The sequence below is a fragment of the Drosophila tropicalis genome, unplaced genomic scaffold (assembly GCF_018151085.1).
Source record: "Drosophila tropicalis isolate 14030-0801.00 unplaced genomic scaffold, ASM1815108v1 contig_593, whole genome shotgun sequence".
Taxonomy (NCBI): Eukaryota; Metazoa; Arthropoda; class Insecta; order Diptera; family Drosophilidae; genus Drosophila; species Drosophila tropicalis.
The window spans coordinates 19,635,883-19,920,923 of record NW_027173070.1 but is presented as its reverse complement, the minus strand read 5'-3'; the positions used below and the strand labels follow the sequence as shown (position 1 = coordinate 19,920,923).

The following is a 285,041-nucleotide window of genomic DNA, read 5'->3' as shown; positions in this document are numbered from 1 at the left end:
TACATACATTGGCATTTAATTAACAAGCACGGCCGACTAAATGAAGTGTAAATATTCACTCTAATTATATGTTCCCCTCCACAAAAAAAAAAAAAAAACTGTTTAGATATTAGCCAATTCGTTTTGGTACTTTCGCTAGAACAATAAACAAATTTACCGCTCAGGCGAAAATATTCATGCAATTAGGCAATAAGCAAACAAAAGCATCAACTAAAACAAAGGCAACACCCCCTAAAGACCTCGCACAGATAAATATTGTAAATAAAACAATAAATGCCGCCAAATGGGGGAAAAGGCTTTTCAATGCGTCGGCCTACAAGCAAATGCAAATTATATTGGCTTAAACAGTGGGTCGAAGCCATCACCGTGCACCATGAAATCTAAAAGGACATTTCACTCCAGAATGAAAAACTATTGCAGGAGTTGAATAAACTGCTTGCTCTTGAATAGTTTAGGAGTGCAAAGAAAAGTAGTTGTTATTATTAATATATTAATTAATATACTAGTAAAATTATTTTTGTCTAAACTTTAGGTTACAGTCTTCTTTCGAAAGTTAAGATGAACTCATGAAAGTTCCTTGGAAGAAAAGAAGAAGGATAAATTTACGCGGTTTCAATTTCATTGATTTACAATACACAATACAAATTGTTGATTGTCCAATTGCTCAAGAAACTAAAAAGGTGGAATGACGAACAGGCTAATAAGACTAGCAAATTAATGAGTAATACTAATATTTCTCATTCTGTAGGTTTAAAGATTTAAAAACTTGAAAAAACTAACTTTAGATATGGAAATTGTCCAATAGGTAGACAGTTTTAAGGCATTTCCGCATAAATTTGTAAATGTTTCAATTTACATTCGGTTTGTTAATTGTTCGCTTTTGCCAACCACGCCCATGGTTAGGGGGTGGGCGTTTGAACATTATGGGTGTGCCAGCCTTCTGTTGCTGTTGTTGTTGTTGTTCTTGCTGAGGTAATTGATGTGAGGCCCAATTAAATTGGGCGACATCATTGTGCAAAATCAGCCAGACTTTGGCATAAATAAATAATAATGAATAAAAAATATGTATTTATACATAAATGCAGCATGAAAACCCTAACAATTATTATTATTATTATTATTATCATACGAAGCAGAAATGCAGGCAGCAAACGTAGCAGAAAACTGCACAATAAATTCAATGGGCAACAAAAAAAAAAAAATCGTAAAAGAATAAAAAATGCGCAGGACTCCGACGCATTGAAAATTCATTCACTGTGGGCTGCGGCTGCTGTCGTTTCCGCCAGCTGAAGCACGGGATGTGATTTTCATTTTTATTTCCGGCAATTAGCACTCGAATCAGGAGAAGGAGACAGACAGAGAGAGAGAGAGAGAGACCATCGCAGAGTGGGAGAGAAAGAGGCAAAACTAGTGGAAAAGCAAACGCAGCCACTCAAGTGAATTGCTTAAGCCGAAATCCATTTAACCTGCTCCTGGTTCTTGCCAATGATTCAAAAGTGCAGTTTTTATTGCATAACATTATTTTTCTTTCTTTTTCCGCTCTCTTTCGCTCTTTCTCGGCGATGGCACTTTCCGCCAGTCCTTGGGAAATTTTCACACTAATTCAAAGTTGAGGTTGAGGTCCAACTTTTCCTTTTACCCCCTCCTTCAATTTTTTTGCCCATCCTGCTTGAGCAGTTTTCCTGGCGAACCTGACCGAATTTATGTTTCCGCCTGCTTACCGAGACTCTTTCGCTTCCGTTGGCATCAGCAGGAATCACAGCGGGAATGCAGAGGGTAGGACACTGCAACCAGTTGGTGTGTCGTCTGAAAATATGGCAAATATAACAAGCGTCGGATATGGCATCTTAGCTTAATTTGAACATAACTTGAGACCAGACTAAGGTATATGGCGAAAATACTTATGTTTGCCATGAATGGAAAGGTGAAAGGATTCAGTCATGGATTCCGTGCAAACCAAAATTAATGCTAGATGTCGCTAGAGGCAGTCAAAGTTACTATAATTAAGGCAACCAAAGAACATTGGAAGAACCAGGAGAAAGGAACGCAGTTACTCGAGCATATTTATCAACTAGCCGCAGAGACCGACAATTTGTTGCTTACCGTGAACTGCAAGCCTGACAGCGGGCTGATTTATGAAGAGCAGTTCTAGTTTAAACTAGAAGGAGCATGTAGCCAAACAACCGACCAACCAACTAACCAAAACCAGACGACCAACTATATAAAATATTAAAGGCGAAAACTTCAAGAACAAAAACTAAAATGAACAGTCAACTGCCATCGAGTTTTAAATTACTCACGATTTCAAAATGGAGCTAAAAGCAAAAGGCTAACAGCCAAAGCAGGTCTCAATCCCTCTTACTTTCGCTATTTCCCTTGCCCTCCCTCTAAGTGTCTTTGGGATTTCCCTTTTACTAGTTTTCTATTTTTCGCTTAATTGTAGAAACATTTTTGGTTGCGATTTCACACTTTTGCACTCCATTCTGCCGAACGTTGGCAACGACCAAGGAAGCCGAACCAAACGAATGGCAATCAAAATGAAAGTAAAGCTTTAAGGATTTTCATTCTTTTGTTGCTCTGCTGCCTTTCATTTTAGCAGCTTAAAAGATGTTTTCCTTCCAGCTGCTAAAGTTGCTGTTGCTGTCTTATTGCATTTTCAAAGTAGTTTACATGGCATTAGTTTGTGTATGGAGTGTGCTTTAGGACTTAGCCATATTTAAGTGAATGCCATTGGGGAATGCAGAGCCAACGAGCTGAGCAATTGAAACTGAAACTGAATTGAATATGTCAGTAGTGTCAGTTATATCCCTGAGGGTAAGCAGCAATCACCCTCGACTCAACAGACCTCCAATGCCCACAGTGCGTATGTGTAATGCGCTTAGCCGAGCCAAACAAACAGGCAGGAAGGCAGGCAAACAGTCGTATATTAACGAGATTCCGATGATGTGCCAGCAGGACGAGAAAATCCCTCTCCAGGGCCCTTCGAAAAAAAACACATAAAAACAAATTTTTCCATAAAATATTTAACAAGAGCCGAAAGCTAAATGAATCCACAAAAATATTTCAGTACACTGCAATTTTTTTCACGCATCATTGTTTCGAATGGTTTGAAACTATGTAGCCTTTCTCCGATTCGGCTTACTATATTGATCAAGAAAATTTAACTATATTTTATAAAGATTTTACTCTGCAAACATTATGCCGAAATCAATGTACCTTCAGCAAAGATGGAAAAGTCCTCCAATCAAAAACATTAAGACTTATTTTCAAGTTCCACATTTTAGCAGGTCCTTCAAACATATTACATATCGTAGTCATACAATATTAATTGTTATGTTTTTAAAGAAAAATAAGCAAAATTGCGTACATTTATGCGATTAGAATCCATTTGACTCCAGACATGTCTTAATTTAATTTGCCATTAACTTGCCCACTTTGGTCAATGCAAAACAGAATTATTGTTGTAAGAAGAGAATAATTATTTCTCTAAATAAAATGAATCATTACATATATTTTTTTTGATTAGGAAGCCAAAAACTTGTGCCTCCTTACAGCAAACTATGACTTTACGGATCATTAACAAAGGAGACAAAAATTTAAGCTATTTTGACAACAAAAAAAGTAGCAAAAATAAAAGGCCTTTCTGACGTCATTTTGGCGGAGTCTTCCTAAACCGTTAAAGTTACAGAGTTGATTTTTGCATTTAAGCTTGTATATACTGCACGGGTTGTATATCACGGAATCAGCCGGGTCGGACTACTTGTTAGTTCTGCATACCTATGAATGACTGTACTAATCTGATCAAGATTGGGTGACTATATCAAATGGCTCCCTTAGAAACGATCGGTGGTTAACTGAGACTTTAAGCAATTACTTCGTTATTTTCTAAACTATCATCTAGGATTGCATGTCATGTATGTTATTGTAAGGGAAGAGTAGCATAATTGCAAAAATGAAGGATATCCAAACGTCGGCAAGGCCGAAGTAAGCCTCGGTCTTCTGCTTTTTACTATAAGTGAAGATAATTATAATTCTTTTTTACATAAGTATTAGCAATCGAAAGTATTAGTTTAACTACATATATATATATGAGACAGATTAAATGATTAAGCTTAAATTCTTTAAGGTATTTGACGATAAGATATATTTCAGTTGTTGATAGATTAAAAAAAAATGATTAAGTGGATTTTAGTTTACACAGATTTTGTTGCATGTAGAAAATCAGGATGGGTAGTCCTTGTTTGCGTGTTGAACTGACAACTAATTTTTGATTTATTGGTATCTAAATAATTTTTGTGTATGATGTATAGTTTGGTTTGTCTTGCTGTGATTTCGTTTGGATTGATAGTTTGGTACTAAATGGCTGTTTTTTTTGTGATTGTTTAACTTTGCCAATTAATAGATTTGTTTTAAAATTGTGTGTGATGTTAGAAATATTGTAGTAGTTGTTGTTGTGTACTGCAATCCACAATGATGAATTTACTTTCGTTTAGATTCAATTCTAGGAATCTAATGGAAGACTCATAGTATATAGTATATCGTTTTTGCGATTTGATTTCCTAAGAATGCAATCGGAAGAACTTAAAAACTTGACACGGAGTTGTTTAACCATCGAGAAGCAAATGGATGAAAAATGTAGAAATTTTGGTTTGCTTCGATTTTGGTTTTTGAATTTGTTGTCTTTAAACCATCGGTAAATATAATTTGTTTAAATTATAAAGTTTGTGTCTAGCTCACATTTTTTTTATTTGGGAGCGTTTTTCCAAATAGTTTTATGTATTTTTATTAAAGGAAAAATAGTTTTAGATAGATTTAGATTTGATTGAATTGAATTAAGATATTTATTCCCTACAGTGAATCCCAATAGCAGAAAAAAAGCTGACGAATTAAACGATCAATAAGGATTAGGAGCCGAAAAAATTCGAGAAGATGCTACAACTAACTACAAATACTTATCTCAACAACTTGAGCTTAGATTACAAACCGTTCAAATACGTACAACTCAGGACACAATAATCTTCCAACGAAAAACAAAATAAAGATTGAATTTACTTTTCTAAAACCTCATGAACGAAAATTATACCAACTATGATTCCAGAGAACAGCTTATACAGATTGTTAAGTCTAAATAATGCATCCTCAAATAGTATTCTCTTACCTACACTGTGTTTGTCATGAACTTCTCTGAAATGGCTTAAAAAACGCAGACTTAAAGCTAACAATCCGTTGTCATTCTTGATGCGACGACAGTGACAACATTTTCGATGCTCATTTCTTCGTTGTATGCCAACTCCGGGTAAGAGTCAGTCAGTCCAGTGTGTTGCTGCTATTACTATGTTCCTGCAGCTACTAGCTCCGATGTGCACACGTGTGTGTGCCTGGAAATCCAAATCCAAATCCAAATGCAAGTGACAATTGAATGCAGCACCAGAAGGAGCAACAAAAGCTCTGACAGCTGCTCTGACAGCTGCTCTGACAGAATTCAACTTGGCATTCCGAACTGAAATATTACTTATGCCTGCTGGACAGTCGTTGTCGATGTCGATGAAGTCCTTCCATTCCAATCCATGCACACAAAAATCTCAACATAGAAATCTGTGAAAACGGAAAAATGTGCAAAATTGACAATACGACAAAATATTGTACGTTGCACGCATTGTAAATTTTGTATTTTCTTGTCCTTTTTTCCATTTCTGCTTCTTGTGTGCTCGAAACGTGCCCCAGCCATGTTATTCACATTGGACTGGATAAGGGGGGGAGAATGCTTGAACTTTGATTTTGACAATAATTTTGGCAATAATCTATACAATTTGTAAGCAAATTGACAAATTATCAGTTCTTGGAAAATCAAAATGAAATAATGTTGTCATTATTCAAGGATTTTATATGCTAAAACTGTTATAAAGAAAATTAAGTATACACAGAATGGAGCAACGACAACTGGAATACCCTTTACCAAATCAATGCTTTTTCATTTGAATCAGTAAAAAGAATTATACTTATATTTAATACATTTAGATACTTTAGTCAGACTCTAAGCTCATTCTCCAGAATCAAACATAAATCACTTACACTTACTGAGTCATTATTATAATCACTATATACTAATCACAATGCTATATCCAACAATGAAATGGTAGATACTGGATTGTCAAGTGGATTGTAATGCCAGGGAAATATTTAACACGAAGTACAAGTTTAAATGGAGTTTTAAGGTAATATCCTAGATATCCAATATAATAAAAATTATCTTTTACACTTAAACACCTTTTTTGGATCTGTAATTTAAGCAAATTTAACACTTTTGTTGTTGGAGGTGACTTCTCATCTGGCATAAGTTGTAGATCAAGGGAATCTATATACGACAAAATAAACAAAAACCTTAGAACTTATCCTTAACATTCAGTTTTTAGGAAATTGTTTTTATCAGAGGGAGTTTTCATTTGTTTTTGGAAGAAGGCATGGTTTGCCTTTAAAAGAGAGAGCGATTATTCTTAGAGGAAAACTTCAATTTTATTAGGTCTTACATACCTTACTTAATAACAGGGTATAGAAAACTTTGCTTTCGTAGTACATACTTCTGTTATTTTTGTTTTCGGTGAATCAACTTTGCCACTTTGCCAGTTTGTCACATCTTCTTTGAAGTCATTGCTCGCTTCCCCTTCGACGTCATCATCATCATCGTCATGTTCATCATCATCCAGACAGCCGTCCTAACAATAGCTTCAAACAAAACAAAACAAACAAAGACACAGAAATATTAAAATTTAAATTTGTTTTCAAAAAAAAAAAAAAAGAAAGCGAATAAGAAAAATTCACCCATATAAGAGAGGACAAAACTCAGAGCTGGGTGCCGCGGCGCTGGTTGGGATTTTTGTAGCTGGCACTGGCTCATGAGTCGAGCAAAATGGAATAATATTTACTCAACGTGATTTTGTTTACCTATCTTTTCAAGCCCAAAAACTGCGTGCCCCAGGTATGCCATTTTCACTTTATCCCGCACGCCAACACCCCCCCCTCGCAGCCAACCATCAGTGACTCCTCCTCATCCACATTTATATGGCCACAAATTGTTTGTATTTTGTTATTAGTTTTTCCCTCTCTTTCTCTGTCTCTTTCTGCGTCTATCTCTATCTCTTCTAGAGCTCTGTGTGTTTGCATTTTTATAAACTAAAGTGAAGTTAATCCCAGACATTCATTCATTTTAAACTAATGTAACTTTGACTTGTGTGTTGTTTTTTTTTTTTTTTTTTTAATTTTCGCAATAGTTGGAAGTTTAGTTAGCTGCATTCCCAAAAAGAAAGAGACGGATAGATGGAGAGAGGAGGGCAGATGGAGACGGGAAAGATGAAGGAAATGATTTTATTTAATTAAAAACTTCAAACATGCATGCAAACAAAATAATATAAAAACACGAGAAGGAAAAACTTTTTGCTGCTTTTAATGTGTTGTATTTTTCATTAAGACTTTTCACATTTCCTCTCTCTCTCTCTCTATCTTTCTTTCTCTCTTCATCCCACACACATTCTTACTGATTAGCCACTGCTTTCACATGTTGTAAGCTCTTTCGGAAAACTTTTATGAAGGGCAATTCAGATGTTAAAGTAAGCTACAAAATGATATCTGAAAAGTCATCTTAAATATCTCCCTTTAAGCTGCTTTGGCTCGAACTGAAAACCAGAAAAGGACCAAATGAAAATGTCGAGATGAAAAAAACGAGACACTGACTGAACGATTGAGAGTCAGGGAAATGGAGGGAATGTGCGAGTGCCTTGTAAAAGTATCCTGGGAACAATCTCTTTTGATGTCATGAGCTGTGAGTTGAGCATTGTTGCTTCCGCTTTATTGCTTGGTTCTAAATCTCTATTATTTCAGAGTTAGGTATACTTTTGGGGCTACTAATTTAAGGTCAAACGACTTGGCACACTAGGCAAATTCCTGGAAATGACTAAGGTAAGGAAAATGTCTGTCAAGTCTCCCATAACATTTCAGTTGAATTTTGTGGTCTGCTTAGTGGATAATGAGGACTAGCCCCATTCAATTTCAGTCATTGTCCTTTCTCCAAATACAAAACAAAGGTCAAATGACCTGTTTTATTACTCTTAATTGATTAAAACAAACGAAAATATACTCGTCTGTCGCCACGGTAACGCAGAAATCTTTATTATTGCGTATAATTCTTACATAATTTATTATGTTTAAATTTAACATTCTGTTTCGGACAATACATTGTTAGAAACGACATCTTAAATATGGTATGTTATATTGTTATTCTAGTATATTAATAATGACAATTTTAAAATATTCTTATTGTTTAATCTTTTCGGCAAGCTGAAAAGAGTCCTGGCAACTTTTGCTCAACAAAATTATTATAAATGTTTCAAAATTTGTTAATGCTTTCTCTGCCTGCTGAACTTCAGTTCTAAAGTCATCAATTCCATTAATTTAATAAAGTTGAATTGCATTAACAAAAGTTAGGTAATAAAATCACAGGTTTGGACAGTGAATTTGAACAATTAAGTACAATTTGGGAAAATATCCTATTGATCTAAGTCATACCTAGGACATCTAAAGAACCACCAAAATCAATTCTAGATTGCGGTCTGAAGAAACATGCGAATTAGCTCGTGCCATAGAAATGATTCAAATGATCATAAGCTTTTCTAAATCTGAATATACAAATGTCGTGACACTTGGTTTATGATTGTCGCTGTTTCTCTTTTTAAATGCCACCTCCGTTTGATGCCAATTAGTATGATGCTTGATGGAGATGTCAAGCAACTTAAACGAGTAAGTGTTCACATATACCAAACTCGGTTGAGGAAAGGTCCAGATTAATAGAAAAGAAACAAGTCAAGCACAACTTAACAGATAAATATAATAACAACAATTCACGGCCTCCGAAAGAGTCAACCCACCTAAAGAAGAAAGTAGGGTAGGAAAGGAAGTTCAATGAGTCGATTGGTGACACGATCGCCCAGTTGATACCATACTTACACAGTAGCTTGAAGAGGACGCGAATGGAAACCTAACCATTTCTTAGGTTAGTGGGCTTAGGCATATTTCACATAATATGGAAAAAGCCTATAAAAAACGTAAAGGGAAAAGATTAACAGTTTAAAATAGTTCCCAATACAAGGGTATATATGCATATATATTTTGACATTATACAGATATAAAATTTGACAACTTGCCATCCCGTATTTTTCCTTTGTTTTGACCAAAATCGATACAAGAAAAAAATTGGGAGAAAACAAATATCGATGTTTCAAACGTCGATATTGTTTCCACCTTTAGTACACAGAATTCAGTACCAGTTTGTCATGCTTTGCTACCACATTTTATGTGTGACTTCATTTATATTCGTCTTGAGCTAAAATTTCTTTTGTAGTTTTAACTGTATTATTAGAAATCTTATTTTGCAATGAGACATTCCAAAATTACAATTTTTAAAGATTATCTTTTTTTACAGTATAAGAAATAACGAACAGATATGGTAGACTGTGAAGTTTACCTGTTTCACCAGTAGTTAAAGTCACCACTATCGCAAACTCCCGGTGGCTTCAGTCAGCATCTGTCATCTGTTATTGAACAGCTGGGAGAGCCGAGTGATACTTTTAATTATCATTGTTCTTATACGTTGAAACTCCGATAATAAGATACATTAGGACATTATCAAAGTCAGCTTTATTTTAAACAGAAACATTAACACCTCATTTTTTTCCAAAGTGGGTTTCGGGAAGACAATTTTGAACAGTTTCGTGAGATATTTGTAGCCTTCTCCTTAACCGGCTAAATATCATCCTCCTTAAATTTTTATATTGGCACTAAGGCTTTTTTGAATTTTTCACGTGGTACTTTCTATGGTCATTGATAATTATATTACTCTGTCGCGTTGAGTTTCATTACGAGATGCCACTTCAATTGTCTTATAGCTTTAAGCTTAATTACCTTTATTATACAACTTATTTTTTGGCTATCAACAATTTGACATCCGCCGTGTAATAGCTGTCATATTAGGCATCAAGTAGGCCTTGAGATACTCAAAGAGTTCTTACAAGTCTTACATTCAAGTTTCTTGACTTTTTTAATTACCATCTCCACCATTTTTCCGTTTTAATTTCTTTAAATTGAGATTTTGATATAAACGTTGGATCAATGGTTGGTTTATTTATTACATGAAAACTCATAAACATAAATTCAGATGATGGTCCTTCTGAAAGTGGAGTGGAAACTAACTTTCAAATTTCTGCGAAATTGTAATTATAGTAAGTTACAGCTCAACGTATGTATTAAATTATGTTTTGATTATTTTTTCCGAGGTAAATTTATATTATCATCTATTTTAGAAGCAATCGTCAAAAATATTTAATTAAAATAAAACCAAAGTTGTTTATTTATAGTTTGTATTGCTTAATCAAAAAACAAAATTTATTAATAAGAATTCAAAATAAAATATTAAATTTAAAGTTGTTGACTTTTAATTGCTATAATTATTTTAATCCCACGTTAATTTAAATCACATTACGTATACGCTGCGTGGGCTAGTATGGGAGGTCAAGAGGGCGTGGGCAAATCACTCCAATTTTTTATTTTTTTTATTATGCATCCTAACATGGTTATAAGTGCAAAGTTTCAACTCTGTAACTGCATTCCTTCTAGGTAATGCCACAAAATCTGGATTTTGGACCACAGTGCAACTGTCGCACAATTCTTATGTATGAACAGCCTTTTCTTTCTTTACCGTTTCTCGCACTACGCTAATGTATCCAAGTCCTTTGCTCTTTGAATAAATCTTTTTTGATTGTCTCCTGTTTGCGAGCATTATCGTCCAAATATTTTGCAAGGAATTAAGGTCGAAAAAACTTTCCTCTGATCCTTGAATATGGTATTCATTGTCATTTTTACTCCATTAGCTACAGCTATAGCTTTTGTATTTTATTTTATTTTTATGTCAAACAGAATTTTCCCACAATTCAACTTTTTTTCTTGCTGTTAAATATGTATATTCATTTTATGTAAAAACATAAAAAATAGTCTAGGAAGTCAAAACCAAAGGGTTAGTCTGCATGGAAAGTTCCACAGAAACTTGACAGCGAAATTGTTATCAAGTAGACCTTAAGTTAAAATTAAATGAATACTGAAAGAGTTCTTACAAATCCATCATATTTTTTGTCTTACAAGCAACATCTTTGCATTTCTGTGTCCTTTACACTCTTAGTTGATGTTTCTTTTTTTCTTTGTGTGCAACTATTTTCTTTTTTTCTTCACTGATTGGAAATAGATTTCCTTTAAATATTGAAAATGTGTCATCTCGGTAATGAGTTTGTATATAAAATACCACACAGATATCACCTGGGAGCCCGCAATATGAGGTTTTCTGGTTGTAATGCTTACATTCACGTTTCTTGCCATTTTAATTTATTTTTTAAATTGAGATTATGATATAAACGATGCTTAAAATATAAAATATATATATTTTTTGTTGTATATTTTATACTGCTCCCAAACATGGTTTTCGTTATTTATTACTTGATTACTCAAACAATTCAGATAATGGTCCTTCTGAAATAGTGCGACGACCATAGTCTTCCACTTTTTCACCAACTGTCGCACAATTCTAATGTATGAACAGCTTTTTTTTTTGTGTAAATTCAATAGGGCAGCGTCAAAGTACACTTTTGATAGTAAAAATTTTTGTTCTTGCATTAATAAATTCCTATTCCATGCTGAAACTCAAATTCTTGAATCTTAAGAATTCATCCCTCTTCACAAATGACTGCTTCCAATATTAATTGACTAGTTACAAATGTAAATATTCAGGGTCGTCCTCTTTTACCGTTTCTCGCACTGCGTTAATGTATCCGAGTCCTTTGCTCTTTAAATAGATCCCCTGTTTGCCAGTACTATCATCCGAATTTTTAGCAAGGAAATTTCTGATTCTTGATTATGGTATTTATTGTCATTTTTACTCTATTAGCTACAGCTATAGCTTTTGTATTTTATTTTATTTTTATCCCGCTCTACTTAGTTATCGGGATTTCCAAGTTGCTGTTAAATATATTCAAAATCTTTCCAGACTTGGACAATGATTAAATTCTATGAAAACATAAAAAATAGTCTAGGAAGTCAAAACCAGAGGATTCGTCTGCGAAAAAGGTCCAAAGGTAAAATTTCCAGACTTGGACAATGATTAAATTCTATGAAAAACATAAGGGACAGTCTAGGAAGTCAAAACCAGAGGATTCGTCTGCGAAGTTCCACAGAAACTTGACAGCCGTCTTGAGTTCTTTAAAGTGGCAATGTCAAGTCTTCTGGTTGTAATGCTTGCGGCTCGAGCAACTTTCACGTTTCGAAGCAACATGTCTGCCATTTTTCCATTTCAATTTATTTTTTAAATTGAGATTATGATATAAACGATGTCTCAATGTTTGGGTGCTTACAATATAAAATATATATATATTTTTCTTGCATATTTTATATTGCTCCCAAACATGGTTTTCGTTATTTATTACTTGATTACTCATAAACATAAATTCAGATGATGGTTTTCGAATATGGTTTTCCTTACTTATTAATTGACTAGTTGGAAATCTAAATATCATATCAGGGTATTCCTCTTTTATGGTCTTTTTTGGTTGTCTCCTGTTTGCTAGTATTATTCTTATAATCGGGGCATTTCGCTGTGGGCCTGGAATTATGGTTTTTAATTTTCACGGGCCAAAATACAAATAAATATGTAAATAAATAAATTGTGTCTGTCTCTTAATTGACCCTTTTTTGTTTTGTAAAGTGAGCATTTATTTCTCCTTTATGGTCACTGGTGTTTGAACGTACCATTACAGTAGTCCTGATATCTTTGAGTGTCATCGCATTGGCAGGTCTTTTTAACAAGACTCTTGAGGGAAAGAACTGTTTTGGTGGGAAAGCAGAGCGTTAAAAGGATATTTCCCTCGATCTAATTGGTAACTTTCAAAGGTTACTCATTAGGTCTTCCCATTTTACTTTTACTTGACTACTTTTAAAATAGTTAATAGAAGCAATAGCTGTACACTATTTAAGTAATGCTAATTACATTTTGTTCACAAGCATTGGATATTAAATGTACTAAACCCTTTTATTTGGCAAATTGCGTTTAATTTCTGCGGTTTCTTTCGTTTATTGATTTGAAACTCTTTGGAAATAGATTTCCATTAACTATTGCAAATGGGGCAACTTGGTAATGTGTTTATATATAATATACCATACCGCTCGTTAGAGTGGCAATGTCAACCTCCAAACTTTCATACAACTATCAGTTGTCCCTTCATAGATGGGCTCCTATTTATTTATAGATTTTTTCCTCTTTATTTTCATTTTACAGTCAATTGCACATTAATTCTATATCTACTTAGTGTTTATAATATATGTAGCTTTAGAAATTAACCTTTGTCAAATGTTAATCAGCAATCGGTGTTGGTAGTCTGTCCTTTAGCCTACGCCTAGAGTTGTTGACGGCCAATTCGTCGGCTAATAGATTCGTATAAGCTTTGCTTAACTTTAATTAGAAATGATTCAGATTATTATATTAGCTCTCCCGCAGTTCCTTAATCTCGAATTTTTCACCTTCTTTTCAATGGTAACATTATTTTGTTTGTCATGGTTATTTCTTTTTTTTCTGTAATTTTATTGCCCTTTACAAATTATTGCTTTGAATATGATTTTGACTAGTTATAAATGAAAATATCATATGATAGTTCCAAGGGTTTTAGGGTCTTATCTTTTTTATGATCGTCATTGCGTTGTGGTCCTGGGCTTACGGAGTAATCCTAATGTTCTTGAGTGTGTTCGCGTTGTTCCACCATTTGCTGTACCATGTCAATCATGATTTCAGACCTTTTGCCTCATTGAAAGAAATCATGCCGGTCACAAATGTTGGTTCCTCGCCGCATTTTCGACGTTTTTTCGCAAGCAGACTTTTTTAGATTCAACGTTTTTTTCACTAGGCCGTTAATATAAGTAAAGACTAACAAGATACTTTGAAGTGGTCGAAGTTATCCCTGGCCCTCTGGGTTTTCGTTTTAGAGAATTTTTGATATTTGACATCTTAAATTTTTTGCCGATTTTGAACTGTTATAATAATAATTATTACTGGAAATACTTTAAAGATCTACTCTCGTGTACCAAAATATTTTTTAAGATCAAGAGCGATGGATACGTTTTATGATTATTTTTATGATATTATGTGATTTTGCTTTTATTAAGAAACATAATACGCAGACTAGAAAATTACTCGTTTTCAAATTTTTGAAATTAATAAAAAGATTTTAAGTGGAAGATCTTTATCTTGTGCTTAAATCTATCGACTAGCATTTTTGAAGTGTTAAAATGCTTTCCTTGAGTTTGGGGGATGATTAGCATCTTTGGGATCAGGTAAGGCCCTTAATAAGGTGGACAATGTAATTTAAAAAGGGTATTTAATAATAAAAGGTAGAGAAAGTTGGTCGAGCCGCAAACATTACAAGCAGAAGACCTTTATTAAAATAAGAATAAAATAAAGCCCATCTATGAAGGGACAACTAATAGTTCGACGATAGTTTGATAGTTTTAAAGTCAAAGACGGTTGCACGGGCTTTCAGGTGATATCTGCAAGACCACATGGTATATGGTACAAACTCATTACCGAGATGACACATTTTCAATATTTAAAGGAAATCTATTTCCAATCAGTGAAGAAAAAAGGAAAATAGTTGCACACAAAGAAAAAACGAAACATCAACAAAGAGTGTACAGGACACATAAACGCAAAGATGTTGCGTGTAAGACAAGAAATATGATGAAGGATTTGTAAGAACTCTTTCAGTATTTATTGAATTTTAACTTAAGGTCTACTTGATAACAATTTCGCTGTCAAGTTTATGTGGAACTTTCTTCGCAGACGAATCCTCTGGTTTTGACTTCCTAGACTGTCCCTTATGTTTTTCATAGAATTTAATCATTGTCCAAGTCTGGACAGATTTAACAGCAAGGAAAACTCCGAAAACACTTGGAACCATCATATGATATTTACATTTCTAACTAGAAATAAGTAAGGAAAACCACAATCAAGCAATAATTAATAAAAGTTAAAAGTTTGGACCTTTTTCGCAGACGAATCCTCTGGTTTTGACTTCCTAGACTGTCCCTTATGTTTTTTATATAATTTAATCATTGCGACAACTCTTTTATCACAACACAGTCGAGTCTTTTTCAATAATAATATGACGTGAAAATGGTTAAATGCATTTTCTAATATGTATGACTATTTGGGTCTAAGTCACAACAAAATAAAATGTTTTGATGGAAATGAAGGTGAAGATTAAAACTTCTCAGCGACTGGGAGCAGCAGTATATTACTGCGAGAATTAAAAATTTTGCCCACAAGTGTGCTTTATAAGTAATCAAGTAATAAATAAGGAAAATCATGTTTGGGAGCAATTTAAAATATGTACATATATTTTACATTTTAAGCACCCAAACATTGAGCCAAGTTTCAATTTAAAAATTTAAAATTGAAAAATGGTTAAGATGTTAGTCTCAGAAGGCAAGAAACTTGAATGCGGGACTTGTAAGAAGTTGTCGGGTATTTATTCAGTTTTTGCTCAGGGCCTACTAGATGCCAAAACTTTGAGATGACATTTAAAACTATCGCTGCACATGTCGAGTTGATTCGGTCAGGTTATCGCTATCGCGCTTGTATCGATAACACTAGCTATCAATCGAATACTGGGTCCGATTCCTACTCGATTCATCCCCGAGGAACGGTTGGGATTATCGGTGGATGTGAAATAGTGATTCCAACTGGCACTTACGCTTAACAGCTGATTTTTCAGGTAATGCAAAAAGACTTTTGGGAAATTACTTCTTGTTTTTCATTTGTTCGATGCCTTTGAAAATGTGCAAGAAATCAATCTTCGAAAAATGACAATTTTTGGCCCGTTGCAAAATTTGTTTACGTTTTGTTTTTATGCAATTTATTGCTTACATTTTTGCTGTGAATGGTACATGTTTTCCGGTGAATTGCAAATTTTCCACTAATGCAACACTTTGCATTACCAAAATATCGATTGGATGCTGAAATTTCGGTGAAGAGAAAAGCTAAAAGACAGTTAAAATAATGGCCACCCGTAATGAAACTCAATGCAACAGGGTAAAATAAATATTAATTAATTGATATGAAAATTGTTTGAGTGCAGAGTATCTGAACTTCGGTTTTGTGTAATTAATGTAGGTATGCATACATATAACTATAAAAAGGCATATGTATTTCATTTTTTATTTGTATATTTCTTTCGTAGATGTCCATTTCAATCAATTCAATTAATGCTTCAATTCGTGGTTTTATCACTGGACGAGCTCTTTGTTCATGTAAAAATTGCAACGGAAATCCGAACTAACCACAATGGCCGGCATACAATACCAATTGTTCGATTGGTGTGAGTTGAGATCCAGCATCCTGCATCCCTCCCTTTTTCCTCTCCGTTTGTTTTTGCTTATCTGTAACTGCGGTTTCCGTTTCAGTTCGTCTTGTTACATTTTTTCTACTTTTCCTTTTTTTTTTTTTTTTTATTTTTTGGTTTTGTTTGGTTTTCTCCCGCATTTGAAATATTTGAAGTATTTGAGTACTTGGGCTGAGTGCATGCATATTCGGTCCACTATGTGTATGGATTCTCTTTCGGCTGGTGTTGGTTGAGAATTTAATATAGTTGTACGAGTTGTTGCCAGTTCATTTTGTATTCATGCACTTTACAATTTTCTTGTGTGCCGGTCAATTCGGACAAATGATGACGATAAACTACCAAAGTGAGTGTGTGCATGCATTCGTCTCATTCTATTTTGGGTCAGTTTCGTCCGCATCCGCACTCAACACATGTAATGCATAAAGCACATACAGATGTACATATGTACATACATATATATGAATGCATGTTAACTGGCCAGTTCTTATTCACAGGGATTTGTGCTCGAGTGGCCTTTAATTTATATGCTTTGGGTTATGATGGATAAGCCACAACTAGAACCAAAACCAAGAACCGGCAAAAGGAGATGTAGATGCAGATGCAGCAGCTGAGACTCTGATTTATTGGAGTTGAAGCTAGATCATAAAGTAAGACAAGTCCATAAATTATTTTCGTAAAATAACTTTACCTAAATTTCAATTCATTCTTCATAGGCAAATTCACAGCAAAAAGCGACATGCTAGCTTGTAGATGCACTCAAATTAAACATGGTCAGCGATTCCTTTCAAATCCTTTTGTTTGAAAAATGAGTGAATTCTCTTGGTTTAAGAATAAAATGAAGCATTGCAATCCTGCCACTGAATCCGACTACGTAAAACGCATACGCCCCGATGGACAGAGGTACATGCCTACATATATCCACTCAGCTTGTCATGCTGATCAAGAATGTATATGGGGTCCATTTGACCAGTTTTATAACACCCTCTGCAAGGGTATAAAAGAACTTTAATCTAATTGTAAGCTTTACTGTGTAGATTTGTCATCCCTTCATACTTTATGTATGAACAGCCTATCTACGCAATGATTTCAAAAAATTAGTATCATTCGAATTGCAATACTTTAATCGAATTTTTATAGAAATCAGTTTTTAAACCTTAATTCAGAGTGAGAAGCTTTAAGCATTCACCTGACTCAAATTTCTGTATGTAGTATGTACATGTATGTATGTATGTATATGTATATACAATGTTCCTCTGCCAGGACACAAATATCGAGCCAGGAAACACGTGCATGGGGCGACAATCATTACAAGGACGATGAACATAAACAACAAAAGCAGCAACACTTTGACAACATCATGACAGACGGAAATACACACACACACACACACAGAGACATAAACACACTCACTCACACCTAACTGTCATCGGTGTGTTTGCTATTTACATGCCACAGCCGCAGCACGTGTTGCCTGTATTTTCGTTACAATTTAAATGAGGGAAAGAGCCAAAGCGATACATAGAGTGAGAGAGAAAAGGAGGAACAAAAGCGCACACACGAAATAAAAATAAAACTGAACAAAAATCTCCCATTATGTCAAATGTTTATGTTTGTCTTTTATAGCACATGTCAACGCCTTTTGTTTTCCGTACGTGAGTGGAGCCTGATGATATTCCCATTCCGGCATCCAAACAAAAAAAAAAAAAAAATGGAAAACAGCCAAAATACATTCATTCACATGAAACATTTTTGCTGGGCCATCGAGCACAAATTAAATCCAAATCAAAGGCTTACAAAAACCCAGCAGCAGCAATCCCACATCAACCACTCCATTTCATACCCTCCAAAAATGAACTGAAAGAGCAGATAACCAGCAAACAAAAATGAAAAGTGCAGTCAGGACTTTTTAAGGACAGTGGTGGAACAAATAATAGAAACGGCATGCAGTTTTACCTCCTTTGGCAACCGTACATCCAAGGCACATCACATTCCGTAGTTTTGGGCCGAAATGACAAATCGTCAATAATAGACCTATTCTGCGGGAAAATAAAAATTCAAACCTTACTAAAGCCTGAGATGTAAATTGGCCCTGTATAAGGCAGTAATTCTACCCACATGGCGCTAAGTCCAAGTCCAAGTACAAGGAAGCACATTACACTGTGATCTGGACATTCCCTACACTACTTCGATCGCCACACAATGGCAGAGGGACACCATGGCAAGGTACTACATACAACATCGTAACAACCTGGCAAACGATCATGACAACGTTAAAACAAGGAGAAGATTAACAAGACTCAATCCATTGGATATTCGAAGAAGACAATGGAACCGTATGCTCCAAACCTCGTGAGGTAGCTCTTTTCAATTAGTCCTATGTGTACTTATTTCAATACTACCATAATATCATGTATTATCAAACACTTTCTTCATTAATTCCAGCTAAAATACAGGATTAAGGCCGAACAGATTTAAAGCCCAACTAGTTCCAGACGAGGGATGAACTAGGGTTAGTCCAAAGAGCTGCTTGAAGTCGTCTCGACGTTTAAACTATAAGTCATCGAAGCTATAGTTTTAAACGCGGTTAATATTGAATAGTGCGCCGAAATATTCAACGCAGCCGCAATTGGCGTCGTATTCTATGGCATATTCAAAATTCACCAAAATCTAGGATTTATGGTATGTACCAAAAGTTTTCCTCGTTAGTTTTTGAATAACTTGTCACTAAATTTGAATAGCATTTACATCTAATTACCACACATTGATTGCCGCTTCTATTATTTCTCCCAATTCTGTATTTTTACATACATTGAACTAATTTAATCTTTAATCTCAAATAGATTTCAAAAATTGTTAAACAATTGCTAAGGTCTTTTTTATCAAGCCACGTTTAGCCAGAGTTTTATCAATAACTTGTCAATTTATTTAAAATTGCTCTCATATCTTTAAATATAATAAATAATTAAACAGCTTCATAATTTATCTTTTAAGTGCAGTGACTATTGGTCCATAACTCCAATTCGAGTTGTTTTGATTACAGGGGATGAGACTTTTAAGAGGATGTTTAAAATTTTGTGTTAAAAACTTAATTCTGTTTACTTTATCTATAGGAATTTCTTTATGCTTTTACATTGTGTTGTTTCTAGACTAGAACTAAATGATATTTAGAGCTGCGTTTTAAGTCGAACTAAAAAAGTTAAATTCAATAAAATAGATTTAAAAAATTCAGCAATATCTGCAAATTTTATAAACTAAACAACAACAGTTTTGAATAGAAGCTTACGCAATACATTTTACAAAAAATTGTCCAACTTCTAGGCTATAAGTAATCAAATTGGATATCCTAAAATGATTCAGTACTCTGGAATCCAAATATCCTGATCCGAGAACTACTTCAGAAGCCTTCTAAAATTCATTCTACATTTAGAATGCAAATCGTCTTTGTATATATAAACTACCAAATAACTAAATGGTATTCAGTTTAGTTTACCTATTATCTTTATCCACTTGCTACATAAAGGGTACGCATCAAGGTCGAGACCCAGAATCAATAACTTGACCGATTCTATTTTCTTTTTGGAAAACTTCAAGGTTGCTGGCAGAGCTTAACTTTCCAAACCAAAAGATTTAAAAGAGTAAAAGAAGCCAACGAGTAAGTAGTAAAGAAGAGAGGAAAGTAAGTAAGCACAATTAGGTCAATACACTGCCAAATTGTTTGAACAAAAATAAAAACAGCTAAGGGCAACGTATCCTTGTCTAGCATAGAGATAAGAGACGAGAGATGGCAAAAGATGAAGAGAAACCGAAAATAAAAGGGCAACGCAAACTAATCCGAATACATGAAAGTATTTGATAAAGTTTCTTGGCTTCCTTCTCCGGTTGCTGGTGCTGATGGGCAATTAAATTTTGTTAGTTTCCAGTTTAGAGACATCTTCATGCTGAGCATAGAGGAAATTATTAATTAGCTTTGATCAGACATGCATATAAGAGTTCTCCATTGTTAGATATGTATAATAAGCATCTCACTCCTCCATAAGAGGATTAGCTTGCTTCACTGGTTGGTTTAAGCCATAAATCTGTTGCCAGGTAGCTCGAGTCAAATAGGTACATATTTGTAAGAGAATTTAAGGAATTTCCTCAGTCAATTCGCATTCTGTTTGGTTATTCAAATGAAATGCTATTTGCTAATAAGTCAATTATCAAAAGCAAAAATTCTATGAATGTTGCTCCCAGGCATGAATTTCCTAGTTAATTTGTAAAAGTATCTGTGCATCTGATCTGAGTGTATCTGATTCTGGGATGTGTACGTACTCCATTGTGTGATTGTTTCTTTCATCTAGACGCTGGATTCATTGAACGTTTCGAATTCTAGATTTTTGTTTATATGTACAAACATACCTTGGCTAATTGATACTACAAGTAAAATGATTCTGAACTCTATTCACCAAATGCATTCAACTAAAAACTCATGCCCCTCATTCTATCCCAATGAAAAGTCAACCAAAACGACATATATGCACATTCTGCCATACGAAAACCCATTGCTAAAGCTCCAATAAATTTGAATAGCCTCAGTCATAGCCATATCTGTATATGTATGTACATGCATGGCCATAGATATAGTACGAGTATACATATATATATAATATATGTATGTATATCTGGCGAGGCCACATGCTGTTTCTGCTTTTCATTTTGCCGTTGCTGCTGCCTCTTGTGGCAAATTAAACCTTAAACAACTACAAACATATGCAAATTGAAGCAGCTGCATCATGGGTGTAGCCTCAAAAAAGTGTGTGCACCTCACAACAAAGACCAAAAACAAACCAAAAAGACACAAACGGAAGAAAGTCGACAAATTTGCATTGCAAACAAAAATAATGGACATTTTTGTTATAATTTGATAGGATAGAAGAGATAATAGTTTTACCATAATTTCTTATTAAACTGCAATTAATTTTCTTTGATAGCAACAATAGTTACCTTTATGCATGCATTTAGAAATTGTGAAACTCTCCTTTCAACGCAGGGGGGATGTATTTTTCTATCATCGGTTGATTTATAATATCTTTCCAGACAATAAGCTTTTTCTACTGGCAGAGTTATCTATGGTAGATCTAGTCATATATCTATTAAATTGGTTTAGAAGTAGCCTTAATCACATACCTACGGCAGAGTTCTTCCATATTAATTACACATACATATATTATTATAGGCAAAACGTTTGCATATAGTTTCAAGTCAACTACTTCTCAAAAAGAGAATATTATAATATAAAGGGATAAGTAAAAACATTTTAAGGATCCATATAAATTTCCAAATCATTTCTTAAATCTCTCTTAGAAAAGGAGATGATTACATGTCATTGATAAAAATCGACGACTGTCATCATTCAAATCAATATGCAATATCTATACACAGTGATTAAGCAAAAATTTATTCGAGTGTGACTACCTTTAGGATTCTCCAGTTTGGCAATGCAATAATTTCAAAATATTTGAAACTTTCTCTTATCTTGCCAACTTTGTCATTGGCATCGCTAAGCTCGAATTCTATTGTATTCCAGTGTATCCAATGATTTGATTTGAGTTATTCTTATGATAATTTAAATATTAATATTAAATAATGGTCTTTCTCTCCGATTGGGTTTGTTGAGTAAGATCATCTTCCTCTGCAGCCTAAAACCCAAGCTAGTTGTAGTTGAGTCTAAGTAGACGCATTGATTTGTAATTTGAAGCTGATGGGTTGTCAGTGGCCGTAGTTGCGTCTTAATACTCATAAGCTCTAATTGTAAGAGGGGAAAGCAAAGCCGTTTTTCGGTCGTGGTCATCTCTTGATATTATTGAAATAAACTTATTCTTAAAATCAAAGGATTGGTGTTCTCTATGTGTTACTGTTACTGGGTTTGATCAGAAATTTGTTTATGCACCGACAGAATGTCAATGAGATTAAAGGGAAACGCGATGAGACAGGACTACACCTTGAAAACTTTTTCACTTTTAAACTAAACCGAATTTATGATTAAACTTATTAAATATATTCAATATATTTTTTAATTCTACCAAGTACATTCTTTCTGACTGAGTTAAAAACGAATTGAAAGAGGCCTTTCAAAAGACCAAAATTGATTATTTCATGCTCCAATTAATTAACATTTGTTTTTAGTTTTTATGGCTAGACTTTCAGGTCCGGATCTAATCCTTTTTCGGAGAAAAATCAAGCTACTTCAATACGCAGTCAATTTTTGCATTGCAGGAAGATTTTATTTTAGCCCATAAGAGTACAGTATACGGAATTGATTGATATGAGTATTCGTAATTGTTAGTTTTAATTGTAGAAAACTAGCCCCTTGAGTTATGAATTATGGTTATAAATTGTCTTGTAAAGGTGTCTTGTTACCCCTCCTGATGCCACCCATGACAAGGAATCCATGAGCTTTTGTTTTAATTGAGCTTCTCCTTCCCTTGATTGAAATGTGAGTGCAAATGGACTGATAACGACATAATATGTAAATTGTTAAACAAAAAGAGAAATCAACTTTTGTGCTGCAGATATGATTCATATGCATACGTACACATTAACCTATATTTGTATGTTCATATATGTATACTTCTTAATATATCACATGTCAGAGCCATTGTATCTGCAAAATAAATGATTGAAGGAGTAATCATTATTAAAAGTGTACATAGTTAATCAAAATTAATCAAAGGATTCAATATTTACCCACCATAATGTGTATGTGTGTGTGTGTGTGTGCCAGTGGTTGAATTCACAGTGTGTGAGTGGTCAATTCACTCGCATTTGACATCATAGTCGGAACATTGGCCAAAATCCGACTTAAGTGTGTAGAAGAGAGCAAAGCAAATGGCAGCGCAAATGCACAAAATGCTCACCCAATAGACGACGCGCCAAAAGTGTTGAATTGTCACTGGTTTCCTGGGCGTGGACACCAATTCCTCCTTTTGTCCACCGCGTTTAACGCCTGGCTTGGCAACCTTCTTATTGGATATCATTTGGAATCAGTTTTCGTTTCCGTTTTCTTTTCAACAGTCGAGTCGTTTTTCAATCTCTCGACAACAAATGAATAATTGATTTAATTCGCCTGGATAACTCAGTTGGAAGGCGAAAAGTTTTCGTAAAAAGAGAAGGAAATCCCATAATATTAAATCATAAAATTTTATTGAAATCTAAACCCCCCGGGCCCACATCTGAGTGAATGCCTAACAGCTTTATCTTGGCAAACACACACAAAACTTTGGCTAATTATTTAAGTTAATTGGCCTTTAGCCCAGCAAAAAGTCAAACAAATACACAAAATGTGATGAAAGAGAGACAAAAGCATAAAAAAAAGTGGGTCGACGAGGATAGGGGGCAGGAGCGGAGACGAGAACACGATGATGGGTCCGGGTCAAGCCTAAAATATTTGCACAAAAGCCACAAATGTCTCGTAAATTTGTTCAAATTACTTACACAACAAACAACAGCAGCAACAACAACAACAATAACATCAGCAACAACAAAAGCTTCACAAATAAAGTTTGCTGCTAAGAGAAAAAGGAGCAAAAAGGACTTGGAGCCGTCTGTCAGAATGTAAAATGAGATAAAGTCCAATTCAAATTCCTAGCCCATTTCTCTCCATTATTTGGCAGCTAATTGGTTGGACTTTTCATTGTGGTATCTCCATGCGTACATCTCAATCTTTGTCTATATGTACGAACTCTGCAGATATTCATGTGCTTATTTGCTTTTGTAGGTGACAAATGTTTACTCATCACTTTTGTGGGTTTTGAACATATTTCGCCATCCGATTGGCCAGTCCATTGGATGACTTGCCTTTTGCCATTCAATGTGCTCTCAGGTGCAATCAGGTGTGTTGTGGCAATATAAATTAATAGACTTGCCTTTTGGTTTATTAATTATAATAATAGCAAATTGCCTGAATGAAGATGAGTATGAAGATTTCTGTGCAAATGAAGGATGCGTATGCACCTTAATCATTTGAGTGCAATATGGGACTCAAATTCCGAATATTAAAGACCGGCAGCGAAATTAATTACATAATGGCACAGTGAGACCTCAATGGGGGTCCGTTTATGTGCTATTATTGTTTAGATGCTATTATTGTTTAGTTAGGCATCGTAAACAGTTTCCACAAAGGAAGATAATCATTAATACTGACAACCATTTTCATGGAAATGTAAACATTTATAAGAAGGAAATCTTTTAGGAGCAGGCTACAGTAAAAATTTAGTAGACAGAGTGTGTATAAAGCTTTCGCTAATTTCGGACAATATCTATTCAAAGAAGATATGAAATAAATTGCATAATCTAAAAAACGTCAAAATCAATTAACAATAAATACGAAGAAATATAAGATATATTCAGGAAAAAGAACAACTAACTGCTTTTACGGAGTTAGACCAAGATCTTGTCGGGCCTGGTCATTATTAGGCAATATTGATTGTGTCTTGAATGGGTGATTGCTGTGTGGGTGGGATTCCTTCTGGACTCTGATGCCTTTTGGCTGTCTATGGCTTTCTGCAATTCCTTCTTATATTTTTTATTTGTCTTTTTTTTTTTGCCAGTCTCTGATTCTCTTGTTCATTTTTTGTTGCTGTTTCTGTTTGATGTTAATGAAAGTTTCCGCTGTGCGAAAAAAGCCAAAAGCATGGAAATCAGTAAAACAAATTGCAATCTGCTTTTTATCGCATGCTGGTTCCTGGTTTCCCAGCCAAACAAGAATCGATTTTCCTGCCACCCTCTCTCCATCTGTGGGAGTAAGAAGTGTGAGTGGGTGTCCGTATCTGGATGCCGGCTATTGACTTGCTCATTATGGCCCTGATGCTAGCCCAACTGCTGATGCTTTTGATGGTGTTGCTCTTATGGTGTTGCTTCTACAGTTGCTCCAGCTCCTTGCTGAGTGTCTCTTCTCTTTGGGCTTTCGTTTCATTTTCAATTTATAGCACTTTTCATTCCAAGCTCGTATCATGGCTGGGCAATCAGAGAACATAAATTGATAATTTTCTAACGGATATTCAATTTCCCCTTCAACCACTCCCACACTCCTCCCCACCATGACCATCTCTTTGAATGCATTCCATTTATTTATAACAAGGCTAAGCAGCTCAAAAACCAAAAAAAAAAAGTTGTCGTCGTTGCCGTTGCAAAAATTGTTCAACTTAAACATTGGCATTATTAAAAATTCAAAGTCGTTATAGAATGACAAACTTTTGACATAATAATACAGACTAAAATGGAGAATGAAAAAAAAGACGACAAACTGTAACAACAACAACTCGGAGAAAGACCAGACAGCAGGGCAAACAATCTGAGAACTGCGAACCAAGCACTGGCAACTGAGAGCTGGGAGCTGGGAGCTTGAACTAAGAACTCTGAAAGAACTCAACTATGCCCAAGTTGACTAGGTCGGACTGTTTATTTTTTCACTACACTTTCCTTTCAGTTCCTTTGGTTGGGTCCATCTTTGTGCCTTATTACGCTCGGCAGGTCATCATCGTACTCATCATCATGGCCGTCGTCAAAAGAATCTGCATCTTGGCTTGGAGGAGCACAAACTCCTTGCCAGTTGTCAGCCAACTTTGCAACAATAATCGCCTTTCGTTTCTACTGCAACAACAAAAAAAAAAAAAAAAAAACAAAAAAGATGAAGAATATACGAGGGAGAGAGAATTGGATACCAAAGGGGGAAACAATAAGGCTTTTCTGTTTACCTTCTCATTCTCTTCTTTTCTATTACTTTTAGTCAGCGCTTTAGCAAATGTCCCAAAAAGCCTACCAAAAAGAAAGAATGAAAAGAAAAGCCAACTTCATATCACCATGGCAAGCGGAGGCGATGGATGAAAGGGAAAGACTTTAGATTTTCGAGTGCTAGGCACAAAGGACTGATTACTTTTCGCCTCTGCGGATGTGTGGCAGTGTGTTGACTGTACGAGTAGACTGCCTATGACATACTTTTTAAGTCGTGCTAAATGGTAAATGGTAAAGGCAAAGCGAAAAGTTTAAAGTAGTTTCTTTTTAGTTCACGGTTAAATGGAAATAGCAAATTTAAAGACTTCATCGCAACCAAGATTTTAAAGAATGATGATCCTTCGAAAACAATTCCCTTGCAGGACAAATGCAATAATTAAACATCTAATAATTAGTACGTAGCTTTATACTTAGTCATCGACTGCCTTCAGTTAATGCAACTAATTAGATTAGAATCAATTCAGACACGGCTTCATCTTAACCCATTGTAAATAGTTTAATCCTAATTGTCCACAGACATTTACCATACTTGGGCAAGTTAAGCAGACTTTTACCTCATTGAACAAATTCGAAAGTTTCTCAGCGACATTTGTTCTGGACATTTGCGGATAGAACTGAAATAATTAAGCAAGTTCTGAAAGACTTTAATCAGCGTATCAAATGAATGAAAAAGTAACTTTGTTATGTAATAATTGGACAAATTACTAATGAGTATGAAATAATTAATATTTTGGTACCTATTTTGGAACTTGGAAATTGGCTTATCATGATGGCATCAAGAAGTAAGAACCAAACAACTATTTCATAAAAGTAAAACTAAATGTAAGCATTTTAAACTAAAAATTCACTAAGCAATTGGAGTATATAAATACTCAGCAAATCTACAATGAAAATGACGATGACATCCAAACGAATTTGCTTTTCACACAAATGAGCTGCTAATTATAAACTTTGATTATAATGGAATTCATCAATTAAATAGTCAAATAAATTTCAAATTTACTTGTAACACAAAAGTATGATAAAATTGCATTCCATATGAACCACTTTGCTCCAAGAACGTTTTCAGAACGCTTTTGCTCAAAAAGGGACAGTCTATAACCTTAGCAAGATCGAGGTAAGCTAATCCCTCTGCTTGTAAAAACCATCAAACATCTCTATAGCTGTCCATTAGCGGCAGGACTGCCAATTAGTTCACTTTATAGAAAGGAGTTCGCCAATTTCAGCTTAAAGCAATGCAAACACATCTTCTACAAAGCCATGACAATAAGCAGTCCAACTTCTATTAAAATTTCCGCTACCATTGAATCCTTTATAAATAACTATCCCCACCCTTATAAATTTCCATTGCAGAGGACTGAAATTGGTTCAAGTCTGTCCATTTGAAGTAAAGCTTGAAGAGCGACCAATAAAGTCTTCTTTGCTTTGTACTTTTCTGATTCAAACAGGTATCTCATTTTTGCTAGGATATAATTTGTTCATCACATGTTCACAGGGATATCATCAACACGATTACTAGACTAAATTTCAAACTTGTTGCAAGGTTTAGATAATTAAAATAAGAACAGATATTTGTGTTTTTTTTAAGCAACATTAACTCTGAAGAAATCAGCTTTTTATTTAAGTTGTTATAATTTATAAATCAAAGGACATCGTTCAAACCTTTCAATTCAAATGTCCAGAAATAAAAATGTTTAACCCACATTTGCAAAAACATCTCTATAGCTGTCCATTAGCGGCTGGACTGCCAAATAGTCCACTCGATTTGTATGTGTGTACTGTGAATTGAATTGAACTAAATTAAAGTACTTAAATGGAATTTTGTTGTCTTGGAATTATTTTGTTTCCTTTTGTTCTTGAATTATTGTCCATTTTCATTTATTAGTCATGTTGAGAGTCAATAACAATTATAATTGTCCCAATTTCGAGGAACTTAGAACTGTGTGAATGGATGGGGATGTGGATGGGGGTGGTGGTGGTGCTGAAGGAGGAAGAAGGCACATGGGTTAAACTGGGACATATTCCAAAAGCAAAAGTTGTGTCATTCAGTTAAAGAAACGTGTGTTGTGTGTGCGCGTGGCATATGTAAATTTCCAACTAATTAAAATTAGCATATTCCTCTTGCAACTACTCCAGCTCCACCTCGAATTCTCTGCCGCCGTCTCCACTTTGCCCTTTTTGGCAACCACATTAGCTCTCGTTCTCACTGTAAAGACGACATGGAACTATAGTACTACATACTACAACGACAAGGACGACGACGACACTGAGAGCCTGATTAAAAGAGAAGGCTAACAAGCGTTTGCTCTTTGCCTTGGGCCGCGGGGTTTTTGCGTTTTATGTTTGTATGTCATTTGGGGAGGCTTTGGCATTAGAGTCGTAAAAATTTATTAAATGTTTTTCTTTCCCAGTTTCTCTCTCTCTCTGTCTCTTTCTCTGTTTTAAGCACAGAACAGATCCAGGCTTAAGGCCCTAAGTCCCTTTAATTAAATCCACGAAAAATGTGTGTCATGCAGGCGAAAAATTCAATTTGTTTTCAAGTTTTTGCTCTCATTGTTGTCTATTTAATGTGTTATTCAATTGTACATATAATATTAAATATGCAAATGCACAGCCACACACATCATTTAGGTGGGATTGTCTCCCTCACTCCCTCTGCTCTCATGCGTCATTGTCTCTTCCTCTTGTTTTGGGGATAATTGCCGGAAGTGCTGCCCAGCAAAATCTCTCGACCATAAATGATTTTCATTTTAAATGTATGCCCTTTTTTTTTAGCAATTTCCTTTTTGTATTTGTGTTTTTTATTTTGGTTTTTATGGCTTTCACACCGAAAATTTGACTTTGAGTTGGCCAAGATGTTCGCACTCAGGTTAAATGGTGCAGAAAATGCTGTTGACCGAACCCGAAACCCGAAAAGTCACAAATGAAAATGAATTTCAAAGAGCCACTTCACCTCCCTCTCAAACTTAACCTCCTGCTTCTCCTTTTTTTGCTCCTACACTTCTCAAGTATCTTCTTAGCTTTTAAATAAATGCCAAATATTGTAGTTGTTGTTGCTATTGCTGTACTTTTTGCCAAATAAATGTCACAAGTTTGGCCTGGTTGTCAATTTTGTTTGCTCATCCCACCCTGGCTTTTACTCTTCTTCTCTATCTCACTCTCTTTGGCTCACTGTTCCGCTTTCCATGTCTCTGGTGAATTTGCATAAAAAAATTGCTATGCATTTTTCTTGTTCTTATTTCAGGGTTCTTTTTTTTTCCTTTTTGGCTGCTGCCTTAGCCAGTTATCCATTTGCAAGCTCGTCGTTTTCTTTTCTTTTTTTTTGCAAAGTGCAAAAATGTCAACAAAAATAAATGCATAAATAAGGATCAGAAAGCGCGTCAAGCCATCATGGCCTGGTGAAAAGTCAATCTTGAAAATATTCAATATTATTGGCAAAATGGTATGAAAAATGTATCTCACTCAATATTTTGTTGTTCATGTTTAGAGAAAAGTATGATAAATTGCCAAGGATATCATTTCAGCTTTGTTCAAGCTGAATTTAGCTGCATATAAATTCATAGCATACTTTTCTGGGCCAATCGGCTAATGTTATGCACAGTGTGCCAGGGATATTTTCTCAATAATTTTTTTAAAATTGCACACAATCATTTTTTATATATGTTTGTATCGATTTAGTGTGTTTGCTTAAATTTCAGCACATAATTAATCTATTTAATTTCAAAGTTTCAGCTCATAAACATTTTGTAAATCTTGAACAAAAGCTGCACCAATTTTCTATTCAATTTAACAATTGGGGGAAAATGAAATAACAATCATAGAGTTTCACTTAAAAAGATTTTATTTCAAACAATTGGCAAAATTTTTCGTATTTAATAACCTCTCGCTATTTCCGCCAATATAATTATTTCTGTCATTTAAGTATAAAATTATTTTAATTAATCACAAACTAACAAATGTTGTTGAAATTTGACACAAACATGAATTGTATTTATTTCCCCTTCTTCTTTTAGCTGCAATTACATAAATTAAATTGAATTGAATTTTCATTTGAATTTCAGTTTCATTTTTGAATGTCGTTTCAATTGTGACGTTTGCTGTATAAGAGTATTCAGTTCCGTTTATATCCCATTATTTTAATACTTAAAATGGCTGATCTTGTAAAAACAAGGTAGACCAAGCTACATAAGATCAGATGAATGTCAGAAAATCGATTTTACAGAATGCATTTAACTATTCGAATAGGAAAAATGCTACAAAATTTTGCATTTAACATAAGGTAAATAAATGTTTTTGTTCAAGGCATACAAACTTTACCAATCCTTGACAATCGACTGTGCGGCTTGAACCCAACGTGTCAATTGGAGGTGGAAAATCGGTAAGAAACCTCCGTCGATTTGTTTACGGTTCGCTGGTGGAGACCATCGACTGTAATTGTGTTCTAAGGTTGTATATGCATACCCTTAAAAGTTGTTCTCTAACTTTATTCTTACCTTTCTAACAACTTTTTCGTAATAAGTTGTTGTTATAAGTATAGGATATAGTTGTAAACTATCAACCTAACTATATTTTACAAGCACTGGCAACTAAGGCCTTCGGCTTACAATTAGACGAAAACTACATCCATACACTAGCCTGGGATTCGAACCCGGGTCCTCGTAATAAGTTTAATTTCTATCAAAGAATCAGTTCAGCTAAGTCCGAGATATGCAAAGCCTGAAATTTTGGCCCTGTAGCTTTTATAGTCTAAGAAATCCAGACTGATGGACGGATTCGGCTATATACGCCTAGTACATATATTTATACTTATATGGTCAGAGAGTTGCTATCTTTTCGACCAAATGAAACTACTCCTTTTGCCTTAATTGAATCCAGACTAGGTTAAGGTCGTTGTCTTGCAGTCCTAGAAAAAGTTTTATTTTAGTTTTATTTTTATTAAGTGTAGCAGTAGTTAAATCTGCTTTAATATGGTAATTAAGGTAAGCGTTTTAAAATTTAGCACCCTTTAGCATGACCATAAAAATATTTCATTCTTTGATCTCATTCATGTTTCTCCAGCCAATTCAAAAAATTAAAAGTTTTTTGTTGCCTTGCAAACTTTAAGGTGCTAGTTTGTTCCACTAAAAACAGCAAATTTAAACACGGAATCAGCCAACAGTATTAATGTCGAGCTATGTAATTACTTCTCACTTTCATCAATGACATTACAAAAGTAGCTTTCATTTGTATCCCAGTTTCATTGAGCCTCGTCCCAGTGTGCAATATTCTGAAGAGCTTTTGTGTCGCTGGCTTTGCTATAAGTTGGCATTGCCAAGGCTAATAGCATTGTTAAGTGGGCTTAAAATGAAATCTCCTTGTTCTCTGGTTGGTATTTTTTAATTTTTTTTTCACATCAATTCATTTATTGTAAAATATGTTGGCCATATGGGCCAAGCCTTTTGCATCTTAGCCGTTCGGTTTTTTTTTTTTTTCGTGAATTGCTCTTAAATTAAATGTTACAATGTATACAATTAAATATATATATACTTAGTTCCATCTGTCTTTTCTTTACTTATACACTTATTAAACTTAAATGCTAACTGCAATTGTTTTTTTTTTTTTTTTGTCTTTTCTTTTTGTTTAGCTCTTTTCTTTCTGGTTTTTGTGTGTTTTTTGTTTCTTTTTTGGTATACTGCAGAAAATAGTTTTTATTTGTTTTTTCCTGTTTTGCTAAATACACATACATACACAGATATATGTATATATATATATATATTTTGCATATTTTACTTCATCTCATTTCGTTTTCTTTGGCTTGCAACTCGGTTTGTTTTTTGTCTATTTTTTGCTTGGTTTATTTAACTTTTTTATGATTAGCAAGGACAGAAGCAGGGCAGTAGTTGAAAGTGAAGTTGAAGTTGGAGTTGGAGCTGGACTACAACTAGATTATTTAGGAAACAGTTTTACATTTATGCATATACATATATATATGTATATATATTGTACAACAATTACAATTATCAACTCTATAGTCTATAGATACTTATATATGACTGATATGCTAAATGCTAATAATGAAGTTAGTGTTAGACATACACATTTGCATCTATATACTACATATATATGGTATTATTTGTCTGACTTTTTTTCTGTGACTTATATAACTAGACATGAACTGATATGCCAAGTTTTTCAAGAGAGAGAGAGAAAAATAAAACATTTCTCTTTCTTTCTCTCTGATTCTCGGTAATGGAACTTAAGCCTCTATGAGATCTTGCTTGAAAGACCAAAAACATATGTATATATTTATATATGGGTTCATGTATGTATGTAAATGAGAGTGAGAGTGTATGTGTGGTGTGTGTGTGTGTATACATTTAACTAGATTACGCATACGCCTAGGTGAACTCTAAGGCCAGTAAGCTCCATTTAGAAATTATATGTTTGTTTTTATTCCTTTCTTTTAGATATATACAAGTTTCAAATGTTGATGATGATAATGATGCTGATGATGATGTTTTATTTTTTTTACAACGCTTTGGCGTTTTTCTCTCTCTCACAAACTAACAAAGCACTGCCAACTATACTAGGCCAATGGCTTTGGTGGTTCCCTGTGGCTCTAGTTTAAGTTCACTTACGCAGCGGCAGCGGCAACAGCACTTGGAGAGGATGTGGGTATAGGAGTGGATAGTGAGGACGAGGAATCTACTGTCGCTAACGCTGGGGCTGGGCACTCGCCAGCTGGACGTGGCTTGACCAGCATTTGACTTGACTTGACCGCTATCCACTCATTACGAGCAGCATCGAACCAAGTCAGACCCAAATTGTAGCGCCCATTGAGATTGGCATGCTGGCAATGAGAGAACCACCAGCCACCCTCATAGTTGGCAGCACAGTGCGTCTGTGAGATGTCGCGATCATCATCGATGGCCGAGAATTGCATGCCCTGTTGGTAGTTTAAGGCATCCGAGGCATTGCCACTGTAATCACCAATGTGCAGACGATAGCCGTCCGATCGAGATGATATATAGAAGTAACCATACTCAGCCACCCACACATTATCGTAGATGTCTTGCATGTGAACACGCAACTGGCTGCAATTATTCAGTGTCAGGTGATGCAGTTGCTCGTTACCAATCCAGAACTCTCCTCCAGGCGCACCGAAGCCATTAGAGTAGTCGACCCAGGAGCGATTGAAGTCGGCACTGCCATCGAAACGACGTTGTATCGTTGTCCAGCCATCCGAGCTGCAATGGGTCATCAAAGGATGGTGCTGACCAGCTGGAGCTATTAAGTGAAGACCATCATCCAATTGGCTTACTTCACTGCAGTCGTGGGGCAGTCTCTGAATAATGGCCTCGTATTGAGACTCGACATTTTCCAGCTCGGCCACAAGAGTTTCAGCCAGGGCAGAATCCTGCTCTGCCTGAGGGATTTGTGGATGCTTATGCGGCTTGTTTAGATGTGACATCTAAGAAAAGACAAAAAAGCAAACAAAACAAGAACGCACACACAAAAACAAATGGAAAACGTTAATAAAGGACAAAGGAAAAACACAAAATAGTTATCTATCCATACGTTTGATAATTGTGAGTGCTTACCTTATTTTTATTCTGCATTTCCAAAGCCTCGCCCACCATCGATTGCAAGCGGTCGACATTCGTCTGGAGTTGAGCCACATTGGAGACCAGTTTCTTGACTCCCTCCCTCTCATCCTGCAAGGCGCTAACACTCACGGCCATCGCTTGCAGAGAGCGGGCCTCGTTTTTGTTCTCCTCCCGGACTAGATTTTGTTCGGAACTAATTTGAGCATTGGCAAACTCCAATTTAGATATCTCGTGACGGAACTCTGGAAAATTCTTGTCCATTTTCGTCTGCAATCCCTCAACATCTTCGAGCAGCTCTAGCATGGATGTGTGCAGCTTATCGAGTGTGGCAATTTGACGACTCAGGTTGAAATTGGCATTGGCAATGCGATGCTGTTCAAGTTCCAGGCTGCGCACCCGCTCATCGATGCGATGATATTTAAGTTCGTTCAGCTGGCGACGCAATCCCCGGTGGGAAACCTGGAGAGCGTGTATCTGTTCGCTTTGGAATCGGCAATGCCGGCGCTTATGATCGCCAGAGAGCTGAAATGCAAAAAACAAAAGCGAAATATATATGTATAGTAAAGCAAACTGTGGAAAGGATTTTGGATGAGCTTAAAAGTATGCTACGGTTTCTTATTTTCCCACTGACAGTGAGTGCGTAGAAGACCAGAGAGAGAGAGAGGGAAGAGGGAGTGTGTGTGTGTGTGTGTGTGTTTGGATTATGTGCTGGGAATTGAATGCTAAAACCATTTATTATAAATGCATTTCATAACATGCCAGGCAGGCGGGTAAAGGATTCGGGTTGGGTAGGTACTGAAATATGAAAGGCAGAATGGCGGGCAACAACAATAATGTCAGCAACAGCTACAGCATCAGCATCAGCTTTAGCTTCATGTAAGTCCCTAAAGTTGCTAGGTTTCTAGTTGTTATTGTGGGTGGATTTTGCAGCCTTCGTTTCTGTTATTTCTCTTTTTTCTTTTTTGCTCAAGTCTCTCGCTGGTAAAAGTTGCATAAATTTAATACACACAAACACATAATTTTAACCAAGTGACAGACGGCAGAGACAGACACGGAAAAAACAGACCAAGCAAACCAAGGTAATGCCATTTGGGTTACATTCATTCCTTTTTACACAGAAATGTAATGAATATGCTTTGCACAGACACCCACATTTATTCATTCTCGCATTCACATTCACACATTTGTTTTCTTTTCAATTCAAATTCTTTCTATTCATTGAAATTCTCTAGCCAGCCATCCATCAGTCACTCAGTCAGTCATACCTATACATACTTAGAAAGAAATGTCATGTCAAAATTGACTAATAAAGTTGCCCGGGCAAAAGAAATGTGCAATGTAACATTTTAATTGGAGTATAGTCAAATTATACATTCCCATTCATATGATTGTGGTTAGATACATCCAAAGGAGCAGTCATGTTCATTAACTGGCATTTCATTATATCTTAATCCATTTAAACGACCTCGGCAAACGTCCACCCAGTTTGAAGTTGGCTCAAGTTCACTTTATAATGAGTGACTCGTTTTAATCAGTTGTCCATTTTCCTGAAACTTCCCTAAACTTTGTATATAGTTTGAAATAACAACTGATTAACGAAGTATACTTATAAATGATCAAGTGAGTAAACTAGTGAGGGAAGAAATAAACAGAGGACCAGTCCACCCACTTATCAATACAAGGACCTTCAGTTTAAATACAAACGGAATTTCCTTTTGAAAGAAAACCCTATATTTATAAGGGGTTCGCGTTTATTAATTTGATTTCGTTTTTCAACTTTTCAATCGAAGTGTCGAAGTGAGAAAGAAGCATATTTACGCATATTTATGGGGGACTTTTGAAGAAAGAAAAGTCCGAAAAGGCATTTGCCACTGTTTGCCTTTGCTCTCAACTACCTGCACGTTTCACTACTCTTCCTCATGAGGGGAGGGAGGAACAGTTGGGGGTATACAGGGACTAGCTTGGCGTTGTTTTATGTGAAAGGTCACGAACATTGCTAATACGGCACGTTCGCGTTTTATATGTAGAAAAGTACTGTATATGAAGTCTCTCTCTTACTCTATGTGGGCGAGACAGGAAGTGGCCATCAAAAAGTATCAGAAAAAAGAAGAAATATATACAAAAAGCAACTCAAGACCCAGACCAAGGTGTCAGGCAGTATAAAGTTATACCCTGTCCCTCTCTCACACTCTTTCTATCTCGAAGAAGGAGACTTTCTTTAGTATAATTAAATGTGATTTATGCGGCTCAAATTTCTCGTTGACAAGTCGAAGGCGAAACAATTTTTTGAAAGCATTTGATGGGCGTTAATTGAAATCGAAACTGAGGCATAAATATTTGATGTGTGCAAATGGGGGCAGGGCCAGTTTTCGGCGAGAGCTGGGGTAATCATAAAATACATAGTATAGTAGGTAAAGGCAACCATTAATTAATTTTCCAATATAAGAGTTGCCCGGGGTCTGTAATTCAAGGATTAAAGTAGAGAAAAACATTTTGCATATTACACTTAAGTGAAAGCTAACAAGGATTTGCTATTAGCGTGACAGCAATTCCAAAGGGATGAGAGCAGGAGTAGAGGAGAGCACTGCCAACCTAAGGTGAGTGTGTGCATTGTGCAAATAGAAAAAAAATGAACTGCTGCTCCTGCTCCAGCTCTAGCTCCAGCTCCAGCATCAGTAACACAGCGAATTGTCGTAAAAATTTAATAGGACTTTGGTGCGATGCTTCAAAAGTTACGCTCCAGAGTCTGGGCGGAGATTGTCAGGATGCGGTGATGAGAGGGGAAAGAGCGAGAGAAAGAGCATACAAGGGCAAGGATAGAAGGGAGTGGGAGCCACAAAATGCCATTAAGTTAATGCGCATTTAGGGGCCTGTGTTGCTAGGACCTCCTACCCCCAACTCTTGTGTCCTTCCCCTCTCACTCTCTCTCTCTCTTTCCACTGTGCTTTTGCTGGCTCTGCTCTCCTTTGATTTTTTTCTTTGCTCCTTCCAGCTAAATGGCAAACGTGTGCATAATTTGAAACTAAATATTTTGCAAATATTGCCAAAAGAAAAGTGTTGGAAAGTATATTAATAACATCAAACAGGGAAGCCACTGCAAAGAAGGATAACGTTTTTCAAGCTTCAACATGCACTACAAGAGGAACAAAAATTTCAATTGAAACTCTAAGAAAAAATTCAATGTAATAGAAATATAAATTTATGCATGCGTGTGGGAAGCCAAGACCTTCTCCGGGTATGCGGATTTCCCTACTTTACTTTTTTTCTACTCAAGCTTGTCCTCATTTTTCATTGACAGAGTTGCCAGGTCCGGTCTGTGTGTGAAAAACAATAGGAGCACATCAGAAATATCAGTGTTAGATAACGCATAGCAACTCGATAATTGCTGTTCTTTAGAATTATCTGCAGGATGTTTTTAAACAACTTTGATTTTAAAGATATCTTAATTTAAGAGTAGTTTTTAAATTAAAAATTTAATCATTTCAGGTAAACTCGCTTGACATTGTTTGGCTTTACCCTAATAAAGGCTTGGACCGGCCCTGTTGCAGGCATCATCAAAACAGAGTAGAAAGCATCAAATTTTGTCTACTGCAACAATCTCTCGATGATGATGATGCTGCTGCTGCTGGCAGCGAGATGTAAATGTATCTGTATCTGTATTTGTATCTCAAGTGTATGCCAAGTTTCAATAAAGATAATTTCACTCATAAAATAAATATCAAGTACATAAGAGCAAAACACAAAAAAAGGGCTACCAGCTACTTGAACAATCAAACAAATTGCCAACAACAACTACACACACACACACACACACACACAGGAAGAGCAGAGGTATCAGGCAAATGGGAAATGTGAAATAGAATGGTGGAATGTAACATAAAACAAAAGCCGAAAAAATATCAACATAAATAAGGTAAAATGCTTGACTGAAAGACACTGTGAAAGCAAGAGAGAGAGAGAGGGCAGAGAGAGAGAGAGAGAGGGGGACAAAAAAAAAACAACAAAACAAATGCTGTCTGCGCTTGTCCTGGGAGTCTGCTAGTGAAACCGGATTCTTCCCCCTACTGTTCCCTTTCCCTTCCTTCTTCTCTGTCCCCCACTGACAAGGCCTGGTCCTGGTCCATAGTCCTCGGTCCTGTGTCTCGCCCGCATTTTGTTTGCCTTGCTAATTTAACAACAAGTTTCTCATACATATGTACATCATACATGCATACATACATATATAGTTATTTGTATATATATCTTATTTTTCTGCTTTTTTTTTGTTAGTTTGGAAAATGAGAATGGTCTGGAGGAGGGCAGCAAAGTTGTGTCAGTGAAGGAGGTGCGCGGGGAGGATGCCTGTCAGCATCAATAACCAATGATAAACATTTGCGTGTTATACATACATTTCAACTGTTACTGTTGCTAGTGACAGCTTCCATCTATTTCATATGTATATGGAGAAATCTGTTTGCAGACAATCACAATTAGATGGGATTTTTCCCGTTTCGTTTTTGTTTTATTTTCTTTCGTTTTCAGTTTGGTTTTTTTTTTTTTTTTTTTTTTGGTTGTCAAAAACAGCTGTGACTTGATTTTTTTTCTCCCCATTTTTTTAATTTGAGTTCAATTAAAATATATTCCAGTATAGACATTATAAGCCAGTTGAGAAATATCCTTAAATAAAGGTTTTCGACATTGCATGCAAAAGTAATTAACGTAATTTGAGAGAAAAAAGTTAATCTGCTTCAGTTTATAATATTATATTAAAATAATGACTCAAATCAAAAAACAAGAAAAACTAACATTTCTATAATAATCATAGCATTAATGTTTGAAAATTTACTCCGATTTGGTTGCTCAGAAAAATGGTATACCAAAAACATTCAAAACATTTTTAAATACTCTTTTGAAGACAAAATGTCCTTTAAGAGCAGATAATGTAAACACTTATACATACATACTTATAATCCTCTTTTCATTACTTTTAGGTTGGATAGTTTAAAAATTGTACAATCAATAGCTGATGAAATTTTTGATTTAAATTTTTGTTTAACTTTTTTCGCTTTCTATGCAAATTCCTTTCCATCGAATTGTACATTTTGAATAGTCATTAAAAAATTGTTGGTGTTGGCCAATACGTTTTCGGACTATTCTTCTTTGCCAAAAAATTGTTGGATCCCCTCTGAACGTGTGAGAGTTGCCGCAGATTCATGATACATACAATGTTATGTGGCACAAGCTTCTCTAATTTTCTGTTGCATATTTTTTCTAATTTTGGTTTTTCCGTTGCGCACAAAGTAAATTTGATTAAACCCAACCACACACACACACACACACACACACACACACACGCAGAGAGTAATATTATTATTATTTTTTCTTATTTTGATTACTTTTTGTTTTTTTGTGTGTTTCTCCCTTAACAGCCACCTGTGCAATTTTATTGTTTCATTTTTTTCCTTAATTTTTTTTTTTTTTTTTTTTTTTTACTATCTATCTACTATCTCTGCCTTTCTTTTTGCTTCCTGTCTCCTGTGCTGTCGCTTTGTCGGTCTGTCTTAGTGGCTGGCTGTCTGTTGGATGCCTGGTCTCTTTGTTCTAATCTAACCTAATTTCTGCTTTGCTGCGCTTTTATAATAACAATTTTAAAAATTGGGTTTCATTCTGTTTTTTTTTTTTTGCCTCGTCTTTGTTTTGGATAAGAGAGCGTGAGTGGGAGGACAGGCAGAGAGGGGGAACTTTAACAACAACAACAGCAACAACAGGTTTTAGGCCTGTCAGTCAGTGGCTGACTGAGTTTGATGGGAAGAAAGCAAGCGATGAAGTAGAAGGACCAGAAGAAGAAGAAGAAGGGGAAAAAACGTAATAATGAAAAGGATCAAATTGCGCGAACATCACACACACACACACACACGTACACACAAATACACTTGGCACACTCACACACAAACACACACACACACATACTACGATGAACTGATTATCGGTAATCTGGCAGCAGCATTCAAGTGGAGCATCTGCCGTTCTCTGTTGGCTGTTGGCAAAACTTTTTTTCAACAGGGCCACAGCCAAGCAGCAGTAGTGGGTCCCCCTAGCGCCCTCCTTCCTCAAGAGATGAGGCAGCTGGAGCCCCCCTCCTTCCAACTGTTTGGAATACTGAAGTTCACTTCAGCTGAGGGCGATTAAAAGGTGATTTCCTGCCCTTTGTTTGCAATTTTCAGCAATTTCGCTTTATATACATTTGGACAAAAGAGGCGTGGCCATTAATGTTACATAAATACACAAAACTGGCACACACACACACACACAATCGCACACCCATTGCGAGCACAGTGAAAGCCGCTTTGGCAAACTTGACTGCACGTTTTATTGGTTTCTTCTTCTCTTCTCTTTTCTCTTCTTCTTGTTTGTGTTGCTTGCTGAGCAATTTGTGGTTAAATTTTTTAGTTTCGCTTCTAAACATCAAAGAAGAAGCAAAGTAACCTTTTAAAAAAAAAAAACAGGTGGCCACTAAACCAGTTTGCAGATTCCTTTAAAGTACTTCAAGTACTCCACTGACATATTTTTTGAATCGCCCAAACCTTTTTCAGGGGCGTAGACAGATACCCCAAGCTGACCTAATAAGTCGTTTTTAGGTCTAGATGTAATCTAGCCAAAGGGGGAGCCTTTGGTTTGGTTTGTTCAAATAACTCCTAAAAGTTTAGTTTGCCCTCTAAATGTGTCTTATATTAACTATCTCTGGTCGACTTATCCCACAATATGATTGATGCCGCTTAGGACTACAGCAGAAAGAACTCTTTGCTAGTTCATATTTTACTAAAATTTTCCTTACATTTTTAGTTGAGCAAACAAAACGCTTTTTCATATTTTTTGCCTGTTTGATTTTTGGCTTCAATAAATAATCCAAAAAATGTTATGTTAAAATTGTTTTCTTGTGAATGAACTCATAGCAAATAGTTTCTTGATAGTAATTTGTAGAAATTAAATGTAGGTTAAATGTTACTCTTACGAAATAAACATTCCTACTAAAAAGCGGTTACAAGAATATGTAAAACTTGATTAACAATTCTATTGAAAAGAAAAGTTGTTTAAAGAAACGTTGGCAAAGCTAATGCAGCGACAAAAACTTGTTTAAATAATTATTAAATTGCAATTCTTTGAATCGCAAAAGTATTATGCGAAAACTTTAATGAGGCAAGTTTAATTTATTTTTCTTGGAAAAAACTTTGGGATTCCCTGAAGACGTTGCTCCGCTTGCCGACGTGCTAGTACGTCCATGGAATGCTCCCTGCCTGTCGCATAATCCTTTTAATGAAAGCAGACTGAGGGAGCTTTATTCGTGGCCTCCATTTTTTGTTTTGTTTTGCGGCTTTACCTGTTGGCAGCTGCTTTGTTCTACTCATTTGCACTCTCTCTCTCCCTTTTAGCCCCTTTTCCCTTTCTCCTTCTCTGGTATCTACTGCCCTGCTTGACTTTAATTATAATTAACAAGGTGCAGTGTGGTGGTGGCCAATTCATATTTGTGTGAGATCAGAAATATGCAGCCCCACCACTTGGGCTCCCTGTATTGCAAATGCGTAATGATTCAGTTAAGACCGGGGCTGAATATAAAGCCTAAACAGCCTCACTCACATTCTGAATGCCCTGGCTAAGTGGCTGACAGCGGTGAGTCCTGTATGGCATTAAATATTTAATACGACCATGTCCTGCGGTGCGTATGAGTAATTTCCGAGCCACCACAGACGAGCGACTCACCGAGTCACCGTCTGACTCGTTAGCACACACTCGGCATAAAATGAGGCATAAAATGGCCAGATAATGCTCAACCAGGTTGCGCGTGCCCCGCCACTTTATGGCTTAAACAAAAAGCGAAAAGAAAAAAGAACATTCTGGCCATTTTAGTGTGTTCCTTTTGGAGCCATAAAAGTTTTACCTGCCGACTGACGCTTTGCGTGCTTATCTGATCATTAGCATAAAATTTTTAGTTCATTCCACCCACCTCTTGGCTAGTCTCCTCAATGCTCGCTGAATCTCTCGTTTGGGACTGCGTTTGCTTGTTGAGTTGATGGCGAAAGTCCTGCTCCTGTTGCATTATCTCCTCCCTCAGTTCTTGAACATAGACCTCGGTCTGCTGTTGCCTCTCCCTTTGGGCAGTCAATTCCAATTGCAATTGCTCGTAGTCATGCCGAATGGTGGCCAAATCCTCATAGCCCGCGCTGCGTATCTGCACATCTTTGGCCATATTACCGGCCGAACGTTGCAGTTCGACCAACTGTTTGCGAATTTCCGAAATCGATTGTTGCAACCATTCCACAGTTAGACGTTCCTTATTGCCACTCTGAGCAGCACGCAATGTGGCCACTTCATGTCTGCGAAAAGAACGGCGAAAAACAGAAAAGAAAATGGCGAGAAAATGGAAAAAATTAGAATTTGAAACACTTTTGTAACACTTTTAATTGAGTTTTGCAAATAAGCGAGCACGTCCTGCCAGGACACTCGACTCGACTGGACTCGGCTCAACTCAAATCGAAACGAATCGCATTTAAATTGACATTTTCAGGCTAATTGCCTGGTCGGTGGTCAGTCTAATGGAATTCCCAAAACTTAATTTTCACAGGCAACAAAAATGAGAGAGCAACACAGTTGAAAAACTTTATTTGGCCCGGCAAAACAGCAGCTGAGATGAAATATTAGTAAATAGAATGAAAATGAAAACTGAAAATGAAAATGTTCCAACACTTGTGGCACGACTGAAAAGTTGAATGAATTTTTGTGGCATTTCGCAGACAATTAAAGTAGTCAGTTGTAGGCGAAGCAGGAAACGGCACAACAAAGTCAAAGTCTAGGTAAAAAGTTTCCATTTTCCATTTTTCTCCCGCTTCCTCTCCTTACCCCTGCCACAAACTCATCCAGCTCGGGTTTTCCCAAGTTATTTTTATACCCTTGCAGAGGGTATTATAAAATTGGTCAGATGTTTGTAACGCACAGAAGGAGACGTTTCCGACCCCATAAAGTATATATATTCTTGATCAGCATGAGAAGCTAAGTCGATATAGCCATGTCCGTCTGTCCGTCTGTCCGTCTGTCCGTCTGTCCGTCTGTCCGTCTGTCCGTCTGTCCGTCTGTCCGTCGGTGCGTACGCGTTTTACTCAGCCATCTTAAGAGCTATCGGGATGAAATTTTTTTTGGGAGCTTTTTTTTTACCCGGGTGAGATAAAGTATGAAAATCTTTGGGATCGGACTACTATATCATATAGCTCTGGAACAAAAATTTTTGCAAAAATTGGAGTATCCCCATGAAATTTACCAATATAATAGAATTTGATATAAAATCTCAGATCCCAAAATTTGACCCTGATCGGATAAATAGAACACAAGTTACAGTCTATATAAATCGGTTCAATCGCTGCCGGCAGCTCTGCTTGCTGCCTACTACGTCACCATCTGTTAACAGAGCACATGCATACACACACAGACGCAACGCTACATAAACTGTATGTGTATGCGTGCGTTGCTTTGCTTAGGGAATGAGGGAAGAAGAAGAACAAATTGTACATAGTATGAAGAGTAAAATTGTTTTGTTTGTATATTAATGAATTGAGTTGCAGAAAAGAAATTTTGAACATGTGAAATTATTATTGTCAAGGACTGCAAGGGTATATAAACTTCGGCATAGCCGAATTTAACTTCTTTGATATTTTTTTTTGATTTTTCTTGAGCTGCAGCTGCTGCTGCTTCGGCTGCTGCTGTTTTATTTTTCACTGTCAAAAGAGCAAAGCTACAACATGAAATTTTCATAAAAAACTTTTCCTTTTCTTTTCTTTTCGTTTCTTTTTTTTTTTTTTTTTTACTCTGGTCTTGTTTCTTGGGCTTGGCTTCTGCTGCGTATACGTAATATTTCAAATTGTTGTGCGTGTGTGTATGTGTAACTGCGTGTGTGTTTGGCTGTTTGGTTAATTTTATGACTTGGAAAAACTTTTGTGGCACAGGCCCCTGACATGAGTTGGCTTGAGTTGAGTTGAGTTGAAATTATTTTATTATTTTTTTATCATTTCTCGTTCCTAAATATTTAATTGAAATGCGGTTCAAGCTAAAGTTAAAGTTAAAGTTAATTAAAAAAATAAATCAAAAAAAGCTTCTAAGCCAAAATGAAAAAACTATTGTTGTTACTCTATCCTAACCAATGGATTGTCAGCATTTCACAGAGTTTTTCGTTTTTTTCTTGCCAATTTGTTTTTTTTTTTTTTCAATTTTTCGCATGGCTGCAGGTTGATTTGTATACCCTTAGGCAGAAGAGTCTAATATAACAGAAAAAACAGTCCTTAAGGTATATAAGGATAAATAAATTTGTCTGTTGATGCCAAAGGTATATATTCTTCATTGGCATCAACAGACAAATTTATTTCTTAAATTTGTAGCAAAAATCATCAGAAATCATACCGGTCCCTTTCAGTATATGTCAAACTATGGACGAGAAGAGATGGCAGATTAGAATGGAATAATATTAGAACACTTTCATAGAGTAATTCCAAGTCGATACTTTTGATTTTCGAATGGAATTTTTTAATGCTGCTGCTGTTCAATTCACGTCATTGAAGTGAAAATTGGAAATGCTGTCAATGACACACGAGAGTGAATTGAAAAAACAAAATAGGAATAGACGCAACATGAGAACGTTGCAACAGCTTCATCAGGAATGTAATGTTGATCCCATTCAGATGCGAATTTTAGACGGTGCAATGTGCCAATTTCCAATTGGCGGCGCATTTTAATTACCCAAATGGAAGCCGTTCTATGCTCCATGCTCCATGATCTATGTCCATGTTACATTTTGCTGTTGTTTTCTATTTACTTTGTTTGTTTTTTTTTTTTTTTTTTTTTGTCGAAACTGCAAATGTTATCAAATTTACTTTACCTCAAATCAACGAAATAATACAAGTAGAGACAGGGATGAGGAGTGGGAGTGGGAGTATGGAAGAGCAATGGACTAATGGTCTGCCTGTCTCCACCCGCCATTTTCACTACTATCCTACTGACCTCGCACACTCGTGCGCTCAATCAGATAATCATGTCACTGGTTTGGGGCATGACTGGCTGGATGAGTTGGGTTTGGGGATGGGGATGAGAGATGGGACAAGGGCTGGCAGGATACATAAACCACAGTTGACATGACGTTTGACTGGCGCTTGCCATGTAAGGTCCTTTTCGGTATATATTTATGTGTCTGTCTCCGTCTATATGTCCTCTCTGTGTCTGCGTAATTGTGTGAGTATGTGTGCAGCTGCGTGTGTTGAATTATTTACGGTGTCACTGGCAAAGTTTTACGACTGTCCACGGCAGCAGCAACAGCAGAAGCAACAACAACAACAACAATGGCGGAAGTTGGCCGTAACAGTAACAACAACAACAACAGGGAAAAAAATATAGACTAACCTAAGCTATTTGTACAGTAAATTAAGAGTGTGCCATTTTTTTTCTTAACAAAAAAGGAATGGGACTATTGGTGGTTGAGGAATGTGGGGAGTTGGTACAGGACCAGGGTGGGCAGAACAAGTCGAGCTCACTGATGAGACAATCATTATTAGTCAGCCTCTGTCTTGGCCATGACAACAAACACAAATCACACACGAAGAAATAGGCAAACTTTGAGTTTGCCTTTTTGCTTTGCCTACTTTTCAGGGCTATTCCCACACTGTGACAAAAAGTTTGCAAAGAAAATTAAATGAATCATTGAAATGATTTAAGACTACCTTATTATAGTCTATATAAAAGCTTTTGAATTGTACATTAATATTTTTAATATTATAAGACTTAGAAGAGACTTTGACAGCTCTGAACTTGGGAAATACGAAAGGGCGACAAAACAGCAAGATTATTATAACAGATTGGTGAAACTTCTGGTGGTCTATCTATAAAACAAATCTTTAATATTAACTATGAACAGGTAATATACAAATCAATGATAACGATAAGAAAATGAATGATCTTACTAGAGACAACTCGGAAAAAATATTCCGAACAATGAAGTGTTTGTTAACATTTCTCTCTTCATTAGATTAATCTTTAACTATCTACCCAGCCAAATTTATTTAGTCTTTATATTATATAAGATCTAGTACAAGCGGGCTTTTCCCTACATCTGTTTACTGGGATAGTTTGTGGTTTTAATAAAGTGAAATTTATTTGGTAAAATTAAGGTTAAAGCTTCGAACTTCTCAACGATAGTTTTAGAAACTTTAAGAAAGGGACATAAAGAGAACTTATAAGGAATACCAATAAAAGAATTTTTTGAATACTTTCCTGATCAGTTGAGTTTTTTCTTGAAATTTTTATGTATGTATTGGTATTCAAAATCCAAAGTCGATGTAATCACATTTACATTTAGTGCATAACAATTTTCTCCCAGATATGTTTTTAGTTTTTAAAGGTTTTTTTATAGTTTTATTTAAATTGAGATTAACAAGTTTACAAATTGATTAGATGTGGGAATTTCCCTCAGTGTTTTTCGCATGCCAAAGGACAAAGTAAACGAAAGTTTTAAAGTTTTTCCAACTAGTTTCAAGTGACTAAGCAAACTTGTTCTTTTTCAGTTTGGTTTTTTATTTTGTGCTCTTTCTTATTAACTTGAACATATCAATTTGACACTGTCTCACTTCCCACTTGTTTATCTGCTTCATTTGGCACTTACCTCAATTGCTCCAGTTCGCTGCGCACATCTGCATCCACGTTGGCCGCATCTGCGGTTAGTCTGAGGGATTTACGTAAGTTGTGTTCCAGCATTTCGTAATCCTCGCGGCGACGCGTCATCAAAGCGTTCAATTGTTTGGTCAACACACGGACTTGATCGGTTAAAGTCAAGTGCTGGTGGTCACCGGCAGCAGCAGCAGCAGCGACGCCATTTTGTTGGTTTAGAGACAGCGTTTGACCATTTGACAGTATTTCCAATGAGTTAACATCCTCCGAGGTGTTATCATCGACAAAACGTAAAAGCTCCACACTGGATGTAGAAGCAGACGCTGACGATGCTGATGACGACGATTTTTCTTGAGCGCCGAAATTTGTTGGGTTTTTTGCGGTCTCCTTAGATGATGCAGCTTTGGCATCGCGCAACATGTTGTTCACATCGCTCAAAACCACACTGGAGGCCAACACTTGCTCGTTAACCGCAATGGCCCAAAGTAGTATTAACCACAAAATGTTTTGTGCTGTTGCCATTGTTTCAGGAATTCCGTTTAACTTAAACTCAAAGACTTTTTGTTATTTTTCGTATATATATATTTATTATGCTCGCAAATTTCACCAGTCAGTATCGGTGGAATATGTATTTATGCAAATGGTTTGCCTTCTCACGCATGCCGGCACCAAAAAAAGGAAAAGTCACTTGAACTTGAAAAGGAGCGTAAAAGCTAAACACCTTATTACAATTATGGTTTCTATATTCCGCAATTTTCGCGTCACTCCACGGCACTGCCACTCGACGAACGACGTTTGGGTCAAGTTAAATGGAAAACTTTCCTCTGGTTGAACGAACCAAACAGCGCGGCATTTGTCGAAGGACTGAAGCGAGCGGCCACTGAATCGTCCTTTTTATGCTTCACGCAATGTCGTCTCTTCGCTCGACGTCGGCAGCGAGAGCGACTGGAGTTCGTGCCGCAAGCAGCAGGTAGTCATTGGGAACGAACTCCAAAAAGAGAAGGCCACAGAGAAAGAGAGAAGACCCCGATTGTCGCATTGCAAAAAATTTAAGAGAGCATTGCTCTTAAAAAGGTCTTGCCATTAACCAAAAGTAAAAGTCGTGGCACCACACAAGAAGCATTTCAGGATCTCTGAATACGAGAATAAAAAAAAAGCAAAGGATCACCACGACAGATGCTAGACGTTTGGCCTTTTTTTTCGTAAACAGATTCATCGAAAAATGGTTTAGAAGTTGACCAAAAAACAGCTCTTACCAACTCATCTCTTTTTTGGCCAAAAAGTTAAAAGGTTTTCAATGGGCAAAATAGAAAAGTCATTTTCCGGCACCTAAAAGCTGTGAATGCTGCCACCATATAAAAAAAGTGTCTGAAAACTGAAATGAAGTTTTCTCTTTTAGGAGTTTTCAATTTTTTTTTTTTTTTTGTTTATGTTGCATTGTTGCAAGAGAAAAATATGCGAAAAATGTGAGCTGCCTTACGCGTTATTTTCTGTTGTGCCAAGACCGTAAAGAAAAGGGCTGCAGTTGCCACACACACGGCCAACATCATTGCCACCACCAGCTGAATACATGTAGGTGCATTTGAATGCCTGGATGAGCACGGAAAGCCATGAATGGGGAGTGTGGTCTGGTCAGTTTACTCTGTGTGTGTGTGTGTGTGTGCTTCGGTGTATTGCAATTTACAATATTTTTCCATTTTTAGTTTTCAGCATGCAACCCTTTCCACCAGGCCACCCGTGCACCCTTTGACCCTGCACCCTTTGTTGGCGGCACTGCATAATCAACCGCTGCCACATGTTTCGCCATCCAGACCGAGCGAGACTCATCCCATTCGATGGCTAGTGCCACTTGCAGTCCAGTCTCTTGTCCAGTTGCATGTCCATTGCCATGCAGTTTAGTTTTTAATTTGATGCCTTTGTTTGTTGTCATTTTGTTCTAGCTTGTTGCACATGGGGTTGACTGCACGGGGAGTGGCCATTTGCATGGCTTTTGCATTTATATTCTTATTTCCATTTTTTTTCCTTTTTACTTTTTCAACATTTGTTTCATTGTCGCCTGTTGTTTGGGAGCTGATATTGTTATTGCTTTGGCTTTTATGCTCTGTGGCCAGCATATTAAGGTAATGGCCCGTAAAGGCAGTCAGTTGACTCTGCCACCAATGAATGAGTGGAGAGATGGGACATTCATAGTCATATTCACATTCACATTCACATTCGCTTTAATGTTTGATTAAACCAACCTCAAAATGTCTTTATCACTATCATCAACACATTTAAGTCTAATTTCAATTCAAATATTTATGCTGGTTGCCTCAATTAACAATAACAATCAATGCCTCAAAGGCAGGCAGCAAAAAGACACTGAAGATGGAGACAGCGTAGGGGAAGGGTGTAAGAGAAAAGTGACGCAAAGCAAGCAGGTGCTCAAAAAACCTGCAAAATGATGAGGGCCAGGGCCAGCCCCTTTGGGGTATTTGTTGATTTGTATTCCCTTTTTGTTATTCTTTTTTGGGTTTCGCTTGGCCAAGCTGCAACCCGTCCCAATGTCCACTCTGTCCACTGACCAAGTTGAGCTACCCGCTGAACACACGAGCCGAGGACAGGTACAGACAACGTTTCCAAAGGTTCCACATGCAACTCACGCACATGCAACCACCTCGAAAAGCGTTAAGCCAGGACCGGCTTGAAATAAACTTGAACTTGTTTGAAATTAACTTGTGAAAATATTTCAATATCTTCAAAAGCTAAGACGAAACAAACCGGAATAGGTCGAACCGTAATTTAATTTCAAGTGTAAACAAAAAGCGTATAAAGCGATGCCTTAAAGCTTTCATGCTCCACATGTCTTTATCCCACTTCATTGAATATTATGTCTTAGGATATTTTATAATTCTTTTAAAATTTACATTTTAGGACTTTAATGACAATAACTTAACAACAAATTACTAAGCTATTTATTTTGTTTCCTTTTGCATTACAATTTGTGATACCGAAAACCAAACCTTTTCAAAGGTCAATTTTTAAAATTAAAACAGTTTTATAAAAAAAAAAAAACAGAATATATTTTTCTTAAAGTCAAAATTTGATCTGTCTATTAATCTACTTGTTAGAGAAAAGAATTCTTAAAGATTGTACAAAAGCTTTTTATTTACAATTCTGAATTTGAATTCTTTGTTCATTTAATAATTCGTTACTAAATTGTAAGTGCAAAGAATTAAATCTTGATTTGTTAATTAACCCTTTAAACTTGAATTTAATAAATAATAATAATTTCTTTTTAATCTGTTTTCACACTGACTCACTGTCAATTGGAATTAGTTTGCAACTAATTTGTTCAAGTTAGTTGCGGCCCCTTTCTTAAGTTATTTGAATCCGCTCACATCTTGTTTACGAAAAGTGCATAATAATCAAGAAAGAAAAATACAAATTTCAAGAACTGTGCGCAAACGCAACTCGAAACTGAGCAGCACTAATCATCTGAGTGACAACAGCAGCAACAGCAGCTGAGTCAGTTACCGGCAGCAGCAACAGGAACAACAACAGCAACAGCAAAAAAAAGCGAGAAACCGGCTAACGGCAGGTGCAAAAAATTTACCACTCGAACGAGAAAATTTCCTACCTGATTTAATCTGCTGCTGTTCGTCTTATTTTTTTACTGTTTTCAGGCTGTTGCCGGGGTTCCTTATGTCTTCTGCCTAGTGGCTGTTGTTGTTGTCTGTTGCCAAGGTTTCGTGTTGCTGCTGGTTGTATGTATTCTTGGCATGGCATGTTACCTGCATGCATCGCTGATCACACACAGACAAACATACGCACACACACACACACATAGAGCATCCAAGGCTGTTTCACTGTTTGCCTTCTGCCACTAACTTGGTGCTGGCCTACAAAGTTTTTTCTATTCCTGTTTTGCGGTCTGAGGCGAGAGCCTACCAATTGAAATGCCATAAAAATCCTTATAACCAGAATCAATACCAGAACGAGGACTTAACTACAACAACAACAACAACAGCAGCAGAAGCAGCAGCTGTAGTTGTAGCAAGGGCACAAGCAGCTGTCGTTCAGTCAACAGATTTGGATTCCAACATCGACTGAGGCAAACGTAAACGACAGAGGCGGCTTCACTGTTAATGGACAGGCCAACAGACAGAAATGCGATCACTTGGAACAGTTGGCAATTCCTTTTGTTCCGCATTCATCTCTATTTATGACTGTCTGTGTGTGTATCTCTTTGTGTCTATAGATGTGTAGGTGGCAGCAGCTGCTAAATGCAAACGGCATACTCCTTGGGTTATCAATTTTAAACAGCTCAAATCAGTCCTATTGTATCTCCTCGCAGCGCTCCATCTTTCCGTCTCTTTCTTTTCCTCTCCCTATCTCTCTTTCGCTTTTTAATCGAATGCAGATGCCTGTCAAATGGCTCAGAGATGAACTGACGACTGAGAACTGAGCTCAATTGACAAATGACCTGCTCCTAGTCCATTTCCAGCGGCTTTACCGTGAAGGATGCTTTACAAAGAATCATCACAAAGGATCCCAAATGCCTCAAAAAGTATATTAGTGCGATGTTTCCTAAAGGGATGGTAAATGTCCTAACGAAATGCACGAAAAGAAACTAAGGCAGTCTCTACCATTGTCAAAACCTGTTGGCAACATTTTCATCGGAATTCTTATAAGAAAAACAATGCAAAAACTATTTTCAAAGGCAAATCAATACCAATTCTATCAAGCTACAATTGGCTTGGTTTAAAATAAGTTAAAATAACAAATTATTGTATAATATAATATAATTAATTGTTGAAAATCTTGGAGAAATCTTAATGATACAAAATAGCATAGCATTTAAAAATGTTTCAAGTGACCTTTTTTTAGTTTGATTCTGGAATAGAACTTGCAATTAGTTGAATACGTTAGAAACTAAATTCGGCACTCACGGTTCCTTTGAAAAAATTAAAATAAAAACTTGCAAGTTTTTAAATATTTTATACAATCGTTTTTATGCTCTTGACTTTTATGACACTTTTGCTTTTCTTTATTCAAATTTAAAATTAATTTATGTTGATGCCAATTGGCCTGCAAGTTAACTAACTCCACGAAATTTGTTTATTGATTTTGATAATATTTTGTCCTTTTTTTGTATACCCTGTAAATGAAAGAGTATATTATCTAGCGAATCCTCTTCTCCATGAGCAGTGGTAGAATTGATACTAGGTATAGGTATATTAATAGGTATATTAATAATATAGATAAGTGTAATATGGAAATCTGAATTTTTAGATATTTATTGAGCCGCACTTAAACAATAAGTTTAGACTAAATTTTTCAATTGATCCTAGTAGAGTTTTTGCTGTTAATGCCTACATTAATTCAAAATTGAAAACGTTACCACAGGACTTTTTATACTGTTTGAATACCTTCCTTATTTTGATATTTGGTTGTCAAAATCAGTTTTTGTTGGTATTGCTGGAATTCTATACACAAGTTGGGACATTTGTCCTACTGGAGATGTAACTAGCTCTTTAAAGAAGTTATAAGAAACTTCCTAACCATTCATCATAAGGAACGAACTCTTAAAAATATTTAATTTGTCGCCAAAGAGAAATGATAATTTCCTTGAACGCTTGAAGAGCTACTAAAATGTTTAAAAGTAGTTAAGAAAGCACATTGGCCATTAGATTGTGTTGGCAAATCAAAAAAGACTTGGCAATTTAAATTTAATCAAATTTACTTTTCTCATTCTACTTGTTCCAGGATACATCAGAGTCGTTTGCCCCACTCAAGGTATCGACTCTTTTCGGTTTCTGTTTTTTATTTTTTGTTGTTTAGAAGCCTCTCCTTGAAAGACTTTGTGGTTGTGTGGAGTGGTAAGCTAAATATATTCCTTCAAACGTCTCGCTTTCTGTCTCTCTCCCCGTGTCTACTTGTTCCACTTGTTCAGGTCACAAGTCCTTTTGGCACCCTCAATAAAATTTTCGCTTGGCCGTTTTTTTGCTTAACGAAGTGGAACGTTTTGCGTGCGGCAAGTAATAATAATAATAAAAGTGGAAATAAATAAAAAAATAAATAAATAAATAAGTAGGCGAAATATAAGCTGAATACTCTCTAACTTTTGTGTTTATGTGGGCTAGTAATTTTAAAGTTCGAAGGGGTCGAGAGCAGACAAACTAATTAAGCTAAATGCTAAATGCCAAACCCAAGACCATAATTCAACCATTTTAAATTTTAAATTGCTGGTATCTGTGGAGAGGTTTTGGTCGCGATCCATACATTTCGGATGCAACATTTTAAATGATTTCCACCACAAGCAATTTGCCGGCAGGACACAACACAACACAACACAACACAACGCACACACAATGCCTGGTCACGTTGTCCGGGTCCAACCAACTGGCCAACCGATGAATCCTGCAAGTGAACAACAGAGAGTGCCATTGCTGTGGCTACTGGCTGGCTCTGGCCCGTTCAGTGTCCACACTTTTCACATTTGTCCTGTTCATATTTCATTCTCAATGACGCTGACAGGACAATGCGGTAACCGAGAGAGAGAGAAAGACCGAGTAAGTGTCCTGGCATGTCGCGGCATTGCCTGCATCGTTTGCATGCACTTGATGAGTCTGTATGCGTTTGTGTGTATGGGAAGGTGTTGCGGAGAGAACGGAGGGTTATTCCATGCCAACTGATGAAGTTGGCGTTTTATGTGTGGTTCTCTGACAGTCATCCCCTCCCTCCTGTTGCCCCACGCATAAATCAAAAGTTCAGTGTCAACAAAAAATGCGTTGATTTTTGTTGCGTTGCGCCAACCACCCAACTGCCCAAACATCACTCCATTGTTGTTGCTTACGATTCCTCATAATTAAAAATAAATAAAAATCAAGGCAATTGATAGCAGAAGGATAGCTGCCTCTCCTGATGCTTCAGTGTATTCTGAAGCCCTTAAGCCATTGGAAATAAATACAGGAAATATGCAAAGGAAGAAGAAAAAAAAAAGAAAGACTCAATGAATGAATGAAACGGATGAAAAAGGGCAGGGCAGAGAGCATATGTTTTGCTTTTTGCAAACGGAAACTAAACAGAAACCTGGCAGCTGACAGACTGCAGAGTCCTGCAGAGTTGAGACTCGGTGAGTCGTGAGTTGAGAGTCTAGAGTCGAGAATCGTTATCCGCAGCCACATTTCTTTTTAGCAAATCGAACGGATATGCACAGGGAGACCAGACAAAAAGAGCGAGAGCGGGACGGGTCCCTCCCCGTGTACACATAAAAACACATTTGGTTTTTACTGCTTCTTCTGCTCCGGGCAGGTGACACATGCCTAACCCTAACGATTTCCGTTTCCATTTTGCAAGGTTCCTTTGTTTTGGCTCCCCCTCCCCCGATACACACATCTATCTAAACACATACATATATACATACATACGTATGTATATTTAGTAGTGTGAGACTAACTACTTCTTCCAGGTACCTACTGGTATAATGAGAATCGTAATAACAACACAAAAACGGTAATAAGAAAAGTTTAACTTTATGATTTCTTGCTTAGCCATACAAACAACGAGGCGTATACTTGTTTTTCTTTTCCTTTGCCCGATTTCGGAAAGGGGACACAATAAAAGCATCAAGTGACAACAAAGCGGCAAACAACAAAATAAATAAATCACAAACAAAAAGCAGACACCGAAAATAGCACACACACACACACAAATATACAGAGAAAGTGGGGAAAATGGGTAAAGAAAACAGGGAGAACAAAAAAAATCTAAAAGTAAGCAAAAAACAAACAAAACAAAAAAAAAAAAAAAAAAAAAAAAGAATAAGAACGAAAAATTGTAAGAATAAACTTTTTCTTTGTTTTTCTTGTTTGGTCCTGCCATTGCCTCTTGGCTCCTACGGCCTTTGTTCTTTGGCACGCAATTCATATTTTTCTCCCAGACCATAAACAGGACTAAGACCAAAACCAAGCCAGTTGACACAATGCACAACAAGGTGGGCGTGGCCGTATGCCTTCTCGAAAACAAAAACGAAAGAAAAACAGCTCGAAAGAGGAAAAACCCAAATTTCTACCAACATCGAACTGTAAATACAGTTTTGTTCCACTAAATGGATTCGAAATCGTCAACCATACGGAATTCGTCAACTTTGGCACATTTTACTTTACCTCTGATTATCATATATGCATTTTAATGAACCTTATTTTTTAAGTTTATCCCTGCCTATTTACAAATGAATCAGCAGAAAAGCTGATCCTTCTTTTAATCTAAAGGCTCTTGGTTCATCGTACCCATACAAATCTAGCTTTAACTTACTCGGAAATGGCCGTATAGAAAAAATTACACAGCGATAGATAATATAAGAGTTTATAACTTTTCTACGACATCTTGAATATAAGTAATATTCTCATACAACTGATACTAATGAATGCTGAACAAATATACGAAATATGATGAACGAGAGTTATTACTGAAACAAACGCTAATATCAAACAATTTCATTTAAAACCTAAAAATAAAGGCAAAAGGATAGAAAATTCTACCATTTTGGAAGGAATCATAACAAATCCTGTAAAGATTCGTGTTAAAAAGGAATGTTTGCGAAAATGTGACAACGTTCCTCTTAGTACCTAAATTTTGAGGATTCTGGTGACTTAATGTTGTATTACGAGTCCTTTTATCTATTGCACAAACCTTTTTTTTTCTGCCATTATCATTCCTTATTTGTTCACTGCAAATTGATAATCAAAAATAGCCCTTTAAATAGTGGAACGATTGGAAAATGTAGCAAACAAGTGACAAATTCTAAATTACTCTTTCGTTAGGGTGTCGAAGGCAAAGTAAGGGAAACTTTTGTCATTGTTGGATAGCTGTTGTTGTTGTTGTTTTTATTTGTTGCCCGAGTTAAGCATTTCCGGCTTTTATTGTTCCATGAGCGCTAAACGCTTCATTCATCATTTTGCCTTTTTTATTGCCCTCCAACCTGACCAGAAGGTATATAGTAAGTAGGCAGACAGGCAAGCAGGTGAGGTGAGCTGTTAGATGGTAAGGTGGGCAGGTAAGTGCAGAATCAGAATCTTTGGTGCTCTGGTGTCATTGCACGCTGAAATATTTATGGCCAGCAGACCCAATTGTTAATTTATAAGAGGGGCAAACAACAATAAGAAAAGGAAGAAAAAAAACAAAGAAAACAAAGAGAATCTCCTCATTATCCTGCTGAGGCATTCCTGCATGTCTCTCACTCACTCACTTCGCCATTCACTCACCTTTTTTTTTTTTCGTATTTATGTTTTTTTTTTCTTTGTTTGAAGAAAAACTTTTGCATAAATCGAAAGAAACGAAGAAATTTACGAGCTGTGAGCCAAGAAGTTTTGCCGCTTTGATACAATAAATTTTTGTCAAGAGGAAATACTTGGAGTTTGAATTTGGAGTTCTTCTGTTTGAGTTATCCTGTGTTTGTTTGCCTTGGTTTTGGTTGCTGCGTTTGATAAGCCATTAGTCAAAATGACAAACGTCTCGGTTGATTCAAATTGAAAGGGATCTCAAAGGATTTGCAGACACAATTGCTACCGGCAAGTGAAAGAAATAAAGCCTTTAAGGCTATAAGTTATAGCACATATCGACATTTAGACATTGACTAAATCTACATGAAAATGTTTTTCATTTTCCGGTCAATGTTTCTCTCTCCATTTCTGTATATCGTATTATAGCCATATTAACCTGATATTACCATAGGTCTTGTACCATTTTTTTCCAGCAGCTTTAAACTGGCCTATAAAAAATTCAAAAGCCGCTTTACACACCCAACACACACAAGCACATGAACAGAGTTTTTCGCAAATATTTTCCATTCAATGTGTGTGTGTTTTGGCCTCGAAACATTTTGCTGTCCTGTTTTTGCCCTCAGCTTTTGGCAAACAACAAAAGCAACAGCAAAAAATTTTTTGGTAGGTTTTTACCATTTTCTGTTACTGCTTTCAATTCCTTTTCTTCTATTTTTTGTATTTTTTTTTTTTTAAGGGTTTTCATATCCTGCCATCGCTGGGGCAATTAAGTTCGTAATCTGAGCGACATCTGTGCATTGGTCGACGCAGAGTTTCGGTTTTTTTGGTTTTTCTTTTTCCTTTCCATTGAATATTGCCATCAGGGGTAAAGGGCGCTCGTAGTCCTCTGGTTGTTCGGCATTGTTTACAGCTTGTTATTAACTCTTTGGAATGCGAATGAGGCGATTTTTTTTCACCCCGTAGGCCCCCTCTTTTTTCTGTTTTATTTTTTGGTAGCCGTGATTTAAATGGACGAGCTGCAAAAGTGCTAATAGCTTAAATGTCAGGCTCAGTTCAGTTTTTGGTCCTGAAGTACAACAAGGCGGATCGAGTGGCAAAATCTTTTTCTACACTACAAAAGACGAAATTACTTAATTTTAATTTCTTTTTTCATTCTAATTCATGAATGCTTTGAGATACAGAATATGGATAAAAATGTTTGCAATTTCATATTAGGTTCCAGTTAGCAATTTAATTAATCATTGCTTAGCTCTTGATACTAAGTTTCTTGCCAATAGGGAGCCAAATCTGCCCCAGAATTCCCGGACAAGAAATACTTGTCCTTAAGTTCCATATTCATCTGTGATTTGACACTTAACTTGTTTCCAGCTTTTAAACAACTTAAGTGAAAGTGTTAAACGTTTCGTGGAGACAATTATAATTCATCATTGAGATCTATCTAACCTTATCTAGTATTAATCTCACGTACTTCATAGTTTGCATTATCCTTACTCCATATAATGTTCAAAGTATTCCCATTTCAAATAAAAAGTATATTTTAACTAAGATTAGTCTTAAAATTAATGAAAATGGCATAATAAATGTTAACTTCAAGAATGTCTCGACCACGCGTTACTTTAACGCCCGAAAGTTTTACAACATTTAGCACGAATTGATTTTAAACTTATTTATTAGAAACTAAGTACAGATTATGATGGTGGTTCTAAAGTACAAAAAATTATAATGTTTTTCAATATGTCTTAAGCCCTAAGGCCCATGGCCTCGAGCATCGTTTTGTGCTAATTATCGGATGTTTATTTTAACGTATCGTTTCTGTGCAATTTTCTCATCGATTCACTTTTTAGAGCTGGTCTCTGCCTCGATAAGTCAGGGTTGCATTCAAGTCGATACATGCTAAATCTAAAGAGAAAACGGACAGGGCTACCCAAATTCAGGGCTCGGCTACAACATACAACAATAAAGAATAAAAAATTTGTAAACTTGAAGGCGATTCCAGGATTCGTTGTCAAGTTCACATACAATTTACACTGTGTAAGCAAAAACACTGCGCGAAAGGATAAAGGCTAAATTATTGGATTTTGTTAATGTGTTTAGAAATTGATTAAACTAGGACATCCCATAAAAATTTGGGAATACTTCATATATGAAAAATACAACTAATGAAATAGTTTCGAATAATCGAAAGGCCTCCAAGACCTACTATGCTCACCCATATGGGAATTAGTGGGGGATCGGACGATTTTTGGCTATATTTCAACCACCTCTGAGTTCCTTAAGGGATAGGGAATCACTTTGAAAATGAAAACTTTGACGTTTGAAATAAATATTTATTTAACCAATTAGTAACTCAATAAAAATAAATTTTGCAATTTCATTGATTTAAGTGACCTTTAAATTATATTAAAAAACAGCAAGAGAAATATAAAATGCTAATACGAATGACATTTGAAAATTGTCAGTTTGTTATATGATACTGCTCTTCTGTTAGCCCTTCAGACAGACATTTATTGGGGCCAGGCCAAGATGAAGAACAGAAGGAGCCAATCCCTTAACACTGCAACTCCTGAGCAGCTGTCGTTGGCATTAAACCAAAACTAACAAGTTGAATCCCTACAAAAGTTCCCCCTTATATTTTGAAATTTGTTCGATCTTTTTTTCGTTTTGATGTTGTTAAAGGAGCAGATGCGACAAAAGCTTCATTAAAATTAACAAAATTTAATTGCAGCTTTCGGTGGCACGTAGCATGTTGCAAATGCGTAGGGCAATCTGTTTGATTGCACCTGTTGATGATGATGATGTGGATGTTAGTGGTGGAGGTAGATGATGATATATTGCTTACGGGGGTTGATCCTGATCCCGCGATTGCAGCTGCAACTACAAGGATTTGCGTGCCATTTGGAACTCAGCCAAGGCAAAAGTCATCCACCATTTGCCTGTCAATGCCTATGCCCTTTGGGCCTTCCCCCCTCATTGTAAGTGATTGTAAGTGCAATTCCGTGAACTTTTGGACATTTGCGACATGCAACCTGGCCCAAGTCTCCCACAACCTACGAGGCAACCAGCAATTACCCAAAGTTCATTGTGCTGGGAGCGGAAATTAAATTCTTGTCAAAGTTTTATTTTTTCATTGTGGCCCACAAAAGTTTGGCCAAAACTGCCATCAATTTGTATATGTATGTGGCGAGGATGGGGAGGGTGGTGGAGGGGTCAAACACCGAACAGCACGGCATGGCAAAGGCAATTAATGTCCTGTCCTGTTCCCGTTTGGCTTAGCCCCCGCTTGGCAATCATATTCATAAATTGCCAGGTCACACTTGTGGCCAACTATTTAACATACATGGAGCAAGCACTTGGCCTCTCGCTCTCATTGTGTGTGTGGTTGTTGTGTGGTCTGCGGTATCGATGTCCTCCTGATGAGGACACAAACAAGGATGCGGCGTGTGCGTCAGTTGGACTACGCCATTTGGCTGAAGTGTGCCTCAATAAATGACAGTTGGTCAGCAGCAGGAGAAGCAGCAGACCGATCCGGTTTCAAAACAAAGGTTTATGGTTACACCTAAAGCTCGCTCATGTGTGGAATGATGATTGGCACAACATGATGAGAAAACTGAAACTGAACTGAAACAGGAACATAAATGAAATAAGCTAAATAATTTTCACATTACTGTTTGTCGGTTTCAATAAAAACCGCCAGCATTTTATGCCTGAGCGAAGGCAGCAGAGCATTTTTTTTAATGCGAAACTCAAACAAACAGATCAAATAAAAATAACTCATACGCCCCAATGTGTTTGTCTGTAAGTGTGTTGTATGCACATATGTATAAACACATACACACACTGATGATAATGATAAAAGTATTTCGTTATCCTTACAGAAACACCAGCAGCAGCAGCAGCAACAACAACAGCAAGGAAAGGCGGCAGCAGCTGCTCAACATTATTTCCTGTCCGGTTTCATGGTCGAGAAATGCGTGACCAGTCTTAAATGCACTGGAAGAAAAACTTAATATTGCTCCTTTTGAAACTTTAAAGAGTGATTCAAACATCGCCATTATCACTGAGACTACTAAAAATATATTTAAATCTTTTTCAAATTTAAATTATAATTTCTATCTCCCGAATTTATTTAGTTACCTGAAATAAAATGGGGCATTATTCTTATCAGCATAAAACTTATTAAATGAAATATAAAAAAGTCAAAGGTTTGGGTGTTTATATGTATTAGAATGTTATAGCCATTCACTTCACTGATATAGTAATATTGTAACAGAATCGAAATCAATACTCATTTGTGCAATATTTGGGTTGAAAACCTGGAAAAATAAAGAGTTTTTATCGTTCTTATGGTACATCATGTTGTAGTAGTCTTTCCGGATAAAACCCTTTGTAACGGTATACAAATAAACGTTTAATGAATTCCCTATTCACCAATTCAGTTAATCGTTACCATAAACCTTTATCTGGCAACAGTTTACTCTGGATCGTCCTTCCAGTGAGACATTATTTACCTAAGCTACGACACATTACTGTTTAAATGTTCATCAAATAAACTTGCCTGTTTGTAGTGAAATCAACACAAATTTGTGATTGCTTTGAGATAGAAAGCGATAGCCCTTCACTATCACTTGTCATTTAAGCTCTACGGTTTATGCGAATCAAACAAAATTCAAACTGACAACTGTTTAGATAGAGCTAAAAAATAGTGAAGGGCAGAGTGGGGCTAATCGAATTATCTTGAAATATAACAGCACGATCCAAAAAGTGATAAGTGCTATATTTGGACAATAAACTTAGACGTATCCAATTCGTAGTATCCGAAATTTTTGGGATGTGTAATTTTTAATCTCAAAAATCAATTTTTTTTCGCCAAGAAATGGTTTTATAAACATTGATTAAATTTTTAACTTTGATCGATGTTAACTAAGACAGGTGTGCAATACGTCTTTTTTAAATTCACACAGTTTTAGAATTTTAAGTTTAAAATGCTAAAACGAAGGGTGGCGCACTAGTAGAAATTTGAACATGGCGTTTTAAAATCATAACTATATTTGAATAAAAGTCAGATACATAAACTAGTTATTGATAAAAACAGTACAGATGTTACAATCAGACAGATCAGAATACTATATCATATAGCTACCATACAAACGATGAAATTAACAATCGTAAATGAAAGTCTAAACCAATCAACATTGTTGGTGGTACAAAAAGTTTTTTTATAAAAGAAATTTTTTAATATTTAACTATATTAAGTTTCTTTTCGAAAAATCGCTTTATTCCATATAAAAAACTTGTAAAACGCCGATGCGCCACTTTGCTCCGCTATTTAATAACGCCAAATTGGGTTATGTTAAAAAAAAAAACGATATATCTTTATAACGGTAAACTATATCGATAAGTACCTCTGATCAATAGTTGAACAATGAATTAACCTTTCATTTAAGTGCTCATATGAGAGGATACGAGCTCCCGATCATGCGCCGTTTAGCCCCACTCTCCCCTAATACTCACTTGTCCATTGTGATAAGGAATAAATAAAGCTTAAAACTTTCTGGTGCATTAATATATTTATATTGAAACCTATAGATTGTCTTTTGGTTGTCTTTTTTGTTATCACTCTTATAAACTTGTTTATATTCTGGTAAATAAATCTTTATGAAAAATATAGATCAATCTTATTAAAATAGGCTTAATGAGAAATATCTTATAGTATCTAAAAACCTTATGTAAAATAAAAATATTTGTAAAGCTAAACTTATTCAAGAAACTTACCTTTTTTAAAATGGCTCGTTTAATGAGATTAAGTGCAGACAAAGTTAACTTCTTTTATATTTTATGTAAGAAGTTAAAAATCCATACTTATTAAATATAATTTCAGGTAAAAGATAATACTGAGCTTATCAAAATTTCCCAATAAGTTTTGTATACCAAACACATAAAATATGGAAGAACTCGATGGCGTATAAAGTTCAGAGTGATAATAATATGTATCATCTCGATTAGAAATGAATAACCCTAACTCATATCATCTTAGCAATAAATGACAATTTGTTTTATACACTAGTCGAAAAAATATGGTAAATTTGCAGGCACTTGTTAGCGTTTTCATGCTCAGCTCGACAGTAGCATACCCTAGTAACGTACATCAAAATATCCTGAAACTAAAGTGCGGCAATTGTGTGACTGTGGCTAATTATATGAAAGACGAAGCCGGCTTTGATTGCACCATAGATGATATGGCCATTGCTTTTGCACCGCCTGGACGTAGGCAGTCGTCGAATAAATTGGCTGAATGTTTACCACCGAAATTTGATATAGTCGGTATGATGTAGAGGTATGTCAAGTAATATTCACTTATTACCTTTGAAATTCATTCTGCACAGGTGCCGTCTCTGATTATTGTTGTTTCTGGTCCCCACATCTTGGTTGCACACAAGTCTATGGCGAGTCCTATCTGCCAAAGCATAAGGATAACTGCAGTCTGTGTGCTGAGCCCTGTGGCAAAGTCAAACTAAATGCTATCAAAAACTCTAATACAAGAACGATTGACCTGCAGAAACAATCAATAATCCTATATTCCATGTCTCTTTTAATCTATGTCATAATTTAAATTAAATAAAGTATTCAAAATAAGTAAGTAGCCAAAAATAAATTTGTGCGTTCTTAAAATCCGCATGAAAGGCAGAATTAAAGAGAAACGCTGAAGAGACTTTGAGAGAGATTCATATTGATTTGGAGATTACTTTGAGTCTACAGAGTGCATGAGTGAAATTTTTTGAAAGTTTTTCGTTCAGTGTAGAGGGTCAGTAAACAGTAAAAGTCCGTTGAGTCTGTTGAGTCCATTATATAAGTGCGCTTTTAATAATAGCCACTTCTCTGGGACTGTTTCTGGGTGTGCTTTAGGCGTGTGTGTCTGTGTGTGTGTGTGTGTGTAATGGGGGACTTTTGATATTTGCATTCTGCATAATTTCATTGAGCGAAAATGTAATTTAGATAACCAGATAAACATTGACCGCGAGGCAAACTAATTAAAGAAAATGTTGATGCATCAAACCCTCCCAACCCACGTGTCCCTTCGCGTCCTGGCGACGCGTCGTTGGACATCAATCAATTCATGCAAATAGATCAATGTGACATGCTATTTCATTTAATTAACATTAATCATTTAAACAATTTCAAATGCACAAATATTTCACAGTATTTTTCAGTTTTTAAATTTTTTGTCTCTTTTTCGCGAGCGATATTCGAGTTCGAGTTGCACACGTTGCATGTGAATTCAAAATAAATATTTAAGTATTTGCAACATGCTCATTTTTAACTGCATTTTCCCATTTCAGTCTTAAATCAAACTGTTTCGCTGTGTCTCTCTGTTGTCCCATGCCCATCCTTGTCCCATCCCCATCCCCATCCCATCCTGTCCTGGCTCCATTCTGGCTGTGGCCTCTTGCATAAGCAAATACACGCGCAATTCACAAACACGTGACGTTAGTGTTTTCTTTTTGTTCGTCCTTACCCTAGATCCCTTCCCACAATTGCCCCATCTTCCCACCTTCCTTTGACCAACTGGCTGACTGACTGGTTGAGTGAGTGAGTGAAGAGTTGCCAGTTGATGGCGTTGGCGTCCAGTTCATGGTTCAATGACAAGCAACTTTCAGTTTGTGTGCGCTCTCTCTCTCTCTCTCCCCCTCTTCGTTCTTCCAACATTCTCTGTCTCTCTGTGTTTTTCTGTTTTGTCCCTTGCCGCAGCTGCTGTCGGCTATTTGTCTGCGGTTTGACACTCCCCCACTTACTTCCATGTTTCATACCCATTCCCATTCATGTCCCCAGTCAGCCCCAGTCCCCCATGCAACCATCCCACAGCAGCCCAGACCATCCCACACTTTGCTTTTTTGTCATCGTTTAATTATGTACAACTTTTTGGTTAGGCAAGGATTACGCCTGGGCATAGCCACATAAACACATAAACGCTTGTAATGTGACAGCACAAACAATTAAATCCCATTAGATATACTATTACGATACATACATTTCCATATATACATATGTATAAATCAGAGCCTCCTGGACTAATTGCAGCCAATCTAACCGAGATGCAGTTAAACTGTCAGTCACAAATCAAGTGTGGACATGCGTCCATGTGATAGATAAGAATATATTTTAAATTTAAAACTAATTAAAAATCTTTGTATAATGTGCAATTACTAAAATCGTATAGGTACATATATGTTATAAAAAGAAAAAATATTTGTTATTAGTAATAACGATAAACTTCTGAATATTCATCCCAAATATATAATATCACGTAATTTAAGATCTTAATATGGCCATGCAAAATTGGTAAGTCTTTACACACATTTCAAGATTCAAGATTTGCTTTAAATGGAGCCAATTGTCATCAAAAATATTTGTTAACCTGCCAACAGTTTATCATAAAAGAGTTATACATCACAATAAACAGCTTCAGATCAGTATCAAAAGTCTATTTCGGGTTCTTAAAATCGTTCTACTTTTTGGTCTTCAAAGGAGGTCAAAGGAGGGGTTTTTGCCGAGTTGAAGAAATTGGTTCCTCCTCTTATATTAGTGAAATGTGTGTGCCATTCTGTACAATTAGCAGTGAAATCGAAAGAGTTTTCAGCCAAGTGTCCTTGGTGAAAACTAAATTAAGAAGTCGTCTGCAAACGCAGACATTAAATGCCATTATGACAATAAGGTAAAGTTAAAATTCTTCCAGTAAATACTTATACATACATCTATTTGAAAATTTTTCCATTTTTAGATTTGGACTACGGCGGCATGGCGCCTGCTGCCGTAATTACGAGGTACCAGAAAAAATCTTAAAACAAGTGCGCACAAGTACACTGAAGCATCAATCGAAGATGATTACATTATAGATAATGTGTTGAGATCTCTTTAAATATTAATGTATACGTATTAAAAGTTCAATTGATAAGCTAAAACATTTTTGTCCTCTTTTCTGTCCTTTTTTTAAAAATTTTTATCCTTTTTTTTCACTTTTTTTTCGCCATCCGTCCTTTTTTTGTGGCTGGCAGTTGGCAACACTGATACATATGTATGTATATAGATTTAGTACTCAATCGAGCTTTTTCCATCCTTCTATATAAAAAAAAGTTATCTAGTTATCTGTTACTCTTCCCTTACGAATGGTCGTGAAAATGGAAAAGCATTATATCTTGCTGAAGCAAGGACATCTATGTATATAGTATAGTCAATCTTCGATCTTGATCACATTTAGCACAGAGATTAATTATATATAATTAACTGACAAATAATTATAAAACATAGTTAATGAGAAGACACTGTTTACCTTTTGTATGGGACATATATGATATAGTGAACGGATCCGGCTGAATCCAAAATATACAATCCCTGCAGTACCAATGTATATAGAAGTCCACCTGCAAAATTTCAGTACTGCAGCTTAAACAGCCTGGGACAAGTTTACGTTGATCCAGACAACTGACTGACTATATGAACTCGTCTCCTCGTGTTGATAAATATGAAGAATATCCATACAAGTATATACTTTATTTGGTCGGAAATGCTTCCTATTGATAAAAATAAATACACCCTTTTAGCTAATAAGAGAATGTGGTAGTTCTTGAAATAGCCATATACCACCTGCCCATTTTTGGTTTGTTTCCGAAAATGACCTCGAGCTTGCTCATTCGAAAGATTATGTATGTACCTACAAACCTATATTCCTTTTTATACCATGCACCCATAGCACACTGGTCCATAGCACACTGGATGCTTTGAAATTGTAGTCAGACAAAGAAGCAATTTTGATTTTTTCTTTGTTCACTTTGTGCATGGTATACCAAAGTCTGCGAGACGACCTACTTTATTTTGCTGGTCTTATCAATTCGAAAGGGGTAGTTCATTTTCCATATATTTACACAATTAAATACTAAAACATGAATGTTGAAATTTGTAGTGGCTCTGATAAGATTCGAATCGCACTTCATTTATTTGAAGAGGTAAATTGCACAAATTACTCACAGTTATTTTTAATGTTAGTAAAAAATAAACAAAAAAAGCAAAAAGAAACAATTTAGCAACATACATATTTAAAGAATTTGCCAAACCAATTTAAACTCTAATTCGACTGGCAATCGAATTTGACTAGGCCAATTTATGACTTCTAATCGGTTTAACGATTTGGCAAATTATGGCCAAAAACAAGTCTCATGTGGCTCACCTCGTGATTGTTAATTTTACTCGTTCCTAGCCAATTTCGGAATTCGTAATTACGTGAGATTACAATAACAATGGCTAGATGCGGATTTTGATTTTGATGGGTCCCAATAAATTGATTTCCGATGCCATTAATGCTTAATGTGGGCGATGGAGTTGGCCAAGAGGGTAGGCCTATGGCTGGAGGGAGCTGGCCAAAGAAGAAAAGGCAACACTTTGCATAGAAATCATCTGCAATATGATTGGGTCATATAAAACATAACATAACACTTCAAGGCTAAGCATTTACATAATGACTTCTCGTCCTGGTCGTAGACCCGTTACTGGTGCTTTTATGAGCCACCATGAACCCTCACCACTGCCCAAGTAACTGGCTCAAATAACCTTAACCTTTGGTGTTGTTTCGAATGTTTGGCTGGCTGTTGTTGTTTGTTCCTGCCCACGTGACATAAAATGCCAAGGAAAATGCCTGCGAGGCAAAGTTAATTGAAAATTGTGTCGACATTTTGGGGGAGAACTGTAATGGAATCTCGCTTAGCGCTCTCCCTTTCTCTGTCTCAGGATGCGTTAACACAAACGTCAGCACCTTTGGCATTTTATTTGCTCTGCATATTTGATTACAAAAGTCCCCGCCATTCCCCCCCTTATTTCGGCTCCAAACCACTCATATCAGGTGTCAAAGACTTTTCAAGACATTTTCTCTTTTCGCATTTCCATGTCAAAGTGAAAATCATTGACTAGCAGAGAAAGGGGAGTAAAGTAAATGCGAATGGGTGAAGAAAAAAAAGAAAAGAGAGGAGATGTGAAATCGGTTGCTGATATGGCGACCCAGTTGCCATGGTGCAAATGCATCTTCAAGTGCATTCCATATCATAAACACCTCGAACTGAAGGAGCGCATCCTTTCCGCAGCTCTCTGTACTCGGTATCTGACTCTGCGGCGGACACGTGAAACCATCATCAATCTACTCTGGCAACGACAGTTTTAACGACTTCTTGCGGATTACTTCAAACAAAATAACCACTTTGTAGTAGGAAATTTTATGTTACTCTGCTACCGGTTGGTGTTGATGGCTAGCCCTTTCTCGTCCTCTTCCCTTCCCATTATTCATCCTTGCTTCCTCTTTTCATGCATCGGCTTGCGCTGCAGCTCCTGCTGCATTTGGCCAAAGTTTTCCTACGAGGCGCAAAAGTTTGTTGCAAAAGCTTTGGCTTTAAAGGCGAGAAATAAATATTTATTGATACTGCTGAACTGTGGCCTGGCATACACATACATACATAGATGTGGCTGCTCTATGTTGGGCCAAGTAATTTCTGCTCCAGCTGCTGCCCATGGACATTTCGGTTGACTTTAACGATACGGAAAAGTTTCAATTAAGTAGTAATAAAACGTTGCAGAACACTCATTCAACTCATAATGTTTCACAACACTGTTTGGGCAGGAGTTGTAAATTGCCATAATTACCGTTAATTCCGTTTGTAATGGATAGAAATTCCAACAGGTATTAGAAATTTTATATCAAAATTGGCTATTGAATTTAATCAAGAATTAAATTAGTTAACTATCATCAACTATCATTTTATCAAGCATAAGATGACAAATTTGTCGGACAATTCAGAGAATTTGGCTAGGTTTTGATCTAATTGTAAGTGAGTTTAACTTAAACCTTGGGTATCAGCCTAGTAAAGGGTGTTTTCTTCTTATTGTTAGAAGAATAGAACTTTCGCTGTCATTCTTGGCAAATCACCATGAACAGACTTAAGGTCAGAGTTCACAATTTTGAGCGTACCCCGCCATGATAGCGAAGCCTTTTAACAAATTTTGCAAAAATAGAATTAATTTTTTGCAAATATTATCCGCTAATAGACCATGGACCTATGTATAACGAAATAACTCTTATATAATGTAGGGCGCCTTTTGACGACCTTTTTAGAAAACAATTTAGACCGCAGTATGTTGGTAATGTTCTATTGAAAATTGTTAAATTTATTTCAAGTCACAATTTTCTTATCTTCCTGTACTTAACTGAAGATGCCCTCATCAGCAGCTTTGTTGACAAGAGCTACCAGACCGGCGGTGACCTCCACACCGACTTCAGTGATTTGATTCGAGGGCAGGAAGAAGCCGAAAGTTCCCTTGTCGCGCAGCTCCACGGTGCAGGTAAATGGAATATTCTTTACACCATAAGCCCAATCCTTGGCAGCGCCAGATACCACATCTAAAAGTTAAAAGAAACAATCAATTAACAGTTGTCTCTTTTCTTTGCGATAATTTACTTACAATTTAGGAGACCGCTAGCACCATAGGTGAAGGGTGAACCGTATGGTTCCTCAGCTCCATCGGCAAAAGCGGCAGCAATGCGCATCATTTGATCATAGTTGGGAGGGAACTCGGTGTTGCTGTGGCCATAGGGCAGAAGAACGTACTGTCCGTAGGCATGGAATGCCATGTAGGAGCGGATATATCCATCGGCAAAAGAGCTGACAAAGGCTTGCAGAGCAAGAATCTCCACTTCAGTGTTGGGTGTTTCGCCACCGAACCAATGGTCGCAGGGGTCATCGATGTTCCAGCCAGCACCACCCCAATGGTAATCGAAGTTGCGATTCATATCAATGCCATAGCAGTCGCCGGTGACGTTGGTATGGCCATTGGGGCGACGGTTCTTGCGCCACAAGCGCTCCACTTCGTGGGTGTAGACAAAACCATCGGGATTAACCATTGGTACAACAATCCAATCGTATTCCTCGCTCAAACGCTGAATTTCTGGGTCGTTAGAGTTGATCAACTGGTTCAGAATGTAGGTCACTGTGGCCGATGAGATCCATTCCATAGCGTGGATGTTGCCCTCTAAGAAGATGGCCTTGTTACCCTCCCGCTTGGACAATTTTATGCTTCTAATATTGCGTCCCTCGTACGATTTGCCAATCACTTTGCACTCGAGATAATCGTGGGCGGCACACTCTTGATCCAGCCAATCATAGATCACTTCAAGAGAATGATAGGATTCCCATTCCATAGCGGATTCCGTGTCCTTGTCTACAGTGGATTCATCCAGAAGTCTAGCAAAATCAAGATTGATTAAGGACGCGGATCCCATTTACATTCTAGGATTTTACTCACTTTTGCAAATCTTCAACAATCACTTTGTAGGCTATCGACAAAAAGTTTAGAGTTTTCTCAAAAACCCTGTGAAGCAGGGGTCCAACAATGACATCGTAACTGCGGCCAGCACCGGCAATTTCATTTAGGATATGAAGCTTTTATGAAGAGCAAATCAACAGGTAAAAATCCGTTCAGTCTGCATACTGCATCACGTTCATTCTTACCTGGGTATGCTTTTCGATTTTCTGGAATTCCACCAATTGCAAATGATTCTCTATGTAGACCTTGTAGATCCTAAAATTGTCATATTGCACCGCCGGGAGCTTACGATCGGGCGTCGACATGGCCAGGACTGCCAAAGGCAGCAGGCAAAGAAGGCAAATTAATTTCATTTTGTTAGCTGGAACGGTTGATGGTTCACTGTGACGATTGATGCGATATCAGTAAGTTTTTATACCAACTCCCAAGTGGTTGGTGCACTCAGTTAAATTTTCACCCAGCACTATCTATGGCGATCAGTCATCTGCCGTATGTATGTCTGGCCCATCCGTTCAACGCATCTTATCACCCCACTCAAACCTACCACAAAGTATATGAACAATTTTTCTTTCACACATCAATTTGAACTTTGTCTTGATCAGGTTGTCCTCTACAAATTGCGCTTTGAGCTTAGCACTGACGTTTTTTTTTTTTTTTTTTTGAGATATAAACTAAAAATTGCGGAAAGACCCCTCTATCTATTTCATTTTATTGCATTTTCGCTAACATTTGTGTCTGCGCGTGAAGAAGCACTTTGAAGAGAATCCACTTACCGGCTCTGAAGAGTAGTGAACTTGAAGAGCTTCGTCAAATAGGCGAAAGCGAAGTGACATCTTCTGGAACTGAGACAGCAAATTGAGGGAGACACCAGGCGACAGATTGCACAATCATCACCAAGAACATGCCATAATTAAGATTAGAAAGGGGCAAAATTAAATGGAGCAAATAGAACTCAACTAATAAAATTGTTCACAATCTTATTTAATTCTGCTTCTTCCCAGACAATTGTCCATTTACGGATGTGTCATCTGCACCTTATACAATGTCCAATTTAAAGGTCTTCAAATACAAATTTTATCAATTCATCCATTTTATCAATTCATCCGAAAAAAATTGATACGTTTATGAAGCGCTTAATGGCCAATGGGTGAGAAGAATGGAATGGAAGGGCAATGACTAAGAGAGTTGGGTTCCGGAGTAGGATTTACATTGCAATGTCTTGATTGCGGAACTCCCCAGAAAGGAAAAGTGTCGGGGTAAAGCCGACAAGCCTATAACAGCTGCAGGTGGCAACGGCCGAGGACGTCTCACTGATCCAGATAAAGTATGGACAGTCAAGCTTATTATCATTTTTGATGATCTAGGTTGATCATTATATCGAATCCGGGAAATAGTTTTTGGGGCGAAGGAGGACACCTATGAGCCGTAATTTGATCTCTCCTGTGCACCACAGCTGTGGTGGGCTAATAGAGAAATTAAAGAAGAGTCTCGGTAATGAACGTGATGTTGAAGCTAAAGAACTTAAAGAGTCAACAAAAAAAAAAAAACAACACAATATTGGTTAATGAAACACGCGGAGAGAATGGAGAATAATTGACGATTGAAACAATAAAGGATTCATATACATATATGCAGATGTTAGGTTCTCGATTTTATATCATGCGAACTTTGGCTTCGCCAAGCAAATAATATATTATTTACCCCATATAAAGTCTTATCTGCAAGCCTTCAGTCATTTCTTCATGGATATTTAAACAGAAATTCGGTTAAGTTTACCTTGCTTTCTATAATTTATTGTTAAATTTTTATCTATGCGTGGGCTAAGATGCAAATTAGCGCAGTAAACAAACTTAAGACATAAACGAAATCCGTGAACAGAAAAACTTTTATGATCACTCTGACGCACTGTGCCCCGTTTTCAAAAGACATATTTTCAAAATTTGGTTTTGAACTTGGTATAAATCCATTTCGAAATAAGAAAATCTGAAATGTATGTACGTAAAACGGCTTGATTGAGTTGTCAAAGTGAATTAACCTAGTAGAAGTGGAGATTTAAAAAGTTATCCCAGAGGAGGTAAGAAATTCATTGAATACTATAAATAAATAAGAAAGTATAGTATGCTTTTAGGGATAGAGTTAGGCGACAAACCTTGCTTTCGCTTTGTTCAGTACTCTATTAAATGCAATATTGTGCGGATTCCTGATATCATTTCCTTTAGTGTCGTTCTTAATTATAACCGGAGTAGAGTTATTTTTTCTACAGTTGCGAAAGCTACAGGTGGGTGCGAACCCTGGATCCGTTCCTGCTTGAGCTATTTGATTGTCAATAACAATACGTATTTATACATATATACTTTTGCAGAATACTCAGTTGCATACTCACCGGACAATGCCTTTCAGCAACTAAGCCTAATTGATTGCAATTTACCAACTCTTGGCTTTCACCCCACACCACGTATCCACGTAGGACGTAGGACTACGTGGTACCTCTACCAATTGTAAGATGTCCTTGGGACTGATAAGAATAAGAGACAGCCGAAAAGAGTTGTTTCTAAGCGGTAAATTGGTTTGTAACTCAGCCAATCTTCAATCGTAAGAATGGTTTTAATGCTTTTGTAATGGATTTTGAAAAGTTGGATGAGGAGAACTAAAGTATGTGATTTGTTGACGAGAAACAAATGAAGATTTTTGAAGGTTCTGTTGATAAAAATAATAAATGCCTTTTTAATTCTGTTTGCACTGAAGAGTCAGTGGCAGATGATGAGATGGCTATAAAATGCTATGCCTAGGTGGCTAATTCAAATTCCTAACGATGGAAAATCAGTGGGTTGGTCCTCTAAGCATGTTAATACAAAAGCAGCGCTATTTATCAGAAAGGTACTTAAAAAACAATTTCTTAAAAGTTGACTTTAGCTAGTAGCATCAAAATACATACTGGCAGGGAAACCGGGAATTGATAACACAGGCCGACATGATTTTTGCTGACGTTAACTTGAGAGGTGTTCCTAACTAATTCGGGTACGCTGATTCTGACTGCATACTTGGTTTTTGTCCATCACGTCCAGATTTTGTGAAATCTGGAGATCTGTGAATGGAAAATAGGCACCCAAAAGTATACTATAGAAAGTTTAAACAAAAATTTTCTACTTTTTTAACAGATTTTAAAATATTCTGTATAAGAAAATTAGTTCTTGTTTGCACATAAAACTAATAAACAATATGTTACACGCAGCAGAATTCCATAATTCTTTAAAATTAAAAAGCAGACAATACTTGGAATCCCTATAGCATACTTTTTGGTTGAAATTTTACTCATTATAGAACTATATCCAGAGTGTAAGATATTATCCATTATAACAAAGAAATAACTCTTTGATATTTTGTAAATTTCTGTTAAACCAAGCCTAATATATTAATAGGATAAAATAATAATGTTTTTAGTACAATATTATGCCTATATCATGGAATAATATATTGCAAATTAGGTCATTTTGAATAATTTGAACGCATTTTTTTCGAAATCCTGACGTGATGGAGAAAAACTAAGTACAGGGTCGTTATTAGCAGCCCCCAATTACTATAGGAGACCTATTGAACTTCAAACACTTTTTCATGACCTCAAAAATGTCTGCCTGTGTAATTAATATTTTTATTTTTGTATCATTTTCGATTGATGTAAACCAAAGAACATGATAGTGGTTTATAAATACGAATGTTTCAGCTGAACTCATTTGGACAATTAAAAAATACTAAAGTAGCTCTTATATCGCTAATAGTCTTCGTTGCAGAGTTGATAGAATTAAATCATATAGTGAAATCATGTGTTAAAAATATTAAATTTAAGTGACAGCACGAATCTCCTTCTTAAAAATCACACCTAAAGTGTTTTGGAATTCCTAATGTGAATGTGGTAGCAGTCGGCGACAGATAATATATCTGCATTTAGTTTTGTCGTCGTGATTGACGGAGGTTTTTCTCAATCTCGAACTGCCTCAAATCAGTGCGCTGCAAGAAATCCTGTCGTTCCAGGTAGCTAAATGAAATGAAGTACCTATTAGGGATTTGAAAGTTAAATAAAAGCCATTTGACTCGCTTACCCATCTTTGCCCATATTATGTGTTCGCAGTTCCTCATCAATGCCCTCATCCTTTTTAAACGTTTTCCAATCCAACTGAGATTTTTCCAGCACAGACATTTTCTTCTTTTTGCCCAGAGTATTTAGGAAAGATCCCAAGCCACCACCATTTGCTGGTCGTTTACCGGGAGCTATTTGCTTTTGATTCTCCTTTGCACTGGAACTGCTTACGGTTTTTTGCACCGTCACCTGCTCACCAGCAAAGTCTAGTACTTCTGTAATTTTGGTTACTGGCGCCTTGGGCGCATCTGTTGGCGGTGAATTTGAAACAACCGTCTGAGGCTTCTTACTAGCCTCCACTTTATCTGACTTTGTTTTCTTCTCGCTTGATTGAGGTTTCTCTTCACCCACATCATTTAGGAAATCTGCCCACAGTGCATCAGATCGAGATTTGTCGACTTCCTCATCCGACTCGAGCTCCTCCTTCTCCACAGTTCTGCGGCCATTTTGTGTGCCATCAGAATTCCTTGTTCGGCGGGCGGTATTGTCATCCTTGTTACTGGCTCCTGGACTGTCTTTGGCCTTTTTGCTTTTGAAAAAAAATCGAGAAGAATAAATTAGTTGGACGCATCGGCAGAGAAGTGTGTGTGTAGTTACCGTGAAATGCTGCTGGTGCCATTTGCCTCCTCCTCTTCCTCTTCCGACTCGGCACTTTCTTCATCACAACTGCCAGATTCGGCGTTTTCATTCTCAAGACAGAAGTCTTCATCACTCTCACTGTCGGAGGCGTATTCTTGGTTTAAATCCATCTAGCGTGGGAGTGTCTGCAAATCCTCAATATGTCTGACCCGTCAAAATGGCTTCGATGACCCCGGCACGTGGCTTTCGCAGTTAACAACAATTTCGCGGGTTTCTGCAAATTTCCGGGACCGCGATGGATTTTTCAACAACTTTTTTTTCCAATTTTTTAATAACAACACACATGTTCGATGCAACGCTCTACTCTACCCGGCCCGAACGCAACATCGAACATCTAGAGATGTTAGTCCAACCAGTTTTATTTTTTGTTGCTTTGCCGATAGAACCAGGGATTCCGAAATTTTCTATTAAAATTCAGACACCTTGACGGATTTTCAATTCGGTCTATTACTCAAAAATAACAAGGGTTTTATTAAAAAAAAATAATGTAAGACAAGCTGTTTAGTTACTGATAATAACTTTATTATAACTTAGCTGTTGTCAAACGAAGTATGTACAAGTTAAAATCACTCTGAAGGAATTTTCGTTTTTCTGCCACTACTATTAGAATCATGTATTGAAATTGAATTTATTTTCAAATCTCAAAAATAAAAATTTTTTTTTTTTGCATTTGAAGAATATTGTGTTAAAATTTATAGTAAATCGGAATAAAACAGACAAAGCTATAGCGCGTCAACTGATTGGCCTTCAGTAAAACTCTTGGAGGGAGATTTTCTGACGAAAATTGTTAAAGTATGAACTTAATTTTAAAGTTTCTTTTGTAAGTTTTTCTTGTACTAAGGTTAATTCTTACCCTGAACTTAAATCAAAGTACTAATTGATTCAACCTTATCGTAGATTAGAGTATATTAAAATCAGCTGATATAGTAAACACGACAGCTGTTGATTGCGTGCATGCTGGCGCATGCTCATTTTCAAAATTCTTAATGCACTTCAGAGCACATGTTTACGAAAATCTCTCCTAATAAAAAATCGCCGGCTTTAGTTTTATTTGAAGGGTGGCTCTTTTCAATACATTTTGTTCTCCCTGGGACTTTCATTGCAATGTTTTTTTTAGTCAAACGGAGAGCTTCAAAGTCATAACATGTGCGTGATTCATACGGGATATCTTGGAAAGAAGAAGAAGAAATAGTATAGAGATAAATAACGTTTCTGCATAGCAAAATATGTATCGAAAAGTGAAAGAAAAAAACTAAAGAAAATGCGAAAAATCTTAATTTGTGATGAAACTCAAATATTTGCATCAGTTTGGTGTTTTTTTTGTTTAAGTATATAAATGCTCAAAATTGCTTTTGGCAATTAACACTGTTCCACACTGTGATTTAAAAATGTTTTGAGTGGCAGTGAAATTTATTTGGATGCCAACTAATGACCTTCGGATTATGTAAAAATCGAAAAGATATAGTATATCCAAACTAAGAAATATGGAAAATTCGCCATCCAATTCATTAGAAAAACAAATTGATAGCTTTTTAGAGCATTTCAAACGCAGTGCTTCCAAGGCCATGGAAATTGATGGAATTTCTTCTTCTGTCAACGGAGTTGGTCAATCAGGGAGTCCCGTTCGCCAAAATGCGACATACCTCCTTCAAAGGACGAGAGTTTCGGACGCAGCAGAGCTGTCAGGTGAGACTTGTTGTACTTAAGGCCAAGAGCGGGAGTTTGAAGGCCATTCGAGGCTCACACTTTCAGATACACCCCTACACTTTGTGTGTATCGATTTTCCACAACATGATTTGAGATATGGATATAGTACAAATGTAACGTTGATACCTTTCTTAATTGCCAACTTGACGGGTTTGACATTTTTGTTGCAATTTGAATACGAAAGCGTTAAAAGTTGTGTGGTAGTAGATTGGATAAACCAATAAGTTAAACTAATTACACTTCAGTTCAGTTTACAATGGTAAATGGGGGTGCCAAAATGTCTACTGCTCGAAAAGGTCAATGCATTTTGGCGTCAGCATGATGATATCCTGTAAATATTTAGGATTTTATTTTCTTTCCTGATTATTTTAAGATTATGAATGAACGATAATAATGTTTCATATTTTATTTCTAACGTGGGTGCGTTTTGGGTAAGTCTTTCTGTGTTAGTTTCTTTTAGATTAAATAGAAATCTTAATTTTTCGAATTTAATAACTTTTAAATTTGTTCCGTATTTGTATGGCCAATGACATAATATTACATATTGCAGAATTTTAAAATATTTTAGGGAAAGAAGTTATGTTCGACTTAAATTGACACATCTTATCTTTTCTAAGTTTTTCTCACATATGTACATATGTATGTATGTACATACATAACTGCACTTACATGGCCGCTCTTATGGCAAGCTGGCAGAATGCATTTACGCTTGTTTGTATTAACTATGCTTATGGTTGGCCGCCAGTTTTTAGTACAAAAAATAGGAATGTCGCTGAAAATAAAGAGAGAAACATTTTTACCCTAGTTTCTAGTGACCCCAGATGAAAAGAGCGGTAATTTCGTTTTCAATAAGGGCATTGCAAAACTCAAACTGATCTGTTCGAAGTCAGGAGTTATAGGTCAAATAATGATACTTCGCTAGATATGTAACATATTTTTATTATCAATTAAGAGGAACTAAACCGAAACCTAGCTAAACAGTTTAGGAAGGCGGGGTAGCGATCCTTATTAAGGCATTTCTTAATGCCACTTATTCGCCACTTATCACTACCTTCCCCTTATATAATTGATCGTGATAAATATGTAAATTTACTCCTGCTATTTTCCTTAAAAGAACAGAGGTGAGGCTATACCTTTATCACCTTTATCACTTTTATGTGACAGCTATGTATGTATGTATATACTAAGTTTAGTTAATCGATTTTTATTAAATGGTTTAAGAGGTATTAAATTAAACTGGCGAATATAAATTTTTGGACAATTGCGTCAAAAGTACAGAAGCTATTGTGGAAAAAGGCACGGTTTTCGACCGATTATTCCTATGAGAGCTAAATTATATAGTGATCCGATCCGGGTGCAGAATATATAAGCTCACATGTAGAATTTCAGTTCTGAAGCTACGGACTATGACGAGATTACGTCGATCCAGACGAATGGAGGGACATGGCTATATCAACTCGTCTTATCTCTCCGATCAAAAATATATATGTATAAGTACTTTATTCTTCCTTACGTACGTTGCACCATTTTGGCCATAATTAATTTATCCGTTTTGCAAGGGTATAAAAATGCGATTTGTTGTTTATTTATTAACATTCATTTAAAAAAAAAAAACGTTAGAGTGTCCTTTGTATGTCTTTTTGGTTCGACGTTGGCACCATCTGTTGGAGTTGCACTCATTTGTTCGCCGTTGGCAGTTTAAACCGATAACCGATTACAGACTCTGTTAACCTAAGACGATCATGTTAAGCTAAATGTTATTTGACATTGCTGATGTTAATCAATTTAATAATAAACAAAAGTTTCGCGTACATAAATGCAATTACGTGAGTTTTATTAAAAATTATAATATAAAAAAATTGTTGGGTGTTTGTTAGCTCTGTTGTTGTGATTCGTTTTCCGAGCATATGTTTAGCAAGGTCAAGGCCACGGCCCCTGAACTCCCACAAGTAACCGGTAAAGAACAGAAATTAAAGACCGAATGGAATATTAATTGAATTATTAAAGTGATTTGAAGTCGGTTCTAAGGGAGTATCGTGGAGGAAGTGAATCATATTTGTACATGCAAACCACTAGCCACATTTGTCACGAATTATAATGTGTAATTGTTATGCGGGAGTCATGACAAACTCGCAACTATTTTAAAGATCCCAAATACGGAGTGAAGTTAAAAATAAATATAAGCGAAATTGAAATTAAGAAGATATATAATCACCTACGAATCAGATATGTATACATACATTTGTACATGTATGAGTGATTTGGTGCAAATCTAAAAATGGCTTAAGATTTTCTTCGTTATTTTGTTTTGCTTATCAGTGCAACAAAGTCAGACAGCTGGGCACAGTACTCTTCCTGGAAGCAACAAACATTGCAGATACATCTGTATACACACAATTATATGAGAAGCTGTTTTTGTTTAAGAGTAAACTACCAATTGATAGTTTTGCAGCTGCCACAACTTGTGGGCAACAATTTGTGTAAACGGTACTCGAAGAAAGTCGGACAAGCCAACCGACAAAGCAATCGCTCGCGTTTTATACTCTGTAATCCATATGGAGAACACGAAGTATATTTAAGCTGTCCAGCTGTTTGTTACTGAACCCAGTATACGGCGGAGTACGTGTCATAGGGGTTTTGGATTTCAAAAATCCTCTGAATTCGCAGATACAAATGAATCAGTTTTAATCAAATAACTTTGACATCCCCTTGTCAAATATATTAAATAGACATTTGCTTGTATTCATAGAACGATTCGATTGTTTGTTGGCCTTTAATGTTTAATTTTTGGTTTGTTTCTAACTAATCTCATAAGCAGGCGTTTGGGAACACATCTAGTACCTTTTAGATACTATCACATTCATTCACAGGTAGTTCGGATACAACCGCAATGCATGATAAAGCCATAGACGTATGATCCACCATAGTATAATTTTATATAGATTAAATATTATAACATTTGGCCTCTTATGATAGAATGACCTTGCAAACTATAGAGTACCTATAAGTCGGCGCAGCAACTCTACTTTGGCTGTACTTTTCTCTCGGACCTTCAATTGTAAATGTTTAAGAGTAATTTTGCAATGAAATCAGCTCATACATAGATACAGCTTGCTGGGAGCAGGGAGAGCAGCAGCTGATCAAGCAGCGCCGCCGCGCCGAAACACTCTGACTTCATTCTGTTCTGTTTTGGTTTTGCTGTGAATCGAATGAGTTGTGGTGTTTGGGCCGGAAAAACTAGACTAAAAACACGTACAAAAAGTACATATGTATATGTATATGGCACATTTATTTGTGTAGATATCGTTGGAAAAGGTGTTGAAAAATCAGTGTCGTTATCTATGAGATATCAGTTTGTTCATATCAGAAGAGGGTCTCGTATGCATAATGGGCAATATACAAAGTTTGGATGGCGGTATGTTTTTATAGGCATTATGGAAATGAGGCGCAAATTCATTGTCAGATGACCCTTGTCATTGTATGCAAAACAAATGATGGGTACAAAATCTCATTTGAGATTTTAATAATTACGTATGCGCGCTGTGGGTTATGTAATCTAAGAAGTTTGCTAGAGCAAATACCTTTTTAATGATAAATGCTAATGCAAATATGGTACAGAGATTGTTAGGAAAATATCAGAGTATATATTTGTGTATATGTGTGTGTGTGAGAGAGATTCAAAATTGCGGAAGATGTGAATAGAGACATAAACTGTGTTGCAGTATACGTAGTTGGCACCTATTTATCATTAAACCGCTGTAATAAACGCTGCACAAACGGGGCTGCACAATCCGATGAATGAATAAACTTATGCTACGCTAAAGTTGTAAAAATCACTTGAGTAAACAAACGCAAGGCAGCAAGCGCAACGAGTGGCATCAGTGGTAAATGGGTCAAATCAAAGCTAAAAACAAAACGCACCATCGTTATGCATAGTTTCTAAAAATATTGTACATATAGATAAGTGTTTTTTCTTTTAAATTGAAATACCTTGGGATGCCACGAGCTAAAACTACAAAAACCCGCCTCTAATTTTCGATTAATTCATTAATCATTTCTTTTTTACTTTTTTTTTCGAATGGTATTCTAGCAGACAATGATGTCGAGAATGCGCTGGCCGAGTCACAAGCCATTGTGGTAAGCGCTTCTCAAAACCAGCAACAACAACAACAACAACAGCTGCAACGTCAACAGCCGTTGGCAAACAATCAGACTCAGAGTCATCATATGATCGACTCGCAGATTTCCGTCAGCAGCGGTGCATCAATACAGACAGCATTCTTCCAATCTCTTACCAATTCGCCGGCGCATCAAATTGGCCTACAACATACAACGTCAACGATCAGCAGCAACTCAACCAATTCGGTTAACTCGCAGGGTGTTGCCTATGCCGCCGATGCCTTGAACGGACAGCGATCCATCAACTCCCTGCTGGAGCACATCAGTCCCGCTCAAGCTGCTGCCGCGATGAGCGGCGAGGGTGTTCTTAATATAGCCGATGTGGCCGATTTATTGCATCCACAACACGCCATCATCACTGGCGGACGGTCACAAGAAGGCTGCCCGCTAATCATATTTCCGGATAATAATAATTTTAATTCACTAGACGAAGCAGATTACCAAAAATTAATTTTGTACCTCAGTTCGGTGCCGTCGTAAGTTTATACAAGAGAAAGTAAGTTCTTAATTACTTACAATAATTTCCCAACTCTGCAGCTTACAAGATGCCGACCTTGGATTTCATTTAATTATTGACAGACGCAAGGACCGATGGACCTCGGTGAAGACAGTTTTACAGCGAATATCGGTAAATTATCAATGACAAACAATAAAGAACTAAAAATTAAGTTTATCCTTTTCTTTTCCAGATTTATTTTCCAGGCATTATACATGTAGTGTATGTGTTACGTCCATCTGGTCTCTTCCAGAAAGCTATATCCGAAGTTAGCACTAAGTTTTCCAAAGACGAATATCGCTTCCGACTCGTAGTTTGTTCCGCCTTATCTGATCTTCATGATTTTGTCGATGTCAGCCAATTAACGCCAGATATGGGAGGAGCTTTAATCTATTCTCATCATGAGTGGATACAGCAGAGAATCGTAAGTGTTTCAACTAAAAATAAAGTGCAAATCTTAAAAATCTGTTGTATTTTTCAGTCACTTGAAAAGTTCTCCAGCCTAACGCATCAAGTATCAGCTGAATTGGATATATTTATACAAGCAATACACGATACGGAGTTTCCGAATTCCGTTGATGCCACTAGAAAGCTATTGGAGGATCAAGGTGTTGATTATGCGCGCCTGAAGGTAAATTAGTCATTTTAGAGGATGCTTTTTGGTATAGATTTAATATCAATGAAATTCTTCAATTCTTTAGGAGGAAATTCTGGCTGCAGCCAAACATGGCGAGACCCTTTTGGACAATATCAAATCAATTGAAGAACTAAAAGAGTTCTCCGAGCGGACTGGTAATGTCAGTGCCATCGAGAGGTAAGTGCCATTTCAATAATACAAAACTAAACTACATCCATTCTTTTCGGATATAATCGTTTGTGTATTAACTATTTAATGTTTTTATACTAACCAAATATCGATTCGGTTTCTTATAGCTCTGCACTGGTTTTGTATTTCCCTAATTTTTACTGAAAACGTTTTGAAAACAACATTAAAAACTTGTAGGACATGTTTTAAATTCATTTTCATAGAAATTTGCATGTATCTGTGAAATACTTTAGTTCTAAATAGTAAAACAATAGAAAAAAATTGTCGAATTCGGAACATGTTCAATTTAGCTTCGTTTCAATTTGGTGTCAATATATACAAATTCTTTTTGTGCTTTAAAATCACTTAACAAAAAGTTACTGCTGCTTAAAATATATTTTGTTTGCTCAAAAATTTATTTTTTAATATACATTTCAATCATTTTCAATGAGTTTCTATGAGTCATCTGGAAAATAGATTCTAAAAAGCTTCATTGGTACTGCTAATCGTCGGAATTAATTATTTTTGTTAAATTTTATTTGAAATACGGGTTTATTCTAAATAAATCTTAAAATTATATATAAATCTGGGAATGACATTTTCAGAAAAACCAATATGTTAGATTGCTTTCTTAATTCTTTTTCAAATGAATAGTTTTTAAAATGGATTCAAAAACATTGTCATAAATAAATAATCCATACGAGAAGCATTTTATGTTAAACTTTATAGCTCATGAGTTTAAAGTTCGCCGGAACGGCTTACTAATTATTATTAAATTATTTCCTGTATTCTTATAATGACTTTGATCAAATCATTCAACTCAATCGTTCCTGAATAAGATAATATTTTGTATCGTTGTTTATGTTTTTAAATAAGTTTTCGCAGTAAACAAATAAAATCTTTCGTTTTAGTAAAAATCTAAATAAAAATAAAAACTCATAGTGAACAATAGTTTGGAAACCACAAGTAATAACAATTTTCGAGTGAAAAAGAATTACTCACAGCTCGGAAATTTCTATTAATTGCAACTATGAAGCATTTCAATTACCATCCCTGGTACCTTTAACTGATAAACTTTATAAACAAATGGCTAGCTGTTGTTGCATGTAAATATTGTTGATCTTAAGTTGTTGGCTTCTACTATCTGAAAAATATTTTAAAATTTATATATATGTATGTATTATAAGATACAATCTAAAACATTCATCAATGACTCACCGTAATTGGCACCCTACACTGGCGACCCATTCACATACATACCTTGTATTTCTTGATCTCAAGTACAGCACAAAATCAAAAAACACTGAAACACTTTCATAATACTTCATACACATTTGAATTAAAGACGATCTTAAACTCACTTGAATTCTCGTATCACCCATTTTGCTTATCAAAGTTGTTGCCGTCTCTTGTCTCTTTGTCTTTGTCTTTGTCTTTCGCATTGCTCGCTCGTGTGGCAAAACCTAAACATTTCAAAATCGAAAAAACGAACAAAACAAAAAATGCATTTTCAAAACGATTTAATTTAAATGAATCAAATCAAACAAAACTCGACTTTTTGTTGCACTGTTCATAAATGACAACCAACACCCAACAAACCGTTGTGCAGATCCAGTGCAGGGCAGCCGATGCATCGTCAACAAATTATTTATCATCAACAATATAAATTTAAACAACCTCAACATTATGATGACTGTCGCGATTATCGTAGACTGCTCGTACAACTGGAGGAGACCGAACGTCGATTCGATGAGTTTTGGCGCACACATCGCAACCGCCTGGAGCAGTGTTTACTGCTGCGAATGTTCGAACAGGATTTCCGCGAGCTTCAGGTGAGACGTCACTCTTCTTATCAAGCTGAGTCACCCACTGATACCGTTCGATCTATGTAAATTTCAGAATGTCTTCGATGGGCATTTAAAGACGATTGGGGAAATGACTGAAATCGGAGAGAGTGTGGAACGAGTTGCGATCCTACTTAAGGAAACGGAAGAGTTCAAAGTTACCGCCAAAGGGGACACAGAACGAGCTAAAGAAATAATTCAGGCAGGACAACAATTAATCGGCTCGCGAGGTGTTTACCCCTGGGATGTTGTTCAACCCAAATGTCACGAACTGCAGCGGGTTTGCGATGAAATCGCATTGCGAGTCGATAAAAGACTGGATATTCTGGCCAAAAATAGTGAACTTATGGAGAGAGTTGAAAAGGTAAATTAATTTATATTCAAAAAGTGAGTGGCGTTAGTAATTGTTGCCTTTTTTCAGGCTAATCAATGGTGTGCCAACGGAGTCGAGTTATTGGCATCGCAGCGCATCGAAAAGTGCTCAGTGTCGGCGGATTTGGCAGAGCAGAGTCTACAGGAGATACTGGCATTTATTGCTTCTGCCTCCGACTTCAAACTGTCCAGTCCGAGTGAATTTAAGAAGATTTTTCTTGAAAGCACAACACCTGAGACTAAAGCTCTTGTTTCACAGGTGAGTGAGACTATTTTTTAATGAAATAAAGGATTGGCAAGTTAGGGCGAGAATAAATAGATTCCATCAGAGCAAAAAAACCCACACAATTACTCATAAATAATGTAGTATGGACATTATACTTTGAAAGTACAATGTTTTGAATTCATTTCATGCGTCAATATTGAGTCGCAAAAGTTCTTATCTTTAAGCATTATTTGAAAGTACAATTCAAGCACACACTGAAAGTACAATTCAAGCGTAACAATGTATGATTTAACTTTCCGTAATTACCCTTTTACGTACATATACTTTTTAAATTATGACAAATCTATAGTGATGGAAGTTAAGAACACAATTTCATTCCACTTCATGGTGACTTTTGAAAAACCAAGTCAAAGTTAAGTTAAAGGTTATATATAACGTTGACGCGATTAGAAGAGTATCAAAATAATCTATAAAACTCAAAGGAAGGCGAGTATTTTAGTTAAGTAGACTAGACATTTTAGGCTAACCTAATCCAGTGAAACTTCGAGGGAACCAGAAACTTTTTGTTATTTTTATAGATTCGCTATACGAACTTATTATTAGTAGTATTAGTTTTTTTTTAAGGGAAAATTAAAATTCGATGTCTTAAGTTTTTCGTTATAACGATGTTCGTTTTATCGAGGATTAGCTGTATACATGTTCATCGTTTGAAAGAAATAATAAATAATAAAGAAATAACATAGAAAAATTATTAGCTTCAAACTTTGGAATTTTGGAATTTTTTTATATCTGTGATCTATCCTAAATAAGCAAATATTGTTAAAGGTGATCATGAAATATGGGGGTGGCATCACCAGTCCGTCTCTGGTCTAAATGGCAGGTCAAGTGGGAAACTTCTTTTCAGACGTCTAATTTGCTGTTGTCCAGCATTTTGAGCGCTAGTGCATTATCACAGGTACGAATAAAATAACAAGCTTAACTATAAAAAAATCGTTCTATTTTAAATTGATAGTAAAATGGAACCAATATTTATCTCAAATTGTTCTACAAATTGTTTACCAATATTAAACATCTGTCATACAAACAATACAATGAAAATGCGTTCAATGTAGTTCGCATAGTTTGATTTAGTTGATAAAATGTTAATCATATTGATTCTAAAATCTGCAAACGATAGGTGAACCAGCGCGGTCCTTGAGTTCCTGTATCAATATTTGTTATAAATCAATGGGTAAAAAGCAAACAAATTGAACGACAACAAAGACTGCAACAACTATTGTGACCATCAAATGTATTTCAGTGTTGTAACCCATATTAGTCCAACAGCCACAACGAGTAGAGTGAGATGGACACCTGTCGGATGGAATGTCAACGGGAGCACTTGAGAGTTGTAACATGCCTTAACAACTTTGTGGATTAAATAATTTCATGTATTACCAAAGCAAAAGGCTACTGACCCCCTACAACCAGCGCTGTTTCGCACAAACATTGCGTCCATTTGACGCAAATAAATAAGAAGTCACACCACAAATGTATATTTACATCAAAGACTGTGCACACTTGTGTGTAGTCCATTTGTGTGTATACTTTCATTGGCATCTTTTCAAGAAGATGGGGAAAAAGCGCATTATACTGCGTCCCTGCCTTTCTTTGTCTATGTCTCTTTTTGTCTCTCGTATTCTTCTCTTCTTTCTGTACAGTTAGATAACAGGAATTGGAATTTAGTCGTTGTTGCAGTAGCAGGAATAGGCGTAATAGTTGTTAATTCTCTAAAATGCTATCAATCAACCGGTTATTCTAGCAATCGCTATGCGACTTTCTATAAACGCTTGCAGTCACCAGGAGTGGGCGACTCGAATGCAATGAGAACTATTGGTAACCACAAATACACAATTTATAAATGAAAATATAGAGCTGTCTGTCTATTAGCCGTTCTAAGTCGATTATTTATTCCTAATAATTGAATCATAGCATTGGAAAATTTCTTAGTTAAAAAAGAAGAAATTTACACCTCCAGAAGTATTTTATTTTTCAACATTCACATAGAAAAACTAGCTTGGGCTAAACAAAACTACAAGCCCATACTAAGACTTAAATCTACAGTTATCTATACAAATTAATTAAATACATAAAAGGTTTACTTAAGTTAGTTAATCTAGTTCGTTTATCTGAGGTTTCTAAAAGTGATTGCATACTTCTAGGCCAAATTTTAGCTGGGCTGATTTTAAATTAGACGGCGAAAACATAACTTAAGGTAATAGGTGACTTTTAACATTAAAATAACTGCCTAATCATTTTGCGTAACATTTGAAACGCCTTTTTTATCTGTTACTTGAGTTAATTGTTAAACAGGAAAGCAACATTTGTGGTTGCTGCAACATCGAGCATGTTGCGCAACATGTTGGACAAGTTAACTTGAAGATATCAAAGGCATCAAGTGACAAAAAAAGAATATTTGTTTTTATGTTAATAACTTAATAATTATTTAAAAGATATTGTGATACATGCATTTACATATGTATATCATAACGATTGTGTGTTTGTGAGTCGATTTAAAAAGTTGACCAAAAACTTGAATCAGAATGCTAATTATACTTGCTTCTACTGACCTATATATTCGTAAATGGGTCAGTCTAAACCCGTTTATGCATTTCATGGCATTTTTGCCTGGATATTGGCTGCAATTTCTGTTTTCTGGTATACTTGGCATATGCAATGAACCTGACCCATTTCTTAATATTTGTGTAGACTGCTTTCATACAAGTCTCTGTGGCACGTTTGGCCAGTTGTAGAACTGGTTATCCTTGCGATTCGTAAGAATCATCTATTATGCTATGCCATGGCGTAACGGAGTTGGCTACTTATTATACAACTAAATTCTTAAACTCTTGCGACACGTTTATCGATGCGGTGGAAGAGGAGGCGATATCGAGACTTGATTTGATTTTATAACAAAACCAGCCAAACAATGAGTCCAACGATCTTACAGCTTCATCTGGCCAATTTTTGTGTTTTTCCAAATTATGGATGTTAGTTATTTTCAGCGGGGTCAGCAGTCTATCAAAAAAACCAATACTCATAAAGAGTAAACATTATCAAATGAAACTATCCTATTGAATGTTGAATAAATTGCAATGGTTGGAGGCTCTGTGGCGTAACAGAGGTCACAAGTGGTCAGATCATGGGATGAATAGCCTTCCGTCCTAACCGGCTAGGAAGAAGAAGTTGCTTCGATTGGCAAGTGAATATACGAAAAATTTTACAAATAGAAAGCCAATTGATTAAATTGAATTATAGTGGTAGGGACAGTCTACACACCAAATGCATACATAGATACGCATTAAGTGAACATGTTAAACTGGCAAACTGGTCAATTGACAATAGATGCAAGCAGCTTATGCCTCTGTGCCGAAGATGCGCAACATTGTAAGTGGAAAACCCGATCCCGTGGAAAGAGAAAGTGTCCAAAGACCAAGTGGGGTCGCCTTCAAGGAGGCAATTATGTAAAATGTCAAACGTCATGGCATTGCCACAGCCGGCGATCCTACGCCACAAGTTAACATTATGCAAGATGCCGACTATCGATTATTAATAATATGTGTAGAGGAAGTAACTAATATCACGAAAGTCATAAGTTAAGTCAGTCGAACTGCAAATTTAAACTTTTTTGGGACACATCATCCCCACTAAATCGTCTTTGCACGCTTCTCCAAAACTCGCTTTTCACAATCTTTAACTTTAAACAATTGAAGCATATGTGATGCGATATTTTCCCCTAAGATCGACGATACCAACAAAAGAAAAACGTGTGCCATCTCTGTTGTGACAAATATGATTAATTATACGGCCTGAGCGCTGACAAACAAAATGCACTTTAGGTCGACAATGCTCCAAAAAAAAAAAAAAGACTACGCTAACAGCACTGACAGGCACACCGCTTGTGAGCACTCTGATGAAAAGTCTCTGCATTTGTGCCACGGCATAATTTCAATTGTCTTCTGCCAGCAGTCTTCCACACCTCACCGCCAGGCAAACGTTCAACACTCGCCAAACTCGGCCCAAAATGCCGGTCATGAATCACTCGTACTTTCTTCGAAAACTTTTCCACTCGTCAACAAATAACAAAAGAAAACGCACGAGATTGCCACTAAATTCTGCTTAATAATTACTACAAATATATATACCATATGTATGTATGTACATATCTACCTGCATCTAAATATATACTTATTGCTAGCATGCAAATTGGGCAAATTGTGAGAGTGTGAAAAATCTTTATTAATGCTTTAGTAGTGTAACATTTTAAAAAACAATGTTAAGGCCAATGAAAAGCTTTTAGATTAATAATGCAGATGAACTTGATTTAGTTTTATGGCAGGTGAAAATTATCATACCATTATTAAGGTGAAAAGTCTATTATATTGAATAAAAAGAGTTTGAACAATACTTTGTGCGATTTTCTTTAGCAATTTTTACTATGTAGGATTGAATTTACCGAAGAGTAATGCGCAGGACAAAAGAAGAAGAAATGTAATTTTAGTTGTAAACTATCATTTATCATTCGACAATTGTTAGTAAGTGAAAATCGTTGACTTATAAAACAAGTTACTAAAACTAATATTTAAGTTTCTCGGCATCATTCCAGTTCCGACCTTGACCCCAAAGAAAAAAGCTTAAATTGATTTCAGACAGATTACTTTAATCAACACGAAATTTAATATCTGTTAGAATCTTCCAAGTGAGCTATCTAGAAAAACATTGTCTCAATTTTTACTTAAAAGTTCTTATTTAACTTCATATAAATAAACGAATAATATATGTACATAGGTGTATGTAATATCCAGAGACCTTATCTTTAAAGAAAGTATATATTAGATACATTATAGGAAACAGAAAAGTACAATCGAATTCTTTTACAGAATTGCATAGGTTTTGCGCAATTTTTTAAAGATAGGTTTAATAAAACTTAGAATTAATTAAGCATTTCTAAAGTCTAGTGAAATGATTTTTTGCTAAAAGTTGGTTTGGTTGTTTTTTTGTGATTTGTAAAATAAATAAATAATATAGCTTTCTAAACCATTCCTGAATGTGAGGATTTCAATAATGTTAAATGTTATCCTCGGGCGATTCCAATCAATTCTATACTTTTGAGGAGGAGTTGCTTTAATCTATTATATGCTTACAGTTTTAAAAGTTTAACCTGTCTTTGTTCTTTGCAATTTTCTGCGCTATGTGCAAAATGCAGGTTAATCACGTAGCTAGCCGTTAGCCCCATAAGCAAGTTTTGCCTCTGTGTGTAAGATATCTCATGAAATTAAACTCATTTTGCCACAGCCAATGAGAAAACGTGGACAATCAATTGAAGCAAATGGGTTTTTGATTGGGCTCTCATAGGAAATTATTGAAACAGAATAAAATAGCTTAAGTAATATGATTAAAATCCATTTATTTTTATAGGTACTCCAACGCATTGATGATGTCTCCCTGATGTGTGACAAACGCATTGCAAGCTTAAAAAAACTGGCATTGAAACCACCTCGTCCTGTTCAACAGGTGAATACTTTAACCATTCTTTAAAATCAATGCAAATTAAAAAATACTATTTCAATTTTCTTGTTTTGCTTACTTGACAGGTAACTCCTGAGCCAGCTGTACCCCTGCAACCACCTGGCGGGGCACCGCATCTGTTGCGACGCAAACTCAATAAGGTAAGGCGAATTTATGCAAATTTTTCTTGTATTTTAATGAGCCAAATAATGGCCTAGTGCTAATTAAATAAAGCCCCACAATGGGACAAACTCTGTGCCAAAATGAAATAATTAGTTGCTCAGTGAAATTTGCTCCATTGTAGGTACTTATAAACTTCTTTTATTCTGGTTTTAACGCCAACGCTTGGCGTATTCAATTTATTTCAATTTGGTTTTCTCCCTATTTGCCATTTGTTGTTGTTGCTGTTGTTGTGCCTACACAAGTTTCAAGTTCATTGTGCAAAGTTCACACGCTGCTCTCGTTATCTTGCTCAAAAAACGCAGACTTGCTACTTGCCACTTGCGGCTGGCTGGTTGGGGGACTGGCTTGGAGCCAATTGTTTCGCTGCAATAAATAAGTTGTACAAAAGCTGATGGTAACAGAATAGGGCAGGCGGATCAGAAGGGGCCAGGGCGTAACAATGGCAAGTCAGTTGTCGGTTAGTTTTGGGTATGATAAGAAAACCTCAAACTGACAAGTTTCACTTATGAATGCGACCCGCAAAGCGCAGCGAATCTTTCTCTAAGTCTCATCAAATGCCTGACCACTTACAACGTGCACTTACTACCCGCAGTTGTGTAATGACCCTACCCTCCTTTGGGTTGAATGCTCGGTGGCATTTAGCATTTACGATCGTTTTAATGACAACTAAAAGAAATACAACCAGAAATGTTTACATAGACACTTTATAAGCGTTTCCTTTCATAATTACTTAAAGCACTTTGTATAGAAGCATGTGGGCCAGGGCGGCGCATAATGCTGCGGTGGTCTAACTCTTTTTTTTTCTTGTGTTTCTTGCAGTTATGTAAGAGTCTCGGACTGGCACTCGAACTCGGACTAAATTGCTTTTGATGAGTTAGAAAGGGAAGGGATGGGAAGGGGGGGAAAGGCGATGATTGGACTTAGTCAGTAGACTGATCACCCATTATAATCTTTTTTCTCCTCTGGAACTACGTGATTGTGCGATTCTAACATCATTTCACACCGAAAAGGTTGCGCTTTCAACTGCTGCTGCTGCTGCTGCATTTCCGCAGGAAAAGCAATTTTCGCAATCTTTGGTGAAATCATTTTCATAAGTGATCAGCTAACGGTGCATTATGCCGTTGCTTTCTTTCAGCATTATTCAATTTGGCTCGTGCTAACTTTTTCTGCATCTTCTTGGAGATTTGGCCAATTCTACTGGCGCCGATATTACAATTGTAGTATGCAGCAGCAGAAGAATGAATGATGGGTCCATAATCGCCTTTTCTTGTGGGCTCCCAGGGTGTTGGTAGTGGGGGGAGGGGGATATTCTCTTTTGTTGTCATCGGCACAGTTTGTTTTTGTGTTTTTGTTATTTTTTGTTTGTGGCCACTTGATTGATGTTGATATCGATTTGTGTCGACTCTTTTTATACCATACACCCATAGGGTGAAATGGTATATTAAAGTCGCCAAAATGTATGTAACAGCCAGAAGGAAGCTTCTCCGACCCTATAAAGTATATATATTCTTGATCAGGATCAACAGCCAAGTCGATCTAGCCATGTCCGTCTGTCCGTCCGTCCGTCCGTCCGTCCGTCCGTCCGTCCGTCCGTCCGTCCGTCCGTCCGTCCGTCCGTCCGTCTGTATGAACACGCAGATCTCGGAGACTATAAGAGCTAGAGCCACCAAATTTGGTATGTATACTCGTGTAGTATGCACATGTTCAGCATTAATTGGAATTTCGGCCACGCCCCCTTACGCCCCCAGGAATCACATAAAACTGTTTTTCTTAAAAAGTATGACAGCTAGAGACATCAAATTTAGTTTGTATACCCGATTAGTTAGTGCGCAGAAATTAACTGTTCAAACTTTTTGCCACGCCCCCTTACGCCCCCAGGAATCACACAAAACTGTTTTTCTTAAAAAGTATAATAGCTAGAGACATCAAATTTGGTTTATATGCTCGGTTAGTTAGCGCGCAGAAACTAATTGTTTAAACTTTTTGCCACGCCCCCTTCCGCCCCCGGAATTTACATAAAAGTGATTTCCTTAAACACTATGATAGCTACCGACATCAAATTTAGTATGTAGACTAGCTTAATAGACGCGCAGATATTGGCTATTTAAAAATTTTGCCACGCCCACTTCCGCCCCCGTAAATTAAACAAAACTGATTTTATCAAAAACTGACAAAGCTAAAGTCACCAAATTTAGTATGTATACTGGCATAGTATGCGCGGAGAATTTAGATATTTTCACATTTTGCCACGCCCACTTCCGCCTCCATAATTTAGAAAAAACCGATTTCCTCCTGTATTTTTTTGACTATCGCATTCAAATTCGGCAGACTAATTATTCTTATCTATTTCTATCAAACTACCAAATTTTATTGAAATCGGACTAGAAACATGTAAAATATGCGTATGAACGTATTTTACTACGCGGTCCACAAGGCCAGAATTGGACGTTGGCTAGTGGCGGCGCTAGAGTGCTCGTGTGTTTGTAGAGTGAGCGAGATAGCACATAGTATAAAACATGTAAAAACAATTTAATAGACATACATTTGGTCTTCGAAATTTGAAATATTTGTTTCACCAGGTGTATGGTATACCCAAGTCGACGAGTCGACTTACTTGCTTCATTTTATTTATTGTGTAGCACTCGATAAAGTAAGCAATTTGTAATTATGTTTGTATGTCAGCTCTGTGGTATGTTCTGGCCAATACCAAAAGAGAGAGAGAGAGAGAGAAAAAAGAGATACATTAACTAAAAAGTACCTACATTTGATTGTGTCTTGACTCATCTTACACTTTGAAACGATTTCACCTGACTATTGAGCAATTAACGAAAGCAATTCAAGTGGCCTTCTATAAAGAGCCATAAAAATCAATCAATGGTTTGCCTGCCCACCCATAGAGTTCAGAATCTGCAGCAATTGAAATTCTATGGTAACACAGCAGAGTAAAAGTGAAGGCCTAAGTCTTTGATTACACTTGTTTGAATACATTTGTAGCTTTTCCATAATTAAATAATTAATTCGCATTTTTTTTAAGCTCGTCGATGAATTACTGTCGCCGTGTCTTTCACTTTCACAATATATACATATAAATGTGTAAGTAATTAGTATTATAAAATTATTAGACAGCTGCAGACGACTGGAGTCAATTGAATTAGTCGCCAATGTTCAAAATATTGTGCAAGGAAAAATATTTTCTTTCATATAAGTTAGCCATTTGGCCATTGTCAATCCCAGGCACGTAAATTTAAGCAACAAAAAAAAACACCTGTAAAATTTACAGGCATCCATATATGCAGGCCGACAGTCATTCAAAGTGGCCCTCACATTGTAGCCATGTCTATAGGTTCAGTAGGCTATTGTTGCGGCGCATTCAACCTTTGCAACACCCTCAAACCGCACACACTGAAACTCACACACATGCACATTTGCACACTTTTCTCTTTTATTAAAGTCCATTGATATATTAACCTTAATACTCTCTAAGCAAAGGGAATGCCACAGAATTCAGTGCACTCAGCCAGTGTGTAGAAACGATTTCGATTGCCTCCACAAACTGAGTAGATGAAACGCTTGCAATTCTTTTCTGAGTAGTCAAAGTACCACATATAAGTCTGATGACCGCAATTTCCATAGTCAGGTGATAATTTGCAAATGGCTGAGGAGTACATGTTTAAAAAACAAAAGTATCTTCCCAGAATTAAAAAAAAATTAAATTTATATGTATATATTAACCTACCTTCATGCCGGTAATATTCTGGCATAGTGAAACCAAGAACCTGTTCTATGCCAAGCAACAGAAAGAGAAAAAGCCAATTAAATAGCATTTTTTTTGTAAGTAGAGCACTCAACTTAAAGGGAACAAGGCAATTGTTTGTTCTGTAGCCACATAAAGATTGACGGCAGTTTTTATAGTGGGTAATCAGCTTAGTTTACCAGCAGGTAGTTCAAATGAATCATTTGTGACAAATCTTGTCAAGAACGTCTAAAAAAATAAGAACAAAAGCTTTGTAAACATTTAAATTTTGGTTAAGTAATCAATTGTTCACATGATTCATCTCTTTGTCCAGGATTATCAATGAATATTTCATAGGAACACTGTAGATTTCACTTTCACTTTGCCACAAAACGCAACGTGTCATGCATGCCAATCAAGATTCAATGATCGGAATCGGAATGGCTAAAAGCCGAAAGCTGAAATACATACACATATGTATATACAACCAATTAACCTTTCAATCTGAATTGTAGCTCGTGTCTATGCCAACAAGAATTTCACTTAACGTGTAAAATGGTCATGACCCGTCGAGCGACAATTTACACGAGTTTCTTGCCATTATTTCGTAGGCTTTGGCCATTGGGAGGTATCCACATGGCTATGGTCATTTACACGTAACAAAAAGTATCTGCACTATACGACAGTATAAATCACCGAACTCTGAGAACTTTCACGCCACTTCCGCCACAGTGTGTGTGTGTGTGTGTGTCTGTTGGTCTTTAAAATTGTCATGAATTATGGTTGCCATTCCATTTCGGCATTTGACACAGACTCTCAGAAGATTCGGCTCAGAAAGTTATGGCACTCGTAACAGATTAAAGTGAAATTTGTTCGTTTTATGAGCTCTTGGGCAATAGTTGGTATTTATTTCGCAATAAGCAAACAGTGCGTTTCTGTGTACTAAAATTAATCTAAATGTGAGATGGCCCAAATGAAAAGAAGTTCACGGAGCTAAGCTCCAACGCTTGAACTTGGCGGCAAAGAGCAGCTCCCCCACAAAGACTAAAGATGCTGCAGTTGCTCCCAATACCCAAACCAAAATTATTCCTGCAAAGTTTGACATTCCCAGAGTGACGGGTCCAATATCCTCTTGACTACTACTCAACATTGTGCTTTCCACTTGCTGTTGTATCTGAACATTGAGATTGTCGGCCACAATGCGGTATTCCCAATACTTATCGAATCCCGAGGAGTGCCATCGATAAATCAAAGCATTAAATTCTTCAAGTAGAGGCCAGAGACGTGGAACAAAAGCTACTGTATATTGGTAATACAAATCATCCTGCATGATGACCATCTTGTTAATGGTTTGGGCCGTCAAATAATCGCCAATGGCAAAGTGACCTGTAAAATATATTGGTAATGCAGTTAATAGAGTCGAATCACACAATTTAGTGTAAACATCTGGTTTTCCCATTAACTTGGGCCACAGCCTTCATGCTTAAACCAGTTGGGTATTACAGGTGCATGAAGTTGAATAAAGTGCAAATTAAGACAACAGCTGGTCCTTAATGAATCATTTATGAATCACAAACAATATGTTCAAAGTTTCCGAAAAACTTTTCTCTAAATAAACAAACCAAAAGGTAGACGTTCCACAGCGAATCCCATGTGAACACGTTTATCCTGGGCCAAGTCTAGCAATTGCTTATCATTGTAAATGTGAAAGTTTTGCAGAAGGTCCAACACAAGCGGCTTAAGAAGAGAAATTTAGAAATTTACTATGCATTAATGCACAGAGTAAATAGTTACCTCATCAGAACCGCGTAAATCCGAAACCCAAGCTTCCGAATTAGCAGCCCAATGCAAATGATGTCCCCGCAATCGTTCTACGGTATCAGCCGCCTCATCTAGACTGGGTATGGTCAGTATGCTAGCCAATCCGCCTCCATATATGCTTGTGATTATAATATCATTCAGAAAACATGCGAAAAGCAACACTCGAACCGTCATTGAGCGCGCTCTACTGTTTCCCGACTGGGAAATGAAAAGCTTAAAGGTAAGGGCAAAGGCAAATTTACAACTGCTTAACCAGCCATCCCGGGCACTTGCCGACATTACATAGAGCACTTCTTCGCTTCTATGGGCCAGCACTAGACCAAATATTTCAATACTTATACAGGCTAAGACGGCAGCCCACAGTGTACCCTGAAATGGTTGTAAGGGCAGATACCAGCTGGCCAATCTTCGTGGTGCTGGCACCAGACAGGTGATTCCCGAACGCACTAGATACATTGACAAGTCAAGATACATGTAATCATCATACCAAGTATACATAGCCCCAATGCATATATCCGCCTTGTGGTTGATAATCATTCCCATAGCTCCATCTCCAGACATATTCGTGTAAATTGTACCCCAATCGTTAGCATCAGCTGTGGATAATCATTGAATTAAACTTAAAATAAATTGTCTCAAGTTAGCACCTTGTTTAACAATAAAATTATTAGATATGTACTAGAGATTTAATCGAGAAAAGTCTGATTCAAGTTATCTTTTCGGTTGATAACATCATTTTTTAGTGTAGTATCACTAGTCTGTCTCTCTTATCAGCATTTTGGAAACTCTTTGTTGTGACAATAATTTTATGATTTTTTTTTTTTCAACATTAAAAAAATGTTGAGTCATTTTCGTGTTTCATAATTTAAGCCGAAAATTGATATTTACCTTTACGTCATGTAAATCAATGAGTAAATTGACAAATTGTTTGATGATGACAGATTATAAAAGCATTACCGAGAATAAAAATTGAATATTGCAAAAAATACAGATCAAAGCATAAAATTTTGGCTACCGATTTGAAACATGTCGTTTTGGAGAAAACCTTAAAACATTAGAAATTGTTTCCCACAAGTCCACGAGTCCAATTATTTTTGACAAACTTCATTTCAAAGTAAGGTGTTATACTTAAATATTTGTATACAGGGCATTCTTAAGCCCCTTTTTGACTGACTTCTGGCTACTTACACGTATCTATTTGCACAGTGCAATTGAATTGAGCACAGAAAGTAAGAACTACTTGCGTTTCGGTGCCATCTATGTAAACACCAGAATATCCAGAGTCCAAAGGGACACCTATATCCCGAGCATTAATATGAGAGTTCTAAGAAATTGCATTCTACAGACTCAGACTTCGAAGAAAGAGATTCACACTCACATGTTTGATAACCGTATAAGGCCTATAATCAAAGCAAGCAATAATTAATTCACGACCCTGCAAATTGCGAGTTTTTTGGGGGAATAGATGAGCACCCAGTTGAAAGCTCTGATCCGTTGCATTATAGTGATCTAATAAAATTAGCTCCGCCGGATTTTCAGGCCTAGGTCCGACATATTTGTTGGTTTTCAGGTCAAAGTGACTGTCGTTTCCATCATTTCTCACAACAAAAAGTATGTTGGGTTGATCTAAAACCCAGATTAAAACAATTAACAATATTTAGAATAGAATATAGGGGGGAGGGATTACCTTCAAAAAAATAGTTGTCGTAAAAGGGTTCCTCTTCTCTCAAATGCAAAAAGACAAATTTATTGTGCATAGAACGCCAAATGGAGTACATAGAAGCATTTGTAAAAACATCTACAAAATGGAAAATATCCTTGCCAAAAACCACAAAATTCTATGCCATTAATATATGTGAATAAGAGTATACAAATTTTTAGGTGTGTATGAGCTCACCTCACAGTGCGATGTCTCAATTGATATGGTTAGCTTTAGCAAGAGGTCATTAAAGGGCAATTCTCGTTCAGTTAGCTGCTGTTTCTTGGCCCACACATTGACAACATCATGGTCTAAACTGTTGGCCAACGAAACAATGTTAATTCCCACAAAACTTGAGTAGCCCTTAGCCAAGGATTGTGGCTCAAATTCATAGGCATCATTCCAAAATATACAAGTGGTGGTGCCATTTAAATAGTTGCTTACTTTTAGACCAAGAAAATTATTATCTGTTAACCTCAATGAGTATTAACCTTCAACTTACTTATAAAATTTAAAATGAGGGACCAACCCAAGTCTTTTTGGCTGGCAAGCAACATTCTAGATCTCTTTTCCTGAAGAAACTGACTTTTGAGTGCCCAAATTAGTTATATTTATTTTGCATTTTCGCTTATGTTAGTTTACTTAGTTGGCGAATTAAGCAATTGTCCAATTCGGATATAAACGTTTGTAATAACTTTCGAATGAATTTACTTAGTCATTAAGTCTGCAATATGCAAATTGATCTGTCATTTGTTTTGCTATTTTGGCTCGTTTAATATTGAATTCTGGGTCTCTTTAACATTGAATGACATTTCATTCATTCCCTTAGTTCAAAATGTAAAAATCATCACTTCGTTAATTTTGCAAACACATAATCTCAGTGTTTGAATGATAGTAAAAACGATTTGCTCGTTGATTGTTTCAGCGAAAGGGAAGTACATACGTACAAAAAGCGGAAATCAATAAAAACAAAAACACAAAAGTGTATAGTAAACCAAAAGTGAGATATTTTAATTGATTTCGAATGAGAGAAACAATAAACATATGTATTATCGCTTGCATGTGTGGAATGTCTTAGATACAGATACAAATGTCTATCTGTATCTGTATCTGTACATGCTCTCTACTCTCCATTAACAACTCCACACTTTGGTATCTGCCCCATCAAATTGGAGGCAAGAGACTAAACAACATATTGAAGCGTTAAGGGTCACAGTACAATTTCGACTTTCTACAACAATCTGCTACCTATTTATAGACGATCCATCATATGTATCTGACAGATATATACATTTGTATCTATGTATGTATGTTCGTAATGCGTGCAGAGCAAGAAAAATTAGTTAAGCTGAAGGTACAACCATTATTATTTCATTTAATTGTTCATATTTAGACATAATTTCGCATTGTTCGAGACTTTACCTTACCTTTAGCCGATTTCTTGTTCATGGGATTTTTCTGCTGCGTCAGATTTTGGGTTTGAATTTAATTTCAATTTATTTGTGTATTTTATAATTGTTTGTCTCTCCGTCTATTATTGTGCGTTTTTTTATTGTACTGCTCATGGGAAAAGTAACTGAAGTTTAGGTCACCAAAATAAGAAAGTTTTTCGACTAATTAATGCAAGAAAAGAAAACAAAAATTAAAATCCTGAATTATTAGTTACTCATTTAACATAAGGAGACAAGAAAAAACAGTTCAAGTCGCAGATGTATAATCAATTTTATAACTATATATTTAGATGTTCACCTTAACTAATTACAGTAACAAACTCAAGTAAGCCAATTTGGTTGAGTTGACCCTGGTAAGTAAATTTGTCTATAATTTGACTAGACTTCCTGTCTCAGTTTAGTTCTGAAGCACAAATTGAAGATATATTTATTCTTATTAACAAATTTTTAAATATTTCATTTTAAAGCACAATGTTGAGCATTTTTTTCGAACTTTACAATTTTCATCTGCATCTTAATAAAATACTAGACAGAAGGTCACTGAATTTTAAAGTTAAACCAATTAAAAAATGTCAAATTTAGTCGCAATCATTATTTTCATTGATTTCTTTCAATTGTAATACTTTTATGTTGGATTTAACATTTTCTAAATCAGTGATTTTCTTGTCAATGAAACAATAAAAATAATTTAAGAAAAAAAACATTTTAGATCTGCTAACGATAACTTATTTTTAATTGTGAGTTATAAGCTCAAGAACGTAAAAATTTTTTTTTTTAGAAATATGTAAGTTGCAATAATTTGAAACTCAAATTTGATAATTAAATTATTATCTATTGTCAACCGAAAAAGAAAAGTCTCTTCAAAATGAGGAAATGAAAAATTACACGACAAAACTTTCGATTTCCAAAGAAGCTTACAGCATCCACCAATTGCAATGGTGTATTATATTAGTTATAAGCCATTTCATTACGCTATTCCCCGACCCTTAGCTGGGTTTTAATAGGCTGCAACGCCACATTAGTATTTCTACTTTCAGGCTTTCTTCGTGCTTCTTTGCTTTGGCCCTACTTTGTGGCAGGTGCAACGCATCTGCACTGAACTTTTACCAGATTGTTTGTTTTTGTCTGTCGTACAAAATGATAAAAATCGTTAATTTCAAGCCAAATGCTACAAGGGCAATCCAGCTTCTCTTTTATGGCATACTGTACTTACTTGTAGTTACACGTACCGAGATTAGTGTCTCCATATTACAGCTCCATAAATACATACATACAATGTATGATGTACATATTTGTGTTTTATATTTGTTATGCGATAATTTCTCTCTTTGCGTTTTGCTTAATTTAATTAATGAAAAGCTGATTTTTCAGTTTCATTGTTTTCGTGTGCGGGTTTCACTTTCAATTGAACTTTCTGCGACTGGCTGGGTTCATACCAAAGAAGAAAAAAAACCGAAATATTTTTGACAATAATCATGGTACGACAGCCCACGTCACGCTCACCTGTTGGTAGTCACACTTGGCCAACGCAATCCCATTGGCTAAGGATGCCCTTTTCCACAGAATGAAGCAATATTTACTTTTGTCACAATCGGCTAAAATGAACTCTCCACGACGTGAAGCTTTTTGGGGGCTATTTAAATGTTACATATGTAGATAAGTGGGAAGAAGCACCACTTAGAACCAGAGCAAGGTGAAAATGAAGAGAAAGCCCCCCAGCCCCAGTCCCCAAACCCCGAAGACAAGCGAACGCTTGCGGATTACGGCCAATAAACTGTACATGGTCGAATGCCAACAAGCCAACATGTTGCATCCAACCAAGTGGGGAGCCGAGTACTTGGAGCCCACTCCAGTCTGAGCCGAGCTTTCAACGTCGAAACAACGTCGAGCGCGCGCGCAAATGTCCAAGAGCACTACGAGCCATAGTTTTGAAAACTTACGAGAGTATAATTTACATAACTATGGATGGGTCCATCCATATATTCGTATCATAATAGATTGCCCCAAAGGCAGACATCACAATATAACTAAAAGCGATTAATCCCAGCTGAACTCTCCGTTATCAATGAAGATTTGACATACAAAGAGCGTCAATCGTGTAATTGGTCCATACCCGCGGAATTTACATGTGAATATAAGCATCAAAGTCAAAAGTGTGACTAGTGAACCAGCGACCAATGTGTAGCAACAGAAAGATATCTGTTTTGCAATTTTGTGATTTTTATTATAATTGTGTATAATGCATAGACCATCGACCTGGTCTAGACAAAGATAATTTTTCGAATAAAAGGTGTCGGTGACAAAAAGATGCCCATTGGCAAATTACCTCAGACCGCATTGCCACGCAAACTGTCTACGGTTGAGGCATGCGGTCAGGATAGCACCATAGATTCACGCATGTCGCACACCAGTAGCGGAGATGTGCCCAAAATGGAGTTACTTAAGGTGAACTATGTTCACCAGTGCAAACAGGCCATTATGCATCGATCCAATGAGGCACCAACGGCTCCACGTCTGAATAATCCGGCGCGTTTTGCTGGTTATCGACGTCAACCGCCGCAGGCAAAGCCAACTGGACGTTTCCCTGTGCAGGAGAGAAAGGCACTGCCCCAATTGCCTCCACCAACTATCGAATCGTGGCAGTTGCTTCTTCAGTCCGGCAGTAAACGCTCTTCCCTCCCAAGACTTATGGCCCCTCCGCATCCGCATGCTCAATCGGTGCAGAGTTACGATTGCGATCAATCACAATGTTGCTCTCAGTCGGCTTGCTCATGCTCCGACTCGAACTCTGACTCCACGGAGGCCAGCACAGTCATTCAAGACTGTGAAAAGTCAAATAGTTGGAATTACCATGCCAAATGCTCGACACGGGATGTACAACGGGACTTGGCCCGTTCAACAGCTGCCAGCAGTGGCATAAAATCCCGTGCGGATCGCATAGCTCGCATTGAGAACAGGGATTGCGACTCACACCAACCACCAGCGACGCGAATTCCAAAACCTTTGACCCATCGCGAAGCCACTGGACCGCCGCCCAAATGGATGTTTCAAAGGGCAGGCGCCAGTAATGGAAACGCTCAGCCTCTGCCCCAACAGCAATCTCCTCGCTTGCAACAGAAAACCAAGCTGGAGCGGATTCATATTCGTAAAAAAAGACAACCCCTTCTTATTATCAATCAGTTGGCTGTGGAACCACCGACAGGGCGCTCCACAGTTCAAAATGGACAGGGATCTAAAGGTAGCAAATATACGGCAAACCCATCGAGTGATGCGAAACGCTTCTCCCTCGAGAGCTGTTCCGACTCTGGCGTCTCCTCATCCAATGATTGCAAGCACCAGCAACAAAAGCAACAACAGCATCAACAGATTAAGCAAACGAATCTGCGACAAAATGATAAATGCGTTGATTGTGTCAAAGTACTGGAAAACAGAGTGCAAACGAAGCAAAAACAATTTGAACGACAAATCCCCACCTCTGGGGGGTCAGGGGCCGGGCAGTTGACTAAGAATCATGTCGACCCCAATGATGTGCAGAACTTTGCCAAGAAGTCTCTGATTAAGGCCACCACAAACGAGTTGCTGACGGCCGCAGCGGTTCACGTTAAACAGTGTAACATAGAGAAGGAACGCAAACTAAACGACCTCAACCTCAGACCAACAGCGAAAATCAGCACTAAGATTAGTATCGACGATACTTGGGTGCAAGAGAGCTGCATAGATCCCAACGATGACTATATGGATACAGACTCTCTAATGTTACCATCATCCGCTCTGGGCTCCCCATTGCCCACGCGCCCCACCAGCAACAGCAACTGCTTGAAAATCTATGTGGGTAGCAATAGTGCCAACAAGGGCAAATGTGGTGAGACAGTCTCTAGAATGTCTCATGGATCGAATACCTCCACTTCGTCTTCGGGATGCGGTGGCTCTTGCCCAGACAGTAGTTCCATCTGCGATTCCGAACAGGACTGCTGCACTTGCATCACCCATCCAATGCCAGCTCCAAATGCTGACTGTTGCAATGCAGTGGGTGGAGTTTTTTGGAATAATGCCTGCTATGAGTTCGGAACTGAACTGGGAGCCTCAGCCTGTTGCTGCAACATATCCAGTTGTGATGAGGATGATTGCTCCTACTATGATGGAGATTTCATTGTCGATATTCCGAAAGCCGTCCAAAGCCGTCCTCATTCCATAACGCACACAAGCGGCAATAAAAAACTGATGCGAAAGGTAGGCAAGATAGAGCAATCGAGAGCAATGCATGCATGTGCATTTTGCTGCACAATAATTAGTTTAAGTGGGAAGGCAGAGGAGAGGGGTCTAATTAGGCGGAAGCTATGCCTCTAAGCCAATTGGGGGAGTGTCACAAATGCGGTTTCCGCTTGGTTCACTCCAATTCGACAATCCATTGAAACGTGAATTTCCTCCTCCTCCTCTTCCTCCTACTCGAAAGTGAGAGCATCTTCAAGTCAACTGCAAAATTCTTGCCCAAATGAATTTTATACATTATTTTTGTTTGTTTGTTTGGCTAGAGCACCCACTCATATCGCATTGGGTAGTGCCATTGCCATACTCCAATGACACGAAACAACCAACACGGATATACATACATATAATACATATTTGACTTGTGGTCTTATATAATCACAAAAATCGCACATCCGAAACAGACCGAGCAAAGGTGAAGGTAGACGAAATGAAGAGTTAGCGTGTGCCAGGAAGCTTCGCTTCATTAATAAATAACCAACAATGGATAATCAGCAAGAAAAGCATATACTCTAGTGTTTAATTTTTTTGCGGTTGTTTTTCTTGTTTGATTTCGTAAGAAAATTACACGTTAACTCCCCATTAAATAGTATGTAGCTCTGAGTTTTGTTTTATTTTCTTCGTTTTACAAAAATATGTGCAGTGAAAACAAAGCAAAAACTTTAGTAAAAGTATTTATCAATACCTGACACATAACTTAATGACAATACACTATGCCAAACATGGGCTAAGTGCTAAAGGTGTTTAGACGACCCTCCTTCCATAAAAACTCGATTGGCCGTGGCACGTACTTAACAAGGTTTTCTTTCTTTCATATTAACTAAAAATTTAACTTCAAGGGGAAAGCTACGAAAATTCTCTGTTCGGTTAATCAGAAGAACTTAAATATGCTTTACGGGAGGTCCATAGAAAAAATTAAAACACGAATGACCTCAATAGTCAATGGACATCTCGTTAGGTTGATGCACTCGAACTAGTCGAAAAAAGTTCATGAGCCGCTAGTATAGATCACTTGTCCCAATTACCTAAGTAAGTCGTCTCGCCGACTTCGGTATACCATGCACCAAGTGCAAATGCTATCTCACTCACTCTTAAGAGTAAAAACACAGTCTGCTGATTAGAATTAGATTTCTCTGAGAATCATACTGACGGACAGACTCGGCTGTTGATGTTGATAAAGAAAAGGTATATATACTTTATGGGGTTGGTATAGCTTCCTTCTGCCTGTTACATATACTTTGGCAACTTTAATATACGTTTTCAACCCTTGGGTGCATGGTATAAAAAAGTGCAGATCTACCTCAAAAACAAAGTAAAGAAAGAGTGACAAGAAAGCAATTTTTTAATTGAAACTAAATACAAATTGATTTAAGAATAGTTTTTTCTATATCATGGGAGAGTGTTAAAAAGACAGTATAAAGATCTATCTGGAAAATTGATACAACGACTGGTAAAAAGCCAATATCTTTGGTTGAATGTAGTTTAACTAAGTTAACTATATTAATTTAAGGGCAAGGCGAGGCTTGGCAAAACTTTATAAAAAATATATTCGCCTACATACAAATAAAATTCACATAGTCAATTTGAAGGCAAAAGATTTCAGTTTGCCATCAAAATATGAATTATGTATGAATCTTAGGTCGATAATTGAAATAGTCAATCTCAAAAATGTTAATTGTTTAGCCATTTTACGTCTAGGATCTAATATCCTTTTTAGGGAAATTCGAATCCGATGAATTGACTCTATAGAAATAGTTCTGAGAATAAAAAAACCGTATCAAAGTTCGGCGAATTCTATAAACATAATACACATACTATATACAATATATGTACATATGTACTAACCATTAAGCAGTATATTTGTATAAAATATTCCGGTTACTTATCTATTGTAAAAGATAAATATAGATTATTAAATTTGTTTACAGCATTCGTTGCTTCTAATATCTTGACATTTCTTCACCCTATAGTTGGCAATATCCTCCATAATCGTAGGTTTACCGAGTTTTTGCTGCAAGCTGCAGTTGTTCAATTTCAAGGGACATTAAGTTTAATATTCTTTAACCTTTGACAGTTTCGATATGCCCATGGTTTTTCAAGTACAGGGTATACAAATTATTTGCATGTTATCTCTCTTGATGTTAAAGACAAACACGATAATAAAACAAAAAAAGAGTGTGAACATGAACCAACTATCACCTTATCCTGCAACGCATTTTGCATATTTGCATACTACTATAGAGAGATTCACTTTACGATGTTTGCTCAGTCGGATTGACTTGGAGTTGGGTGGTGGAGGGGGGGGCTCTCCGCCAAATCTGCTACCAATCAAAATAGTTTTCGACTGTTTCGTCGACACGCATCTCGATAGATATACCGCTAAGACCTTTCACTTTCTCTATTGTCTATGCACCACCAATACACTCAAATGTGACACAACAAACACCAGACACACACAGGTATGTGTGTGTGTGTGTGATTTCGCATCATGAGTGTGTATGAAGCTTATCAAAACATATTCATAGAATTTTATGCATTCAAACATTCGTGCATTCCATCACTTGGCATCGAATTCAAAATTTTATGCCGAAATTCTTAAGTTTGTTGACTAACGGTATCACCAATCGAGTTTCTCTGCTCATATTAAATGGCCTAATTTCTTAAAGCCAAGTCACAAACGAGCATCAGTCGTCAAACGAACCGAGTCTTCAAAACCAATTTGACGACCTTCACGAGTTCTCGCATATTACCAACCAATATTAAAAGTGAATGGTCTAATTTATCTAAAAAATCAGTTTAAAAACAGTTGGCTTAGGTTCAAGGAAGTCAAACAAATCGAATTTGGTAATTTTTGTAGATTATAATTTAAAATTAAGGAGACTTTAACAATACTAATCAAGTGCAACAAATGTTTGTTATAGATTATCTCCATCGGAAAGAGTATATTTGGTGTTTATACTAATCAATCTATCTAGAAAATTGACTTAATTTGGTAAAAATAGTTATCTTAATTTACTCTAAGTCTTTTGCTGCTTCTTAATACTTTGTACTTAAGGTATTTACAAAGCAGTTTCTAATTTCCATGCCCTTATTCGCCCATACAACAACAAAAAATGTGTGGAAAGTGAACAAAATGAAAATGGAAAAGTGAACCATAGAAGTGTGAGGGTTTTAGTTAGCTACTTCTACTACTACTACTTGCAAACATACCGTCATAATAAGCACAATAAAAATTTAGTCTAATTAACAAAAGAAACAAATAAATTTAACTGGGTTACAACGAATTGTGAGCTACCCTTTTAACATTTTGTATTTAAGCCAAGCCAAAAATTGATTTGATTTGCTCTAAGAAAAACTGATCTAAAGTCTTTTAAATACAAGAAAATAACAGAAAACTTTAGCCAGTAACTTCATTGCTAATATTATAAACAAAAATTGTTTTCTTTGTGTGTAAGTTAATATGCCCATTTCAAGAAACAGAAACAAGTTAATTCTACCAAAACAGAGTTTGCGCTGCTAAGCACTGCTAAAGCAATTAAGAGCAGAAACAGACTGTGTATCTAAGTTGGTTAATTTTGGCCGGCTTGTTGGTTTAGAAAGCGCAAAGCGGGCGTCCAGTCAGATTTTAATTCAGCGGCCATTATCTAATATTCACTGCACTGCGGAAGTGCGATGAAGCGCATTCTATGATTACCACAACCAACAAGAAGCAGCGTTGCCTAGAACCTAACTAACCAGTGAGTTACCTGCTGTAGGTTATGTTATTCGAAAAACAAATAAACCTAAAAGAACCCAAAAAAAAACCATGGAAAGTCAAAACGCATTGAGTGGTCCGACGTTAAAGGCAACAACTTGGCGAAAGTGGCACCCGGCCAGCAGCCACTCAGAGAGTTGGCTACCGAAAAGAACCGTTTTTCACATTTAAATAAATGTTGGCTAGTTAGAAAAGTCATAGCCTCTCTCTCTGGCCTGCGATTAGCTGGAAACAACAGAAACTTGCCCTTTTGTCAAAGACTTAGCTGAATCTTAACTGATTGTGGAACTCAGATTCCCATTTGCATGGGCGTAGCGACGGGGCAGGAAATCGTTTGCGGTGGGAAGATTTTGATTCTTTTTTATTCGTCCATTCTAAACAAACAATGTAGATTTCAAATCTCCTGGCCTATCAAATCGCATTGATAAAATAATACTAAAGATTGGGTCAATAAAACTTTAGCTTAACAGATTTGAAATACAATTCTAGCTACAGATGAGATCACATTTAGAAATAGAACAAAGTTTATGAAATACCATCAGCTACTTTAATCATTAGGAAAACCATAATTTTCAAAATTGTATAGAAAATGTGTCTAAATAATGTTTAACGTATTATAACTCATAGCAGGTCTTAAAGAATTATATATTTTCAGTTATTTATGTTACTCAAAGTTAAGGTAATATGTTAGAAAAAAGTAGTAGACTCTTGCTTGAACCAGTTTTTGTTAGCTCGTTAAGACAACTCGTAGTCCACTCTTCCACATGGCATCATTATTAGAAATGTTCTTAATAAAAACCATTTTGCTCTATTCACTTTTTTAGTAACTTAAACTCTAATTTGATGCAATTTTTTGTTGTACAAACTCAAATGGAAATGTTACTCTGTTTTGATTAAGAGAATTTAGTGATTATTTCAGGGATCTGTTATTAATAAGTAAACAAATACGGAATACCTAAAACATGGTTAAGTAAAATAAAAATCACTTAAGATGTTAAGGTTAATGCAGAAAATCTTGGCATCAATTTAGATATTGAAAAATATAACTTGGAGTTCAAAAAAATGATACTGCAAAAGGCAACATTGTGATTTGTGGATAGGCTTATTCTTTTGACGTTAAAATCACATACATATGTATATAAAAAACAACTATAAGTGGCTTCGATTTATTAAATTTTCATCTTTTTTGATTCTTTGCAGACTGATGGCATACACGAACTACGGCCCAGAAGTATAGACGGAGTCGCTGATTCGGGCGTTTCGATGAACGGAGATGCTGGCTCTAGTCCAGATAGCGGCGATCATATGCAAACGCAGCAGGTGAGAAACTACAGAGAAACAATTAAGATTCAAGACACACAAAAACTCCAAGTGAGCTTAATGTTTTTTTGCTGTCTTAAGTTGACAGTATTAAAATAAGTCGTTACGCGCCCTTAAACACAATGAACTATAAAGCTTCCTCAAGTAGAGAAAATCAAGTATTAATACTGAATTTAAATATATTTACTCAATTGCAGGACGCTGAAGCGAGACGACTGAAACGTGGTCATGTTTTGACAGAGCTTTTGGAGACAGAACGCATCTATGTGACCGAAATGAGTTCAATTCTAAAGGTAAGTTTGTCCGATTGTTTATATAGGAAGTGAGAGAAATTAGTACACATTTAGTTAGTTAGAACGAGCGCACACTCCCATGAAGTGACCATGGAGCATAAAGATATTACCCATTCTATGAGTTTTTAAAATTGACCAGTGGTCAGCCAACTGCAGCCAAAGCCAAAGCCGAATGCTTTAAGAAGAAGTCTATCTGGTGAAGCCAAAGACTTGCATGAATGCCTCCGTTTGTTATTAGTGCATTAAGTTCATTTAATTCGCAGCAGTACACTAAAAACTACACTTACCTATAAGCAATGGTAGGTTTTCGAGGCAGTTGCAAGCCATCATTTAACGTTTGCCTCTCACACGGGACGGACCAATCTTTTTTCAAATCGAATTTTCATCAATATGCGCCATGGTGGCTATGATCTTCATAAGGCTTCGAAACCCAAACTACCGGGCACACAGTACTCGTTTCGTTTACGAAGAGTACAAAATATTGTCGGTCGTTTGAATCTGAGTTTTGGTGATTCCCTGATCAGGCGATTCAATGCCACACCACGCGAGTCTCCGCTCTCGTTTCAAGGATCCCTGTTCGACTCACAGGCCTCCAATGCTGGTGTCACATATCGACCTACAGATTTTAGACCCTTGTTCAAGTCATCCTCGCTAGATAATGGGGATAATTATGTATTCGGAATGAATTTCTGCAACTTTGCCTCACGTAACATGCTCAATGGCAAATCGACAGTTAAGATGATAAGTTCGCTTCAGGAGTGCGAAGGACAATATGGACACGAGACACCGACAATGGAACCCAAGTCGTTTGGTTCAACAGCAAGCAACAGTCTGCAGCGTCTCAAGGATGATCGTAGAACCATATTCAAGGAACTCATAGAACTGTCCAGTTGCGATGAATCATTGGAGTATCGTTTGGTTAAGGATTACCTTGAGTCGAATAGTTATTCCGAAATAGAAAATGACACTGAGTTCAAGGACTATTTGCAACGCAAGAATTACACAGACATTTTGGCCTATCTGGATGACAGCGAACCAAAAAGTTTTCTCTCTGTATCATCGTCTGTGGCTCGTGCCCAAAGCTCATTGGGCTCACTTAACAATGCCAAGGTTCTATCAACTCCTAAATCCTTGACAGCACCCAAGAATATTCCAGCTATTGATAGCTACATGTGCAACTCATGTCGTTCTAGTCTGGAGAGCAATTCAAACAAATCAAACGAATCCATTAAATCTTCTCCAAACTTGAATGAGGAAAACAAAGATTCCTATAAGGATATCCTAAAATTTTGTCATGAGTTTTTCGAGAATAGCTTTCTGGGAGATAATTTTGGTTGTGATCCATTAAAACTGGAAGAGACACAATATAAACCAGGAAAATATGAACAAATTCTTAAGGATTTTGTCAAGAATCAGGGCTATCTTAGCGTTGATAAGTATGTTGAGCAGAAATTTGGGCAGTTTATAAGCAAGGAGTTGGCAGCCTTTAACAATTCTGAATCATTGAATGTAAATTGATATTAAAGTTGAATCCTATATCTAAATTTTTTGTTTACTAATCCATATAAATACATTATGCTTGTTTTTAGGGCTACTGCGATCAAATGCAATCAGAGGAACTCATGCATATGGTACCAGCTAGTTTGCAGGGAAAAGAAGACGTGCTTTTTGGCAATTTACATGAGCTCTACACCTTTCACAACGATGTCTTTCTCAAGGATCTGGAAAACTGTATATCGACAACCGAACTGGTGGCACTTTGTTTTGTGCAACGTGTAAGTGACAAGCACTGCCAAATTCTTGAGTCTTTTTTTAACACATTTTCTACTTTTTGTAGCGCGATACCTTTTATAGACTGTATTCGTTTTACTGTCAGAATATTCCGAGATCGGAACGCTTGCGTGAAACTCTAGTGGACACGCATCTTTTCCTTCAAGAGTGTCAGAAACGTTTGGGCCATAAACTTCCTTTGGCTGCATATCTGCTCAAGCCAGTGCAGCGAATAACCAAGTATCAATTACTGCTCAAGGACTTACTGCGCTTCAGTGATAGTGGCAGTTGCACCAAAGAACTACAAAAGGCCCTCGATTGTATGTTGATTGTGCTCAAATGTGTAAATGATTCCATGCATCAAGTGGCCATAACTGGCTTTCCGGTTAGTCATCTCACAGTGGTTAGTTTTTTAATGTTATATTACTAATATTTTTTTAATTTTACAGACCGATTTGGCACAGCAGGGCGAACTTTTGCTGCAGGACTCATTTCAGGTGTGGACAGAGTCGAAAAAGGATATACGCCTGAGAATAAAGCCACAGCAACGTCACATATTTCTGTATCAGAAGTCCATGTTGTTCTGCAAACAAACCTCCAAGCCGGGTCACAACAAAAGCACCTATCAATTCAAGCACCATGTTAAGGTTTGTGTTTCTTTTCAATGATAACTTTGAAAAAAGCTTAACATAATGTTTTTGCAGATGTCTCAAATCGGCCTAACCGAATCTGTACGCGGCGACACTAAACGCTTTGAAGTCTGGCTGCAAGGCCGTCAGGAAGTGCATACCTTGCAAGCTGCCACTGTGGACATGAAAAACAAATGGGTAGCTGAGATTAAGCGTGTCTTGCTCAACCAATTGGAGGAGTTAAAGGGCGAGAAAATAAAGCAATATGGCCTGAACAACCGGGGACTAAGCCTACGACAGACAACATCATGGGACACGCCCAACATTATTCTAGGCACACCAAGTCGTACGATTAGCTGTGATGCCTCATCCGAGTCCTCCAATCGCAATTCAAATTGCAGCAGCGAAGATAATGTGGTCGCAGGAGCTGCCTGTTCCAATTTCGTTAGTGGCCCCACTGACAAAGATCAGCAAGAAGTGTGTGGCTGGAGCTCAGACTATTCGAATAGCGAAGATGAGATATCATTGATTGAGGACAACAGCACCCCGGTAAGTATATGTTGACTCAATTGTTGACTCTGGATGTGGTGCGCCTTTATCAATCATTAATTATCATCACCATCACATAAATCACACATAAAAACTACAACATACATATAGTTTCTAGTCTATAGTCATTTATTATACCCACTGATCTATCCATCGAATGAATGGATTTGAATAGGACTCTTAATAAAATTCTATTCCAAAGTGCCTCTACCATGAAGCGGATAAATTTCACAATATTTCGGAAGTTTGTTGTTTACATTTTTTTTTCATTACTTTCTTTTTCCTTTTTTTTCTGTTTGTTTCTTAATAAATATTTTTATTAATATGACCCGTTAATTAAATTCAATTTTAGTTAATTACATATGAAGGAGCATTATGTCTGATATTTTTGGTCATCTTTTACTTTCATGCACAAAAAATAAACAACCAAAAACAAAATACAAACCAAATAATAACTCGCAAAATGCAAAAACCCGTAAATGTTGAAAACAAAAAAATAAACAAACCAATCCATCCCACTGAATACCATTTACCCATGGCTTCTTCTTCTTCACTGTGCAATGAATGTGTAGCGTTTCCGGAATTTACTTGCACAGTGGGTATCGAACAATAATGCTGATGGTGGTGCTTCATCCGCGGACTCCTTTGTGCGCAACAGCAAATCGAATTCCAAATTTTATGTATCCGTCGATCACTGAACTGTAACTACAACCAACCAACCAACAACAAATTGAATACTAAAATCGAATGTTTCTCAATTAATACAAATTAACATGCTAGCAAAAATATGGCTTGATGGTTAGACTGCGCTTCGAGTAGCATCCTCCGATATAAAGCTCATTAGAAGTATCCTTTTGTTTACAGAAACCATAAAAATTCAATTCAAACTAAACAATTTTTTGATTGATTTGATTTTTTTTTTCCAAAATTTAGGCAACAGTAAATTTAGTTCCATTTTGCACAAAAAGAATATTTATGATAAAATTCGGTCCAAAGTCTCCGCAACAAATTGTCCATTATTAAATGGAATGAATTTGTCCGATCTGAACAAAAAAATTTGTATAAACTAGTCTACCACTTTGAACTATGTAATTATCAATGCCAAACACCTTACCTTATAGGATATATAAATGTAATATAAATGATGGCCAGGATAACCAATAATTTACATTTGTTTATAATTTGGTGAATTGTTTTTAAAATTTAAAACTAATTAATACATAAATTAATGTACATAGTGTTACATGTGTTCAAGAATCGGGGCTAAACCAGACGATTTTGGTCAGGAGTTGTTTAAAATATGTATACTTTTTGAAAAGTTTGACCTATGTATATCTTTTACTGAAATCTACAACTATATTATATTACATATATTACATAGTATAGATAAGAGTTACTGAAATTATCCAGTATATTGTTTCATTTTGTAAAATGCCATTTATTACGTACATTTTTAATAATTTAAATTCAACCTTTTGTTTATATGAATTATAAATTTGTAAGTTTTGGCTATGAGTTCTTTCAAATGTTGCTTTAATATTCATTTTGCAAAGTTAATATTCCTGCAAAAGTTCAAATCTTTCTGATTAGTTCCATTGAATTCGACTTTAAAAACTTGAATTAGAGTTTTTTTTTTATTTTTGAAAGTGGAGTTACGTTTGCTTGATCTCCCTCTTAGGTCAGGCATGAAACTAGAAATTATAAATTTTTAAAAATTATATATCTGAGGCTCGATGTCTTAAATGAACTGCTATTGTTTTATGTAATTAACTAACTATGCATTTGTTTGATCATATCAACTAACTGCCAGCTAAAACTAACTGCTACCCAGACTAACCAATACAAATTGTACAAATTCTAATTTAGGGCAGTAAATTCATTGCCCTGGCTGATTATACGGCTATGGGACACTCTGAAGTTTCGATGCGTGAAGGTGAAACTATCGAGTTGCTGAAGGTGGGCTGTGCTGGCTGGTGGTATGTGCGAGTCTTAGGTAAATCTCTTAACCAATTAATATTAATCTAGTGCATGAACTGTATGAAATTTTTTGTTTTCACAAGCAATTTTAAATTTTGGCTAAATACAATTGAATTAACTACATTTATTTCCATTAATTTGATCTTTCGCAGATACCAATGCAGAAGGTTGGACCCCAGGCGCGTATCTGGAATCGATCAATCGAAAATCTTCTCGATCATCGAGCTGTAATCAGGAGCGAATAAATCTTAAATAAATTGTTATCTACGACATGGACATTACACCTGCATATAAAGCTTCTACCAAAACTTAATCTATTATCCTCTATAGATAACAGAATTTGAGTTTCAGATGCAGATTCAAGTATTCCTAATATCTATCTCTATTTGTCTAATCGAATTTTCTACATACACATAATATGTCTATGTAATCTCTGTTTTTATTCATTTGCAACATTTGATCGAATCATCGTACAATCTCTGGCCTTAGTTTCCCTAATAGGTACCTCATATTTATGCTTCGTATATTTAGAGAAGATAAGGAAATAAATAGAGAATATTATAATCAAGTTAAAGTATTTCTATTTTCCCCAATTGAGTTTATAAAATGAAACTTAAGTACATACATAACTCCTAGTCTGTAATACTATTTATTTCAGCAGTACTCTACATATAAATGTCGTCATAAAATTGTATAATATAATACATATTTTAATATATTTTAATACTTGTGACTGTTAAATATATTGTTAATCTTTATCTGCAAAAAACAAAGAAATATATTATAAATACCTACTTTAACTTTAATATATAAATCCAGTCAATCCGATTAAGAATTTATTCACACATTTGTATGTTATGCACATACAAGTACAATCTACATCGCAAGAGGTCCTAGCTTGACCAATCTTTACTTATAGCTAATATATATACATATATATATATAAATACCCGTATATTTAATTTGGCAGAATGTTACGTTAAGTTGCCAACGCAATAAAGAAAATACATAAAATTCATGAAAATGTTTGAAGCAAATCTTAAACTCGGAATTTGCATTATTCAAATGTAAGTATTAATGTGAAAACAAAAACATTTATTATTCGAATTAATATAATTTTTAAGGAAAGAAAAAAAAACATGAAATATTATTCTTTTTTACTATTCTTTAAGTTTTTTTCACTTTTATTGAAATTAAATATTTTGTCCTTAGACCAAATCATAGTAGTCTAATTTCGGTCTCGTAAGGTGAATGATTTTCCCAATTTAGAAAAAAATTATTCAATAATTTACTTGTCCTTCTTTAATGTGCAAGTTTTGAAAATTTGTTAATATTTTAACCCAAGTAAAGTTATTTTAAAAAATTTGCAAAAGAAAAGTCGGAAACAGAACAAGTAAAAGAAATCGATCACCTGAAAAAAAATATCCAGAAAAGTTCAGATTCCCACAAGAATATGTGTTTAAAGCGTATTAAAGTTTTGTTTAGTATGCAATTAAAAATCCAACGCTTAAGCTGCAATGTTCTAACTGTATGCTTAAGTTACATAAAGCTGCAAAAGACTTTCTAATTAAGAAGTCAACAGTAATAATAATTCTGCTAAGTGGCTAAGGCGTTTCGTGAGAACTGTAAGCGCTAATTTCTTGTTACACAACTTTACTTTTTATCTCTACAGAAGAACTACATACCAACATGGATACATTAAAATACATATATATTCTAGTAATTTATTTTTCTCAAAAACGAAGACAGCAAATCGGAAATTTCACTGGGTCACGAATTCAATAGTCTTAATATATTCAGTTGACTGGTGAAAGCTACTCCTGAGTTGAAAATCAGTCTTTATACATCACAATTCATTTTTTAAAACTGTGTTTGGTATTTAAACGAGAACATAAAATTGCGTAAGTACATGTTGTTAACTAATATTTCCGTTCAATACTTACCTTTCTGGCAATTAACACATATGTACATACATATTAAGATAAATATGAGAAGGCAAACATAAGTCTTGGAATAAAGTTTCATACTCAGTATAAGGCAAAAGTGAAAACAACGCAAAAACAAAATTAATATAGATTATTAGAAATAATCGTAGACAAAACCTAAATAGAAAATAAAGAAAGAAGAGATTTTATTGGGATAAACATTCCTTTCGCCCCAAGGAGTCCAACGGGCTGTTTTAATCGAATCATTCCCAGACTAGTTGTATGATGCATTTATGTTAGTTTAGTTAACAATATACATTTATTTCTGAATAATACATAATATCAATGAATGAGGGTCCGTATTAATCAAGAATTTTTAACAGTAGATCAGTAGATGTACAAGACCATGGCTTATGCTGAAGACGGCCGATATGAATACACCGTTTCGTAGGCATATAATTATGCAGCTAATTATATTAGATTAGATAGAAAGTAATCAAACTGAGGAATGTATTTTTTTTTTCATGGACAAACAAATATATTACGTACGTACACTGTATATAACTGAAGTTTAGGCTTAAACATTATAGTATTTGATTCAATATACACTCCAGCAACAAAAACTTTGGGAATATTATACAATAAGTAAAATGAATTTAACAAATATTTTCAGCTGAACATTTCAATACTAATGTGTATGTGTGTGTGCTGGATAAAAAGTTGAAGTTCATATCCAGTTTAGTTGGCAGTCACCCTGCTGTTCATGTAGAACTGTTGGGCAGAGAGAAGCAGCGTCAACACATAGATGCAGGCGGCAATCCAGCAGTTGTAGGCATTCTGAAAACGAATGAAAAGTGTGATTAACATACGAAAACCAATGATTGACGTATCTGAAGTTATCTGGGCGGTCTTTGACAACTTGTTAAGTTGGTTTGAGGAGAAGTCGAGTCGGAAGTATGTGAGCTCTAGTGTATACACTTGAAAATGTTGATTTTAGATATGGAAAACTTTGCATGTGTTGGTGTTTAGTTCAATGCATCCTGTTCACTTCCTTTATTAAGATTCCAACTCACCTGGTTGTAGGCCCTGTTGGCAGCTGTATAGAAGGCTTCAAGAGTGTGATATTCCTCCTCCAAGGGTAAATCCTCAATCAGGGCCACGCTATTAATGTAGAAGAAGACGCCCATGAGCACCTAGAATGGCGAAGAATTGTTACATATCAACAATGTTTGGCATGACCAGAGTCGAGTGGAGATCTTGTGACTGCCACAAACGCTCGCCCCCCCACCCCCACGCACACATACAAACACAGTTCTGTGTTGGGGGGATGAAAAACCAATGACAATCACTCACCAGCTGAACAATGCCCCAGACAGAGATAATCAATCCGCAGAGGGATAGTTTAGGACCACAGATTTTCATTTTCGGTTATTAGTGCTAGGCCTTCGACTGGGTGATAATATAATCAAACCTTAGAATTTTCCTTGCGCTCAAGAAAACTCTGTCGTCAAAATTTTGCACTGGAACAACTGGAACTGCAAAAATTGTCAGGTGAAAATCATGTGACCGATTAAAAAATTATCGATAGTTCTTCAGTGCTGCTCAAATAAGGTTTAAAAAATCCCATTAAATCGTGAAAATCCCAGTATACGATACCATACGATATCCCAGTATATGTACCATTTTATGATAAAATATTAGATATACATAGCTATTTTTTAATTATTTTAAATTTAATTTTTAAATAAAAACCAAAATATGAGAATCACTTTTAAATAACTTACAGACTGTTAAGAATAATCACTAATAGAATTGATCAGTGCAAAGAAATAAAAAGTTTATCAATGATCAATAATATATTTTGTGCATATAGTTTTCATACCCACGTACAGTGGGTAAAAGAGAGCAAGTGTGAGATAAAAAAGTGCAAATGTGGACAAATGATAAATACTGAAAACTGGCCAGCATAATACATAGTAAAATAGAAGCCATGGTTTCAATTATCTAAAAACATAAAAAAAAAATTTTTGTATAAAACGTTTCAATTATATAAAGTTGCAGTTCTGCTCTCATTTTCTCTTGTCGTTATGTTGTGTAGATTTAAATTTAAAATATTAAAAGTAAATATTAACATGAGGCAAATGAGTAAGACTTGTGGCAAAGACACCAACAATTTTAACAACAAACACGTAAGGCAATGAGTATGAATTGTCCTCTTGTTTGGCCACGGAAACCTTTGTAATAAACCAATTGAAGAACAGCTTTAAGTTGCCTACAAATTTGTCTATTTCAATACATCGAATATGGCAAGATACAACCAATATTAGTTTGGTACATGTACAAAGAAATACTAAGATTCTGCCAAGCTGTTTCTACAATTCTGATACAATAGCAGTTGCTTCACTATCTCACTAAATTTGGTAAAGATACTCCCAATGCTTCACCGGTTTTTCGTTTTCAACCTTATGATATAGTGGTCCGATTCTGACGATTTTCATACTTTTTTTATCCCCCCCAAATATCAAGTTTCATACCAAGAGCTCTTAAGATGGCGGAGTGAAGTTGAATTGCACCGACGGATTGACGAACATGCCTGTACTCCTTGTGTTGAAAAGAGTCAAGCACTTAGACTGTCTCATCAATTGGCAAAAGATCTTTTGGCGACGATATTTTTTCGATTTAATAGAGATATCCGCATTCAAAATTTTGTCGCTCTAGCTTAAGCGTTTTTAGAGCAGTTCCCGTTGATCCACAGGGACTATTTATCAGAATATAACGATATTCCACATTTAAAGAAGAATGGTTTGATTGGCTTCATTCAAAATTATATGGAAGGTCAATCGGTTACAACGGTACAATATTGCCGGTCCGTTGAGTATCGTTATAATTTATGTTCGTATTTTTAATTTTGAGGACTTATTTTTAAAGCCTAGATTAAAACCCCACCCAAATCTAGTAAGTCTTTTATTTTTAATCCGAAAATTTGATTTCCTTCGTTAATAGTACATTAACGTTTAAAATTGTTTAGGACATCCGAGGGATATTCTTTAGTACAACGCCATCGATGTATCGATGGTACTATCGATGCTTGTTCCAGCCCTAGCGAGATGACGAAAAATATAAATAAATTCGTTTTAACAACAATATCCAATATATTAAACAAATAAACACGATGCCCCGTTCCCAAATATACCACGAAAAGCAGACCAGGCAGCTGTGTGCCCTGCATGCCCTGAACAATTTATTTCAAGGTATGATATGGAATATTCATTTGATTGGCTTAAGTCATCTCTTACAGGTGATCTTTTACAGGTGCTGAATCTTTTTCCAAGGCGGAGCTGGATGACATTTGTATCAATCTAAGCCCGGACACATGGGTAAATCCTCATCGCTCCGTACTAGGACTGGGCAACTATGACATCAACGTGATCATGACAGCCCTGGAGCTACGGAATTACCAGACAGTTTGGTTCGATAAGCGCAAGGATCCCGATTGCATAGACCTAGATGCTATTGTGGGCTTCATCCTAAACATTCCATCGGACTACAGATTTGGCGTTGTCACCCTGCCATTGCGTAGACGTCACTGGATTGCAGTTCGCCGCATTGGAACAGTTTATTACAACTTGGATTCAAAATTGCGTCAACCGGAACTGGTTGGCAATGAGAACGATCTTGTGGGATTTCTCCGTGATCAACTGTCAGACCCTGAGCAGCAGCGTGAACTATTCCTTGTCGTGAAACAGGCAACCAATGGCAATGAGAACACCTCGCAAAGTTGGCTCAAGGAATCTCACAACAAGCACTGCTAACATTAACACCTAAGGATCTCTGTGAATAAACATATAAGTAATAATAAATAGTGTTACTGCATATTGTGCAATGCGATTGGATCGTGATACATCCCAGAAATGTTGACATGGTGACTCACATCCGTTCAAAACAATTAATTCCATGTTTTCTTAGTTCAATTGTGGCGTTTGTTTTTATTTAAAATAAATAAATTTTGTTAAGAAAAACACAATAATAATACAAAACATGTGTGTAAAAAATGGAATCCATAAAGTCTATTTAAATATTAGATTCGGGAATGGACGGAGATTATAGCCTAAAACTAAGTGCACTTGAAGATTCGATATGTCATATGGATACTTTAGTTCGTTCGTCATCAATATTCGAGACAAGTTTCAAACTTAATCTAATTTAACTGAATGTAAAATGGACGGTAAGTAGAACAATATTTTTATATATCTGTTTGGATGCCTTGTGGTTGAGGAGCAGGGCGACCTGGCTGAGGACGACGTGGACGGCTTGGTTCAGGAGCAAAGTATGATTGAGGAGGCGGTGAGGGTGCCGATGGCGACGGACCTGCTGATGCAGCAGCCACTGCGGCCTGATGCTGATAATAGTCATCGCCATACTCGCTTACCTCCCTGTTGCTGATTTCGTTCAGTCGCTTGTATCTTTCTCGGCGCGCCTCCACCATATAGAGAATGCCAGCGGGCAACAACATGACGGCTCCAACAACGGCCAGAGCAAATGACCAACCCATGTCATTTGTCTGCCAACCTGGCATCCAGTCTCGCGAGTCCCCTTTGGCACCAAAGATGACCACTGCAATAAATCCAAATATTGATGCTAGGACTTGACAGGTGCCAATGGTGAGCAGCAAAAAAACATAGCGATCATCGTCTCGGGAAGTACGCAAGAAGGCAAGCGTAAAGGGCAGTGCAATGAGGCACATGACAAAACACAACGTAGCAAACAATTGCACAGCTATATAAAATCCTGGCAGCAGGAAATCGTGTATAATGTAGTATTCCTCCTCGAAAACCCACATGCAGCCAGTAAAACGGATGTCATAGAAACGATGGATATCCTGGAAGTTATTGAAGCACACAGTCCACAGTCCCAGGTTTGTGAACTTCGGGTTCTGCAGGCGTCCATCAGTCACCAGCCAGTATGGCGTTGCGAAGGCAATAAGGAAGAGTAAAAACGAAAAGACTGATATCCCTAGGGCGACCTTTGTGTTGCGATTCGACAACCCCATTTCGTTAGCGCACTGTGATCAGGACAACAACAAAAGTTTACAAAACAAACTAAAATTAAACTAAATTAAAGATACTCGCTCTGAATATCGCTGTACACGCCCTTTAGAAACTATCGATTGCACAAAATATCGATTGTTATTTAGACCTTAGGACTGATTCAGCAAATTCTAAGTAAAATAAACAAATGTATTTGTATTAAATAACAATATTACACCTTGTTTTTACACATCATTATTTATCTTCACATGGCTATACAGACATGAACTATTTAGTCTTCGATTAAAAATATATTAAGTAAAACAGCGAAACGGCATTTTTTAAAAATTACTTGGAATTGGGTGGGTGCGTTGGCTAATCCCAAATGTTCCCTGCAAATGTTGTTTGTTCCATTTCGTTACGTAGTTCCATTAATTCATTTGTTATCGAACTTTCATCCGCAATATAGATAGTTCTATCGTTGGTTTCCCACCTCTACTTTGCATCAGATACAAATACAATTTAACAAAAAAAAAAAACCTGAAATTGTAGAAAAATGCGTTGCGTGTTTGTACTTAGAGTCGGCCTCAGATCCTAAATATTTGTTTCATAAGCGGCCTGGAACCGAAAAATTCGTTTAATTTCTTTAACGTTTTGGCTGCTGCAGCTGCTAAGAAAGACGCGCTCTGACGCCGGGCAACAATAACAATATGGCTTCCGCTTCAGAAACTGAAAAAAGTTTGGTGGTAAACATTGGCAATTTTGAAAAAATTCAGAACTTTCTAAATGACAAGGAGAAGTACAAAGAAGTGCTGGAGAACAGCGAGAACTTTAATACGAGGCTTTGTATTGAGAGGAGACTGCGTATGCCGTTTCTGGACCCGCAGACTGGAGTCGCCCAGACCCACTGTGCTCTCTTCATGAAGCAAAAGCAACGAATGCCCGGATTCCGACATGGACAAATCTACACTTATCCCTCATCGAGATGGCGAAAGCCAAAGCGCCAATATTTACTGAACCCCAATCATGGATACCGTGCTTATCAGTATCGGGATCACACCCACTCGCATTCTCATCAGCATCAGCATCTAAATCAACACCAGCATCACCATGTGCATCATGTGCCGACATCGAGTACGTCTAGTTCACGTGACCATCATCCTCAGACGGAAAGTGCAGGTAAGATTGCAGCAGCCTCAACTTATTGCAAAATCAATAAAAAGCAAAACAATTGCTTTTGCTACTTCCGCTCTGCCCCTTTGAGACTGCATCCTCGGCACAGTGGGTTGGTTAGGTACAACATTTTTTTTCCTTTGGGTTAGAAAAACCGTTTTTGTTATTGTACCAATAAAAAGGTACTTACATATATCCTTTTTGTAGGCTTGTCGCAAATGGTTTTCTCTTTGCTCTTTACAAAAAAAATTAATTAAATTAAATTAAAGTTAAAAACAAAATGTTCCGAAACTCACATAGATTGAAATATTTATATAGTAATATTTATAAATGATTGGCTCTTGAGTAAACCAAAATTTGGCAACAATTTTTTAATATTTCGTCCCACTGTGCCATGACACGCCGTGTTTACTATTGAGATACCGACAAGTGCATGCGTCTGAGAGTGTGCGTGTGTGTGAAAGGGCAAATTCTTAAGTTAAACCACCCCGGAGGCAAAAACGAAAAAGCAGAGGCAGAGGCACAGACATCACCATGATTTATGTCCCCACACCCTTTAATGCGGATGCGCTTCTTTTTACAGTAATTGCTGCCACTGATGGCAACTCGATGGGCGCTTCGGGGGACAATGATAGCAAGGACTCGCATGCCAATGCCGAGAAGGAGTGGTTCCACGAAGACTTGGAGTCATCGCACTATCATCATGGCGATGACTACGAGGATGATTTTGATTCGGACAACGACTTCGACGAGTCCTACAGCAGTAGGGGTAAACGGAAACGGGGCTCGCGACCACGACGTTCCAATGCAAATGTGGAGGGTACACCCAAACGTGGGCGGAAAGGAGGTGGTTAGTACTATATATGCGGGAAATATTCCTTTAATCGCTCTCTAATAAAACTTTTCTTGTTGTGCAGGTAATCGTCGTCGCAACGCTGGCAACGATGGCGATTCGGATCGGAGACGTCGCACTGGTGCAAGCGGTAGCAATAACAGTGCAAACACGTCAGCAGCTGCGGCGGCAGCTGCTGCTGCAGTTGCCCATGCTGCTAGTACCGCGGCAGCAGCGGCTGCAGCCACAACAGGGCTTTATAATACGCACTCCAACTCAGCATCTCCCATTCCCACAAACGATGAGACTTCGCAATCGGCCATTGTTATGCCGGCTAACGTAGCCTCGTCATCTTACGATAAAACTTCAAGCGATGCCGGTGCTTCCAATGACTCCATACCATTAGCAACGATGGCTAACATGGGCATGATGGCGACCGCGGCAGCTGCCACCCCAGCGATGTATGCAGCCGCAGTGAATGCACCAGCTACGACCTCAATAGGTAGTCCCAAGAAACAAGCAGCACTTAAGCTGCGGGCCGAACGGGAAGTGGCGCAACCTTCACCCTACTGCGATTTCTGTTTAGGCGATCAGCGAGAGAACAAGAAAACCAATATGCCAGAGGAGCTTGTCTCCTGCTCCGACTGTGGCCGCTCTGGTCATCCGTCGTGCCTCCAATTTACACCAAACATGATAATCTCGGTGAAGCGGTATCGTTGGCAGTGCATAGAGTGCAAGTATTGCTCGATATGTGGAACCTCCGATAACGACGATCAACTCTTGTTCTGTGACGATTGCGATCGCGGTTATCATATGTACTGTCTGTCGCCGCCTCTGGTCACTCCACCCGAGGGTTCCTGGAGCTGTAAACTGTGCATGGAGGAGTTTCATAAGCCCAAGTAATGCGCTTATTCCGTAAAGCGAATGCAAAATGCATATGTAGTTAGTCGTACCCCTGACACTCAACCAGTCGCTATAGTTTTCCAAAATGATTTTAATTTAGTTGTTAGGAGGTTTTTGCAAGTTCTTAACTTTCGTACAGGATTTTAATTTTCTATACAAATATATGTAATTGTAATTACGCTTAAGTGAAGTCCCAAGTATTTTTGTAAGTATTCTCCGCAGCTTAAAAGATAGATGTATGTATGTACGTACTTGCGAAGCGAATGTCCATGTTTTGTGTTTAGTCAGTCTTGTCTCCTAGCCAGTAAGCAAATGCAATCCATATTAAGCTATAAATTCTTTATACCCAAAATGTATGCATGTTTACGAGAATTACTATAAGAAATTGCATAATAATACCTTAATGCCAATAAATATTGCAATTGTTCTGGCATAAGACCGTAATCACTTGTTTTGTTCAACCACAAAGCGGTGCTCATCAATTAAGTTTTTGCCACATTCCGCTCTAAATTATAAGCAAAGAAGGCGTCAGACATTTGCCACTGCTGCACTCTGAAGTGCCAAGTGGCATCGCGTTAGTTCGTTAGTGCCTGCTTTCAAATGTTTAAACAGAGTTTGTGTTAATTAATAGTGAAACTAAGGCAAGAATAGAAACACTACAGAATTCTTTGTCAGTTACATATTAAATACCAACGACATGAGAAGTATGTGGATTCTTGTTCTGATAACTTTATGCCTGAATGTGTCATTACTTCCTCATCGAGTAGAGGGAAATGTTCGGTCCAAGCGCTTTTTAATCTTTCCACGACAAGCGCCCACAAGACATCAGGTGATTAAATAGAAATAGAAGTTATAAAAACGGATATTCATTGGTATTTCTAGTTCATTGCTGGCATTGGAATTCCCGCTGATTTGACCTATGAATCTCTAACGGTGGGTCATGTCCTTAAAGCCATGTTTTACTTGCCGTACAATGCAACAGTTTATCGAGAAAATCCTTATCTACCTGAATACAGGCGAAATTCATCATTAAACAACAACACAGATGAACGAAAATTCTATGAAAAGCCATCAAAGATTCGATGGCAGATATACGAGTACATAGAGCACATTTTGAACGGGTAAGTGCGGAAAGATGTGGCCTGACACTCAATTTATGGTACTTACCGCAGTTATGGTTGCAATGGACACCAATGTCTCCTGAAGGCCATTTGTGAAGCAAATTCAGTTAAGTTTTCTAAGGATTTTAGCGTTGTGGCAGAGATAATGCATTTGTTGCTAAGGTATTGAACTTGTATTTTAATAAGGTAACATTTATTAGTTTACTTAATGCATTTTTAGCCCTTCTTCGACCTTAAACGACAATGAAGATGAATCGAAATCCCGAGTTTATATAGCCGCCGAAGAAGCTGCAGCAGATCCTAAAGGTCCTGACTGTGAAATGTTTGATTGCAAGATTAGTCTATTAGATTGGATTTCTCGGGTGATGCAGCTGGATTATTAAACGCGCATTCCAATATTGTGACTTTTCTTTTTTACTATTAGAGACGTTTCCTTATCTTAACATATACGTCCGATTTGGTTCTTATTAAAATACCAGCTAAAAAGCGATAAGTTAGAGGATCGTTTACTGGAAGAATTTCATAATTCTTCAAAATGTATGTCAATAAAGTTTTCATTTCTGTCATGGCATATTTTTGTCCAATGCAATTGCGTCGTCCTGCACTGAATGGTATAAAGGCGTAAGGATGTCTCTGTACTGTGCTATCGTTGAGAAAACGTTCCGGAATAAATTCATTGGGTTGATCATAATACTTTGGATTGCGGTGTATATCAAAAATATGAACTATTATCTGAGCACCCTTTGGCAAGATCAGATTATTGAGCTTCGTCTCGGTATGACACTCCCTCATTATGCCTGGAACAGATGGACACAAACGTTGCGTTTCCTTGATGACACACTCCAAATACTTAAGTTGACTCAAAGTTCGATTGTCCAAGTTGGTGAGATCATCTGTGGGGCCCAGAAGGGCTTTAAGTTTGTAAATTAGTTAACAACGAAAATAATCTTACCATCGATAAACTCTTTGAGCTCATCGAAACAACGCTGTTGCTTCTCTGGATAGCTTCCAAGGAAAGCCAGACAGAGGATGAGGGTCATAGCAGTCGTATCGTAGCCCCCAAACATAAAAGTGTTAACCTCTTCACAGATTCCAGCGTGATCAATAAGACCTTCCGTTTCGGCCAATAACATTGTATCTAGCATAGCGTAACGCTGTTTGGTATTTAGATCACTGAAATACGAAAAATATATTAAAATTTAGAATTGTTTTTGAGTTTTATGGTTTGTATTTAACCTGGCGTCCATTTCCTGGGCCTTTCTAACACTTGCTTCATCAAAGTCCAATCTGCGCTTTTGTATGATATTGCTGGAGAAGGCGTGAAGTTTCTTTAAGGTGCTTACGTCCTTTCGTCCTTCTCCCAAATTGTATAGGGTATCACTAGCCATTAGAGGGTTCATTACACGTTTAATAAAACTATGTTCAGCGATGGCTATGTTCTTACGATAGTCATCCCCATCCGCGCAATCGTCCAGCTTAACTCCAAGTGCAGTTTCTAAAATTACAATGTTCTATTAGGCAAATCCAAAGGACATCAAACGACACTTACCACAGATGCTATTTAGAGTAAATCTTGGTACTAACTCATTCAAGTTGATTTCGTCAGTTTTATCATTGGCTGCTCGCAACGATTCTATAAACTTAACACTTTCCTTCCTAATAGATACAAAAATACAAGTTAAGAGTCAAAATTATGAACGTCACAAAACTTACTTGAAAACTTCTAAAAACTGTTCCAATATCTTGAAGTGAAATGCCGGTGTCAATAACTTACGACGACTATTCCAATATTGACCTAAGATTTTAAAATAAATTCATGTATATATTATATATAATATAAATGTTATACGGAGGTATTAACAATAAAGTGTTTGTTACTCTTATCTAATCTTAATTGACCTGTGCTCGTTAGAAGACCAGTTTTCAAAAATGGATGCAGAAACCGGTACATGTCACCTTTCGTGATCAAGTTATTGTCATTCAAGACTTGCTCTGCATCTGCGGCATCTATGATATTGTATATCGGGAATCCAACAATATATTGGATGTAACTTCTTTTGAGCTCCGCTGCATAATCGCGGGAATAGTAGAACAGTTCCTCTGATGATAAGAATAATAAATGTTATCATAATGAAAGGAACTTATCGTAATTTCTCCAACAACACCTGAGGTCATTCCAATGGTATCAAAAGTATTGCCGAATATACTATTGCCCTTGCCCTTGACAAGTTCTGATCCATCAGTGGTCTTGAATCGTCGGCAAAGCGATAGAAGCTCATAATCTTTATGCAAATGCCACAAGCACAGAGAAATAAGTCCAATAAAGATCAGCACTAATACTAGGTAAAACATCTCGCTGAGCCTTAGTCTCCTCTCGGGTGTCACTTAAACAAAATTCTATAATAGCTGCGCGCGGGTAACGTCAAAGTCGTTCAAGCGAAGTCGACCAACTGAATTAAACTGCGTCTATCATCCCACCATACACTCATATATTTGTATGTATGCATATGTTTGTTCTAATACATCGCCAGTAGGACAGAGGCGTAGGCGATTCGCTGGATCAATCTTGCCTATGTTTGCGATTTCTGGTTAATACTTTTTTTGATCCGATTCAAAATTCAACAATTTATAGGAAAATTAGTTTAAGCCTGACTTTCTGAGTTTATAGTATAAACTTCATACCCTTGTGTACGATAAAGCATTTATTTAAATTTCTTTAATGTGCCTAACTTGTTGTAGGGCGCCATGAAAACAGAGTCATGCCAGTGATCCCCTCAATCAAGCCCTGGCTTAATGACAAAGCGTTTTAAAGGTCGTCATAAGAAGTTTTTTCACGACGGAATTGTTTCAAGTAGTAATAAATTGGAGACCGTTTTTATTTGTATACCCTTGCAGAGGTTATTATATTGTTCTAAGTGCTTATAACAATTGAGGCGCCAAAAACTAGACATTCGTATGTAGGCTTCAATGGTCTAAATTTCACGTCAAGTGGGTAACATATTTTCAGACGTCGGGTCCGGATGCTGTTGTCCAGTTGTTTGAAGTTCTGTGCATTATCATGGGTTTCTAGCCTGGAGAGGTACTGACTGCCATACCTTAGGATATCGCACATAACTGGCGTGATGTTTAGGTCTCAGATAAGCAGGTGCGTCAAAAATTCTGCTTTGTATGATTATGGAATAACGCGGATGCAGGATCTCGCTCCCAAAAACGGACTTCAGATAACGGCAAATCTTAGTGGTAAGGCGCTAAAAGGTAGGGTTAGTCCAGATTGGCACAAGTTTTTCGGACTTGTGGTATCCATAAAACCTGAAATCTCAGGGCTCAGTTGGACAATCACTGACAGCATACGGATATTTGAGACAGGCACTTAAATTACCTTATACTCGAAAAATTGCTTCTTGGAAGGTACTTTATGGCAGCAAACTATGGCTTTGAAATCAAGAAGTAGTCCGAAGACATTCTGTTCTTTGAACCGTATTGTTGGGTAACTGACAACTCTTCAACAAATCGCAAAATTCTGATGGGTAAACTAGGCTAGTATCTTCAGGACATGGTTGAGCTAACCGAGGAGAATAATATCGACGATCACTTTCGTCGGAAACGGAGCTTGAACTACCCGAACACCCTAGTTCGCTACCCTGCTTCACCTGAACTCATTAGTCGATAAGGTCGCAGATGTCGCACTAAGCGAGGGATCGGAGATTAAAGGGTTTCGGGCAATTTATCAACCCTATGTGTAATATTTACAGCGATTAAGTTTGTTTCGTTTTTTAATAGGGCCCTTTCCAAAACGACTTTCCCCCTGAATAAATCAACTCATCGTGATATACGTGTAATAGCCAAGTTATGCTTATAAACGTTTTTCACTAGAGGGAACGGGCCGGTAGCAGCGCTAGCGTTCTCACGTGCAAGTAGACGAGGTAGCATATGCATAAGCATGGCGGTTGACTCTTGGAGCATGGTATACAGAAGTCGCCGGGGCAAGTTACTGCCTTCATTTCTCTTTTACACTTAATGATTTTATAGTTGCAAAAATTGCCATGCCTCCCTTCCTAAGGCTTACTGTTTTCACTCAATCCGTGTTATTGCAATGAGTTTACTTGTAATATTTCGATAAATAGGAATTGATTCTTAATTTATTTCTTCACATAAAATTACATACTGATCTTAGAACTGGGAAAGTACTTATTAACAATAGACAAATCTTTTCCATCGTACACAATACACTCATAAAAAAACTTTCGATTTACTCTGCACTGTGGGCCACATTTTGTAGACCCGCAGGACAGGCACGGGGACCAACATCCATCGCAATCGTCATTCATGCAATCACAAACGTCGCGACCATTGGATCGAATATTTCCATATTCGTCATAAGCAGAGTTTTTTCCATAGTAGTTTCCCTTTTTCTTGCCCCGACGCTTACTCTTTTCCATTTCCGTGGGAACATCATCATTTTCTGCTTTTCTTTGACGTTGCCGTAAATTACGTCTGGTTCCAGAAACAGTGTAATCGGGATCGAAATCTGAATTCATGATCTGAAATACGAATAATATGAAATAAACACGGAGAAAACTTTGACCACGCCGAAGATTGTATACCCTATGTACTGGGAAAGGGAAAAAAGGATGCGATCTTAAACACTCAACAAAAGCAACACTTGCTTTCTTAAACGTCCCTCCATTCCTGTGCTAACAACTTGCGTGCTCAAGGTCGCGAACTTTTCCCTCTCACCGTAAATCATCCATGTAGACGGCCCTCTATCTACAAACGGACGACGATCGGGTGTCGATTCACAAAATACATTTTCTCTGCCCAACCTCTGCCGCTGTGCTCTGTGTCCCAAAAACAATTACAGTGGCCACCCTTGCTTAATCTATGACGATCCAGACGGACAAATGGACGGGCATGTCTATATGAACTCGTCTCGTCGTGCTGATCGAAATTATATATATTTGTATGCTTTATATGCCCGGAGATGCATCCTTCTGTTCGATGCACACTTCTGACCAAAATTAATGTATCCTTTTTGCAAGGGTATGAAAACTTAGCCGAATCCCGTTCGTTACATTATAACTGTTTTTTTAAACCAAGTACACTAAAATACTATATATGTATGTAGTTGCACTATTTGGATCTATCTAATAATTAAACTATAAATTATTATATTTTTACCTCTGTTTACTGGGTGTTGTGTCTTGGTGGTGGCCAAGGTGTTGCCAGAGCGGTAAGTGTTATTTTTAAATCGATTACTTTTGTTCGACTTACAGTGTGTTATCGATAAATTAGGTAGCTAGAGCAATAGTAAACATTTAGATAAATTCCAGATTTTTGAAGAACGTAAGTATTTCTGATATAAAATTCATTCGCAATGGTTTTGAAATACTTGTCTATGAAAATCACAGCAGTCAAAAATAAAATAAGCATTTTCACATAACAACATTTATGCTTAGTGCAACACAGAATATAAAAGCACGAGTTCAGCCGGCTCGGCTGATGTAACATTAGTGTAACACATCGAAAGTGTTTTTGCCCATAGTTTTGTTTACATTTATTTTGTTGCCGATGTCGCGAAGCTTACAGCTGAGTATTTGAATCCGCAATCTCTTTTTGTAGACACGAAAATGTTCGCACGCTTGAAATGGATGAGGGCGGCGCGGGGTCCTCGTCAACTGGCTCGACAATACAGCAAAGTGTCCAGCACAGTGGAAGAATTGGTGAGCACCAGGGCCAAGCCAAAGGCGGCGGAAGCATTGTCCCATGTTACAATGCCGCATATAATCACACAAAGCGATCACAAATACAGTGAGGGCAAAGTGTATAATGGATTCCAATGCGAACGTGTCGAGCATATTGCAGACTTTGAGCTCACCTCCTGCACGCTGAGGCATCTGGGTACGGGCACAGAGTTTTGGCATATTGATCGGAACGATACAAACAATGTATTCTCAATTAACTTTCGGACAACCCCGTTTAATTCGACTGGCTTGCCCCATATCCTGGAGCATTTGGCTTTGTGTGGTTCAAAGAAGTATCCTGTCAGAGATCCCTTCTTTAAGATGCTAAATCGATCGGTGGCCACATTTATGAACGCGATGACTGGACCAGATTACACCCTATATCCGTTCTCAACCATGAATGAGACTGACTTCCGTAACCTGCAGCGGATTTATCTGGATGCTGTATTTCGGTACGTGTAATATCTAATCCCTGACTTGGCTACTGACTGAGTTACCCTTTTTATTTAAAGGCCAAATCTAGCATATTTAGATTTTCTGCAAGAGGGATGGCGACTGGAACACTCTGATCTTCGTAACCGCGAATCCGAGTATATCATAAAAGGCGTTGTATATAACGAAATGAAAGGAGCATTCTCAGAGAACTCGCAAGTGTTTGGCCAAAACCTTCTCAATAATATGCTGCCCAATCATACGTACGGATATGTCTCTGGTGGCAATCCCTTGGAGATACCCAAACTTACTCACACCGACTTGGTAGAGTTCCATAGCAAGTACTACCATCCAAGCAATGCGCGAATCTTCTGCTATGGCTCCTTTGATCTTGAGAAAACACTCCAGCTAGTGGATAAAGAATATCTGTCGCAAGCGGATCGAATTGACAATTCATATAGTCGGATACCATCCCAACCACGCTGGTCGCAGCCTCGAAATGTGCACATTTCCAGCCGGTTGGACACCATGGGTGCCGCCTTTGAAAGGCAGAACCAAATTTGCATTGCTTTGCTTATGTGCGATATTACGGATATTCAAGAAAGCTTCGAGCTGAATGTTCTCTCCGAAATACTGATACGAGGCCCCAATTCAGTTTTCTATAAAAGTCTGATTGAGCCCAATTTTTCGGGAGGCTACAACCAGAGTACTGGCTATTCGGGTGACTGCAAGGATACGGCTTTTGTGGTGGGCCTGCAAGATTTGAAGGTAGAAGATTTCACAAGATTTAACGAGCTCTTCGATCATACAGTGAGCAAAGCCATCAAGGAAGGTTTCGAACCACAGCATGTTGAAAGTGTTTTGCATAATCTGGAGTTATCGCTAAAGCATCAAAGTCCGCATTTTGGTAACGCCTTGCTGTTCAATTCCACCGCTTTATGGAATCATGAAGGTGACGTTGTAGCCAACTTGAAGGTGTCTGAAATGATTGCGCGACTGCGAGACAATCTGAAACAGGACGAAAACTATTTGCAAGGCAAAATGGCGAAATATTTTGCCAACAACAAGCACAAACTCACACTGACAATGTCTCCAGATGAATCGTATGAGGAGAAATTCAAGTTGGCCGAGGCCGAGATGCTAAAACAAAAAGTCAATGCCCTTGACAAGACAGAATCTGAAAAAATATACCAGAACGGCTTAAAACTGGAGGCGTCACAAAAAGCAGTGCCAAATACGGATTTATTGCCCTGCTTATCGCTGAGCGATGTAACCGAACCACCGAAATGGCCATTAGTAAGTAGGCAAAGCCTGCATAATGTGCCCGCCCAGTTGTGCCAGGTGCCGACCAATGAAATAACCTATCTCAAATGCCTGTTCAACATCACTGGCCTAAGCAGTGATGAAGTGATGCTCGTGCCCTTGTTCTGTAATGTGGTCAATGACATGGGCACCACCAAGCACGATTTCCGCGAATTCGACAAATTGGTGCTATCAAAGACAGCCGGAATCGATTTCAAATTGAATTTCGTTGAGGATGTTAGCGATGCAAAGTCATATCGTCTCGGTTTAATGGTGACATCTCATGCTCTTGATAAGAATGTTCCCGACATGTTCGACCTGTGCCAAGAGTTGCTGTGCAATTTCCAATTTGAGGACACTGACCGCCTTAAGATGCTGGTAGAGAACTATATTTCGAATATATCTGTGGGCATAGCCAGTTCCGGCCACTTGTATGCCATGCTGAGTGCCTCCGCTTTAGTTAGTGATGCATCCAAACTAAAGTCCCTTCTCTCCGGTGTGGATCACATTCGCTTCATGAAGCAGTATGTAGAGCAAAATAGTACAAACGATATTCGTGACAAATTACAGGCCATTGGCGCCAAGGTTTTCAACAAGAAAAGCATGCGGGTCGCCATTAACAGCTCGGAGGCTTATCAGTCAACAGCCGTGAAACATTGCTCCGATTTCCTGGAGACATTACCCACCCTTGAGACTACAAAGACCAGCAGCAAATTGCACTTGTTGGAGCCCAGCTGCCAACATTATGTCATGAACATACCCGTAAATTATTGCGCCAAGGCCTTCTTTGCAGTTCCATACTTGCATGAAGATCATCCGTCACTTCGTGTGCTGGCCAAGCTTTTGTCGGCAAAGTATTTGCTTCCTGTTGTTCGGGAACAGAATGGAGCATATGGAGCTGGGGCCAAGATCAGCTCCGATGGCATTTTCACATTCTACAGCTATCGTGATCCGCACTCTACTAAAACCCTGGATGCCTTCGACAAGACATATCAATGGTTACGCGACGAGACAAACAAATTGGATCAGGAGACACTGTTTGAGGCAAAACTCGGTGTACTCCAGCAATTAGATTCACCCATTGCACCGGGCAATATTGGCATTGATTATTTCCTTTATGAAGTGTCTCAAGAAATGTTTGTCAAATATCGCACTCGTATGCTGGCCGTGACGTTGGATGAGTTGCAGGCGGTAATTGAGAAATACTTCAAGGAGCAGCCGAAGCATTTCGGTAAATGCATTTTGGGTCCCGCCAATGATAAGCTCGAGGAGGAAACCCAACTAAAATGGAAGACAATTGCTTAGAGTTTAGTGTATTAACAAATTGGACAAAATATATTGGATCCCATATCTCTATGTCTGTACTTTTTGGCACTTTTTTGTTACAAACATGTGTTCTTACTTTTACATAGGCCTAGGTCACTTGTTAATTAATTATACATACAAACAACAACTATTCATTATAACTTCAGATATAAATAATAATAAATTGTCTCTTCAGGCTTTTAGCTATGATATTTTGTATCCATTTTTGACTTACATCTTTTACAGCCGTCGCCATGTCGCTGACCAGCAGCTACACAAATGCCGAGGATTATTTTAGGACTGCAGTGGATTTCTTGTGCTCCTACTCGTGGATTTATCGTGAGGCAAACACATCTTGTCTTAGGTCAATCGACGCCATGCCAAAGGACTTTAAAGACTATTTCCTGGAAATATCAAAAGAAAACTTGGATCTGTTTCCATTAATACACGAAGAGTTAAGTATTTTTATCCCACCTTTGAAAGAATTTCGCAAGAAACTGGCCTCTTTGACACCTGCATCTGTGGCTCTGGAATCCATTAGACCAACGACAAGGCCAAAGGTTAATCACCAGCGTAAGATGTCACCCAAAAAACTACATGAAATCCAGCAACTGGCAACACACATAAATAACCATTGCAAGGATGCGCAGCTCCTTGTAGACTTGGGCTCTGGACTTGGCTATCTTACCGAAGCCCTGTACGAGCTAAAGCCCAGTCTAATGATACTTGGCTTGGAGGCGGACGAAAGTAGAGTGCAGGCAGCACGTATTCGTTGCAAGGAACTTCTGCCAGCGGCGGCCTCCAAGTCGATTAGTTATCAAAGTTCATACGTCAGTGCCAAATCTCGTGCTTATATAGAAGATTGTTCAAAAGAGCTGGCCCGTAGCAATGGCTGTTTATCACTGAGTAAAATGTCTATAATAGGGCTGCATGCCTGTGCGGATTTAAGCATTGTAGGGATGCAATTGTTCCTGTCAATGCCTCTAGTACAGACTATTCACATTATGCCTTGCTGCTACCACAAATTGGCCCTGCAAAATCCTAATGATGATTCGGTATTTGAAAACTTTCCATTGAGTGCGGTTCTGCGTAAGGTTGTAGCGGTTCAATCGAAACCTGTCCACTTTAATCGACCGTTCCTAAGGCTGGCCTGTCAGCAGACAAGTGCCCGCTGGAGATATAACCGCAGTCCTGGCGATGGATATCATATGTTTGCACGCGCTCTGGCCGAGGCTACTTGTGATGTGGGTGAATCTATAAAGTGCAAGAAACCCTTCAAACCCATATCAACTCAAGGGCAGATGACTTTCTGTGATCTTAAGCAGAGATATCAATTGACTTCGAAAGTGACTGGTCAGAACTTGGACTGGCTGCCCTCACATGAATCAAGGTTTATGGAAATAAATAAAAAATACTCCAACAACAAAGGACCGTGTCTAGCGGAAGCTTTGACCTGCCTACAGACAAGCATTCAGGTATTTAAATAGAAGCCACGGAAGCCAATAGATTGCATGACATCTATGATCCCCTTTTGACCTCCACTCTTCTAGAAACTCTGTGAGAATGTTGTTCTCTTCGACCGTTTGTGCTACCTGGAGGAAGAGGCTACCGCTCGAAATTTGCCGGTGAGAACAAAATACGAACAACTGGTTGATGAGAAGCTATCCCCCCGCTGCCATGTACTGATTGCCGAAAAGTTATCATGATGCGGGCGGAGAAACTTTCATGCATATCCTGTGGCCTATCCTGTTTATGTCTACTCACAGGAGCTAATGCAATTAGTAGACACTCTGTTTCTTTAAATTTTAAGCGCGGCTGTGTGCCTTCATCTTTGTGTATTCATATACCACGGTCTGTTGTCATCAATTAAAATCAATGCCAGGCTAAGGAAACTGTGCACAATGGCTGCCTGTTTCTCCCAAGTATTTGTGTGTGTGCGTGTGGGTTTGTTTGTTCTTTAAGGAAGTGTTTTACGAGTAAGTGCTCCGCCTTTTTGCTCATTACACGGCCAGCAGTCCTTGGTAATTAAATTTCTTGTATCTCCTGGTATGCAAATACAAAAGTCTGTAAGTATATATATACATTGGGGATTGTTCTCTTGGGGGAGCACAAATGTAATTGCTTTTTACTACAAAAATGTGAGTCCATTGGAACAAAAAACTCTGCATACAGGTTTATTGATCATACCCAGTTTATTGATCGTTGTTATACCCTGTACCCAAAGCATAGTAAAGTAATTCATCTACACTGCACAGTGGGGCGTTTACTCACTTTTGCTTGCAATAGTCATAATCTTAGATCTTCCTAAGATATCGACTTGAATTTTTTTTAATAATTTGGAATAATCCAATGAAACAGACGCAAACTGCCTTTTTATACCATACACCCATAGGGTGAAATGGTATATTAAAGTCGCCAAAATGTATGTAACAGGCAGAAGGAAGCTTCTGCGACCCTATAAAGTATATATATTCTTGATCAGGATGAACAGCCGAGTCGATCTAGCCATGTCCGTCTGTCCGTCCGTCCGTCCGTCCGTCCGTCCGTCTGTCCGTCCGTCCGTCCGTCCGTATGAACACGCAGATCTCGGAGACTATAAGAGCTAGAGCCACCAAATTTGGTATGTATACTCGTGTATTATGTACATATATAAAGTTAATTGGAATTTCGGCCACGCCCCCTTACGCCCCCAGGAATCACATAAAACTATTTTTCTTAAAAAGTATAATAGCTAGAGACATCAAATTTGGTATGTGTATTAGTGTAATAGACGCGCAGAAACTGGCTATTTAAAAATTTTGCCACGCCCACTTCCGCCCCCAAAAATTAAACAAAACTGATTTTATCAAAAACTAACAAAGCTAAAGTCACCAAATTTAGTATGTATACTGGCTTAGTATGCGCGCAGAGTATATATATTTTCATAATTTGCCACGCCCACTTCCGCCTCCATAATTAAGAAAAAACCGATTTCTTCCTGTATTTTTTTGACTATCGCATTCAACTTCGGCAGACTAATTAATCTTATCTATTTCTACCAAACTACCAAATTTTATTGAAATCGGACTAGAAACATGCAAAATATGCGTATGAACGTATTTTACTAAGCGGTCCACAAGGCCAGAATTGGCCGTTGGCTAGTAGCGGCGCTAGAGTGCTCGTGTGTTCGTCGAGTGAGCGAGATAGCACATACTATGAAACATGTAAAAACAATTTAATAGACATACATTTGGTTTTCGAAATTTGAAATATTTGTTTCACCTGGTGTATGGTATACCCAAGTCGACGAGTCGACTTACTTGCTTCATTTCCATTTAAAAGTTGATAATGTTAAACCTAAATTTTTTACACTTGACCCGCTTTCAAACAAAGGTCTTTATTAACTCTAGTATAATTCGTTTTTTCGTATAGTTTGGTTTTAAACGTATTTGAACTTTGCTTTTGAAAAAGAATTACCGAAATATCCAATTTTTTATTTGGTTATTTTCCAAAGGAAACAAGATTTACAGTCTTGACATATTATAGAACAATAAAGTAAATTTTTGCCTCTTTTTTTTGCCAAACGAGTCACTGTGCGATGGTCAAGTTAATTGGGTTTTATTGTGGCTTAAATAAGCAACGAATCGTTATCAAATTTGGCATACCAAGACACTTGATATCTTAGGGAAAAGAGGCATAAGGAAAGTCGCCATAGTTGGGTTGGGTTTGTTTTTTGTCAACTGCATTTATTCAATAGTTTTTGTAGACATTTCATTCCACATGCATGTATGTATGTATGTATGTAAATATGCTTATGTACACATTTCTAATAAATATACAACAATTTTTAGTTTATATGATCAAGAATAGATAGTTTTATATTATATATACACAGCATTTTGTGTGTGTGTGTGTGTTTCTTTCATCATTCATTGGAAGTTGTGGCCAACTATTTTTAGTAGTCGTACTTGTTCAGTTGTTGCTTCTATTTCCCTCTTGCCACTGCTATTAACTATCTAATAACTATTTTTAAATTTTAATTTATTTATTATATAGGTATGTATATAATAAGTGTGTATAATCAAATGTAAATGTATGTATGTATGCAAGCGCCAATACCTATTCGGATATTGATATTAAAACTTTTTCCAGCCCCTGTGAAAAGTTTTAATATCGTTTTGTGGTTCAAAAAATAAATAACATACATACAAACATAAGTCGCAGATAAGCCATTGGTTAACAAGGATTATATTAAAAGTTGGAGGAGCATGTGCCACTACAAGCCCAAAATGTTGGTCAATCAATCGCCAATTGTATACCGCCAATGCCTCCTCCCACAGCTTTACTTAGTATTGGCATCATCCGCTGTCATCCCAGCGGAATCGATAGTCTCATCTATACTGGAGTTCATGATATTGTTGAGCTCGCTGCGTGAGAGTATATATTAAAGTAATTGGAACATTATCCAAACACGAAGCTAGAAACTCACTTGTTCGCATTGCTACAGCGGAAGTAGTTGCCGATGCCCGTGTAGACACACGACATTATGGCACCTGGCCTTGGCCTGCTGTCACCTGGATTGTGTTGATTTGATTCTCTTGGCGAGTCCTTGGCCTCTAGAGCTCGTCCAAGACTGTCCTGTTCGTATGGTGATAGGTACTCGCCATTCCGTTTCCCATAACGCGAACCCAAAAAGAAGCGATCATTACGTGGAACAATGATGAGGCGTCGCGACTTGGAACTGCCTACACCTGCAGGTGCAGAGGCAGGATTTCCACTAGACCGTCCATATCGACTGCCCACAAAGAAGGCTGGTCGCTTTTGCATTGTCGTCATTTCTAGGCACAATAATTAAAAGGAGAAATGGTATTACTTCATTCATGAAGCCTCAGCTTATACACAAATCCTACCGTTGTCCTTCTCGAGTGCATTATCCGCATATGAATGATCCACTGCGGTTGCCACCACATTCTGCGCCAGCACGGCGGATATGGCCAGCAAAAGAAAACATAAATTGGGCGAGAGATCCAACATGGTGCTGAAAACAAAAACATTTTATAGTCATTTTAAATAGTTGTTTGCCTAAGTTGGTGCAGTAAATTTGATTAAATTCAACTGATTTGTTAAAATACAGATTAACATGAAGCTTAAAATGTATTTATGTTTTTAAATTTCAAATAGGATGGACAAGTAAACGTTTAGAGAAGTTAATCAACTTAATATTTCTTCTGGGCTACTATCGGACTGGTGAAAAGGAAACTTGTCATCAAGCTTAATGTTCTGCCCGCAACAAATTCTCTTGACTTTTACTTATTATTAACACTTAATACATTTTTCCCCTCTTGCCACAAGGAAGTGTTGTTCTGTTGGCCAAAGTTGTCCCTTATTTTTGAGAATAAGGGTTTGTTTTTGTAATACCTTTTAATAGCAATTGCACCGTATAATATAATGAATAATATGTAGGTATGTAGAGAATACACCTCTCTTCACCTCACCTCACCCTTTTCGAATATAATTTGCTTACAATACGTGATCTCGAATAAAACAAAACAAAGAAAATCGTTTGTTTTGCACTCTCAAATATATGACTTAATTGATTATAGTAAGCTAGTTCCTAAATAGAAAGACGACAAAATTATAACGAAAATATTCACTTTCCTATAATATCCTAAAGGTTTTACTCTGACTTTGTTGCCAAATTGTAGCTTGAGTGAATTATGAAAAATGCAAGTCTAATATTTAAGGAAAAAATACCTAAATAGATGGATAATAAAAGAGTATTTATCCATTGATCATTTTTTTGTAAAGATTCCTTGGCCATATCTACGAAAGCCCTTAAGTCTTAAAGGACAATTTTAATTGTATTTGAATAATTCTGGCACATCGATTACAAATGTTGGTTTTCTGTGATTAACTTGTTTACCTAAATCGAATTAAAACTTAAAGGTTTCTAAAGGTTTCTTGAAGATAACATTAACGAACTCTATATTTTCGATAATAATAACATAAAATTATTTCTTTCTATCAAAGGTGGTTAGCTTTGCTCTAAGCTAAACTACATTAATATGAACTTTAATCCAGCTTTTCTCTTTCACTCACCCGGAAGGAGCTTGAAGTATTTCTTTACCGGGGGGAAACCAACTAAGTCGGGTTTCCAATTCGAAAACAAAAGTTTAAGTGAGTTTTTATTAAGTTTCCGTTTAAGCCTTCAAAGGATCCACAAATTCTACAGTCGATAATTCTTTCAGTTCGTAAAATCTTTTAGGATATTTTAAATAGTTAACATAGCTTCATTTACGATGTTAACTATATATAAAACTAAACTATGCATATTTTCCCTACGAACTTTGTGATTAAGAATTAGTTTAACTTATTGCCACATATGTACTTTATTTTATCCCTTTAACGTTGAAGCGAAGTATTGCAGATGGAAATGTTCTCCTTTGTCGTTTGCAGGCTTAGCCAGTCTCATTAAATTTTTATTCAATAATTCGATGGACATGACCTCTGATCCCAAGTGGGAAGACAATTATGAATCGTGAAAAATATTTCAACGTGTGGCCTGTAGGCAATTGGCTTTTGTGCACGTAAATTACGCAGTTTCAGCATCAGTATAATTAAATTTACTTCTGCATTAACATCATGTGGCTTTGTCACTGTCTTCCTTTGTGTCCTTTGAAATTCAATGCGAATACCTGTACACGCATTCGGTTGCAAGTCTCTGAAGTTCATTCTGTTCGTAATTGCGTAATGGTCAAACTGCATTATTGAGAGCAACAGGTTGGGCCAATTTAGAAATTGGGCTAGGGCAACCTTTCATTTCCGCACTGGGCAAATCGAAAGTTAACTGTTGGCAGCAGACTCCTACGTGATCGATTGCCACTTGTTGCTACCAGAGAACGTCTTGGCCTGGAATGGTAGTAAGGCCTATAAATAGTGAGGCAATCAATAAATGAGTTCAGTAAACGACAAGCATCTCCAGCAGAATGCACTTCACAAAGCTAAACCTAAGCCACAATCAATCCATGTTGCAGCTCTTCCTGCTGATGGTAATTGTTGCACTGGTCTCCAGTTCCAAGGAGCTACCGAAACGTAGTCTGGACGACGCCAATATCCAATGGTCAGCCAATGCAGCAAATAATGCTCGCCATGCGAGCTCTTTGGGCACAAGTGGCTGGAGCAGTGCTGGTGCTGGCGGTTGGAATGTTGGGCACAATTCTCTGGGTAGTGCTCCGTCACCCCACGACGTGGCCAATGCCATCTCAGCTGCCAAACAGGCATCTGCCAATGTGCTACTGGCCCTTCGTTTGGCAGCTTCTAAAGCAGAGGTAGAGATGGCTAATCAGCATATATAGCCGAGCATTTCAACTAATCTATTCTTCTTTTATAGGTGGCTCATCAACAGCGTGTTGCAGCCACCTTGGCGGCGACAGCGTTGCAACATTCAGCTCATGCTGCTGCTGCAGAGATCCAGAAGGCTGAATACGAGGCGGCCAAGTTTGGCCATTACATACGCAATGGTCATGGAGGTCATGGCGGTGCAACACATCAACTTGCATTTGTCAAGGATCCTGGATTTGGTGCTCTTTCATCTGGTAATAATCATTTCGCTGTCTCCAACTTGGAGTCGGTTGGATTTGGTCCTTGGTTAGGCGGTCATATTGGCAGTTCGGGAAAGTCAGCCAATGGCTGGTATTAAAAAGCAATTTTTAATATCCAATGGAGACCAAATGGATGGCACAGAGTTTTTTTGTATTGAGATTGATTCTTTAAGAATAAATTTATGATAAGAGCATTACATAATTCTCTGAAGAGTGTTTCTTGATGATGATATGGCGGATACGTAATATTACAACAAGAGAAGATTTAAAGGTTATCTACTGTTGTTGCTAACAATTTTGTTTCAAAAAAGGATAGTCCCGATAAACAGTGCTCCCATTTACATGTGGTTACATTTATGTAGGTGAATTTAACTTAAATATAATCTGACACAAGTGGTCATGTTTCTGGGAAAAGCCGTTTTGCACTTTCCACCTGTAATTTGTCTTGTTGGTTTAAGACAAATTAATTGTGTCCAGGAGAGATCAAAATACTGACCCGCTCTCGTCATCTATTGTGGAAGTTGTTGCTTACCTCACACACAAAACCCGACACACACAAGCCAAACACACCCACCCCCACCTTCAGGCGTTTCATGGAGTAATTTTTTTTGTTTCACGCCAACATGTTTTGGGAATACGCGTCGTTGTGGTACTGTCTCCTAGAGGCGTGGTTGTGCCACTTTCTGACCCACGACGCTTTTGGCCAAAACCAACAACACAACGAAGGCAAACGCTGGCACGCTTCTCCTGTCCTTCGACTCCTTTTTTGTTGTTGCTTTTGTGTTGCGTTGCGTGGAGCAAGTTTTTTAGGATGTTTTCGATGTCCCTCCCCTGGATCTTCCCCTTTTGTGTGCTGCAGTAATTTGTAGATGTGACACAGTCTTAGTTGGGCGTGTGCGGTTTCAAAGGACACTCATGTGGGTGCTTTCACCCTTTTTTTCCCAGTAATTTCGCCACGTGATGCATTAAATAGAAAAATTCACTCTCCGCGATAGCTAATGAGGCATAATTATATTTGCAACAATGCCCGCTGCAACGTGCGGTATGTTATCAAAGTGGATTTGAGTGTCAGGTGCGTTGTTTGCTGTTTAGGGATTTCGGACACTGTAAATTATTTAGTGTGGCATGGAATACATTAAGAGCAAATGCATTTAAGAAGCGTTGAACAATAATTCAAACTATTAACCGAGTATTTTTTTTAGTTACTTAGTCCTTTGAGGAATGCCTTTAACTATCAGTTAGCACCATCCATTAATGATGATTCATTTGTCCAAGATTACTTCATAAGTAACCAACAAAAAAAACATTACAAACTCCAGTTTACAAAAAACTCAACATCCCAGATTACGCATACGACATGTTGAGTCAGAAATACAGGACAATAAATCATATAAACTTCGGTACAATCAACAAATCAAATTCAGTTATCCGAATACTATTTGAGTGAGCAATGAATCTGTGTTCCTCAATGAATGACAACATTTTAAGTACCTACACTTTACGAAATGAAAGTAATAAAATGATGTGAAGTAACAAAGTCATTCTTTGCAGTCCTCGGTAGATGAGTTGTCTAAGTGACCCACTCATTTGGGCAACTGAACAATGAGGATCCGGGTTCAAGTTCCAGTCTAGTGTATGGATCTAGTTTTTCGTCTAAGCCGAAGGCCTTAGTTGCCAGTGCTTGTAAAAAATAGTTAGGTTGATAGTTTACAACTATATCTCATACTTATAATAATAATAAACAAAGTATTTATTAAGCATTCTCTTTTGCCACTTAATAGGCAAAAGGTGGAAGTGTCGTACTAAAATACTAAGCCAATTTAAATGCTAATATAACTGCCTAACTCTCAAATCTTTCTTGAAAACCGTATTCATTTTCTTTATTTTACAGATATGAAAATATAACACAAAATATATTATCTACATTCCGAATAATCAAGTGTAATCAACACATAGATATAATACATACATTTTGAAATTGTTCAATGTTTGTCAAATGGAACGGCTGTGTAAACGAGTTTTCTATTAAGAGCAAAGAAAGTCAAACAAATAAATTTTAATAGACGTCGCCTGGTGACAAACGCCGCATTAACTCGCACTAAATTGCAATTAATGAAAATTTGGCAATTTGTTAATTGCTCCACAAAACAAAAGAGATACCCCAAGAAGGACCCAACAGGACGGACTGAGTGTGAGTGAATGCCAAATAATAGTGACTATTGCCTTTGGCCACCGCCCATTTGGCCAAGATTAAGCTAAACACTGTCTGTTCGTGGTAAATGACAAACTGGGGGATTCAATCTGTGGCAAATGATTACAAACGAAAGGTTACCTGGTGTGTGTGTGTAAGTGTGGGTGTGGGTGTGAGTGTGGGTGCCCAGTGGCTCAGATATCGCGTGGAAATACCGCTTATCGATGCGCAACTGATAATCAGGTAATGATGACAGGACAGAGAGAGTCAGGCACCTGAGCAGGCTGGAGCATGGGAACGAATTTACCAAAATTATGTGCAATGAAACGGTAGCAATTGCGGCCTAATGGGTTTATCAATACTAAAGGTTTTCATCATTTCGCTTTTTGGTGGGTAATTCTTGGTTGTAAATACGTCATCGGATACAAGAGCGTTACGGACGCTGCACGTATTTGGGGCGCTGCTATTTAATTGCGGGCAATCATAAATTCTTTGCCTACCTTTTGAGTTATCGGGGGTGAAATAATATGATTTCGATCAGGGCATACTATAACGTACATATGTGTATGCCAATGTTTTTTTAAATCACAATTTATGTCGTGTCGTAAATACGGTTATCCACTCCCACACACACAGAAACACAAAGTGAGCATAAGACGGACTTTGCCCTTGGTGAAATGATGGCATGTCCGGCATAAAGGTAACTTTCGATTTTATTGTAAAGACAACCGTTTAGCAACGAAAATCAGGTGAAAGGTGGCCTCAAAAAGGACAAACAGCCTCGCACACACACACACTTACACACACACACACGTACGAAATTTGAATATTGCCAGTTGTGTGCGTCAGCACGAAATCCACAAGAAACCACAAAATCCAAAAGTGCCAAAACCAACCAAACCGTCTCCGTCACCCCCCTGCCTTCTTTGTCTCCTAAATGGCTCACTTTCACTGGCAGATGCTTAATTAAGTAAAGATGGCTGATTTGGCGCTTCTTGGGAAAAAAGGCTGCAGAAATTTGTATACAAGTTTGATAGAATTTTAAAACGAAGTCACCTTAAGCCAAGTTGGGGACTCTTCCCCCACCCCATACTTTGGATATTGGCATAAGCCGAACGAGCAGTTCATTAGGTGATTATTAATATTTCAAAATTTCGTTAAGCTGTTGAAACTCCAATTAAGGTATCCGATGCACAGTTTCTCCTCAGTTGACCACAGATACTGACATTTGACGGCAGAAATAAAAATTTGTGACAAGTGCAGAGTCACATCATTAAATGTATTTAGCCAACCATGTTCCAGGAATAACTTGACTACCTGAAGTGGTGGCATTTATTAAAATGTTTCAAGTCACCATGAGAAACTAAAAAGGGGTAAATAGCAGCGGATCTCGAAGTGACACATTTATATAATAAAGAAAAGTAAACGATTTGTAGTTAAAAGTTTTACATTGACAGCAAAAATATATTCATATGCGTGGGTGTTTTGGTTAACCTCTGAACGATGGGCGGTTGAAAGGTCAAAAGCATTACTTATTTTGTTTAAACACTCTCGGCCTTAATGACATTTTACAACACTATACGAAAGGACTCTTTTTTGAAGCAAAACAACGTATAACAACTCAAAATTGAATACAAATTTACACATATTTCGATTTAAATGTTAAAGCTTTAAGAATTTAAAAACTTAAGAGAATTGAAATTACAATTAATATTGAGTGGATGAATAATCCACTCAATATTAATTGTTATTTAAATTCTTTGATAATTTTAAAAATTTGAATTGAATATGTTTTATTTCATAATCTAGATTATAGAAAATAATTCTAAGAAACATTAAGTACTCATTTTGTCAAACCTTTGATAAAGTTCCAAAAAAGTTGAAAAATTCCAAAAAATTTGATAATTATTTTTTAGATTTTTAAGGTTTAAGCATTTTCTGGCTATTAGATATTTTAATTCGAATGTTAATCATAATTTTCTCTCAGTTTAAGACACAGGTGAGATCCTTAAAGTTTTCCAAAAAAAATAACCAAGATGAATTAAAGATAAGGGTAAACCTAGCCAAGTATTACAAAATAATGATATTATATAGAAAATTGCAACAGCAAACAGATCATTTTTCCAAAAGACTTTGAAATATTTTGTAGTGGGCGAAAAATAGAGGCTCTTTGAGTCAATGAAAGCAAAAATAAAATACATATCTTTTGAAACCTTGTTAATGTCAGTCGAGTATTATATTATATACTTTTCAGTGACATTTTGTTGTTCATTCATAATTTTGCCGACTAAATTACCCTTTTTGCTCTATAGACTGACCTTCATGCAAAAAGGTAAACTATCAGAACCGCATTTGCCAATGCCGATGAAATTGACAAGACACGTCACCGGACGGAAATTGTAAAAAAAACCAAACATAATAAATAAATAGCATACCCATCTCCACCCCCCTCAACTCCATTTCTGTGACCAAAACTTCATGGCCAACTGTACACATTGTGTTTAAGCATTATGGTAGAGGTAGGCAGGTACATATACATACATACATATGTATGTGGAAATATATATGCATGAAAAATAATATAAAGAAATAGAATCGTTCATATTTTATCTTTGTTTATGTAGGTACAAAAATGTATGCGCTTATGTCAACATCAAAAGGCATGTATGCCGATGCCTCCACCCTATCCGCCATCCCTAACCAGGCTTACACATAGATACCGATATATGAACATATCTCCAGTCAACAGTTGGCATTGTGGGTGCCAACTGGGAGTATGAAGAACCTGATGGGATTGATAATGTTTTCACTTTGAATAAAGACAATGGAATATATATTTATTTAGAAATTTTCTCTTGCTGATGTTTACTATTTATATTCAGTTAAATATGTGACTCCCACTCAAAAAGCTACATCTGTATATTGTGCATACGCCGTGTGGTTCCAAATGAGTTCAAAATAAATTATTTTCTTTTCATGGAAAACTTTTGCATACTTTCTTTTTAACGAACTTTATAACCACTTAAAAAAAAATATGGCAATAAATATTTAAATTTTAAGCCATTCAGGATGTTGCTTTGAAACTTCAACATTGTGACTTCACACACAATTTGGCTTGATGCTAATCACAACTATGAATACACTATGAGATCAAATCTTACGGGATTAACAATTTCAAACTTTTGTGCAAAGACCCAGTAAATAGTTTTGAGTTAAACATCTCACATGGAAAAGGACAAGAAGGAAAACGACACCTGGAAATAGTCTAGGCGGCTATCAGTTATCATAAACAGAAAGAATGAGTTTTTTGCAGTCTCAGGTAGCTGGCGCGCGAAGAGGAAAAAGTACGTTATTTTCTTCTTCTAACCGATTCGTTTCATTTTTCGCAAAGTAGAAACAAAAAACTATCACCAATGCCTGCGGTGGCAGGATGAAAGTTGGCATAGAATCAAGGTACACGATTCCACTCCATCCATCTCACGGCCATCTCTTGGTAGCTGGATGCCAGGTTGCTCATAAATATTGATTGGAAAGAGCCCTTCTGGCCGCAACCCTAGAGCCCTTTGTTGAGTAAAGTTTTTCACTTTTCTATTAGTCATTTGCAAAAGCATAATTTCGTGTATCTATATACATATATTTATGTATTTGTGGCAAACATGAAAGGCACTCATTGATTTGTCTGGCCGCCCCATCAACAGGTTGCTTGGCTAGTGTCTGTCCATCGTGGGCAGTTTTCCGAATGCGAGGCTCAATGTGCATAAGTAGTCAAATTATGGAACAATGATGATACAATGCCCCGTTTATTATGACTGAATACGCCTCTGAGCCAACTTTTGTGAAGCCGATGGAATTTTATATCAATAACCATCACATCACTTAAATAATTTTCGCATTCTCTATTAATGCCCGAAGTTAGCAACATCCGGACGACCCCAAGGTAATTGGTCCGTCAAAGTTCGAGTACGTCTAAGCTACTTACTCACTTGTTCATTGTGAAACTAATACAAAAGTTTTGCTTCAATATTGTCCGTGCCTAATTTGAATTTCGGTAAAGATAATTTTCCTTACTAATTACTTGGACATTGTATTAAAATTTCACAGAAAGTACAAGTTATTTTTGGACAATTTTATACATAAATATGTAATGAACCATAACTAAAATGCAAAGGTAAAACTAATGGCCAAATGAAAATAATTAAATAGTAAACATTACTGGCCTGTGTGTAAAATTAAACAAAAAATAGTTTGTCTATTTAATTGTAATCCACAAAACAGTGAGACCAAAGGATCAACAATATCTCACAAGTGCTTTGAGACTGGTGCAAAACATTTCCTTTCATTTCTTTCTGACGTGCATCTAGAAAGTCCTTTGGGGATGACTATTCTTCATTTTTCATTTTACTCTAAAAGTTTTAATTTTAAATATTAAATATTATTGGAAATCGGAAAACGTCGCGATTTGACGTCAAAATTTATATATAATATTTATATGAAAGTCACATGAAGTTGGTCGAGTCATTATACATTTTCTAAAAAGACTAATCAGCTTAAGACCAAAATTCAGATATTACGCCACGATCCGTTTCGCCCCCGCAAATTAAAGAAAACCTTAAAAAACGAAAGTCACTAAATTTGGTACGGAGACTAGGTAAGTATGCGGACAGATTATGATTAGTAAAAATATTTCCCACGTCCACTTCCTCCTCCGTAATTTAGAAAAACCTACAAATTTTTATTGAACTTGCTTGATTTAAATATAGAAGTTTTCCAATGCACATTGCGGTGCAGCTTTATACGGATTTTCGAAGTTTAAGCCGTACTCTAAGCCGTATTTTAATATATTTCAATTTCATGAACTTTAGCTACCTTCATTTTTAAAGGGACTATCAAATGTAAATAAGGATGTAAATGTTTTAAAGATTTTATAGCTGTGTCCTTGACTTTGAGTCTAAAGTTCTAAACAAAACGAAAGGTAGACAGTGTATTGGAAAAATTAGAAACAAAAATAGCAAAAAATAAACATTATAATTATTTATTTCACGAAACTTTCACAAATTTTAGAAGAACCAAGAAACATATAAGACATGTTCAAAACCCTCAACATATCTTTTTGAAGGCAAAAAATCATTTTTGGTAGGAAACGTCAAAAACTTTTATATTTTAAATCGATTTATTTTATTTAATTTTAACTTAAAAGATTTTAAGTTATATAATAGTTTGAAAACGTTATTTGATTTATAGGACTATCCATCAGTTGTAGATAATATTTTGCTCTGTCGTTTTGACAGTTACCAATTCAAACTAACAAGAATTGGTATGTGTCATAAAGACAGATTAAACGTTTCAAACTATTACACAACTAAAAAACTTAGAACAAATTTTTAAATTTAATTTGGGACTTTAGGACATTTGTATGAAAATGGGAAAGCGGAATAAATGATGGATGTAAAAAATCTACACATGGAATTATAAAACAGTTTTAAAATAATTTCTTCTGTTTAAAATAAGGTAAGCTAAGAAATCAATTTCTAAATGAGTATTTTAGATGAAAATATTTGTTTGACAGTTAGGTTAAATTTTATTTTTAAACTTTTTTTTACTTTTCTTATTTTTAATAATGCGTCTAGTTTTTTTATTGACTAAATAGGCAAATTATATATCAGGGCCAAAAACCAACAAGAACAAGAATTAAAACTAGTACCTAATACAGAAAGGTTTCTAGATTCTCTATATTGTTCAGAAGCACCAAGTAATAACAATGACCATATTACATATTCGAAGCAAAAACTAGTTGAAAATTGGAACTAAAAATGATTGAGAAAGCTTACAATTCCAGAGTTAACCCTTTTATGCCCTCATTGACTATCAGAATTAGAGTAAGAACTGCGGCCATGAACGACCCAAGGACCACAAACAAATACAATTAATTCTTGGTAGGCCCTTTAGCAATTACTCAGTTTCTAACTTAAAGCTAACTGTCCTTATAAGTTTAACATTGCTTACAATTCGTAACTATTAGTTTATTTTTTAGAAACTTTTATATTATTTCCAGAAGGAAGTGAAAGATATTAACAAGAGGCTGTCTGGAGAGTATCTCCCGATGACCATATCCTGGAGTTGAATTTTTGAAAAATCAACAAGGCTTTTGGTTTGAAATAGTGTAATTTTCAGTTTTCAAATACCGTCGGCTACGTTATATACCCAACTGTTTATACTTATTTCTAGGAGATCTAAGAAAGCGTTGGCTTCCATAGTTTTATAAATTTAGGATGTTTTAATGCAGAAGAGAGACAGACGGACTTAACGATATCAAAGTATATAATCGTTCACATTTCACACTTTCACATTTTTTCGGTCTAGAAGGTTTTTTTTAATTTTGTACCAAGAAGATTTAAAAAATTGCACCGCTAAAATATTTCTAAAAGATTTTAAATATCACCGAGAATAGGGAAACATATATGTACGTATATTTTTTTAAATGTCAACTCCTTTAATTATTATAGTAAGTAATTAAGTTTCACGAGGTTTAACCAATCGACGAGTCCTTCAATAACTCGTGACTTAAAATAACAAAGCGAAAATGATCGGTAATTAAGGATTCACATAATTGTATTTTCAACCGCAACTCACATGATATGAAATTTAAATATTTTTAACTTCACTATGGGTAGCAATCGCTACAGGTAGATAATGTGCTCCTTCGCTCCGACAACAACCCTACGAACGTGTGTAACACTGAACGAAACCGAAGTGAATGCGTGCACGTCCTGGGACAACCTTTTATATATCTGCAGGAACGCTGCTTGTGGGCTGGAGGTGACGAAGCAACAGTATGCTAGCCATGGCTCGTTTGTATGGTGTGAGTTTCAGTTAACGCACTGAGCTGCGCAACATCGAGAATCTGCAGGCTAAAATTGCCTTTGTCTAACGTTCGGTGTATTATTGTGTTGCGGTTGCTGTTGGCTTTGTTGCCATTGGTCACTTACGCTGGCTTATGCGGAGTAGCAACATGTTGCTTTACTCGTTCTGGCACTACTCGGGAAAGTCCCACAAATCTTATAATGCCACACTACAACCATTTGCTATATGCATAATGTATGTGTACTTTACTCAGCAAGAGTTGTGGGTCATTCGATTGTGAAATTCCTACATGGATGATAGCCAAATTCATTCTAATCCATTAGATATTTATATCTTATCAGCGGTTATGCTAGTTTTTTGGGCAGAAGTAAATTTCGGGTGACATACTCAAGTACCAATTAGATAAAAACAACAAAAACCCATTCTAGTGCCCATAACAAACTCTAATGCAATTGATAAGATTTCAACTTTGAATCCTTCATTGTGACTAATTAGACATATGGTATAATAATTTGGCGTAAATCAAAGGGCCTCATCAAAGTGTTTGTCAAAAGGGTCGTATGCGCTACACGAGTACTTTTGTACTTCCCACGGAGATACATTGCCAATACATACTAGCCATGCCAACAGCAAACAAAGTTATCGAAACAATTATAAACTCATAAAAAGCCACGGCTTGGCTCTTTGTGTGGCGCGATTCGCCATCGTTCGACTTGTGCCTTTTGTGGTCTTGCTCTGGAACGCCGACACACTTACATATACATAATGCCATAAAATTACATTTCCTTAGTTTACTTTGAGGAATTAATCAGTGCAGGCAATTCTATTTTCATTATTTTGTTTGGCCATCTGAAAAACTCATCACTAAAATATGGGACATAATGGCAGATCGAACAAATTTTTAGAAGGACACCACTTACACAAAAGTGGTTTTCATTTTAAATGAGATTGAACTCATTTCGTCGGCTTAGATTATTCGTGTTCTTCAATCCATTTTCCCCGATTCTAAACTATAAAAAATAATTCATAGTGGCCTTAGACATTAGAATATAGAAAACAGTACTAATGCACATAAAGTAAATTTCATGTCAGCCAAATCAGACGTCAGTGTATTAAGAGGCCCTGATTTTTTTTTTTTTTTTTTTGCAATCCAGCTACCAACAAGGGTAAGTCTTTTACCCAGATATGTAATACTTTTTAATAATATAATAATAAACAGGATTATTTTTCCAAAGTATTTTTTTTTTTAAATTCTATGGAGTCAAAGTTATAATGCATAAAAACCTGATCAGGCCTATATTAGCCAATGGCTGCAAATATGGTAGAACATATCTTATTTATAAATGCAAAGAATTCCAAAACTCTAAAGAAAATATATATTTGTGCAGAAATCAAGAAGTTTACAAAATATTATTTAAACCACATCATTAGGCAAATAAAAAACATTTTAAACAGATAATTAATAAATCAAATAATTAAAAAAATGTTAAAAATTGAATAATGAATGGAAAACCTGACACCGAGTTATTAATCTGTTTTCTAAGAAATCAATAAAGTTATTAAAATTATTGAAGAAATATTAATTAAATATTTTAAATACAAGATACTTAATTTTAAAAGAAATTTCATATCTACATGTAACGTTATTTTTCAAATTGTTTTTACGCTTACGATTTATGTTTGAACAAGTTCATTATGATAGTGGTTCCGGTTCCAGTTATCGCGGTATAAGCGTACATCCCTAACACAATATCGATTATTTACGTTTAGGCAACGCTGTCAACAAGACGGAATCAAAGTGTGAAAAAGTGAAAAATTTGCACAAAAAAAGCCGAACTATATTCTTTTGTTTCAAATATAAATCGGTTACTAAGTGTCGCGATCTATTTCTAAACACTTTTAAATAAAGATTGACAAAAATTGCACCGGCAACTAGAGCGGCGTTTTTTTTTGTTGCCGGCGGCGCGAAAAGTACTCGCTTCGGCGTCTAGCGCGTGCGTTTGCATCTTCGATTTGCGACGACTACATTGATTTTCCGCAACGCCCGGCGTCGTCCTTGCCCTCAGATATATAGTTAGTTGGCTTAGAGTAATCTGCCTGATTTGGATACGGTATCATGGGTGCTTATTTGTCGAGTCCGAAGACGGATAAGGCGTCCACAGATGAGTTCAACGACTTGCTTGTGGTAGGGGCCAGCTCGATGCAAGGTTGGCGCAATAGCCAGGAGGTGAGCATCATGAATATGTTTGATTTATTTGTATTGTTCCAAGTTGTCGTCTTTTGTTTGTTTAAGGACGCACATAATTCTATTCTCAATTTTGATGAAAATACTTCGCTATTTGCCGTCTATGATGGACATGGTGGCGCCGAGGTGGCCCAATATTGCGCCGACAAGTTGCCAGAGTTTCTCAAGAACTTGGATGATTACAAGCGAGGCGAATTGGTTGAGGCGCTGAAAAATGCCTTTCTGGGATTCGACAAAACCTTGCTAGATCCACCCGTGGTGACCATTCTCAAAATTTTGGCCGGCGAACACAATTTCGTGGATGGTGCCGGTGAATGTGATGGCGAGGGGGATGAGGAGGATGAGGTTGAAGATTTGGCCGAATTGCACGAGGAAAGTCATTTGCCGCTAAACGAGGTACTCGAGAAATACAAAGGGTTGCCATTGACCCATGACTTGGCCAAGATAAATTCAGATTCGGCCGATGGTAAATTGCAATCGCCGATGTTGCGAGGACGTCGAGCTGCAGCAGTGGCTGCTGAAGCAGTTAATAAGGCTGTCATGGATCCCACAGCCAAACCAGAAGGTTCATCCACTTCGAAGGCAGCAGCAGCTGCCGCTGCGGCGCTCAGTGAGGTGGACGGAGCCGGACCAGGTCCCAGTTCAAGTTCTTCATCGAAATCAGCTAAAGTCGAGCAGGAGGATGAGTCGACAGTGAGCAGTAGCTGCAGCAGCTCAAATACCAGCAAAAGTAACAATCCAAGCAACAGTGTGCCACCGTCCAGCAATGGTAGCAGCAGCCAAGGTGCTCCTGGGGGGTCAGGAGAATGGCAGTGTAACTTCTTCGGAGACCAAAGTGGTCGAGGAAGCTCAAAATGTTGTGTCCGGTTCGAGTGACATTGTCGGAAGTGAGGGAAAGGCAAATGGAAGCGTTGATAGCTCGACTGGCAGCAGGACCGCCAAGGCAGATCTAGCTGATATTTCCTCGACCAGCAAGGATTCAGAGAAAGGGGACAAGAAAGTCCCTGCGACAGCCGCACATGATGATGACTCCACTGATGATGATGCTGACTACGATGAGAATTCTTCGGTTGAAGGTGCCGATATATCCGCTGTCAATGGTTCTTCTGACGAAGACATTGACATGGATGGTGACGATAATGAAGACCTATCATCCTCTGATGAGGTAAGCAACATAAATACATATTTAATTATTTAACTGAATAAAATTAACTTTGCCTTCGTCCCTAATATGAAGGACAACAATGGCAGTGATGAGGACGACGAGACGGATGAAGATCAGCTAGCCAATGACAAATTTTGCGCCAACATGATTGAAGAGCCTGGTAAGGATAGTGGTTGCACAGCTGTTGTTTGCTTGCTAAATGGCCGCGATCTATATGTGGCCAATGCCGGTGACTCCAGATGTGTCGTCTCCCGCAATGGACGAGCTATTGAAATGAGTTTGGACCACAAGCCCGAAGATCTGGAGGAGACCACACGGATCACTAAGGCTGGCGGTCGTGTTACTCTTGATGGACGTGTCAATGGTGGACTAAATCTATCTCGAGCTCTGGGCGATCATGCCTACAAGACAAATTTGGATTTACCCGCAGAGGCGCAGATGATATCTCCTCTGCCCGATATCAAAAAGCTAATTATTACACCGGAAGATGAGTTCATGGTACTGGCCTGTGACGGCATATGGAACTACATGACCAGTGAGGAAGTTGTCACCTTTGTACGATCCCGTTTGAAAGATGATGACAAAAAATTGTCTAAAGTCTGTGAAGAGGTAACCATTACTGATTATTCCTCCTATCTGTGGTTAATTCTAGATAAGAATGGGGCATCAGGAAAGACCGCAATATACATATTATCTATCTATCTATATTCCACATTAGCTCTTCGATAACTGCTTGGCGCCTGATACAATGGGTGATGGCACCGGATGTGACAATATGACCGCCGTTATTGTTAAATTCCTGCCGAAACTTCAAGATCTAAAGGCTACCATTAACCCCGACGAAACTGAAGATGCGCTGCTGGAACGGCAAAAGGAAAAACAATCGGTTGATGCTGTTGTCAAAGTTGATAAGAGTGAGCTCAAGCGTAGTGCATCGCCTGATACGCGCGCTGACTGCGACGATCTGTCTGAGGATGTCAGTAAATCGAAATCGAAACGAATGAAGACTGAGGAGCTCGTTGAGACCGCTTCTGAGGCGTCAGCTGTGGGCGTGGAGGATAAGGAAAAAGTAATCCTCAAAGAGACGAGCAACGAATCCACCGTAGTTGTCTCATCTACGTAAATTCCCCCCAAAATGCGTCAAGCGAATCAAGCTCTTAGAGCCTATCACATATTTTATGAGAGAAAAATTTCCAAATTATTTAATTGAAGTGTACACAAAAACATAAAAAAAAAAAAAAAAAAAAAAAAATATTCATTTGTACGCGTATATATACATACCTATTTAATTTTACTTATACATAATTTGTAATTCGTTCTTTTTTTTTACACTGTATCGTATAACCATAAACAAACAAAAAATCTATTCGCTCGCCCCAGGAAGATCATTCAATTATAGACATACAAATGCAGCATACATATACACTAATACGTACCACCCAGATTTATTGTAAACTATTGAATCTTGAGTCTGTCCCATAATTCATTAAATGTATATGAATGACTCCCCATCAATTCAGAGTCAACATCAATTAGAAAGGGAATTTGCCATTTGTCGTATTATCCATCAACATTTTCACCATTATTTTTTTTTTATTTATTTATATATCGTCGCAAATTTTGTTTATGAGGAGATCGAAATAATTAACTTGGACAATTGGAACGTCTCTCATATTTCTCGTATATTTTTTCATTCTAGTTTTTAAAAATAGAACTCTTTGTTTATGCACAAAGGATGATTTATTATAACTAATTTAAGAATTAAAACATTTTTCTTCTTTTTTTTTTAATTGCAGAGGTAAAATATCGATTAAATGTTTGTAACGCACAAAAAAAAAAGGTTTTTTGACCCCGTTAAATACATACATATATTCTTAATCGAGCTAATATATCCATTTGTCTGTCTGTTTTATGCAAAGTGGTTTCGCAAGTATTAATTTATAATAATGTATATTCGTCAGAATCCAAGACATGACTTGTAAAACAATTCAACCTTTAACTGATTTAATGAGTAAAGCAAATGGTGACTTGGATATCCGCCCTTCTTTACCCTTTACAATTGTATAGACATCTGAGGAATTCGCATTTTTTACAATATATATTCCACTTAATGTTAACTATAAATACATCGAATCACCGGGGTCGTTGAGAATTTAAAAATTTAAAAAAAAAAAATGTGTCCATTGTCATTGTCATTTCGATTTATATGTAGTAATATCTAAATATTTGCCTAAAATATTTAAGGTGTCATTAAATCATTGTACTCGTTTAAGATAAGATCACGTATATACTCTGCAATTGTGTTAATATTCTGATGATTTTAAAACCAAGAAACATCAATTTACTAGATTAGATTCCCGAGTTTCCCTCCGAAGACTGTTTCTATTTACAACTTTTTTAAATTTTTAGACTTTTGTTTTCTTTGTCCTTGATAATTATTTCGTTCGCAATTATTTTATTTGTTTTTATTTTTTTGATTCTACTATTCCACAGCGAATATAAATTTTAAAAACAAAATTAATTGAATATAAATGTTGTCCCAGATAATTATTTCGCTGACCTTATATGTGAGTGTATATCATAATGTGACGGATTTAATAAATGCCAATAAGAAAAATCTAATTATTCTTTAACAATTTATTGAATATATGGAAAGGGGTGAACCAATATGGGAAAAATTGCAAATAAAAACATAATGAAAGTGAATCGGCTCACAATTAGCTTCAAGAAAACATTATAATCTAGTTATATACATAAACTACAAACACTTAAGTTGTTGTTTTTCATTGCCGCTTTTGGATCCGCACGGTGTTTGAGGACATAGTTAGAATAAAACTATTAAGCTTTTATTCTAAACAAAATTTAATGAATTTTCACCAAATTTTTAATCAATGTTTACTAATACATACAACTAATAGGTATATACCCAATAGATATCTATTAATTTATTCAATAAAACTTCCATTGGCTGCAATAACCTTTTCGATCCGGGTGTGAAAACGATTGCAAGCCCGTATTAAATGCTCCTTATTCATATTGACCATAACGGTATTAATTGCAGCCATCAGAGAAGAATTAGTGCTATGGGGATCCTTATTGGCTTCACGCTCAACTACCCCCCATACGTAATAATCCAGAGGATTAATGTCTTCAGAACTAGGCGGCCATAGATTCAGGGTTATGTGGTCATAGAAATTCGCAGCCATCCAATCTTGGGTTGCCGTTGCTTTGTGTGAAGGACCAGAGCCTGGCAGAAAGATGTATGGGCTATCTCCACGGACACTATCAATCCAGGGTTTCACAACTGTCTCTAGGACCTCAATGTAAGCTGCAGAATCTACTTGAAGTCCTTCAGAAGAAAAGTGTGGTGGCATAACATGTCCTTTGTTGCTCACAACACCTAAGACCATAATACTGGCTGGAGACTTAGTGTGCATGGGCACACTAACTGTAGGATTAGAACATAGCCATCTGCCATTTCTGCGTCTATTCTTTGGTTCTTGGACAAAATTTTTTTCGTCAGAATAGAACCATAACATTTTTGACATTTCAGGACATTTAACTTTGTTTATAAGGCGCTTTAAACGGATAACTCGTTGTTCCCGTGGTTGCTTTGACATAAACTGTCCTCTGTCCATAAGATAGGACTTATAGCGGAGATCTTCATGGACAACCCGACGGATAAGACCGTCAGAAACATTGAGGTCCTTTGCCAAGGCCCTTATTGACTTTGAAGGGTCTTTGTCAACAATCGCTTGCACTTGTTGAATAAATTCTGCCGATCGCATGGTGTCAGAACGTTCTTTGTGTTTTTTGCGCTTTGAAACAGACTCTGCGTCGCCGCCTGATGCTTCCAGTTCACGGCGCACCTTATGTATAAACGAATGAACGTGCGCAATTAAAAAATTTGGATATCTCCAAATCGGTGCGATTCGCACATATTGCGACGATAACTGCGTGTCTTTTTGTTTCTTGAGTTAAGTTGCATTGTTCCATCTCCTATTTATAAAGGATAAACTAAAAAAGTGGTTTAGGGAAGCTTTAAAAACATATGTACATACATACATATGTGCATGTCCTGGAATACCTTTTATTAAGAAAAAGGCTTTAGGATAATCCTAGAACACAAGCACTAGGCGCTGTGACTTCTTATCAAGCGATTAATTAAATTTTAAGCTTGAATTCTTATTCAAATAAATAAAGAAAAGGAAAAAACCATCCAATGGTTTTTTTAAAATACGAGGCGGGTAAAAAACAAAAACAACAACAACACTAGTGATGGCCTGCAACTAGTGATGGACCAAAAAGCGAATTTCACTTGTAGTTCGATTTTACATTTGAAATATTTTTCGTGATTTTTTATTAATGTGTGAAACTAAGCTCGACTTAAAGATAATTATATTGCAACCTATTTTAGAAAACTGATAAATATATGTATATTGCCCTCTTTCATCATCATGGTGATGGCAAAGAAAATCACACACAAAAATATGCCGTGTCATTCGGCTCAACCGACCAAACATTCGTATGTACACGAACTCACTGTTGAATTAAATTTACTACAATGCGTCCGCATGGATCACCGCAAACTCCTACAAACGTCAAAGTCACGAACAGTGACTTTTTTCAATTACCGTTATTTTCTGAGTTATTGTCTTGAAATTTAATATTGGTGAGTTTATTACAATTTTAAACGACTGTTGATCAAGATCGGTGGAAAACATTGACTTTGATCAATATCTACGTTATTTCCTATGCTAAGATTGTAGGCCAATCTTTCGCAAACATAAGCCTTTTTAGATAAAACGTTTTTCCACATTGATAGCTAATTGGTGAGGAAATAGTTACCAAAAAAGTTGCAAGGGTATACAAATTTTAACACGGTCGAAGTTAGCCCCGGGCGTTTTCCTTGATTTACTTATACGCCCACTTTTTGCAAGGATATAAAAATATGTTATTCATTTGACTCGTCAGATTTGCCAATCACTCCGACTGCCTGACAACAGACAGCTATGCTCACAAGCTAAAAAGGTTTCACCCACTGGATTTGTCCTTCAGGCCTGAGCCTAACCTGTATTGCTTGACTAATCTCATTGGTCTCAGCAGATGACGATTAAAGGCCCCACAAGATAAACCCTTTTATGGCTTTGTTTTTATACCCTTGCAAAAAGGGTATATTAATTTTGGTCAGAAGTGTGCAACGCATAGAACGAAGCATCTCCGACCATACAAAGTATATATATTCTTGATCAGCAGGACGAGACGAGTTCAAATAGCCATGTCCGTCCGTCCGTCCGTCTGGATCAACGCAAACTCCTCCTAGACCGTAAGAGCTACAGAGCTGAAATTTTGCACCTAGGCTTGTATATACTGCAGGCGCTGTATATCTCGGATTCAGCCGGACCAGTATATCATATAGCTCCTATACAAACCCCAAAGTCACGAACAGTGACTTTTCTCAATAACTTCGTTATTTTCTGCGCTATTATCGTGAAACTTAATATTAGAGAGATTATTACGCCTATTAACTACTGTGCTTTGAACAAGATCGGATGACTATATCATATAGCTCCCATAGGAACGAGCGGTCGAAAACAGTGACTTTTGTAAATAACTTCGTTACTTTTAAAGCGATTGCTTTCAAATTAAACATTTGTTAGTTTAATATATCTGTTAATGACTGTGCCAAATTTGATAAAGATCGGGTGACTATTTCATATAGCTCCCATAAGAACGATCGGTGAAAAACAGTGACTATGATCAATATCTTCGTTATTTCCTATGACTGTAGGCCATTCTTTCGCAAACATAAGGCTTTTTAGATAAAACGTTCTTCCACATTGATGGCTAATAGGTAAGGGAAGAGTTGTCAAAAAAGTTGCAAGGGTATACACACTTTGACGCCTTCGAAGTTAGCCCCGGCTCTCTGGTGTTCATTGTACTTTTGTTAATACCATGTATTATAAGTTTGTCATCAAATGGAATTATTGTCCAAGTCTGACAGATCTGGCAGAGCGTAGGTAGATCTACATACGGGCATTTCCGCGGTGTAGCTTTACAGCTACACCGCGTTTGTACACATTTGAAGTGAAAAATGAAGTAAGTAAGTCGACTGGCCGACTTGGGTATACAAACAAACAAATATTTCAAATTTCGACAACCAAACATGCTTCATCCTATGTGCTATCTACCGCGTAGTAAAATACGATCATACGCATATTTTGCATGTTTCTAGTCCGATTTCAATAAAATTTGGTAGTTTGGTAGATAATAGATAAGATTAATTAGTCTGCCAAAATTGAATGCGATAGTCAAAAAACTACAGGAGGAAATCGGTTTTTTCTAAATTATGGAGGCGGAAGTGGACGTTGTAAAATATGAAAATATATGTATATACTCTGCGCGCGGAAGGGGGCTTGGCAAATAGTTTGAACAATTAGTTTTTGCGCGCTAACTAAACGAGTATATAAACCAAATTTGAGCTGTTGTACTTGTACTTTTTAAGAAAAATAGTTTCATGTGATTCCTGGGGGCGTGGCCAAAACTCCAATTAACTCTATAAATTTACATACTACACGAGTATACATACCAAATTTGGTGGCTGTAGCTCTTATAGCCTCCGAGATCTGCGTGTTCATATAGACGGACGGACAGACCGACATGGCTAGATCGACTCGGTTGTTGATCCTGATCAAGAATATATACAGTGGCGGACACGAATTTAAGACGTTTTTTTTTAGTTCTGACTTTCTCGGCTCCTAAATAACTTATCCGAATAATTTTTTTCTTTAAATTGTTGGTTATTGTATTCAGATAATGGACAGATGGATGGTAAGAATGGTCTTCATAGTTTAATCCGTTTATTTCACAGGTGCATTTGAACAAAGAGAAGTCCGTCGAATTTATCCCCAACTTTTGATTTGGTCCTTTGGGCGAGTCTACTAAGTTACTTTTTTCCTTGAACTACGAAAAAAAAGTGAATTAAATTTCCCGTCGAATGTCATATTTATACCCTTGCAGAGGGTATTATAAAATTGATCAGATGTTTTTCATTAAAATCGGATAAGAATTAGATTTTTTTTGCCTACCAATAAGGGACATTTTACGGCAATCTAAACAGCGGCCTTTGGAAGGGGTATACGCATGAAAAGAAAGAGATGGAGAATAGAAGGGTAGTTTTGAAAAAAAAATTTTTTTTTCAGTGTAAAGCAAGAAAAAGTTTTGTACTTCGTGTTTGTTGCCACACACACAAATGCAAAACGTAATTTTTGATTGTATGCCTGCCTACCCCTGTCTTAAATTCTGATTTCATTGGATTGTTATTTAATGTTAGTGAAAAGTTTTGATGTTTAAGCGTTCAATTGGTCATTCTATTGAGATGATGTTCTGTTAATTTTGTGGGAATATCTCTAACGGTTTTTTAAAAAATTATTTTTGATAAAAAGCCTCAAAACTCGGACCCGGCAAAAAAAAAAAGACACATTTTAAAAATTTGTAAAATTAATCATACAGCTTCGGACCCTAAGAAAAAGTTTTAGGTCTAGTAAAACTAAGATAAACTGCATACCACAAATTGTCAGTTTGGCCCCAGGGTCCAATTTGGAGCCAATTGAAAAATGGAATTTTGTATGTATTTTTTTGGTCTCTCTGCTTAGCGTCATTTTAAGCAATTAATTCATTCTAAAGTATAACTACACTTAAACTACGAATCGTAGTGATTTAAATTTCCTGTCAAATGAGATATTGTTTATTAAAATCGGATTAAAAAATTCTGTGCCCGTTACAATCAAAATTTACAGATGTACAAAAAACAAGAGCTGCATAGTTGGAGTTCTTGGAAAAAATTAAAATGAATTAATATGTTTATTTTTAAGTTTACAAAGTTTCTTTAACTCCTTTATGATAAGATTTTTTTGTCAGTGCAAAGTTCTGGAATTTTAAATTTGTTCCTTTTTTGTCATGGTGAATTTAAAACGCTAGTAATTTTTCAATCAACCAATGGAAACACATTTTAGAAAATGCGAATCGTAGTGATTTAAATTTCCTGTCAAATAAGATATTGTTTATTAAAATCGGATTAAAAACAGATAGACTTCGAATGTATGTATGTCGCTTTGTTACTTCTTCCTTGTTGTTTTGTGGTCTACACACCAATCAACACACTTCCTCTAAGGGCCTCTGTTTTCAAAGTCAACGGTAAAATCTTCTACAAGTCTTAAATTGAACTTTTTATTAAAATTTTTTAGTAGGTATGGTTTAAAAGGAAAAAGTGACGATAATCCGTAATGGTTAAAATGAGACAACCATTTTGATGGAAAGATACCAAGAGTGGCATTTCAAGACACTTAAAAAATATATGAAGATTTAAAAAAGATTTAAGTAATATTTTTTCTTGTCTTGTAAATTCTGTGCCCGTTACAATCAAAATTTACAGAAGTACAAAAAACAAGAGCTGCATAGTTGGAGTTCTTGGAAAAAATTAAAATGAATTAATATGTTTATTTTTAAGTTTACAAAGTTTCTTTAACTCCTTTATGATAAGATTTTTTTGTCAGTGCAAAGTTCTGGAATTTTAAATTTGTTTCTTTTTTTGTCATGGTGAATTTAAAACGCTAGTAATTTTCCAATCAACCAATGGAAACACATTTTAGAAAATGCGAATCGTAGTGATTTAAATTTCCTGTCAAATGAGATATTGTTTATTAAAATCGGATTAAAAACAGATAGACTTCGAATGTATGTATGTCGCTTTGTTACTTCTTCCTTGTTGTTTTGTGGTCTACACACCAATCAACACACCTCCTCTAAGGGCCTCTGTTTTCAAAGTCAACGGTAAAATCTTCTACAAGTCTTAAATTGAACTTTTTATTAAAATTTTTTAGTAGGTATGGTTTAAAAGGAAAAAGTGACGATAATCCGTAATGGTTAAAATGAGACAACCATTCTGATGGAAAGATACCAAGAGTGGCATTTCAAGACACTTAAAAAAATATGAAGATTTAAAAAAGATTTAAGTAATATTTTTTCTTGTCTTGTAAATTCTGTGCCCGTTACAATCAAAATTTACAGAAGTACAAAAAACAAGAGCTGCATAGTTGGAGTTCTTGGAAAAAATTAAAATTAATTAATATGTTTATTTTTAAGTTTACAAAGTTTCTTTAACTCCTTTATGATAAGATTTTTTTGTCAGTGCAAAGTTCTGGAATTTTAAATTTGTTCCTTTTTTGTCATGGTGAATTTAAAACGCTAGTAATTTTTCAATCAACCAATGGAAACACATTTTAGAAAATGCGAATCGAAGTGATTTAAATTTCCTGTCAAATGAGATATTGTTTATTAAAATCGGATTAAAAACAGATAGACTTCGAATGTATGTATGTCGCTTTGTTACTTCTTCCTTGTTGTTTTATGGTCTACACACCAATCAACACACCTCCTCTAAGGGCCTCTGTTTTCAAAGTCAACGGTAAAATCTTCTACAAGTCTTAAATTGAACTTTTTATTAAAATTTTTTAGTAGGTATGGTTTAAAAGGAAAAAGTGACGATAATCCGTAATGGTTAAAATGAGACAACCATTCTGATGGAAAGATACCAAGAGTGGCATTTCAAGACAAAAAATATGAAGATTTAAAAAAGATTTAAGTAATATTTTTTCTTGTCTTGTAAATTCTGTGCCCATTACAATCAAAATTTACAGAAGTACAAAAAACAAGAGTTGGAGTTCTTGGAAAAAATTAAAATGAATTAATATGTTTATTTTTAAGTTTACAAAGTTTCTTTAACTCCTTTATGATAAGATTTTTTTGTCAGTGCAAAGTTCTGGAATTTTAAATTTGTTCCTTTTTTGTCATGGTGAATTTAAAACGCTAGTAATTTTTCAATCAACCAATGGAAACACATTTTAGAAAATATATGAAGTCAAATTTTATAATTCGGAACACCGGACTAACTTTTCCTTCCGTTTTACTTTAGACGTTGTTCACAGTCGATTAGTTTTTAAAATGAAATGTTTGTCCACTAGAATTATTGTTGGACACTCGATTGATCCAAGCCCGAATGCTTTGCGCAGTTAGTCACCGACGCCGACGCCGCATCACAAACACTTCGTCACCAGTTCATGCTGCTGGCGAAGTTCTAATTGGCTGGAGTGCGAGACCGAAACAACAACGCAAGCAGCGCAGTAGCGACATCGGCACATGTCACAACCACTTAAGCAAAAGGTGCGACAAAGATAGTTGCAAATATTCTAGAAGTGGCACTTGAGAAATTGTTATTGGCCAAATAAATAAATAACGTGGAATATTGCCAGATCAGATGAATATTATGCAGCTTGGACAGCTGTGCCCAAAATGTGGAATATGGCATCCCTTTTTTATGTACTACCTAACACTATTCTTGACAGCTTTGCTTATTCATTACATCGAATTGTATTTCATTTCATTTCATACCAAATTCTTAAAGGGTCAAGGTGGCTTTTGTCCGAGAAGTCAATGTAAAAATTTGAAATGCCGAAAAGTGGAACCCATTAAGTAATCAAAAAAAAAAAAAAAAAACATGTGCTTACGCAAATGTTTTCATAAAATTGTTATCGTCTTCTTTCTAAAACCGTTAATTAAAAAGGTTACAAAAATTAACAAAGTCAAATTTTGTGACAAACTTAAAGGCTTTTTTGCGGTGGTTCTACAACCATTCTAGTATTACTCCTCACCGCAAGTTGTCTCCCAAATACCTTCGTCCACTACCGACCGCCATCACTCGTCCATCGCGTGGTAGATCTCAAGTGGCTGTCTGTTATACATGTAACTGCCTACTCGGGCCCTTAATGAACTTTTTCTGGCTAATTTAGAAGCAAATTATTTATTAAAATCGCTCAACATTAAGTTCTTTTTTTTCCGATTCACGGCGCTTTTGTAATTAACTCCTTGTAGCAAAAGAGAGCAGCAAGTGCAGATCGTCATCGGAATTCGAGACCCCAGCCACCCTGAACACCAGAGGCCAAGAATTCACGTTTTATAGTCTGTAATTGTAATTTTAAATTATTAATAACTTAAAAACTTACGTGAAGAGGCAAATTGGGTGCTTCTTCAAGAGGTCCTCGGGGTCGTTACCGGGACCCAGTCTTTCCAAAAAGACTTTCTTCTTCACTGGCCGTGATCGCCAAATTAGGTCTTTTTGAGCCAGATAAGAACCTTGCTGCTTCTCTGGCAGGGCGCGAAAGTCAAACTCGGACTCGAACTCACTATCCTCTTCCTCAAAAACAGGTGGAGGCGGCGGTGGTAGTTGCTCCTCCTCAAGCCATTCTATCCCCGACACTGGTGGTGGTGTCGTCTCCATTCGAGGTTTCTGCCCCGATGTGCTGGGGCTGTCCTCGAGCAGGCGTTTTCGTTGCCCACCGTGTTTTTTTTTCCACGTGGCGCTTTATATTTGAGAGTCTCGTAGAATCGTAGTCACAAAACTGGCACACAGGCATTTTGGTTTCGTTTTCCTTCTGTTTATCCGTTGTCTTTGTTTTTCCGTTATTTTTTGTTTTGATTTCGATAACGATATCGATTACTTGGCGTGTTTTTGCGCCAATAATACAGGGTCGGCCAAAAGAAGGTCCATGTCACGGATGTGTGTATGATTCCCATATTTTGGACCTTACCAAGAATATAAAGGAAATGCTTCGTTCTTAGCGTTGCTTTCTGACCAAAATTAATATACCCTTTTTGCAACGGTATAAAAAGGGGTGTCCACTGTTGCAACTCGAAGGAAATATCGAACATGCATCGAACAAAAGAGCTGTCGATACATCGATTGTTTTTTTACACCAGTGCTGCCATCATAGCTATTTTTTTTTTTTTTGATAATCTAGCATCTCTTGTTTGGAAGATTATGGCAACACTGTCACACACACACAAATACATACAGTATAGACAAATCAAGGCAACAGCAAGTGGATTTCTGGGCTTTATTCAATTTTGAAGACTATCGATCCGTTGGTTTTTCATTGTTAATCGTGGCATTGCCTGCATACCCGTCAAAATTGATTCGTATCCGTTAGAGCTCGAGGAGAGCGCGGGCGGCAGCAACGCAAAGGAGAGCGTTTGCAATAGCTCCAACTCCAAAGAGAAGGGCGTCGTCGGCGATTTGGCCAAACTGCACTTAACTGCCAATCCCAATCAGCAGCTTGTGCTCCAGTTGCAGCCGGAAGCCATGTCTGGCGATCAGAAGGTACTACTAAAGGGGCACGCCTCACAATATGTAAAATTAAATGTTGGCGGACGTTTATATTTCACCACAATTGGAACACTCACAAAACACAACGATACCATGCTCAGCTGCATGTTTAGTGGGCGCATGGAGGTGCTAACAGACTCAGAAGGTTTGTTGGTCATATCTTGCAAGGTGATTTGTTTTGGTTTAATGGTTCTACTTTTGCATTTTAAGGCTGGATCCTTATAGACCGTTGTGGCAATCATTTTGGCATTATATTGAATTTTTTGCGAGATGGCACTGTCCCGTTGCCTGAAACTAATAAGGAAATTGCGGAGCTTCTTGCAGAAGCCAAGTACTACTGCATTACCGAGCTGGCCATGTGCTGCGAACGCGCCTTGTGCGCACACCAGGAACCAAAGCCCATCTGTCGCATACCATTGATTACGTCGCAAAAGGAGGAACAGCTCCTGATCGGTGCATCTTCAAAACCTGCCGTCATATTGGTGGTTCAGCGGCAGAATAATAAGTATTCATATACCAGCGCATCGGATGATAATTTGCTCAAGAACATTGAATTGTTCGATAAGCTATCGTTACGCTTTAACGAACGCATCCTTTTTATCAAGGATGTGATTGGACCAAGTGAAATATGCTGCTGGTCCTTCTACGGTCATGGCAAAAAGGTTGCCGAGGTGTGCTGTACATCTATAGTATATGCCACAGATCGCAAGCATACCAAAGTGGAATTCCCGGAGGCCCGCATATATGAAGAAACGCTGCAAGTGTTGCTCTACGAGAATCGCAATGCGCCTGACCAGGAGCTGCTGCAAGCTACATCTTCGGTGCGTGCCGGTGGTGTCAGTGGCACTAACATGCATCAGTATACAAGCGATGAGGAGGAGGAGCGCACAGGTCTGGCTCGACTGCGTTCGAATAAACGCAATAATCCAAACTGACTTGCACTTCCCGATATTTGATGGCCAAAACTGTCAGGACGGTTAACTGGCTCAGCCAGTGCCCGCTTCTGACCGCGGTTCTGCTGCCTTCAAGCATACATTCAACACATATATACGTACGCGCACACGAAAAGCCAATATTGACAAATCCACAAAGTAAAACACCCAGGGCCCAGCCGGTTGGGTCCCAGGCCACAGGGAGCTCTGTCTCATGCATACATATAGCTATTCTATTAACTTCATATACATACATATATAGATATATATAACCCCCATGCTGATACCGATCCATCGATACGAGTATGATGCCCCGCCAAGTTTACCACACCATGAGCAAAGTATTAGGAACATAATTATATATGAATCTGTACAAAACAATTATTAAATGAATTAAAAAATGTAATCAATTCGAAAAATTCAAACTTCTATATAACCGATATTATAGATATATAATGTAATTTCTTTGAAAAGAAATCCACTCCTTAGTAAAATTTTAGGGTGTTTATAAAGCGGCTTGTCGGAAACTAAATATGTTACCACCAGTTTATCTCCTTAGCAACGAAACTGCCAAAACAAAAAAACACATTGTGAAAAAAGAATTGAATTATTATAAACCAAAAAAAAAAAAAACTTAAAATGGTTGAACGGCTGGGTCCACCGGACAATAATCCCAATGGCTTGAGCCTTTTCATCGACGACATCTACAGACTGAGAGTACAGGATCCAAGCATTGCCAATCAGACGGTGGAGCTGCGTCAGGAGTGTTTAGAGTACTCAAGGAATTTGCAGTTGTTCAAGAAACTCGGAGAAGACTTTTACAAAATATCAAATACCTTCGCAAAAGATGTTGAAAAGGAGAAGCTGCGCGCTATTGGCACACAAAATCAATTGAAAACCATGTCCAAGCAACGACAAGCGGAGCAGCAGGTATATCAGAGTCAAATTCTCGAACAAAGTGTGGAATTGGAGCGCCTGAAGAGCGAATATCAATATTTGCAACGCATTGAATCAGAGCAACAAGAAATAATCAATAATTTTTTAGTTAATCAATAAAATAATCTGTATATTATAAATATATTATTGTTTTACACAGGATCCACTGAGGCTGCAAGATTTTTGCGGTAACATTCCAGACTCCTACAAAGTGGTACTTTGGTCGTGGAGCAAGTGTACGCTCTATAATTGCTGCATCCGTTTATGTGGCAGAGCTGTCGTGCGGGTGGCTCAATTGCGCTTTGCGGTTTGAGAGGAAATTCTTGTCCTGCTGGCACCATGATATAAGCCCCGTCCAATGTATTCATGTAGGTAAGAGTTGGTAACGAAGGCTTTAGATTTTGCTTGTTGCGGGCTGCCGAGCGCTGCTTATTGCTTTCCTGCTTTTTTAGCAACCGCTCCATTGTCTTCTGTTTGTCTTTTTCTCGTCGCTCATCTGCCTGTTGTTTACGTTTCTGGGATTTGAGTGCAGCCTTTTGAATTTCCTCTGCCGTCTGGGGCTTTTCCTTTTCCCTATAACCGGTGGGCAGGGAAATTAACTCTTCGGCAAATCCTGACAAATTTGTTTCAGAGTCCTGTGTACGCTCATACATGGCTCTTTGACGTGCCGTCATCAGTTTGGGATCTTTGATTTTCTTTAGTTCCTCGTCCACATCCTCCAGTTTGCCCGTTTCGATGGCATTCAACCAACGCTCCTCGTCACTGGAGGTGTCGCTGTTTCTTCTTGGTTTTTTAGCCTTTTTATTTCCGGCATTTGGCGTAGTCGAATTACCAGGTGGTGCACTGGGTTTCTTTGATCGTATACTTGGAAATTCCAGGATGTTAGATCCCTCGGTAACACTAGCCTGTGGAGGTTGAGCCTGAGCCTGAAGCTGGGGCTGAGGTGTTGAGTCATTTTCTTCAGCGGCACCTACATGAAAAACAAAGGAAATATATACACAAAACAAAATCTGCATAATTTGTAAACTCACCGCTCGGCGTTTGTGAATTCACTGGAATTGGTGACGGTGTTGGTGAAACAAATCTGGCAGGCTTTTGCCTTTTGCTCCGTTTTGAACGGCGGTCTTGAAAATGCAATGAAAATTATAATCATAATTACTCTAATATTATTTTTATTACCTGAATTTTCCGTGTTTACCATTTTAATCTGAGAGAGGTGGTATTTCTGTCGATACTATTTTATCGCTTTTATCGTGAGAAGCCACCATGGGTGATTACTCATCTCTACTTTGTTGGCGCCAACCTTGAACTTGAATATATATAGCATACTTTTGGGATACGTTATCTGAAAGAGAAATTCAAAACTAAAGGTTCGGCAGTACCTCCCAACATAATAATCACTTGAATTTCGAGTCAGGAAACCTCAAGAAGAAAAGATGGATATAATTAAAAGTTGTTACAGATTTGGCAGCTATTTCCAATGAACCCAAAAGCAGCATTATACTTAGCGTAAATAGGCACTGCCCTAAACGAGGCAACAAAAATCCATAGCATAATTTTATGTGCTTATATTTTTTATGGATCCCACTGTTTTTTAAGGTCCCAGTATTTCCTGTTCAAAAAATACTAAAAATACCGCCAAATTCAAAATAGATAATTGCAATTGAGAAATAACTTATTTTTGTTTTGTTTTAGTTTTTTGTTTTTAAATTCGGATATATAATTCTTAACTTAACTCCTATAAATAGATACAGTAGTTACTTCAGTATTTTTACCATTAAAAGTAATTTAATAATTTAAGAAACTTAAAGAAATGTAATATTAGGAACATTGGGTAGTTACAGAAAACATTGTTCGTTCAAAAATGCATCTACTAAAAAGCAAACAATAATTAACAACTTTGAGCTTAAAATGATTGATACCTAGTCACACCCTTTCGGTACAGGGTATCCCCGAGTCGTGACCCCAACATAACCTACTAAAATTGCATATTTATTTATTCGATTCAGAAATTGAGTATGCGGTTTGACTGTATCTCAATTAGATCTATCTCAGCTGGAACAGCAATCGCGATATCAAATCAGCAACAACGCAGCAACATTACCAGATTCAGAGTCAATAAACAGAGCAAAATTTTGGTCAATTGACCAAGTTGTTATTTTAACTAGAGCCACAAATCTAAACTATGAAACTCAACTCCGCTTTCAGCTCCCGCGCTGCCTTTGCATAAAATCGTTCATCGAAAAAAATGACGAAAATCTAGCTGTGGTTTGAAAATTGAAATGTACTACATTTATCTTTCGTTAATAGACTCATTGAGTGGCTCCATAATGTTAATACCCGCTGCTGTGATAGTTAAGGCCATATTAAAAATACAACTTGCAAATTAGGTACTATAACCTTATCAACAATTTATGTGAATATAAGAGTGAAACAAGGAGTATTATTTAAACTACTTCTCAATCTGCAACCGCATTTGGCACAACCTTGAACCGACTGTGCGGAAGGCAAAACTCGAATTGACCGATAAATTTATGACCTCATGGGTTGTCTTCTAGTTTTAAGGGGTCAATTAGAAATAATATAATTTGACAAACTTTGGGAAATTTGTTCATAGATCTCGCCTGCAGTCTATGAAACTGGGCAACGTAGTGCAACAAAAGGCATTTCATTTTGCATAAAGTCGTGATTTGCTTTCCGTTTAATTTTAAAAGGTTTTTTTTTTGTCTTTTGTTTTGGGTACCGCCAGATTGTTGCAAAAGTACTCGATCGCAGAAAACAAAGCCAATAAATTAGTTAACTTTGGGAGTCTTTTGTTTTGCCATGCCACATTTGGGCGGAGGTGTTTGACCAGTAAATAAAGCAACAAATTCTCTTATTTATTTCAGTTTCTATTTTACGCAGATTGAGATCTTTTATTTGGCAAACATAATGAAACCAAAAGTGAAGGTATTTTAATTGTGGCAGGTTTTCCTCTATTTTTGTTTTATTTCTGTTTTTTTTTTTTCATTGTACAAGTATATAGAGAGCGGATATATGTATATATTAAAAACCGAACTGCCATTCAAATAATGCGGATTTAGCTATGAATTAGTAATAGGCAAGCACGCCCAAAATCATTTTTTTTTTTTACCTCTTTTACCTTACACATTGCCGTTAATATACAAAATAATTTACCATGACAAGCAAAGGGAGCTTAACTGACTTTCGATTGAATGGACATTAGACTGGTTTGTTTCTGGCATGGAAACAGAAAAGTACCGAATCAAGAGAGAGAGAGAGAGTCAAATATTACGTATGCGACATGTTGCAGCAAATGATTATTGTTCGTTTTTATTAATAGAACAATTGTTTAATTTAATTGGTACTTCAAAATACAATCATCGATTTGGCTTTGGGCTCCTCCCATTATTCCCACCTTTTTCGGTGTTATTTTTTTTTACACGTTTTTTCTCTTTTGGTAAAAAAAAAACACCCATAAGTTGCAATCGAAATTTTGTTGCCAACAGCTGCCCGTACGAATTCAATTTATAGTCATTAATTGGCTCACACTCTAAATTTCAAAGTCGTAGATAACCCATGACCCTGACATAAACTTCTCCTTAATGTCGTATTTTAGATTGGGTATCGACTTTGAGAAAAGTCTAAAGACCAACATGACGTATGAGCAACGTGTTATAAGCAACCAATCTAATTAAAATCTAAGCCAAGTTTCGTATCGCCTTTTAACAGTAAAAAGAAATAGAAACTTTAATGTTTGAGTTATTTCACTCTTAAGCCTAAAATAACATTCTGGGTCACAAGAATGATGAAGTTTCGAAATGTTTTTTTTTAGTTTTCAAAAAGTCTGTAACAAAATCTTTTGTTTAGAATTGCATATCCAATCCAAAAGTCTTCTCACTCTTATCCAATCTATCTCACAATCATTGATTTATTATTATATATTATAGGTATATAGGCAATTAATTGTTATAATTTAAATTTATAAGAACTGTACCAAAATTGAGTAATTCAATTGCCCATCTTTGACCATTTCAAAATTTGAATATGGTGTCACATGATCTACTTACAAATCAATTTGGGTTTGTCTAGCGGATAGGCGGATATGGCTTAGAAAATTGCGTCAAGAGTTCTGAGAGGTGTGGGAAAACCCAACAGCTAAAAACAAATGCAAATACATATTGCTGTTTGATCATGTGGTTGATGGTTTCTACTGGGGAAGCCAAGACAAGATTGTTTTCCTCCAATCTGACCGATGACTTCCGTCATAAAAAAATGGTATAATTTTGAGTTCAGAATTGACCATTTAAGATTTTTGCAGAGTTGATCTTACAACACATCAGGTACGATTGAGATACTCAAGGTTTAGATGTGATTGATGGAAACGGAACTATGTCTAATTTTGATATTATTCCTACATAAAGCCCAAGAGCGAGTAAACCTTAGAGATAAGATAACCAATTTGTTGATTATCTTAATTAAACTTTTATAAAAGTTGTTTATACTATAGATATAAGACGATTGATTTGAAATTTCTCTTGCCACTCCCGGACCCAATAAATCTCAATTGTACAATGTAAAAGTGTATGTAAGTATGTGTACATCCATGAATGTTTGTGGCTCTCGATGGTAGTCCAATGGCAGCGGTTCGTTGCAACCACAAACTACATGTTTCTGTTTCAATCTACCGATCCCCAGACAAACGCAATTTTCAAGACCACATTTCACATGTGACTGACAGCAACAGGCAACCCAAACAGCCCGCTAGTCAGTCAGCTAGCTAGCTAGCTGCTAGCCTAGCTAGCCATCCAGCCATCCAGCGATCCATCTGGCTATGGAGCAGAATACTTGAGGTGAACTACCGATTAAGTGGTTGGAGCTAGAGGGGAAAACACCAAGTGGCAAATGGCACACGTCTGCATCTACACAATATAGTTGTATTCACATTTGTATATACATGCATACACAGTATATGCATTTCCATATCCACATAGCGGGTCGGTGTTGGCAATAGCTTTTACTTTTCTCCAGTTGATACGGCCAATGTCAGTTTTAGTGCAACAGCTGCTGCTGCATGCAATTAAAATTCATCAAATCAAAAGCGACGAATCTTATTAAGGAGCGATAAAAGTTTAATTATATTTCATCCATGGCACGAACTAAGGGTTTGTGCATCCACCCACATAGACCTGTCTACATATTATACATAAGTAATTGCTCTTGCACGGAACTTGAAAACATTGCTTATATAAAAGGAACATAATTTGTATCACAATCAAAATGAAAATGAATTGTGAGAAAAGTTTTTCGGCAACGCCTTGCATTGATTTTCCCTGGTACATCGTTAGATTAATTAATATTAATTACACTGCATTGTTGAAATTATATAAAAATCGTAGCCATGATCGGTAGGAACGCCAATAAATTTTAATCCACTAAAACAGGATTTTTTTTGTTTTTGTTTGCTTTTCGTGTCCATTTCGAATAGTTTACAAAAAGCGAGGCCATGGGCCATTATTTTCTAGTTTATGTCTTTGTTAATTGACAATGATAGTTTAAATGGATGTGTTTTATTGATTTTTTAATACATACTGGTATACGCCTAAGATTTTGCCTGAAAATTGATAAATTTTTAGTCCTTTTCTTAACCTGACATTTAGATAAATGCAGGTCTTTTTTAAGAAAATTGCTAGTTTTGAATTGGAGTTTTTTAGGTAATATTTTTTCGGGGTGAGATTATTTATAGTGTCGAATATAAAGCACGATTTAAAAAGCAAATTTTATCCTAAGATCGTATTATAGTAGCCTTTATTTGCGTACTAAACTTTCGAGTTTTATCAGAAAAATGTTTTCTTGGTAAGAATTATCCATAAAACTAAGTGTATAAATTGTGAATTCATAAAAACAGTAAGTTAACGAGAATCAGACTGCTATATCATATACCTAATTCCTAAACGAACGATTAAAGAGTCATGAAAAAGATCGGCCAAATAGTGATATAACCTTTTTTGGTTTTAGGCTGATCAACTCAAACAGTTAGTACTGATTAAACTTCAATTGTTGTTGAGGTTTATTTAAGAAACTGTCTTATTTTTTATGAAAATTTACTATCTCTCTTTTTAACAACGTCAATTTTGGGTATGCTTCGAACTAACTTTACCGAGCTTCGTTTTCTAAAAATGTTTTATTTTAGTTAAACTATTCGGAAACATTATTTATTTCAAAACTAACTTTAAGAGGGGCTGATAATAGCCAAGACAATATTTTGATTTTAAGAGTTGATTGTAAATTCTAGACATAGAAACGACTGAAAAAAGATAGAAATTTAGGAATACCAAGAGAAATTTGTTTTTATTATTCCTTTTCTACATTATCTCAATAATAGAATGCTAATCTTATTAAATTATAAAATAACTTATTAGACTTAAGTTAAAAAAGATTTATTAAGCGTGTGACATATAGAAAAATGTTTGATTGGAAATTAAAATTTGGCTATTTAACAACACAACAACATTTTGTTAGCAATCGCTTTTCGGTCAAACAAATAAAAAAAAAACAAATTTAGAATAAAAAATTAGTGAAACTTTTAATCAGTCTTAAATTTATAATCTCGTGTATAAATGCAAATTATTAACTTGTCGTAGAATGCGGCGTGAGGCATTAAAGTGTTTTATCGTAAACGGTATACACACAGAGACGCTCGATGCGAGTGGCAACAAAGAGAGCGAATATCGTTAGCAGCTGATAAACGAAAGACTTAAGCAGGAAACTTAATATTAGCGTAGAGTTTAGTACAGGCATTTCGCATTTAGTAAATGATATTTTGGAATTAAACCCGCAAACGAACGAACATGTATGTGTGTATCCGTATCCGTGTGGTACGAACGAATTTCAAACATGTTTGTGTACTAAAAAATCACACACTTCAAAGTAAAGTAGCTGGTTTTCTTTCGCTGTTTTCAGCTCTCCGACTTTGTGATCGTATCTTGGACTGTTGCTGCTGCTGCTGCTGCTGCAATTTCTTGCGCTCTTTGAGCCATGGCATGAATCATTCGGCCATTCCTATTCCACACTCTGGGCCGTTCGTTTGTTACCTCAACCTGTAGCAGCAGCAACTTGTGAGCTCCAAAGATTTTATAAAGTCAAACTCGCGCAGCTGCTGCTTCAGTTTGGTGCTTAATCGCGTTGCGCGTACTTCGGCAACGGTTTGCTCTGCTTTTGCAATTGCGGTTTCTTTTCTGCAGTTCAGAGTATACCTAACGGCATATATATATATATATATATATGTATATATAGATATGCATATAGTGTAACGCAGACCAACTATATTTGTATAGTCAAAGTGTTAATTATCCTACATTGCTGCAGAAAACGTCAAGTCCGGCAAGGAAGGCGGTTTTTGGCCAACAAAAAAAATTGAGAAAAGAAAAGTGTTTGGTGGTAATCGAATTTTAATCGATCAACAACAAAAAATATACAAACAAATAACACAAAGAGCAACAACAATGTCCAGCAAGTGCAATATGCCGTTTAGGGCATTAGACAAATTAATTGGACTTTTGGCAATCTATGCAATAATTTTGCAATTATCGCCTGCAGTTCAGGCAGTGCGTATCGGCGGATCACAGCAACCGAAACAACGGATAAAAGGTGAATTTCACTTTCTCTCGTTCAAGAGTGACTCAGAGGGTTGAATTCTTTTTTGAACAATCAATTAGTGACTCTTACTATCAGTTTAAGCATTTTGCACGCATTTAAATTAAAACTTAACCGAATGGACAGAAGCGTACAACTTAATTATGGGCTATTTTACAGTCAGTCAAACAAACCGAAACGTTGATTTGATTAATTGCTTGTTCGCTTGAGTTATTGATTATAATTTATTGCCTTTCGATCGTTTGCCAAACAATTGGTAGAGAGGGGTCTGGAGGGAAAACAAAGCAGGTAAACTTGCGTAGAGCAGAGTGAGCGTTTTGTTTGATGGACAAGGACCAACATTGTCGCTCTTACGCAAACGCCACGCCAATTGGAAACTTAATTACAATTTCAATTTCAATTCCAATTTCAAAGCGTTGGGTGTGTGTGCGTGTGTTTCTGTGTGTATGCACGGCAAAGAAAACATCACGGGGTGGCCTTGTCCATGATGCGAAGAGTAGTACGAAGTACTTTCATTTTTAGTGCTCCGTCGCATTCACAAAACATATTTGTATGCAAACGGATGTGGATGTGCATAAAATGCTCCACCAAAAAAGAGCCATAACAAGTTATGAATGGCGCAACTCGCGTGTGGCACGATCGCTCGACAAAAAACAAAACAAAACCCATGCTATCAAATGTACCAAAAATTTGAGACAAAATGCAAAAATATTCACACATAATAAGTAAGTAAATGTGGAATTTGAAGTTCCTAATTAGCAAGTTGAGGACATTTTTTTGTTAGTTGATGTTAATCGAATGAGTGCCACTTACTCTGGCATGTGTGTGTGTGTGTGTGTGTGTGTGTGCGTGTATGTAAATGCAGCCAAGTGAAAATCAAAGACAAAGACACAGAGTGGCAAGTGGCATGTTGAACTTGAAAATTGTTTTGAGCCCCGAGCCCCTGAAGACAAGCCGAGACCAAACTGAAGACCACGGTCAGTGTGGTGACAATGACAACAACAACAGCAACAACAACAACAACTATCCAACATAAAGACAACAGCCAAAGACTATTACTATCATCTTTGTGGCATAGTCGTCATGCATCATGGTGTCTTTAACTGTTTCGATCAGGGTATTTCCACTTTCATTTTAATAAACTGGAAATATGAACAGGAAATCTTAAAATACATACACTCGCCGTCATTTATTTGGGAACATTAGAAAGGCTTTTGCGAAATAACTAGTTGCATACCTTTCTATTGCCGACAAATGGTTCTAATTGTTGCACCTCTCTCTCTCGAGACCCAAACCCTGTTGGCCAATGTAATGCGTAGGCCAACTTGTTGCCAAGGTCGTGCAACTGAGCGTATGAATGAAAAATAAATAGGATAGGCTTAGCTTTTGTATAATCGATACGCTTCGATTCCTGCTGCAATGGAAAACCATAATCTTGATGGATTTCTAAATATATAAATTGTGTGTTTCTTTAATCTCCTAAATAGGTCTGCACATGCAATAGCTCAATTTGTGCTTTCACCATTTTTAGCATATTTTTAAACTATTTGCCTTAGTTAGTTATCGTTATGCACATAATCGATTCACATCGATGGACAAAAAACCAAGTTAATACCTACACCAATTCTCAAATGGACAGACTAATAGAACCGGTATAAACGTTCAAATATGCCGACACTTCCGTCATAGTATAAATTCTAGCTGCAAGTGATAGATAGTTATGCCAGTTGAGAAATACACATACATATACATATGTCTCTCGATTTCGACACTTGAAGAAGGATCGTTAATAGAAAGTTTCCGGATGATTGCTTCTTACACAAGAGACAAAAGACCAGAGATGTTTGTATGTGAAGAAAAAGTCAATTAGTGTGCCATTTGGCAAGATGTTTTTATGTATTGATTTTTGATTTGGTATTTTCGTGCTTATTATATTGGAAAAGCGAACGCAAAATGGGTTGAAACGATTTTTTGCTGTTATTTTTTGATTTTTCATTTTCCATTTTATGGAATGTATGTAACAGCAGCGTCATTGGCAACAAATTTCAACCCACTCTATGGGTAAGTCGTCTATGTTGGTCGTATCTATACGTAATTTGTGCCCATTGTTGTTGGTGGTGGTGGTGGCAGGGACCACACCCCATATAGTAAACCTACAACCAAAAGAAACAAAAACAAACAAAAAAATGCAACTGTGACTGACTGTGCATGTTTTTCGCCAAATTGGCTTTGACGACTGAAACTGGCCAGAAACAAATCAAACGCAATATGGTCATAATTATTATAAAAGTTGATGCACAAATTATATATCGGCAATTTGCACTAATTTCCTGTTTGCAACAACAACAACTCAATTGTTCTCCTTAATAAATCATTAAAAGCGGGCCAAAGAAAAGCAAAACTTTAAAAACTTGGATGAAGGCATGTGTAGTTAGTCTATGTTATCGGAATACTGAATATAATGCTTAACAAATAAAAACAGAAAAACACAAAAAATTAAATACATAGGTACATACATTTAATTGAAATTCAAACAGCAAACCCGTTGAACCCGTTGTAGTCGCATTTAATATCGCTGGGCGCTGAGAGCGAAAAACAAAAAAAAAAATGAAGATACAGTTTATTTTTTGCACAAGGCTCAAACGCTCAAATGTCACGTTTGCTTTTTGGTAATAATTACGATAAAGTTGATACATTCCATTGAGCCATAATTAGTATGTATACTAGTCTAGGCATTATAATTGATATACGGGAAATATCTGCAAATGAGGTAGTCCTTCAACCAACTTATCGAAACGACAACTGGTCCAATGGGCAATAAATTAACCAAATGACTTTTCTTCATCTGTATGCAAAAAATATTCTAATATCTAATATCATGCGTTCAAAAATATATATATATATGTATGTATATTCTAATTCAAGTTTTGAAACCAGTTCACATTCATATGTATGGCTATTATTTGTTGTCAGGATTGAATGATATGAAACTGGTCAACTTAAGAAAATCCCAAATGCATAAGGTTAGTTCACTTTCATAAATCGCAAATCGATAGATATATAATTCGCCAAAAAACAAAGATATATTTGCATAAACATAATTGAATTAAATTCACATTCAAATTCCAATTTTGCGAACAAAACTTCAACAAATGCCATGCTGATTGGCAAAAATTATAAATAAATAAATGTATATAGATACATTTGCTAAGCTTGAAGTTTGTTACTGATATGCATTCAATGTGTATGTGTGTGTGTGTGTGCCCATTCCCACACACACACACCACATGCTATGTACTATCTTTGATGTACCCATAAAATACATTTCATTTTGAGCTAGAAATTTCGCCATTGCATGTCTTTGGCCATGAAAGTGAAAGGTGAAATTCAAACATGGCCAATTGTTTGGCAAGGACTTTGCTCGAAAATTTAATAACTAACAGATGAAACCAGAAATCATTTGATGTTTATCAGAATTTGAAAGATCACACTAGTTTGCGAATTTTTAATTAAAATAAAAGTTTTTGCATTTTGGTCAACAAAAACTAGGTCAAAACCGCGCGAATTTATTGAGTTTATATTTTCGATGGTATCATCCATTTTTCTTCTTTTTAATTTAGTTGATTGTTATATAATGCATTGGGTATGTCCGTATGTATGTATGTTTTTGCATATGTATATAGATAAATATCTGAATGTGAGTAGTCTGTGTATTGATTAACACCGATCCAGCAAGCCAAGTTTTAATGCAAAAATCAATCGCTATCTTAGAGCTTTGCCTGACTATGGATGGAGCAATACCCTTGTGCCTCAAAATCTTGCTAATAAATTGCGCCAAAGTAAACCCAACAAAGATTGCGAAATAGCAGCCCATAAAAACATTAGCAAAAAAACATTAGCAAAAAAAAAAACCGCGACAACCTTGGGAGCTGAATCTGTCCGGTGTGATGATAAACTGCCACCGTTTATGCCATTTTCGTTTTCATTTGGACCAGCATATTAACCCGGCTCAGCCTAGCTCCCGGCTCCCTGGTTTAAGTGCTTTTCCTGTAATTAAATTTCACCTGACCAGGTGTGTAATGTTGCTGATGTTTGGCGTGTTGGTGTCGGTGTTGGTGTTAGTGGTTGGTGGTCTCTGGTCGGATCCAAGTCTGTGCTACGTTCCGAGTGCTTCGTCCGTTTAAAGTGACAGCTGCATGTGCCTAGCTGCACTTAATTCTAACCAACATAAATAATTTGGGTCAAATAAGTATAATGCAGACAGCGGAGAGTCAAAATAACCCGCAAAACAAGACAAGAGTAGTAGAGCAAACGAGTAAGCGACTGTCTATGTCTATGTCTATGTGGTTGTAGTTGTGTTACATACATACGTACATACATACATAGATACATAATGTATCTCTCTACTACTTGTACTTGCTTGAGCCAGTCACAGCCGCCACCAGCTCAACGAAATGGAACAAAAAGTAGAAAAAAAAAGCAGCAAAAAAAAAAAAAAACAACAACAACAACTCGTTGACGCAAAATGCGACAGCGACAACCAAATAATGTTGGTGCTAGCCAAAAACATTGCTGCAAGATACATTATAAAACCGACCGCAAACCAACGAACCACCACCACCACCACCGCCACTCAGACTCCAATTCAGACCCAATAGACCCACAGACTCTAAATAAAACTGAGACTGTGACTGAGACTGAGACTTAGAGACTCAGTGAGCAATGCGAACCTTTTGCTTAAAGGAAAAAACTAATCTTAATCGCAATTTACTTTGGCCACTTCGTAGGCCAACACAAACGGCCCACATTCGCAATCGACAGCCAAAGACTAACCGCCCCCACCCGCCTCTACATCTTTCTGCCATCTCTCCTTCTACATATTTCTTTTGTTAGTAGGTACATATAACATATATATATAATCATTGATTATATAAACTTTAGTTTCAACTTACTAGGAAATTCTAGGCATAAAACTCTAACATTTTGCTGCATTTCCATAAGAAACGAAAAGAAATATATATACATTATATTATGGTGTGTCTTACGTCATAAAGCCCCCCGCTGCCCCCTACACCCATTCAACTTGGTCCGCATTCTTTTGTCTTTGGCTTAAACTCAAGGTGCCCGCTTTGGGCCATTGTAACTATTTTTTTTCTTTTTGCCGGTCGCTTGACAGACTAACGTTTGTTTAATTGATTTTTTTTCTCATTCGTTAGCCTATCAGCCAGCAGCCACTGCGAAAGTGTTGTTGAGCTTTCAACTTTCACACGCCATTCAAATGGCTAAAAATGAAAAGCATATTTAAATAACATAGGCTCAAAAGGATTACAGCATAAGTATTTATTTGAGCCGTTCGAATTGCAGGCAACAACTTTCGCCGCCACACTCAATGGCAGTGGCTTAGACTTAGCATGAAGTTAGATACATACATAAGTTAGTCAGTAGTTAATATGAATGGGCAACTAACTCAAAAGTTCTGTAGTAAAAGAAAAGGTTTTCATGCTATGACTCTGAGTTGAAGAGAACTTTTACTTTTGCCGAGAAAGTATATAATCTTCTGGCCATAATAAAGAAGGCAGTTCTTGACTAGTCTCTATTGTTATATTTTAAGTAGTTATTATGGAAATGTAAAATATTATTAACAATAGAAAATGGGGCAGCTAAAACACCTCTTACTTTCAATACTTTCTCGCTCTGTGGGATAAAGTCTTTCACCTGTCTCTTTAACAGCTTTATACACGGCTGAGATATATGTACATAATCAGATCCGGGAATCCAACCTGAGTCTTGTGGATTCAGCATGGGAGGGGAGCACTCTGAAGTAACCATGGGGTAAAAGGAGATTGTCAGAGATCAGAGCATAGAATCTATCCCTTCAAGGACTTTCCACTGCTTTGGCTTAATTACAGTCTGATGTCACTTGGTTCATCATTTAGAAAGTCGATTTATTCCACTTGTCCACTTGTGGACTGCTTTAAAAGCATGAGATATTGTGATTAGATCTATACTTTAAGGACTTTCCACCTGCTTTGCTCTAATCATTCTCTTTCTTCTTAGCATTAGTAATAAAAACATTGGTGTCTAAGGATTGCTTCAACTATTATAAATTAGATTTGTTACTTCATGAAAAAGGAACCTGAGAATTAATTAATATACGTATGTAGAAGTTTTCTAGTCCTTGCCCTGTATTAAAATGGCTTTTCGAATAGTGTCAGACAATGCAAAAGTATCTGACAGATAAATGGACGATTCTTTAAACATTTTATCGTGAACTTTTTCTAAATACATTTGTTAGTGGGTAGGCTTAAAACCTTTTCCCCATTTTAAACTTGTATTAAACGCAAACTGATAAATTTTTAATTTTCCAAACCGATTTAAGCAAATTTATTGTTGTGGTTAATGTAAATAAATAAAAATTCCGCCACTGAAATATCCACTATACTATAATTATTTTATTAACTTTTATTTTTATACTCTGAGGTTTTGCCACCTGAAGTAATTCTTGCCCATGTACATACATATATTTTAAATAGTTCAGACCTTACCTCCATGAACAATAATCAAACTGAGTTGCCTTAAAGAATGGAATTAGATTAAAGTGCTTTGTTTAAATTGCAGGTTTACATATGTACATATATATCCATATATAGAAGTCTTGCGTATGTAAAAACAGCTTCATATAAAGAGACTAAAGTGTGTGTGTGTATGTGTGTGTGTGTGTTTCTGTATACTTACGAGTGTTAGTTGCCCTTTGTTCGGTACGTTTTACTAATTACGCAGACAATTGTAATCCGAAAAATTGTTTCAACGGTCCCACATAATATTCACATCATTAAACCAAAAAAAAAAAAAAAAAAAGAAACCCAAAACGGAAAAAAAAGAGGGTTAGGAAAATATTTTTTCTTCTCATTTTTTTTTTTTTTTTGTAGTGTCGCAAGTTTTGAACCAGTTCAGAATGGTCAAACATAATCAAGATAATGTTCATCAAAATAGCACAAAACGAGGTTGCATGTGAAAAATGCATCATTGTGCCGCACACACACACACACATGGTATCTATGTATGTTGCAAAGTGCGTACCACAATTAGTAGATACTTGCATGCAAACATTTCGTACTTGCATTTGCTTACTTACTTACCAATTGAATTCAGTCTAAGCACAACAAGTGCAAATCAAACACTTGTTACCAACTCTTTTTGTCTTTCTCACGTCATGTTGTTTACTACTTGTTTGGTTTTGCAAAGGTCACTCTTGGTCAACAAGATACTTTGATCAAACCAAATGTATCTCATCGAATGGGGGAGAAATTCAAAAGATTAGAAATGCCAAAAAATTGTTTAACATAACATTTGGTGGGTGTGCCTCTACCTATCTATCCACATACATATGTACATGCAAGACAAATTATTATTATAATTAAAACAGCCAAGTTTATAACAAAAGCTCGAGTCACACACACACACAGAGAGTGTGTATACTATATAACCTTGAATTATAAGACTAGAATACAATCTAATTCTGAAATATATATACATATATATTTTGTGATTGGCAACAGTATGCTATGAGAATGTGAGAATGTGAGAAAGAGAGCAAGAGGGAGAGAGATGTGATTTTTAATCATCAAATTGTATAAGGTGCAGGCAAAAGCAGCCAAACAACCAAACGAATAAACAAATATTAGTTCAAGTATCTTAAAGATACAAAATTCCGTCACCAAGCTGGTTTACTTTTTTTTTTTGTTTTTTCTTTCGGCCAGGCTAGGCACCTGTTCAGTGTGTCCTAAAGCGACTTTTGAGTGCATAACTTATGCATCTAGTTATGTATGTTGTGCTTATTGCAAATTGTGAAGCAAATTATGCAACATTTTATATATCTTTTTTTTTGCGTCGAACCGCATGTAAGTTAGTAAGTATTATGACGGTTAATCTAGCTCGTTTGCGCGCATTTTGAAACTAAAGCGTTGGTTTTTAACAGTTTTTTTTTGGTTTTTGGTTGAAAGTGTTTTTTATTTTTCATATTTCATCATCATATTGAAAGACATATCCGGTTTGTATGCCTACTCACTACTCAGTACACTTGGATGCATATGTAGGCACATCTGGCAAGGGTCTCTCCCTGCTTTTAAGAGCAAGACTAAGTATACTCGTGTCGCTAGATGCCATTATCCTACAACTTTGAAATGGAATTTCAAAAGTTTTGGCCTTCGCATATGTTTGCCTTTAGACAACTCAGGGTCAATGGAGAAGATTAATTATCCAATCCAGGCTGGCAATTGCTGATTGAATTGAAAACGTCCAAGCCCATGTCCATATTCGTACTTATATATCTAATGGATATTTTGGGGTCGGTGTTTACTTTGAACTCGCATTTATATAGTATGTTTCTAACATAATAATAATGCCTTCTCTTCTCTTCTATTTGCAGGTAAAATTGTTTTGTCACACACACGTATGTATGTATGTATGTATATTTGCTACTCCTTTCCAAAAATCATGGCAATTAGCCGTCCCTCTTGATGGCGCCCAGCCAGGCCAGGCCAGGCCAGGTAGCTCCAAATTTGGTAAGCTTGAACAGAAAACTATAACGAGCTCTCAACTGGCGGCATGGACCACTATTAAATGTGTAGTTTAGACTGCTACGACATTGCGCTAAATTGTTACTTATCACTCTGAATTTCGTTAATTAACAAAAAAAACTAAAATTAATTGTACAGAAGGGTACAGAAATATGTGGCCATCGGGTGGCGGCAGCACCACAAGATTGCGTCAATGTGGTGACACGTACATTAATTCGCACACTCCTGAGTGCCTGTGTGTATGTGTGTGTAAACCAAATCACATTTTAAAGCAATAAGTAGTAATTGTAATTGCAATCGCACGCAGACGCAGACCCAATGCCCGATTCTATGCATGAAAGATTTGAGCTTAGGTAACTCCAACTGACTGACATGGTCGTCTCTCTATTGCGAACCTGTCCAACTTGCAATGAACGAAAGTGCGTTTTTTTTCTCTTCTTTTATTTTATTGGCTCTGTAACTATGCCAACTCGTATTTGTATGTCTGTCTGTGTGTGTGTCCATATAACCCAAATTGATTTGTGTGCGTTAACCTGAAAAAGATTGAAAAAACTAGGCCAATTGCTGGTTAAATTGGCTTAGAGCTAGTCAACAGCAAACCGGCATTGCGCGGAGAGGGGGGAGGAGTAACCAAGAACTGTCTGTCTATCAGTCTTTACTGGTTTGTCTAAATTTATACAGCTTTTTAATTGGTACACGCATTTCTGTTCTCTTCTCTTACCAAATAGTGAAACTGGCAATTGGAAAGATAAGTTTCCTCCAAAAATGGTGGCAAAATGTTTGCCATACAAGAAAGTTTCTAAATGACATGTTCTGTCGGAAGTGAGAGAGATGGCAAACTGTTTATAACTTTACCGTTTCAATCAGTTTGTTACTAATTGGTTGGCTAATAATTATAAATGTAAATGGGAACGATTCACACAAGATTTTGACATTAAGTTGTCTCTTGGCAAGCACGTCGCATCATTTAATTTGTGGTCAAAAGCAAGTGCCAATGCTTGGCCACATTTCAGCTATAACCCAGAATCACAATTATTATATGAGGTGTGTATGAGTGTGTACGTGACGCCAACATACACACATACAGTCAAACAGGTATACCACAGTGTGAATTATAAAGGAATCTATGACTATGATATCAGGGCATTTGGCCACTCGACTATGATGCAAGCATATCCGAGCAAATGTCGTACATTGACCACCTGTGAATTTTCCCAGAGCACGTGACTGAAAAGTGGCCCCAAAAGAATCTCAATTGAATCTCACAACAAGTCTTCCAATTAACAACCATTGTGGACACTTTGCTTACAGCTGTGGCCACGAATTTAGTACAGTTTTCTGGTTTTCTTGATTTGCAAACGATTTTATGAAGCATTCTCATTGTAAAAATGAGCTTTTCTTTGAAAATTTTATAGGATCAGTTTTTTTTTTTTTACTTAAATTGTTATTTCCCATATTTAAATGCAATAAAGTCTCACCTATATGAGGTCACTCCTTAGCAATCGGTTCTAAAAGTGTAGAAATTTGGGGACTCTCGGAACTTATTTCATCATGAGGAACAAAACTTAAAAAACAACTTTCAAAAGTAACCAAATCATTTTCGACTTTATCAATCAGAGCTTGAGAGTGAAAAATCTGAGTAGAATCGAAAAAAGTAAATATATTCGATCTTACCCTTACCAATTATAAGTTAAGAATATTCTGTTTTGTTTTAGTTTTTCTTGAGCGTTCAGGTTACATTTTTTTGTTAAAGTCTCTTTAAAGTTTTTTTGTTTTAGATTATTGTGGAAATTATGAAAGAGTATACCAAAATATATCTGGGACTTGGGATCAATTCGTATCCAGGAGATGAGTTGGTAATTTGTTAGAAAGGTTGAAAGTTGAACTAATAAACCTTTCTTTCCTATGATACATAACAATCTTTTAAGAGCCAACCGATGAATCAAGCCAAACTGAAATCAACTAGTCAAAAAAGGGCACTTGATTTGTGGCCATAATATGTATCTTTACATACATGTGTATATACATATATGTATACCCCACTCATAGATTCACTTAAAACCAACTAAAGTTCAGTGCCATTCTCTGTATAATTAAAAAAAAACTGAGCTTAGCGTTAATTTAATACTTAAAAGTCTATAAAATGGAAGCACTTCAGTTGAAGCATTGCTTAGTGCAGTTCTTTTTGGTTTTTTTTTTTTGTGAAACTTGGATTGGATTATTTTGCATGTGTATCTGTTAGATACTCCATGTAAATGTGAATGTACAGTCGATGTTTTACTGCAAATTTTTATTTTTGACGAATATGCAAAATACAAGAAAAACAGGCAACACGTTTTATTTCTCTACCGCCCCTCCCCACCTGCCACCCTCCCAACAAAAAACACAAAAAAAAAAAAAAAAACTTTCTTGTAGCAATCTATTAATGTCATAAACCCCAACACAATATAGCCACAACCACTCTCGACAGGTCTTTAAAATTCCCTTTCACTTGGTAGATTTTCGTATATACATATATATATTTTTTTTTTTTACTTTTACCCTATTTACGAATGACTCAGATACACATATACAGACATGAGCTTACATTTGGATACCAAGACTCAGGTTATTCGGATTTGGGTAGTTGTCGTTGGTCCTAACTCATTGTTTGCCTTGGCAATGTCCGTCGATTCCCTCCACCAAACGATGGGCATATCTATAAGTATGTGAACATTAGAAATGATTTACACGCCAGCCAATTAAAACCAAGAAATGAGCAGAATATGTACAAGTATCCACTAAATATATGTAAGCTTGATTGTAAAATGGAAAAGTGGCTGAAATTGTGAAATCCGCTGCAGCGCATCGGCGGTATTGGTAGGTAGGTAGTCAGCCAGCATCGGCAAGCAAACCGTACGAACAACATGAAAATGAAATTAAATGCTCTTAAAAATCCAACGCAATGAGACCGTAACGATTTTCATTTTCCCCCAACAACAACAACAACGCCGTTGCGGTCGTCATCCAATCAAAAAAGAAAAAAAAAACAGAAAACACAAACCACAGTTAGAGTTGTAAATTCGAGTGGTCGCTTCGATTCTGGCCAAGAAGATATGCCAACTGACAAAACTCTCTGATGGCCATTCATGGATCGCAAAATGCCAATATTTCTTGCAATTAGAGTGTGTGGGCGACTCCAGTGCTCCCTTGACCCCAACCTGAATAGAATTTTTGCATTTCTGTGCAAATGGCATACATTTATTTATACACCGAAAACAATTTTATCCAACAATCTGTTCGAATATTTCAAGTACACATTTCATTGCATAAAATCTTAGCAGTTAAGTTAATGTGTCTAGAAGTATATAGAAGAGGAAGTTCTGTAAACAGATCAGAAGTATGTATATAAACACGACACAAAGACAATTAGATTGGTCTAGAGATAAATACGCCCTAGAGGCTCGATTCCTAGCCAGTAAAGAACTACTCAAACTGTAATACGTTCACTCAATACTGAAAGGTAGTTTCAAGCAGGATACTGAAGAGTAATGGTAATTAATATATTATAAATTTATTTGTTAATTTCTAAGTAGTCTTCTTTTTAGTGGTTCAGTTTTTCCATTCCTAAAACTAGTAATTCCCTAAATATTTCAATTACTAACATTTAAAAGTATAAATGTGTGTGTTCAGGACAGTATTGTTACCTAGTTTTAAGTACTTACTTCTTTTATAATATAATAATTATTTTGATATTATGTTTCTCTAAATCTATAAGAGTTCAATCTTTTATACAGTCGTACTTAGTTAGATGAGGATCAACCCATTCAAGATCATTAAATTTTTCACTTGTCACTTGATGAATTGAATCGTCTTCACAAACACATGAGGAAACTGTTAAACTTAATACTGTTTTTTTAGTTTTTTTTTTAACATTTTTTGAAATAGTCACTTAAAGACAAAGTGCCGGTAAGATCAAGGCACCTACTTATCCCTAGTCGGTGGCTCAAACTAAACTACTAAAACTACATTTCTGTTGTGCTCGAGTTTGAACTCCGACGTAGGTGGAGTTTCCCCCCGATAAAGCAATGCTGAAAGATAGTTCCGTCGGGGATAATGAAAACGATAGTGGATAACGAACCTACTTATCGACACTTCAGCGTATTCTTATCATGATTTATGCTCTTGTTATGTTAGATCACTTTAAGATCGTTTCCACATTGGATTCTCCTAACTTTCATCATTTTGTCACTTTGCTCTTGACAAGGATTATGCTGAGAGTTAAAACTGAAATTGTTTCTTCAAGTGTATGTGCATTGACAGGCAGCTGTAGAAAAGAGTTACAATTGAAATAAATGTTTATATAACGACTTCCATTCTCAGTGAGCAGAGACAGAGAGGAGAAAAACAAGATCAAGACATAAGGCATAAAAGCCAATTGGCTATATGTATATAGTATGCATAAAGTGGTGCTACATATACATAGATACACACATATATCCCTATATAATCAATATTGAGCAGTATAAAAATCACTTGGCTGTCATAATGGTTTTGAGGTTTTTTTTTTTTTTGTAGATATTTAATTGCATAGTTTGAGTTTCTTGCATGTTGCAGTTGCAGTTGTTGTTGTTGTTTCTGTTGTTGTTGTCGTCTTACGTTGTCTCTTTTGTGGCTAATTGCTGGTGCATACGCCATTGTTGCAGTTTGCCTCTGTGATTTATATATATTTGGTTTTGGCGCTATTAGGCTCATACAACTATGAATGGAACCCCTGGCAAATTATATGAAACTTTAACTTGAAACTGTGAGTTGCATTTATCAGCGGGCCAAGCAATGCGGAAGACAATTTTTGTTTTGTTTTGGGGTATTATTCATACCTCTTGGAGTTTTGGAGTTTGGATGGGATCATCGAATGATGTGTCAAGAGGACAGTTATGCATTTCGATTCCTCTCCAATGTCTACTTGTGTCCATTGTAGCAGATGGAGAGAGAGAGAGAGAGAGAGAGAGAGAGAGAGAGAGAGAGAGAGAGAGAGAGAGAGAGAATTTCAAATGGATTGAAAAGTGAGTGTGGTTTTTATGACCCACTCATAAGCCGCCAGTGAATCGGATTCCGAATCGGAATCGATAATTTATGAAAATTGATAATGATAATTTGTTGCCATATATTAACGGTATCTTCGCACACGAATACCAAGTGGACCAGGCCAATAGATAGCACGTCACTGTCACCCGTTAGCCCTGAACTTGAATCCAAAACCAATGAACCAGACTGTTTAATATGTATAACGAGACAAAAAATGAGGCCAATAAAAAATCGCACAATTTGATATACAATCGGCTGTCGATGGTTTTTCGAATATATTGGGCAAGAGTCCATAAGAGTCAAGATGGGCGGCACATACACACACACGCACACACACACTTTTGGTTAAAAAGACGTAAAAGTGAAAGATGTGGAAGTAAAATGGGCCAAACAATAGAGATTCAAAACGAAAGATGAAATGAAAGGTCCAAAAGCCTACATTTCAGTTCATTCATTGGCCAGTTTCGGGGCACTCAATGAACCTAAGCTCTGAATCATACAACCTCACTGATTTATGCCCATGATTAGCATGTAAAAGATATGAATACACGTTTATGCAAATGTGGGTAGGCAATAGTTGTAGATGTTGTAGAATACATTTTTGGGAAATGCTTATACAAATTGGGAAACTAAAACAACTGACGAGTCATCTATTATATTGCCTATAACCATGAGGGATACCCAAAATGATTGGGAATTGAATTGTTTGAATGTTTTTGTTTTTCACCTTAACTTTGTGTCTGTGTGTGCCCGCAAATTATATCAGCTATTGAATTTCAGAAGGTCGCGGTAACTTTCAATTACCTCACATCAACACTCGGCAGGCCATGCCCATTGCTACTGCGGGGCACCCCTTCTAATCGAAATTACACGGTTCTTTGTCATTTGCATAATTCACTTTTGAAAATTGAAAATTTTTCGTTCAATGTTAATCGATTTTTTGGCGGGGGGTGGATGGTGGGGCAAACTGTGGTCCAAAAATCAGCTGAACCAATATAATTGAGTTATTAACCTAAGTAAGTAGTGTAAAAGTCATTAGACTTTCCGTACACCGTGTGGTCGGAGCGTAGTGTTTGTCGGTGCCCAAGCCAAAGAGCCCTATGATATAATAAACGTAACGGTCGACCACATACTTCATAAGCCATTTTAATTGATCATACCTCGGTTTGGCCACAGCTGCAGCTCCAAATCCAACAATGACACAATGTTAACAACCAACTACCAGGGCAAAAATTGTCCGACTGCTTACCTTAGCTTGGCCATAAAGCAAAAAATAAAAAATAAATAAATCCACATCAGTTTCATAACTTGACTTTGCATAGTCGTAAAAAAAAAAAGTTTGGAAAGGCAAATCCATGGAAACGAAAAGAAACTATTTGTTACACTTTCGCCCATGTCAGGTGGTCAACAAGCCATTCAATGGCACAATGCACTTTTGTCTATAACCCCAAGTATTATATATATACAAATATTTATTCTTTTATACATGTATTAAGCGACAAAGCTTATTGTGGGAAAATTTATAGTCTAACAATGCAATTATTAACAAGCAGCCCGAGTGAACAAATTATTCATGCAAAGCGGAACCAAAGCAGTCGCACAAATTTCAAAGCCAAACTCTAAAATGGCAAAATCTCTATACTAAGAGCGTTACTAATGATTCACAATAGGATTTGGCCACAAAAACAAAGAATTGTTGAACATTTAAAAAGGCAAACCAAAGGGTGAAAGGGCGTCAAAAATATATATAACAGGCAGGCACAGGTTAGCATTTCCGATTTGAGGGATATATAAAAAAAAACTCATTTCAATAACTTTTTAAAACTTTCAACATAAAGAACCAAAACAGTAGAGACTGTGGCTTTGAATCCCATATAATCGTTTAAAAGTTGTTTACAATGTCATATAAAATGAGAATACGTCAAGTTTAATAACCTTTTTAAAAGTTTCTAACTTCGATCTAGTTTTCATCTCAATCATTTTATGCGGTTACTCATACTTTAAAATGAATACATTCTAGTTCAGAGTCTCAAGTTTGAAACGAAACAATAAGAATCAAAATTACTTGTTGAATTTCGAACCATATACTTATCATTCGATTGTATGAATGTGAATGACTGATTAGTCAAAATGATAAAAGACTAAAACAAATAGAATACATCGAAGGTGTTCATATCATTCGAGCCGTCCTCTTTTATCAACAATCAATTGACAGAAAGAGATCCTGAATGCTGTTAATATTGGCCATTTATCTCAATTGAGTGTTAAGTACATGAATGATATCGTTTTTATCGAAGCATTCATTTAATTCAAAAAACATTATGAATGTTTCAAGAGTCTTGTTACATACATGTTTATAGCATTTTATACTAAATTCTTAAGCAATACTTAAGAAGAATTCCGTCTGTGTGTCCTGTAAAATAAAGAGCCACCAATGGACTTGTTATCAAATTTGGTACACAAACAAATGATGGAAACATCTATTATTCCACCAAATTTCATAAAAATGTCACAACAAATATGTATATGAGTTATACTCTGACTAATCGATTAGAATTAGAATCCATTTTACTCACTGCCAGTCGCCACATTTACTCTATTTAAAGTTCTATTGGGTTCAGTGGTTCAAACCGCCTTCCATGAATTTCTATCAGTTTGTGCGACTATTTAATACACGTTAAAAGGTCAGAGACAAGTTACATGTAAAGTGCTCCGATTTAAGACCCAAATGCATGTCATAAAACATTATGGATTATGCATGATGTGGGTTACTTTAGGGCGTGTACGTTACAAAATGTCTTGACTGACGCTAAGACAAATGAAATGATCAAATATAACATATTTATTTATTTTTTTGGAGCAAAGTGAAAGTTCAAATGTTTTTTTGGAAGTTTTGTGGAATGTGGCACTTGGACGAGGGCGCGACCAACAATAAAAAATATATAAGTGTATAAATCTGACCTTGCCGGTGGTAATCTAAAGTACTTCGTTAAACGGACAAATATCGGCAATGGCTAAAAGTAATGGCAACAGCAACAAAACCAGTTGATAATCGGCAACATCGTTGGCTATTGTGCAATTCCTCAACAAATACTAATACAATTATGTTTGTAACCACAACTAGAGCTAGAGCTAGTCGACTGCTGCTGGAACTGAGCAAATTTCACATAAAATTGCCATGTGGCCGTAACCCCAGCTCTTTGCAGAGCTTTCAATTTAAATTCGAATTCAATTCATATTTATATTCAGCTTAATCTTTGTGTTTAAGAAGCCTTAAGCGCGTCCTAAACTGCAGTTAACTGCATTATCTTTGCCAAACAAACTGATCCTAATGAACGGGCAGCCAGACCAGTGGACGAGATAATTTTCTTGCTGTAAAATGGATTGATTGTCTGATTTACTTTCACCTGGCCTCAGCGCTTACCGAATCCATTGAGATTTATGAGCGAGCAAAAAGGTTATAATTTAAGGTCCAACCACGACCACTATGACTATGAGGCTATGAGTAAGTAAGCAACTACATAGTATCTGGCTCGCTGGGGCTGTGTGCCTTGGCCATTCACAAAATGAATGAAATATGTATATTTAAATGGAAGTCCACGGGCAGCATGAAAGTACATGAGGCAGTGGCTACATTTCAATTTCAATTTCCCTGGGCTTGGCCGACAAAGAAAATATGGTACATGCGAAACGGTTACACGCAGTTTTGTACTTTCTACGCAACAGACACAATGGACTCAGACAGACAGACAGACAGGCAGACAGACAGAAACACACACACGGACTGAGAGATAGACAGAAATTGGATGAAAACACATAATTAGACATAAAAATAACTCAACACTTAAATTTAAATAATAATTAATTTTAATGTGACCAAATTAGAGCGTCTATGGGCAGCCAACCAAAAAGATTACTTTAGCTTTACATCGGCAAAACTTTAATTACAAAGTAAAAACCGAAAGTTTTTCCAATTTAAAGAGAATTGTTTTTGTTTCTCATTGTTTTGACAGAAAATTAATATTGAATGTAACTCTAAAAGTGTCACAAAAAAAGTTATCAAATTTATATTTTAAATGCAGAAGTCGAGAAACACCATTATAACAACTTTTACCTTATAGCGTTTTATTTTTGAATTATTATTAAAAATATTTGACAGTCTGAAAAAAGTATATGGAGGGACAGGCCTTAAAATGCTAAATGCCTAGTTAAAGTTAATAAAAAGTTAATACTTTCCATAATAATGCCTCTTACCAATTTTTGTATTGAACATGAAATTGGCTTTCCACATAAGCGCGGTCTATAAACTAAAGAAAGAGTAATGCTTTCTACATATGACATCTACTTATGTATATAGTATCGAATCAAAGTATAGAAATCAAAGTTTTTATTGCCTAAATTACTTTTCGTACCAATTGATTCTGCATAGTTCCAAGTTTATATTACAAAATTTGTCATAGATGTTAATTAATATAATAGACTAACAATTTTTAAGTATTTTAACAATTTTTTGAAAAATAAATAGTAATTACTAAATTACTTGCTTTGGGATTTTAAGAAAAGAAGTTTAAATACATATATTTTACTCTAGTTGCTAAATTTTATTTTATTTTTAAGATTTATTGAGATAAAACTGTATTTATCACTGATCGTTCCTAGTGATCGGATCCAATTCAACAAAGAACTTAATTGCAATTACTTCTTTTTCTCTGCATTACAAACATCTGACCAATTCCATAACACCCTCTACAAGGGTATAAATATTACATGATGAGATGTGTTAATAAATTTAATTTATTTCATTACAAATTAATTATTCGTTATAATAAAATTTATTTGATTGAATTCGCCCAATTATGAAAAAATATAAGTACATAACTTTTCAAAGAGCACGCAAGTGTTGATCCTATTTGGTTGGACGGCATTGTCTGTCTGCTTTTTGGCACACTTTTTTCTGCCTTGTGTATATTAAGATGTTTCCTATATTTTAACAACATAGCTTTCGATTAGGTATATAAAAATATATTATTTTGGGACCAAGTAAAATTGCAATTTTTGCTACTATTTTAACATCATTGATTTGTTCATGTTTGTTATTACTTAATGTTCAAATTTTATCAAATTTTGCATAGAATTATCTAAATGAAATTAAAAAGTATTGATTATTTTCATCTTTAATAGTAATTTTAACTTATTTTCCTTGATAGCCTAAGCAAAGTATTTTAAATGTCATTTGCTAGATTTGATTTTCTAAAATTTCCATCTTAATAGCATTTAAATACAGTGAGTAGTTGAAAAGTTTTTAATTATTTAATTATAGAATTGAGACCAATCGAAGAATGCAGTAATTGTTTTACCTTTCTCACTTTACTTCACTGAATCAAAGCCCGTTTTATATACTATTCATGACCTATAAAATGCCAAGACCAGTTTAGAGATCTTTCTTGTCATGATTAGAAAACCACAAAACACAAATGTAAATTCTAGATTATGCCTTAAATAAAACATACATCTTATTTTTAAACAAAAAATATTTGGCAGTAATTATATATTTAGTACGAAAATTTATTGTGTCAGTTTAATGCAAATTTCTGTTTGTTTTTATGTCAAGTTGTTTATATATAATGTAGATCAGGCTTAAATTTATATTTGAAATGGGAGAAATTTAGACTTTAACAAATAAATTGTTTTTCTCATTAATAGCCATCAATAAAAAGGAGCTAACATTAGAGATGATAACTCAATATTCGATCAGTGACTTAGTGAAATTTAACAAACTGGAATCAGGTTTCTTAAACTCAATATAGAATATCGTATCAAATTCGTATTTGGCCATATGCACATATTATGGCTCCTACTTGTCTATGTGCATATAGCAATGTGTATTTTACTACTCTGGCTAATACTTTTGCGGTAATTGCTTCAGATTGTGTTGTTGGCTGTTCGTAATTAATTTATTGCCCCATTCCCTGAACGCGCTGCTTTATTGTCGCTAATTATCCAGCTGTTGAGTTTTCGGTTTCATTGTGAAAGTTTAACAAAATCGAAACGATCTAGCCACAGCCAAGTGGCTACACTCCATGAGTGAGCAAATGTGTAAGTGTAAGAGTGCCAGTTGCTACTTACCTGAAATCGTATTGCAATCTTCGACTGTGGCAGAAACGGAAAGACCGGCAATAGCAATAGAAATAGCGTTAATCAATCTTAACGTTAATCAGATTCGATGTTGTGCTCACTCACCTGTTGGCCATTAATGCCCTAAATGCCTTTCCATCACTCCCTCTCTCTCTCTCTCTCTCGTCTGACTTTCATGACATTGGGCTAAAATCGAAAAAAAAAGAAAAGTTTTCAATCAATCATATTCTCATAAATTTGATGCGGAAATGGAAATGATCTACATTGTTACACCTACTCGAAAAAAAACACCTTAACTAAAGTCTCAAATTCATTACTAAATTGGTGAATGTTGTATAAAATGTAGAGGTCAATTCAAATTATTTTGTGGCACGCACTGTAATAGTAAGAGTAATCTATTGTTAAATAGATTAATACCGCTGGATATCAATTCAAGGTCTACCGCAATAACAAAAGATTTGAATCCAAATTGTTCGAGTGCAGAGATTTTCAAAATTAGACAAGGGTCACAAAAAATTAATTGAAACTTTCGAATTGACTGAAAATGTCTTGACTCGGGCTAATTACATTTTCAGTTAAAACAAAACTTCTATACTTCCACCAGGAAATCAACTGTATCTTTTACACTTCCGTTAGTCAAACTTAAATCCAAATGAGATTTTTATTAGGGTCATAACTTGTTGGACATAAACCCATAAATTCATAAGTGCTAAAATACTATTTTCCTCCACACAACTCAAAATGGAATTGTTGATTACCTGATATATTTCAAATTGGAAAGCCATTAAGACAAATGGGCTGACCCCTTGAGAAATAGAAGCTTTAGTGACTTGCACTTAAAAAAAGCAGGAGTTTGCAACGTTTCAGGTATGCCAGAGTAGCTACCAAAGGATAATCAGATGTCTGTCTCAATTCTGGTCCAAATCTATAATTGAATACCAAAACCTGTTGCGTGATATTTAGATGTAACGATTATGGCTTTCATAACTTAAAGTATTTACGAAGATGGAATTGCAGGACTAAGTACTTGTGACTGTCGTTGCCCACAAAGGTTTTGGTCTATCCATGTCGATAGATGGATGGCTGGCTAATAGATCACTCACAAACACAAACAACAGCAAAACAGACCTCCGAAATTGGCATTAGAAACACTTTCCTTCGAAAGTCCCATGTACATATGTAAATGCCTTTGATTTGTGCTCTTTTTAAAATTCGATATTGTTAATTTAAGGTATAAAAATTCTGCACCATGCTGATGATTGATGAGAAATCGTTTGAAGTTCATGTCGGAACCAAAAATCTATGCTAAATTTGCTGCAGCACTCCAAACATTCTACACATTTAGCATGTGCATTTGGCAAAGTTCCCAATTTGGTTGCGCGGTGTGCATAAAATGTCTATAAAACACTTCGACCTGTCCAAGTCTTGTTTCAGAAAACGCCCACCTAATTGACAATTTTTTCATATATGTGCATTTAACAATTTATTTAATCAATCGAGCCAATGAATTGGATTATGCATTGAAATATATATACAGAATTCCTTCACGTAAGTTTGAAGGCAATAAGCCAAGAATTTTCATAGAAAATGATTGATCGGCTCTCAAAGGTAAATAGTTTGTTGTTTTTGCTTTTCACAGTTAATTTATACAAATAAAAACATGACTAGTTTATCACTTAACACTCTAGATATCTGGAAATGTACTAATTCATTAGTTTTTCAAATGTCACCTTGATTATCCACGGCATGAAACATGTGAAAAGGCTTAGAAATAGATTGCAAGGTATAGAGTTGGTCAGAAAAGTTGAAATAAGAATAACTAAATCGAGGTAAATTTGTGCTTAGAAGTGAAATATTATGAGATGGACTAAATACTGTTAAAATGAAATTGAAGACAATTACATTCTGGCTAGCCATAAAGCATTTTTTTAGAACCAGTTTTATATCCCCTAGATACTAAAGCCAGGGTGTCACTTCATTCAAGTATGAGTGAGTTTAATAATCGTTCAAGTCAATGCTCCGAACTGCTGCTTATAGTATATTTAATTCATTTTTTTTATCAAAACGCTCAAAAATCTAAAGTTCATCTTAATTATAGCTAATTTCTGTGGTATCAAATGCCATCAAACACATTTGAAAGGGGAAGGAAGGAGGAATTCTGTGTCGATTGTTGCAATTTTCAAACAGGTTAAAAAATTATTTTAAAGGTGACATTTAAAGAAAAAAAATTTAGGCATGAGTTTTCAAAATTGAATTTGAAATTCAACTGAGTCATGGAATTGAGGTTTAACCATTCAAAATAATTTGTTGGAATTTTAATATCAAGAAGGAATTTGGGAATTTTCAGAGTATTTGTTAAATTTCTCAGAACTTATGTGAGTCTTGCAATTAACAAATAAAAATTTTAAAAAAGAATCGAATCTCTTTATGGTTTAACTAACTAAATAAAGTTACTTTAATGACAACTATTAGTGCTAGAATGGGATATAAAATCGAATTGAATTGAAATCGTTAACAATTTTATAGTATGCGAATAAAAATCAATAACTTCGACTAAAGTTATGGCCAATAGATTGCCAAGCACAGGTAATCAATGAGTTTTGGCCCAATTTGAGACAATTTAAGATCAGGTAGCTGAAAATGAGAAAATAAAAAACAAAATGAAAAATCCATAAACTAGTTTTATTCGACAAGCTAATGCGTTACGCCATTTCCATGAAATTAAAATGCATATCAGGAATACATAACTGATAATATTTCACAAAGTGGGTAGACATTCCATTTTTCCATGATATGCAATTTCATATTCACAGATTGCACTACAATCAGGCAAGACAATAAATCTAGGCCCACGATTCAAGAGGGCAGAACAAAAGATAAAAGATTTTTGGAATTTCCTTTCCTTTTCACTCTCTCACTCTCTCTCTTTGTATTTTTCATTTGTTTTGAATTGAATGCGATAACAATCAGGGATGGGGCCATTGTATTAGCACGCACCTTTCGGTGAGTAGACACATAAATGGTTATATATATTATATATGAAGTATGACTGTGTGTGTGTGTGTGTGGGTATAAACAATCAAGGTAACAGATTTTTATTACCAACAGCAAAACTTTTTATTTCTGACCAAAGCAAATACAAGACTGCCACTTAATTAGTGGCTACAAATGAGCGAGCATTGCGTCATTGCCTTAGCAGATTGAACTCTTATGATTGCGCAAAAATTAAGCAGATACTGCAAACGGTTTGCCAATTTGCACTTAATTTGCCACGTACTTGGACACGATTTTTATGACGTGCCCCAGACCGAGATTTGAAATTAATTGAATTGAAAAAACAAAAATAAATATATACAAATATAAAACCTGAAGAGCCGCTAAAAGAAGTTAACCGATTTTGTTTGCTTGTTTCTAGACAATCAACGGGACCAAACGCCGGCGGGCTCCTACTGGCAACAGCATGTAGCCACACCCAGCAGCTCGACACCCTTCGATTCGCCCTTCTATTCGGCCACCCATGGCCTCGTCCAGACGCACCCCTCTCTAACGGCGGGCATACCACGCCCCGTGCCCCTCAATAGCAACAGCCTGGGCAGTGGAGCCCCCGCCGGTGGGGCGAAGCCATCATTGACCGCTGGCAGCGGTTACCTGAATTCACGTGGCACTCTACCCAGCTCGGCCCGTTATCCAGCCAATAAGGCATCAGGCACTGTGGTCGAACCCAATCCGAAGTCGCCGTTCCGTCACCTTGACTTCTCAACGAGTGCCACGGCCGAGTTGCGCCGCAATCCCGCCCTATCGGCTCCCGATGAGTGTGCACGCGCCTGCCGAGAGGGCGAGCCTCCAAGAATCTGCTATTATCACTTCACCCTGGAATACTACACAGTACTGGGAGCGTAAGTATTGGCCAACTTGGCCCACTTTCATTCACAGAGATGGCCATATGGTGCACACAGTCCAGACCTATATCCAAATCAAATTAAAACACCAGGAAAAGCAAACACAACAGACTAGTTGGTCGTGAGGCCAGTCAAAGTATTAGGTTCATATTTTATTCCCACGCTATTACTTATTGCTGACAGGCAAATAAACAAAGAGAGAAACATGAAGCAACACAACAGACAGTTTGCCAGTAACTTGGTTGACGAACGCCGCAGCAGCAACTAAGCAGCCGACGCGGAAAGTCATGCGAGACGCATACACTGAGAAAAATTTATATACATAGGATGCTAAAGGTCAAAAGTTCATAAACGCTTAATCTAACACTTATTATAGACTTTGAAAATAGACAGAAATATGTAAAACATTTCCCTATATCCGCTTAGATATCCAAGCATATAAGCTTTTCCTTTCAGTGATGTTGCTTCATACAAAGTAACCATGCATATGTTTAGCTCGAGGCTTCATGTTGGTTTGTGACCAAAGACCTCTATTCATTACTTCTATATCAACCATTTCTCCTAAGTTATGTCAGCAACGTTCATTTAAAGTTGGAGAACAGAAAAGTGTATGCCATCGAAACTTTAAAGAACTCGGTTTTAGTCTTACTACTTGGGACTTTAATCTGGGCCTCATTGGTTTGAGTAGTTCGATCATATGTTTTACCAGTCATAGTGAATTCTTTAAGATTCCTAAATCCAAACTTATTGAAGCCACAACTAATTCATTTCGAATTTGTGTCTTTTGAGCCAATATAGAATGAATGATCTCTAAGCTATTTGCAATTTTGACCATATCACTAACATTTTTGGATCAGTATTGAGGATCGATCACACTATTGACTTATGCCCAAGAATGAAGTTCAAATATTTTGAGTTTATTGACGAGTTTATAGATCGGCGGTTGTAGCATTAGTAAAATTTTACCATGGCTTATCCCTTACCCATTGTAGTTAGTTTTGTGTATGAAAATCAGACAAACCATAAAATAATCTGTCTTTGAATGATGTAAAACATTTGTCACTCACCCCTATAGACTTGTTTTTTAATTCTCTATTCTTAATTTATCGTTATTGTCAATGAAATTGCTTTATAAATATGAAATCAAATGTTTGGTGGTAAAAATGCGTATACGCAATGTATACCAGCAGTCGTTGGAATTGCGTATACGCAATGTACGCCATCAATATACGTCCCTTTCGTTATCGAAAAAAGATTTGTGCGCTTTAAAATTCGCAATTTACATTTTCGTCAAGTGTATGGATAATGACAATAATTGGTGATTAGCCACATTTAATAACTTTGTCTCTTGACTTTCAACGCTCCGATCTTGATTCTTATCTCTCTCACACATTTAGACTAAAAGTGGAGTCGCTTTATGACTTTTAAATGATCATTCTAACACATTTCTCATTTTATACGCAAATTTTGTGTGGACAAACTTTGATTTGATGGCTTAATTATATAGGATCTGACACCTGACTAAATTGAAACATTTGGTTTTGCTTTATATTGAGTTATTTTTTCGTTAATCGAACTCGACAGAGTTGACTAATTGACATCACCTTAATATTTCATAAGCTGTTCAATCGTCCATGTAAGCAATTAAGGAATTTTATGAGTTTTTCTTTAATATATTTTTGAAATATCCCCGCACCATGCTCACTTCAATGCAGTTGAGTTGAATTGAGTTTAGTTGAAGCTAAAGCAGTTGAGAGGTGCGCCACTCCAACAATGTGATAAAATTGTTGCCACCAATTTGCAATCTGCATCCGTTCATTATTATTTCGATTGCGAGTATGATGAACTTCCTGTAGTCGATGCAATTTTCCAAAGCGCAAAAATGAGGGAAAAGCTTGAAATGGTTAAGGCGAGACCGGTAAACATCAAATATTTCACTCGGTCCTGATATTATGTTAGGCTTGCAACCTGGGGGCCTCGGGGCAAACTTCAGAAAACACAATAGTATGGTTGATTTGACAACAGAGTGCAGCCACAGAGACAGACGATAGACGTGTCTTGATTTTCATTGGTAATTCGGTTTGCCTTCATGCCTATTCAGTGTGTTTCTTATACAATTCTGCATTTAACGTTTCGTGTCTGTGTACTCTCTTCCGTACAGGGCCTGTCAGGTGTGCACACCAAACGCCACCAATACGGTTTGGAGTCATTGTCAATGTGTCTTGGCCGATGGTGTTGAGCGTGGAATTCTCACGGCTAATCGGATGATACCAGGTCCCAGTATTCAGGTTTGCGAGAACGATAAGGTCGTCATTGATGTGGAGAACCATATGGAGGGCATGGAGGTAACCATCCATTGGCACGGTATTTGGCAACGCGGCTCTCAATACTACGATGGTGTGCCATTCGTTACCCAGTGCCCCATTCAGCAGGGCAATACGTTCCGTTATCAGTGGACAGGAAATGCTGGTACTCATTTCTGGCATGCCCACACAGGACTGCAGAAACTCGATGGATTGTATGGCAGTGTTGTTGTCCGTCAGCCCCCATCGCGAGATCCCAATTCGCATTTATATGACTTCGATTTGACCACTCACATTATGTTGATTAGCGATTGGTTGCATGAAGATGCCGCCGAACGTTATCCAGGTCGTTTGGCTGTCAACACTGGCCAGGATCCCGAGTCTATGCTGATCAACGGAAAGGGACAGTTCCGGGATCCCAACACTGGCTTCATGACCAATACTCCACTGGAAATATTCACAATTACTCCTGGTCGTCGCTACAGATTCCGCATGATAAATGCCTTTGCATCCGTTTGCCCGGCTCAGGTCACGATCGAGGGACATGGCATGACAGTGATCGCCACTGATGGAGAACCCGTTCATCCGGTTGATGTCAACACAATCATCTCATTCTCAGGTATGTGATCTAATCTTATTGGTTGCAATTGCTCAATAGATTACTTGGCATGGTCAACAGTTTTTTGACGAAATGCACTTAAGATATGACCAAAAAATATGTCTCCGCCCATAAGACTGTCAATGGCCTGGTGTCATAAGAGTATTGTAATTAGCTATAGCCCCAATTAGACAAACCTGCATAGAGCAACCAGTTGTACTGCATATACATAAAGATAAATACACACACACATACATACGTACACATGTGTGCATGTGTAGTACTTCCAGCAGCCTTTCACTTTTGCCGTCCGTTACGGTTTTGCATTCCTTCTGCTGCCTACGACCAGCAGTTAACATATGTATGTATGTAGATTCAATGGATTCGTTAACTTGTTGGTTAGCTATTCATATCTCTCATACCTACTAACTAACTAATAGTGGGCTAATGACAAATTTAAAAATTATAAGCAACTAGTTGCCCTACTTTACATTACAAGTACAGTCGATTTCATTTTCATGCATGTTGCAAAATTTACATAATTCCGTTCAAGAGATCCCAAATGAGCTAACCAGTGGCAAATATTTCAAATTTATCGAAGCCACGAGAATGTGGAATTGATTTCAAACTGGACAGACCAACTAACTACGTAAACAAGGTCGTTTAAAGCGGAGCAAACTAACTGACTAACATTAAAATCTATTACAACCAGAGGGCCGGGGCTAACTTCGACCGCGTCAAAGTTTGTATACCCTTGCAACTTTTTTGGTAACTCTATCCTTACCTATTAGCCATCAATGTGGAAAAACGTTTTATCTAAAAAGGCTTAAGCTTGAGAAAGAATGGCTTACAATCATAGGAAATAACGAAGATATTGATCAAAGTCACTGTTTTCGACCAATCGTTCCTATGGGAGCTATATGATATAGTCACCTGATCTTGATCAAATTTGGCATAGTCGCTTATAGGCGTAGTAAACTCTCTAATATTAAGTTTCACGACAATAGCTCAGAAAATAACGAAGGTATTGAGAAAGTCACTGTTCGTGACTTGGCCGTTTGTATGGGAGCTATATTATATAGTCACCCGATCTTGATCAAATTTGGCATAGTCGCTTATAGGCGTAGTAAACTCTCTAATATTAAGTTTCACGACAATAGCTCAGAAAATAACGAAGTTATTGAGAAAGTCACTGTTCGTGACTTGGCCGTTTGTATGGGAGCTATATGATATAGTCACCGGATCTTGATCAAATTTGGCATAGTCGCTTATAGGCGTAGTAAACTCTCTAATATTAAGTTTCACGATAATAGCATAGAAAATAACGAAGTTATTGAGAAAAGTCACTGTTCGTGACTTTGGGGTTTGTATGGGAGCTATATGATATAGTGGTCCGATCCGGCTGAATCCGAGATATACAACGCCTGCAGTATATACAAGCCTACGTGCAAAATTTCAGCTCTGTAGCTCTTACGGTCTAGGAGGAGTTTGCGTTGATCCAGACGGACGGACGGACGGACGGACATGGCTAGTTGAACTCGTCTCGTCGTGCTGATCAAGAATATATATACTTTGTATGGTCGGAGATGCTTTGTTCTATGCGTTGCACACTTCTGACCAAAATTAATATACCCTTTTTGCAAGGGTATAAATATATGCAAATACATCGAATGTAATCTCTTGAACTTTCAGGTGAACGTTACGATTTTGTTATCACCGCCGATCAGCCTGTGGGTGCCTATTGGATTCAACTGCGTGGTCTGGGCGAATGTGGCATCCGTCGTGCCCAGCAATTGGCCATTCTACGTTACGCTCGTGGTCCCTATCAGCCGGCATCGCAGCCGCCCACCTACGATGTGGGTATTCCGCAGGGTGTGGTAAGTCTTTTTCATTATCTACTCTTGTGTTTATATTTCATTAGAAAAGACTGTATCGGTTGTTTCTCCAAATCACCGATATATTTCTTTTTAACAAACAATAACCGAAAACGCCTTGCGTTGCCCCCGTATTGAACGAAAATGCAAATGCATTTATTCAATGAGTTAACCACAAGTAAGTTCATTTTCCTCATATGCAATATGTAGACTTGTAAGCTTTGATGTCAATGGCTCAAACAGCAGACAGTTTATTGTATATTTTAATAAAATTACAATTATTTTATTTACCAGCACTTTATAGAGGCGGTAGTAATAAAGATTTGGGGGACTGTGAGACGGGGCTTTGTATTTTTAATATTCTGCATTTCTGAAAGCTTTAAACTTCAGTTCACAATTTGTGACAGTTATTGAAACATTGTTTTCAACAGAAAAAACCTCATATAACAAATATTCGAGAATATTTTCTTTAAAGTGTGAACACTGTAAAATTTTCAATGGTTTAAGTAATGTCTACTTTATGAACAATTTTAATATTCATACCAGATATTTGGCTAGTGTTTTCAAATCGATTATAATCCTGTGCCAAAAAGGTCTTGGGTTTTTTAAAAAGAACCTTAATCACACAGAATAATCCAAACAACTTTTCTGTCTCACATCTCTCCATTAGTTTAGGACTTTCTTATCGTCCTCTGCATTTATATATATTTTTGAGTAATTCCTTAAGAAATCAACAGTATTTTTACATAGCCGAAAGATTTGTTTTTATTATTTTCTATAAATATTTTGAAATATTAGCTGATTGTAATATAAATTATAGAATTCACATTGCTTTCACTTATTGTTAGTTTTATTTTTAATTTATGCAAAGGCAAAACTAGAGGTTCATCTGCATTGCTCAAGTTTGATTTATTATCCGATTTATGGAATAAATAATGATTTCCTATATAGAAATATATTCAAGTACGTTGGCAATCTAAGTTAGAGACATGTATTATATATATTGATAGATCTGAAAGAAGACACTTAATAGGCTTAAGGCTGCCTCTAAGAGCTTAAAAGATCACTGTACGATAGTTAATAACACATTTTCTGTAAATAAGTCTGTGTGTAATAGTAACTATCTTGTAAGTCCGATGTACGATATAGTATATAGTATATATAATGTAAACTACAACGGCACGAATATCTGTTATGTATGTAGAGTAGTTGCAACTCAATTTATTGAAACCCACACAATGGCATATCTAAAACTATGATATTTTTCTCTATCTTTCCCACTCCAAAATGTATCATATGACCACCAAATGCAACTCGAAACGTTGTACTTTTTGCACTTGTATATAAACAAATCAAACAACAAAAAAACAAAAAAAAAAAACAAACACAAATCTATGTACTATGCATTTTAATGACCCCGAACATGAAATGACAAAACGAACACAAAAAATAATAAACAAAAGGTCATGAACCCCTTGGACGCCCAATGCAACCGTGATAGAAACGATGCCATTTGTGTTAGTCAATTAAAAAATGCTCAAGAAATTGATCGCGGTATTTTGGCCGAGAAGCCCGATGTGAAGATATTCCTGCCATTCCGTTTCTTTGTCTACCGTGCTGAGGATCTCTTCCAGCCCAATACATACAATCGATTCTTGGGTAAGCAAATCTAATAACAAACGAATAAGATCTTCATGTACTTATCTCTTATGGACCGTTTAATTCAGTTGCACCCACCGGAGATCATGTTATCTCGCTTATCGATGAGATTTCCTATCTATCGGCACCAGCTCCACTTACATCGCAATATAATGAAATTAATCCCGAACAATTCTGCAATGGTGACAATCGCCCAGCTGACTGTGGACCCAATTGCATGTGCACTCACAAAATCGATATACCCCTCAATGCCATTGTAGAGGTTGTGTTGGTCGATGAAGGTAAGTTTTTGAAAAACCATGAAAAAATATAAAAGACTAATCAAAATATTATTTTGCAGTACAACAACCGAATCTCTCGCATCCCTTCCATTTGCACGGCTATGGATTCAGTGTGATTGGTATTGGACGGTCACCGGACTCCACGGTTAAGAAGATTAATCTGAAGCACGCTCTGGATTTGGATAGACGTGGTCTGCTCCATCGACAGTATAATTTGCCACCAACCAAGGACACAATTGCAGTGCCAAATAATGGTTATGTTGTGCTACGTTTCAGAGCCGATAATCCTGGTAATTTCCCATCACAAAGCTACAGGGCAATAAATGGGGAAACTCTGCCCCTTAAAGTATGCAATGGGCTCGAAAAGTATTCAAAAACAGTTTTCCAATGTGTCCATAAACAACGTATGCTTCGAGGATTATATTTTAACCTCAGGATGGACCAAACCTTGCTGCATACTTTAGGGAGCACAGAGTTCCTTTACTTCACAACCCTTGATCTGTTATTTGGAAAACCAAGACAGAATGAATTGTTTACTAAACTTGATTTTTCTTTTAGGTTTCTGGCTCTTCCATTGTCATTTCCTATTCCATATTGTCATTGGTATGAATTTGATTTTACAGGTTGGCACAAATGCCGATCTGCCACCAGTGCCGCCTGGTTTCCCCACGTGTGGTGATCACACTCCGCCCATACCCATTAATTAGGAGAATTGGTAGATGAAAAGAATGAATACAAAAACTGAACATAAATAGAAATTGATGCGAACAAGACCTCTACCTACTGATTGAACAGTTTTGTACAAAGTTTAAGACACTCACACACACACACACACGCGCAGCACAATAAGTATGTATGTATGTATTTCTATTTGTATATACCGCATGATGACGCACAGAGTCCTAGAAAAGAAGAACGACAAACAAAAACACTGCCAATGCCTAACTGTAAAAATAATACTCACAGTCTTTTGTAAGTCTTAACCCTACTTCCTGTCCCCCCCCAGAAGACTCACACACACACACACACACCAATAGTTAAATGCAAAGCCCCTCAGAACGGATGAAATCGAAAGGATTGAACCCATATATATATATACACACCTATCTATATCTATTTTATATACCTGCATGTACATACATATGTGCATATAATATTTTTTGTTTCTTTGTACATACAAAACAGGATTTCATTGTAAAAAGTATCTTAATGATCTATGTATCTAGCGAGTGTCAGTGTATTTCGATTAAGTGCTAGTTTCCTGAATTGTTAAAAACAAAAAGTTATAGACACACACATACACACACACAACCACACATGTATATGTATATACCGAGGACTGATGTCCTTGATAATTCCCTGCCTTGCTGGTGCCTACTTGTTCAACACTTGTCCAAATGAAAGCATTTTTGCGCAATTCTTTTTGCCCATTGAGAAATTCAATCTTTAAGTTATAAACCAATATATATATATATATATATATATATATATATATATATATGTATATTAATTAAATGAATAAAGCTATAAATAATCTAAATGTACATACAAATCTTATAATGAATAAATATCTATATATATATATATATAAAGCTTAAGCTATTTTACTCTACTGAACAAAGTCACAACGCACTGCTAAACATTAGCAAACAAAATTGTACTCCAAAAGGATATTTTTGAATACTTTTTGTTTTAGCTTCAAAACGGCCACGCATACATGTATTGTATCCTTAAATGAATATCAATTTGAATAAAACCAATAAATCATATCCTTAATTATTTTGTACATAGAAATCGTCATAAGTACAAACATTGTGAATTTCCATAGCAATTCAGACATTATAGGAGAGTATTATATAAAATATTCACAGATTCTTAACCCCCTGGATGCGATTTGTGATCGCAAGCGACCCGATGCGATATGCGTTTCCAATTTGAAGAACGCCAAAAAAGTCGATAAGAGCGTTTTGGTCGAACGGCCCGATGTGAAAATCTTCTTACCTTTCAGATTCTATGTCTATGAGCCAAAGACCCTATTCATACCGAATACATATAATCGATTTTTGGGTATGTCTTGCCATTCATTAATAACTAACTCATTTGTTAACTTAACTAACTCTAAACTTCTTACATCATACGCTTACGCTCGTTGTTTCTAACCAATCGCGCTTTGCCAACATCTGTCTGCATCCCAATTGTGGTGTAGTGGTGCCAAGTGGTGATCATTTGACCTCACTGGTCGATGAAATCTCTTACATATCACCACCGGCACCGCCTCTATCGCAACTCGATGACATTCCGCCCGAGTACTTTTGCAACGGAGACAATCGTCCGCCCAACTGTGGCCCCAATTGTGAATGCACTCACATGGTCGATATACCCCTGGGGGCGATCGTTGAAGTTGTCCTGGTCGATGAAGTGCAACAGGCGAATCTTAGCCATCCATTCCATTTGCATGGCACTGCGTTCTATGTGGTGGGTCTGGGTCGATCGCCAGATAAGTCCATCAAGAAAATCAATTTGAAACATGCCCTTGAATTGGATCGCATGGGAATGCTAGAGCGTGACTTCTCGAAACCGCCGCTCAAAGATACAATAGCAGTGCCGAATAATGGATATGTGGTGATGCGTTTTCGGGCCGACAATCCGGGCTATTGGCTATTCCATTGTCACTTCCTTTTCCACATTGTCATCGGAATGAATTTGATAATCCATATTGGCACACAAGACGACTTACCGCCAGTGCCGCCACGCTTTCCAACCTGCGGTGATCACGTACCACCTGTGACTTGGTACTAGTAATTACTAGTTAGTTAGGAATTTAACTCTAACTCTTTTAACAAACAGTCTTGTCTATATTTACCTACATACCTGGCTGCCTCCTACCTAGCTACTGATATATTTATTTATGTTTCCTAGGCTTAAGTAACTCCTATCTATTTTATAGTTAATGTTATTCAATTGAAAGTAATTGGATTGGTGATATCGCATCGACTGAATAAATACGTCTAGGTCGAGGTTTGTAATGTATTTAATTGTATGTGTATCTCTGACAATGTATGTGTGTTTTTATTTTGTATGTATGTATCTATCTATACATTTAATTTTTGTAATATTAACAGCCAAATGCGATGCAATAAAACTGTCATCTAACCAGCAAATACCGAAATGCACGCATATGTATGTATGTATCTATATGTATGTATGCATTCGCAAGTTACTTTCGCTCTTATCATCATTGAACAATTTAATCAATTGCAATTGAACCATTTCCCTTTTATAGTCGCCTCCGATGCGGACCATCTGATTTCTCTAATCGATGAAGTGTCCTACATATCACCGCCCTCACCCATGCTATCGCAGTACCACGACATACCCGAAGAGTATTTTTGCAATGGCGATAATCGACCAGCCAATTGCGGTGAGAATTGCCAGTGCACACACAAAATCGATATACCCCTCAATGCGATAGTCGAGGTGGTCTTGGTGGATGAAGTGCAGCAGATAAATATCAGTCATCCCTTCCATTTGCATGGCACATCGTTTTATGTGATCGGCATGGGCCGCTCACCGGATCTCAATGTGAAACGCATGGACCTCAAACATGCCCTAGATTTGGATCAACGGGGAATGCTGGAACGACATTTTTTGAAACCTTCACTTAAGGATACGGTGGCAGTGCCAAATAATGGATATACTGTCATACGATTTCGTGCCGATAATCCTGGATTTTGGCTATTCCATTGCCATTTTCAGTATCACATTGTGATTGGCATGAATTTGGTATTCCAAATCGGCAGTCTCGATGATCTACCGCCAGTGCCACCGAATTTCCCACGTTGTGGCAATCATGTACCGCCCATAACGTCAAACTTTTGGTAGTAGCATTTGCCCGCCTCCTCTGACTATGAATTTTGGGCATTTTAGGGTTAGGATATTCGTATCATATCGTATTTATCGCATAGGCCAATACCAAATTTACTCAATCAATGGATGGAATGAACCAATTACACAATTTATATAACTGCTATTTGTTGTGTCTCTGGAAATAGTATACATTTATAATGATAAACTTGTTCTACTATACTTAGGTAATATATGAAATAAAATAAGAATTGAAATTACCAAATTGAAATAATTTATTCTTCCCACTACTTTACTTCCACTTATCTATCTAGTTAAATGTCGGATCTAAAAGAGGAAAAGGATGGAAATTTGCCCCTAAAGTATACAATATGTGTAAAAAGTCATTATTGACCCCATATATTGACCTCATGCTTGAAAAAATTAAACGACTAGCAATTTTTTAGTTACCCGACATTCCAAAATGTCGTTTTTTTAAGAAGTACGACTTTTCGACTGCCTCTAGCATACTTTAGGGGTCAAATTTACCCTATTTGAGACACTTGATGAATACAGTATATTTTCTTGAGGTGTTGTGTGATTTTATTAATCTTCTGCTTTATGATCTTCTCTATTCAGGTAAACATGTGAGCATACATCTGCATTTTCTTCAAGTTTATATTACTCACTAGTTCATGGAAATTTTTGAATTACGTTTGGGTAAGGGCGGTGGAAAATTTGGACTTGTCTCAAAGCTATTGAATGTAGAATACTCATTTCGTTGAAAATTAAGCTGTTTTGGCATCTCATATTCATCGCTTTGAAAAGTTGAATTAGAAAAAGAGGATTCGAAATTAGTCACAGATGATTGAAAGCTATTCAGTCGGGATATATCTGCACTCGGTTTATGTAATGGGCTGAAAATATATTCGAAGTTTTCTTTAAATTACTCAAACTAGAGAGTTGGTCAGTACATACTTGTAAATTTTTGTAGAGTCGCCCGAATTTTTCATTTTCAAGGAATTCTTTTTGAATTCCGAGTCCGAAATAGTTGATATATAGCAGGTTTTATCCAATTCCTTGATGACTAAAACATTTTTAGAGCCCTCTAACAGATCAGGATATGCTTTAATACCCAGATAGGCAATAATTGCTCCAAACACTGTGGAACAGAAGAAAATCAAACAGAGCATGGCTACAGTAAATTGCTTGCCATTATCTGGAGTCACATCATCATCTCCATCTCCTTCCGAGGTAAGTTTTACGGGCACATAAAGAGGCTGACAATTGAGTGGCGAAATGGCAATTTCATCTTTGGGTATCATACAAAAGGTATACGTGTGATTTTCGTGTAGATCAGGAATGATCAATTGTGGGTTTTCGTATTGCATACAATTGTAGTCAATAGCCGAGGACTCATCTTCATCACTATCATCAGCAACGATCTTTTCGGTGAACCAAATAATATTCAACTGGGCACTTTCCTGGTAATCGGGAATCCAAGCACGTACACTTCGATTGTCATATAACTCCAAATTGAGATCATAATTAGGTGGTTCAAATACAAATGTGCCCGAAGAGTGAGTTGTTGTCTTGTTATCCTCATCGACATCAAGAATCCGTTCGTATTGATTGTTACTATTATCCCTCATATAGTTATCCAAGTCGATGGCCTGAGAGCAACTAAATTGCAATATTGGTCCGTAGGTTGAGGCGCTTGTTACCAAAGTATCATTCGCCATATCCTGTTCATATGGTATACTTATGAGGCCCAATGTTGTGGGGTTAATAGTTTCAATTATAGTTCCAGCAGTTGTAGTAGCCGTCTCTGCATTGCAATTCAGATCGTCTAGCTGCAGATCTTCAAAATTTTTACCAAACTGATTGTATGGCATACGACAATATGGAACGCTCATGAATGAACTGGCGTGTTTGTCATAGAACTCCTTCAGAGACTGAAGCTCGCAATCGCAGTGCCAATTGTTTGGTTCCACTTCGAAAAATGCATTGCTCAACGCATTGGATTGGGGTAGAAACACTTCCGATTTGATTGTCTTAAACAGATTGTGTGCCAAATTGACAATTCTTAAGTTGTGAGCTATGTCTTGAAAAGCATCATCCTCTATCTCACTCAACATACAATACCTCAAGCGTAGATACATTATATTTGGAGTGCCACTGAATAGACGTTTACTAAGAGGACCACTGAATTTATTATGGCTTAGATCCAGATGTATTAGCTTTTCGAAATAGATATCTTCGAAAATACTTGCGTTGCTGTTAAATGAAATTCCAGCGTTAAGTTTCAAATGTTCTAATTTTGTTTGAACGGGTTGCAAAAAGGTCATTCTTGTAATAGGTAAAGGCGTGTTAATCTCTAGCTTTCGCAGTGAATACAATCCAAGTAGGACCCCATCACTAAGTTCCTTTAGTTCTAGGCTCAGCCAAACCATGTGAAAAACCTTTGTAAACATTGGGGAATTGAAGGCGCCACTTTTGAGTCTTGTAAATCGACTGTCCGTGAGCAGAATCTTAAGAACAGGTAAATTGGCCGATTTCCATTTGTTTTCAATACAGTTTGAGGATTGATTTGATAAAATCAATGATGTAATTACGCCGCATAAGCTTCCATTCATAACAATTGCCGTGTCTTCATAGACATTTCTATTATCAGAGCAGAGAACTCGACATGACATTTGAACACATCTCTCTTTGGAGGTAGAGGGTGTTAGCACTCTGCTAAAAAGGATAAAAAAACCTTGAAATTCATCAACAATTTTTCGACTTGATGAATGAAAACTTTCGAAAATACTTTTGCGAACATCAAGTTTTGATATCGTACTTACCCAAATGTCTGAATTGAGAAATCAAAACTACCACCAACATCCGTATCGGGGTACAGTTCGTCTTCCATTCCAGGTTTCCAATCGTCTTCCAATCCAGGCTCCAAAGATTTGTCCTCAGTTGAATCTTCATAATTTGTGGTAGTTCTTTCTAGAGCCGTAAAGACGACTACGGCTATAATGCATAGACCAATAGTCAGCAAAAGCCAAGCGAGAATCTGAATGCACGTGTCGTTTACACATTTCTGATTATTTTTATGGTCACTTAAAATAAAGAAAATAATTAACAATTACAGATTTTACTGCCAATTTTAAAAAGAAATGCGTGGTATAAAATCAGTCAAACATTTAGGGTAATTGTCATATAAAATTTATAAAATTTTTGGGTAATTTCAACAATAATTGTCTAACATATTGTTTTGGGTTTAAGCTTTATTCTAGGATCCCTCTGTCGACCCATATAATAAAAATACGATCCAAGGGTGCAAGGAATTGTCTGATCAGCCAGATAAGGGATAATTTTGCGGTCCTTTTTAATGATTTTATGAATGTTTAGCTCTATTTTTTTACCTTTCACATAGTTTTTCCTTGCTAGCCACCTTTTCATTGGGACGTAGTTTAGACTGCTTCATTTCAGTGTCAGGGCTCAAATTCGACTGCAAACTATATTTGGATAAACATCTATTATAGGAATCGATATGGTACAGTTAATTTGCATTCAGTTATCAGTTGATCAAACTTTATCTATTGATAAGAGAAAATTAACATAGAATATTGATAAGAGAATATGAACGATGTAAATAGTCGTTGGGTTAGTGATAATTGTATATTTGACTATATATATACAATCAGAGATGTTGCTTTCCTTTATGCAACAATCAACTAACTCAACCATATCAATTTGGTCAACGAACTTGAAGCATTCCATAATGTCATACGAAGTTAAAAAGAACTTTATAAATTCATTAATGAATCTCTTTTTTCATATTTCATTCAAATGTGTCTGTGATGTTTCAAAATTAAGACTTTTGCCGCAGACAAAACAGGTCTATTTGGTCTATGTATATAGTCTATAGTGCAGGTTCTGTGCATTTATAGCATTCGGTGTCTGTTTTTAGCAACACGCTGCTTTTGAAATCTACTAGATTATTGCCCCTCAATGGGGCATTATTTGAATTTATCCTCACGACGAATTTAAACAATTGCAAGCTGACAATAAATATCTGCAACAAAATTTCACCTACACTCAATAAATTGCCAAGCTGAAAATTACTGTCTGTTTCCTGTAGCAACATATTTCAGCATAGTCTCTGTCTCTAAAGCATATACATATTTTTGTCAATTTATATTCTGTATCATGTCAAAAACACACTTGCCTACCTCTGGGTTTTTGTTCACAAAAATACGTATAATTAATTGGGAGAGCAAACATCTATTCATTGCAAGATTACTTAGTACAACCAATTCATCATAAATATTTGTATATTAAGTGCTCATTGTGCTGTCTTTGCATCTCTATATAGTTGGTTGTGGCAAGTCCAATTGCTTGAGGCACTCACACTCGCATTCTTAGATACATATAAACATGAGCACAACATTCGGATTTTCTATTGAAGAAAAAAAAACCTATAGAAATGTGCGAATAGAGACACAATCGAGACCTATGTGAGAGCATGGTCATGTCTAATTTTCGGTGCACTGACCCATTCAAATTGTTTATTTATTTTTAAAGGCTATTGCACGTATCACAACTTGCAACAGTTCTATGATAGACGACCTTGAAACATTGTCTAGCTCACTACACGATAGAAAATCACCAACCAATTGTAGGCTAATGCATTTCATCAACATTAAAATAGACAAGCAAAAAACCACAAAGGAAAAGAATTGATCACTAGCATGAGTTCTTTAGACGATTAGCCACTACTCTACATCTAATAAATTGTTCTAATTCTTAAGTCTTTTGTATTGACAACGTTCAAAAATAGGTTTATAGGGCTTAAAGTCTTAAATATTTATCTGGATTGTCGGTTGTCATGGATAGAGACATAATTTAGCTTTGGCAAAAATGTTTTCTATTTTACCTCGAAAAATTAGTTGAAGAGAAATTTCCAAAGCTGCACGATCATTTACGCTGTACATGTGATGGCAGCGCTGCGGCAGAGCTGAGTCCGAGTGCTGTGCCGACAACTAGAGCCGCCGGGAGAAACCCTTGCCTTTTACTTTTTGGTAGTAGGTACATAAGTATATGATGTGAAAGTAAGGATTCTAATACCATTGGGTTCTGTTTTTTTTTTTTTTACCAGGCCCCTCAGATAATCATCGTCCATATCGATGGGTCTAGAGAAGGTAACTTTAATGACTTCAGATTCTTTTCTAAGAGGGAGATTTTTTATTGTAAGAATTGCCATAAAATTTAAGATTGGGTTTTAAAAATAATTTTAGTTTCTACCCTATAAAATAAGCTTATTTTACTTTTTAATGTATCGTTCGTCATTTAAGTATTTGACAATGATGACAGCTTAGAATAACCATGCTTTGACCGATGCTTATACGACCACTTACCTCTAGAGTCTAGACGCTAGAGTTAAAAACAGAATGAGTTAATAAATTTTACCTTCAAGTGTTACCAGCCTGTCATGAATGGGACAAAGGATTAGGGCAAGAAGTTCAAATAGATAAAGTATCATTCTATGAATAATCATTTGCCGCTCTTGGTTGAGTTTTTTTAAATACATTAAATATACTACAACCCTAAACTTAAGGGCTCGATCTTCTTAGAATTCTTCGTAGAATCTGAATTCGGCTGACGATTTTCTTAAAAAAAGATTGACACGCCCTAATATATTTGCATCCAATCAATCAACTAATCCCGTCCAATAGACCAATAATATATACCAGATGACTTTCAAAAATGTGGATAGATATTAGTTGAAGAGAATTTAGAGGTTAATTCAGTAAGTTATAGTATATAGCAACCTAGTTACTATGTTCAGAAAATTAAATTGATTTCCAATTATTGATTCATCTTGGAATTGCACTTATTGAATGAACGTCAAGGATTGTTCGTGGCAGATGTGCATACCTACAACTTTTGTATACCCTGCACTAAGATTAACCCAATTTATGAAGGAAATTCCACAGTTCTTAAACCAAATATCTTAAAGATTTTATGTTCTTTTTTAATGGTGTGGATATATAAATGAGGTAAGCAAAATACCATATGTTCGAGTATACTATTTCCATTATTAATTTATGGGCTCGAAAAACACTTCATGTAAAGACCACAAATAAAAATCTAGGTCCAAATTGTCAACTTTGAAATTAATACGCCTCAATGCATTCAAATATTTGGTGTGAGGCATTTCACTGTAATTGCTTGCCCAGCATCCATTCCCAGAGATGCTATTGACTTACAGACGTACTCATAGTAAAATGTACTTACATAAATATATATATAGATATAGATATATACATATGGCGATTTATAGTGGATTTCCGAACTAAAAAATATCGTCAACGTCACGAAGCGCCTCCACGACATGTTTTGCATAGAAAATCAATTCGGATGTATTTAGCTAGTGTATGTGCTTGAATGTATGAGTGTATTCATATGAGTGTGTGGGTTTGCGATATGAATATTTCCGTCCGTTTGCCTCCATCATCGTTTTTGACTTGGTCCAGTTGGTTCAGTTTTGTCATTTAGTTCAAGCAGAAAAATTTCCGCGTTCACTCTTAGTCGACTGAAAAGCAAGTTCAATACGCCTCTTCCAGGATCTAAATATTAAAATTAATAGTGCAAAATGGGAAACACAACCATGGTTAGTAAAATACTATAAACTGAAGCTAAATCATTAATTATGGCAACATATTTTTTACAAGTGGTGAAAGATTTTCTCTGGGTTCCCAAATAATTTTGAATGGGACTCCATTGCAATTCGGTTTAAACTCCAGTTTTATGTTTTAATAAATAATGATTAATCACAGTGGGTCGCAAAGACGAAATTGTGCTAAAAATATTCAAATCTGAAAGGTATTTGTGAGCAGGTGCAAAATGGAAAACAACTTGACAATTCGATTTTTAGTTGAAATTTCAAACTTTAGTCAAGGTTCAATATTGCTTGGTATTTAATTAATTTAAAAAGTTGGCAATGACTAAGTGTTTTAGTAGTCATTAATGATCTCAGGGTCGGACTTGCACAAGTTTTCCTCAGTGCTGAGTTTGTCCTAGAGATTAAGTAAAGCGTGCAAGATTAAGAAGTGAGAAAAAAAACAATAAATATTATGATAATATTATAATTGTTATAATTAGGAGGATCAGATCACTGTAACTGCAAAGTCACGAACAGTGACTTTTGACACCCACTTTGATCTTTTCTAGGCTATCGTCATAAAATATTTATCAGTTTTTTACATACATACATAATTTTGACTGTACCAAAGATCGGGGTGAATATACCCCGAATATATCCCATAGCAACAATCGTTACAATTCAGTGACTTTAACCGGTAACTTTGTCGCGATTTTCATAAAAATTTATATTTGTCAGTTAAATGCACATATTAATGACTGTGCCAAATTTCATCAAAACCGGATGACTATATTATATAGCTGTCATAAAAATATACCATAAAATAGCATTCTACATGCGCCGAATTTTTTCAGCCTAAGAAAAACTCGAATTTTTAGATCCTCTTTTCCACTTTTAAAAAAGTAGCAGAAAAAACTTTCAGGGGTATACGAACCACGACACGGCTAAAATTATTCCCGGCCCTATGGTATAGTTTTCGGTACTTAATCCTATAACGTCTTAAAAAGATTTGCCGTTCTTTTTTCGCTTCATGTATTTAGAATTCCCAACTACTTTAGAACTTCAGAGTTCTTAAAATGCCTATACAGATAACCTCCTCACCTTTTGTGCTGCCTACGATTAAAAATATAGTAAGATTTGTTGACCTGAAGCCGACTAAAAACCAGTTTTGATTTACTTCAAAAAGATCGAAATGTATGCATTTGATTTCAAATATTATTAAAAAGTAACCTTATATTTTAGCTACGATTATAATTTCTTGGTTCATTTTTATTATAAACCAAAGTGGTTTTTGCACCAATCGTTCCAATGTGGGAAAAATTATACATATAGCCGGATAACCGACTAATAAGAGGTTTTCGTTAGGCTCCTACATCTCAACCACTTATTTTGTCTTAGGACCTTGCCTATTTGTATATGAATAAATTTATGAGGCTCTGTCAGAGTGTGCGACTTCTAAAACGTTAAATCGGAAATTTTAATTCAATTTTTCGAATTTTAATTATCCTATAGACTTTATTATTTCTTGCTACTTCAAGAAAAGTAATCTCCCATTAATCCCAAAAATTAGCAACCTTTTTTGTGACTTTTTAATCTAACGTTCTCCTTAAGAACAAATCTAAATGTAAGTGGATTATTTGATTGATCACGTCGTTTGTCGATGTTGTCAATGTAAAAGACCAAACAGTAGTAACAGTGGGACGCAGAGGGCTTAATATATTAGTCCGTCGTACTAATATTTAAATAGTCGTAGACTAAAAACAATCACAGCCTTTCCCTTTTTTTCCCAATGTATTTACTAGATTTCAGGAGCCATTCTATTTGTGAGAATGTACGACCATCTGAAACATATCCGAATATACTATGAGGACAAGCAATATGTTTAATTATCAATTGGATCTTTGTTGATTTTCTCTTTCAACATGTGCATAAGTATAATTGTTTTATGCGAAATGACAGAAAAATATTTGTCGCTTTATAGTTGTTTAAAAATATAACACTCTGCCCATTTGGAATATGAGTTTATTTTAGAACATAATCACAAAGCGAAAAAAGGTACAAAAATATAACATAAACACATCAGAATTGCTGTAAATTATTGCTGCTTATTTCAGAGAAGAAAAAAAAACATCAAACCTCAAGCAATTTATGCCTCTTTTCGTTTGTACTTGTACTTTACACTTGTATGAACAAAATGAAAAATAAAAAAAACATTTACATCAACAAACTATAAACTATTATAAAAGAGGAACTATTAAATCGCAGTGAAAGTGAATTGTTTTCAAATCAAGCACTATAAGACCTTTATGTATGCGTACTATATAGCCCCAGATCGTTATAGTAATCATTAATAGTTTGGTACTGAATAATATTCATGTTTTTCAGCATTACGAGGGCTGCCTTAGCGTTAATAGCTTAAGCATAATAAATTTAATTGTATTCCTAATTATTTAATCTAATCTTGAAATCCTTAAATCTGTCTTTATTTTTAATTTAACGATATCTCTTAAGATTTGTTTTGAAGACTGTTTGTTCAAGACCGACTACATTTACTCTCTAATTTTTAAACTCTGATGGAGTTGTTATTTGGAGGAATATATTCATACTATTTCAGTTCATTCTAAAGATTAGGACATATGCATTAAATTTCCATTATTAAATCAATTAACTTATATGATAAGGTCATGAAAATAATGATATTAAATAATCAATTGACCAATTTTCTGCTAAAGTTTTCATTACATAACTTGGCTTGAAAATTAAAGATAGATTTAGATAAATATGAGGGTTACTATAGTTCGAGACTGATTTTAGTTACAAATACTTAAGTACTTAGAATAAGTAGACTATGTTTTGCTTTAAGATAAGTCGGGATACATAAGTTACAAGTTCTGGCAGGTGTAGATGAATTAGAAATTCTTGAAATGAAATAGAGTTAACAAACTGAGAGCACAGATTTTTACTTTGTGTATATAACTTAACATCTAGTTAATCTCAGTTTCAATAGTTTGTGATTCTGTTAGTGGCCCTCGCTTTAAATTTTTTAATTTTTGAGATAAAGAAATTACTTTTCTCGACGATGTTTAGAATGAATTTTGTGTACTGGCAACATGTCGCATCCCAACAATTCTATGTATCTGAATACCTATCATAGAGTGAAATGCCAATGTGTGTTGCGAATTGTTATGTAAATAGTTCATTTATGAAATGGATTATTATTATGGCTATAAATAAATTGGCAAGGGGAAATCTGTTGTACGCACACCTTCGTTCAAAGTACCTAACATGTGCAGACGGTGATTATTCTGAGAGCAAAAACATGACAAACGAAATGTTTATTCTCACTTTTTATATTTGCGGAATTTGTTGTTTTATTTGTATGTGGCTGCAACAGCGCATACAGCCGCCCCGCCTTTGGGCCTTACAACTGAGGTGCCCCTGCAATATGTGTTTTGATCGAGTCACGGAAGCGACCATATTTATTCCATCGTCTTCAATCGAAACAGCAGGAGGCTTTGGTGTCGGTAGCATCATAAGGGTTCGCGATCACGTCTAACATTTAATTAGCGGTTGAATAAGTTGACCTTCCTTCGGAAAGTCCCGGCTCGCGTTAAGAGTGTAATTAATTTTTGAACGCCATCTATTCGCATCGTAATCCGTCAAAATGAGTGTAAGTCCTTAACCAAGTTTCACTTTTTTGTTTTCTTAACTTGAGGCGACCTCAAACAGCACTTGGTTTAGTCGATAAAAAAAGAAATATACCAAAAGGCCTTGTCAATCTTCATCAGACTATGGAAAAATAATAATAGCCAACAATACCTCTTCAATATTAATAAATATATAGCTTGATCTTGTGATATAGAAATATCAAAATTGTGTACAAATTTTGTTTTGATTCGTGAAAAGGAATCGTATTTCTAATTTAACCAAAGATTTCAACACCAACACTTACAATTAGTATAATCTCAGTAAAAAGTTGAAGAAGAACAACATTTGTCAGTTTAAAGGATCATTGAAAATGCCAGAAAACTTTTCCAAAATTTAACCTTGTTAGTGTAATGTATTCAGTGTAAATGTATTGAACGAACAAATGTTAGATATTATGTCAAAAGCTTGAAAAAAAAAAAAACAAAGTTTAGAAACTGCAACTATAGTTTGTACCAATCTGCCGAATAAGAATCAAATAAAGGACCGATTTGAAGGAGCCTGCTATAGAACAAGAGTTAGCCTAATAGGTGCATCTATCTATTATGCTAATACCTTTTTTGATGATGCCGGCATATTTCTCAAGAACTGCTCAGGCAAGTTGGCTGACAATTGGAGAATATGCAGCCGAAAATCTGGATTTCCGATTCCCGATTGGAATTTTACATCATTTGATGTCTGTGTATTAATCAAAAACTCATAAACCGATGTCGCCCAACATTAGCTTAGAAACGAGAGACGGAAAGTGAGCATTTTTATACCCTTGCAAAAAGGGTATATTAATTTTGGTCAGAAGTGTGCAACGCATAGAACGAAGCATCTCCGACCATACAAAGTATATATATTCTTGATCAGCACGACGAGACGAGTTCAACCAGCCATGTCCGTCCGTCCGTCCGTCCGTCCGTCCGTCTGGATCAACGCAAACTCCTCCTAGACCGTAAGAGCTACAGAGCTGAAAGGCTCGTAGGCTTGTATATACTGCAGGCGTTGTATATCTCGGATTCAGCCGGATCGGACCACTAGATCATATAGCTCCCATACAAACCCCAAAGTCACGAACAGTGACTTTTCTCAATAACTTCGTTATTTTCTGAGCTATTGTCGTGAAACTTAATATTAGAGAGTTTACTACGCCTATAAGCGACTATGCCAAATTTGATCAAGATCAGGTGACTATATCATATAGCTCCCATAGGAACGATTGGTCGAAAACAGTGACTTTTGTAAATAACTTCGTTACTTTTAACGCGATTGCTTTTAAATTAAACATTTCTTAATTTAATATATATGTTAATGACTGTGCCGAATTTGATAAAGATCGGGTGACTATATAATATAGCTCCCATACAAACGGCCAAGTCACGAACAGTGACTTTCTCAATACCTTCGTTATTTTCTGAGCTATTGTCGTGAAACTTAATATTAAAGAGTTTACTACGCCTATAAGCGACTATGCCAAATTTGATCAAGATCAGGTGACTATATCATATAGCTCCCATAGGAACGATTGGTCGAAAACAGTGACTTTTGTAAATAACTTCGTTACTTTTAACGCGATTGCTTTTAAATTAAACATTTCTTAATTTAATATATATGTTAATGACTGTGCCGAATTTGATAAAGATCGGGTGACTATATAATATAGCTCCCATACAAACGGCCAAGTCACGAACAGTGACTTTCTCAATACCTTCGTTATTTTCTGAGCTATTGTCGTGAAACTTAATATTAAAGAGTTTACTACGCCTATAAGCGACTATGCCAAATTTGATCAAGATCAGGTGACTATATCATATAGCTCCCATAGGAACGATTGGTCGAAAACAGTGACTTTTGTAAATAACTTCGTTACTTTTAACGCGATTGCTTTTAAATTAAACATTTCTTAATTTAATATATATGTTAATGACTGTGCCGAATTTGATAAAGATCGGGTGACTATATAATATAGCTCCCATACAAACGGCCAAGTCACGAACAGTGACTTTCTCAATACCTTCGTTATTTTCTGAGCTATTGTCGTGAAACTTAATATTAAAGAGTTTACTACGCCTATAAGCGACTATGCCAAATTTGATCAAGATCAGGTGACTATATCATATAGCTCCCATAGGAACGATTGGTCGAAAACAGTGACTTTTGTAAATAACTTCGTTACTTTTAACGCGATTGCTTTTAAATTAAACATTTCTTAATTTAATATATATGTTAATGACTGTGCCGAATTTGATAAAGATCGGGTGACTATATCATATAGCTCCCATAGGAACGATCGGTGGAAAACAGTGACTTTGATCAATATCTTCGTTATTTCCTATGATTGTAGGCCTTTCTTTCTCAAGCTTAAGCCTTTTTAGATAAAACGTTCTTCCACATTGATGGCTAAGAGGTAAGGATAGAGTTACCAAAAAAGTTGCAAGGGTATACAAACTTTGACGCGGTCGAAGTTAGCCACGGCCCTCTGGTTTATAATCACAGTTGGTTCATTCTATTAAATTTCTTTACAAAGTTTCTTTAGGCACTTTGCTCTAAAAATTTAAAGTCATTTATATGGTCAACATGAATTGCCCCGAAAAGATTTGATAAAACTTCGCATCAAGCAGTTAATTTTTTAACCCCTTATAGTAAAATTATTTTAAAAAATTGATTGTAATATAAGATTGACAAGGCCACTTTATAAATAAACGAAAAATTAAAAACAAAAATTTAAAACCATAAATTAATTGACTATTGCTTTTATCATTTTTTTTCAGGACGAACTGAACAAAGACCAAATCGTCTGTGAGTATTTCTATCTAAATGGACATATATTTGTAAGCTCTATGTGACTTAGTTTTTGGTCAAAATTTACTTAAGCTATTCGGCCGCGAATCTCTTAAATTTACGATCCATAGTTTTTATACCATACACCCATATGGTGAAAATGTATATTAAAGTCGACAAAATGTAACTAACGGGCAGAAGGAAGCTTTTCTCAAAGTATATATGTATATTCATGATCAGTATCAACAGCCGAGTCGATCCAGCCTTGTCCGTCTGTCCGTCCGTATGAACGCCTAGAACTCGGAGACTCTAAGAGATAGATCTACCAAATTCGGTATGTAGACTCGTGTAGTATGTAAAGTGATCGAGTTTATTTCAAATTTCTGCCACGCCCCTTTCCGCCACCGTAATTTGAAAATTCGATTAGCTCCCTTAATTATCTACCTTATGCCATCAAATTTGGTATTAATATCCAGCAACATACCAAATTTTTTCTAGATCGGACAAAAAATAGCCAAGCTATATATATAAACATTTTTCCATAAGGCCCGTGTTGGCCGTTGGCTGCTGGGGGCGCTAGGGTGCTCAGGAGTGAGACACTGAGATATGCATGGTATACTTAAGTCGGCGCGACGAAGTCTTTCATTGTTGAAGAAAATTGGCATTATCCTTAATTTATAATACCTTAAAAGTAGCTTAATCGAAATATTTGATGATGAAATTTCTTAACTTGTTTTCTTTCTTTTCATCCAGTGTTGCGTAACGCATTCAATGCGTTCGATCAAGAGAAATTGGGCTTCATAAACACCACAATGGTAATTATAAGTATTTAAGTATTTTGCACTATTGTAATTAAAAAAATGTTTTCATTATACAGGTGGGCACTATTCTTAGTATGTTGGGCCATCAATTGGACGATGCCACGCTGGCCGAGATTATTGCAGAGGTCGACGAGGATGGATCGGGTCAAATTGAATTCGAGGAATTTACTACTCTGGCGGCTCGTTTCCTTGTTGAGGAGGATTCCGAAGCCATGATGGCCGAATTGAAAGAAGCTTTCCGTTTATATGACAAAGAAGGTAATGGCTATATCACAACCGGTGTGCTACGTGAGATTCTGCGAGAACTGGATGACAAATTGACAAACGATGATTTGGACATGATGATTGAGGAAATTGATTCTGATGGTTCGGGTACTGTGGATTTCGATGGTAAGTTCTCCTTAGGCAGTTCTTATTCAGAAATCATAACAAAAATGTTCTCATTCTTTTAGAATTCATGGAAGTCATGACTGGAGGTGATGATTAAACATCCCATGGCGCCCGAGTCCTCTCTTGCGAAATCAATATCAATTCAATATCCAAAGCAAAGTATTCAACTAAATCTGGTTAATCGGTGCCTTATAGAAAAAATGCATGTAACTGTATTTACAATGGAAATTTAAATAAAAACCTGCATCAAAAATAAAATGTTAATCCTTGATCATATAAAACTTGTACTATCTGAACGATATTAACAATAAAACTCCCAGAGTAGTGAAATGAAAATGTTTCAGGTACAGCTAATAGTATTCTAAATGTATTGGAATGTGGCCTAGGGTCTTCACTAGTTTCGGTTATTTTACAGAACCTCAGACAAAAGTAATACACATCTATATCTAAGATATATTAACTGTTTAGTATAAGCATGATTTATTTGTAAGTTATTATTATAAATTTATTTTGTATACAATTTTGTTTAATATAATAAATATTATAACGTCATTTTTGATATATGATGGAAGTTTGCATCTGCAAATTTCCCCATACATTTATGTATATACAAAGAGCCTGAAGGGAATTCCGATTCTGACAGCCTCCGATATGTACGCATTATCAGATATTAACCTGTAAATATTGAATCATCATTTAGTTAAGAGTTAAGAGTATTTTTTTTTAATAATATATTATTTTTTTGATCTCTCTTAAAGGATTATAAAAAAAACCTTTCTGAGTCAAAGGCAATCAGTGACAGCATCAACAATAAATTCCCCTCTCAGTGCTGTGTCTGTCTGAATAAGCCCCTAGACCTCCGAAATCACCTAGGTCTAGTGATAAGAATTCAAAACTTTAGTATTGAGTAGACAGATGGATGGAAAATTTGTTACAATCTTTCCGCAGTTCGATTAAAGATAATTTTCTTAGGGACAATACCAACCAAGGCCAACAATTTTAGTGTTCGTGTAAATTACGTTTGTTTCTTTTCTCTCCGATAATTCGAAAAATAGAATAAAAAGTCACAGGTAATTGGTAATTATACCAAGGAAGCTAACTGTGACTAAGCCAAAGCTCATATATTATTTTAGGTTAACCGATTTTGAAATCTTTAAGCCTACTGTAATAAGCAGATTTAAAATTTCTACTTTATGAGAAGTATATCAAGTAAATTAGGTTTTTCAATGGCAGTTGGCAGTTGGATGATATAGGGTTCTGATATGGCCAATTTCTAAACTTGAGTTTCAATTCAGTAGATTTCGTATTGAGGGAGTGATATTGATTGAGACTTCTGCGTTACAAACATCTAACTAATTTTTATACTTTCAGGGGGATAAAAGCACGTTCTGAAAAATATAAAGGGTGCGCACATAAATGACATATCCACAGGGATCATCAAAAATGAAATAGGAATGCTACAGTTCTATCACATATTTTTACATGTAGTGCTCAAGCAATTGCGCCCTAGTAATTAGAGTTGATTGTAGTTGAAAACATTAATTGCATACAGTGAAAACTGCCAAAGAGGAACCCTCTGTTGGTCCCTCTTTTTTAGCTAATCTTCTAAGTTTCTAAAAAAAAAACATTACTTCTATTTGATTCAGAAAACTGTACTTTAAGACATTATACAGTTGCGGCAAAAAATTTGAGACATACATTTTTTTGACCTTAAATTCTGATATCATTCGATTTTTATATAATATTAGTGGAAAGTTTTGATTTGGTAATTTATATCGTTGAGTTGGCCATTCTATCGAGATGATGTACCGTAAATTTTGTAGGCGCTTCTTTTTTTTTCAGTGAAAATCTGGACCTGGCTAAAAAAGACTTTTTAAAATTTTTTTAAGATATAAGTGTGAAGAAAAGTTTTAGGTCTAGTAAAACTAAGATAAACTGCATACCACAAATTTTCAATTTATCCCCAGGATCCAATTTGGAGCCAATTGAAAAACCCAATTCCTGCTTGGCGTCATTTTAATCATTTAATTCATTCTAAGGTATAACTACGCTTGAACTACGAATTTTAGTAAATTAAATTTCCTGTCAAATGATGTATTGTTCATTCAAATCGGATATGTATGTTTTAATGTTCACTCTCTTAAATCTAATTAATAAAATGGATGGATAAATTGACAATTGCTGAGCAATATTGTGTATGGTGAATTGTGTAGACTTTATTTGTAGATATGGCAACACTATTTCAGGCTGCAAATTCAAAATAGAATTTGAATTTTTTTAGATAAATATCATCAAAGTATTTAGAATCTAAATTTTAGATGCTTCTTTGGCACTCACTTTTCTGAAATGAATCTCTTGACCAAGTAAACAGCAAGTATTTTAATATTTACTTAATTTTCCCTGTTCCGACCAGAATGCCTTTGCCGGATCTTACTAACTCTTCTCAGCTCACTTCAACAACATTTGAAAAGCAACATGTTGCTAAGGCAGAAATGTTCTTAACACTGCAAAGCAACATCTTGCCTGCCTCTCATGGTCATCCAACGGTATATTGGCAGTGTTGTAAGGTACAATCTATACATGTAGGTGCCAGTGCTATTGGTGACACAAATGTCAATTCAAATTTAGAGCTGAATGCAGAGTAGGCAGCGATTTGTTACGATAATCGAGAAGGGAATCAAAATTTAATTATTATTTTAAATGAATATTGTTTAGCTCAATGAGCCATAAAATATGCTCTTTTAAACTTGTCATTCTTTTTGCCACTGCTCAACATTTAACTCCATTGCCAACTCGCTGTTGGCAATCTTTCACTTGTAAAAGATTTGTAATTCACACAAAACTTGAAACACTTATATCTGAATTGTGCCACACCTTAATTATTTGTGCTAAAGCAACACACATGCACTTTAATATGAATACGAAGCATTAAAAAAATGTCATAAAGTTAAGCTTCAGCTAAAGTGCATTGCTTCAAAGCAACATACATAAGTGAATACACACGCCTCGGTACTTGTTTTTTCCCACGCACATATTAAGAAATCTGTTAATTTTAAAATTACTAATTTTATGAGAAAGCACTATTTAACGTAGTTTTTCTAGAAGCAATATCTAAGTGACAGATCGAAACAATTAGTTCCCTATCGATTTGCTTGAAAGTTGCCAAAAATATGGACATATGTACATATAAGTATACTCCCGAAATGGTAAACAGTGGCTGGTTAAGGTGTAGATTTTGGATAATATTCCCGCATTCCCCCCAATCATATCTACATATGTGACAGCAAATTTAAACTTTATATAAAATATTGGCCTAAAACTCAAACCCACAAAACAGAACTCAAACTTGAGCCCAAAAGTAAACGCATTGGTTGAATTCCAAACCTGTCCCGCACCCCCCAATAAATTGGCCGCAAAAATAACACAACAAAGAAAAGTATAAAAAAACGGTATTAGATTTAAAGGAATTGGACAAAATCATTTTTAGATGGACACTAAATGTTTGAAATGATTAATTTCCTGTTGGGTTTGGAGTTTCCACTTTAAGATTGTGCCTTAAAATAAATCAAAATTTTGTCTTACTGATTTGAGATTCATACAAAGAGGGAATAAAAGCTAATCCAAATGTGCACAGCAATTCAATCCAAATGTCTAGGTAATAAAGAAGCGATGAGACTTAGTTCGTATATTAGAAAAATATATAAAATTTAAATTCATATCAGAATAGATTAATGCTTTATTTCTTGCTTAGTTATCCGATTGTGAAATTCTATAGAATTTAAAAATTGAATTAGGAAAAAGGGAAATTTCAAAACTGTCTTTTTATATCCTTCGATCCTTCTAGGCGTTTGTAACGAAGTGAAGGAGACTACAAACCTATGTATATACATATGTATACGGGTATATATGGGAACACGATTTTTGACTGACACAAAGTACAAGGTTATTATAAACTTCGACGCTGATAAATCAACTTCGTTTTTGTACTTAATCACTTCAGTAAACCTAATTTTTAATGGAGTAGCCATAAAGTCAATCAAATAAATGAAACACAAATTGTTCCGGATTGTCAATTCCCACCTGATGTCGTTTTTAATGTCTTACCATTGTTAAATTTGATTTAAACTTATCACTTCTTTGATTTGCCCTTTCAAAATACAACTCAAAACGTTGCTGAGTCATTAAGGCTACTTTTGAATGGATAGATTAAGTAGTTTACACTACTGATTCATAAAACACTAGAAAAGTGACTAAAACTAATCATTACCTGTCATAACTTGCATGAATTCTGTAAAGAGATGAACGAGGTACAAATGAATTAACGTTTTCATTAAATTCATTAAAAATATTCAATTTTAAATATACATATATGTATGTATGTACGCACCATCAAAATCAACCGTGCCAGAGCCATCGGCATCGATTTCCTCAATGATCGAGTCCAAATCCTGATTCGAAATTTTATCGTCTAGTTCATGGAGAATACCACGTAGGGTGGCAACTGTCAGATAACCCTTGCCTTCCTTATCATAGACACGGAAAGCCTCCTTCAGCTCGTTTTGCAGGGCACCCTGATCCTCCTCGACCTCGATGAAACGTGCTGCCAGCTTGCAAAACTGGCTAAAGTCCAGTTTGCCGGTTGAACCCTTATCGACCTCCTTGATGAGGGCCTTCACAGCTGGTGGCTCCAGCTTTTGACCAAGAATTTCGAGAATGCTCGCCACATCGGCGTGCTCGATGACGCCGGCTCCGTCGTGGTCAAAAGCTTTGAATGCATTACGGAGAACTGCAAAGGCCAGATGGTCTCAGTTAATAATACCAAATTGGATCACCACAATTTTCTTACGCACTTCTCAGTTGCTCTTTATCGTACTCTTCGGCCTGTGAAGCAGAAAATAATTTAAGGAAATCTAATTAATCAAATGGCTAAATTCACGTGTGCGTTTTCTGTGCGAATGTATTTATAATGTATGGCCAATTGTATGTAGGTACATATGCTCAAAATAGGAACTCGTAGTGCTGTTATATGATTTGCAATTAGCCAAATTTACCGCAGTGACCTGGTTTGACAAAATAAAAATCGACAGAAATGGATATGGACATCTATCAGCATAAATCAACCACACACACACCCAGACACACAGACAAACACTTCCTTTGCCACGTCTTTGAGGCATTCTGCCTACCCACCCGTCCATGTCCCCAAACGAAATCTGATTAGTACTTTCAAATTGTGACTCCAAGGTCAAATGTCACATCGATGATCTATTAGTATGTGTTTCGGTTCATTGCAGATTCAATGTAAAACTCATTTTATATAATTCTTTTTTCCAACTTGATTATCTTTATTGTGTGTCACTCACCATTTTGTATTCAAGAATTCACAGCTATCGTCGCGTTGGATTCCCGCAAAGTAATTAATGTGATTTTCTCTCGGCGCTCCGCACTGAAACACGTTAAGTGTATTTTAAAAAGGTTATATTGAAAGACGAGGCAAAAATACCTTCCAATCGGATTGAGTGAACGCTAGCAAATAAACTATTTCATGTGGCTTTTCCGTGTGCAAGCGGCATCGGCAACAGAAAATGTCAACACTGTGGCCAATAACAACAACACCATTGGCTGAAAACTGTACAACAAATCGTACAAACGATGGTCCCAATCGATGTACATAAGCATGTACATAAGTATGTATGTATGTATGTATATTACATATGTATGTATGTATGTACATTAGACCGGACGTTCCCCAAAATGTAAATTTTCAAAATTCGATTTTCATTGCCGATCGAAATCAGTCAAGCCCCCAAATAGTTCGATTTTTTTTGTTGGTTTTGTGAATTATTACGCAAAATTATAGTTTTTTGCTCTGAAGAAATGTCGTTTTTCAGAAATGCACACAAATTTTGAAAATTATTTTAAAATTTTATACCTAGACAAAAAAAGATAACTTACAGTTAATATTTTTGATAAAGCTTCTCTATAACAATTTTTGAAAAACTTGTTAAGTTCTAAATAAAAGATTTTCTTATTCTAACATTCTAATTGGGTAAAAAACTTGATATTTTAACCAAAACCTTAGATGAGGACAAATCAAACAATTGTTTTGCGTCAGGACCCAATCGTCTATGTACCTACCAATAGAAGAAAATTTAATAGAGACCAAATTAAATGATACAACATTTCTTATCACAATTGGATTTAAGACGGCTTGAGGTCAATAAATCTTACTAATTCATAAGATTTTAAATCATGAGCAGCACAAAAGTTGTGCAGGTTGTCTGAATAGCTATATCAAGAACAACCAAGTTCTATCATCGGCAGACTTTGCTAAAGAATACAGAGTTTTAATGGCCTTACCACACCTTCAAGGCTAAAAGTAGTTGGGAACTCCAACTACATGAAGCGAACCATAATGCTTGCAACTTTAGATTTTATCTTTTCTATGTGCGTTAATGAGAGTAAATAATATTATATTTGGTTAAAAACATTTCAAGAGTCAAATTGTTTAGACATCATCCATCGGCTTAGATGATTACTATATCCTCACATTGAGACAATTTATCCACCTACGGCTTTAAGTGCCCTTGAGGGACAACAACAGCTAAATTGTCAATTTTCTATGGTTAAAATTTTTGAAAATAGAAGAGTCGAATCCTTCAATCAAATTGACTGTTGAAGACATTAAGCTAATATACTTACATAGAGTCATAGATGAGGACATTGTGTTACATACATATGTATGTATGAACTCCGTCTAAAGTCTCCGTTAAAAGTGCGCATACGAGAAATTGTTAAAGCAACTACAAAGCTTACAGTAACAATGCAATATAGTTGGGATCTACATAATCGAAAACCAAAAAACCATTCTCTGAAATCTTACAAAAAATCTGTTTCTGTTCACTTTTTAGTAAGCATCGAGGCTGTTGCCAATGATGACCGGGTCCAATAGTTTAACGAATGCGTGGGACCATTCTTTTGCTTCCTGATGAATCCGGAGCCTCAGAAAGAGCAGCATGGCAAAGTATTCCATCAGGACCTTGCAGTCATTGAAAAGGGATGTTATTCAACACGGAGTGGTCCATAAAAGAAACACTACGCTTTTAAGATTTTGTTCACAAGAGTCTTATTATAAGTTTTAATAGTTTCTTGTGGTGTGTCACAATAAAGTAATTAACTCATTAACTTTGTGATTTGTATTCTCCAGACCTCGCACTGACAAAGGACCCTCGGTTACCTCTGTGGGAATCGCCGGTAGCGGATCACTGGAGATGCGCTTTGTTCGCGGTGGTATTTGGGCATATCTGACATCAGAATGCTCCGCTAATGGCGCTTTCCAGGTGCAAGTATCATAGATTTCAAAACTGCTATCCATTGCAGTTGAAGGACGGGCAAACTCTTCGAATGTCATATAGGCCGGTATTACTTCATAGAGATTTGCATTCATATAGCTGCCACTGCTGGCTAAGCTTTCCGAGGAATTTTGTCGTGAAATGCATGAAAAGGTTCTAGAATTCACATGAACACATTACTACTGAGCAAATCGGTAGACAATATGAACCCACCTATTCGTTTTGCTATGGAAAATGACATCTTCTTTTCGCTTTAGCTTGTCCACTGTATTGCCTCGAGGTAAGACGACAATTTGTCCAGAACTGCATTTAGGTTTCATGACACGTTTGCTACCTTTTAGCCAAATGGGTTTACGCCTCAGAATAAGAAATACAGTTATCATTCCCAGGAATGTAAAGAAAACCACGCCAAGGATCATTAACGATATTCCCTGCAAACGAAATTAAGGAGTGAACACTTTTGAAAGTGTATCCTCTGTGACATACCTTGGATGAAACACTACTTGATAACCAGGTATTGTAATAGGTCTCCAGATTACTGCCCACATGCACCGATTTACAACTGAAGGGCGAAACATTAGTCTGTTGCGAGTCTACCAAACAAAATGTGTAAGCCACATTAGGCACCAGCTCCGTCACAATTGTCTGCAGTGGCATAGTAAAGTAGCATCCTAAACCAAACTCAGCTGGCATTATTTCCATCATGTAGTACTCTTTTGTGGTCTTCGAAAACCAAAATAGTCCATACGTAGTGTCGTCATCTTCATCGTAGTATTTCACGGTAACTTTAACCGTAAGTTGGCCAAATATTTTCGGATGAAATTCAACATGCGGCCACCATATATTCTGGCTGGTTCTTTTGCCAATATTCGAAACAGCCCTAGTGTTAGTTGATGAGCTACACTCCAGGGTGACAACTTCATTCGGCGATGGAGTACCAGATGTTGGCAAAGTTGGTATCCACACGGAGCTAGCCGTTGTGGTCGATGTGGCAATGGATATCGTTGTTGATTCCACTTTAGTGGATGTGCTCTGAACGGTTGGATAGATTGTGGGAGACTCATCTACACCATCGCAAATCCGTGTATCAAATACAGACCAATCCTTGTATTCTTCCGGTGTTAAGCAGGGCAAAACAACAGCCGAGTGATAGGCAAAAATGGTATTCATCTCCTGCACCAACTCACAATCGCAATGCCAAAAGTTATTGTTAGCAAGTATATGCAGATCTCTCGAAATGTCGCGATGTCCAAATATATTTTTAGATATCGTCATCAGTTTATTGTGGGATATATCCAAATACTTTAAGTACTCCATACCTAATTATAAAATATCAAATAAGTATCGACTAGCTAAGTATCAGTTAGTAATTTTTAGTTCACCTTGAAATATATAGTTTGGTAGGTATTCAATATTTGAATACGATAGAATCAAATTCTCAATCATTGTTAATTTGCTAAAGCAATCTTCGGCCAGATGATTGCTAAAGTTATTATGACTGAAATCGCCATAGGCGAGTATGCCAAGGACAGAATCACTGGATGTCACATTTCGGATACAATCGATGCCAATTTGTAGACCAAGATGTTCGATTTGATATTTAACATTGTCCATAAAATCGGGATATATGCAACTCAGACGTACATCATGCTGTCTAATTGTGAGACTTTTGAAATAAGACGAGATGTGTGCGAAAAAGCCTTTGCCTATTTCCTCCAAATTTAGATCCTCCAGGGTAATGCGACTAAAGATGCCTCCTCCAAAAGCTCCATCTTCGATTTTAGAAACATTTGAGATACCTATATATAGATTTTTAACCCTGTCGCCATACGTGGATAGAAATCCAACAGGTATCGTGGCATCGGGAAAATCATAGCTATATAGACGTAGTTCATCAATTTCCTGGCAAGCTTCAGTCTAAACGAAGAGAAACATATGAATGTCTTGATACTCTTCAACAGTTCGGATATGCAGGTACTTACACTATTCGTTTTTGCCATGGCATTTGTGATATCGTCGACAATTTGATTTTGTCGCCCATTAAAACAGGTGAAACGACATTGGACTTGCAGACAATTTGATGGCTTTGCAGTGAAGGTAACGTCGAGGTAGGTGCTGTCGCATAAACAAACAAAATGCTCCATTATATTTACATGAATTTGCGCAGAATTTGGCTTTAACGCTGTATACGATAATGATAGTGATAATCGCACTGATAAGGCTAAATCGGTAATCAATTTCAGCCCTTAACTCTACAGATTCATATTTTTTTGTTACGCACTGCATACAAATAAATGCTTCAAATGTGTTACAAAATGTTCTTGAACAAATTCTGCATACTTTAAGGGGACTGTGTGTGACCCCTTATATGTATGTATATACCTTATGTTGGTAATGGCAGTCTTTAGTAATGCAACCATCTCATCTATATTGAGATCTGGAAAATTAACCGCACTGCTATTTCCATTTTCAGTTTCCAAATCGCAAATGGACAATCCAATCGAATTGAGAACTAAATAGATAGTTAATATGGACCAGGATATTAGAAAGGCCATTATTCTTTGTGCAGATATTTAACAGTTTCACTACATATCCTTCGACCTGCTTTTGCTAACGGCTGTAGGGGATCAACTAATAAGGATATATGTATTGATAAAACGCGAGAGCTACCGTGTACCGAACGCACTGAGTAACAATAATCAACTGGTCAGCTAGTTATCTAAGCTCCAATGGGTTGATAAGTGAGAATGATAGTAAAAGTATGTAAAAATAACCAGATATGCATCTATAGAGCTACAAAATACTCTATTTTTATTATGGTAAAATATACCCCTTTAAAGAGAACTGTATATAATTGATCATTGGAGGTTTATTCATTTATTAAAGTAGATGTAACCATATGTATTTTAAATTTTAGTTGTTTGGGTACTGCAATCGAAAATCAGAAGACAGAAGAAGTTTCGGATTTTTTTTTTAAAAAGTCTGTCTTATAAGATAAACTTAAGATTCAAACCAGCTATAAAAAGTATATACTTACTTATATTTAAAAAAATTTTAAGATTTTTTCAGCATATGTTATTAAGTATTATAAAGCATATTATATTTTTCCCTACCCCCTATAAAACTATGGAAAAAATCGTAGAAGAAAACAAAACATTTTGCATTATTGATGTCGACATTTACAGTTTTATTGAAATCATTTTGTTATTTTCAAATATGTACTTACACATATGCCGATATCTAAAATCGTGTGTGTCTGTGTGTGTTTCTGTTTATATTTTTTTCCCAATTAGTGTTTACATTGGATAATTTGAAAAATGTTTTCATAATTTTCCCCCCTCCAAGTGCAGTCCATAAACTTCAATCTTTAGATTCATATTAAACTGTAGCCTGGTGTAAACACCTCATTTTAGATATATATATATATATATAGCTTTTCACATAGTACAAATACATCAGAAAACTGGATGACATTTTGTAAATCTATCGCCTGTTATGGTACTCTATAAACTAATTCTATTAATTTTTGTTACGAGCTTTAGGTCGTTTTGCATTGCACCTACTTACATCTAATCCAACTAATTCTAGTGCTAAAATCTAATTCAAGTTCTTAAACTTTTGTTTGCATATATCATTAAAATCAGTTGCAAGATTTCTACGCACACTTATAATCTTTGTTGGATGAGTCTTACGAGGGATGTCTTAAAAGTTTCACAATAGAATCGAAATTAGCAACACACAAGACTGAGATAGAGAGAATGAAGTACAACCAAGATAATTGATAACATGTTTTCACAAAAGTAATTCAATACAATTATAGTATATGCACCTCAAAGTCACATAGTTTTTTATTTTATATTTTCTTTTTTTTTTTTTTTTTTTGTTAGCCTATTCCATCAGATGATAAAACTCTAAAGGGTAAACAAATAATGTGCGTGTTCCATCATATCTTATCCGTTCCTAATACAGGTTGTTAAAATGATACACAGACATTGGACATTACTATATATGTTGGATAAATTGCTGTAAACCTATAGATATCAGAAATGTCTCAATGCCATCTTTAAAAAATTCACAGTGAAGTCTAAATATTTGTTTCAATTTATTGCTTTTGCATTCAGAAAAGATAGACAACAAACTAATTTTACAATTTGAATTGCTTTTTAAAGAGTTGTCTGAAATCTAGTGAGCCCTTTATACTTTTGAATACCGGGGATCATGGCAATCACCAAAATCAAAAGGAAACCAAAATATATTTGATCTGGTCTTGAAATGGACTTTAATTTGCAGAAAGGGAAATGCAACTATTGCACTGAAGAACATATAGATATTGCGGACGGAAGAGATGAGGTCATTCTCTGTGTTATTGAGGTCACTAGAGTAAGCTGCGGAAGTTTATGTAAGACTTGGCTAAGACCTTTAAACGATAGCTAATATAGAATCTAACAAACCGAGATATTTCTTGATATTGAGCAAATGTTTCTTAACCAGGGGTTTATCAGTGCACTTCCCTCTACAAAACTCTGAACATCTATTGAAATATGACATTCTAGTCACAACCGATTTGGCAATCGAAAAAACTTTTGTCCGTATTTCGAAGGGTAAATATGATCTTGCTTGTTATCAGTTAACGCACATGATGTTTATTTTAATGCGTAGTCTAAGCACAAATTACTTAAAGAATAAACAAATTATTCTAACGGATGACATAAGTATTCTTAAAAGTGTATAGTAAAAATTTAGATGTAGTTAGAGAAAGAGATAGAGAGAGTCACTAGTTGTAGGACATCACTTAGCTTGGATGAACAGATCAGATCAGTGGAGTTTCTTATCTAAGATACATTTCGGTTTAGAAGTTAGTTTAATTAAATGCAATACAAGTTTGTTTAAATGCAATTTTATGGTACACAAGTAGAATAAGTCGATCATGTTAAGTGACAGTTTTATTGTGGCAAGATGAACTAGTGACTCTTTAGGCTACTTTAATGATAGCATAATCAACGCATTAAGAATGAGTTTGGCTTAAATAAATTACAATGTTTTCAAAAAATAAGACTTAATAATAGATTGTTTGTTTTTTTTTTTTTTGTCGCGATAGAACACACATTATTTTTAAAAAATGTTTCGTACTGTTGTAAACTAGGTATAAATATTAAATGGCTAAATTAAAACAATTGTAAAGCGACCTGGCGCAACATAAGTAATTTCAATAAATAGTTTTCATTTTCTTTTTAATAATTGCATTTGCCATTTAGCATATGCAATATTTTAGTAGCTATGTCATCAAAGTATACGACATTATCATTATTAATTATTAATTATTATTATTATTATTTTGCTGCTGCATTTAAATACTCTATTTACAAGTGTGCTCTTCGAGTACTTTTGTACAGATATCGCATTTAACCTGGCAGCACCAGTGGAATTTGCAGTTGCATCGCTCGTGTACAATGATATTCTTGGTATTATATCCTCGTCCACAGCAAAGTATAGCACAGCCATCCAGGCCCGATGAGCTCTTATGGCAAACCCGACCATGCGTTCCTAGAAAGAATTATTAGCAAATGATAACTAAGGCTGGCGCTCGATATATTCACCTGGCCATTGCAATGGACGATTGCTGCGACACCAGTCAGGACTCTCATCCAGATATATCAGGTCGTGAGCTGTAGGTACTTTAAAAAGTGTATTTTTAACTTGCAAACGGCCACGTTTGTTGAGCTTCACTTCGGTAGCTTCCTCGTATTTCTCACGCAAATAGTCACCTGAACAAAATGAATACAAAATGAATACAAATTGAAATTCACATTTAATTTATTTAGCGACAAAATGTGTTAAGTGGAACGAATTATGGTGAAGTGTTTAGCTCTAATTTAATCCTTTGAATTTCTGCCTCAACCTGCAATAGCTGATGTTCCATGTTATCAATTTCTTCTTCTTGCTTGGAACGTGCACTATCCAATCGTTCTATGGCCTCCTGTCTAGTACACACATGAGAAACGAGATTCTTCATCCAGGGCAGAAAGACAGTTAAGTTTTCATCTTTGTATCGAAGTTCTTCAAGTCTGCTCTTGGTATAATTTAAATTTCCGCGCAGGTGTCCTATTTCAACGATCAGGCGACATTCTAGCCGCTCGAGCTGGCATTTTCCAAATTGTAATTTCTCAAAGAAGTCTGGATCTACAGAGTTGTATAGTCTACTCATTTTACTAGATCACTAAGGTGATGCACACTTTGATTGTAGATATTTGTAATAACAATTCTAATTCTCTAACTCTGTTTTCTATATCTTTTTGATTTAGTTCGAACAGGCTTTTAGTTTAACACAGTAACTTGTTTACATTAACTAAGCAAAATCTCAAATATCGGGAGTTTGAATATACCAATGAGGAGAATTCACTACTTTTGTTTATAGAGTTGGACTTGGACATGAACAGAATGAACTTTATGAGTATTGCAGTATAGTCTACTGACCACTTATCGACTGTCTAAATCGGAGTCCTGCAGCACCTAATCTAACTCCACGCTAAACTTAACCAGTGAAAGATGAAATTCGTCGAAGAACTCGAAGGACAAGAGATCTATTCAAGGAAAGCATTTTAACCATCTGGAGGCTACTACAATTCCTGGATTTAACAAGTGCTTCCAGGTAACATTTTTCATTCTACCTAAGAAGCGCTTCAAGCCTAGCTCTAATTAGTTTTATATTGCCGCAAACTGTGGCAATCCACTTTAGTCCATGTAACTACTTAAGGACACTCAAATGGCCCATGCTGCCAAGTGCAGACATACGTGAACATAAGGAAAGTATCTGAGGCACAGTAAGTGCAAGGACACTTCAGTTTTTGTTTATTTCTTACTTACCGATTTCTCTTATAGATGACAACTGCTGCCAACATGTAATCAAACTGCATGAACCAGAGACTCCATGGCATTTGCAAGTAATTCTGGTTTTTTTAATGACAGCCTGAAAAAAACAATATAATAAATAATTGAGTAATTTAATATAGAAATTGTAAATAAAATAGCTTCAGTAGCCAATCTTGTTTTCTCTTTAAAGTTAAGAATGTAATTTAAATAGGTTTTCAGGAAAGGACTACTTGAGAATATTCGTTGTAATTAAACAGTTTTGGCCTTGCTTTGATGTCAAGTGGTCTGGTTTGACAGTATTTTAGTGAAATTTGAAATCTGAATATCCAATGACATCTGCTCGCTTGTCTTGGCCTCTGACTACTTCAATTGACACTTGACTCGTGTTGGTATTAAGTGTCATAGAGACTCGTGTTCGGTTAACACATTTGAGTGTCATGTGTTAAAGCGGGTATTAAGATAATAACAGAGTAGCATTTTGTAATTTAAAACATTTTGGTCTTTTAGGGAATCCAAATCTGTACCTAAATATTACACTTATATGTATTTCCTTTTAATGTCACTCACCCGTCGGCCTGCTTCATTGTTGTGCAAATTCATTAAACTTCGTGCCTTGGTCGTGGCGGGACTACGTGGCTTACCATCTGGATCGACTCCTCTGACATTATAATTGGCACCACTGTTCGAAGGATCTGGTGCATCACCAATGACTGCCCTCTGATTCTTTCGCTTTCGTTTTCGTCGTTTGTTGTTGTTATTGTTGTTGTCTCCATTGAAAACTTTCGAATTTAAAATTTCCCGATTAATTTTCTCCTGTTGGATATTGAAATTTAAAAATTTACATATAGACTATTTACATATGTACTTGTGTCTGATGGATGCCTCACCTGTAACTCCATCATCTCCTTGCCCTGCAATTTTGAATTGAGTATTTCCTTTGTTATACGTTGTTGTAGCTCTAATAAGTCTTCATTGTTTATATGGGTGTCGGATCCCTTGTCATCGTCCTTTCGGAACAATGGCTGCATTGTGGTTGGCGCAATAATTCTGTCTGATTGATTACTATTGCCTCCGCTTGACGCCGTGTCATTGTTAGCTTCAAGCGACTTCACCGTGGCGGTTGCAATCAGGGATTTTTCTGGATTATCCATTCCACCTGTTTTCGCATCATCGCCCTGCATTTGATTCCACTTTTTCTGCTGCTGCTGCTGCTGCTCCCGCAAACGTTTCCTCTCTGTACTTCCCACACCCCGGGTTTCCCGTCGTGACTCTTTTTCACGCACATCAATAAAATCCGTAGCAAATCTGTTTCAAACAACCAAACAAGAGATTGATTGATTATTGAATAAGTTATCTCCACTGACACTTACACTCAAGGAGAAGTCCCGTGTTCAATTTGAGCTCGAAAGCTCTTTTTCCCTTACATATTATTACTTACTTGTAGGCGTACTCGAGATTGTCGCCGCAGCCTCCCCAAGTCCAGTCATCATGCAGTTGTTTTGGTCGCGATCCACGCGAACATCCACATGAAGCCAATTGACCGTCTCTACAGGCACGAGCTATGAAACTTGTGACCGTGGCCGCAGCCAAGGCGTGTATGAAGGCCATCTCTGGAGCAGCTGTAAAGGGTATTCACATAAACTTGTTGAGTTTTAAATTTAATCCACAACTCTAATAATAGTCTCACCTAAGCTTGTCATAGGACCAAAAACTGTGTCATCCTCTGTGGTGCTGCAATTCCAGCGACGATTTTTAAATTGAAATTGACATTCCTGCAAAAACAATTGATGTATTGATATTAATATTTAATTTGAAAAGAGTTCTTTACTTTTGATTACATTCTTTTTGCAGAGGTTAATATAAACTAACAAATTTTGTCTTAATTCTTAAATCAGACACTGCAAGTTCATTGGTTATAATATTCATTTCCGAATCACATAATTACAATCTACAAATCTTAAATAATTGTTTGTTTAACTTACTTGTATTGCTGCACGTGCCCCTCGACTAATCGCCGGCATAACTCCTGTATGAAGGACACAAAGCTTTTTTTGGCCATAACTTAGAGCGTTGACATTGTAGCAATTGTCAGGATTCAGATCAATTGGCTCCGAGTAGGCCATGGGCACTGGAGTTGTTGTGACATTGAAGGGTTCATTGGAGCCCACAACGCCATATTGCGAAATCAGGAAATCACGTCCACTGACAACATCTGCAGATGTCATCACAATATCCTGATCGAAAAGACTTGCTGGATGGGAGAACTCGTTGAAAATCTTTTCAACTGTAGAACCACCCACTTGTCCCGACGAGCCGGCACTGGGATTACGGGTTCGTTGCTGAGAACGCGCTACGCGAGACAACAATTGAACCTCTGTGCCATCGGACGATGGGGCGAATGAGGATTGACTTTTGAGCGAATCGGGTATCTCAATGGATACCGCAAAACGTTTAGTATTATTGATTGTTTGGATAATGGGCTCGAAGCGGGGCTGCATGAACTCTGCCTGGCCACGGAACCACTCATCCCGCTCACGTTGTCGCTGCTGCTCTTCGCGACGACGTTGGCGGATGCATTTCGGTGAGTCCGGATTACGCAGACAAGCGGGACGCTTGGTGGGACGGAGACTTGCCGGATCTGGCGTTGTGGTAATGGGAGTTGTTGGGCGTGTTGTTGTCGAAGTTTGACCTCCATTCAACAAGTGCACTTGTGGTTGTTCCTGTTCCTTGGCCCCATCAACTGCACTGGCGCTGCCAGCCCCGCCAACGGGCTGCAGAAATGTGGAAACATTGTTCACTTCCTCCTCGTTGTGATAGTAGCCACCAAAGGGCTGCTGTCCTGGTGTGTGGGCACCCTGTGGCACCTTGCGGGTGGGCGGTGCAATGGGAGCTGCATACTGGAATACAGGTCGTTGCTGGCGCTTCACACTCGCTGGCGAACTGGGTGCTTGCTTTGCTTTATCCTTTTGTAAGCTGGGAAATTTAACAAACTTGGACTCAAAGTTGTTATTACTTTTTGTCATATTGTGCAAGAACAATATGTGTTTTTTTAGATCGTCTATATCAGATGTGGGGTCTGGGTCTGGAGGCGTTGTTGTGCTAGTGTATGTTGCGGTTGTGGCACGTCGCCGTGTATTGGAAGAACTGTAGCGGGTGGGCGTAGCCCCGGTAAGGCGTGAAGGAGTAGGGAGACATTTGCGGGTCTGGTGATGCATTTTTTAGGGCCATGGGCACAATGAACTTACGATCCTCGTCAGTTAAACTAGCTGGTAGACCATTTTCATCGGTATCATCGTCGAGCAAAATGATCTGCTTTTGATCCATTTCCTCCTGTATGGGATGAACCCGTCGAGCCTGAGCATTTGGCGGATCATTGGGCAGTCTCTTCGTAAGATCGGCCTTCACATAACCCGTCTCCGAGTCTCGTAGATCTACGGGCTTTATGAACGTGCCAAGTTTTCGCAAGCCCTCCTGATGCATGTATGCTTGCTCGTCTTTTGTTATGTTAAGCGGTATACTGGTATTGGCCAGTTGTTCTTCCTGACTGCCAAATTCAATGAACGGGGACTTTAGACCCAGAGTCCTAAAAAGGCAAAGAAAACAATTGTTTTTTGTAGTGTTCAGGAGATAATTCAATTAGACCAAATACAAAGTCTATCTAGCACTTTGGGTTTTTGGCGACAAACTAAAAATTATTAAGCAATTTTTATTCTTTTAATATCAAGGGTTTTTCTACACTTCTAACTGTCGAGGAATATGAAAAATGACCAGAAGTCAATAGTACTTAAGAGGCGTATGACAATTCCCGATAGCAACGTTTCATGAACTTACAGAAATTGGCAAATTTAAACGTTAAGTAAGTTGGGTAAGTTTATTTTTAAGGTGTGAGATTCAAGATTTAAATATTTAGTTCTCTATATCTTCGTTTGGGGTGCTAGCTATGTATGTATGTAGATGTCAACTCATTTTAAAATTAATTAATGAGAAAACTTTGTCGTGTAGTCTTATAATTGTGACAAAACACTTTTCTATTGGATAAGATAAAGGCAGTTTAAACAATTAAAACAATTTGAAATATCTATGACAACTGAAGCACATGATAGTAAGTTTGATTCTGCAATAAAAGGCGTGTGCAATACACCTTATCCACATCATTGAAGCACTTTCATTGTCAAAGTAATTCGATAAAGCTATGGCAAACTATTTGAGCTCTTTACTACTGACCATTGGATTGGTTGTGTGCATCGCCTACCTGGTACCAGGAGCAAGTGCAGGAAATGATTATCTGTGGGGCGAAATTGGACCCAATGACTACAAACTGGCCAAGGATACGGTGAAAAAGGCATTCTTTGTGGGCCTCGTCCAGACGAGCACCTACACATTTACCCAGAAGGTGAGTCATGCCCATGAGTCATGTGTATTCGGTAACTAATGACTAATGAGATTCTCTTGCAGGATAACTTGAATGCTCTAACCATTACTGCCATTCAAGTCACCGATAAGAAGAAGAGTAATGGAGCAACTGCCCAGCTAATCAGCGGCGGACCCGGTTCAAAGGGCGCCACCATCAAATTCAAGTCCAAGCGTGGCTATGGCATTAAAGACGTTGTTGAGATATGGGGACGCTAGACATTGAATTTTTCGAAACCAAATATATGCTCTGGCAATGAAACTAAATGGTATACTTTGCACTTTCTCTTGGAATTTGATCAAAACGAAGTAATATTGTCAGCACAAAACTTTTAAAAGGTAATTAATCAGTTCTGTTCCAATGTTCAATTACACTTTAATGGTAACTCACATAGATAAGAATATGTTGTTGAAAAGTGTTTTGTGTTTTGCTTCTGACCACGGTGAATAGCTGAAACTTAGTTATTACTGGGTATGACAGTTTTAATAATGTTTCAGACTTCTCAAGAAGTCTTATCTTAGTCTTTAATAATATATCTTTAATATAGCGATTACACCACTTTGAAGAAATAATCAATTGGATTTGATTATAGCCCTGATTTACAATAAGGAAATGTGGCCAATTCATACAAAATTTAGAATGCATATTTAAAACATTCATTCTTCTTCGAAAAAATGACTTCAAAAATATAGATCGTGCTGTGATGTTCCTTATAAAGACTGAATTGTATTATAGTTCTGTTTAATTGTACTCATCATATTCATATCTTTTTGTTATAGTGGCACTATAATCGATTGAAAATATGGGAAAAGAGTCGTATTATTCATAGATCCGGCCCTGTCTACTTATCTATATCAACCTGATAGATAAGCAAAATCTTAGGGCACTTTTCTCCATGTCATGATTACTAAATGTTTCTCGTTGGGAATTTACTTCAATATTTTGTAATAATTAATGACTTTTTCTTTTAAATATTTTGTATTTTCTCACAAGAAGAGTATAAATATTGGGTTCTAAAATCCTGAATGTAAGCTTCTATGTTTAAGAAGGCATCATGTATCTAGGATTTAGCTGAATGTGAAAATATCGTTCTGAAAATCTACCAGTAATCTACCTTTTACTTATAATTTCGACTATTCAGATAAAAATTTATAAGTAGACAAAACGATTGGACAACTATATTTTATTGAAAAAGTATTTTCTGTGGTGCTTAGTTTAAATCCAATAACTGTTATCGGTTTCATGCGACAAAATTGAGTTTTTAAAAATTGGTTTTAAATTTGAGTAAGGTTCCTCTAGAAATTTAGATAGTTTTTGTCAGTTAATTTAAACTTTAAATAAAGGGAACAAGAGTGGAGCACTCTGGTCACGTTTTCAAGCCATTCTGATTTTTTTCTTGATAAAAACATCGCCGAGAAGATTTACAACCGAATCATCAATAACGTCATCAAACATTGGTAAGAATGTTAACAACCAGCCAAGGATATAATGGAGCCACATTTACATCCACACGGGAACTAAAACATATAAAGTTACACGGGCTATTAGTCATTACTCTCTGCCATTAAGATTACCATGCAGCAAGCCAGATCCGAGCTAATTAATGACGGCCTCGGATCAGGCGCCACATACAACTCAAATCCAACCATGACTTTGGCTTGAGAAACATAGTCAAAATAAAGGGGTTCGCTAGACAATAGAACATTTTTTCATTCTTTCTTTTTCTTTTTTCAAAATTGATCAGATTGGATGCACCTGTTTCATGTTGTTTGCCAGTTACAACCAAGAACAGTTACAAGCTGTTTCAACATAGTAATGGGTAAACAACATCTCAATTCTATGCTGAGATACACCTAAACAGGTGTCATTGAGGCAGACGTTGGCACTGACACTATTCGACTATTATCAAAGTGGGCCAACTGTGGGCAGCGATTTAGGAACCGAATCGATATCGAACCTGCCCTATAAAAACGAAACCAAACAAACACCCAAGCACAGTATACTTTCATCTTTGCATCCAAAAAGAGATCTGCTCGAAAATGTACCATAACTTCGTACTGGTATTGCTGATGCTGGCCTCCGGCCTCTGTCTGATCGATGGTCTAGGGAGCTCCAGTGGCAACGACTACACATGGGGCACCAAAACCACAGCTTCAACACTTATCGCCGACGTGATAGTCACCAAAACGAAGAGTCTCATGTCGACGACGACCCAAACGTACACGCTGACCCAGGCTGGCACAGCTCTTACCATCACCTACATTAAGATAACGGATCTAAAGAAAATTCGAGGTGCCACAGCGGCAATCACATCCGGCGGAGTGGGGGACACAACACTGGATGTCACTTTCACATCGGCACGGGGAGCCAGCATTAAGTCAAGAATTCAAGTATATGGATCTTCATAAAATATCACTTTAATATTAATAAAATATTTAGAAAATGCCATTATTCGCCCTTAAGGTTAATGTGGATTTTTATATAAAAAAAAAAAAGGAAAAACAAACTCAGTTTTTTTATTATTTAAACGCCCTTTAAAATCATCCCAAACAACAATTCTTTCGTTCTTCTTTCTTGCATTCACTTTGAGTGCAATGACTCGATGGATCCTTTTTTGCATAGACCAATAGATAGCAAACTATCAAATGTAAAGGATTTCCCTATCTAACAGATCGAGAATTTGCCCCAAATTAATGTTAAAAGTTCTTCTTTACCTAAATGACAATAACAGACAAAAGTTTTAAAACTCGTTCAAAATATTTTCACAAAATATGCCTTTAAATTTAAAAATCCCAAAACTCATGATGAAACACCGTGTAAGTATATTTAAAACTCTGTTTAAGGAATACGAAACTTTCGGAAAATTGAAAATAGATATTTGACCAGAAGAGTTGGTCACAACTGATTAACTGATTATCATTACTGATAAAAGTTAACACTTTTACCCTTAAACAGTACAACGACTTACAAGGATTCGTTAAGAACCAAAGAATTCAATAAACCAGACAACTATGGCAAAGCCAATGAAATTTGTATCCGTTCATTACAATTTTTATAAACAAATTTTAAAAGCAATGACATATTTTGACCAGTTTCGCTTGCCTTTTCTAAAAGATTGTTTATTGAGAGTTTCTACTATAAACAAATCTTAGATACACATATCATTAAATTAATTGCTCTCATTTGCTTGAATATGCTTTGAATATTTACGCAAGTTTGAACATTCCATTTTTTATAGTTCTGTATACACAGCAAGTTTCTTATAACAATAAGTCATACATGGGAAGCTTTTATATAAGAAAACGTTTAAACAAAACTAAATATCACTTCATATTTTAGACTTTGCTTTGCTTTGGAATTCTATGGGAATAAGAAGTACACAGAAAGCCAAGAGGACAGACAGAGTAAACACAAATAAGAGACTTGCACATCATAATATTGATTAGGCAGCAGGAAATTTGCCGATCTACTTTGGTATAGAAAAGGAATAGCTAGAGTTTCTAATATAACTACTTATATGTATGTATTATTCACTTTACTACAACTAAACCATTGATAGATACACTTAACCAATGGAAGCTCACATATGTATGTATGTAAAAGATTCAAATGCCTGAAAGATACTTTTTTAATAATGAATAATTAATAAAATATTTGTGATTATAGTTAAACCTGATTGCTCTCTTGAAAATGTAAATATATGTAAAATAGATTTAATCTAACTTCCAAAGAAATTTCACTTGGTAATTTGAGAGAAGATGCTTCAAGTTATTCGTTTCTACGTATAATGTATTTAAATCTATGTAAATTTCCATACATTTACAGAGAAGATTTGATAACCACGAATTCTTGGAATTTTCAAAAAGAAGTTTTCAATTGATATATCATCGATCCCTCAATAGAGACGAAACTACAAAATGGTTTTCATAAGACTTTATGAAACTTTTGAAATGTCTTTTTCACGTTATTATTATTGTTTGCATGGCTAAAGTAATTAACTACTTGCCATGTAAACAAAGAATCTAAATATATAGGTCAATATACATACATATAAATGGATTTGCCCTCCTGCAGTGCACATAGTTATAAACAATATTGTAATATTAATTAATCGATTGAGAAACAAAACATTAATCACACCTTTTGAATATATATGATGCATACATAGCTACAGTTTCTTGATCTTTATTGGGTCACGATACAATATGTTGAATGGATAGGGATATTGTTTTAAAGTAAAATAATTCTTACAGGTAAAATAAATGTACATTAAATACTTATATTTGACATTTATTTTATATTTATATTCTGCTTATGTTTGCTTTTGCTTTTACGTTTCAATTGATAATTTATTTATTTATTTTCCATAGATTTCAACTCGAAATATTAATCCATAGTTGTATTGTGATTGCAGCTTGATGTGGACAAAATTGAAACCGGGACCTCCAGAGTAAATTGTCGCATGGCCGCCCGTGTTGTTTGTCACCTGGTCGAATGCCCGGATTCCCGTAATGATACGCCCATTACCAATGCCCTGAAGTATGTGGGATAGGTACAATAAATTGTGTTTATATATGCATGTATATGTATAAGTAAATACTCGGATGAATGATGACCAGTATAGACAGTTGGAAAATCCCCTACAAATGCTACAAAGAGTCGTCTACTTTTTGATTTACTGAGGCGCAATCGAAATATTTTTAGCAATGAGACGAACGTTTTCGCAATATGGCATCCGAATAGCTCTGCTTTGACATGACTTGATAAGGCTTTCGATTTTAAGCATGCAGTGTCAATAAACTAGTATATACTCTAGCCAAATTTGTCTAATAATTTAGCTTTTGGCAAAAGTTCGACAACATTTGGAAATGGATTTCTTCAACATCAAGTAACACTTCGTATATACAAATAAATGTCAATAGAATAGAAACCTGTCTTTGAAGGGTATAAATAATTCTTCATACGGACAATCGCATATTGCAAAAAAATACTCTATATTCGAAGACCAATTACATGCGATTTTGATTACGTACATGTGCTTGATTAAAAATGCGATTTTTTTGTTCTATTTTTTGGCGATGTTGATTATCTTTTATGGCAAAGTTGATTTAAAGGAACATAGAGCTTTAATAGCATGTACATACATATGTATTTATATATATAGCCTCGAAATTGTTTAAAGCGAAAGTATTTTGCTGTCACATAATACTTTCATGATTCAATATTTGTTAATAAACATTTAGGTATAATGTTCGTCATGAAAGTGAAACATTATACTTATGTGATTTATAGAAAGTGTTTTAACTTGAAAATAAAGTTGTTCAAGTTGTTTAGAAATGGAAAATATAAATATTTATTAGAAAAGTTCTCACACAAGTTAACATATTTAGAAATTTTGACAATCTTTAGGCCAAACATTCGTTATCAATGCGAATATTTTAATGGAGAATAAAGTTTAAACTTTTTTCAAAAGAGAAAAGCAATAGACTTACTGCAAAAAGCAACATACATATGTATAAACCGCAAGCCCATAACTTGGTAAATTTTTGAGTGATTTTGATATTATATTTTTCATTTCGAAAGGTTTTTATATCCTAAGAAATATTGAGATTGATTCGAAATCTATTTAAGCAAAATCTAATCCAATATGTAGCAAGATTTTTACGTATATCCTTTGGCTATGTCATTTAAGAATAATGTTAATGTATCATTCCTTTATAAATTCTTAATTGTCTATAAAATATGGAATCAATACAAATCAAGTACTACAATTCAAATCATTCAAGAAGGAAATATATAATTAATAAGAAGCATTTTAAGCTTTAAAGCAATCAAAGAGAAAGTAATGTAGTTCCAATTAATTGGGTAAGAAATTTAATTTATAAATAAATAACTATTTAATAAGAAAAATATAAATTTAAAGAAGAATTATACGTTTGGAATTTTTAAAACATAGAACTTGTAGATTTTTTAAACATGTTTATTTTAAGGATTATTTCACCACATTTGCTGTTAAGATACGAATTCAAAATACATCATATTTTTAGACTGACATTTCCAAACAGAGTTACTGAAAGGAATTATTGAAATTAGTTTCATTTTAAAGTAGAAGAGTTTTAGTTAAAAAAATATTACAAAATGGATCAGAGAATATGACGAATATCGGGTTATAAAAAACCAATCTTGGTTTAGACTCTTCTCACGCTTTTTGGAAATCGTTTTCAATAGTTTGAAAGTGCAAGTTAGGAAGGGCATTGAGCAGTTTTTTTTTTTTTTTGTTTAAATAAGCATCCGCCAAAATATATATGTACGAAAATTGCGGAACAATGGAAAAGAGATAATAGACAAAATCAGCATGAATAAATGTTTGTATGTATGTACATACATATAGACATATGTATGTACATACATACATATAGTGAATGTTCTCACATTGAAGACGCGATAAGTTTAGAATTTTAGCTCTCCGAGCCGAGGGCCCCAACTGAACTAAGGCTAGATGAAACGATGAAGAAGATGCGAAAGATCGAATGTTGCGCCATTAAATAGATGCTTACATTTTTCGGATATTTAATTTCATGATGTACATATTTGCCCGGCGATGAGGCATTCACGACATTTTCCGCATGCAACAGTTGAGCCGAATTCGAGATGTTGCCCCACGTGCTTGATACGGCGTAGGCGGTTGCCACACAGCTTGCCACAAGTAAAACATTCATCAGCAACTTATTATTGTAATCAGCCATTTTTCTATAACAATGATGATGATGATGATGATGTTGATGTTGATGTTGATGTCGATGATGTAGGAGAAAACTCTATGCGATAAGTGTCACACACTATTTTTAGAAACAATTTGAACTTGGTGCTGATTTTCTATTGAGATGCCGCCGACTCAAGCTGCTGGTAGTATTTTAGTATATACTTGTAGTTGTTGTTGTAGTTGTAGTTGTATTATCGCCACATGTGCAAGTTTGTAAAATTGACGCTTATCAGTTGTGCGTAGTTTGAGCTACATGGAGCGTGTTTTATATATGAGAGTCCATGTGAATGTACATCCGAGTATTTATAATTTATTGAACGCTTAGAGAGTGCCGGTACCGCCTATGTTAAGTACTGATCTGAAACTAATTCATGAAACTGAAGGCAACAAATTTTCGACAAATGGCATTCGAGTTGTTCATGGCGTTCATGTTTTGTTCTCATTTAGAATTATTTAAATGCTGAGTTAAACTTTCTCTTAGTCGCACTCAAGAGTTGGCTTATCAACAAGCGTGTGAGTGCCTTTGTCTTAAATGAGAGCTGGCAAAATGCATTCAATAATATATACATATGTATGTATAGATGCTTCTTTCTATTAGATGTTTAATTCATAAACATTAAGTAATTTACGCGCATTGCATCCCCTCTTAATATATGATTAGTTCATCATGATGTCTAGTTTAAGTAAACTGCCTACGTGTAGTGATTATGATTACAATAACTTTTGCCTAAAATGATGTGATAGAGTTTATTCAAAAGATTGAATCAAGTTTATTAAAAAGACCTATGAATATGACCTGATAACCAAGTATTTTTGGGTCCTTGATTGTTAATTTAAAAGAAACTTATTTTAGAAGTCATAATCGACCCCATAACAAAGATGATATTTTGTTCAAGTTTAAGTTTAGAATTCATGAACTTTTTGGTAAATTTAATCAATTCTAATTTATTCTTTATCAACTTTCAAATAAGACCATAATTTCTATTAATTGAAGAACATCTTTATCATATTTATAGGATTCTAAGGCCACCACTGCAAACTTTCAACAGATATGCTCAATTCCTAAGACCTCTATCATTCAACAGGTATTTTGAATGAATTTTTGACCAACATTTTTGTTACGTATTTTGTTGATTAGAGCCCACAACATATTTTTGTGTAACCTTCCCAAATTGTAATGAAATTTTCAGCAATAGGAACAGAGATGATGTTTATCATAGATATATATAAATATATAACATTTTATCCTTAAAAATTACAAATAATAGCTCATTTCAATATTATTTTTGATTTGTCTCCGCTATTTCCTAATCGACAAAACAAAACACAGTGTGAATTATAAAAGAGTACTTTTAAAATTCAATTGACTAAGGCGCTTCTTAAATTTCATATACCCTATATGGAATATCGCAAATCTATATCAACTTAGAATAATCCACTAGCATTATTTTAACTCATTTTAATGAAAATTTTTGTGTTTAAGTCAAAGAATTTCCAAGAGTATTCAAACAGATTTATAACTATCCGAACGAACTATTTATTTTAGTCTTTTTTTTAGTTATTTACTCAAATTTAAAATGGTTTTGAAATACTTTTTTATATTTAAATAACTTGTCAAATTTGTATCCCTTATGAAACAATTTTGTGCAAGAATCAAATGTCATTACTCATTATTCCCCTCCTATTAATCACTTGAATAATATAAAATATTTGCATATTGTGAAAATATTAAATAAAATAGTTTCCCAATTGAAATTATTTATTACCCATTGAAGAGAAATCTTCATAATTAAATAATCCTTTCATTTAAACCTTCAATTATCAAGTGAGAATTGCAAAAGCAATTAAATTAATCAAAATAAGACTCAATTTAAATATTGATTTATGGCATTAAAATGGTATTAAAAACTTGTTACTTACATCCATGTCGGCACACCCTGTAATCCAGTTACGGCATCAACACCTGCCGTCAAGAGCAGGTAAAACATCCACAACGAAAAGTGCTTTCTTTTAAGAAATTCCATTTTGTGTGATGTGGATGTAGGGATCACGCGTCTTGCTCTTTTTGATATATGTATGTATATATTGTTAAGTGATTTGGGATTCAAATTTGGTTCCCACCAAGTTCAACCAGACTGAAGCAATTATTTTTAGTGCATTCGGTTGTTGTTTTTCTCAACGATTTTCTCATTTTCTCGCGCACATTTTGTGTGTCCCGTAATCAACACGCACTTTTCCGTCTGATCTTTGGAAATGTGAATAAATGTGAAATGTGAAGAACAAGTTGAACCTCTTCTTTCAGCATTGAACAAACATCGTCAAGAGATGAGTGCCTTTAATTAATATATCCGATTATTTATTCTGTTGATAGAAGAAAACTGCAAAATAAAAACAAAGATAGAGAAACATTAGAATATTGCAACAGTTTACTATCTGCTTTTGTTTATATTTAATTGGTAAATGTTTATGTGAATACTTTAGGGCAAATCCTTGACTAGCCTGCTAGACTGTTGGAACTCAACACGGTTCTGCAATTTTCCTTTTAGTTTTCACATAAAGTTTTACAAAGTAAACTCAATTAATTCAGCAAAACATAGACAAAAACGTAAAAACCAAAACAAAATGTAACTTTAGACGAATATTGGTAAAGTTTTAGTTAAAAGTTCATATGGAAATTTGTTTAATTATTTCAGATAATTGATTGAAGTTTGTCTAGTCGAGGTAATTTTAAAGTCATAAACTTGCTTTCAAAGAAGAAGGCTTTTTGTGTGTAGATAAGGGAAAAACTTTACAACTAGTCAATTAAAATTTGTTTTTTAATTAATAAAAAGACTAAGCCCATCAAATGTTAAGCCCAAAATCCTACCGACCGTTGAAATGTTTTACAAATTTAAAATACTTAAAGAATTTAAGAATATTTCCATTTATACTTTCCCTGACTAAATGGTTATAACCCAAGTAAAATTTATGCAAAGTGAAACATTTACGACTTTTAACACTCTAACCCCTTATAAAATAGGTATAAAAATAACTCTTACGTTAATTTATCAGAGTGTGTTTCATTACTAAAGAATTTCTAAGCCAGATATGAACAATTTATGTATATGTTTCTATACCCTTGGAAATTTGACTTCCTAAATCGATATACTTTAGGAGATTTCACGTCTTTTGTGAGGCAAACTTGAAACGAGTTTTTTGAACGTGTGGAAAAGATGCATAATCCAGAACTGATTTTAATGAAACAAAGTGCAATTAAAGCAGAATTGTCATTATTATATTCCTGACCACACTCCAAATTTTGAGATTTTTTCTACTTCTTGAACAAAAAAGAACTCAATTTTAAAAAATAAAAGTCCCGAAATTATGAATGTGGCCAGAATAAGAATCAAATCTAATCTAAATCTAACGCCTGCTATTAAACATTAAGACTAGACGATCCTGCGTCGAGTTATCCATGACGTGAGCAACATTTCTTCATAATTAAAAAACAAAAACATAATTCCATTTTCAAATGATAATTAAAAGAGACAGAAAAGCAGGCCCAACCCCCTTTGGTAATTTTTCATTATATATCACTATACACTACTATTAAGAGGCAAGGTCTCCCCATATAACATGGGATAATATACATATGTATGTATATATATTATACATAGAAGCCATTTAAACAACCTCAACCATCTAAGATAAGTAACAAAGTTTTTAATATTTAAGGTTTGGATTGTTGCAAACAAAAAAGTATAGCATACTTTAACATTTTGAAGGTAAACAAAAAACAATAGAAATTTCACTGCCTACTTTTGGAACGGGGTTTCTTATCGATTTTCATACAATGAAAAGCTGCACCTGTGAGCTTTGTTCATTTCCCTTGCGTATTATGAAAGGAAAAGCCATTACAAACCCATTTTGTATATATTTATTAGGTGTACCAGCTTACAAATGAATTTGCTTTCACTTTCACAAAGGAAGTCACAAAGTTAAGCATACGACCAAGGTAAGATTAGTCATGCCGACGTTTGTATACCCTTGCAGAGCTACTCAAATCCTTAATACAGGTGGGAATTGAAATGATTTTTTATTGAATTGTTCCTTTTAAAGCTATCTAATACACAATGATAACAGTAATGAGTAGCTATATTAGCACTTTAGGTTTGTAAGGGGGTCTATGTCCTGCGTTTTATACCCTTTTATGAGGGTATAAAAAAGCTGCTGGATTAATAGCGAAGGACTTTCAACTACATTGTTAACCAACATAATAATATACCCTTTTAACGAGGGCATAAAAAGGTTGCTGGATTAATATCGAAGGACTTTTGTCAGGGGAAAACCCCCTTTTCATGTTTATCCCAACTCCCACCTCTAATTGCTCGGAATTAATGAGCAGTTCAAAAGGCTTGTTTGCTTTAATAAACTTTTTAATGTAATTTAAAACTGTTGCTAATTACATTGAAAATAAATTAAAGGGATGCTCCTAACAAGTCAAGTAATAATTAATTAATTAATAGTCAATAATCCCACAAACTATTAAATGGTTGACTAAAATTATTTCAATTAAATGCTTTCTATTAAAAAAATGATTTCTGACACAATTTTATAGAAATCTTTAAGATTAAAATAAAAATCATTGGTAGGTAGGTATAAAAGTATATGTATACAATATAAACAATCTGTACTAGATTAAATGCTAAAAATACATTTAAAATAGCTGAGCGTCAAAAATGTCTCCTTTGTTTCAAGAACTTGAGGGCAATCGTAAAAGTTTCACTCAGAGGAAAATTAAAAATATGCGGAATAAGGGAATATATGTAAATAAACAAAATTTATGGAGTATATCTTTATGATTTAGTGCGGTTTTTTTATAGACTTTTATATTGGAAAACATTTGAATAAGCACTGGATTCTGCATAGCTAAGCATATTGAAATGAGGTCTGAATACAAAAGGACTTGCTTAGTTGAAGAAAACTCCTTTTGTGACTGGGCTAAATGAAACGTTGAAATCATATATGTACAAGGTTGTTAACTCGTTCAGGTTAGGTCGCAATTAAAAGAAAACCCGGCCCGAGATTTATGTAAAATCGTGCAATGATTTTTTTTCTTTTCTTTGTTATTCAATTGGGAATGGTTGGCACCTCGTTAGCGGCATTTTTTTTAACGATGCTTGCTGGCAACAAGGACAAGGGCCTACATAGAAACTGTATAATGATGTGCCAGTTGTTAAACTATCGGAAAAGATAAATAGAGCTCACTCCATGACCTTGAACCTATGTAGCTACCGTGTTTCTAAGAAGCCCCTTTTACCTGGGCCTAAAAGCGTTTATAATTGCTTGGCCAACAGCTGTAGGGGAGACAATGATGACGGTGCAGTTTTTTGTTTGGCCTCAAAGGACCCGGACTAGTTTTACCCAACTTCATTTTTTATTCTCTCCTACATTGTATGGTCAGTAGTTATGGGTTGCATTCAGGTGTCGTAAGAGTCAAAGAACCTTTTCTGATGGCAAGGACTAATGCAGTTTGGTTCTTCTTTGATCCCAGGCCGATAGTGAGGGTATTAACAAAACCAAAAAGTTTTGAGAAAATGGATAGACAGACTACTACTATTATTTCTTTTTTTTTTTTTTGACCATGATGAATTGAGCTAATAAACTTGTCTAAGAGGAATCCTCCCCTTCCCTAGCCATTTGAAACCAGTTTTATGTGTGTGTTCCGTCTATACAGGTACAGTTACTAGTTCTGGATTGGTTCAAAGGGCTCCGATATTCAATATCCCAACATAACAAAAAAAAAAAAAAGAAGAAACGAAGAAAGGGATGTCAGCAATTTGGTTACAAATTAGTGTAAAGTGTAATTTATGTAGAATTTATGGATGTATCTGTGTATGAATTTTATTTTATTATTTTTGTTATAGCATTGAACTCACCCCTTATTATTATGCGAGTGTGCGAGTGCTACACACACACACACATATTAGACGACCACACACACACACAACCGCACACACAGAGGACACACGCAAAAAAAGGAAGAGGGAACTACGTTCTTTTGGGTTTCCCGCTCATTCATGTAAACGCAACTGAAACTTTGTTTCGCGTCGTGCAACAAATCAGCGCCGCAACAAAATACAATTAATCCCGGTTACAAACACGCACACGCGCACTTACACACACACACACTCACGTACACAGAGACATACATACATACATAGAGTGGTATATATGTACATATGTATGCATTATGCAGAAAGCAGCTCACGAAACCCTTTCAAATCGAATTGCTGGGTAACCTTTCGTCATGCGGATAAAATCCTTTTGCCACACATATGTACATATGTACATACACACATACGTACATTTTAGCTTACTGAAGCACACACAGAAACTTGTATTTTTGTTTGTATGTTTTTGTTTTGAAACAAATCTCGTGCGTACATTTATAAAGGGACCACACATACATATGTATGTACATATATATATTTATATGTATGTATGTATGGGCTTACATACATAAACAGACTAAATGCGTAAATGTATGCATGTAGATACACAACACACACAGGTACACATTCATTCACACACAAATATCATATGCATCATATACATAGATTTATGTAAATTTGTATTTGTATGTATGTATGTATGAATGTACATATGTATATATTACATCGTAGACACACACTGATTTTTGACGATGCTACCGAATGATAATTAAAGACGAGACGCGCGGGTGGTGAGTTAATTTGTTAGTATCTGCATCTGCATACATATGTACATATATGTGTGTCTATGTACATACAGACATAAAAAAGTAAAATTTACTTTCATTTACAGACAATTGGTACATACACACACTCTACATAATACAAGTCCTGACTTTATGTACACACACACAAACACACGTACACGTATCTAAACGTATCTAAGATGCATCAAATTCAAATTTCGGTTGCAAGTATTAAGCACTCTTAACGTTTCCCACTGGCCAACAGTCTCACTCACTCACTCACGCACTTTAAATATATTTGTATGTTGGCCGATTATTTTTGAAATTTTTTAAACATTACATACATAAGAGAATTGTATGTTTGCTTTTTGTTGTATTTGAACGATGCACACACTATGTACACACAAACCTAAAAAACGAGAACTGGAATTGTATATATGTATGTATCTTAAAGATATGTATGATACTTAAAGATAGATATGTTAACTCCAAACTCTATTAAGAGAGCCCCTGTTAACCCACAGCGAGCCATGTTAACTCAACGAGATTAATTTAGCTCAAAGTGATAAAGTTGCCAGATTGATGAATAAAAGTGGTTTAAAATTAAACGGTTGTAATGTACATCCCTAAAGCGGGTAAATTTAAAAGAGCAGAAAAGAAAAAATAATTTTAGTTTTGAATAAGCTTTCCCCTTCAACACAACATCAATTTAATTTACCGAAATTATAACTCAAATATATCAAATATAAATTTTAATTGTATGTCTCTCTTTATTTGTGATCCAAATTTTAATTTTCAATATAAAAAAAATTAACGTTAAAACCAGTAACTAAACCTAAATATAACAAAAAAATTTTGACTTTTGATTTGTGTGTTTTCATTTTCATTCAATATGCACCTTTAACGAAACAATCGTACTCTTAGGAATATGTTAAACACGATTTCTTTTTTTTTTTTTTTTTTTGTAATATTTTTAACTAAAGCTTTTTCAAATGTGTGCTTTTTTGGAACAGAACTAATATTAATATAAACTTAAAGATATATATTTAAATTCAAAAATAATAGGCACCATTTACAATCCGAATTCGAACAGGTAACGCATTCGGCTTTTATATATCTTAGATAACAAAACGATGCACATGACTTGGGTTAATGGACTGATGTGGCTCACAATTCACTCCGGTATCATTGTTTGGGGCATCACGCTTACTGGGATTCTCGTTCGCATTCGGATTTGTCGGTACTGGATAGACTAATGATGGTATTGATATTGGTATTGGATTGTGACGTCGGTGCAATCCTCGTTTTCCCTGCAACAAGAAATACAAAACACGTTGGTAAAATTGAAAAAAAAATACTATTAAAATTCGGCGAGACCATACCATTCGCGCCTTATTGAAACGCGATTCCTTAATGAAATTATTCGGTACCAGAAAAAGATTCTCGCCTCGAGATATTAACATGTTAGTCAAGCGACAGCATTGCGCAGCCATTTTCACCTGCTCCTCAATACTATTCTTATCCATTGGATGTATGTATCGTGGTGGGAAGAATGATGGGGCGATTATGGTAGATACATTATGCAAATTCATCTTATTTATGTCTTTCAAATCAATTATATGATTGAGAAATCGCAGAAGGGAACGCAATGTGTTTCGATTTTCGTGTGGCAGCATTTGACATACAATCGACAGCGCGCGTGTTTGATCTGCAGCCGGAAGCTTGTGGCATTGATAGAAAAGCTGTATTAGTTCATTCGTAAGCAATGGTTGAGGAAGTTCACGTAGCCAGCGCTTAAGCAGTGCGCTGAGTTCATGAACTGTTGCAGTTCCGAGAAGATGTGCCACCTTCTCTGGCTTTTGATAAAAGCTTGATTCTAATTCGTTGTAAAGTATTTCAGTCTGCCAGCATAAGTAAAACACAAAAATGTTAATATTTGTAGCAAGTGAATTGCAGTGTTAATGCCAGTGATAAGCTTACCTTTTGTTTGTGCCCAGCAACACGTAAGATTCCCTCTTCCCTGGCACCGCGTTTCATCAATTCGGCAAGCAGCTCCTCAAGAAACCGTGGGACTAGCGTGGAATCTTTTCCGGTTACCTGCTGATCTCGACGTATGAGTGCGTTTAGAGATACACCAAATAGACTACCCTCTTCTTTGCGACGACGTTTAAAAGGTTTTCGTTTGTCCAGTGACACTTGATTGCGATCAAAGATCGTGGCCAGCTCAAGCCAGAAAATTGGCTGTAGACGTTTCAAATCGGTTTCGTTTATTGTATCAATGTCGGAGAAACACACGAGCGAAATATCGCCACCATCCAGTGTGTCTACGCCATTCTGACTAGATGTTGTCTCACGACACATACTTTCAAAGCTAACACCATCGCGTGACAGAGGAGAGTTTTGAAGACTCTGAGATTGAGAGTCTATATGCATTTTGTTAAGTATCTTTTCGGGCGAACCAGAGGTGTGAGCCGAATTTGAAAGGCATTCGTCACTAGAGTCGCTGGATGAAGTATTATTTTCACTTTGCGAGTCCTGCATCAGCTGTCCCCGTGCGCGTCTACATGAGAAATTAGATTAGAATTAATTATATTGATACAGAAATTACGACTATGATAAACTCACCCGACGGAACAGGATGGATCTGAGCCAGAACGATTGCGCGGTGCATGTAGAGTACCAATTCGCGAAAATCCAAGAAGTTCAATACCATCGGCCGAATACATGGGCAGATCGCAACGTACATGCGATCCCCGAAATATGTCCGTCGATGTGGAACTCTTTAATGGAGCGCTAGGTGTCCTACGAAGTTTTTGTTTCAAGTGCTTTCCAAGCGTGGTGTGTGTACCAGCATTATCATTGCCGTTGCTGTTATCAAAAATGCTGACAAAGCTGGGTCTGAGAATATAAATTCATTAGTCAATCGACTTCTTCAGCTACTGGAAACTCAAACCTACATAGAAGCATTGCCCCAAACTTCGTCTCCGTGTATGGAATCCAAGGAATCTGGCGTAGCACTTCGCGAACGCGTTCCCGTGCTTGATTCCTATTGGAGATTGGAAAATATTAAACAATGATTTTTAGTTTCTCATCGAATATTTTCACTTACATCAAAGTCTCGAAAGACATCGCGTATATCTGGTTTCCGCTTGAATCGACTCTTTGTGCGTCCTCTGACTGTTTGATTGAGAGCTCGTACACGATGCTTGATTACTTCGGCATGGGGCTTCGATAGTGTAGCCAGCACAGGTTCCAGATCAGTTGCACGCAGCTCAAATCCCTGTATTACAATTTTTTTGATTAAGAATTTCGTCAGAATTTATGTTTTTGTATTCCAAATATGGACTCACTTGCTCAAACGGCTTGGTTAATTCTGGATATCCGGCGGCAACCAGCCATTCGGCCTCCATCTCACCATCTAAAGATATAAATTTTTTTCAGCTTGTAAATAACGATAAGCTTCATAAATCAAATAGTTTAACTGACCTTCATAATGTATTTCCGGCTCATTGCTTGTAGAATTCGTTTGCAGTAAGTATTCGTTAAGGAATTCCGTATAGTCTTGATCGGATGTATTATCCAGCGATGTGTTGCTGTTCATTTTACTGCTGCTAATCATATTGCCGTCTGCTTATTAGGGATATATGGCATACTGTTTTGAAATGACAATCGTCGAAAAGTGTGGATATATATGTAGATATGAAACGGCTTTCTATAGCATTGAATGCCGCAGCATGGCTAGAATAATAAAAAACAATTTGAATTATGCTTAAGATGTTATACAGAAGTGGCCTAAATCTGATTGAGGATGCCTACTACTTAAGTTTAATCAAGGTCTTAAGTGGGCATATAAATAATGATTAATTGTTGCGTTTGATGGATTCTCACCCACATATGAACATATCTGCAAATGATTGTATACGCTGGGCTGGATCGGTTGACACTCAATAATGAAATGCATTAAAGCCTAATAAGCCATATTGACCAATCAATCGGAATATCAATTGATATTTTGAAGTCATATAATTTTGATAAAAATTCAATAAATCGATAAATACCACGTTTGATCATCGGAAGCCATTAAGATAAATAATGGAAACTAAATGTGCTCATATGTATGTATGTACATACATATGTACATGGATGTGTAATCAAACGATTTTGAAACAAAGTTTGTGGAAAATATATAAAAAAAACCTTTGTTCTTTGGGTAAAGGTGAATCATCCCCAGTCATGGCCTGGATTTCCAAAAAAAAAAAGAGATAAATATAAAATTGGGAAACTTTGTATATATTATATCCTTCTTCTACATTGACAATAATAAGTTTAATCTCTTGGTGTACAATTAATCAGTAACTAAGTAACTAGCTAACTAAACAATCTATTTCTATGCCTCCTACACTTGTTGTTTTGCTCACCTATACACAATATTTGATTAAGGGAGCGAGTGGCTCAGGTAGTTAATGTGGGACAAGGCGCAATATCAGTTTTTTTTTTAAGATTACATCGATCGAGGTGTGTTTGTAGACTTATCCCCTACGTACCAACCGACCGACCATAGGTTCATTTTTTATTGTGCATTTTTAAGTATGTAAATAATGCAATAGAAGTGTACATTTATCAATCAGCAAATATGTAGTAGCAAACTGGTTGTTGTTCCTCATGCATGTGTGTGTCCATATTTGAGTAGATTTATAGCAAACATACATACATACATACATACATACATACATATGTATATACTATATATAAGTATATTTATCTGTTCAGAAATTACGACGTTTCTATAACATACAATTTCAACGAGAAACCGAAGCAGGAGAAGAAGAAGAAAATACTAATTATTCTTCTAATGATTTGTATGCTTTTTGCGTCTGTAAATTCACAAAATCAGCACACTTTCGAGTTGAAATTAAAGTCAAAGTATTCAAGGCAAGTGACTGTGACTCTGTGACTCGCCCCTGCACAATATGCACTGTGGGTCATGGTCAACTAATTGTTGGTCGAAATATGTTAATAGTAATAAACGAGTTAATGTGTTTCATTCAAAAATATTTTAATAAAGAGCTTTTTTATTAACTATGGTAGACAAATTAGAGCAATGCTCTTATTTAAATATCAATACGTATAACTTTCGTTATAACTTTAAACAATAAATTGACATATTTTGAATTCCAATTGATACTATTATTTAAAAAAAATTTCTTGTAAGGTCTACTTCAATTATTCGACTATTATAATTTTTAAAGAGAGTTCCATTCCAATCTTTTTAATTCCACTCCACCATTAATTCTCAACTTTTCAATTTGGAATTTTGTCGTTAAAATTCAGTTTTATGGACCACAGTGCAATGGTATGGAAGTGAATTGATCGAGAAGAGAAGAGAGAGTCGGAGTCACAACACAACCGTAAACATCAGATTGTACCACACACACACACACACGCACATATACATACATAACATGAATACGATTGTGTTTTAACATTAATATATGTATATGTGCATTTACAAATACATACATACATATATATACATGTACAATTGCTGAGTGTGACACTCTTAAAGTGTCATACATACTGATACAAAACAGGCGTAACCCCGCCCCTTCCAGTATGAATTTTAATTTAAGCATACATATGTATGTACAAAAAATTTAGTGCAAAAAAAAAGAAATTAATGAATTAATTGGCAAATCGCGATCTAAACACAGAAAATTAATATTTCCCAACAGAGACTCACACACACCCATTTGTATGAATGTACATACATATGTACCATACATGATCATTTACACTTTTACTTCTTATGCACGTTTTAAGTTGCGGATTAGATTGCATCGCATACATACACAACTGCAATTATTAACACATTAATATGTTTGCATTTTGTTGTTTTATTAGAAAATTAGCACTGCGTAGGTATGTATTTCCCTTTATGTATATGCATATACATACAAACACATACACATAGAGGCGAGCATTTAAAAATACATATGTATGTATGTATGTACATACATACATATATTAATAAAAAGTATAAGCCACAATCGAAACTTCCCAACCACACAGCCTTGCATGCATGAAGACTCATTACATATAGAGTGGTATATAGGTAGAATTGTAAAAAACTCACCAATCTTGGTTTTCAACAGGTGTACTATATATATACACTTGCAACTTATTAGTAATACACGCACACACACACACACACACACACTCACTCACTCACACATACACACACTCGATCACTTCTTATAAGATATTTTAACTGCCTTTTGCTTTTAACTATCTTGCACACATAAGTTGTGTTTCTTCTTTTTCTCATTAATTTTTTAAGACTTAAAAAGGTGTGTGGTTTTTGTTATTTTCTTTTTTAATAAACAAATTATTATCTATTCGCGAAACAGCAACGCGTCGTCTTTTCTCGTCTTTTTCTCAATCGAGACTGTTAAAAATTGCTGTTAAAAATGTTAACAGATCATGTTAACTTCGTTTCTTCACTACACACACACACACACACTCACACGCACACAAAGAGACTTATACAGCCATAGATATAAATCCAGGCGTGTCTGTGTACAATGCGTTGGCAAAATCAGGTTTGCACTAAGCCACAGGTGTACATACATACATATACATACATATGCGCACAAGCTATTCAGGCAGACAAAAATTTCAACAACGTTTTAAACTAATCCAAACTATTTAAAACAATTTAGGTGTGGCAACTCCAAATAGTTAACCGTTAACTTGATGCCTATGTATGTACATACATACATATATCTGCTAAGCGATCGCTGTTGAAAAATGGAATTCGTTTCGTTTGTTTAAAAATAAATACTTGTCCAAAATATTACTAACTTAAGAGAAAATCTCAAAGGTTCTTTCTTATCCTTATCTATTTTTATCAATAAGTAAACGATGGATAATATTTCGTATACTCTAACAGTTAACGGCATGTACAAAATAATAAATCCATTTGTTTCACCAAAAACCACTTAATTTAGTTCGCGCTTTACTTTAGTTCATATACATAAATACAATTTTCATTTTGTCCTTAATATCTTTGCATTACATTTAAAAAAAAATAATGTATACAATTAAATATATATATTTGTATATACATATTTATGTATGTACGTACATACATACATATGTATGTATGTATGTGCATTCGTGTATGCACCCACATTCCTAATCAGTACGATGGGTCATGTCCGCTGATAAGAAAACATTCACTTGGCTTCTTCTTAGTTCATCCATGACAGATATATGTGCATACATACATATGTACATACTCCATTTATCTTCTAACACAATAACAACAATATAATTTTTGTAGGGGAATATTTCTAAAGGCTTTATTCAAAAATGCTGGAAAAGTGTTTGATAACAATTTGAAAACGCTTCAAAAAACAAAAAAGGTCAAGAGTTGGCCAATTATTTAGAAATTGCACGTGGCGTCAACAAAACCGCCATTAATCAGGTTTTGTTAGACTCAAAATCAGAAATATAGAAACACGAAATTGCAATCTGATTTCTGTTTACTTTTTATAAAGTATCTAGATACCAGATTTGATAAGATTTAAAAAAATATTTTACAATATAAATGAATAATTTGAACTACAACTAGATTATGCCAATAAAAACATATAAAGGTATATATATGTATATATACATGAAAAAATGTTATCTTAAACTTGGGCATGCCATGTAAATAAAACTTTTCTTTAACATAAAGGGAGGGGTGAGTTATATATTGCAAGTGCCAAAAGTGTGAAGGGCTACTAGAAATTATTCAAACCAAATTCCTGGCAATACCCTTTAAGGGTTTTGTTTGAATTGAACAGTTTCGCGTTTTTGGTCATTAAAGCTGGCTGAAGCAGGCCCTTTAATGCTGCTGCTACTATTATTGATCATACTGCTGTTGAATTTAACTAAGCGAGGCTTCTCCTGCGATGCTGCAGCTGCGGCCTGATTTTTGGGGCCCATCATAAAGAAAGTACGCACGCGAGGCTTCTCATATTTCTTGGGCAGTTTGTCAAACAGCTTATTATTGTCTGTTTCGTTGAACGCCGTTGAACTCTCCTCTGTTTGCGTGAATCTTGTCATGTTTGGCTGATGCCATTTTGAAAAATTCGACCGTAGCTGTGGCGGTATCATATGGGATTTCAACTCCAGCTCTTTTGTGTTGAACACCTCACAGTCGACCTGCATAAGCATAATGTCCCCGCTGGGTGTGTGATCTCCCGTTGGGAGCAGCAGCGACATTTTTGGCCGTTTACCTTTGTTGTAACTAGAGGCCGGTAGCATTATGTGATCCATATTAAATGAAAGCACATACAATGTATCGTCTTGACGTTTAATGACATTAAATAGTGGAATGTTTTTAGTTTTATTGTTGAATGTTTCACCACTTCTATTGGTTTCCATTGTTTCTTTTTCCTTGTTGCCTTTTTCCATATCCGTTGAGTAATCGCTGTATTCCATATATCTCTTCCGTTTGCCTTGATGTCGTTCGATATCTGGTTTAAATTCCAGATAATCTCTTGATAATTTAAAGCCGTGTGGATTGTGTTTATCCGGTTCATTGCCAAAGTTTGAATTCATGCTCAAGTTAAAGTAATCGTTTCCGTTAGCCCATTTTTTTAAATTGTCCGCAATTCGTGTGTATTCGGTTTGATTTCCAATAGAATTTGATTTACTACAATTGCCATTGCATTTCGGTACCGTAGGATACACTAAAGGCGGTGGTTGGGTTATTGCATTATTATTTAAATTGTTTTTGATGCTATAGTTCTTCGATCCTTGGTCATTTATGGTATTACTGCGTTTAGTCGGATGCAGAAAATGTAGAGGTGGCACCACCAATTCGTCTAGTTGACGTTTGCTTCGATTTAAATTTTCATTGTATTCCTCTTCGGTTTCAACCCAAAGCAATCGCCGACCTGTTGATGATACCTCCGGCGCAATGGTTTCCTGCAGTACGCCATCCTCCTCCATCAATTGGTTGTTTAGATACGACTGAAAGTTGCCCGCATTAAGGGTGACCATAAAGGCCATTGCAAAAAGGACTGCCACATTCTTCTTCACTGTGGTGGCATTCATTCGATGGCTGGAGCACCTTGGTTTTGGTGCAATTTTCACATGTTCTTGCTGTTCAACTTTAACGGCTGCATTCAAGGAATTGAGTACAAATTCGCTGGCGTTTCCATTGCGGCATCTGCAGGTCCTTGCAAAAGCAACAAGTTGATTTCGCAGCGTTCCATTTTCCTGTAGTAAACAAAATCAAGCACTATATTATAATGACTGTTCTTAAAAAATTGAAATACAACATTAGCAAACTTATTTAAATACACATCAGACTAATTTAGACTGATTTTAGTTTCGTCTTCGCCAATATACAAATTATTTATAAGCCTTACCAGTGATGGATGGGGGACTGTGAATTTGTGGTATTTTGCCCCGTAAAGTATGCAATAAGAGTCGAAAAAATTGATTTTTAAAATTTTAGAATGTCGGGTGGATAAAATAAAATCCTTAATTCAAGCATTGGTTAAAGACAATCATAAAATTGCAAGACATTTAAATTAACGAGTTTTTGAATACAATTAATACCTGTCCCTTGCATACTTTAGGGGGCAAACTTCACTCATTTCACACATTACATCTATTTGTAGTTTGTGGAAGGGATATACTATTCAAGCCGATTTTAACTTACCCCTTTCAGCGTGTAGTTCTCCTTTTCAAGCTTATTAATTTGACTCTCCAAGGACACTACGTATTCCTTCTTCTTTTTACGTGATAGTGAGGCAGATTCCCGATTTTTTATCATACGCTGCTGTTTCTTGTACATCTTTTCATCGATCATGCCTTTAAACCTTTTATTGGAGTTAGTTGTTGTTGCTGCTGGCAAAGGGATAGTATTTACTCGCCCAATGTTGGGCAGAGGTGTTGCCGATTCATGAGTCTTGATAATACGAGCCGACTGATCTACTGAGCTAGATGTTCCAATTATTTTGCCATTAAAATTCTTCATGACGATTTTAGGGGCATGTGTGTTGACAGAGCCATCAATTTTAGCCCCCTTAGCGCTATTTGAGTTCATCTTTTGCAACAATGCCTTGTAGTCCTGAGCCGATAAGAATATGGTTTTTGGCTTAGCGCTACTCGACGCCGTTGATGCTTCAACTGATATCGGTTTGGAATTTGAATTGGATTTTTGGGCTTTAAATTGGGATTGGGCTGATACATTGATACAGCCAGCAGCAGCCGAAGCAGGTAGGACGGTGGATACTGGGATCAGTTTAGCTGTCTTTGAGGATAAGCATATATTATTTTTCGGATTTGTTTGCTGAGCATTCGTTGTGATAGTTTTGGGTAAAACTGATGCAGAGTCCGCGGTCAAAAGTATGGGTTTGTTAATTAAAATGCTTGATTCTTGATGGTTTTGCTGCAGAGGTCTAAATTGAGTGTGATGTGTAGCCGACTCAATGTCTATGTAATCAAGAGATTTAATTTGAGGAGTATCCGAGATATCACTGTGGACTCCACTTGTTGAGCTACCAGTCGAGCTACCGGTGGAACTGCTATAGCTTCCAGTAGGAGATGGAGTATTACGCTCTTGTTTAAAGTCCTCCAGCAGACTATCGCAGGCCAATTTGTTGTTGTCATCATTGAGAAAGTTAAGAAAATCATCGAAATTCTCTGGACCCTCGCCAGATGATGTTGACGAAGTGCGTTCTACCGTCGATGTGGGAGAGGAAAATGGCGACATTCCATCGAGGCTGAAATCCAAGTCATGATTTGTTGTCGGCAACGACGTTTGATACAAATCGGGAAAAAAATGTTTACTCTGCTGGAGCACAGAAGCCTGCTGTGGTGGTTGTGGTATAAACGTATTTAAGTCCAACGAAGAATCTAAATTCGATACTGTAGAATCAATTAATTCATCCAAGGCATTACTGGTAATTCCATAATCATTCTGGGAATCCACCAATAATGATAAATCATCTGTAAAATAAGATTTTAATGGTTAATTCGGTTAGATTAATCTCTTGCCAAATCTTCACACGGCTGATGACTCATTCATACAGACGGTAAATTATATTCAATGCTCAGACTAATAAGCATGTTTTGAAGCCCTTTCTACACAAATATTTCTCTCTCTCTCTCTCCCTCTCTTTATAACACCATGTTGTTTTTGTTTTCAATCGTCACAAGTATTATTACCCTATAGTTGCGTTATCTTTTTAGGTAGAAGCTGATAAAGAACAATCATAACAGTTCCATTAAGTTAAAAGGTTTTTAGTTACCTTTTACATTTGAACTACTTTTTGGCTAAAGTGAAAGGATTCCATACAAATGCATTACAAACATAACATCCATATGTAGGCGGCCCACATACACATATACATACATACATATTTGTATCTGTATATGAAATGGAAAGGTGGCTTTGATCGGCTTTTTATTACCTTGAGTTTTACCTTTACCTAGTTTTATTAACTAGCATTTGCAAAAGCGAAAAATTTGGGCAAATATTTTTGCACATACATACATACACACGTTTGTACGCATTTCATTCATACATACATACATACATACATAGATGCGTTTTGACAGAATGATCCAGGCGTATGCATGAGTGTGGGTAAATGTGCATGCAAGGCGATTTATAAATATGTATATACACAAAACACGCAATTTTTCAACGGAGAACTTGACTCATACTTACTATAAAAACAATCGTCTATGTCCATTTTATCGTTTTATTCATTATTCAGTTACAAATTCAAAAATATCCTATCCCATTGTAGCGTATCATCCTATTTGTCGACGAAAGCAAAAAAACTAGTGATGATAAGATTGTTGTAATAGAACGATTACTGCAAACGATTAATCGCAAAAGTAAAACGTACAGCCCTATGCACAGGTTCCATTCCTATAAAAGTGTTAGGAATGGAACTTGTGCAATAACTGAAAACTTTCATTTCAAAAAACAATTATTCATTCAATTTAACAATAGTATACAATTAATTTTATTTTTGTAGACTACCCATTTGTTATTATCCACATTACGGTCACACTACGCAGTGCAAAGTAAGAAGACACAGCGGACCCTCGGTCAACGAATATAATTCCCATATATGTAAATCAAAGTGAACTAAATTAATGCGTCTCTTTTTGGTATATGCGAATCTTTTTTTATCCAAAAAATGTGTTTTTTATACAGGCGTTTAACTAAGAGGGTCCACTGTATTTTCAAGTTCAGTTGAACTTAATTCTTAAATGAACTAGTTCTCATAGAAGGTAAACAATAGTAGTTGTGTTTTTTTTTTGTTGAACACATGTGTGTAAATGCAATTTGCTGAAAAAAACAGTGTAACAAAAATAAAACGATTTTCACGGACATGTTAAATCAATTAAGCACGTTTTAGTTCATTATCTTATACCATTGGGTACAACAACAAGCTGTTGTTCTTTTAACACATACATACACACACAGTAAGTTGAAAAAAATGTCCTAAGGTCGGCAACATGAAAGAATTCGCATAAGTGAATAAGTATAAGTTTTGATTTTGTGTTAGTGCTTAAGTGGATATGAAGAAAAAATGACAGATGTAGCATACGTCAGAAAAAATTAAATAGAAAAGTTTCTAAACATTAATGAATTTTAGCCTCAAGGGCATTTTGAAAACCACCCAATCTACGTTTTGCTACAGGTTGTTGAAACTAAAAATAAAAAAAAAAAAACAAAGAACACTGGGAGCCCAACTAGTTAGGCGCATCTTGTCAGCTAAAGATACAAGATACATGTCCAGTTGGTAGTAGTTTTAAAGCTCAACGATTGCTTTAAATTCATGATCAAATATCAGCTCAATTTAGAAATCAATCATAAAATGATAATGAAAATCGATTATCTAAAGAGGCCGATTAGTTTTATGGCATTATTCAAATGGATCTAGCTATTGATCGCCTATATAAATGCCGTTCCTTAAAATACATCTGCTAAAAGGCTTTTATATTCTTTGATCATGACCCAAAAACTTTGTCAATTGGAATTAGAAGTCTATAATTAAAGTTTCATGGTATTTATTTTGTTTCAAGTCATACAATTTTAATTCCAATTCTATGCATCTAACAAGTTTCCAAAAGGGGTGCCATTAAAACTTCCGGCGTATTTCCCAATCTTTTATGGTTCACACTTGCACGTGTCGAATTGGGAATCGTCCAAGACAATAGACGCCCCTACATATGGCAATACAAATGAATCTTTATCATGAATAATGTAAATTTATTGCAGATATCAACCCGGTTTCATTACCTAATACATATTATTTACGCATCCACGAAATCATCTTGGTTGACAAATTGTCACATCAAAATGAACAAAAGAAACTATGAAAATAAATGGAAATCGGAGAGCGAAAATATTCAAGATTACAAAAAAAATGGAAAAATAATTAATTCTTCAAAGGTCTTTGCTCGTTTGAGTCAAGTAAATGAAACCAAAAGTTGTAATCGATGTATACACAACGAAAGAATGTCAAACAAAAGAAATGAAATTAAAGGACGCCTTAAGCAGTTGGATCAAGAATCCAAAAAGATACTTTCGCAAAACTTAAAGCATAAGAGAACTAAAGAGCAAAATTCCAAACCCTTAATGACCATTTCTCAATATCCTATTATTCAGAATTATAATTGCGACAATGCCTTTAACTTAAAATTAGATGATGCGTCAAATAATTCCTTTAGAAGCACTGCAGCCAATACTGAATCAAATCGAAGTAATTTATTTTCTAAGTCAAATAAAAGTGAAAAGAGCTGCTGTTGGTCGGGTCCATCAGCAATATCCATTACCAGCAACAAAAAGAAATTTTCCCATTCCCATTCACCTCTTAAGCAATTGATTTTCAAATCTTTTGTTAATAAATCAAGGCTTAAATATTTACATTTGATTAAGCAACATGTTCAAGAAGCTAACTCCCAAGATCTCAGATTACCATTTCGGTTAAAATCGAGTCCATCCACAATATATCCATATAATTTCATAACAGCCGTTCAGCGCAAGCTTAAAACTTTTCTACGATGTAATATGAATAATGAATTTCTAGAAGACAAAGGTTTATCCCTGAATATTTCAGAATCCAAATCAACAACAGGATGTAATCAGAGTGAAAAATTATCGCAAAACTCAGATAACAACTCCATTTCGTCGAGACACTTCGAGGAAGTTAATGAAATGCTGATATCACAGAACACAGAAATGCTGACCCAAGAAACTGAAGAAGATGAGACGACAGTGTCCAGTTCCATTTTGAATGGCTCTTGGCATCAATCTTCCTCTCATAGAACTGAGCCACAGCCGAGCAATGCGGCAGTTCTACAGAGGAAGACTGAAACAAGTCTGGACGAAACTGAATCGCACACAAGCTTAGCAAAGCTTCTTGCCGATTTCAATCAGCGTTTGCAAAACGTTATTGAAATTAATGAAAAACTAAAATGCAGGAGATCCAATGCTTCCGTCAATCGTAACGATAACAACTCTTTGGGTAAGTAAATATCATATCATAAGCATTCTATGGATATTAAAATTTCTTTTATATTTGAAGGCTCATCAAATAAAGTCTCTAACAGTGAACAGTCCAACGACTTCAAAAGTGCACAAGCAGCAAAAGATTCGAATGAATTGGAATTTCTAAATTTGTCACCAGCTCAATTATTTGCTAGCGATAAGAAGTCGGAATCGCCACCATCAAAGAATCAAGAATTTAATGGACTCGAAAAAAAGGAATCATCTCACCTAATCACCACAAGAACAAATAAGTCTGCAAATTATGATAATTTTGATATAATTACACAATCCAGTTTTGATTTAGTAAGTTTTAGAATTCATTTAAAAAAACATTTTTCTAGTACCACAATTAATTATCAATATTTTTAGAGTGAACAATTAACTAATAGTGAGATAACTAAAGCGGAACAGCTGAAGCTACTTTTGAAAATCCGCGAGAAGCTACTGGTAGATCGGGCAAAAAGCAAAATTGCATGGCTGGAATTGCAGAAAGAGCGACTGAAATCAAAGGGGCTTAAATTTCAAGTTTCAGCAACAAAAAAAGAAACAACGAAGCATTTTGATCAAAATGGAAAAGGATCTGAAAGAGATGAAAAGGTAAATTTTAAAATCGGATGCTAAATATCGCTACTATCAATCAATGATCATTATTTTCATTTTCCTTGTTTATAGATTATTTAAATCTAATGAACAAAGCTCCGAAACGTCCTCCATGCAAAGTCAAACGGAAAACACGTCCAGCAATCGCAGCAAAGTCGATGAAAATTCAAAGTCTTCCAAAATTGAAGCATTATCGTTGGAAAGACAAATCAGTTTAAATCAGCTACCATTATCGCTGCAATTGCAGGAATTGAAAAAGAAACCAGAAAGAATGCACCACCGAATGTTACGACTACTGAAGTATATAGACAATAGTTTAATATATTTAAACGAAGATGAAAATGCCACAAATGTTGAATATGTCTATACAACGGGAGCAAAATTAAACAAACTTTGGAAGCGTCTAACAATGCAGAATATTGAACAATTCGAGTCAAACAAATGGTATAAACTATGCAGAAATGACTTTAAGGAAATTTATCAGGAAGCAAAAGTCACATTAACCCACGCATTTACGGCCTATGCAGTTTCAAATAAGTGTAGCAGCTCACAATCGGGCAAAATGAATCTGAATGTCCTGCGCCAGTTGAAACCACATTTAAAGAGAGATATCAAGGACTTACGTGCATTGAAATTAAATGCACAAAACGACAAACAATTGAAAATAACAATTTTAGAATCAAAGGATTTTATAATACTTCAGCGTATTAAATTTGGTGAAACATTTTTCTGTGAAATGATTGAATATGTTGCAGCTGCGATATCCTTTAAAACACTTCACGCCGAGTCAATGTTGAATTTAAAGTACTTAAGAGTTAATGCTAAGCAGATGAAGGATTGTACCCCCAATTTGCATATTTTGCCAACAGTTTTAGAATCTTTGAAAAACTTACAAGACAACAGGAATGGGGAACCAAAAATTAATGTTGTTGCCGAAGTTTGTCTCGAAAGCGATCAAGTTAAATTAATGTTAGAGCCGAGTTATAAATCTAGGCTCATAAGTGTGGATCAACCAATATGCCACAATGCGAGAGCTTCTGAACAAGAAAAATATCTACAATATTCCCAGACAGAGGTAATTAATTTAATATTCTTTCAAACTGTTGGTTATTTGTAATATCAATCACATCGACGATTGACCTTATTAATATAAAACCAATTCTGTGTAAGACGCTAAACTTAAGATACTGTTATCTATATGGTCTTTTTTAAGGAATGTGGAGAAGAAGCAGATTGAAAAATTAAATTAGGCATTCAACCAGTCGTCTTATCACATGCTACGTTATCTTCTATTTGCAAAGACTAATAGAGCAAAACCTAATAGGTTTGGTATTTAGACGTAGCTAATACTTAGCCAGATCCAGTTTGTTTCAAGCTTCCATTACGCATACCCACTAAAAAACAAACATATACACAAAATGTTGACTCAGATGAATAAGACATAAAGTTATTTAGAATGGGAGAATGGCGATATATTTACCCTTGCAAGTGCAATACTTGCTGTGTATGTAAAGTAAAATGTTGACTTTTGTATTATCCAAATTATCCTACCGTCTGTTATTATAACTTTGATTGTCGCTTGGCTTAAACATAATTTTAATTCTTAGTTAAATGAATTCCAAATCAAGAAATTTTTAATAACTCATTGTTCAAAATTTTTAGAAAATCGTCGAAAATGGTAATGCAATTAATTCCATGTACATTAGAGAAATACCGAACAAACCACCGCCGCCATATGTGCCTCCAGCTCCAGGAAGTCCTATGACAACGATTTTTCCATCTGAGGAGCGTATCAGATGTCTTACATATCGTCGTTCTCATGAACTATTTTGCAAACTTTCGAATACAGGTATAAATACAACTGAATATTATATTTCATTTCATATCAGTTTAATTAAATAACATATTATTTTATGATCAGATTATGTGAACGATAAAGGAGATCCACTGCCATCCGTGATGAGTGAAAAAATTACAAATATTTACGAACGTATTGTTCTAGAGATTTGTCAAGAATGGGTGGATGAGCATAAGGATATTTTAAATAAGCGAGATCCATGTAACTTTCACAATTCTCTCTCGCTTTACAACCCGCCGAACCGACTTCGTTCTATACAAAATTCTATATATAAGGATGTACGTTATGCTCTAACCATGGAGATGAAGTCGTCGAATCGAAGTCAATCCCACCTTATCTATGCAAATAGAGGCAAACGGGATCATATTGAAAAAATAATTATTCAAGAACTCTTTGATGAGGATCAGCAGTGGGATACATTTCACTGCAATGAAAATGAAGTTCTTCAACTAATTATAGATAGCATGGTAGAACAGTATGTGGAACAAATTGTTGAAGAGTCCTGGAATAAGGCAAAAGTGCAATTATAATGTAAAAGGTTACGAGTTTCATTAATATGAATGGAAACAACTAAAATAAAAAGAGTCTTGGATGATTATAAATCTATGTTGTATCATTGGATCAATTGGTTTATATCAAACATTATTGCCCCATTATGTACAACTTCAGAGCCAGATTAGTAGGATTAAATAAATCAAGTTCAAAATGTGTGGAACAAAAAAAGACAAACATTTATTGTCAGACTTGTGCAGACGCTCAGATACACACTCTTTGTATAATATTGCGTTAAACACAATTAACTTCAGCATTCATCTATTTTACAGATTGGCTAGCACTAGGATAGTTTTTTTTTTTTTTTTTTTTGAATTTTTGTTTCGATTGTGATTTTTATGTACATATGTATGTAGAATGGAGTCTGATAACAGGAAAATTATCTGTCTATTAAATAATCTAAATAAACAATTAAACATAAGTTAATATGTGTAAACATAAGAAATTAATATTACAGTGTGATTTAATGCAAAAAAATTTACTATTGTTATGTAATTATGAAGGATGCTAATAACCTAGCGGAGCATCGATTCTCCCATTAACTAAACTCGTTATATATTGATGGTTAGGCGATCGTCGCTACCGACATAGACTGCGGCTGAGGCATCCGTGGACGTATCATCATAGTGGCCTTTTTTAATGTGTAGTCCCAACCACGCCAGCGAAACCATACAATTCCCTGTCGAGCTGTCAAGTCCTGCGGGTCATGAAGATATAGTCCGTTAAGACCACGACCACAGGACTTCCACCACCAGCCGCCCTAAAAAAAAAGCAAAACGAAATCATAAGTCATTAGAAATATAGACATACAAATTGCAAAACGGTTTGTATTTACCTTTAACATGCTTGCACAATTAAGTGAGCTCCTGTCATTATCCTTGTTGTATGTCGAAAATGGACTATTGTTTGAACCGTACCATGGATCATTTAGCGAATCTCCTGCATTTCCTTCATAACCGTCGATCTCGAGTTTATAATAATCAGACTCTGAGTGAATCTTAAAATGTGAATACTGTGCATACCTTTAAATTGGAAAGGAACAAGTGCCATTGAATTAAAAATAATTATATCATCCTACTCTTCTTTTCCTCATTTAACATACCGTTTGTTTCCCTCAAAGTCTTCCAATTCTACTCTAAGAGCATATTCTTCATTATTTGTCAGCATATAGATGTTTTCGTTTCCCAACCAAAACTCTTTTCCTGGTTCTCCAAATCCATTTTTATAGTCTGCCCAATCGCGGTTGAAGTTTTCTCTTGGCTCTCCAAAGTCATCACGTCTTTGTATGACCTGTATCATAGAATAGTAATTAAATACAGATTCAGTCTATTATATGAATAGGGACTTTACCGTCCAGCCTCCGTCAGCTATTTCCTGTTCACAAAAAACTTTCAGGAACCAATAGGTTGTTCCCCGAATTTGTAGATAAAACACACCAGATTGCTTCATGCCAGCGTTTAACAGATCCACACAAGAGAAACCCTGTAATTATTTAAAAGTATATTATTTGCTTAAACCAGCTTCAAATTCTTCACACTTCTTATATAAAACATAATTGTTTTAAGTCTTTTTAAATCTGTTCTAATTATTTTAGTATTTAAAGTCAAATAATCCGTTACAATCCGTGGTGTTTCAAATTCATTTGTTCCGTCTCATTCCGTTCTGTAGAATAATGTTGTGGTATTTTCTTGGTATTATTTTTGTTCAGATAAAATACTAGAAAGAATGTTGGCATTATAAGAAGGAGTCAGTGGTGCCAATTCCGCTTTTTTCCCGTCAAATCTGTTTTTTATTATTACTCAATGTGGAAAGCGGGAATTCTGGGTGTTTTAAAGTTAGAGTTAACATTATAAAAATAAATATGAAATATTCTAAAGCAGACTGACATGTTTTTCGCGAAAAATATTTTACGGACTAAAAAAAAGGGACTAAGTGTAACAAATCGAATTATTTTCCAGCTAAAAACAGTTAACAGCTTTATTTGGCACCACTGGATGCATTTTCCAACGATGGAAAAAACATCGATACTCTCGATAGTTTGGTGGGGGAGGGTATAAACAAAAAAAAAGGAACTTTGCGTTTCAACAAAATTTGGAGCTTAGTTTATATCCATGTAAATAGTTATTGCAGAATGCCGTGGAATCTGTGGCAATTGCATTTAACAATCATATTATTTGCTAGATTGGCGGTATGTGAAGTTGATGTAAAGAGAACACTTGTTTGGGGGCCGGGACTCCAACCTGATGAGATTGTGTTGCCAGCACGGTATTTCTTTATTCACGCAGTCGATGAGACTGGCAAAAGGTTCGGTCAAAATGGTACAATGACCAGATTCAGGAAGAGTTTATCTAATCTCTAAATTTTTTAACAGATTGGAGGCCGTGGCTTACAGAAACTTCAATGTGCAGATAACTGGAAATTCTCCGCATGGGAAGTGCCGATCCAATGTGAATTTCATTGATCGCGAGGATGGCTCCATTATAGTGAGATACACCATTGCCGATTGGTGTGATCAGATGGAAATCCATGTGCTATACAATTCAACAAATGTGGCCCAATCACCTTACAAAGTGCCGAAAAGAGCGTACTCGGAACGCTGCCATTGCCCTCAAGACACTAAGCTCTGGCTCCTGAACAACAAATGTCCCAATTTCTCTGAGGATAAGCAAATGGCATGGGACCTACACTCTTTTAAGCGTGTGAATTTTAGTGCCATTCGGGATAATCTTTTGAAACGCTATAATGCCCCTGAAAGTATTTCGCTCTGCCACTATGTGGTTAAGGAACAACAGGTTTATAGAACTTGCTACGGGAAATATACCGGATTTAAAATGTTTATGGATGCAACACTTTCGGCATTACTTCGGGTAGTTACCTTACCCGATATGGAGTTCTATATGAATCTCGGCGATTGGCCTCTTTCAAAGAAAGGGGGCCAGCAACGCACTTCTGGTCCGTATCCCATCTTTTCGTGGTGTGGCAGTGACGATAGCTATGATATTACATTGCCCACGTATGACATAACCGAATCCACATTGGAGAACATGGGAAGGGTTATGTTGGATATGTTGTCGGTGCAACAAACTGATATTCCATGGTCGGATAAGGAGGAAAAGGGTTTCTTTCGTGGCAGGGATTCACGACGCGAAAGACTAAACCTAATTGATTTAGCACGCAAACATCCAGATTTTATAAACGCGTCCATTACAAATTTCTTCTTTTTCCGAGATGAGGAAAAGAAATATGGGCCAAAAGTACCTCACATTTCGTTTATGGAGTTTTTTAGGGTATGTTTATTATTATAAGAGTAACAAATAGTTCAATTAAATTTATTATTACTTTCAGTATAAATACCAACTGAATATTGATGGAGCTGTTGCTGCTTATCGCTTCCCCTATTTACTAGCCGGTGGTTCTTTGGTTCTAAAACAGGAATCTCATTACTATGAGCATTTCTATAGCAAATTGGAACCCTACAAGCATTATATTCCCATCAAACGAGACCTAAGTGATCTAATTGAGAAGATCACTTGGGCCAGGGAGAATGATGGACGAGCAAAGGAAATTATTACAAATGCACGGAAATTTGCCGAAAACCACCTACTGCCGCAACACATTTACTGCTATCATGTCGCGTTATTTAAAGAGTGGAGCACGCGACTAATATCACCAGTTGAAGTACTACCAAATATGGAGAAACTTGGTACAAGTCACACATGCTCCTGTCAAAAGAATACACTCAGGGATGAACTTTAAATTTCTTTGGAGTTGTGCAATTTAAATACCGATTGACTATTATTTCCTTGTGATTTCTATGATTTCTACATCACTTCTAGAACCATATATGTATTAATTTAGTTCGAAGTTATCATTTTGTATGCACTATCATAAGTATCTTATAGCTGACATAGAAACAATTGAACAACCTTCTTAGACATTCCATGAATCTCATTTTAGCTCGGACTAAAATATTTTATCGTAGCTGACATACCTTTACTATTGAACAAACTAGAAACCGTCGATTAAAAAACGAATTTTTAGCAACTTTTGATAACAAATTAATTTTTACTTAAGGGCAACTTCTTAAATCTACAGCAGAAGTTTCTCACGGTCGTATAGAAATAGTCATAACGTGATTTTTATGTATTGTGTAATAAATAAAAAAAATCTATGTAAAAAGTAAAAGCCCTTATGGATTAAGATCATGATTGGAACTTTAAAAAGAAAGGGGTTTAAAAGTATTCTTCACTTACCTTCACATCTTTGAGGGTCAAAATGTCACTGGTGAATGTGTTGTTGACAACTGCCGGCTTATTCTTAACACTTGGAAAGATGATGCCGCCTTTGCGTACGATGGACTTTGTGGGTGCTGGATTAGAAGAAGGCACCGTTGTCGCCGAGGGTAAAGTGACATTAAACATAAAGCCAAGCACACTGCCAATATTCGTGGCCGATGTGCTATTCTGATTTGGATTTGGTGTTATATCTTCTGTGGCTGTGTTGTTTGTAATTGGCATAGGCGATGTGGGTGGAACTGCAAACGATTGTGCAGGCGGAAAAGCTGGAGTGGCTTGCGTATTTACCTCAGCCAAAGTGTCCTCATAGACAGAGTATCTTTTGATAGAAGCAAACACAAGCAATAGGGTAAATGCAAAACTAGAATAATCTGCGTAATTATTTACCTGTTTGGATCGTATTCAACCAAACGATCAATCGTTGGATCCATTAACAGCTCCGAATGTCCTGGCCGTTGTGCCAAGATCTGGACGTCATCTTCTTGTTTCTTCAAGCGTCTCTCAACCATATCCAAATTGTTAATAATTAAATTTGTTTTCGCCTTCAAATCTTGATGAATTTCGCCGATTGCACGCTCCTGACGCTGCGTTTGTGAAAGAAGGGCATCCGATTTGGGCAAAAGATTGTCAACGGTGGACTTTGTGCCCACAACAACATCCCAGACTTCATCCATTTTTTCAGATACCGAAACCATGGGACGCATTTGTTTCACAAGTGCATCAATTTTACTTGATTTGATTGGAGGTGGAACCGTTGTGGTCACATTGAATCCGTTTATTTGCTCTGGATGATCCACCACAGCAAAGTGTATGTCATGTATCATGCGCAGCATTCGTCCAATATTTTCCGATACAATGTTTATGTGAAATTGTAATTTTTTATCAATACTGTCTGTTGAGTCGCGAAGTTCATTCAATTCCGTGGACACATGGGCCATTGCCTCGGTGTTCATGGCCTTTGTAATCTCAATTACATTCATGGTAATTGGCTTTTTCTCACTAGCTTCGACATTAAAGTCATCTCCTTGCAATAGGTTATTATCGATTTGAGTTTTTAGCACTTCAAGTTTCGAATCAATGTCGCTGACCTTTTGATCCAGTTGAATAAGTTGATTCTCAAGCAAATAACCCGACGAATTGTGAGGGCTGTGAGAGTCATTTGGTCTCTTGCCTCCCGATGTACTGTCGGGAATGGTTGTGGCTTGTGGCAATACTCGTCCATCGTTCGAAAGCCTTGTATCTAAACTTAAGAGTTTAGATATAACCGCTTCGGTTTTCACTATATTATCAGCCACACGATTATCCAAAATTTCCATATGTCGCATTATAAGTTCGACTGATCTGTCCAGATTATCAATACGTTTTAGTTTCCCCTCCAATGTGGTAATTATTATTTCAAATATATTAAGCAACTGTTGTTCCCTATAACGAAACAAAAATCATTGATAAACGCTGATTAGGAGCACCAAATTTGTTGTATAAGTTTCGATCAAATAGTTCGAATTGCTTCGAATCACTCGCCTAGATCTTGAAGGGGCAACAACTTTTCAGAGTTTGGAATTTAAGGAAAGAAAAAAAATGTTTTAGAGAGTTAAACTATTTTGTTGTTTTGGCCATCGTCTACACAAAGTCTACTTTCAAATTGTCTATTGAGTAATCGACATCGCCCATAGGATTGTTGCCGCATTTCTTTAATAATGATTACTAATATATTATACGTGCTCGTATGAGATTGAGTGGAAAAATGCTTTTAAGCTCGTGAGTCAAAAGAATACGACTTATAAATACATATACTTATTTTTTATATACTCCTACGCGAGTCGACTTAGCCGCTTGTTTACATAATTTTGGCATTAAAACGTTGGAAAAAAAAAAACCAGAGAAAAAAAATTAAGTTAGTTTAAATTTAATTTGTTGGTTTACTGCCCATTTCACGCTCAACTTCTTGCGTAATTAAAACAAAGTTTTATTTCTTTTGATAATTGAAGAAGAAAAGTAATGAGTGACTTGTGAGTGGGTGGGGAGGGGACGGCGATAAACTTAACTTCTATTGGCGCAATTCAAGAATCTGTCATGAAACCTTGGTATCTAAATAACCTTACATACACATACATACATAGAAACCTATGTATATACGCCAATATACATATGTATGTATAGTAAATGCAATGCATATATTATATGCAGAGAGACTAATGTAGCTATTTATGTAATATCTATAATATTATTTGTATAATTTTTTATATAGGCATATAAACAAAATATATATATTATGTATAATACTAGCCCCACCATTGTGCACATATTTAATTATGTATTTGCATCACATTCACTTTCAACAAAAGTTGCCATAGACAACAACGAAGTAAGGCTCGATTTGACCATTTCCCAGTAGACCGGTTTTCCACCAAACCACCAACCAACCAACCAACCAACGAGCCAGCCAGCCAGCCAGCCATCGACCCACTCTTAGTTTGTTAAATTTTTCTATTTTTGCTTCAAATTCACTTTTTCAATAACTTCGTTTCGACTTCGAAGTCGGCATACATACATAGTACGAATGGATGTACATACATACATACATATATATTTATGTACAAATGTATCTACATATGTATGTGGATGAATGTTTTTGATATTGGAATGTATATACAAATCGATTATATGTATATACATACATACATACAAATGCATATTTGTGCATTATAACTAAATGCATTTCTCTATGTTTGTATATAATATACATACATACATATTTGCAAGATATATTATATCTTATATATCTTTTAGATACCTTCATATATATGTATGTTTGTGTGTGTGTGTGTGTGTGTGGTTCACAAGATCGTTTGTGAGCGGTATACAGTTAGCCGCTGTGCAAAAAAACAAAAAAAAACCAGTTTGTCCGCGTAATCTTTTTCTTTGATCGACGGATTTTACACAAATGCATGTGTTTTAGCCACAATACAAATGCATATCTCCCTCTATGTATGTATGTATATTATATACAAATAAACATATATGTATGTATGTATTGTCTATGTAAATAACAATAAACTTATGTAGCATGTGAACATACATATGTACATACATATACAAATAAACCATATAATGCAAAATCACAAACCCTTACCTTGTGCGCAAGTTTCCATTGCGAGTTGCGTTTAATGTTTTGGCAGCTAGTTTGAAGGTGGTAGTGGCGCTGCTGCCACTATTGAGTTGGCTGGCACTTGTTCGGGGCAAACGTGGATTCGCATTAGCATTCACAGGACGCTGTGCTCCAGTAGCGCCTGCTGCCAAGGCACCCCCACCGATCCATAGGAGCATTAGGAATAAAGCTAACCGCGTGCCAATATTATGCTGTCTTCTATGGGCCAGAAGAAAGGCCATGATGATTGCGAACAGTAAGCTTTGAATGTAACTGTTTCAGTGCTGTCGTGAACTGCAAAACGAAATAAATAGTTAATGCTTAATAATAATTCAAATAGGTTTTAATCACATTTATCTTGTGACTACTCAATGAATAGATGGCTGGCCTACTATCTAAGAGCCAAAATTGCAACACTCTCCTTACATACAAGATATTCCAAATTTGTAGTTACCAATTTGTTGAGACAATCTGAACTACCACAAATTTACCCGATATGCCTGCCTAAGTTGTTGCACCTAAAGTACCAATTTTGTCGAGACTTTTTACGGATTGATTGGGCTTTCATAAAACAAAATAAAAGCAACGCGGCCATCAAAGTTGAGTTGAAAAAAAAAAAAAAAATCTGGGCCATTGCATATACATACACACACACACACACACACATAGATACACACTATATATATTTCGAAGTGTGTATACATTATATTGCAATATACATATGCAGATCAACTGAAAACTGAACTGGACCAAGCCAAAAGGTGAGACCATTTAACATATATTAAAATAGTTGAACAATCCAAAAACTAATATTATATAGATTCGTCCACTTTCTGAGTTTAACTTTAAATAACTATTGACGTGGCTTCAAACGATTGAAAACTTACAGAAACACAATAAAACAATATTAGTATGTATAAACAAACAAGCCAACTAGGCGTATAATCAATTTAACAGCATTTTTCTAAAAATTACGAATAGTTCTCGATGATTAGTTGCCCGATTCAATATGGGGGACCACTCAAAGATATCACTCTTTATATATTGGAATTTGAAATCTTTGACCGATCATTCGCACTGAAACCAATTTGTGTTTTAATCATAGGTCTTTTGTGTTTAACATTTTATGGCTTGATTTAAATGCAAATAAATGTCAAAAATAAGTGTTCAATAGATGCGCATGGTAATTAAAAGTTTACTTTTAAAAAAGACGCCCAATGTCTCATGCATTTATACTATTTAAACAAATGTGTATCTAAATCACAATCACTAGAAAAGTATACAATATTCGAATAGCATCGTCGTATAGACATGTTATGCGAGATGCCAAGGATCGCTGAAGCGGGAAGAAAGCGATTTCTCTTTGCTCTCTTTACATTTTTCAATTAACTACACTGTTTAATTAGTTGATGTTTTGTTAATTAGAGTTAGAACATACATACATACATATGTATGGCTTATATTACTTTCGTCTGTGTTGTAACTCTCAAATCACTATTTAAAACACACACACACACACAAAAACCTATCGTCACTGTCTTTTTTGAAATTAATGTACTTTTTGGTTAATTATGTTTTTTGTGGTATTAATTAATTAAACTGGGTAACGTGTGGATGGACAAGGTCAACGCATAGTCTCTTTAAACCACTTCGACCATAACAAATACAATTCGTGTATTCGTTTCTGCTATGCAAATTGTGAGAACCGTAAGTTTGTTATTTTTTGGCCATTAGTAGTGGGAAAAATCAGTGTTTTGACCCGTTGACGCGTTCACGGTATATTTTGTGTGTTTTTTTAACTCGAAACACTATTCACAATTCGCTGAATATTTAAGTTTAGCACAGGGTTTTGAAATATCTCAAGAGATCTTGGGTGTGATGTACGACTGATGTACATACATTGATGTAGTTGTTTTTAAGTTTTTGTTTTTAGATTTGCTCACATTATTTTATATATGTATGTATGTATCTCTCTTTCTCTGTATGTATGTACATATGTACACACACAAATATTATTTATTGCACATAAAATACATGCATAAAACTAGTTTTCGTTTTTTGTTTTCAAAATATTGCAAATACACCACAATCACATACATACATACATATATCGAAGTCAGCTTAAATACGCAATTATCATGTTTAATTATCGTTTATTTTTAATAGCAGTCAATTGATGTACATATGTATATGTTTTTCTTAAATTAGCATATTTTTATATATTTATGATGTTTGTAATGAGATGTAAATAGATGAAATGTATGTATGTACATATATACGTATGTATGTATATGTGTGTACACATACATTTGTACATTTATAACAGCGACGTTGAACAATTTAAATCACAACCGATTAAAACCATGGGTGAAACTTAACTGTTGATCTGAGCTACAAATGTATCTTTGAGATACAAAATATTTCTCGAGATACAATGCAGTGCACTAGCTTGCCAAAAAGCTTGGCTTAAACACGGAACAACAACAGCTTTACAACTCGCTTGCAAACTCACCACGACGAGAGCCTAGGAGACCCCACATCCAACCGACCATTTGTATGGCCTGAAAGTGAGAGTGGTTTTTGTTTCAACAGTCTATTCATTGTAATACCACACTATGCAGACATGGCCCAGACGAGCTTGAGATAGATAGATATGTCTGTATCTCAACTGTCATAAACAACAACTTAGCTGAATAGAGAGACTAGTCTAGTTAGCGTTTAGTATTCGCATACCATGAATCTATCATTTTATGGCTTTGCTTTGCTGAGTTGTGCATCCCTTTTCCTATGCGAATCAAAATAAATAATTAAAAGTAGTGCGGATATCTCTTGGCTTATTAATATACATATGTCATTAATACAAACATATGTTTATGTACATATATTAGCCAGGGTTATTTCATAATATTTTTCACATCGGAAACGGATGCAGATGCTTGATAAAAATAGCTTTTTACCAAAGCAGAAAGTCAAAATTGTTTCATAGAGTTCAATCTTCCGTTGCATCTATCAAAATTTGATTGCTTTGGATTCGCTTGTTATTCAATTAAAGCAGTTGTTTTTTTAAAAATAAATATATAAGCCTTAAATTCGCATGTTTGTTATGTAAACTGATAAATTCATTTGTTAGATGAAGTGAGTGGTATGTACATATGTAGGTCTCATTTTTAATATCTAAGAAATGTAAGGTTTGTTTTAAACTTAAGAGGCTCTAATTAGCTTAAAACGACTCTTTGGCTTATTAATGCCGTAATCGGAGGCTTTATCTAGAACAAAGTTCTAAATTTAAAGTTCCTATGTCTTGTAGAGGAGTCACTGTACTCAAGCGGAAGACATAACAAGCTTGAGCTGACATGAAATGGACTGGAAAGTTTAGATCTCATAAAAGAACGAGACATACTTTACAGACAATTCCTAGTTAGGAATCATTGAAATGAAACGGAAGTGAACTGCTGCACTGCTTTACAAAAACTCGAATTGAGAATTTAAATGAAGAGTGTATAATATTCTCTGAAAAGGATCACTCCCTTGCTGGAAAAAACAACCCCGGTCACAATTTGCTGGCTCTTTCTTGCTACCGTTTAACTCCCTTAGGAGAAAAAATTAGAGGAAGAGAGTATTGCCTCTTGTTCCACTCATTCCCCTAATGAATTTTTCTTAGTTTTTTGAGTAGGGTCTATTTAATGACCATAACTAAGTAATGAAGTATCGGTCAGTTTGAAAAGTTTTCTTCTATCTGCCCCAGAGAGAGGACGTGGATGCTGTGCTAATGTTAAAGGAAAGCCAAGACAAAGTAAAAACAAAATGTACTTATGTACTTAATAACTAATAATGTAATTCTATATATTCATGTATGTACATACATAAGCTGCGAGGTGGCTTGAACCAGACATCCAGTTAAGAACTTGGTATCGAGACGGAGATTCAACTTTGGAGACTCTTCCAGTCTGCTACATACATATATAATGATTATAGAGTTTTCACCTTTGAAGATAGTTTATAAATTTAGGATATATGTAGTTAAAGGCTATAACCGTTTTAGAATAGCTCCTTGAATAGCTCTTGCAAAATTTATGTAATTATGAAACGGAGATTGAACACAAAGTACCCAGAGTATTTGCCAACAGGATTAAATCAATTCAGGAAGTGCCAACTCATTGGAAAAGTGCTCTCCCCTATGATCAAACGAACTCACTGCCATCTGTTAAGTTGTGCATTACTAAGGTTATGTCATTTTCCACTGAGATCATTCGATTCCTAAACCATCTCATCGAACTTTTTTCTATTTTCAAAGAACTCTGATTACATATTTCCAGATGCAAGTTTCTATTGCAAAAAAACTTCTTTTAAACTCTCGTTTGTTTATTTTAGACTCTCCATCCATTTATATTAATTTCTCTAAAAGTGTTAAAAGTTTTTCTTCAAGAAAGCTGAACTTAAAATTTTTATATTGGAATTATTTTATATTAATAATAACTGTTATTTTTTTCAACCGGGATTGATTAGTACGGGAAAAGTGGTTAAACGGTCAAGATGCTTGAACGAATTATGTTCGTTAGCCGAGGACTGTTTTAAGATATACAGTCGGGCTTCGATTATCCGTGACTGTCGGGACCAGAAGCCTTACGGATAATCGAATTTTGCGGTTAATCGAATAACAATACAGTTCTTTAATATTCTTATTATTTTACAAGTAAACATTAATTTAAGAAGTTTACCCATATTTTTTAATTCATTAAGTATGTATTTATACATTAATTTTTTTACTAAAAACATGAGGCCAAAAAGTTGAAAAAAAATAAAAATAATCTGCCATCACGGATAATAGATTAATCTTTGGCCATTACGGTTAATCGGGGCCACCGCTTATCAGCATCATGGATAATCGAGTCCGGCTTGTATGTACTTACTCATCAAAATCAAATGTTTTAAAACAATTTTGATTTTACAAGTAATATTTTCAAAATAGGAGTTCTAAGCAATTCCTTTTTAAATTAATTTATTTTAAGTTTAAGTTATCTTGTAAAAGAGTCGTTTATATTACATTAACAAGTTATCGTTAATTAAAGTAAATCCAATAAAAACGGTTTGAAATTCGGAACAACTAACGCCATTTACAACAGAAACTGAAATTAAAGTGTGACAACACAAAAAGTCCTACATTTGTGGCCACCACTGTGTATGTATGTATGTATAAATAAAGGCATATGTATGAGACTTCGTTTCTTTTTTATACCCTTGCAAAAA

The 285,041-nt window shown here is 36.2% G+C and overlaps 31 protein-coding genes and 4 long non-coding RNA genes across 55 annotated transcripts; 17 read left to right on the top strand and 18 right to left on the bottom strand.

The window, feature by feature from the left end:
• Positions 1-22,719: 22,719 nt before the first annotated feature.
• LOC137577629 (uncharacterized) lies at positions 22,720-23,589 on the bottom strand. Of its 2 annotated transcripts, none has more exons than XM_068291150.1 (3): positions 23,205-23,589; positions 23,053-23,121; positions 22,720-22,968 (listed from the first exon to the last, which is right to left on the bottom strand). In XM_068291150.1, exon 1 carries the CDS (start codon positions 23,492-23,494, stop codon positions 23,273-23,275), a length of 222 nt encoding a protein of 73 aa, XP_068147251.1. In that variant the 5' UTR covers positions 23,495-23,589; the 3' UTR covers positions 22,720-22,968; positions 23,053-23,121; positions 23,205-23,272. The 2 variants fall into 2 exon arrangements, with proteins under 2 accessions (XP_068147251.1, XP_068147250.1); XM_068291149.1 differs by having other exon boundaries at positions 23,209-23,586.
• Positions 23,590-31,607: 8,018 nt separating this feature from the next.
• sca (scabrous) lies at positions 31,608-47,354 on the bottom strand. Its single transcript, XM_068289615.1, has 4 exons — positions 46,506-47,354; positions 41,817-42,186; positions 33,830-34,357; positions 31,608-33,699 (listed from the first exon to the last, which is right to left on the bottom strand). The coding sequence occupies exons 1-4, from the start codon at positions 47,030-47,032 to the stop codon at positions 32,863-32,865; spliced, it is 2,262 nt and encodes a 753-aa protein (XP_068145716.1). The 5' UTR covers positions 47,033-47,354; the 3' UTR covers positions 31,608-32,862.
• Positions 47,355-61,828: 14,474 nt separating this feature from the next.
• Positions 61,829-62,409, top strand: LOC137578097 (uncharacterized). The gene is made up of 2 exons (XR_011032541.1): positions 61,829-62,097; positions 62,160-62,409. It is a non-coding gene; the product is annotated as an uncharacterized lncRNA (long non-coding RNA).
• A 5,538-nt stretch (positions 62,410-67,947) lies between these two features.
• LOC137577336 (zinc carboxypeptidase) lies at positions 67,948-69,525 on the bottom strand. Its single transcript, XM_068290769.1, has 4 exons — positions 69,318-69,525; positions 69,112-69,248; positions 68,272-69,050; positions 67,948-68,209 (listed from the first exon to the last, which is right to left on the bottom strand). The coding sequence occupies exons 1-4, from the start codon at positions 69,483-69,485 to the stop codon at positions 68,013-68,015; spliced, it is 1,281 nt and encodes a 426-aa protein (XP_068146870.1). The 5' UTR covers positions 69,486-69,525; the 3' UTR covers positions 67,948-68,012.
• A 3,236-nt stretch (positions 69,526-72,761) lies between these two features.
• Positions 72,762-74,217, bottom strand: Yeti (yeti). Its single transcript, XM_068289814.1, has 3 exons — positions 73,865-74,217; positions 73,230-73,796; positions 72,762-73,165 (listed from the first exon to the last, which is right to left on the bottom strand). Exons 1-3 carry the CDS (start codon positions 74,014-74,016, stop codon positions 73,075-73,077), a joined length of 810 nt encoding a protein of 269 aa, XP_068145915.1. The 5' UTR covers positions 74,017-74,217; the 3' UTR covers positions 72,762-73,074.
• A 925-nt stretch (positions 74,218-75,142) lies between these two features.
• On the top strand, positions 75,143-113,551 carry LOC137575759 (guanine nucleotide exchange factor DBS). Of its 13 annotated transcripts, none has more exons than XM_068288436.1 (19): positions 75,153-75,592; positions 79,704-80,268; positions 80,330-80,420; positions 80,482-80,712; positions 80,770-80,919; positions 80,990-81,102; positions 82,703-82,925; positions 82,993-83,301; positions 83,359-83,568; positions 88,993-89,088; positions 89,169-89,243; positions 107,190-107,309; positions 107,507-107,602; positions 109,192-109,377; positions 109,440-109,757; positions 109,822-110,019; positions 110,077-110,550; positions 111,123-111,251; positions 112,680-113,551. In XM_068288436.1, the coding sequence occupies exons 1-18, from the start codon at positions 75,391-75,393 to the stop codon at positions 111,246-111,248; spliced, it is 3,783 nt and encodes a 1,260-aa protein (XP_068144537.1). In that variant the 5' UTR covers positions 75,153-75,390; the 3' UTR covers positions 111,249-111,251; positions 112,680-113,551. The 13 variants fall into 13 exon arrangements, with proteins under 13 accessions (XP_068144545.1, XP_068144537.1, XP_068144536.1 ...); XM_068288435.1 differs by lacking the exon at positions 112,680-113,551 and adding an exon at positions 112,417-112,539; XM_068288432.1 differs by lacking the exon at positions 111,123-111,251 and adding an exon at positions 112,417-112,543 and having other exon boundaries at positions 75,154-75,592.
• Positions 82,179-82,702, bottom strand: LOC137575762 (uncharacterized). Its single transcript, XR_011032227.1, has 4 exons — positions 82,693-82,702; positions 82,455-82,556; positions 82,354-82,396; positions 82,179-82,237 (listed from the first exon to the last, which is right to left on the bottom strand). It is a non-coding gene; the product is annotated as an uncharacterized lncRNA (long non-coding RNA).
• Ir41a (Ionotropic receptor 41a) lies at positions 93,984-97,075 on the bottom strand. The gene is made up of 8 exons (XM_068291350.1): positions 97,021-97,075; positions 96,717-96,961; positions 96,507-96,657; positions 96,198-96,445; positions 96,008-96,143; positions 94,793-95,415; positions 94,621-94,735; positions 93,984-94,384 (listed from the first exon to the last, which is right to left on the bottom strand). Exons 1-8 carry the CDS (start codon positions 97,073-97,075, stop codon positions 93,984-93,986), a joined length of 1,974 nt encoding a protein of 657 aa, XP_068147451.1.
• A 1,201-nt stretch (positions 113,552-114,752) lies between the features above and the next one.
• RNASEK (Ribonuclease kappa) lies at positions 114,753-116,023 on the bottom strand. Its single transcript, XM_068288446.1, has 3 exons — positions 115,806-116,023; positions 115,526-115,645; positions 114,753-115,289 (listed from the first exon to the last, which is right to left on the bottom strand). The coding sequence occupies exons 1-3, from the start codon at positions 115,872-115,874 to the stop codon at positions 115,191-115,193; spliced, it is 288 nt and encodes a 95-aa protein (XP_068144547.1). The 5' UTR covers positions 115,875-116,023; the 3' UTR covers positions 114,753-115,190.
• Positions 116,024-117,448: 1,425 nt separating this feature from the next.
• Positions 117,449-118,509, top strand: Josd (Josephin domain containing). Its single transcript, XM_068288833.1, has 2 exons — positions 117,449-117,703; positions 117,765-118,509. The coding sequence occupies exons 1-2, from the start codon at positions 117,625-117,627 to the stop codon at positions 118,262-118,264; spliced, it is 579 nt and encodes a 192-aa protein (XP_068144934.1). The 5' UTR covers positions 117,449-117,624; the 3' UTR covers positions 118,265-118,509.
• On the bottom strand, positions 118,494-119,605 carry kune (kune-kune). The gene is made up of 2 exons (XM_068288832.1): positions 119,582-119,605; positions 118,494-119,514 (listed from the first exon to the last, which is right to left on the bottom strand). Exon 2 carries the CDS (start codon positions 119,500-119,502, stop codon positions 118,696-118,698), a length of 807 nt encoding a protein of 268 aa, XP_068144933.1. The 5' UTR covers positions 119,503-119,514; positions 119,582-119,605; the 3' UTR covers positions 118,494-118,695.
• Positions 119,606-119,961: 356 nt separating this feature from the next.
• d4 lies at positions 119,962-122,831 on the top strand. The gene is made up of 3 exons (XM_068290934.1): positions 119,962-120,658; positions 121,236-121,502; positions 121,570-122,831. Exons 1-3 carry the CDS (start codon positions 120,190-120,192, stop codon positions 122,385-122,387), a joined length of 1,554 nt encoding a protein of 517 aa, XP_068147035.1. The 5' UTR covers positions 119,962-120,189; the 3' UTR covers positions 122,388-122,831.
• A 253-nt stretch (positions 122,832-123,084) lies between these two features.
• Positions 123,085-123,891, top strand: LOC137575717 (uncharacterized). The gene is made up of 4 exons (XM_068288351.1): positions 123,085-123,216; positions 123,270-123,508; positions 123,560-123,670; positions 123,729-123,891. The coding sequence occupies exons 1-4, from the start codon at positions 123,085-123,087 to the stop codon at positions 123,889-123,891; spliced, it is 645 nt and encodes a 214-aa protein (XP_068144452.1).
• LOC137575738 (probable cytochrome P450 4p3) lies at positions 123,693-126,089 on the bottom strand. Of its 2 annotated transcripts, none has more exons than XM_068288373.1 (7): positions 125,674-126,052; positions 125,408-125,608; positions 125,222-125,303; positions 125,058-125,164; positions 124,745-125,003; positions 124,461-124,681; positions 123,693-124,401 (listed from the first exon to the last, which is right to left on the bottom strand). In XM_068288373.1, exons 1-7 carry the CDS (start codon positions 125,858-125,860, stop codon positions 123,929-123,931), a joined length of 1,530 nt encoding a protein of 509 aa, XP_068144474.1. In that variant the 5' UTR covers positions 125,861-126,052; the 3' UTR covers positions 123,693-123,928. The 2 variants fall into 2 exon arrangements, 1 of the variants encoding a protein (XP_068144474.1); XR_011032222.1 differs by lacking the exon at positions 123,693-124,401 and having other exon boundaries at positions 124,544-124,681; positions 124,745-124,888; positions 124,953-125,003; positions 125,674-126,089.
• A 1,530-nt stretch (positions 126,090-127,619) lies between these two features.
• Positions 127,620-128,769, bottom strand: LOC137575739 (ARL14 effector protein-like). The gene is made up of 2 exons (XM_068288374.1): positions 128,687-128,769; positions 127,620-128,049 (listed from the first exon to the last, which is right to left on the bottom strand). Exon 2 carries the CDS (start codon positions 128,044-128,046, stop codon positions 127,666-127,668), a length of 381 nt encoding a protein of 126 aa, XP_068144475.1. The 5' UTR covers positions 128,047-128,049; positions 128,687-128,769; the 3' UTR covers positions 127,620-127,665.
• Positions 128,770-128,786: 17 nt separating this feature from the next.
• On the top strand, positions 128,787-132,498 carry LOC137575737 (presequence protease, mitochondrial). 2 transcript variants are annotated; one of them, XM_068288371.1, is made up of 3 exons: positions 128,787-128,851; positions 129,128-129,701; positions 129,762-132,498. In XM_068288371.1, exons 2-3 carry the CDS (start codon positions 129,136-129,138, stop codon positions 132,286-132,288), a joined length of 3,093 nt encoding a protein of 1,030 aa, XP_068144472.1. In that variant the 5' UTR covers positions 128,787-128,851; positions 129,128-129,135; the 3' UTR covers positions 132,289-132,498. The 2 variants fall into 2 exon arrangements, with proteins under 2 accessions (XP_068144472.1, XP_068144473.1); XM_068288372.1 differs by lacking the exon at positions 128,787-128,851 and having other exon boundaries at positions 128,903-129,701.
• A 44-nt stretch (positions 132,499-132,542) lies between these two features.
• Positions 132,543-133,994, top strand: LOC137575716 (methyltransferase-like protein 25B). Its single transcript, XM_068288350.1, has 2 exons — positions 132,543-133,763; positions 133,839-133,994. Exons 1-2 carry the CDS (start codon positions 132,543-132,545, stop codon positions 133,992-133,994), a joined length of 1,377 nt encoding a protein of 458 aa, XP_068144451.1.
• A 1,993-nt stretch (positions 133,995-135,987) lies between these two features.
• Positions 135,988-148,800, bottom strand: RYa (RYamide). The gene is made up of 4 exons (XM_068290806.1): positions 148,690-148,800; positions 137,178-137,305; positions 136,757-137,105; positions 135,988-136,694 (listed from the first exon to the last, which is right to left on the bottom strand). The coding sequence occupies exons 2-4, from the start codon at positions 137,299-137,301 to the stop codon at positions 136,610-136,612; spliced, it is 558 nt and encodes a 185-aa protein (XP_068146907.1). The 5' UTR covers positions 137,302-137,305; positions 148,690-148,800; the 3' UTR covers positions 135,988-136,609.
• A 1,881-nt stretch (positions 148,801-150,681) lies between these two features.
• On the top strand, positions 150,682-154,002 carry LOC137576605 (probable protein phosphatase CG10417). Its single transcript, XM_068289829.1, is given in 5 exon segments — positions 150,682-151,147; positions 151,214-151,999; positions 152,001-152,330; positions 152,403-152,939; positions 153,049-154,002. Coding segments are annotated over 5 exon segments (2,169 nt in total). The 5' UTR covers positions 150,682-151,036; the 3' UTR covers positions 153,454-154,002.
• A 730-nt stretch (positions 154,003-154,732) lies between these two features.
• LOC137576606 (uncharacterized) lies at positions 154,733-156,583 on the bottom strand. Its single transcript, XR_011032303.1, has 2 exons — positions 156,396-156,583; positions 154,733-156,329 (listed from the first exon to the last, which is right to left on the bottom strand). It is a non-coding gene; the product is annotated as an uncharacterized lncRNA (long non-coding RNA).
• A 7,630-nt stretch (positions 156,584-164,213) lies between these two features.
• Positions 164,214-165,901, top strand: LOC137577323 (BTB/POZ domain-containing adapter for CUL3-mediated RhoA degradation protein 3). The gene is made up of 2 exons (XM_068290755.1): positions 164,214-164,695; positions 164,761-165,901. Exons 1-2 carry the CDS (start codon positions 164,527-164,529, stop codon positions 165,483-165,485), a joined length of 894 nt encoding a protein of 297 aa, XP_068146856.1. The 5' UTR covers positions 164,214-164,526; the 3' UTR covers positions 165,486-165,901.
• A 161-nt stretch (positions 165,902-166,062) lies between these two features.
• On the top strand, positions 166,063-166,578 carry IFT20 (intraflagellar transport 20). Its single transcript, XM_068290756.1, has one exon. The coding sequence runs from the start codon at positions 166,122-166,124 to the stop codon at positions 166,536-166,538; it is 417 nt and encodes a 138-aa protein (XP_068146857.1). The 5' UTR covers positions 166,063-166,121; the 3' UTR covers positions 166,539-166,578.
• Positions 166,516-167,640, bottom strand: LOC137577322 (INO80 complex subunit B). The gene is made up of 3 exons (XM_068290754.1): positions 167,598-167,640; positions 167,450-167,542; positions 166,516-167,388 (listed from the first exon to the last, which is right to left on the bottom strand). Exons 1-3 carry the CDS (start codon positions 167,617-167,619, stop codon positions 166,571-166,573), a joined length of 933 nt encoding a protein of 310 aa, XP_068146855.1. The 5' UTR covers positions 167,620-167,640; the 3' UTR covers positions 166,516-166,570.
• Positions 167,641-173,640: 6,000 nt separating this feature from the next.
• On the top strand, positions 173,641-205,891 carry stw (straw). Its single transcript, XM_068288567.1, has 8 exons — positions 173,641-174,068; positions 197,271-197,751; positions 199,916-200,676; positions 202,348-202,532; positions 203,993-204,188; positions 204,257-204,469; positions 204,529-204,759; positions 205,028-205,891. Exons 1-8 carry the CDS (start codon positions 173,924-173,926, stop codon positions 205,174-205,176), a joined length of 2,361 nt encoding a protein of 786 aa, XP_068144668.1. The 5' UTR covers positions 173,641-173,923; the 3' UTR covers positions 205,177-205,891.
• A 1,746-nt stretch (positions 205,892-207,637) lies between these two features.
• LOC137575715 (uncharacterized) lies at positions 207,638-208,351 on the top strand. Its single transcript, XM_068288349.1, has 2 exons — positions 207,638-207,653; positions 207,753-208,351. The coding sequence occupies exons 1-2, from the start codon at positions 207,638-207,640 to the stop codon at positions 208,349-208,351; spliced, it is 615 nt and encodes a 204-aa protein (XP_068144450.1).
• Positions 208,352-214,870: 6,519 nt separating this feature from the next.
• On the top strand, positions 214,871-223,003 carry TpnC41C (Troponin C at 41C). 2 transcript variants are annotated; one of them, XM_068289875.1, is made up of 5 exons: positions 214,871-214,976; positions 221,429-221,456; positions 222,192-222,253; positions 222,316-222,649; positions 222,712-223,003. In XM_068289875.1, exons 1-5 carry the CDS (start codon positions 214,959-214,961, stop codon positions 222,744-222,746), a joined length of 477 nt encoding a protein of 158 aa, XP_068145976.1. In that variant the 5' UTR covers positions 214,871-214,958; the 3' UTR covers positions 222,747-223,003. The 2 variants fall into 2 exon arrangements, with proteins under 2 accessions (XP_068145976.1, XP_068145977.1); XM_068289876.1 differs by lacking the exon at positions 214,871-214,976 and adding an exon at positions 218,431-218,637.
• Positions 223,004-223,105: 102 nt separating this feature from the next.
• Positions 223,106-228,214, bottom strand: TpnC4 (Troponin C TpnC4). Of its 2 annotated transcripts, XM_068289879.1 has the most exons (6): positions 228,153-228,212; positions 228,013-228,095; positions 227,500-227,530; positions 227,037-227,435; positions 226,917-226,937; positions 223,106-223,324 (listed from the first exon to the last, which is right to left on the bottom strand). In XM_068289879.1, the coding sequence occupies exons 2-6, from the start codon at positions 228,013-228,015 to the stop codon at positions 223,320-223,322; spliced, it is 459 nt and encodes a 152-aa protein (XP_068145980.1). In that variant the 5' UTR covers positions 228,016-228,095; positions 228,153-228,212; the 3' UTR covers positions 223,106-223,319. The 2 variants fall into 2 exon arrangements, with proteins under 2 accessions (XP_068145980.1, XP_068145978.1); XM_068289877.1 differs by lacking the exon at positions 223,106-223,324 and having other exon boundaries at positions 226,906-226,937; positions 228,153-228,214.
• A 5,043-nt stretch (positions 228,215-233,257) lies between these two features.
• Wnt5 (Wnt oncogene analog 5) lies at positions 233,258-255,147 on the bottom strand. The gene is made up of 11 exons (XM_068291043.1): positions 255,108-255,147; positions 249,966-250,406; positions 240,065-240,454; positions 238,854-240,015; positions 238,559-238,643; positions 238,310-238,490; positions 237,759-238,176; positions 237,439-237,684; positions 236,866-236,968; positions 235,599-235,766; positions 233,258-235,545 (listed from the first exon to the last, which is right to left on the bottom strand). Exons 2-11 carry the CDS (start codon positions 250,067-250,069, stop codon positions 235,358-235,360), a joined length of 3,045 nt encoding a protein of 1,014 aa, XP_068147144.1. The 5' UTR covers positions 250,070-250,406; positions 255,108-255,147; the 3' UTR covers positions 233,258-235,357.
• Positions 241,035-241,548, top strand: LOC137577348 (probable salivary secreted peptide). Its single transcript, XM_068290790.1, has 2 exons — positions 241,035-241,264; positions 241,327-241,548. Exons 1-2 carry the CDS (start codon positions 241,064-241,066, stop codon positions 241,498-241,500), a joined length of 375 nt encoding a protein of 124 aa, XP_068146891.1. The 5' UTR covers positions 241,035-241,063; the 3' UTR covers positions 241,501-241,548.
• On the top strand, positions 243,312-243,735 carry LOC137577752 (uncharacterized). The gene has a single exon (XM_068291304.1). It carries the CDS (start codon positions 243,322-243,324, stop codon positions 243,688-243,690), a length of 369 nt encoding a protein of 122 aa, XP_068147405.1. The 5' UTR covers positions 243,312-243,321; the 3' UTR covers positions 243,691-243,735.
• A 366-nt stretch (positions 255,148-255,513) lies between the features above and the next one.
• On the bottom strand, positions 255,514-261,215 carry conu (Rho GTPase-activating protein conundrum). The gene is made up of 9 exons (XM_068288537.1): positions 260,897-261,215; positions 258,250-258,501; positions 258,114-258,181; positions 257,873-258,043; positions 257,721-257,809; positions 257,389-257,661; positions 256,744-257,323; positions 256,146-256,664; positions 255,514-256,073 (listed from the first exon to the last, which is right to left on the bottom strand). The coding sequence occupies exons 2-9, from the start codon at positions 258,380-258,382 to the stop codon at positions 255,882-255,884; spliced, it is 2,025 nt and encodes a 674-aa protein (XP_068144638.1). The 5' UTR covers positions 258,383-258,501; positions 260,897-261,215; the 3' UTR covers positions 255,514-255,881.
• An 881-nt stretch (positions 261,216-262,096) lies between these two features.
• Atf6 (bZIP_ATF6 domain-containing protein ATf6) lies at positions 262,097-266,616 on the bottom strand. The gene is made up of 3 exons (XM_068288535.1): positions 266,501-266,616; positions 264,485-265,776; positions 262,097-264,036 (listed from the first exon to the last, which is right to left on the bottom strand). The coding sequence occupies exons 1-3, from the start codon at positions 266,523-266,525 to the stop codon at positions 262,588-262,590; spliced, it is 2,766 nt and encodes a 921-aa protein (XP_068144636.1). The 5' UTR covers positions 266,526-266,616; the 3' UTR covers positions 262,097-262,587.
• Positions 266,617-267,081: 465 nt separating this feature from the next.
• Positions 267,082-272,400, top strand: LOC137577098 (uncharacterized). 3 transcript variants are annotated; one of them, XR_011032364.1, is made up of 7 exons: positions 267,082-267,270; positions 268,884-269,318; positions 269,379-269,644; positions 269,711-269,938; positions 270,014-271,016; positions 271,604-271,790; positions 271,863-272,400. It is a non-coding gene; the product is annotated as an uncharacterized lncRNA (long non-coding RNA). The 3 variants fall into 3 exon arrangements; XR_011032363.1 differs by having other exon boundaries at positions 268,881-269,318; XR_011032362.1 differs by having other exon boundaries at positions 267,083-267,270; positions 268,911-269,318.
• Positions 272,401-272,505: 105 nt separating this feature from the next.
• On the bottom strand, positions 272,506-282,168 carry LOC137577097 (uncharacterized). Of its 2 annotated transcripts, none has more exons than XM_068290477.1 (8): positions 282,102-282,168; positions 279,780-280,088; positions 277,034-278,068; positions 276,605-276,965; positions 273,702-273,833; positions 273,454-273,641; positions 273,187-273,373; positions 272,506-273,111 (listed from the first exon to the last, which is right to left on the bottom strand). In XM_068290477.1, exons 2-8 carry the CDS (start codon positions 280,034-280,036, stop codon positions 272,917-272,919), a joined length of 2,355 nt encoding a protein of 784 aa, XP_068146578.1. In that variant the 5' UTR covers positions 280,037-280,088; positions 282,102-282,168; the 3' UTR covers positions 272,506-272,916. The 2 variants fall into 2 exon arrangements, with proteins under 2 accessions (XP_068146578.1, XP_068146579.1); XM_068290478.1 differs by lacking the exon at positions 282,102-282,168 and adding an exon at positions 282,066-282,081.
• On the top strand, positions 274,388-276,536 carry LOC137576399 (protein O-glucosyltransferase 2-like). Its single transcript, XM_068289490.1, has 3 exons — positions 274,388-274,655; positions 274,723-275,638; positions 275,697-276,536. Exons 1-3 carry the CDS (start codon positions 274,483-274,485, stop codon positions 276,105-276,107), a joined length of 1,500 nt encoding a protein of 499 aa, XP_068145591.1. The 5' UTR covers positions 274,388-274,482; the 3' UTR covers positions 276,108-276,536.
• Positions 282,169-285,041: the final 2,873 nt, after the last annotated feature.

Excerpts from the sequence above, each read along its gene's own strand:
- LOC137577629 (XM_068291150.1), bottom strand. The coding sequence starts at position 23,494 with ATGATATCCAATAAGAAGGTTGCCAAGCCAGGCGTTAAACGCGGTGGA.
- sca (XM_068289615.1), bottom strand. The coding sequence starts at position 47,032 with ATGGCAACAGCACAAAACATTTTGTGGTTAATACTACTTTGGGCCATT. Across the intron at positions 42,187-46,505 it reads AGCGAACTGGAGCAATTGAG|ACATGAAGTGGCCACATTGC; the intron begins GTAAGTGCCAAA and ends TTCTTTTCGCAG. Across the intron at positions 33,700-33,829 it reads AAATGCAGAATAAAAATAAG|ATGTCACATCTAAACAAGCC; the intron begins GTAAGCACTCAC and ends GTCTTTTCTTAG.
- LOC137577336 (XM_068290769.1), bottom strand. The coding sequence starts at position 69,485 with ATGAAATTAATTTGCCTTCTTTGCCTGCTGCCTTTGGCAGTCCTGGCC. Across the intron at positions 69,249-69,317 it reads AAATCGAAAAGCATACCCAG|CTTCATATCCTAAATGAAAT; the intron begins GTAAGAATGAAC and ends TCTTCATAAAAG. Across the intron at positions 69,051-69,111 it reads ATTGTTGAAGATTTGCAAAA|ACTTCTGGATGAATCCACTG; the intron begins GTGAGTAAAATC and ends TGATTTTGCTAG.
- Yeti (XM_068289814.1), bottom strand. The coding sequence starts at position 74,016 with ATGGATTTAAACCAAGAATACGCCTCCGACAGTGAGAGTGATGAAGAC. Across the intron at positions 73,797-73,864 it reads GGCACCAGCAGCATTTCACG|CAAAAAGGCCAAAGACAGTC; the intron begins GTAACTACACAC and ends TTTTTTCAAAAG. Across the intron at positions 73,166-73,229 it reads CATAATATGGGCAAAGATGG|CTACCTGGAACGACAGGATT; the intron begins GTAAGCGAGTCA and ends CATTTCATTTAG.
- LOC137575759 (XM_068288432.1), top strand. The coding sequence starts at position 75,391 with ATGGAAAATTCGCCATCCAATTCATTAGAAAAACAAATTGATAGCTTT. Across the intron at positions 80,421-80,481 it reads CAGTTTTACAGCGAATATCG|ATTTATTTTCCAGGCATTAT; the intron begins GTAAATTATCAA and ends TTTCTTTTCCAG. Across the intron at positions 109,758-109,821 it reads TGGCCATAACTGGCTTTCCG|ACCGATTTGGCACAGCAGGG; the intron begins GTTAGTCATCTC and ends TTAATTTTACAG.
- Ir41a (XM_068291350.1), bottom strand. The coding sequence starts at position 97,075 with ATGTTGCTTGCCAGCCAAAAAGACTTGGGTTGGTCCCTCATTTTAAAT. Across the intron at positions 95,416-96,007 it reads CACTGTGCAAATAGATACGT|CTGATGCTAACGATTGGGGT; the intron begins GTAAGTAGCCAG and ends GATTATCCACAG. Across the intron at positions 94,736-94,792 it reads ATTTACGCGGTTCTGATGAG|CCGCTTGTGTTGGACCTTCT; the intron begins GTAACTATTTAC and ends TCTCTTCTTAAG.
- RNASEK (XM_068288446.1), bottom strand. The coding sequence starts at position 115,874 with ATGAAAATCTGTGGTCCTAAACTATCCCTCTGCGGATTGATTATCTCT. Across the intron at positions 115,646-115,805 it reads TCTGGGGCATTGTTCAGCTG|GTGCTCATGGGCGTCTTCTT; the intron begins GTGAGTGATTGT and ends TCGCCATTCTAG. Across the intron at positions 115,290-115,525 it reads CCAACAGGGCCTACAACCAG|AATGCCTACAACTGCTGGAT; the intron begins GTGAGTTGGAAT and ends ATTCGTTTTCAG.
- Josd (XM_068288833.1), top strand. The coding sequence starts at position 117,625 with ATGCCCCGTTCCCAAATATACCACGAAAAGCAGACCAGGCAGCTGTGT. Across the intron at positions 117,704-117,764 it reads CCTGAACAATTTATTTCAAG|GTGCTGAATCTTTTTCCAAG; the intron begins GTATGATATGGA and ends GATCTTTTACAG.
- kune (XM_068288832.1), bottom strand. The coding sequence starts at position 119,502 with ATGGGGTTGTCGAATCGCAACACAAAGGTCGCCCTAGGGATATCAGTC.
- d4 (XM_068290934.1), top strand. The coding sequence starts at position 120,190 with ATGGCTTCCGCTTCAGAAACTGAAAAAAGTTTGGTGGTAAACATTGGC. Across the intron at positions 120,659-121,235 it reads TCCTCAGACGGAAAGTGCAG|TAATTGCTGCCACTGATGGC; the intron begins GTAAGATTGCAG and ends TTCTTTTTACAG. Across the intron at positions 121,503-121,569 it reads ACGTGGGCGGAAAGGAGGTG|GTAATCGTCGTCGCAACGCT; the intron begins GTTAGTACTATA and ends CTTGTTGTGCAG.
- LOC137575717 (XM_068288351.1), top strand. The coding sequence starts at position 123,085 with ATGAGAAGTATGTGGATTCTTGTTCTGATAACTTTATGCCTGAATGTG. Across the intron at positions 123,217-123,269 it reads AAGCGCCCACAAGACATCAG|TTCATTGCTGGCATTGGAAT; the intron begins GTGATTAAATAG and ends TGGTATTTCTAG. Across the intron at positions 123,509-123,559 it reads ATAGAGCACATTTTGAACGG|TTATGGTTGCAATGGACACC; the intron begins GTAAGTGCGGAA and ends TACTTACCGCAG.
- LOC137575738 (XM_068288373.1), bottom strand. The coding sequence starts at position 125,860 with ATGTTTTACCTAGTATTAGTGCTGATCTTTATTGGACTTATTTCTCTG. Across the intron at positions 125,304-125,407 it reads TGGTCTTCTAACGAGCACAG|GTCAATATTGGAATAGTCGT; the intron begins GTCAATTAAGAT and ends TTAAAATCTTAG. Across the intron at positions 124,682-124,744 it reads GCCCAGGAAATGGACGCCAG|TGATCTAAATACCAAACAGC; the intron begins GTTAAATACAAA and ends TTCGTATTTCAG.
- LOC137575739 (XM_068288374.1), bottom strand. The coding sequence starts at position 128,046 with ATGAATTCAGATTTCGATCCCGATTACACTGTTTCTGGAACCAGACGT.
- LOC137575737 (XM_068288371.1), top strand. The coding sequence starts at position 129,136 with ATGTTCGCACGCTTGAAATGGATGAGGGCGGCGCGGGGTCCTCGTCAA. Across the intron at positions 129,702-129,761 it reads TATCTGGATGCTGTATTTCG|GCCAAATCTAGCATATTTAG; the intron begins GTACGTGTAATA and ends TTTTATTTAAAG.
- LOC137575716 (XM_068288350.1), top strand. The coding sequence starts at position 132,543 with ATGTCGCTGACCAGCAGCTACACAAATGCCGAGGATTATTTTAGGACT. Across the intron at positions 133,764-133,838 it reads GCCTACAGACAAGCATTCAG|AAACTCTGTGAGAATGTTGT; the intron begins GTATTTAAATAG and ends CCACTCTTCTAG.
- RYa (XM_068290806.1), bottom strand. The coding sequence starts at position 137,301 with ATGTTGGATCTCTCGCCCAATTTATGTTTTCTTTTGCTGGCCATATCC. Across the intron at positions 137,106-137,177 it reads TGCACTCGAGAAGGACAACG|AAATGACGACAATGCAAAAG; the intron begins GTAGGATTTGTG and ends TATTGTGCCTAG. Across the intron at positions 136,695-136,756 it reads CGCTGTAGCAATGCGAACAA|CGAGCTCAACAATATCATGA; the intron begins GTGAGTTTCTAG and ends ACTCTCACGCAG.
- LOC137577323 (XM_068290755.1), top strand. The coding sequence starts at position 164,527 with ATGTCTGGCGATCAGAAGGTACTACTAAAGGGGCACGCCTCACAATAT. Across the intron at positions 164,696-164,760 it reads GGTGCTAACAGACTCAGAAG|GCTGGATCCTTATAGACCGT; the intron begins GTTTGTTGGTCA and ends TTGCATTTTAAG.
- IFT20 (XM_068290756.1), top strand. The coding sequence starts at position 166,122 with ATGGTTGAACGGCTGGGTCCACCGGACAATAATCCCAATGGCTTGAGC.
- LOC137577322 (XM_068290754.1), bottom strand. The coding sequence starts at position 167,619 with ATGGTAAACACGGAAAATTCAG. Across the intron at positions 167,543-167,597 it reads GGTAAACACGGAAAATTCAG|ACCGCCGTTCAAAACGGAGC; the intron begins GTAATAAAAATA and ends TGCATTTTCAAG. Across the intron at positions 167,389-167,449 it reads GAATTCACAAACGCCGAGCG|GTGCCGCTGAAGAAAATGAC; the intron begins GTGAGTTTACAA and ends TTTTTCATGTAG.
- stw (XM_068288567.1), top strand. The coding sequence starts at position 173,924 with ATGTCCAGCAAGTGCAATATGCCGTTTAGGGCATTAGACAAATTAATT. Across the intron at positions 174,069-197,270 it reads ACCGAAACAACGGATAAAAG|ACAATCAACGGGACCAAACG; the intron begins GTGAATTTCACT and ends GCTTGTTTCTAG. Across the intron at positions 204,470-204,528 it reads GGTTGTGTTGGTCGATGAAG|TACAACAACCGAATCTCTCG; the intron begins GTAAGTTTTTGA and ends ATTATTTTGCAG.
- TpnC41C (XM_068289875.1), top strand. Across the intron at positions 221,457-222,191 it reads GAACAAAGACCAAATCGTCT|TGTTGCGTAACGCATTCAAT; the intron begins GTGAGTATTTCT and ends CTTTTCATCCAG. Across the intron at positions 222,650-222,711 it reads GGGTACTGTGGATTTCGATG|AATTCATGGAAGTCATGACT; the intron begins GTAAGTTCTCCT and ends TCATTCTTTTAG.
- TpnC4 (XM_068289877.1), bottom strand. Across the intron at positions 227,436-227,499 it reads CGATAAAGAGCAACTGAGAA|TTCTCCGTAATGCATTCAAA; the intron begins GTGCGTAAGAAA and ends TGGCCTTTGCAG. Across the intron at positions 226,938-227,036 it reads TGGCACGGTTGATTTTGATG|AATTCATGCAAGTTATGACA; the intron begins GTGCGTACATAC and ends ATCTCTTTACAG.
- LOC137577348 (XM_068290790.1), top strand. The coding sequence starts at position 241,064 with ATGGCAAACTATTTGAGCTCTTTACTACTGACCATTGGATTGGTTGTG. Across the intron at positions 241,265-241,326 it reads CCTACACATTTACCCAGAAG|GATAACTTGAATGCTCTAAC; the intron begins GTGAGTCATGCC and ends ATTCTCTTGCAG.
- LOC137577752 (XM_068291304.1), top strand. The coding sequence starts at position 243,322 with ATGTACCATAACTTCGTACTGGTATTGCTGATGCTGGCCTCCGGCCTC.
- Wnt5 (XM_068291043.1), bottom strand. The coding sequence starts at position 250,069 with ATGGAATTTCTTAAAAGAAAGCACTTTTCGTTGTGGATGTTTTACCTG. Across the intron at positions 238,177-238,309 it reads AATCTCGAGTACGCCTACAA|ATTTGCTACGGATTTTATTG; the intron begins GTAAGTAATAAT and ends TGTTTGAAACAG. Across the intron at positions 235,767-236,865 it reads GTCATCTATAAGAGAAATCG|GTGACTATTTGCGTGAGAAA; the intron begins GTAAGTAAGAAA and ends CATTTTGTTCAG.
- conu (XM_068288537.1), bottom strand. The coding sequence starts at position 258,382 with ATGATTAGCAGCAGTAAAATGAACAGCAACACATCGCTGGATAATACA. Across the intron at positions 258,182-258,249 it reads GCCGGAAATACATTATGAAG|ATGGTGAGATGGAGGCCGAA; the intron begins GTCAGTTAAACT and ends TTATATCTTTAG. Across the intron at positions 256,074-256,145 it reads GTTTCAATAAGGCGCGAATG|GGAAAACGAGGATTGCACCG; the intron begins GTATGGTCTCGC and ends TTCTTGTTGCAG.
- Atf6 (XM_068288535.1), bottom strand. The coding sequence starts at position 266,525 with ATGGACATAGACGATTGTTTTTATA. Across the intron at positions 265,777-266,500 it reads CATAGACGATTGTTTTTATA|ATGATTTATCATTATTGGTG; the intron begins GTAAGTATGAGT and ends CTTATTTTACAG. Across the intron at positions 264,037-264,484 it reads AGAACTACACGCTGAAAGGG|GAAAATGGAACGCTGCGAAA; the intron begins GTAAGTTAAAAT and ends TGTTTACTACAG.
- LOC137576399 (XM_068289490.1), top strand. The coding sequence starts at position 274,483 with ATGCCGTGGAATCTGTGGCAATTGCATTTAACAATCATATTATTTGCT. Across the intron at positions 274,656-274,722 it reads GTCGATGAGACTGGCAAAAG|ATTGGAGGCCGTGGCTTACA; the intron begins GTTCGGTCAAAA and ends ATTTTTTAACAG. Across the intron at positions 275,639-275,696 it reads CGTTTATGGAGTTTTTTAGG|TATAAATACCAACTGAATAT; the intron begins GTATGTTTATTA and ends TATTACTTTCAG.
- LOC137577097 (XM_068290477.1), bottom strand. The coding sequence starts at position 280,036 with ATGGCCTTTCTTCTGGCCCATAGAAGACAGCATAATATTGGCACGCGG. Across the intron at positions 278,069-279,779 it reads AATGGAAACTTGCGCACAAG|GGAACAACAGTTGCTTAATA; the intron begins GTAAGGGTTTGT and ends GTTTCGTTATAG. Across the intron at positions 273,374-273,453 it reads GACTTTGAGGGAAACAAACG|GTATGCACAGTATTCACATT; the intron begins GTATGTTAAATG and ends TCCAATTTAAAG.